The sequence below is a fragment of the Dreissena polymorpha genome, chromosome 11, assembly GCF_020536995.1.
Source record: "Dreissena polymorpha isolate Duluth1 chromosome 11, UMN_Dpol_1.0, whole genome shotgun sequence".
Classification (NCBI taxonomy): Eukaryota; Metazoa; Mollusca; class Bivalvia; order Myida; family Dreissenidae; genus Dreissena; species Dreissena polymorpha.
The window spans coordinates 472,113-702,112 of record NC_068365.1 but is presented as its reverse complement, the minus strand read 5'-3'; the positions used below and the strand labels follow the sequence as shown (position 1 = coordinate 702,112).

The 230,000-nt window shown below is 35.9% G+C and overlaps 4 protein-coding genes across 8 annotated transcripts in view; 3 read left to right on the top strand and 1 right to left on the bottom strand.

The window, feature by feature from the left end:
• Window positions 1-13,246: 13,246 nt before the first annotated feature.
• LOC127851190 (uncharacterized) lies at window positions 13,247-16,528 on the bottom strand. Its single transcript, XM_052384821.1, has 2 exons — window positions 16,356-16,528; window positions 13,247-16,086 (listed from the first exon to the last, which is right to left on the bottom strand). The coding sequence occupies exon 2, from the start codon at window positions 15,518-15,520 to the stop codon at window positions 14,888-14,890; it is 633 nt and encodes a 210-aa protein (XP_052240781.1). The 5' UTR covers window positions 15,521-16,086; window positions 16,356-16,528; the 3' UTR covers window positions 13,247-14,887.
• Window positions 16,529-18,394: 1,866 nt separating this feature from the next.
• On the top strand, window positions 18,395-40,194 carry LOC127851188 (uncharacterized). Its single transcript, XM_052384818.1, has 3 exons — window positions 18,395-18,630; window positions 31,042-31,135; window positions 35,589-40,194. Exons 2-3 carry the CDS (start codon window positions 31,052-31,054, stop codon window positions 36,897-36,899), a joined length of 1,395 nt encoding a protein of 464 aa, XP_052240778.1. The 5' UTR covers window positions 18,395-18,630; window positions 31,042-31,051; the 3' UTR covers window positions 36,900-40,194.
• Window positions 30,384-193,169, top strand: LOC127851186 (uncharacterized). 5 transcript variants are annotated; one of them, XR_008035684.1, is made up of 4 exons: window positions 115,468-115,623; window positions 117,274-117,367; window positions 123,581-125,650; window positions 192,834-193,169. XR_008035684.1 is itself a non-coding variant. In XM_052384817.1 (3 exons), the coding sequence occupies exons 2-3, from the start codon at window positions 117,284-117,286 to the stop codon at window positions 124,913-124,915; spliced, it is 1,419 nt and encodes a 472-aa protein (XP_052240777.1). In that variant the 5' UTR covers window positions 30,384-30,412; window positions 117,274-117,283; the 3' UTR covers window positions 124,916-128,759. The 5 variants fall into 5 exon arrangements, 3 of the variants coding, with proteins under 3 accessions (XP_052240777.1, XP_052240776.1, XP_052240775.1); XR_008035685.1 differs by lacking the exon at window positions 192,834-193,169 and adding an exon at window positions 192,431-192,817 and having other exon boundaries at window positions 123,581-125,247; XM_052384817.1 differs by lacking the exons at window positions 115,468-115,623; window positions 192,834-193,169 and adding an exon at window positions 30,384-30,412 and having other exon boundaries at window positions 123,581-128,759.
• Window positions 193,170-202,213: 9,044 nt separating this feature from the next.
• LOC127851117 (uncharacterized) overlaps window positions 202,214-230,000 on the top strand; it is a 277,459-nt gene continuing 249,672 nt past the window's right edge. The window contains exons 1-3 of the mRNA XM_052384677.1: window positions 202,214-202,332; window positions 202,962-203,055; window positions 211,587-212,495. Of these exons, the coding sequence (XP_052240637.1) occupies window positions 202,972-203,055; window positions 211,587-212,495 (993 nt within the window). The 5' untranslated portion in view covers window positions 202,214-202,332; window positions 202,962-202,971. The remainder of the gene's footprint in view (window positions 202,333-202,961; window positions 203,056-211,586; window positions 212,496-230,000) is intronic.

Here is a 230,000-nt window from a genome sequence, read left to right as displayed (position 1 = left end):
CTTTGAGCTGCGTGAAGTTGGCACTGCCATCGACGATCGACATTCGAATATCGAACTGGGGCGTATGTCGACCCAGCTCTGACACCGACATTCGGCAAAAGTCCCGAATATCGAGCTGGGACGAATGACGAGCTAGTTTTGACATCGACATGCGGCAAAAGTCCCGAATATCGAGCTGGGGCGAATGTCGAGCCAGGTCTGACATCGACATTCGGTACTTGTCACGAATATTGAGCTGAAGCGAATGTGGAGCCAGCTCTGACATCGACATTCTGCAAAAGCCTCGAATATCGAACTGGTGCGAATGCCTAGTCGGCTCTGACATCGACGTTCGGCCATTGTCCCGAATATCGAGCTGGGGTGAATGTCGAACCAGCTCTGACATCGACATTCGGCAAAAATCCCTAATATCGATCTGGGGTGAATGTCGGGCCTGCTCTGACATCGACAATCGGCAAAAGTCTCGAATATTGAACTAGGGTGAATGTCGTGCCTGCTCTGACATCGACATTCGGCACTAGTCCCGAATATCGAGCTGGGGCAAATGTCGAGCCAGCTGTGACATCGACATCAGGAAAAAGTCCCGTATATCGGGCTGGGGCGAATGTCGAACCAGCTCTGACATCGACATTGTGCAAAAGTCCCGAATATCGAGCTGGGGCGAATGCCGATCCAACTCTGACATCGACATTCTACACTATTCCCGAATATCCATCTGGGGCGAATGTCGAGCTGAAACGAATGTCGAGCCAGCTCTGGCATCGACATTCGGCAAAGGCCAGTGTATTTTTTTACATCGTCGGCAGACTGTGCTGTGGTGGTCGCGGCTGCATTGTCATACCAAGTTTGTGCATATTATGATTGGAAACATGTTTTTCGTATGATATTACTAAAACGTTTGCTGGCGAAAACATTCAATTAATTTTCAATTACGGCATGTTTATTTGATGCTACTTTATTTATGTCTTATCAGTCGTTATAATATGTACCTTAACAGGGGTGGAGGGCATGCGTATTCGAGACTTAACTTCGTTTACGTGAGGTTAGTTGTAACTGACTTACAAAACGGCGTCGCTTTTGTTATTTTCGTAAGGAAGAAGCGCGTATTTTTTACCGCGTAGAAACTTTATATGTGTATGTATTGTAAATGAATACGCCCTTTAGGCTTTTCTGTGTGCATGCTTCCCTCGTTTTTTTCAAGATCGCAAACGTCGAAAAAAAGTTATTGAAAGAAGCGCGTTCACAAATGCGTCGTTTATTTACTTGACTTACGAGATTGGGTATGCATGGATAATATTTTATCTGATATTTAACCGTATTTGCGCATATGAACATTCAAATAAAACACAAATCACGAGTATCTTAATTTCCCGACGTTTTTTTTCTATAATAATTAATATATTGAAGATATAAGAGTGTAAATCCCCTTTCGGAAACTAACTTGTTTATGCAAATGTTATGCTCTGACTTTCAAACAAAAAACATAGCTCATACCTATGTTAGACGGTTTTACAAGACATTACTGTTGTGAATGAATTCCGCATTGGTACGAACGTATTGAAGATCTTTTTGTCATTAGAGGTCAGGAGTTAACATTTTATATTGCTTTGCAATTGACGCAGTATGTTATATGTGATGAATTGCTAGTTTTAAGTTATTATATCTAAGGTGAAATACACTGCTGCGATTGTTTTCTCACATATTTAACACAGTAATTTAAGGCATTTGATGGTATTTTTATACAGTGTAATTTTTAAACGTGCATTTTAAATACGTATCAAGAGTAAACCTTAAACGGAATACAACGCTTTCTATTTCCCGGTAACAAAACGATAGTTAAAGGTTTAAAATAGAACGCGTAACTAAGTGTGTGCCTTTTTAGAAAGCGAACGGTACATGACAATCCAACTATCAAACAAAGTACAAGACAAGTGCTACGCCAGTTAAAACACAATACAATCAATTTGACTTGCAATATAAGTGGAATGAGCAACCAAAAAGGTAAAGCCTGTTCAATACTATTACAATGTTGATTTTAGAAAATACTAACATTAGTAAGATTCGGAATAAGTTTTAGCAATTCGGAATACATGACGGACTCGATTTGCAAATCAGTGCATTGAGTGTTAATTGCAGATTCAAAAAAATGTGTTTATTGAATATAAGGAAATTTAAAGCGTGTTGCCACAACGATACTGATACATGTATATAACTTTGATGTGACACATTTTGGAAGACCTACTTATAAACCAGTTCTGTAGTTGGTGAAAGTGGACTTGTAGTGGATAGAAAGAGTTGTGCAAAGGCAATACATTATATGATTTTTTAGAGAAATGATCAATATATACAGGTATTTAATTGATCTTTTATTTCTTTTGTTAATACAAATTATTTGAGACGGTTGTTTTGAGGAAATAACATATAAGTTCATCCAAACATTGGTTGTTTCAAACATTACATGCTTATCTTTTATTATTTCAAGTGCCGAATAGTTTGTTTCCGAAATGGTGATTGGTGATGATGATGATGATTGGTGAGGATGATGATGATTGGTAATGATGATGATGATGATGATGATGATGATGATGATGATGATGATGATGATGATGATGATGATGATGATGATGATGATGATGATGATGATGATGATGATGATGATGATGATGATGATGGTAATGATGATGATGATGATAATGATGATGTTAAAAATAAAAAAATAATTATAAGTATTATCATAATTATTAATATTACGATTGTAATATTAATATGAATAAAATATTCGACTCTTGACCAGTTGCCGGGCGTTAAATAGAATAATACTCACACCCCGCAACTGAATTTTATATCGTCGCCACATAACTGGGTCTTCTATCGACATCCCGCTATACTTTCCAACTATACTGGGAACGCGCGTCAAGCAGTAAAAGTTTTGCGCACAATAAGTTGTTTTTATACTGGATATACACAATCTACAACAGATAACTACATGTAAAGATTGTATTTCTGAAACAAACGATTTATTGTTATGCCGAAGTTACGGAAGTTACGGGCGCTTTGAACCTTTGCTTATTTGGTAAAAACAACGAATCAAATTTTCATACCGCATAATAATGTTAAGAAAAGTAATAATATGTTAATAAAAATGCACAAAGAAAACTAAGTATATAAGACTCCCCTGTAAGTATGCAGCTACATCACGAGAATCCGGTAAATATGTCCGGTTGTCTTTATTTAGAGAAATGTGTATGCCATAAGTCCACTTTCAAGTTATTTATTTTTCTGTTCATTTCTTTTCAATTGAGCCTTTAAATAGTGAATGTGTTTTTGTATTTTATCTACGTAATTACCACTACGATACAATTAAAAAAATGTGTTCCTTAATGATTATTTGTAACAGATTCAGTAGCCGGTCAAGAAGTAACAGTTTTACAAACAATAATTTGTTATTATACTGAATATACATTATAAACAAAAGCTAAACACATTTCCAAACTGTCTTTCTGAAACAAACGTTTAATTGGCATGCCGACATACGAAAATAACGGTCGCGTTTCAATATTCGTTCCGCATACTACTTCCACGTTTAAAATAAGTTGTTTATTTTTTAATGTGGATACATTTCACTTTAGTATTTTTTTCCCTGTTTAAAAAAAGGAAATAAAATATTTTTATATAAACAAAAAGCATTTTATAAGTGTCGTTTATCTTTTCGACGTTTCAATAGCATCAGACACGCAATATCAGACTGTACGTTCGAACGTCGTTTTATGTCTACGAAGGAAACAAATAAAGTAATAGCTTTTAGTATCTCCGTCCAACAACTTACAACATATCGGCTTCGCTTCTGCTGATTTTTTAAATTCATACTCATTTACATTTTTTGTTACTTACAAAACAATGATGGGATACAGATTCTTGATATGACCGAATCAGAATTGAAAATGGTGGAAGACCATATGGGTCATCACCTTAACGTCCACAACAATGTTTACAGACAACAAAGCTCTATGCTAGAAAAAAAGAAGGCGGCAAGGTTATAAGTTGCCACGAAAATGGACATCAAATGATAAATAATGATGTTTTTTTTTTACTGAGATTCATTTAACAAATTTAATAGATATGCTTTGTTTACATTATTATTGTTATTATAAAATTTGATGGAACCATTTACTGAAATACATATTATATTCATAAATATTTAAAACACGAAAATATTCATCACATTTTATCATTAGTTGTTTTCGGTACTAAAAGAACAGTCTTTACTAAAGCTCGATAATACACAAAATTTATGAACTCGTTTAATCAAATATGGTCGAAAATTCAAAATCCTGAATATACACCTTATCATTTAATAAGTATTTTATTATAGATATGCCCCAACCTGTTAAGAGTGTCAGTTTATCAGATAGTGAACGCAAATATAGTAATAATTGAATATTAAATCGCCTAAAAGAATTTTATTTAGGACACAGGTAATGCAATTTTTTATTCTTTATAAAGTGCATATGATGTATATTTAAAAACTACACAGATTTCTCTTCATTCATTGAGGCCATATAAAACGAAAGCTCAGCAAGCTTGCATCATGCTGCATCGGAAACTCTTTCAGGTGTGTTAAAAAATAATAACACGCATGATGTTGTTATTATTTTTAACAATACAAACAGATAAATATTACATATCTCAAATGCCGTTATGTTTCAAAGATTTCACAACATACAGTGTAGTTTGGAATATAAAGTGGTTAATTATTTAAGTATCTAATTAATAACTATTGTTTTTTTTACGATGCTTGATCAGTATTGCATCGAAAAATACTGTATAGAGTAAAAAGCATATAAAATTAATTGTTACGTTTGAACCATATTTGAATAAAACATAAATATTGTGGCAGCTTAGTTACCTGCTCGTTTCTCAAACGATCGTATGATGTAATAATAAACACATGGGCACTTATCAAATGATTGTTTCATTTGTTAAAGTTTATTTTTGTTACAAAGTCCGATGACCGAGAATCTACATGCAGGGACTATACTAATGCAAAAAATGAAACACAACGAAAAACAGACAGGACCTGGATTTTTATAAAATGATACGTCCTTTAAACGAAAAATACCATTAAACCGCAAAGTGTCGTATCTGATTAGCCTGTGCGAACGGAACAGACTCATATGTGACGATACTTAAGTATATGCATTAAGCCCCGTTTTCCCAAAGCGAGGCTCGTATTAAAGTCATCGGATAAGAATTCTTGTTTTAACAAAGAGCGAGGAATAAATAACCACTAATGTAAATGTCAAAATATGTAAGAGAATTTTTTTTACCTCGTTAAGTATCATGACTCTAGTCTCATAAGCACACGATTTGGAGTATTATCATAAAGTACAAAATGGTGATAAGAACTGCTCAGTATTTTTAAGTATTAAAGGTATTTGAAGGAGGGACCATTCTATGGGAACAATGGGTATGTTAGAAAAACATTTTTTTATCCGTGCTCTAAGCAAACGGGGCTTAATGCATGTGCGTAAAGTTTCTTCAAAATAGCCCGTGCAGTCCGCACAGGCTTATCGGGGCCGACACTTTCCGCCTAGATCAGTGTTTTTTAAATGAGTGATTACAAAATCCGTAAAGCGGAAAGTGTTGTCCCGGATTTGTCTGCGCGGATTTCAATGCTAATCTGTGACGACACTTTTCGCACATGCACTGAACTCGTTTTTTCCAGACCGTGGCTCATTTATAAAAAAAATCTGCAGTAACGCCAGAGATTTAGAAAACAGCACAAACAAGTAATCTTACAATTCAAGTATTGAATTTCTAGCTACCTAAATTTTAATTGTGCTGGAATATTGGAATATTGGTAGTTTGTCGGATGGTCCTGAAAAGAAATGCTCACGAAAATTTTCGTATGGTTTTTAGCTTATGTCATGGTCCTGTGTCCGTCGTGTGTGCGTGCGTGCGTCCATGCGTGCGTGCGTTAACTTTTTATTGAAACATCTTCTTCTCCTAAACTACTGGTCCAATTCTGATGAAATTTCTCAGGAATGTTCCTGTGGTGAACCTCTTTCAAATTTGTTCAAATGATGCCCCTAGAGTCAAATTTGACTTTGCCCCTGGGGGTCTAAAAATTGAAAATTTGCTTATATAAGGCCTATTTTGTGCAAACTTTATAAATCTTTTTGTCAAGAACCATTGGGCCTAGGGCTACCAAACTTGGTATGTAGTGACATCTTATAGTCCTCTACAAAGTTTGTTCAAATTATGCCCCTGGGGTCAAATTTGACCCTGCCCCGGGGGGTCAAAAAATTGAAAATTTGCTTATATATGGCCTATTTTGTGCAAACATTAAACATATGGCGTAGGGCTACCAAATTTGGAATGTAGTGACATCTTATAGTCCTCTATCAAGTTTGTTCAAATTATGCCCCTGGGGTCAAATTTGACCCTGCCCCGGGGGGTTAAAAAATTGAAAATTTGCTATATAAGTCCTATTTTGTGCAAACTTTAAAAATCTTCTTGTCCATAACCATTGGGCCTAGGGCTATCAAATTTGCTATGTAGTAACATCCTATAGTTTTCTACCAAGTTTGTTCAAACTATGCCCCTGGGGTCAAATTTGAACCAGCCCCGGGGGTTAAAAAATTGAAAATTTGCTTTTATAAGGCCTATTTTGTGCAAACTTTAAAAATCTTCTTGTCCGTAACCATTGGGCCTAGGGCTACCAAATTTTCTATGTAGTGACATCTTATAGTCCTCTACCAAGTTTGTTCAAATTATGCCTCTGGGGTCAAATTTGACCCTGCCCCGGGGGGGTTAAAAATAGAAAATTTGCTTACATAAGGCCTACTTTGTGCAAACTTTAAAAATCTGTTTAACCATAACCATTGGGCCTAGGGCTACCAAATTTGGTATGTAGTGACATCTAATAGTCCTCTACCAAGTTTGTTCAAATTATGCCCCTGGGGTCAAATTTGACCCCGCCCTGGGGGGTCAAAAAATCGAAAATTTGCTTATTTAAGTCCTTTTTTGTGCAAACTTTTAAAATCTTCAAGTCCATAACCGTATGGCATAGGGCTACCAAATTTGGTATGTAATGACATCTTATAGTTCTCTACCAAGTTTGTTCAAATTAAGCCCCTGGGATCAAATTTGACCGTTCCCCAGGGGTCACAAAATTGAACATATGCTTATATTGGGCCCATTTTGTGCAAACTAAAAAAATCTTCATGTCCATAACCATTGGGCCTATTTCTATCAAATTTGGTAGGTAGTGACATCTAATAGTTTACTACTTCGTTTTGTTTTTTTCAAATTATGCCCCTGGGAACAAATTTGACCTTGCCCCAGGAGCCTCAAAAATGAACATATGCTTAAATAAGGCCTATTTTGTGCAAACTTAAAAAATCTTCTTTTTCTTAATTATAGAGCCTAGGGCTACTAAATTTGGTATGTTGTGATATCTAATAGTTCTCTACCAAATTTGTTAAAATTATTCCCCAGGGCTCAAATTTGACCCTGTCCCGGGAGGTCACAAAACTGAACATATGACGTTTATCAGGGGAGATTACTGCGGCCGTGTGGCTGTGACCAACAACAACGACAACATCTTGTAAACATGCGATAAAACCCTGTCATTTAGTGCCATTTTAGATCAGATGGTGACTGCTTAAAAAGGAATTGAAGTAAGAACATGTGTTCTGAATGTTTTTCTTATAAACTGAAAAATGTCGGGATTTATTTAAATATGTCGAAAGTGACCATATATCCCGATAAAAAAATTTCGGATGACATGTTTATTTAATGTCTTTTTTGTAGTGTTTAAACCAGTTTAATAATATCTTATTGATTTTAAAACACAACTTCCATGAACATAATTATTTCCATAAAAGTCAATATATGATACTGCATTGTAAACTCAAACTTTGTATCCTAGAGAAGGTGTAGGAATTAATGAAGTGCAATGTTCTTAACTGTCTATATGCTGCTTTTTAATAACTAATGATTCATTGTTCCATTTGTGAATTGTGACTCATGAATTGTGGCGATATGATTGTCAATTGCTCAACGATCCATATAAATTTCTGATCATTTTATACTTTTCTTAATATAAGTTATGAATTGATCTTAGAAGTAATATGTATTACTTAATTAAATACATTTATAAATATAAGAAATAATCTTTAGATTATCATAATATTCTCAGGCCTGTTGGTCTAAGGGATGTGTGGGTTGTTAATTATATGTATGCCCCTCTTCGAAGAAGAGGGTGTTTATTGTTTTGCACATGTCGGTCCGTCCGTCATCCGTATGTCCGTCCACCAGATGGTTTCTGGATGATAACTCAAGAACGCTTAGGCCTAGGATCATGACATTTCAAAGGTACATTGATCATGACTCGCAGATGACCCCTGCTGATTTTGAAGTCACTAGGTCAAAGGTCAAGGTCACGGTGACCCGAAATAGTAAAATGTTTTCCAGATGATAACTCAAGAACGCTTTTGCCTATGATCATGAAACTTGATATGTACATTGATCATGACTCGCAGATTACCCCTATTGATTTTCAGGTCACTAGGTCAAAGGTCAAGGTCACGGTGACCGGAAATAGTAAAATGGTTTCCGGATGGTAACTCAAGAACGGTTTATGCCTAGGATCATGAAACTTCATAGTTGCATTGATCATGATTCGCAGATGACCCCTATTGATTCTCAGGTGAAAGGTCAAGGTCACTGTGACCCGAAATAGTAAAATGTTTTCTGGATGATAACTGAAGAACGCTTATTCCTAGGATCATGAAACTTCATAGGTACATGGATCATGACTCGCAGATTACCCCTATTGATTTTCAGGTCACTAGGTCAAAGGTCACGGTGACTCAACTTATTATAACTCAAGAACGCTTACGCCTAGGATCATGAAACTTCATAGGTGCATCTATCATGACTTGCAGATGACCCCTATTGACTTTCAGGTCACTAGGTCAAAGGTCAAGGTCACGGTGACTTCACACAGTAAAATGGTTTCCGGATGATAACTTAAGAAAGCTTACGCCTAGGATCATGAAACTTCATAGTAACATTAATCATGACTCACAGATGGAACCCTATTGATTTTCAGGTCACTAGGTCAAAGGTCAAGGTCACAGTGCCAAAAAACGTATTCACTCAATGGCTGCCAGTACAACTGACAGCCCATATGGGGGGGCATGCATGTTTTACAAACAGCCCTTGTTTGAGATGATTCTTTACAAAGAAAGATGCTTCTATTGTATTTGTTATAAATGTGTGAAAGGCTCTAAGAAGGAACCAAAGATTATTAACCCATTTACCAAACACCAACAGGATTTTACGGGTTTATAGCTGACGACTTTATAAAAAATTATGATAAAATGAGAAATTGCTCAAGATGAGCAATTTCTCCTTTTATCACAATTATTTCTACCCTACCTGATTATTTCCTTAATATTCCATTACAATTTAATTGTCGTCTGCAACCTTTTTCAAATTGGGGAAGTCCAAAATGTGTCGTTTGGTAAACGGTTAAGGCATTTTGATTCCTACGGGTCTTGTGAATCTGTTTCAAATCAAATGCGTATATTTTATCTTCAGCATCTAAAAATATTTGAAATAGAAAGAACGACAATATCTTTAGGAGAGATAAATGTACCTACGTTATAAGCAATGGGACTGTGCTTCAAAGGAACAATTCCCGGGCTTTTTAGTCTGTTTAGTTAACACGGTAGTAACTTTTTCCATATATAAAAATGCTCATCTTCCAACTTAAAGCGCCCAGTGGGACGAGGGATAGACAGAGAAAGTCACATGCTTGAGTACATTTCAACCCATGCGCATTGCGCGTTTGTTTCGCATAAAAAACAGTGGAGCGATACAGGGCCATCATGGCCCTCTTGTTACTTAATGTATCATGAGCAACAGCTATGACACAATATATGACCCGCGAAAATGGGTTTTATGCCACATGCGGACAGCGTTGCTCCAACTATATATCTAAGAACGGTCTAAGTTCGCAGTAGCGTAATTGTAATGGTGTTTGTCTAGCAATCATGTGGTCCCGGGCTTGATCCTAACGGGTTTCATGGAGCCATCTTAAACACCAGAGAAGCAGTATAAACGGGCCACAGACTCACAAAATGTCTACTTTTCAGTTGTACACTGGTGTGTAAACAGCAGAAAACAAAACTGATTATTTTCATAATATTTAAGTTTGTATTTAATATTTTCCAATGAAATTTGGCATACAAACACTTTAATATACAAACAATATGTATGTGTAATTTGGTGGTTGAATGTTATATAGTTATTGACTTACAGAAAAAAATGTTTGTTGTCTGCTTGAAATTCAATTTTCCCTGTTAATGTTAAGCACCGCCCACTAGAAAGGTTATGAACTTCTCTCAGACAATAGCTAGCGAATGACTCAAATCAAGTTTACATGTAAATACAGATGCAATGCTATTCCAAATGGCTGTCTGCCCAAACACGTGTTTCTATTTATAAACACTCTGATGTTAGCAGTGAATCACTAGCAGATAAACCCAGCCTACTAGTTAATGCAGGTTAACATTTTACCACCGCAAAATCAAGCAGTTCAGATCCGGCTTTTAAGATCTCTTAATACATCAAGGACCATTCCCGACTTTTGTCTGTCGATAAGCCAAAAGCTTTTGATGCATCGAGATAAAGTAATAGTTTTTAAATCATCCTTCCACGCAAATATAGTTAACATATTTTGAAAAGAATTAGACCAGTATACTGGTATTTACGAAATGACGTGTTATGCACTAAACTTAACGCTGATCGATATATCCTGAGTGTTCTCCGTCCTATTTCATCATTTATATTCATTATACGCAAGGTACTGTTGATATTTCATGTTGCGAAGGATCACCATGTGTAACAACTTTATTTGTATATAATATGTAATTGAAGTTTTTTTATATATTTTCGTGCAATTGAGATTACCTGTATATGTGTAGTATATAGCAGGTGATGCTTAGGATTAAATAACGGCTTGTCCCAAAAATATGTTACAAAGCAATAGAGTTGAAACCTGCTTTCATGTTTGGTTACCTCTGACCCCATTAAAATATTTTTGAAAATAATAGACACGCATCTACATTTTTAGGCAAATAACTTGCTTTATGAAGTTGTATCGTTTTCGATACTTTAAACATTGTATACAATACAAGTATTAACATTAAAATTAACAGATTTAATATAAGTGTCATCTTCAATAGTATCATTATGGGGTTTAGTTAGTTTGTATTAACTCTAATTCATATTTATTATAATGTTAATAATTTACAGTTACAGAAAGAAGTGTTAAGCCATTATATTGCGTCAAAAAAATATTTTTAGAAATAAAACCGCGTCGGGAAAATAAAATAATCTTGGATTGTGTTATACTTTACATTATACATGCGCAAATTCTGTGTATTATAAGAGAACGCAAATTCTATGCATTATACGAGAAATTATATTAGTGTATCCAATTGTACTAAGGTCAGGTAAGTCATCATCATCATCATCATCACCATCGTCATCATCATCATCATCATCATCATCATCTTCATCATCATGATCAACATCGTCATGATCATGATCATGATCATCGTCATCATCATCATCAGCAGCAGCAGCAGCATCACCAATATTCATCATCATCATCAGCATCATCATCATTATCAATCCCGGGGGAAATGAGGGACGACGGTACAAAAATCCTCCTCGCGTCAGGTCTGTTGTGTGCTGCTGAGAGTCATTCATCCTTTTATGGGAAAGGATGTCCACTCTTTTACATTATCAATTCTTTTTTTTCTGACGGCCTCGACATTGACCTCCCTCTAGCGTGTCCTGGAAAACAGTCTTGCACAGAGACTTGTGTCTGTTGACGTGTCCAAGCCAAGCCAGCTTTCGTCGTTAGACGGTAGCCAGTAGGGATTCTTGTGGACCAACAAGTGATGCAGTCATGTTCCGGCGTATTCGTTGGTCTTGTGTTACAAATAGGAAATGCGGAGCAGTCTTCAGAGACATTTTTGTTCAAATGCCTGTACCCTGCGTTCTGTGTCCGCTCGAAGCGTCCATGTCTCGCAGCCGTGGAGAAGGATTGAAGCTACGATGGACTTGAAGTGCCTGTACGTGGTGGGGAAGCTGATGGAAATGCTTGTCCACAACCTGCTCAGTCTGGCAATCGCTGCGGTCGCCATGGAAATTCGTATGACTAAGTCAGTGAAAATGATTCAGTTAAAAACACCATGGTAATATGTACGCCCTCCAGCGAGGAACTCTATTTACAAATTACTCTTTTACGGAAAGTAGTATACCTCTGAAAATAAACTTCCGTTGAATTACGTCAGAACAAAAATGGAAGATGTTAAATATAATAATTATATGTTGTAGTTTTTTACGGAAGGGTATAAAAACATTAAAAAATTCCGTCTTCTATACCTTAAAAATGGCATACAATACAAATGTTCTAGTATCCATTTTTTTATATCAAAGAAAATCCATTTTAAAGTTACGCAAAATATTTATAGTGAAAAATGTTAACATGTAATATAAATGTCATCATTAATAATATGATTATGGAGTTCAGTAGTTTAGAATTTACTCTAATGATTATGTTTATATTAATAGTAGTAGTATTAGTAGTAGTAATAAGAATAATAATAATAATAATAATAATAATTATTATTATTATTATTATTATTATTATTTTTATTATTATAAAATAATTATAATGATAATAATATTTATTATAATTATAATAATACTAATAATTATTATTATGATTATTTTATTATTATAATATTTATTGTTATTATTATTATTATTAAAAAACGAAAATAATTATAGGATTTAGGGTAAATTCAAAATTACGGAACTCCATAATAATAATAATAATAATAATAATAATAATATTATTATTATTATTATTATTATTATCATAATCATCATCATTATCACAAGTTTGCTTATTTAATTTAACTTTTCGATGATAAATTAACATGTTAACAGTGTGAGATAATTTAATTTTATTATATTATTATATTCCAGCAAGCAAAAAGTAGTTAATATTATAACAATATTACTTATTTGATTCAATCAAAAATATCGTACGGAACTTAAATGTAGCAAAAGTAATTTGTCAGAAATATAATAATTATTTGAATTTAGTCCTGAAGTTGTTGGTCTTTATAAAGCATATATACAAACACCCTGGACATATAAATACTATCTTATAAAACTTAATACGAAACGGATCACATGAAATAAAAAAGACATTAACAAATAACAAGCCTTGTGGAGAAAGATGCTGAAAAAGATCACGAAAAGAACACAATGCAGTTAAACCAAATATATATTTATGAATTGAATCAAAACATACAATAAATATGAAACGCTTTGAATACATATTCAAACATAATTTATTATATAATAAATATTGTAAAGTTAATTATTTTAAGTTGAACACATGCAATGCATTTAATACTATTAAACACATTAAATTAAATCATATTTAACAAGACTATTGCCAAGCAATATATGTCTCCTACCGGCTCCACCATTGTCAGAATTTTGTTTATTTGTTGCCATAGCAACCATAATTTTTGACGTAGGAACAAAATGAAATGACGTTCATAATGTCCATATTGCCATCTGTCCATGTTTCACGTTTCATAAACAAATACGAAGAACTTTTAAAGTTATCGCAGGATCCAGAAAAGTATTACGGACTGACAGAAAGACAGACAGACACACACCTAGAGCGCAAACCATAAGTCCCCTTCCGGTGAAACCGATTGGACACAAAATGCATATAAATTGAAAAAAATTTGGTTTCACAAACTAAATTACAAAAACTGGATTTGAAGCTTAAATTATCTACTGATACATTAAGCAAACAGGCAGACAGACAGAATAGTTTATTAACGTCTCACTTTTGTAGATAAAACACAGTAAAGCAGTACAAAATCATTATATGCACATGTATATGTACAAAACCACTCTAAAAGAGTTACGAGAGCCGATAGCAGGAATGTATGTGTAGTTTGTGTGTAAATTGTAAAGACTGCACATAATTTATTTACACTTATACAATTACTTTTGCAACAACTCATTTACCCTTTTTGCAAGTTATCTTCCGGTTTAACCACGCAAACAGATCAACAATTTGTGTTTATTTACCGCAAACGCTAAATGTTTCAAACTTTGAAATAAAAACAGTATGTGATGTTTTTAATAGAAATAAACATTCTGTACCAGGCCGTTTTTTTACAGCAAACCGGAGCCAACCCCAAAAAAGTTAAGTATGTTAAGATGCTATAAACAGTATTAACATCTAGTTGGTGATCTTGAACATTAAACACTCTAATTCATTCCCCATGGACATACAGTTGTCATGTTCTCTTAAAAAGTCACTTACTAGAGTAGATCTAGGCGTTACAATTCATATGAGCCATGCTCTATGAAAAGGGGGTTTAATGCATGCGCGTAAAGGTTCGTCCCAGATTAGCCTGTGCAGTCCGCACAGGCTAATCAGGGACGAAACTTTCCGCTTTTATGATATTTTTTGTTTCAAGAAAGTCCCTTTTTAGCAAAATCCAGTTTAGGCGGAAAGTGTCGTCCCTGATTAGCCTGTGCGGGCTTCACAGGCTTATCTGGGACGACACTTTACGCACATGCATAAAACCACACTTTTAAAGAGCATGGCTCATATATTTTCTGGTGAGGTAACTAACATTACATTGCAATGAAACAAAGTGTGTATGAATAATACTTTTATAATGTTCAACGCAAATCGTTTCAATTATTGATGTGTAACAATTTTGCTTTCAGTTCTCTTAACCGTAGATGAATTTAGTTCTTATCTAGTGTATGACTTCATGGCCCTGTTTATTTTCCTCACGTCCTCAACGGCAACATTCAAAGCAACCCGCAGGAACTTCATCCCTGTTCCAAACGAGACTGCACCGGAGGTCACGGCTGTCAGTACGGGAAGCAGAATAAAATTAACCTTTGGGTTGGATTTACCTAGCATATTTAAAAGCATCGGTATCTTTGCACGATGGCTTAGTATCGTCGACTTCAGTTGCTTGCACTCCACGAATTCTTGTTTCGTTTTACCTTCAGCTGAAGCGTACTTCTCTAGGTGCGCATCTGTTAGCTGAAACTGCTCCCGATAGAAATGTGCCTCTTTAAGAAGATATTCATCAGTCGACAAAATGCCAAGAAAATCGATAGGAGAAGCTTCAGTTACGGCAACCATCAAAGCTGTTTTCCAGATCCGCTTTTTAAGTTCTTCTTCCTTTGCTTTGATTACATCCTCGGTCGAAAGACACATCCCGAACGTGGCCGCCTCTTTCTTCTTAGGCGGCGATTGGTGAATGATGGCCATTGCAAGCTTACCGAAGTCGTACAACTGTGGTTCGTAATTGTCGATGAGGAACAACTCACGCCCTCGCGATTTCGGCAAACTATCGGAACAATTCTTGCGCATTTTTCTAAGAACCACATTTTCGTCGAAAACAGATTCGCCCGCATAAACTCGCCTGGCGTTATCGATTTCTTGCTGAACCTTCGTGCGTATAAAAGAAAAATGTTTTCCCCTTCTGGTGTATCGTTTCGGCAAGCCATATGTCGTTCTCGGTGAAACGCCCAGCACAAATAATGATGTAGAAGTCGTACCTTTCAAATTCAACCTGGGCCATGAAGGTCTCTCGCCTGAAGTTTTTTGTACCAACACCCGGAAGATCCCAAAGCAAGATATTGGGGAAGACGGGATGATTATATTGTGTTGGTCGCATTGTTCCTTCAACTACATCCACGGGCGCCCATCCTGCGTCACCAGGATGAAGTCCACGAATAGCGTTGATAAAGCTCGATTTGCCAACTCCGGAGTTTCCAGTTACAGCTATGTGCAGTTTTTCCGTCTCCCATCGTGCTAGGTCATTTCGAGTTCTACGGACCAGATCTCTCCTCCTGCGTGCAGAGGGCTGATTCAATTCTGGAAGAAAACGTTTGACTTCTTCTTCGTCAGCTGTAACGTCACTGATGTCATATTGCCTTAAAAAGTACAAATGTGAAAAGATCATAACGAGCCCCAAACAAATAATACATAGTAAGCCAGGTTTAAAAAAAAATCGAAAGTTTTAATGCTTGTTTTATTTGATAGTTGATGTTAGTATACCATTTGCCTAAATTCCATAATAATTTGATATAATGACATCTTTAATTTAAAAAAATACCATTATATATAGGAACACATTTTGCTCTTTAGTAAACGAACGCATAAAGCTTTCGTACCATTTACGCAAGTCGAAGTCAATACCTACAACACTCGCGCCGGCGTCATAGCTCATATCATCATCGGCTTCCTTGGTCTGGAAAGCGGGCTCTGAGAGTAGACCTCCGGTCGCTTCTACCGACTCATCTTGACATTCGACGGTACACACGAGAACGTTTCATCACTGGAGAGGGGACCGTCACACTTGGATGGCGTATAGTTGCCCTCGTCCAAATGAGAACCTCGCGGTCGTCTCCCGTGACAATTTAATGAAAATGCGTCAAGCATGATTAGTTATAATTTATACAAATATTAGATCTAGTATGAGTTTGGTGAGGATCTAAAGAATTTAATCATACCTGTTTACATTAAAACTATGGCTTCAATTTATGATTGACACGGACAGTAACCGATAAAGACGGTATGCTGTAGTGCAGTGGTAAGTACCCGGTATTTATTAGCGCACTGCTATAAGTTCGAACACTAGGGAAGGTATTTTTAATTTCATAATTATTATATTATTATTATATATATATATATATATGAATGGCGAGAAATTTCCTAATCAAATCGCGACAAACTCGAAAGGAATCATCCACATTTGCCTGCTAATAATTATTCCGGACTGACGACAATAACAACAGCTATGAGTCTAATCAAGGAAATCGTATTTGTTATGTACATTAATTGAATAAAATATTGAAAATAGTTTTTAAAGTCATAGAATTGCCAAAATTGTGCGTGTCACAGACATATGTTTGGAGACAAACGGCTGTATTTTGCTAATACCGGACCGTTGGCATCCCAAGATTTCACTGACCGTAAAGATAAGGCACGTTTGTTGTGCACGACACGAAATCTTCACAACGCGGTCATGCGTTGTATATAAATTATTTGTAATGACGAAGCGATATTAATAGTGTGCCCCAGTCGGCGATTTATCATAAACATGTACTAAATATTAAACAACCGTTATCTTATCAATTAAAAATCTAAAACTTTAGATAACTGGGCTGCATTTATAAACAACAGTTTACCTATGCACTATTTTGTATAATGAGTGCTAAGACGTTCACTAGATACATGTATATCTGAAAATAATTTTAGATGCTTAATGAAAATGCTCGACAGCCTCAGTCACGAAGGGGGCTTTAAGATCTTATTACCAATGCACCAAGAAATAAACATGAAATGTTGTTGGATTTGTTTAATTGTCAAAAACAATATATTTTAATTTTTGATTCAATGTTAAATTTGACATTTTTCTTTCACTGCAATACGTGCACCATCAGGTAATTCAATGGAACATTTATTTTAGTTTGTCAAGGTTAATTAAAAAGAGTTGAAAACACTACTCAATGACATTTGAACATTTGTTATTTCTGTTAACCGTTTATTCATCACTCCATGACACTTTTAAACAATTGCTATTTGCGTTAACTGTTCATCGATCACGATATCATTTCAAGCCTCTAGAAGGTTTTTCCAAAGATACAGTCGAGTTACCATTACCGGATCACTAGCGTAATTAAGTTGTGCTGGTGAAAAACATTAAATGTTTTGATACTTCTTTATACAAGTTTAATAAAATATTACCTTTGCTTACTGTTAAAGCAAAAATTCTGATTTCAAATGTAGACAATATCTTTTGTAGCACTTTTTTTCACACCGGAATTCATGCATTAACGGATCACTTGTAGCCATAACCGATCGCGTGATCAAAACCACTTAAGGGTCATCTCAAACGCTATTTAAACTGTCAAAACATGAATCTTGTACTTGTATAATGTGATTAAAAAATTGCATACAGTTGATTTGCTAATAAACAGTGATTACGATGTGTTTTATATAGTAGTGTACATATTGCAAGCCGTGGAAATAGACAAGCAAAGTATGCATTAACCGGAGAAAACACTAACCATTTCAACCAGGCCCATTTTATCCACACAGGTGGTGTACGTGATATCAGCATCCTGTTTACGCGTTCACCGATTTAGAACTAGGACTGCAGGTCATGTACATGAGGTGCTGTGATGTTCAGGATTGGTAGTTTGCCTGTGTGGGGTGCGCGTTAGATGTAGTGTACGAGTTATATGTACGGAAGTTAGTTCGTTGTTGCTAGCTGTAATATAACAGTAGGTATTTAGTATTTAAAGAAGAATGATGATAAATAATTACGGAATAATTAATATGTATACTGAAGAATATTATACCAAACGTGAACAATACTTTATATATCCTAGATAAATATTATATTAAACGTGAACAATGCTTTATATTTCCAAACCCTTCGCATTATAAAAAGGACTTAAACGGGGCTGCAAGTAAGTTTTGATTTTATACCACATCAGTGGCTGCCTGAAACAGACAAATACATATACTTTTAATAACCAATATTAACCCATTTATGCCTAGTGGACTCTCCCATCCTTCTAAATTGGATCAATTTATTTCCAAAATTAGGGATGTCTAGTATATTTATTTCTTTATTTAGAATATTTCTTACAGAAATTCCTTCAAGCAAACAGCGCCGACCCTGATGAGACGCCGCATCATGCGACGTCTCATCTGGATCTACGCTGTTTGCCAATGCTTTTTTTCTAGACGCTAGGCATAAATGCCTTTATTATGGGTTAATAGCTTTGTTTTATTTTTTGAATGAACAGTATATGTTTATCATAATAATGTCTATATGTATCATACACAGTAATCTCTTATTTTTAAATTCTCCAAAACATAAGACTAAAAAATTCCGTTACAGCCATAACAAAGGTGGAAGTAACGTACCCTGGATAGTATATGGGCCTATGAGCCCAATATTATTTTCAAATAAATATATATATACTCGTGTTTTATGAGAGTAAAATTGACATTGAGTAAAAACGGGCAAGAAATGTTGCTTGGTTATCAGCCGACTGTGAGTAAATGGCTGGACAGATTTAATTGAAGTATTTTTTTAAAGGTTGTCCAATTCCCCATAAGAGGACCCAGGGATGCTTTTGATTAAAGCTATTTTGACATTTTTGCGGCCCGCAGAGACAGGTCTATGATAAATTCTAGTTAATGACCTTGTTATGATTCCAATATCAGAGGGTAGGGACTTTTTTCATTGCTCTTTGTCAATGTTTTCTCTCATAAAACATGATTATATATATTTATTTGAAATATTGGGCTCCTGGGCTAATATACTATCCAGGCCAAAAAAAGGTTCGTTTGGGGTCTCCTTGGAAAAAAACGGTAGGTAGGTAGGGATTTATTTTTTGTCTTTCGGGTACTAGAATGGAAGATTACTCAAGCTTATTATAAGAAATACATGTATATATATGCTTGTTTGCTTGATATTACATCTTATATGAACGAAAATGAACGAATTTGTTATTATTATTATTATGTTTGTTGTTGTCGACCCCAATAAAAAGTTGAGGGTCGGCGCCAAGTCGGGAGACCCGAAACGGACCTCTTTTTGGCTCCAGGGTACGTTACTTCCACCTGTGAGCCATAACACGTAATTTTAATGTCAGTAACAAAATTGGATGGTTTTTTGAGACATCCCCACTTACTCATGTAAACAGGACACGCTTGATCCGCTATTGCCCTAATTCTTCATCCTCTTTATGGTGATGCACAATCTTAAAAACGAAACAAAACTGAAATGGTGTTTTGCAGGCAGAAAGACTACTTAATGGCCTTTAAATATATGCATATACTTCTTACTTACCAACATAGTTATTAAATGTGGCCGCGCAAAATGTGAAACCTCGTTCTTATAACGAGACGGAATTAAATAAAGTCGTATGTACATGTCGGCAAAACCCACTAAAATTATTGACAAAAAGATGCCCGATTTTGATAAAAAAATATCGCGTTTTAAAGAAAATGCCTTGAATATGCTGACTGCTAAGTATCATCTAAAAATAATAACTATTAATCGTGATACGCATTCTTGAACATCAAAGTGATCCGCTATTGGTAATGATCCGCTAATGGTAACTTGACTGTACTTTCATCTCCTCCCTGAAAAGAACAAAATACAGAATGTAGATCGTATGCAGGCAATCAACTGTAAAACATTTACTATAATACGTTAAAACACATTGCACACCTTATTTATACTGACCACCAATCAAATTATTTTTTAATTAAGAATACATGTATGTTGTTGCAATCATACACTTATTTGATATTCAATTTGGTAAAACAACTCATTTTGAATTTGAATGACTTGAATAGTACCGGTATATCTGATTTTAAATGGTTTGCTAGTTTCACAGATAATTTGCATTATCGTTTGTATTAAAATATGTTTTTAAATATATTATTATAATAAAGATGAGCATTTGTTAACAAACAGATAGAGAAATGAGTAAGTACAGCAAATAAATATGCTTAGACCTCACAAACTAAGCTTTGGAAGGAACGGCAGTCTTTCCAAGCTATCATATAAAATCATTTTCAGCAAAAGATTTTTTTCTCGGAACGCATCTCTTCGGAGTACATTGACATATTTATGAATGTTATAAGACTCTTTTAGTCATTCGCTGTTGTTATACGTTATGGTTCACAAGAGAAGCCCTTTCTGATATGTTGAATCTTTTTTTCCTGTAATAGTAGTTGGCACTCCATCCATGGTCCAAATCGAAATAGGGCAACACATTTTTTAAAAAGATAATTATCTTATATTAATTAAAACTATTTATTGCAGTGTAGTTAAATGAATGTTTTTCATAATTTACTTACTACACAAGTGTCAGTGTTGTTTACCATACCATATAATCCAGCATGCAACATGTAATAAATTCCTAAAACATCATGTAATACTTGATAATGTATTGTTATTTACAGCCGTAATGCTATAGAAGATTAATTCTCCACACATTTGTTTAATTAATCAACATCAATTTACTTTTCCCAACCCACCATATACATTGTTTATTGTGTTTATTGTCTACAAAATATATGGGTAAATATATTACGTGCGCTCGCAGACGTGAATACGTGCGTATGCATTCACTATTATGTGCGCTCGTGAAAGCAATTCTTGAGCATCTAAAATCAATTCGTGCGCACAAGAAAGCAATACGTCCGCACTTGTATTGAAAACATATTCCCCATATCCCTCTATGTCAATGTACTTTTAAGTGTAACTCCACAGATTATAATAACACATCACTAATTAATATAGAAAACCTAAACATGCTTATTTTATTGGGTTTTCTTTTTTTGTATGTATGTACTCGGACTTTTTCATAAACACCAGTTACGGAAAGTGGTACTGTGCTCACCAGTTATGAAAATGAGGGTTATTTTCGAATTTTGATGCATATATTGTGATAATACATGTACAGGATTTATACCGAGGTTAAATGGATATCAGAAGATAATCCGGTGCGTAAGGATTATGTCGAATAAGCATGGTAAATGTACTGACCTTTCAAAAATTCGCACGAAAACATAAAAAATCAGCCGTTGGCCGCCATTTTGAACACCAGTTAACATTTTTCTCACTTACGCTCCACCAGTTATTGGCGTAAGATCTACCCCTCGGCGTGGAAGGGGTAATAATCCCGTTGCATTAAAAGGTGCTGTTAGTGATGTAAATAATTATAGAAGGATGACTTTAGTTAGTTGCTTTTCAAAATTATTTAATAGGATTTTAAAGAAGCGCTTGAAACGTTTTGAAATGCAAACACTATTATTTTGCAACTGTTGATTCTAAATATATATTTAAGTCGATTGTACAAAATAATTTAAATGGAAATGTTGTACTTACCTTTTTGCCAGCTCGTCTTTCATTGTTATCAATTGGCATAGTTGTCTGCAGTACTTCACTTGATTGCCAATTTTCGTTGAAATGAATACCTTTCGTATTTTAACATACTTAATGTGTAGCGATTTCATGCTATTATATGTTTTTGGCACTGTTTTATTTTTCAACATTTGGTAATGATTAATTTTTTTGCTCTCTCCTTAACAGCTGTTGCTGCGTTTGGTGTTAAAAACAAGAAATCACGCGTAACCGATCGTCGGCAACACAAACATTTTCCGCATATATTTCGTATTCATATCTTAAATACGTGTGCCTTATTTCATCCGGTTGCATGATTTTACAAAATACCCCTTTACACACGATGTTTACCTTTGTAAAGCAATACTATATTTAATGGATAAGCGTTTATTTCGTATTAAAATTCGTTTTATATCTCGACTTTACTCGCTTCGAAATTGTTTATTGCGATGACTTTATTACAGCTCCACTAAGAAAATTCGCAGCGAGTTAAGTCCAAATATAAAACGAATTTTAATAAACGCTTATCACTTTCTTGCTGATATGGTTGGAAAAAGAGCGGCGTTTAAACAACTTATACATAAATAAAGGGTATAAAACGGCGAAAACTCGAGTCTCGGCATGAACGTCGCTATCTTCTTTGCTTTGTCACGTGATTACCCTTTCTGTATTATGAAAATTGACTTGCGTATACTTATATGTTGAAGGAATGTCATTAAGAGAGTGTAAGAGTGTTTTTTAGTTTTTCATTATTTTTTAATTTTTCCTGAAGTTGAGCATTTATTTGTTGAAGGAAAATATTGCAAACTTTGCTTTAAATAAGTCTATTCTTTAGCAGAGGAATACATCAATACCGACTGACTTAGGAAATAATACATTGTAATGCATCTATAAATCCTTATTGAATCAAAATTTGGCGAATATTGGAGAACCAATAAACAATGTTTTGTATCAATTTCTAATCTTTGCAAATAAATGACAGTATTATGGATTGTTTTAGAATTCTTTTCTATCTACGAATGTATAATCGACCAACTTCAGCACATGGTGATAGTGAATTTACTGACGATACTACGTTGGGGAAAAGCGGATATTTTTTGTTTTAACAAGAAACAACAATTTAGGTAAAGTGGCAAAATTCATTATTAAAAATCTGTTTTAATCAGTTCACGCGAAAATTATTGTCGACAATAATGCGCAGACTCAAATAAGGTAAACTTACAAAATATGATGTGTTGTCTTACAATAAACGTAAACGCAAAAGAATCTATTGAATTTCTGGATTGAGAAAATACTAGTCATAGTCATTGACTATGTGAACGTTTTAACAAACAAAAATAGAACGTGCATTTGCATGGTTTATATCTATCAGAACTAGTTGTACACCTTTACGTATTGATGCTGACAGGCTTTCAATTCACAAGTTTAATTATGCTTGTTGAGATGCAAATGTCAACTATGAATAAATAAATATTTAAAGATATATAAATATATACATGCATACATATGAAAATATATACATATATAATTATATTCACACATATATAAATATAAATAAATATAAATATAAAAACACATATATAAATGTTTAATAATCAATAGACACACACAGAGGCACGCACGCACACACGCACGCACGCAAATATATATATATATATATATATATATATATATATATATATATATATATATATATATATATATATATATATATATATTTATATATATATATATATATATATACATATATAACAAACCAATCACATAAAACATTAATTTAAACAATAAGACTACTAGTAACAAATAAAATCAGCATCTTCTTTCAATTTCAATCATATTGTCTGTGAGAGAAGTTTTTTCTCTGTTTTCAAATTCATATTTATTCATTTTTAATGATTTTTACATCAGCAGGTAAACAGTTCCAGTCTTTGATCGTTTATAATTAAAAGTAGTGCTGGTAAAACCATTCACTTGAGGACATTGCGGTAAATAAAAGTTATCTTTACTATGTCTACTGTTATCACTATGTATATCAGACACTAAACTAATTTTATTATACAAAAAAGGTCATGTTAGAAGGACATTTCTTGTTAACAATTTTATAAACATGGTTGAGTGTTATTTGCTTAACTCTGTTTTGAACATTTAACCAACCAATACTTCTAAAATCTTTTACTTTCAAAGATGTTCTAGAGTCATATCCATGAATAAATTTAACAACTTTATTCTTTACAACTTGTAGTCTATTTTTTAACTGTTTACTTATACCATTGTACTATGAAGAGCTAGCATAGTCAAAATGGCATTGGACCAATGAGTTACATAACAATTTTCTTAATTCCATATTTGAACAGTGGTTTTGTCTATACAAGAACAGGGTGTAGCTGCTATTAGGCACAGCAGGCCCGGGCCTACAATTTTTTTTGAAACATGAAAAAATTAAAATTGCTTCAACTTCGAAAAATGCATTAAAATGTTGACCCTGAAGGTGGTGAGGTGTAAGAAATCTGCATTTCATATTGACATGATCCTCAGGCAATGGATTCTGGTCTTGTTCAAAGGACATATCTTCCAATTATCAACTCTACTTCTTTCTATATAGACATGCAGACAGTATTATTGGAAAGAATTCCCATGGTTTGACTTTTGAATAAGTGAGTGTTACAATTTTAAATGTTTCTCTGTTCCATATTGTTTTAAAATTTAGATTTTAGGTATAGAGATAATACAGTAAAATTTAGTTCTCTGACATTGAGATAAAAAAGTAAAATATCAAAAAAAATACAGGCCAAATTCTTATATTTTCTTACCTTATTATTTGTCTAGATATGCTTTAAATCTCACCACAGGCGTTATGGGATTTAAACAATTTCCAGGGGGGTACCCCGCACACACACCCTGTTTTTATGTAACATATTCGGGCCTACAGCTAAAAAAAAGCTAGCTATGCCCCTGAATAATTTTATTCTTGAGTTCACATTTTTAATAATATTATTAACAATAGATGTAGCAGAAAGATCAGTGTCAAATATTGAACCAAGGTGTTCAACAGATGATTGAGAAACAATAGTGTGATCATTACATTATACATTAAAATTATGAAGTTTAGATATCCTTTTGGAACCAAACACTATACATTCAGTTTTTCCAAGGTGTAAAGACAGTTTGTTATCCACTAACCATTTAATACAATTTTCAAGTTCTTTACAAAAAACACTACTGATGATACAAGGATCTTTGTGAAAATAAAGGATGACACTTTCATCAGCATAGAGAATAAGTTTACATAAATACAATAATAAAAAATCACTAATATCCTATATCAGTGTTAAGACATTATGAAATGGAAATGGGTGTGACAAGTAACAAGAACCCTACACATTTACGTCACAAAACATATGATATCTACAATTACTTGATATAATATATATGTTGAAAGTTAATATAAAGAGGGCAATACATAAGAATGTACAAAAGTAGTAATAAAGACAAAACAACCAGTTTACAATGTTAAGATTTATGCAGTTGTTGGCAATAAGAGAACAATTACCATTCTTAACTTTGAATTTTGCAAGTGTAAATACATGTATGTAAATCAGAACACAAGAATTTGTTTCCCGGTCACTTTGAGCTATATAAGTGCCCAATGTTTACACTCAGTGAATTTGTAAAACCAACTTATATGTGCTAACTGTTTGTCCGAAAACTTAAACATTTCCTATAACTTTTGCAATATTGAATATAGCAACTTGGCATACATGTGTATCTCATGGAGCTGCACATTTTGAGTACTGAAAGGTCAAGATTATCCTTAAAGGTCAAATATACGGCTTCAAAGCGGCGCAATAGGGGGCATTATGTTTCTGACAAACATATCTCTTGTTTTTACATGAAAAACCACAGACATTGTTGGAATTTGCCACAAATAAGGCATTGTGTATACATTTTTAAACTCAATTTTCCACACAATGAAACAACTTTTTAAAAAGGCACCAACAAATGTTCCTCCATCCCCTTGGCACGCTAAACAAAGAATCAGTTTTTAGCTCCAATGGCAAAATTTGTTCAAATTATGCCCCTGGGTCAAATTTGACCCTGCCCCGGGGGTTACAAAATTGAAAATTGCTTATTTAAGGCCTATTTTGTGAAAACTTTCAAAATCTTCTCGTCCATAACCATTGGGCCTAGGGCTATCAAAGTTGGTATGTAGAGACATCTTATAGTCCTCTACCAAATTTGTTCAAATTATGCCCCTGGGGTCAAATTTGACACTGCCCCGGGGGTCACAAAATTAACATATGCGTATATAGGGTCTATTATGTGAAAACGTTACAAATCTCGTACATAACCATTGGGCGTAGGGCTACCAAATTTGGTACGTAGTGGCATCTTATAGTCCTCTACCAAGTTTGTTCAAATTATGCCCCTGGGGTCAAGTTTGACCCTGTCCCGAGGGTCACAAAATTTAATATATGCTTATAAAGTGCTTATTTTGTGAAAACTTTCAAAATCTTTTGTCCATATCTATTGGGCCTAGGGCTACCAAATTTGGTATGTAGTGACATCTTATAGTCCTCTACCAAGTTTGTTCAAATTATGCCCCTGGGGTCAAGTTTGACCTTGCCCCGAGGGTCACAAAATAGAACATATGCTTATATACTGCCTATTTTGTGAAAACTTTAAAAACTTCTTGTCCATAACTGTATGGCATAGGGCTACCAAATTCAGTATGAAGTGACATGTAGTAGTTCTCTTCTTAGATTGTTCAAATAATGCCCCTGGGTCAAATTTGAAACTGCCCCGGGGGTCACACAATTGAATATAAGCTTATAAAGTGCTTATTTTGTGAAAACTTCAAATATATTCTTGTCCATAGCCATTGGACCTAGGGCTACCAAATTTGGTATGTAATGACATCTTATAGTCCTCTACCAAGTCTGTTCAAATTATGCCCCTTGAGTCAAGTTTGACTCTGCGCCGAGGGTCACAACATTGAACATATGCTTATATATGGCCTATTTTGTGAAAAATTTAAAAACTTCTTGTCCATAACTGTATGGCATAGGGCTACCAAATTATGTATGTAGTGACATGTAATAGTTCTCTTCTCAGTTTATTCAAATAATGCCCCTGGGGTCAAATTTGAAACTGCTCCGGGGTCACAAAATTGAATGCTTATAAAGTGCTTATTTTGTGAAAACTTCAAATATATTCTTGTCCATAACCATCCGGCCTAGGGCTATCAAATTTGGTATGTAGTGACATCTTATAGTCCTCTACCAAATTTGTTCGAATTTATCCCTGGGGTCAAATTTGACCATGCCCCAGGGGTCACAAAATTGAACATATGCTTATATAATGCCTTTTTTGTGAAAACTTAAAAGAAAATTCTTGTCCATAACCATTAGGCCTAGAGCTACACAATTTGGTATGTAGTGACATTGTATAGTCCTCTACTTAATATTTTCAAATTATGCCCGGGGGGTCAAATTTGACCCTGCCCTGGGGGCCACAAAATCGATTATATGCTAATATAGTGCCTATTTTGTGAAAACTTTAAGTATCGTCTTGTCCTTAACTATAAGGCATAGGGCTTCCAAATTTGGTATTTAGTGACATCTTATAGTTTTCTACCTAGTTTGTTCAAATTTTGCCCCTTGGGTCAAATTTGACCCTGCCCGGGGGGGGGCACAAAACTGAACATACGCTTATATGGGGCCTATTTTGTGAAAACATAAAAAATCTTTTTGTTCATAACCATTGGGCCTAGGGCTACCAAATTTCGTATGTAGTTGCATCTAATATACCTCTACCAAATTTTTTCAAATAATATATCTGGGGTCAACTTTGACCCTGCCCCGGGGGGTCACAAAATTGAATAAACGCTTATAAAGCGCCTATTTTGTGAAATCTCTAAAAATCTTCTTGTCGAAAACCATTCAGACTACGGCTAACAAATTTGGTATGCAGTAACATCTTATAGTCCTCTACCAAGATGGTTCAAATTATGCCCTTTGGGTCAAATTTGACCCTGACCCGCGGTCACAAAATTAAACATTATATACGCTTATATCTTGCTTATTTTGTGAAAACTGTTAACATATTCTTATCCTTAACTCTAGGACCTAGGGCTACCACATTTTGTATGTAGTGAGGTATAGTAGTCCTCTACAAAGTTTGCTCAAATTATGCGCCTGGGGTTAAATTTGGCCCAGCCCAGGGGTCACAAAAGTGTACATGTGCTTAAATAGGGCCTATATTTAAGTATTTGCACATGCCGAGAATATTTATTTCAGCCTTTTTTCAGCAGTGGAGCGATACAGGGCCATTGTGGCCCTCTTGTTTATAAGAATATGTCAAAATGGGCAAAAGTCAGGGACAATACTGTCTAAATGCCCTTTTAACAACTCTGGTGACATGCGGCTGTAGTATATTTTCTCTGTAAATTTACAACCAAACACAAAATGTCATCATCATAAATGTAAACCGGGTAGCTTACATGTATATAAATATGATACGAGGTCTTATACAAATTAACCTGGATATTTATGAAAAACACCATCTCCCTGTAAAGTGTAAAGAGAGAAGGCATTTATTCACCAGTAACATCATGTTCAGTACTGGTAAATTGCAAGCAACGAACATGAAAAATTCAGTTCCCAATTAGAGTTTTTAAAAAGCTCAACTTTGCTTAGGTAATAATGCATCAATGTTGATTCTAAAGAAAAAGAGTAATCATTTATGCCTAAACTGTTCTGCTGTCCAGAAGCAAGGACGTCATACACAAGCTTTACAACATTTATAGTTTTAGTTACTAAACAATCTAAAATGAATGTCCATTCTAAGTTTGCTGTCTTATTCTTCCCTCAAATCATACATGTTTCTTGCATAATTGAATGTTCATGTCCATGGATCACAATGTATATAGAAACAAACATTATTTTGAATTATCTTTCACAGTTATATATTTAATATTAGGTTAATTTTGGGATACACTAAAGCAAATATTAACATTTGTCTCAAAATGAATCATCCTCTGAAGCCCCCGATGGGATTCAAACCCATACCTCTTTCCTCTGGAGAGGAAAGTATTCTATCTTAAAATACAAGGGCATGTAAGAGGAAAACTAGCAATTTCAAAGGGACATTTTCACAAATTAGACATGTATTGAAGTTTGTTATTAAATACTTTAAATTGATAAGTAAACATTTTAGCAAAATACCTCAATAAAAAAAAGAAAAACAAAAGAAAGGAAATCTCCCTTAACTGGGCTCGATCCACTGACCCTTGGAGTAAAAGCTTAAACAAATGGGCCATCAGTGCTCCCATATAGTCAGTGGTTTATTTTATACTTTATTAACATATAAGCAATCCTTGTAATGTCACAAAATCTAACTATACCATAAGAACTCTCCAAATTATTTTTGTCATTATAGACTCTATGCTATATTGATAAATGCAAACATTGAATCTAAAAAGCTGCAATAAAAAAGAATAAAATTGAATAAAAATATATAAGTAACCCTCAAATGTGCTCGAACCATTGACCCCATGGAGTAGAAGTCTACCGTTTGGATCAATCGGCCATCCATGCTCATACAATGAGTGATGTGTTTCATACTTTATCAAGTTTATGTAATCAATCCTCGTATCTCACAAAATATAACAAAAACAGTCGATTTAATTTATATATCTACTCGATGTCAATATTATAAGTACTCCTATCAGTATGTCAGTAATGGCATCTTTAAATTTTAACAAGTTTTAAAGTACGTTGTGGGAATTCACAGATCTACATTAAATTAGTACTTAAAGAATGTTATCTTGAAAAAGACGAGCTAAAACACACATTTCAATTTTTCCTCTTAACGAGGGGCCTCCATCTTGTTTTCTAAAGTAGTTCCAAATCCAATATGACGGCCGCCTACGTACATCAGAGAGACGGTGTGGTGTAGCCCACTGTCCGATGCGTTCAGATTGATTCCTTAAATCTGCCTATCTTACGGAGGAGTCCGGAGATAGCCGATGTATCACGATTGTAGTTTTATTTTAACATTATAAAAATCCAAGAATTTAAGATCAAACGAAAATACAATATTGAATGGATCTACGAAAATGTATTTCGATGAAAATATTGTATTTGACAAGTTAAATATCCATAAAACTCTCGGTCTGAAGAACATTACGGAGATAGTCGAGGTTGATTATTTCATGCCGGTCAATAAATTATTTTTTAGTGTGATGCAAACGCTATTAAAAGATTGTATGTTATATATTAGTGATTTCTACTGCTCGCATTCATGGAGTGATTACACTGATGGTAGGTTCATTTGTAATGAGTAAACATTCGCAGACTTTTAAATGGTTACTTACATATATTACAATTTAGTTTCGTTTCTTTGACACAATAATGTAAAATGTTTATCTCGATAATATTAACTCTTTCAAGAATGTGTGTTTAAGTGTTGAACGAATTTGAAATCGAAAGTGCAGAAACATTTTCAAAAGTACATGTATTAATTACGACTGTAACGTTTCATTGTCTTTTTAACTGTGTTTTGTATTAATTTGAATAACTATTTTTTCAGTTCGAAAATCTATATTTTTAAATGACAATTATGAAACATGACTATTTTGCATTTCTTGTATCGATAATCAGGTTTGGACACGCCTAAAATTCAAAAATACAATACCTTCTGGGGATCCCATGTATTTATTGCGAAATCGTTTTGTATTGTGTAGGAATTGAACGCACAAATACGGCTCTATCGACTATTTCGTGAACATTTGGATCCTTTCACACATAAGCACAATGGCAAAAGGCCGTTGTTAGTATGTTGGGTTAGGGCTATATTTTATCTCTTACGAAATTGAGTATTCGGGCTAACATGTCAGCTCTCTTGTCTTTTCATTGAAATAAAATGTTTGAATAAAATTATGCACACACAGCCGACTGAAAATGGCAGAAGGAGGCATGGATCGAGCCACATCACAGACTGAAAGCGTTCCAGGACACAACCGCCTGTACAGTCGTCACTCTCAGGTTAGACAGGGTCTGAAAGCGCCCAAAGATACAACAATCTGTACGGCCGTTTCTCACGGGTAAGCATTGGAATGAAAGTGTTCCAGTCCACATCAGCCTGTACAGTCATATCGCGGGTAAATCAGAGAATGAAAGCACTTTTAGACTCATCTCTCAATACAGACGTAACAAAATACATAGTAGGAACTGAAAACGCTCATATCAGCCTGTGCAACCTTCAAGTACAGGTTAGTCAGGGACTGAAAGCGCTCCTTAACACAGTAGGCTGTGCAACCTTCATGTACTGGCAAGTAAGGGACTGAAAGCAATACTAGACACAGTTAGCCTGTGCAAATATAATGTACGGATAAGTCAGGGACTGAAAGCACTCGTATACACAGTAGCTTGTGCAGCTTTCACCTACAGGTAAGTCAGGGACTGAATGCGCTCCTAGCAGCCTTTGCAACATTCACGTACGCGTGAGTAAGTAACTGAAAGCACTCCTAGACACAGTGTCCTGTGCATCCTTTACGTACGGGTAAGTCAAAAACTGAAAGTGCTCCTAGCAGCCAGTGCAGGCTTCACGTACGGGAAAGTTAGGGATTGAACACGCTCCTAGGAGCCTGTGCAGCCTTCACGTTATGGAACTGAAAGCACTCCTAGACACAGTAGCCTGTGCAACATTCACGTACGGGTAAATCAGCGAATGAAGCACGCTTTAGCAGCCAGTGCAAACTTTACATACGAGTTAGTCAGTGACTGAAAGCGCTCCTAGCAGCAAGTGCAACCTTCACGTACGGGTAGGTCAGGGACTGATAGCACTCCTATACACAGTAGCCTCTGCAACCGTCACGCACGGGTTAGTCAGTGACTGAACCGCTCCTAGCCAGGGTTGGCATAAAATCCGGGTTTTATAGTATTGACCGGCCCGGGCGGGTAATACTAGGAAAACCCGGGTTTTACTGGGTTTTACTGGGTTTTACTGGGCAATAGTGGGCAATACTGGGTAATAAAAATATTGCAATATTGTATAACTTGTACGATAATAATGATTTGATACATATTAAAAAAACATATCTATTAACAATTGTTAACTATTAGTTAGAATGTCAACTTCTAATTCATGTGAAAACATATTCATAATTCTTTCAAATTTTCATGAAAATGGAAATTCTTTTTCTTTGTCTGTTTGGATGGGCATTACTTGTGTATGGAAGATATATTACACAATTATACAACAGCACAACTTGCATAATGATAATATTAATGATTTTAAATTAGTACATAACAGAAAAAACTATTAATTTTAGCAAATCTATTCTATTATTTACACTGTTAACTTCTACTTCATGTGTATGCATAATAATAATTACTTTTTTTCTGAAAAAAATGCAATTCATTTTGTGTTTGTTTTGGATAGTTTGGATGGGCTTTACTGGGTAATAAAGATATTACTTAAATATATAACTTATATAATTATTGGTCTCTTTAAAAACATATTCATTAATTATTAATAATTAGAAACTATTTGTTACATTTGAACCAACTACATCATGTGGAAAGTTTGGAATCATAATAATACTTTCTTATTTTTACATAAATGAAATTCAATTTAATGGTTTTATGGACAATACTGGGTATAACTTGGTATTTGTGTTTTATCTGATTTACATTTTATTAACTCACTTACATTATTTTTCTAAAAAATATGATATGATATGTAACAGAATGGTAAGTCAGGGACTGAAAGCGCTTCTAGCAGCATGTGCAACCTTCACGTTCGGGTAAGTCAGGGACTTAAAACACTCCTCGACACAGTAGCTTGTGGCAGCCTTAACCTACGGATACGTCAGGGACTGAAAGCACTCTTAGCGGCCTGTGAAACATTCACGAACGGGTAAGTCAGGGACTGAAAGCACTCCAAGACACCGCAGCCTGTGCAGCCTTCACATACGGGTAAGTCAGGGACCGAAAGCGCTCCCAGACACAGCAACTTGTGCAGCCTTCACATACGGGTAAGTAATTGACTGAAATCGCTCCTAAAAACAGAAGCCTGTGCAACCTTCATGTTAAGGTAAGTAACGGACTAAAATCGCTCTTACACACATAAGCTGGTTCAACCGTCACGTACCGGTAAGTAAAGAAATGAAAGCGCTCCTAGACAATACAGCCTTTGCAGCCTTTTCGGTTAGTTAGGGACTTGAAGCGCTCGTAGACACAGCAGCCAGTGCATCCGTCGCGTACGGGAATGTCAAGGACTTAACGCGCTCCTAGGCACAACAGCCTGTCCAGCCGTCAGATTCGGGTAAGTCAAGGATTAAACGCGTTCCCAGACACTACTCTCTTAATAGACGCAAAATAGTAATTAGTAAGTGACTGAAAGCGTTCTTAGACACAGAGGCATGTGAAGCCGTTAGGTACGGGTAACTCAGAGAATGTAAGTAACATTATACTAAATAATTGAGATGTGCAAGTATACACACATTGATAAACTGGAAGACATGTGTTCAATTAACTCCACTCGTATGCTATTTAATGTAGACTTGTGTAAAGAGGAAGTATTGATGTTCACTAAGAAATCAAAATTATGTTTTAAGACTGGAACCTACAGATGGAAACTTGCGCGAATGCGGGTTACATCAGCTTAAAACTTCTGGTAAAAACATGAACAACCAGCGAACTTGGAAACGTATGAAATTCTTTCTTCTCTTTCTCATGATCTATCTTCTTATGTTTTAAATGCATTAAGCTTAATAGAATGCTCGTCAACAACATGTTATAATATGGGGATTCCGACGTTCAAAATGTTTACTTTATTTTTGACTACAGTTGGATATGTAACATTAAATAACAAAAGGTTTGGAATTAGTATATTGTGAGCTTAATACTAAAAAGGCACTGATAGCAAATTGACAATTTTTACTTGATGTGAACCTGGAATAATCTAGTTAAGTTTATAGTGTTAAATGGGAACAATATTGCACAAATATAAAGTGCAACGCTAGCTGGTTTATCAGCGCAAATCGCTTTGTATGCATTAACTAAGAAAATTAATGCGGAAACTCACGTTGTGCATCTCATAGCAAACCTATCCTGATCACAACCCGATATAAAAACGTCTTAGACAGCATGTATGCCTATTTCATTCAAGTATGTAAACATATGTTGGTCATTTAACTTATTGATATCCGTTCGGTTCCTCTATTTTTTCAAGTCTCCCTTAAAATCAATGTACCGAATAAACGCGTGCCATTTTGCTTAACATAAGGCATTCTAAAATACGTGTTTGACGCATGTATAATTTGTAGTGCGGTCTGAAAAAAATGCATACGCAGCAAATATATGTTGATTTTGATAAATAGAGATGTATTCCAAGACAAAGCAGTCTGTACAGCGGTCACTCTCAGGTATGTCATCAAGTAAGACTGAAAGCGTTCCCATACACAGCAACCTGTACAGTCGACACTCTCAGGTAAGTCCGGGACTGAAAGCGTTCCCAGCCACAGCAGCCTGCACAGTCGTCTCTCATGGGTAAGGGCTGAATTGAAAGCGATGCCAGACACAGCGCTATGTACAGTAATCACATGCGATTAAGTACGCAGGGAATTTGTGTTTACTTAATTACAGTTTTGCAGTTCTCAAACGAGTTATTACTGAATTTCGTGTAAATCGTATGGTCATATTGGCGTTAGTAGTAGGAACGCACGGAACTGTATTTAACGTCACTACAATATGAATGCATGTACATTTTTGTTTAAGATGTGTCACGTATAACCTATTAAACAAGATTAATCTGGTAAGACTAAGTGTTCGGCATCATTCGAAATTACGTTTCTAACGCACGGTGCCTGACGCTTTACAAATCAGGGTTTTATAACTCGAGTTTAATTCGATCTTACCAGTCTGTTGCTCTGAACTTCGTTTATGTTTATACTCCATCCATCTTTAACAACAAGTATATAAATGTACGAGATTCAATGATCTTACTAAATGAAATAAAAATGTAATTTTACATGATGATAATGAGAAAATAACGTACTATTCACGTGTTATAATTTAGGAAACAATATGATTCGGTGAAAAAGCTAAACATAATTGAAAAAATTCGACCCATGATAATTAATTTAGTCAATTATTATATATTAAATAATGTTAACGTATACAAAATGTAATTCATAAATTTCAAATTTCCATACTACAATAAATACTACAACACTACTTATGAAACTTAATAAAACACGCAACATGAAATGCAGATACAAATGATGTATGCATTTATTTTAACTCTTTCTATTTCTTATGTTATTTAAAAATTAGAAAGCTCTTCGCTCTTTGTATGAATAACTGAAACATAAACATTATCTGAAACTACATTTTTACCAATGTATGGAACGTGCATTTAATAGTTTATAGTGAAAATATAATTAAATACTCATCGTGAACTAACATTTATATTGTGCTTTTGTATTTTAAGAATCATGTCGAAAATATATCCATGGAAATATGTACTATAATGACCCGGCTGGGATACGGCGAGGAGATGAGAAGATGGCGGGTTGAGAAATACAGTGAGTTGAGTAGGCAGTCAGCAACACGATCACCTCATTTCATTCAATTGATAGCAGGAAGCAAGGCAGAGGGACTTACCTGCATTTTCGAAAGCGACTGGGACATGTTTCACGTGGTGAAGGGTGTCCTCTGTGTGGAAGCTGTTATCAACCTTAACATTATACCTGACGACTTAGACGTGTTTAGGATGGATACACGCGTATATCCAGGACACTGCAGACTGTTACAAGAGAGACGAGGGCATACACGTTTTATACAAATTACTAATTCCCTGTGTGATAATGGATATGGAGCCGGTCTACTTAGTAGTAGTTTATTCCTAGACGAATGTTCGGAAAAATTTACAGAATCACATGTAGCGGATCATGAAAAAGCGGGGCCGTCGATACCGGGGACAATTAAGGGTGTATGGCATTTAGACAGAGTACCCGCACTACGCTGTCACTGCCCCAGTTTCTTACAACGATGGGCTGCCAGAACCCGTCATTGGCCGTCACCAGGTATAGTTAAGGAAGTCGTATCATTCGGAGCCTACCTAACCCCAGTCGGGTTTAAGGGAAGTGATTACAAGCACATGGAATGGAGGATGTGCTTTAACCCTGGTGAGACAGTACTTGTAAACAATCTTAATAGCACACAAACGCAAGTGTATGTTATGCTTAAAATGATTCTCAAAGATGTTCTTAAGCCTTGTAAGAAAGAAGTTACATCATACGTGATTAAAAATATAGTACTTTGGCAAGCTGAGAATAACCCACAGCATAACTTTTATAAACGCAGTTTTTTATACTGGCTACATGACGGACTGAGAGCCCTTAAGACTGCTATTGCCACACAACAACTGTCATACTACATGATTCCGGAAAGAAATTTAATGGCAGCAAGTGGTTTGCAGGATAAGCAGCAAAGTAAATGGGTAGCAGATATTACGGACATGATGGACGAAGGTCCGAGAGTTATACTAAGATTACAGAGGATACGACAGGCCGTCATCGCGTCCCCAGAGCCGATGTTGTGGTTCAGCAAAATAAGGATGGAGCTTGAGATACTGTGTCTGGAGGAAATGACCAGACAGTGTAGCGACGAGCACAATGCTATTTTGCAGGAGATAAAGAGACGTAAGGTGGAGATAATGATGGAGGTGGCACAACGGATGCGCAAAGACGGATGTGCTGTTAATGATCTGAATGACATCCTCTACAGAATTGTGATGTAGTACTGCATTAAAGTGTAAGAAGTTAATGGAGCCGAAGGAACTAATCAGAGACATGTAATACAAAGATTGTTTTGTTGCCAATTTTCAAGAATTGATTGTATTTGCTTTTTTTATAAGGTTTCACTTCTTTATATTGTACTTGCTATTTTGTCATTATTATCATGAATTTGCGAATATTGGCAGGTTTACGTATATGATAAAAGTTTTACATCAACAAACTCGGATTATGTGAAAATCATTAGCCGTACGCCACTTAACGAAACCATGTCACTGTTTGACCTGCTATGAAAACCCCCCAGACAATTTGCTCTTATAAAGCAAGTAAGTCTGGTCGCTCAATGACGTAATAATTTCGAAAAAAAAAACACAACGAAAGGGGATTCCCCATGATGTGATGATATAACTATATTAAACTCGCGACGAATACCTTGTATACAAGTCAGCTTATAAAGTATTCTTAGTTTCAAAGGGGCATATCAACGATTTATACGATAATGCATTTATGCCTATTAATATCTTTACTAAAATAACATATTATTTCCTCTATAGGCTACATGCTTCTTGATATAATTGCTTATTATTGCCCGTATTTAAATGCATACAATTTATATGACTGATGTATCGTTAATATATGTAACGTTGGATCGGCATTTGAAAAATATCGTTTTAGTTTTAGGCACTCGAAATAAACATTTTAAACTGTGATTGTCAAACTATTATTCGAAAGCTTAGTTCCAAAGCATGTTATATGTATGTATTGCAAGTTAATTTATCGATTTCATATAAAGTCGTTTTATTTTAAACTATTTTCAATTCATGTTCATTATAATTTCATTCTCATTGATTGTGTATACACATGTTGATCAAGTTGTGCTAAGCACTAATGTATAGTAAATATATTGCTTATAATCAAACTTTTAGAAAGCGCAGAAATTCAGTAATACAATCTTAAATAATGTTGTATGCACGAAGAATAACTCTTATTCAATGCACCCTTTCAATATAATTTGAGTTGCGCATACTGGCAGAAAAAAGGGTGTTTTTGTCTTATTGAAGTCTCAATCTTAAGTGCTAAGTGTTGTATTTAAAACTTAAATTTTATAGATATACTGTACAATAGTGCAGACACAGTCAAGCAACACAGTAATCCAAATGGTCAACAATTGAATACACACCTAGAACAAATTATCGGTGAATCACGCAACGTCATTCGTTGTATGATCATTAATGACTGACTTGGGCACGAGGTTTAAATGATGTTGAATTCAGACATGTTTGTATTCAACTTGACTTGCTATTATAATTTGTTTATGTTATATGGACGTAATTATGAATTGTATCTTTGCGAATTTATTTAATATCATGTGTTTTTGAGATAAGACTTTTTAGAACTTAGCAGGAGAGAAATTGTAGTAGTATCGTATTCATAAAGTGACCATTTGTGTATGCATTACAGGGCGATACACACTTTAAATAACAATGATTAATGATGGTTTTCCGCCTTGGAAATGTCGATGGCCTTTGAGGTTGAACCCGGTTGTAAGGTTAGTCCAATATGCACATTCATATTATTCAATACGTTAATATGGCATGCATTGGAATGCACACAGCATGCCATTATTCGGTTAGATGGTCAACGACAGCTGTAGGCTGTTATAGAACTGGTTTGCGGAATATTGTTTAGCAAAATAAGTGGTTATTGCGTTATGAATTATGTTTCAAACAAACACAGAACTAACAGTTTTACTTTAAATGAAACTTTGAAACATTTGCATGACCTAGCGGTATTTTACTCTCAATGTAGCCAAATGTATAACTGAATGCCTATATATATTAATACAGCTTATGTTTGATAGGCGTGGTTAAATTTAGTGTGAACACATACGTGGGATTAATGTCCCTTTGATAAGTCTGTATAGAATAATTTCGAACTTGACTAAAAATGTCGACATAAGTGCAATAAAGACACTTATTTTATTATTATTTGCGATCAATAATGTATGTCATCATTTAACAATATGTTTTTGTGTTGATAGTTTGCTTCTTTTTTCAACATTAAAACGTGTATTGTGGTGAGAGTAAAAACAAATTCGTGTAAAAAATAATGTGTGGATAAATTAAATTTGCTACACTAAAAACAAATTTAAATAAGAATTGTTGTCTTCAAGTTCTCTCAAATATTGAAACGTCAGGTCCTGCAGCCTGTTTATTTATTTATTGTTTATTCAATATAAGGCAACGTGATACTATGTAGCAGCAATTATGTTCAAACATGTTACACACGATTGCTCATATATACTTTTTGACCTTGTGGTTACCTTTTGATGTAAAAAGTTAATGTGTATTTGTTTTCTTTAGTTGTTTGTGATAGGTGTTTTTAAAAAAAGACAAAAAAACAACAGAATAGTTATGAATAATGATGAGTTGCATAAAGTGGGTAGAAAGCATACTGGACTTATTCATGAAAAGTAAATGTTTTTCCATTATTGTTCAAATATATTAAGTGTATCCTTGTTTAGGGAATATCTGTTTCAATTTGAATCTTCAGTTTTAAATAATTAATAAAATAGTTCATTGTTGATACTTGTTTTCTGTATTTCATGCTGAATATAAAATATTTAATTAATATGATTATGTAATTCACACCGTTATTAACATATTGTATTTTGAAGGTATTTACACTCAAACTGATGCCTAAGAGAGATAGTTTAACATTTAATTATTGTTTCTCTAGAAGGTTTTCAATTGATTCCAAAGATGTTGAATATGTTTACACTCTCAGAAAATGTGTTATATTGGTTCAATATGTTCACTACACATATCACATAGATTTGTGTTGGATATGTTGCACTAAATAAGATATTTATTTGTAGTTATAACTCTCTGGGTGTATTTATATTGAAAATTTCTCAGTATGCTATCAGTAATTGATGTATATGGCATTTCCAATTAAAGTATTTATCCCCAAGAAGGTTTTGACATTTAGTTTGAGCTTTAGATATTTCGGTAGGATGTTTCATTTGAAGTGTTAAAAATATTTTGATTGTTTTGTTTTGTAATTATGTTTTCTACGAAAGTTGTTTGAGTATATGGTGTGTTATTTGTATTGATAACAGTTTTACTATGTATGGGTATACTTTTGATCAATGTGTAGTACATCAGGAAATTACTTGTATGTATTCCGAATATGTAGCATAAGTTATCAAAAGTCGTGTATTCTGTAGTCGTATAATTGCTCTGCATATGTTGTATTTCGTTCGAACCATTTGTATAGAAAAACATTTTATTATTAGTAGGGATGTCTTTATTGTTCCATAGATTGATTTTACTGTTTATTTTGGTTTCTAAATTATGAGTAACGTTACACCATGCCGATAGAACATTCGACAGAAATATGTTTTTGGTTGAAATTTTGTCTAAGATATTGTTGTCGATATTAGTTTTCATCCGATCTTCACCAAATTTGGTCAGAAGTTGTGGCTAGACAATATCTACATGTAGGTCAAGTTCAAATATGGGTCATGTCAGGTAAAACACTAGGTCACGAGGTCAGTTAGTACATTTCAAGTATTTAACATGGTGTCCGCTCTCTAATTGAAGTAGTTTTCATCAGATCTTCACCAACTTTGGTCAGAAGTTGTGTCTAGATGATATGAAGGTCAAGTTCAAATATGGATCATGGTAAAGTTATCAAGTTGTCCAATGCCTTAAAACGGGCGTATCTTGGGAAAGTTTGGCACTCTTGTTGCTTTTAAGTTCCTCGATTTGTCTGTTCTTTTCTAAGACGTCATTTTGAATTTTTTCAAGGTCACGTTTTTGTTTCAAAACGCTTCCTTCTAGGATTTCGAGTCTGCGTATAACAGTTCCAAGAAGTTTCTCCTTTATTTGCTCCACAGTTTCCTTTACAATTTCTCTAATGAAGGAAGAATCTTCTTTTGTTAGAACTTTGGACAGTTTGTTATTTATTTCCTGTTTGTCTGTTTTTCTATTTGTTACTAATAGGGGATTGTTCATAGCAGAGGTTTTTTTCATTCACCGTTATGTCAAGTAGATTTGCTTCCGCATTTGTTGTTTTGTTTGCAGTATATAAGTGTTGACGTTTTTTCATTTTGTTTAAACTGCTCATACGGAGCGATTGCTATAAGCCGCTAAAACACGTATTAACCTTGAATATGCCTCTTTAATAAATCGCTATAGCGAGGCCTTCAAGCGTGACGATTCGATCCAATACGTCAAGCATGACGAGTGACCAATTTTGGTAACCGCTTTGTAATACACCTGCACCCGATTGTATAAACAGTTAAACCGGCGGTTAACCACATACCGACGGTTAAAAGTCGGTAACATGTTGGTTACTGGTCGGTAAGCGTTTGTATAAAATTTGGTTAGTTATACCGATCGGTTAAAACCCCGTTAAAACATACCCTGCTTCCCTAGGTGGGTAATTACAAGTTACCGAGAGGTAACTTACACAAAATGGCCGCGGCGCGCGACATTATAAAAGCTAACCATCGACGACCTTCACAATTTCGACGAGTAAACAACAAATTGCAGCGACTGACACTATCTGACTTAATTTACAGGGCAATACGATTTCCGGACGACGAATTTAAGGACGCACATAACGTGTTTCTTATATTCTGTTATGGGTATGCCGTGTGTGATCCGATGCATCAATGTCGCCCATGTTAAAATCATTTCTCCGAGAACAGGGAACAACAAAAGTACAAACAAAAAACATAACACGTTCGAACTAGTATCTTACTTTTAATAATCCTTTAAAATCCATAAATAATCAATTCAATAATTGACGAGTTTGCATCTAGGGTCTTTGATAATTATTTTAGCATAGTTAAATAAAGACCCTTATGCCATCATATCATTATATTCAAATGAGAACTCAATAAACTTTCTTCGTCACAAGCTACGTCATGTACTCAATGTACATTACTGCTGTTAAAATGAACCGGAGCAGTTTATCAAATGTGTCGTGTTCTGAGAAAAATGGGCATAATGCATGTGCTTAAAGTGTCGTCCCATATTAGCCTGTGCAGTTCGCACAGGCTAATCAGGGACGACACTTTCCGCTTTTAGGACATTTTTTGTTAAAATGAAGTCCCTTCTTAACAAAAATCAATTTTTGGCGGAAAGTGTCGTCCCTGATTAGCCTGTGCGAACTTAACAAGCTAATCTGGGACGACACTTTACGCACATGCAAAATGCCCAGTTTTCTTAGAACACGACACAAATAATAGCCGTTGGTGAACTCGGTTGCATTTGCAGATTTCTGCATACAAAGATATATTTAATCTTGAACAATGTTTTATTTGTCTATGGTAAATTCCCTTATTGGACAAGAAAGTAAGTAAGTTTTTCTTAAACATAAGCCAAATTAGAAGAATAGTCTAGCATGTTACGACGACCACGTATAATTTTTATGTTACATCTAGAACAGCTAGAAGAATAGACGGCTTTGTTAGCACTCTCTTGCAGTTTGTAAGCACCAGGGATTCCGCTAAATGAAGCCAATCCCGACATCATTATCAATTTGTCCCTGGTCATTTTGATGAACTCATGGTTAAAATTTACCTTTTATTTTATTGTGAATTTCATGAATTTGATAAAAAAATACATGTCTCTGTTTATAAGTGTGACACTTCCCGCGGAAATTACGTCATTAGAAAATGCATTGTGGAAATGTTTTGGTTAAAGTTACCGGTGGTTAAATTCCACTATGCGCGGTTAGGTTACTTTGCGGTATATCGTGTTTATACAATCGAGTTACCTTGAAGGTTACTTTACCTGAATAACCGCAAACTTACCAAGGTTTGAATATAACCGAGCGGTTACTTTAACCAGCGTTTATACCATCGGGTGCTGTAAAACACCTGTTACGCTATTTCCCGCCCATACCTCTTACTGTGTAAAAATCTGTAAATGTCATTAAATTGTCAAAAACTTTACGATTGATGCATACGACGTAGCGTCCTATATATCCGGAACCGGTCGTTCGCCTGTTAATTGATATGCTTATTAAGTAGCTTTTTGTTTCGAAGATATTGCGATAATATTGTACATTTGCCATGACATTAAACCGCCTCTGAATAGTAGAATGCCCTAATGTTTACAAAGCTTAACGGATCAAATACAGAGCAAAAACTGGAATTTACTCTGTTAATGTTGTTTGATGTTAATAAAGCAGAGTGACCCTTTATTGAGCTTATATGTCCCAATGATACTATCTCGAAAGAGTTAAAAATAAAAAATAAATAAAAAAAAAAGGTTTCAACTTATATTTGAACAAGAAACATTATTGTCGCTTCATATCATAATAAAAAAATCGACATATCATTAACTAACAGCCTATGAAATTCTAAATCAGTAATCTTTGTAACGGTTAGAAGCTCAGTAGTCTGCAATTTATATAAGCTCTGTCAACTATCGGATTGTTCGTATATAATGTATTTAAGACTCATATATTTATTATTTGAGCCTTTTCCTGAACGGCAATTTCCGCTAAATAAACATTGGCTTAAACAAGATTTCCTTTAGACGATATATACCATAAAATCGGACATTGTCATCCCCGATTGGCTAATTTTAATAGGATTAAAATGTTTAATTTTCATGACAAAAGTTCATGTTGTGCGAGCTTCTATTTTTAGAATGGTGATATGAACTCATCATTCATCTGATTGGTCAATTTGGTATCTCGTGCGCAAGAGATCCGCGAATAATGTTTCATACTTGTTTTTGTAATAGACGAGCACACAGCGTTGTTTAAAGAATTAACTTGAAAATAATTGTATTTAACGGACTGAATAGGCTACTCTTGGACGACACTTTACGCACATGCATAAGCCCGGTTTTCCAAATACAAGGCTCAATGTTTTTTTTAACGTTCGATCAAGCTCAAGGCAGAAGTAGTTCCTAGTGAATGTTATTTGGTAAGAAGAAACAGGAAACATTATTTGTCGAAGGTTAAATTTCAAACATATATTCAGCTCTTTGTTCTTATGGACTCACATACTATTTTTACTTTTAATGCGAGATCTATGTAAAAAACGCGAGCTTAATTATTGATATGAAAGGCCTAATGATTTAATGAATGTTTAATTATGAACGTTAAATTGCCGTATTCTAATACTTTCATTCATTTGAATGTACATTATTATACAATTTGCGCTTTTATAAGCCAGCCGTTTGTCTATAAAGTTAACATTTTTTCAATGATATATTTTAAAAGCAATTTTATTGCTGTATGTATTTTTGTATATGGCACTTCTCGACGGTAACTGTATATACAAATATCCACATTTATTTCGGTCTCACTTTTCTCTCACTATGAATGGCTTATGATTAAAATGATTTTTTACATGAACTTTGCATGTTTTGTCTGTTTAAAATGCTATGTTTAAAACATAATTAAGGAATTTCTTCAAGAATATACTTCCTTTTAAGTAAAAACTATTTCTATATAAGTGTAAACTTTTCGTCCATGATTTGATTCCACATGGTTATCATGAACGACACTTTTTTACGTGTAAGCATTAAGCCCCAATTTCGCAAAGCGCAGCTGAATTATGTTGACGTTTCGAGCCCAACGTCGCATCACTGCTCTTAAAGCACTAAACTTCTACTTGGAGAATTGACCTGGTTTCGCTAAACATTTTTAGGATCACCGAGGACACATGGTGACAAATGCCTTTCTTATGCTCGTTTTAATCTCAAACACGACAAAAATATCACTTATTCTTGTGGATTTTCGTGTGGCCTCTTCACCGTGAAATAAGTTATGCACTGCACGGTCATGTCCGAAGTCATATATCATACATTAAAGGGTACTTTTCACGTTTTGGTTATTTGGCAAACATACAAAAATTGTTTCAGATTCGCAAATGTTCTTTAAAGCTATGATATTTGTCAGGAAACAGTAAAACTGAAAATTTACCATGCTCTAAAAAATCCATTATATGCATCTTTTGAGGATTTAAAAACCTGAAAAAATTAAAAACCGTTAAACGCGGAACGAATGAATAATTTGGAGAGTTCTGTTGATGTCGTTATATTTTGTGTATGTACTATGAGGATTGCTTATATTAAGTATACAATACATAACTCATTGTAAGAGCATGGATGGTTTTAGTGATAGCCTTTTACTCCCAGGGATAACTGGTTCGAGCCAAGGTGAGGTTACTTTTCTTTCTTTCTTAAAATTTATTCCTTTTTTAATGGAGCTCTTTAGACCCAATGTGTACATGTATCAATATAAAGCATTTAATGACAAACTTCAATACATGCCAAAATCTGTTAAAACGCCCCTTTAAAATCATCGAATTTATGATGACACCAAAATACAATATTGTATGGATCCATGAAATTGAAAGTCAACCAAACTATTTGCGTTTACACGTTGATTAAAAACCCATAACACTCTCGATTACAAGAACATTTCCGGATATAGTCGATATATCACGATTGGTGATAATCTCATGACGGTAAGTAGTTTTTTATTGTGTTACGCGAACGCTATTAATAGAATATAGGTTAAGCATTACTGAAGTCAATACTTCTGATCGCAGTTTATTTAGTGATTACCCAACATGTACGTTCATTTGTAAAGAGTGAACCCTCGCAGATTGTTAATGTTTTCTCAACTAGATTTATATTAAGTTTGTTTTCTCTGACACAATAATGAAATATGTTTATCGCAAAATTATTTACTCTAACAACAATATTCTATTTATTGATCGATTTTGAAATCTAATGTGCAGACACACTTTCAAAAGTAAATGTATTTTATTACGAATATACCTTTCCAATTTCTGCTCAATTGTGTTTTGTTTTGATATATATTTTTTAGTTCGAAAATCTACTTTTTAAATCGCAATCATGAACATGAATAGTTTGCACTTATGGTATCGATAATCAGGTTTGCAACGCCTTAAATTTAAACATACCAATCTGACTGGGATTCAATATATGTATTGCGAAATCGCACAATTAAACCATATTCATCTTTTTCGCGAACCTTTGAGTCCGTTTAAACATCACTAAAATTACACAGATGTTAATCTGTTGTCTTAGGGCTTTATTTTATCTCTGACGAATGTTGAGTCTTCGGGCTAACATGTTATCTATCTTCTCTTATTATATTTAAATGTTTTAATACAATTATGTACACGCAGCCGACTGAAAATGGAAGAAGGAGGCATCGATCCAGCCATGTTACAGACTGAAAGTGTTCCAGGACACAGCAGCCTGCATAGTCGTCACACTCAGGTAAGACAGGGGCCGAAAGGGCCTAAAGACACAAAAGCCTATACGACCGTCACTAACGGGTAAGTATCGGAATGAAAGTTTTCCAATCCACATGTAAAGTCATCTTACGTGTAAAACAGAGACTGAAAGCCTTCCCATAAACAGCTTTCTATACAGACACAAAAAAGTAGTAGTGACTGAAAGCGCTCCTAGATGCAGCAGCCTGTGCAGCCGTAACGCACGAGTAAGTCAGTGACTGAAAGCGCCCCTAGACATAGCGTGTGAACCCGTCACGTACGGTTAATTCAGGGACTGAAAGCGCCCCCAGACACAGCAGTCTAGGCAGCCTTCAGGAACGAGTTAGTCAGGGAGTGAAAGCGCTCCTAGACACATCAGCATGTGCACCCATCACGCACTGGTAAGCCAGGGACTGAAAACGTTAAAGGCATAGCATCCTGTACACCCGTCACTTACGGGTAACTCAACGACCAAAATCGCTCTTTGACACAAGAACATGCGCAGCCGTCACGTTCTGGTAAGTCAGGGACTGAAAGCGTTCCAAGACACAGCTCTCTAAACTAACGTAACATATTAGTAGGTAAGGTACTTACAACTTTCATACACACAAGGTCACGTACGGATAACTCAGAAACTAATGATCACAGTATACTAAATAATGGAGATGTGCAAGTATAAATACACTCATTGATGAACTGGAAGACATGTTTTCATTTAACGCCACTCGTATGCTATTTTCTTTTAGACATGTGTTAAGAGGAAATATTGATATTCACTAGGATATCACTGCTATGTTTTAAGAATGGAGACTACAGAGGGAAACGTGCGCGAAGGCGGGTTACATCAGCTTAAAAGCTCTTGGTGAAACAATGAAAATCAAGCGAACTTTTAAACGTCTAAAGTTCGTTCTTATCTTTCACATGATCTACCTTTTTATTTATTAAATGCATTTAGCTTTATAGAATGCTTTTCACGAAAATGTTTTGTTATGGGGGTCCCTGTGTTCAAAATGTTTACGTAATTGTGAACTCAAGTTGGATATTTTAAATTAAATTACTTAAGGTTTGGAGTTAGTATATTGTGGTCTGAATACTAAAAAGGCACTGAGAGCAAATAGGCAATTTTACACGGTGTGACCCCGTAATAGCCTAGTTACGCTGAGTTTATTGCGTTAAAAGACACAATATGTAGTAAATATGTAGTTCTTGGCTAGTTTATTAAACAGCGGAAAGAGCTTTTTATGCATTAAGTAAGAACAATTATTCGGAAACTCACTTTGTGCATCTCAGAGAAAACATATCCTGACAACAACAAGAATGAAAACGTCTTAGACAGCATATATGTCTATTTCATTTAAGTATGTAACAATATATTGGTAATTTTTTAAATTCGTTTAGTTCTCCGTTTCTTCAAGGATCTCTTGAAATCAAAGTACTTAATAAAAGAAAGCCATTTTTGCTAATAATACGGCATTATAAAGTACGTGTTTGACACATGTATAGTGAGTAGATCGGTGTAAAAAATGCATGCGCAGCAAATATATGTTGGATTTTAACAAATGGAGACGTGTTCCAAGACAGATTAGTCTGTACAGCCGTCACTATCAGGTAAGTCAGAGACTGAAATTGTTCGCAAACAAGGCAATCTGTACAGTCGATACTCTTAGGTATGTTAGGTTCTGAAAGCGTTTCCAGGCAAAGCAGTCTGTACAACCGTCACTTTGAGATAATACAGGAACTAAAAGCGCTCTCATGCGCCATGTACAGTCTTAACTCGCGGGCAGTACGCAGGGAAATTGTGTTTAATTAATTACAGTTTTGCTGTTGTCTGACGAAACTCTTACTTGATAGAAAACAATAAACCAAAGTATGTATATCTCGTTAAAGTTATAAATTATTTCCTCTCTAGATTACTTGTTCAAGCCCGAAAGTCACGGTTTCAGGTGTAGATTCATTACGGAGTCTTACCGAAATTTATGTTATGGTTACCTAAATCCTGCTTCAGGAACATAAAATATGTATGATTTTAATCACTTTAATAGAAGATACTAAATGTTTTATATATGAGCAGAACTTTGAAATGAGTAATTACCGAATGCATGTACTTAGTATAGTCTTATTGACTTTAGTAGTAGGAACGCATGGACTGTAATACATGTCACTAAAATATGAATTTATGTACGTTTGTGTTTATGATATGTCATGTATAACATATTTAACAATAGGTATATGGTACGAAATAATGTTCTGAACCATTCCGAATTATATTGCTTACGCACCTGCTTGCCAGTTCAAAAATCAGGGTTTTATTTCTTTGAATCTAATTCGATCTTACCAGTCTGTTTGTAAGAGCGACGTTAATGTTTATACTCCATCCATCTTTAAAAACGTATGTACATATGCCCGATTCAATGACACCACTGAATGAAAAAAGTCATTGTACATGATGATATTGAGAGAATAACGTTCTATTCACTTGTTAGAATTAAGGAAACCAATGTGCCTTGGTTAAAAAGACAAACTTAAAAACCAATTACTCGTCTCATTATAATTAATTAAGACAATCATTATTTATACAATACTTTTAATGTATAAAACATTAAATAAATATATTATTTGTATCCATTATAAAATGGGTTTTCTGAATGTCTATCAATACTACTAATGAAACTTAATAACATAGGCAACATGAAATACACATGGACATTGTGTATGCATTTATTTTTACTCCTATCATTTCTCATATTATTTAATAATTCAACATCCATTGAAATCGTATATTAGAATGCATAACGCACTATTTATGAATAAGTAAACATACACATTATCTGAACCTATATTTTTACCAATGTTCGGAACGTGCATTTAATATTTGATACATGTAGTGCACATAAAATGAAATAATCATTGTGAACTAAAATTTATATTGTGCTATTGTATTTTCAGAATCATGTCGAAAATATGTCTGTGGAGATATGTACTATAATGACCCGGCTGGGATACGATAAGGAGATCAGACTGTGGCGAAATGAGAAATACAGTGAATATAATAGGCTGGTGAATGCACACGCACGTAGTGTAACTCAAATCATAGCTGGCAGCAAGGCAGAGTGGCTGACCTGCTGGTTAGAGAGCGACCATGATTTCTATTTGTTATGAATAATTTCCCCTGTGTGGAAGCCGTTATCAGTATTCATACCATTCCAGACTACATGAACGTGTTTAGGACTGATACACGCGTATGTCCAGGCACTGTAGACTATTACAAGAGAGACAAGGGCATACAGGTTTAAACGAAATTTATAATTCCTTGTGTGATAATGGATATGAAGACGTTGTCACTGCCCCAGTATCTTACAAAGATCGGCTGCCAGACCCCGTCATTGGACGTCGCCAGTCATAGTTCAGAAAGTCGAATCATTAGGCGCATATCTAACCCCGGAAGGGTTTAAGAATAGTGAAAACAAGCACATGGAGTGAAGAATTTGCTTTAACACCAGTGAGACAGAACTTGTAAACAATCTTAATGGCACACATGCACACGTGTATGTAATGCTTAAAATGATCCTCAAAGATGTTCTAAGGCCTTGTAAGAAAGAAGTTACATGACACGTTATTAAAAATATAGTACTTTGGCAATCTGAGTGTAACCCACAGAACAATTTTAATACAAATAGTTTTTTCCACTGGCTACATGACGAACTGAGAGACCTTAAGACTGCTATTTCCACACAACAACTGTCATACTACATGATTCCGGAAAGAAATTTAATGGCATGTTTGGTTTGCAGGAAAAGCAACAAATTAAATGGGTAGCAGATATCACGGACATGATGGTCGAAGGTCCAAGTGTAGTACTGAGATTCGAAAAGATACGAAAGGCCATCGTCGCGTCCCCAGAGCCGATGCTGTGGTTCAGCAAAATAAGAATGGAAATGGAGATGCATTAGCTGGTGGGTGTGAGCAGATTATATCAACGTAGAGATGAGTCTGATGCTATCCTTTAGGAGATAGAGACACGCCAGGTGGATATATAAAGAATACTAGGTCGGTGTCGAATAAAGCAAAGTTTATTTTGTGAGGCTTAGAAAATCTGAACCACGAGCCTTGACGAGTGGTTCAGATTTTCGTGCCGAGCAAAATAAACTTTGCTTTATTCGGCACCGACCTAGTATTCGATATATCCCATCAATTTTCTTTGTCGTAAATTATTTCTTTAAAAATAGAATAGGAAAATCGAACTACACGGAAAATCCCAAAGTTATTTTAAGCAAACATTGTTTCATTATTTTAATCGTGCCGAGCCTAATACATTACAAAAAGATCAGTAACTAACCTGTTTTCCTGTTTATCATACCTCTACGTCCCCGATTTTTAAGAAATAATGAAAATAAAAACACTAAACAACTGCAGCTTTAGCGTGAAAGAACATGCATTGTGTCGTATGACGTGTTAATAATGACGTCACGAGTACGCGCACTTAATTTTTGTAAATAATGTTTTTTTTTGCTTTTTGAGTTGCATTATTTGTTAAAAATATATTACATCTTGGTATCAAATTGTTTGTTTTGTTAAATCTGATTCGATTTTACTAAAAATGATTACTTTATAGTTGATTCCGAATAATATGACCATTCTCCGCCGCGCGTGACAGTTATATTTCAGCACTGCCGAAATAAAGCAAAAATTATTCCACAGCGGTTTATTTTGAGAATGCACGTTTGATGATGGGATAAAACTAGGGAGGTGGGACAACGGATGTTCAAAGAAAGATGTGCTGTTATTGATCTGATGGATTTCTACAAAGGAATCTTAATGTAATGCTGCCATAACGTGCAAGAACTTATTGCAGCCGAAATAACTAATTAGAGACATGAAATACATAAATTGTTGTTTTATATGTTTTCAGATTTATAAGAAGTGATTTTATTTTAAAGTTGTTTTTTTTATAGTGTGTGTGATTGTTATTTTTGTTATTGTTATCCTCATACATTGCAGAATACGGGCATGTTTGTATAACATACAGTTTCTTCATCAAAACGCCCGGATTCTATGGAATTCGTTAGCCGTACACCTTTTAACGAACACATGCCGCTGTTTGGCCTTCAATGAGAACAATACTTATATTTAATTAATGCATGTGTATCAATACTCAAACAATACTTTGGTCATTATTTAATATATATTTCACGATTAAAACTAACTTCATGTTATAAAATACGCCGTCGATGCGCTGGAGCTTGATTTCCTGATAGTATCACTAAATAATGTATGGTCGTCTAGAGTTGCATTACCTGACTACGAGAGTTACCTTGTTTCATGATGATCAAAACAAAAACATGAATAATTTATAATCTACATATATTTCATGGCAACAATTGAGATCCATGACAATTGTAAATCATCCTGCAACGCTTTGGCCACGATCCTGCAAGGCTTTGGCCACGATTTCAAAGTCGTGTTGATGGTTGTTTGTTCCAATCTGCGCCATTCGTCCTTCAGAGCTCTTATGAGACCAGAAAATGAGTTGACTTGCCGTTTCTGTAAGCGTCGTTTAAGTATCCCCCATATAACAAAAGCCATTGGGGCCGCATCTGTAGACTTTGGCATCTTCTGGTGTTATGAACTTAATGTTTTGAACTTTAAGAAAGTTCACTGTAAGTTTGGAAGTGTGGCTAAATGCACTGTCCTTTATCGATATAGTATTCTGAGTTAACCTTGGTTCCTTTGGGAATTATTCTCATCTCGGATTCACCTCTGGACGATACAGCAGTCCACGACATAAAGCCACGGGCGAACGCAATACGTTTTACAAACTTAAGTTCATCGCCAAAGTTTTCTCCAATTTTGACATAGCATACTCTCCTTCTTCCATAACGTCCACCACGATTAAACATCGCCTAGTCAGATGTAACAAAATCTCTCGACGTGTTACATTTAAGCTTTATATACAGCTTCCAAGAAATGGCCCTGCGCTTCTGAATCAGTGCCATGTTGGGCTGATGAACCTTGCACTTCTTCCGTAGTTTTGCTTCCAAAACATTCCTGATGATGTAGTTATCTGTTCCTTGGACATTCCTGTGTCCAATGCCATTTTACTGGGTCGACTGATTGATTTTAGAGATCCAGCGACGAATTTTACATACGACATCAGGTGTGATCGTATATGAACGTCTACTTGAAATTGAATTTTTAGCACCACCATGCCTTTTACTGCGCTGTAAAGAAGTGTCACGTCGAATATTCCGTATATTTCCAAAAGAAATAGCATTGCCCATCTTTGTCAGTTCATTTTGAATGCTTCTGTACCTGCATTTGGCATTGAAAAGGCCTCAGACAATGCCCTTCACCGTTTTACTAATTTTCTTCTGAGTCATGTTGAATATTATTGACAAATTGCATGTATATTGAAGTATAGTTTATTACACAACTGCTAAAACAACTATGGTTCGAGAAATCGTGCATGTACTTGAAAAAACACGGATCTTAAATGCAATACATTCATGAACCAGTTGAATTATTAAACATTAACTGTTGTAAACAATCACTAACGATTGTACATACCTAATATGAAACCTATATGCCATCAAGTTTCACGGAAGAAAATATGTGTTTTGTTAAATTTATGTTTAGCTCACGTCTTCTGCGTAGGACTGGAACGATATGAACGGCTCTAATAACACAAGGTCATGCGTGTAAGTTTCTTCACAATCTGCCCTGCTGTTAAGTAAACATCTTTGACGGGAACGTTAACGGGTGACGCACGAAGGACAAAAGGTAATCTCAAAAACTCACATTGAGTAGGCTTAACAGTGAAATGCATTCATTAAGTATTCAAGATAAGTATTGATGCAAAGCATCAAAGGGTGTCGGGAACTTCAGTGTAAAAGGCACTCAATGAAGTTACATGGAACGATTTTTTTTCTACTGTAAATATTAATATATTGGCCGATTATTTTAAACAAAATAGAAAAAGATACTGGTATAACCATTATCTATGATTTTGTGTTATAACCCCCAAATAACCATTATCTATGATATTGTGTTATAACCCCCAAATAACCATTAATTATGATTTTGTGTTGTTACTCCCAAATAGTTCATAGATCATTTTATTTACATTGGTTTCCTTTTTTTTACTGGCATCCGTGTGCAGTTTTCATTAATGGAATAGAACTGTGTGTGTTTTAAAAAATCTGCTTCATTTTATATGCGTTATTTCATATATTTCTCAGCTTCAATGGGATATCATTCTGAACTTATTCTTACGTTGCTCATTTACGATAGTGGTTGAGTACTTATTGATATGAAAACACTGTAAATTTATAATGTGTTTACGAACCTCCCCACCCTCTCACACATATATTTCATGGGCATAATAACAACAAAAAATTGTTACAATTAAAAACCATATTTATTGAAACTAAAATGTTTACATCAAAACAAAAAGTTAACATAGAACACAAATAAAATAATTTGATTCTACTGGGGCTCGAACCTTGGGCCTTTCACATGTTAAGCGAGCGTGTAACCATTACACTACGGAATCACTTGATTGAAAAATGACCTTCTAACTAAGATATTAATAAGTGAATGTAGTGTAACGGTTATCAATAAAGCAATAAACCGTGTAATTGCTGCCGTCTTGTAAAATTGAAGAAAATACGCGTTAACAAAAACTCGAACAGCAAACGTCTGCTCTATTGTTAGAAAAACCACAAAATAAATATATTTTGATTATGTTTTGTTTTTATACAAAACCAGACAGTTTCACCGGTTCGCGTATATGCCCAGTCCCTGTGATCTTTTATTATTGTCCAGTCCCTGTGATCAGTTATTTATTAAAAGAATTAGCTTTGCATTATTGGCAATAAATGATGTAGTAAATGTAATAGGCACACATGCAGTACTTATTTACACTAATTTACACAAAAAATCACCACTGTGCAAGATATTCTGACAACAAAAATATATACATTGATCCGTAAAATAACTTCTCCTCCCATAAGCGAAACAAAACGTATTTCATACGAGTCGCCGCACTTCAGTGCGACGCCAATAATTATAGCCATGTGTACGTGTGTGATATTCCTTCCGTGAAATTTTATTGTCCATTGATTTACGACCAAGTATTTCCGATAACATGTCATGGTTTGGAATATTGGACTTGCTAATTTGCCCGTTACTGACCGTATGTTACAACCCATTTTGTAATAAAAACCCGAATTGTAATAATTATTACAAAGTGGGTTGCGATGCATTATTACATTTCGGGTCGACAGTAGCAACCCGTTTTGTAATAAAAACCTGAAATGTAATAAATTTTATCATGCCATTAAATCAGAGATACAGACATTTTAAAAAGTTATTTTCATGTTTAAATTAGTTTTAGAGTAGGTATTGACTGTTCCCCCGACCTTTGTTCTTAATGTCTCCATCAACAAATCATGAATGTAATAATTTATTACAAAGTGGGTTGCGATGCATTATTACATTTCGGGTCGACAGTAACAACCCGTTTTGTAATAAAAACCCGAAATGTAATAAATTTTATCATGTCCATTAAATCAGAGATACAGACTTTTTTTTAAAGTTATTTTCATGTTAAAATTAGATTTAGAGTAGGTATTGGCTGTTCCCCCGACCTTTGTTCTTATAGACTCCATCAACAAATCATGAATGTAATAATTTATTACAAAGTGGGTTGCGATGCATTATTACATTTCGGGTCGACAGTAACAACCCGTTTTGTAATAAAAACCCGAAATGTACTAAATGTTATCATGTTCATTAAATCAGAGATACTGACATTTTTAGAAGTTGTTTTTATGTTTAAATTAGTTTAAGAGTAGGTATTGACAGTTTCCCCGACCTTTGTTCTTAGAGACTCCATCAACAAATCATGAATGTAATAATTAATTACAAAGTTGGTTGCGATGCATTATTACATTTCGGGTCGACAGTAACAACCAGTTTGTAATAAAAACCCGAAATGTAATAAATTGTATCATGTCCATTAAATCAGAGATATTGACTTTTTTAGAAAATATTTTCATGTTTAAATTAGTTTTAGAGTAGGTATTGACTGTTCCCCAGACCTTTGTTCTTAAAGACTACATCAACAAATCATGAATGTAATAATTTATTACAAAGTGGGTTGCGATGCATTATTACATTTCAGGTCGACAGTAACAACCCGTTTTGTAATAAAAACCCGAAATGTAATAAATGTTATCATGTTCATTAAATCAGAGATACAGACTTTTTTAGAAGTTGTTTTCATGTTTAAATTAGTTTTAGAGTAGGTATTGACAATTTCCACGATCTTTGTTCTTATAGACTCCATCAACAAATCATGAATGTATTTATTTATACATATACGATATTTTGCATGGGAAAATTCATTACTATTAGAATTTAAATCACAAACCACTCATTAAAATAAACGCGATGGTATTAATGCAATGGAACTCACTTTGTAATAATGTGTTACATTCATTACTAGTTCATGAAATATGTTGAAATAAATGTCGCGTGAATTGTAAAAAGCCTACTCTATAACTTGTTTAAACTTGAAAATCACTTCGAAAATAACTGTTGTCTCGGACTTCATCCGCCATCGAAGACTTAATTACAATTTGGGGTTTTATTCCAATATATTAATACATATTTTCATATCACTTTTTGGTCTTGTATTTTGTGTTCTGCGCTTTATTGTCATCACCAAATTTTATGTATCGTTTAATTCCACCGCTTAAAACGTTCGAAACTGGTACTTGGCCAGAATTTTTCTTCACAATTTCATTGACACTGTCTGGTACCGACGCTGGCGGAGCCTGGAAATCTTCTAATTCCCATGGTACAGCAAGTTCAACTTCACGAAGTAATAGCTTTTGTTCTATCTCGTTCACGTCTTATACAGCTAACGATTCTATAGTCAACATGTCATCGGCCGAGCGCATCATGTCCTCACCGTCCATTGTGCTGCTTAAATTATTTAAGTGTTTACGATTTTTCGCTGTTTCGTTAAATTATCGCAAGTGTTTACAATTTTCGCTGTTTTGTGTCGTCTGCTAAAGCCGGAAATGATATTCAGAACATAAGAAGCTGTAGCAGATAAAGGAATGAAACAACTAATGGTTTTTGCGAGCCTTTCGGTAAACTGCAATATTATATTTTTTAAGATTTTAACTTTTGCACCGAAACTAAGCATACAACTTCAAAATGGCGTCCAAAATTGTTGAAATTGTAGATTTTCATATAAGGCCGAGTTTTTTCTGATTTGCTGAATCTCGTATTGGCCGAACTTTTCCCGTATTGGCCGTGTTTTTCCATTTTGGCCGCCTTTTTCTCGTATAAGGCGAGTTTCGAGCTTTATTGGCAAGGCTCAACATGTATGGGGCGAACAAATTGAACACATGCTCGTCTTTTATTATTAAGTTAAGTAATAATTAAATATACTACCGCAGTGTGTTAAAATTATTTTACCTAACTGACTGTTAATACAGTTGCATGACGTATTACGACGACTTTAACGTCGGTCAATTTTTTTTTCCGTAAAACTTTATTCATTACGTAGCTGGAAAGTAAAGCTGTCCAGTGCCCGATAAAAAGACATTCAATTAATTCAAAAACATGGCGGAATAAACTTTTACATGGATATTAAAAAACAAAACAAAAAAACAACACAAAACAGACTTTGACGTCTGCAGGATTGAATTTAAAAACACTAGTAAAAATTCAGTCTTTCACGTCAGCACGTAAGCATTTTTTCAGTCTTTTCACGTCTGCACGTTATAAGATATCACAGTTGTTAAACAATCACATATATCTCATGTATAATAAATATTACAGTCTTTAAACAAAACAGTTTCACCAACCTTAAATGTATCGGGCAATGTTAGAATACCAATGGATTAATAAAATAATAAAATTATATAATATAATTGGAATTATGTCACGCACCTTAAAACTAACGATGAAATGTTATAAAAAAAATCAAAGACACAAAATGAAAAAAACAAAGGAAGCGCAAGCAGGTGGCGGCGTTCCCTCAGATAACAAGGCTCGGGCTTCCTCATCCGGAAAAAACCGCCAACCGCCCGCTGACATCCGTAGTCTACGGCGGGGCTGGTTTAAGAACCTTTCGCGAGACCGTGGTGGACAACCACTGTCTCCCTTCAGGCCCCAAAAACAAGCACAGCCTGATAAACACGATATATGTCATGAAGGCTAATAATTACTAAAAGTCTAGATAAAAATAAATAATCCATTGATAAAAGCAAAGTTAGTAAGTCGTTCTATATAACTGTATACAGAACGACCATGAAACAGAAATGATGTCATATACAATATACAAAGAAAGATAACACATCCATTCCGGAAAAAAACAATAGTCTTCTCCTTTCTGCTCGCAGGATGACAGCCCCGGTGTCCTACACGCCACCAAATGGCCGCCGTCAACCTGAAAGCAGAAAGAAAAAGAACAACAGCAAATATAATATCAGCATTAATTGCACTACACGCCTTGTACACTACCTGTAAACCTATTCAAACACATCAGTCGATAGCGACTCCATACACTACCGTACATTCTTGCGGGGGTTATATACAAAGACAAATGAAGCGTTCAATAAAGTGTTAAATCTGTACAGCAGACGACACATGTTGATGTTTAAATTGAATAAGTTTTAACTATTTATTATTATATACAGACAAAAAATATGTGATTAACATATTACAAAACAAACAAACAATGAATAAGAAATTTAAATTATTTAAACCACTGACTGTATGGATGGTAAAATCAATTACAGTAGGCATATACATCAATAATGTGACGGTGTTCGCAGTCCAATGCGTTTAGCACCTTAATTATCAACTATTGAAAAATATTATAAAAACATGTTCTGGCCGCATATCTCAGCACAGTTAGTTCTCAATTGCTCAATTTGTTTGGATCCCAGAAGTTCAATCATCAAAGAGCCACTTCCTCTCTATCCTTGGCAGGCTGTTGGCACTGATGTATTTACATTTAATGGTCAAGACTAACTTTTCGCCTGTGACTATTACTCAAAATACTTTGAACTGGGTAAATTAAAGTGATATTATGGGCATCTAACGGTTTATAGGTGTCTATCGCAACCGTTGTTTATTTTTGGTGTTTTCACTTCGTATACACTTATATTTGTTAATGCAGCATCAACATACGAAAACAATATCCCGGAAAGAGAAAAATAATGCATTTGTATATCAACCGTACTTTCGTTTGACAACTGATCATGCATGTACGATGTGAGCCTAAATTTAGTTTTAGTGCAGATTCGTTCATACGACACAATAACACAATTTTGTTTTACGGATCATTTTGGCTTACAGGACTGGGTGAGTAATGTAAAATTTCGAATATAAAATATATTTTTATATACAAATGGTAGCAAGATGAGTAGCAGATAATTGGTAAGTAACCACATTTTAACTAACTCTTTTTACCTGTTAATTCTTTTCAGCTCAATTCAACAGTGAAAAATGCCCATAATATCACTTTAAACAGCACCAGAGAGATTAGTCTCTGATGGCGTTACCTATTACAGTTCCCAGGTGTGTCAACATTTCCTGGCTGAATGGGACATCAATCATGTTCAAAAGTAATACAATTACAGTTTAAATATTTTAACATAAAATTCAACAAAACTATCTGCCCCGAAAACAAGTTCATATAAACAGGGGCGATAATATCATACAATCCCCATGATTCAACAAATTGAGAGTAATTCAATCTTTTAAAATCAACAAAAATTCTAAATCTAAATAATGACAAAAACATAGTAAGACTATCGATAACTTTAAACTGTTTTTTACGATGTTTTGTTTGATTCTGCAAATGCCAAATAACAAATCTGGAAATAGATAAGATCACTTAAATTGTGTAATTATGTCCAGCACTATCTGCTTTAAAATAAAAAAACTTAATATCTTTTCAGACAGAGTGACTTTTGATTCTGATGCAATATTTAACAAATATATAAAAATTGTATTGAGGGGACTAAAAAGGAACATTCTATAAATAGGTGCGAAACAGTTTCGATATTTTTACAGAAATAACAATTTTTGATCTTTTAAATTCCTTTTAGGTAAAGGTTAACGTCGGTAAAATACTGATTATTCATTAAGTGAATGAATTAGTAATACTAATTTGATAGAAATTCTAATTATTTTATATTATAATATTTTATATACAATTGAAACAATAAAAGGTACTTAATCTTGATGCATTATACATTTTGTATCCAGAATTGAACAATATTATTGAATACAATTGTTTATAAGCAGAGTTTACCCAAAACAATGTTGTTCACGGGAGTTAATACAAAAAAAATGTTTGCACCACTCTGTGCTATTAGAAGTCGGCAACGGTTAATCAAGGACGACTCTTAATGGCTATACTGAATTTTTGCCATGAAGAGACTCTCTTCAATTAAAAATATTCATGCGGAATGAAACGCCCCTTATTAGCCTGTATGGACTGCACAGGCTAATAATGGACGAAGATTTACACACATGCATTAAATCCCCTTTTCACAGAGCGAGACTTATTTGATTTAATCACTGTTGTAATTGTATGCGTACTCCGTGTTTAATGAAATGTAGGTATACTGTAGGCTACTTGTGAACAATTTTACGAACAAGTCGGTCCTTTATATTGCAATTGCTTACTTACCTCAGGATGATGAAACACATTTACATGCCATAATTGAAAACTATAATTTACGCTCGATATGTACCAAGTAACGCCGTTAATAAAAACATAGCAGTAACCTCTTATACATGTATCTAAAAGTAACAGGCAATTACTACTACGTTAAGAATGGAAGTTTGAAAGATGCCTTCAGTGTGCAACTCATTTTAAATTCACGTCAAGGAAAACGTAACAATGCAAATATTAAACAATTAATGATCGTATAATCAATTTGTAGCACCGATTAGAATTATTCGCTAGTCAAATCGCGACAACGTCGTGTAATCAATAGCTTTAAATAATATTTTAATAATATCGTTTTATTACAACTTTAATATTTACAACCTTATATGTTTTTTTTGTTCAACTTAACCTTAGTAAAAATTAACAACTATGTTTGTTTGATTAAGGCCCTGCTTTTGCTAAATCAAGGGTAATAATAATATAACATCCTAACATTTAATCAGTGTTCATAATTATTTTTATAATGCAGAAGCATGTACAGTTATACAATTAGAGTAACATGTGAAGTTTACACGAGACCGACTGTATACATAACTGAATGTTCACTGGCCCGACGTAATGTTTCACTAGACCTGAACAGTCAGTCTAGTAGTTATGGCGTCTGTTTCAGTACGATATGTTCTATAAAACATATGAGCCACGCTATGTGAAAAGGGGGTTTAATGCATGTGCGTAAATTGTCGTCCAAGATTTGCATGTGCAGTCCGCACAGGCTAATCAGGCACGACACTTTCCGCCTAAACTTGATATTTGCTAAGAAGAGACTTTCTTGAAACGAATAATATCATAAAGGCGCAAAGTATCGTCCCTTATTAGCCTGTGTGGACTGCACAGGCTGATCTGGGACGGCACTTTACGCACATGCATTAAACCCATTAGTCTTCTACATGTGTCAGTGTCAAATAAACATTATTATATATATATAACTCAATTTTAAATAAAAATGACATACGAAAGGGATAGAACTCGAATAACTCGAATTAATATTTCTTTGAAAAGTTAACTAGTCTATAACTAATGCTCTATGGAGAAGTCAATGAGGGGAAGGTATCTGTTTTATTAACGTTATACACAAGAAAAGGCCTCATATTTTCTCAGGCGGGGTAAGATGATACATATTAAATATTATATTCATGATAATAAATTTATTTGATTTTTTTTGTACGAATTAATGTGTTTTTACAGTTATTATCCACAGTATTTTTTTAATTCGTTGTGTTTCGCTAAGATGATCCAGAGTGGAACACACGTTCTAGAATATTAAAAATAATACTTAATTAATTATACTTAATTATTCACATACTATTTTGTTTCTTATGAAATGGTTTTGGTACCTTTGACGCAGTAGTGGAAACTGTGGGTCTTTTATAATATACCGATACTGACGTTTCATATCAAAATGACGCAGTTGTGAAACATGCCGCCAAGAACATTTAGTATTATACAATACACGAAGTGTAAAATATATGCTGTTAACGCAATCTTTTTTTGTATGTCTATTAAAACAGATACAATAATAAGTGAATCGTATTAACTATGATTCTTATTTCCTTTTGCCTACTGTTAAACATATTAAGGTGATCGAATGACTGTATTGGATAGAGTAAAAGTAATCAACTTGTGCGATTATTTTATATTATGTTGACTATTTGTAATGAAGAAGATCACTTCTTTATATGATTTTCAAAATTTGAAAATGTAATTGTATTGTTATCATTATCAATTAGAATATTCAATCTACATAAAAGAGACAGCAAACATATGTTTAATGCTTAATGATTAAATAAATCTACTCATAATTTTTTGTAATTTAATCATAAGCATTACGTAATAATGTTACTTAACTAAGTCTGTGTAATTGAACAATTTTGAAATTTTTAATTGTATCCAGCATTGAAAATATAATCGATCATTTAAACAATGAAAACTTTTTTTTTGGAAATGAAATTCACCATCGAAATTATATATTCATTATGTAAATGACTTATTGATTCTATTCTTTGAATGATTTTGACATGTTTTTTTTCTATTTTGTTTTACCCACTATATGTATACATCATTTTGTGTTGTACTTCTCAAATACATGTACCATGTCTTTGCTATCTCAAACATATACTGTGTATAGGCTATAAATTTGCAATATGCTATTTAATGACGAATAAATGTTATGTTATGTTATGTTATGTTATGTTATGGCCTTTTAACATATTTTGGCATGTTTTGAAGTTTGTCATTAAGTGCTTTATAATGATAAATGTAAACATTGGATAAAAAAGCTCAAGTAAAAAATCAAGAATAAAACTAAAAAAAGGAAACAAATGTAGCACTCATCAGGGCTCGAACCAGTGACCCCCGGAGTCCTGGAGTAAAAACCAATTACACCGCTCGGCCATCCTGCCAAGTATGTATGAGTGACGTATTTTATACTTTATATAAGCAATCTTCGTAGTTTCACAAAATTAAACGACAATAACAGAACTCTCCAAATTATTCAATCGTTTCGCGTTGCAACGCTTTATAATTTTCAGGTTTTTAAATCGTCAAAAGATGCATATAATGGCTATATTAGACCATGGTAAATGTTCAGTATTACTGATTCCTCACAAATATCATAACTTAAACGAAAATGTGCGAATCTGAAACAACTTTTTTCAATTTTGTCAATTTACCAAAACGTGAAAAGATCCCTTTAAGCAACAAAACCACATCAATGGCAAATTTATCTGTCTTCAAATATATAACGAACTTTTCATATACTAGTATGTCCACTTCAATCATTTTGAATGTGAAAAATAGACAAATAAAACGACCTTATTATACCCCCACAAACGAAGTTTAGGGGGGGGGGTATATAGTATTGAACTTGTCTGTCTGTCTGTTTGTTTGTCTGTCGGTCTGTCCTAAAGCGTTTAAAAGGACTGTACAACAAAAACATACATACTTGTTAATAAATTAATTGTATTCACTAAAATATAACTCGAAAAAACACCAGATTCTGCATATATCCTGACACTTATTCCACTGATCGGGTGTGTACGTTGGCCGGGGTGTTGGTGTGTACGTTGGCCGGAGTGTTGGTGTGAACGTTGGCCGGCGTGTTGGTGTGTACGTTGGCCGGCGTGTTGGTGTGTACGTTGGCCGGGGTGTTGGAGTGTACGTTGGCCGGCGTGTTGGTGTGTACGTTGGCCGGGGTGTTGGTGTGTACGTTAGCCGGGGTGTTGGTGTGTACATTGGCCGGGGTGTTGGTGTGTACGTTGGCCGGGGTATTGGTGTGTACGTTGGTCGGGGTGTTGGTGTGTACGTTGGCCGGAGTGTTGGTGTGTATGTTGGCCGGAGTATTGGTGTGTACGTTGGCCGGGGTGTTGGTGTGTACGTTGGCCGGGGTGTTGGTGTGTACGTTGGCCGGAGTGTTGGTGTGTACGTTGGCCGGCGTGTTGGTGTGTACGTTGGCCGGAGTGTTGGTGTGTACGTTGGCCGGGGTGTTGATGTGTACGTTGGCCGGGGTGTTGGTGTGTACGTTGGCCGGCGTGTTGGTGTGTACGTTGACCGGGGTGTTTGTGTGTACGCTGGCCGGGGTGTTGATGTGTACGTTGACCGGAGTGTTGGTGTGTACGTTGGCCGGGGTGTTGGTGTGTACGTTGGCCGGAGTGTTGGTGTGTACGTTGGCCGGCGTGTTGGTGTGTTCGTTGGCCGGAGTGTTGGTGTGTACGTTGGCCGGGGTGTTGATTTGTACGTTGGCCGGGGTGTTGATGTGTACGTTGGCCGGGGAGTTGGTGTGTACGTTGGCCGGGGTGTTGGTGTGTACGTTGATTTAGTATATTGTAACCTAAACACAATGATAACGAGCAGGTTAGTTAGGTATTTTTTCTTGAATGCTCTGAGCTGTAATTAGTACATACGAGCGACGCGGAGAGTCAATAGCTGGGAGTTGTATTATTGCAACTAGTGATTTAGGTACAAAGTCCTCAAATACGTCCCGTTTTATTGAGCAGAACGTATGCAGGCAAGGATTTTTTTTAGTTTTAAGTAAATTTACAGGGAAGAACGGGTTAATTATTTTGTTCTACAAGTATCCATATTGCATTTACGTGTTTACTTATATTTAGAAAATGAGCACTGGCTGATTACAGACTACAATTTACTTACTTTGATTTGAACATTACGTTTACACTTTTAGAAGTTAGTATACACTGTGTATTCGACGTAGAATTATGTCGAAGATTCGTAGGCTATCATAGGAATAATAAGGCTATTTTCGTGTTTATATTATGGTTTATACAGTGCCCCAGGTAATTATTTGGGAAATGGGGTTTTCACCCATTGATTTTGAAAAATAGGGAGATTTCATATTTGAAATAGGGTGAAATGAGTTATAAAAGTGCATACCTTAAAGTCATTGCTGATTAACTTCTGTTGAAGCTGCACACTTGTATTGATTCAATAAAACTGTAAACTATCATAATTAACTAAAATAAACTGATGTTTCATAACATGTTTAATCCTTGAAACTGTCCATGATATACACTTTAAATAAAATAAAAAAAACTGATGTTACCTGATATCTGTGTAACTGTCAACTGATATTTTGGCGCAACAATCGCGGACGTCTTTTTACCTCTCTTAGACATTTTTATTTTTCGCATCGTAATAGAAACTGAAAGTACAGACGCTTTACAAATATATGCACAATGAGCGACGAAATTAGTCAAATTGAAAACGCAAGTATGTCGTCGTAAATAATTTGGGTAGTCGCTATATTTAAATATGAAAGTATTTTCGCAGATCGTTTGAATAACTTTTACTGTCATTCCGATATGTAATAATGCATCGCAACCCACGAAGTAATACTTTATTACATTTATGTTTGTTTGATGAAATGTATAAGAACGAAGGTCGGGTGAATAGTCAATTCCTGCTCAATTTTTTTTAAACATAAAACAATATTCTAACAAATCTATATCTCGGACTTTATCGGACATCGGACAATTTATAACATTTCGGGGTTTTATTACATAACGGGTTGTTACTGTCAACCCGAAATGTAATAAGGCATCGCAACCCACTTTGCAATACATTATTGCATTTATGATTTTGTTATGGAGTCTACAAGAACGAAGGTCGGGTGAATTGTCAATTCCTAATCAAAATTGTATTTAAACTTGAAAATAAATTCAAAATATATCAACATCTCGGACATGGGCAAATGTATAACATTTTGGGGTTTTATTACAAAACGGGTTGTTACTGTCAACCCGAAATCTAATAATGCATCGCAACCCACTTTGTAATAAATTAGTGCATTCGTGATATGTTGATGGAGTCTATAAGAACAAAGGTCGGGGGAATTGTCAATACCTTCTCTAAAACTTATGTTAATTTGAAAATAACTTCAAAAATGACTGTATCTCGGACTTTGTCTGACTTAACTACATTTATTACAATTCGGGTTTTTATTACAAAACGGGTTGTTACTGTCGACCCGAAATGTAATAATGCATCGCAACCCACTTTATAATAAATTATTACATTCATGATTTGTTGATGACGTCTTTAAGAACAAAGGTCGGGGAATAGTCGATACCTACTCTAAAACTAATTTAAACATGAAAATAACTTCTAAAAAAGACTGTATCTCTGATTTATTGGACATGATAAAATTTATTACATTTCGGGTTTTTATTACAAAACGGGTTGTTACTGTCGACCCGAAATGTAATAATGCATCGCAACCCACTTTGTAATAAATTATTACATTCATGATTTGTTGATGGAGACTTTCAGAACAAAGTTCGGGGAACAGTCAATACCTACTCTAAAACTAATTTAAACATGAAAACAACTTCTAAAAAAGTCTGTATCTCTGATTTAATGGACATGATAAAATTTATTACATTTCGGGTTTTTATTACAAAACGGGTTGTTACTGTCGACCCGAAATGTAATAATGCATCGCAACCCACTTTGTAATAAATTATTACATTCATGATTTGTTGATGGAGACTTTAAGAACAAAGGTCGGGGAAACAGTCAATACCTACTCTAAAACTAATTTAAACATGAAAACAACTTCTAAAAAAGTCTGTATCTCTGATTTAATGGACATGATAAAATTTATTACATTTCGTGTTTTTATTACAAAACGGGTTGTTACTGTCGACCCGAAATGTAATAATGCATCGCAACCCACTTTGTAATAATTATTACAATTCGGGTTTTTATTACAAAACGGGTTGTAACAACCGTATCCTGGTGTACACTAACTTTTTGGCGTATCTGTTTGTTGTTGTCTGATCGTTATATGGCGATTGTTTTGATGATTGACGTTTTCTGGTCATAAAGCGATGTTAACGCAATCACAATAAAGATAGCAAATCCTTTCTATCAGCTTTTGGTATTTAAAAAAGAAAATTAAATTATAACATAATTTTAAAACTCCTGCATTCTGCTGCACACAATTGTGTTGGTCGCAAGCATTCTATTTAACACTAATATCACGTGTTTATGTACAATACAACGCATGCAACGTATTCATTGCTCCTGTTATGTAAAGCAATGATTTATTATCATAAACGTTTCTTCAAACGTTGTTTAAATCACAAACTTTCACGTGGAAAGTCGAATGCGCAAGCTTTCAATCATTTGGATTATATATACGTATCGTATATGTAGTTTGAAATATATGTAAAAAGTTCTGCAATGTTCGCTATATCAACAATAAAAACAGCAAGACTACACAGAATCGATCCTCGTTCTGTGACAAAGAGGTTTAATGCATGTGCGCAAAGTTTCGTCTCAGATAGGGCTGTGCAGTTCGCCAAAATTAATCATAACGACATTGCTGGCCTAGACTGTATTGTTGATAAAAGATACTTCCATTTAAACGTTAAGTGTTGTCCCTGATTTAACATAAAACTATTTTCAGGACGCAGCAAAACTAATGATATTATTTAAGCGAAATACGTTCAAACACTGAACTAAATACATAATGAGACAATATATTATGTTTCCCCAGCATAAAAGAGGTTAAGTGTGTTTATATATTAAACCACAACGCAAAAGCTATTGCGCCAACTTAATACAATTATCTTCGATTCTTGCTAGTTTGCGAAGACGGGAAGTTGATTTTAAATCAGATATGAGCCGCGTTACGAGACAAATCGGTATTGTACCTTAGGCGGTCAGTGTAGCTCCATTCCAGCGCGTGCATTTGTGCGGTCTGGCCAGGAGCTACACAGACAGCTTTAAAATCGATCAAGGTTTCGTGGTCGTATTTGCGGAAACAATAGCTCCTTAACAGACTGCGCCAATACGCATGCTGGACTTAAGCTACGCTGGCCGCATATGACATAAAACCCATGTTTGCATAACGCGACTAACGTATACCACTGCATAACACAAGAGACGGTGCAATACCGTTTAACATGAGGCCAAATAAAAAAATGAATACTTGTTTAAAACATATTGATAAACTAGACATTGCACATTAATTACTAGTATGTCCAGTAATTCGACGATTACAACTTTATACACTAAATGACGCACGCATAAACGGCGCACTTACGCACAACGCATATGTATAAACATATCAATTTTGATTTTGCCCAACACATAACTGAAAATAAGTCGTTTTGTAAAAAAACAAACAACATAAATCACTTCAGATAAGTGAGTGTACGCGTGTATGCGATAAATGTAAACATACTGTATATACACATAGGTCAGAAAAGTGTTACATAGCATGTAATAAACTTTTGACGTTAACCAAGACTGAACAGATCGGTCACATTTACTCTGGCTCATTCATGTTTGGAGTTACATACAACTGTTAACGGCTTAATACCGGATGGTGTTTCTCTTTATCTGGTGGTATGACTATGTTTTTAAAAGTACATATTAGTTTATTAAAATTGAATTTTTACATGAACAACGACTTTTTTTTAAAGGCTAAGTTTAAAACATAGTTAATGAATTTCGTTAATAAAAACCTAATTTTTAATCGAAAAAAATGAATTGCGGTGTACAGATTTCATCCATGATTAGACTGCACAGGCACAGACGACACATTCTACGTACACTCATTAAACCCCGTTTTCCCAAAGCAAAGCTCAATTATTTTGAAGTCACGAGCCCAACGTCGCATCACTGCTTTTAAAGGGGCCTTTTCACGTTTTGGTAAATTGACAAAATAGTTAAACTTTTTGCGTTCTTCAGCAATAATCAGAAACTTGCTTGAGATACCGACTTTTCTGCTCAACTAAACCGAATGTTTTGACAGTCGGTGCGCGATCAAGCGCGGGGTGTAAACAATGTATCATTGAGCAGCCAATAAACAACTATTTTAGTTATTTTGAAATCAATAAACTTATTTAATTATAAATCATCAATCATTTTGATAAAACAAAAAAATCGTCTTGAAAAAAAATCGATTGTACAAACTAAATGTCACAGGGTATAAATTATTATTTAGTTATTTGTTACTAAAGTCGAGTAGTTTTGGGTAACTCTGATATTAAACCTAGACTGTAGTCTTAGTTGTTTTCTAGTTAACCTATAGTTGAATTTAACCTATTTTAGCACGTGCACGTAACAACCAATCCTTCAGTTTCCCTCCTTTATTCAGTTGTTTGCTGAAGGTTGTTTCAGACAGCCATTCTATTTTGATTGAAACATTATATTATTTGTGTAAGACATTTTATATTCCTGCAGGTAACTTATTTGAATCTTTTATTTATTTTATCTGTCAATTGTTTGTATTGTTATTTAAGACATCTGAAGGTTACGGTTGTGTTTATTAATTATTTATTAAAATAACTTATTGCGAGTAATATTCACACCACCATGCAACGCTAGTCATTTTTAATGTGTATTTCATTTGAATGCATACATATATATCTTGATTATATACCTAATTGCATATATTAATTGTTTCTATTTCAGATACCTGTATCGATCTATGAAAACTTTAAATCTTGATTGATTCGATAGTTTGTCGTCGAGCCCAAAGTACGCAAATTGCGCGTAGCTAGGCCGGCAACATAAATAATTTCATTCTATCGTTTCGATGAACTATTATTTTTCCGAGAACATCTTATGATCACGTGACAAAAAAAACCGCAAAAACACCCGCGAAAATGTACCACGTGACGAAAAAGCACGTATAACACAAATAACATGCGACTATGACTACTATGACTTTTATTATGCAAAATTATACACTTCCGCGAGACGTATTATTCGCAAAAACTTCTATGAAGCCTTTGTAAACGTCTACTTATAACCAACCAGTGAACTTTTAGATATCCAGAAGCCAGGGCCTTATGATTGGAAGTATGTAAAGAATTGAACTCTAACTGAAGTAAGCAAAGGAAACGTAGCACCTAGTTGACCCGTTCTTTCTATATGTGAATGCAGGTTGAATGTAAAGTGTGCTGTTTACTTTCGTAACTCACTACGTGAGCGTACCCGTCGCTTGCTTTGAGTCAAAGAATGAACCATAACATTATTTTAATAATAAATGTATTGGTATTAACCAGCATTGAAGTAAATTCTCAGGCAAACCACATTACAACATGAGCTACGCTGGTCGAAAGACCATTAGACACATTTTCGCATGGCGCGGCTATAAGACAACTGCATTTTAATCAAATATTAACAAACGATATATTTCGATGATGAAAAAATAATCTCATAATAAGCTATGTGAGGACACATTATAGTGTTCACTCCCATAGTATATTTTATCTACTTATACTAATGTCTGGTTTGACTATTATAACACACATTTTATGCAGTAAATATGCGACTTACAAGTGAAGAAAAACACGATTGTTTAACTTTTGTTTTCAATTTAATTATTTAGAAACGTAAATTTCAAACTTTATTTCAAAGTCATCATTTACGCCGATTACCTTTTTAAAAGATCATTCTTGTGATATTACATTTTTTATAGTCGGTTTAAGCGATTGTGGAGCATTTTTGTTGTTGTCTTTAGTGGCCCTGTAATTATTGTTTAATGTAACAATCATGCTAAAAAATATCGAATATTTCGTTAAATAAAGCTAACCCATAAAAAAATCAATATTTCTTTTAGCAAAATGCAAAATTTAAACGTTAGATGTTGTCTGGTAGAATTGATTTAACGAGATACAAAATGCTCGTTTTTATTTTTTTGTGGCCACAAATAATTCCATTTATATCTCCCGTGAAATATCCGAACATTTACGGGCGAACACGAAACTGGATACAGTAAGCATCGGAAGCATGGCGTAGCTCTCATGAATTATGAAATCCAAATGAATTCTGGGTAACTGGAACTTAGCGAATGCGAAAATGGCTTGTATAAATTATGCAAATGAACGCAACCCGAATGAATCCGATCCTGACTCGAAAGCGAAAGTAGATTACATCGTGGAACGATAATTAGATATTTAGATGCTTAAAACTTGCCGAATGCTTGTAATATAACGTTTTTACATCAATGTTACTTGTTTTTAGGGTCTTCCTATTGTAATTAACCATCGTATGGTACTACTTGTTGTCGAATGTTTTTATATAGCATAATACAGTAGCCGTATGTATTGGTGAGCGTGATAGTGACTTTAACTCATGTTCAACGTTTTATAAATTGAGAACGGTGAATATAAACACGCGTTATCTTATACTATTGCGTTTTTATCACCCGTGCAAGTGGACTCTCCCTTGTTAATCAGCAGACGATTTATTCCTTAAATCTGCCTATCTTACGGAGGAGTCCGAAGATAGCCGATGTATCACGATTGTAATTTTATTTTAACATTATAAAAATCCAAGAATTTAAGATCGAACGAAAATGCAATATTGAATGGATCTACGAAAATGTATTTCAATGAAAATATTGTATTTGACAAGTTAAATATCCATAAAACTCTCGGTCTGAAGAACATTACGGAGATAGTCGAGGTTGATTATTTCATGCCGGTCCAATCTGAACGCATCGGACAGTGGGCTACACCACACCGTCTCTCTGATGTACGTAGGCGGCCGTTATATTGGATTTGGAACTACTTTTGAAAACAAGATGGCGGCCCGACGGTTTCAAACCTGGCGTAAAGAAGAAACATTAAAATGTGTTGTTTGTAGCTCGTCTGTTTCAAGATTACATTCCTTTAATAATTTTAAGTGTAAATCTGTGAATTCCCACAACATAATTACACTTGTTTAAATGGAAAGTTTCCAGTATTGACATTGAGTACTCCTATAGTATTAATTATCAATGATGACTTCATGTAGTCAATATAAATTGCAGCAATAGTCTTTTGATAATTTCTATTTTGGCAGACTCTTGGCTCAGATTTATTCTGAACGCGAATAATTTCAGCTATCCTTGATTTTCAACTGGCACCTTTAAATTGACTGTTTTCGTTATAATTTGTGACACTACAAGGATTGCTTACATAAAGTTTAAAATACATCACTCATTGTATACGCATGGAAGGCCAAGTGGTTTAAGCGGTAGACTTTTACTCCAGGGGTCAATGGTTCTAGCCAAAATGAGGGTTACTTTTTTATTTTATTAAATTTTATTCTTGTGTTTTATTGGAGCTTTTTAGATCGAATGTTTACATTTATCAATATTGCACTTAATGACACAAATAATTTGGGAGAGTTCTTTTTTTATTGTTAAGTTTGATTGTGTGATATTTCAAGGAATGCTTATACATGTATAAAGTATAAAATAAACCACTGACTATGGAAGCACTGATGGCCCATTGGTTTAAGCGCTTGACTTTAACTCCAAGGGTCAGTGGATTGAGCCCAGTTAAGGAAGACTTCCTTTCTTTTTTCAGCATAGCTGTTTAACGTCACTTTTGACCTTAGTTTACCTTTAATCATGACCAGTCAAATTCATATAAAAATTCCCGCCAGTAGGTCCCAAATGATTACATCCGAATTGTACATTAGCTAATAATACAAAAATCACTGTAAACAATGGATGCATATCATTTAAACAGAAATATGAATATATTTTAAAGAACATGTACATGTTAATTACAATAAATTAAAAACATGATTAAAAACATTCTCTAAACATTACACCGAAACGTTTTTCCTTAGTTTAAGAAGCATTATAGCATTAATCACATGTCTCTAAAATTAAAAGAAGCTATTGTTTACATGCCGTAACGCTCACACTAAACACTACAAAAACACACACACAAAGTGTAGCAAAGGTACACAAAGTCAAACACATGCTGCAAGGTCCAATAAACCCACTGTAACTCTTGGATTGCCTTCGTTATACCTTGCCTGGAATTATATTCCCCTAATAGTCTTAAATTTATTAAATAAAGGATACACTGGTTAACTTATTTGTGTTTTGATCTGACTTTACTTGTCTTTGTAGCCTTTGCTAGACTGTGTGTGTCTTTGCAGTGTTTAGTAAGACCCACTCTTACTGGTATCTAAATTTGTAAACAGCATAGTTAAACGTATGTCAATGTATCAAGTCAAAACATGTAATAATTTACACTAGTGTTAGTCTATTGCAAGATTTAGTTCACTGATATATTAATTTAATGTGTTATTACTATTAATCACTTCAAGTGGCATAATAATCAATCAGTTGTGTATTGCGCATCAGACCCAAGAAAGAATCAACGCTTGCTGAAGAACTTTTTATTTCAAGATGGTGAGCATAATTAATTGTAAATTTCACCAAGCGCTTATTATATCTAGTTCTGCGGGTTTTTAAATGTACATTACATCAATAGCTTTTGCTGCCATTTTGTTTATCGGATGCAATTTAGTTCAAACACCCATATGCCAAACGATTGACTGCCCACAATGTTTACCTTATTCTTGATTATGGACATTTTATGAGCAAATTATCGCGTTATATAATTGTGTTGATACCAGTGCAGCAAGGGCCCATGTTTTCAACAACGATATGTTAAGTCATTGAAACTTTTAAAGTGTTTTCTGTTGAGTTCAGTAACAATGTTTATATGTGAATATCTGTAATATTATATATATATATATATTATATATAATAATATTATATATATATATTATATATATATTGTGAAGTGTTTTTTTTTATTAAGCTAAACTTTTCAGTACATTATACTTTCTTGAAGAAATTTTGATGAATGAATCCCAGAACTTTCCAAGCATATGTTCGGTGTACATCTTTTTTTCTTTATCTGTTTCTTTTACATTTAAAATACTAGTTGGAAACTGTGTAGAGCTATGATTGTCCCAATTTTGTACATGATCTGATGAACGTGACCATTCCAAAACTCTATTTTACTGTCTGTTCATGTCAATCTACTATCTATTCAATTAATATTTCTGTGTTTTTTGTTTAAACTATTTGGGATTATTTTGATGCATGTTACATCAATTATTTCTTACCGTACAAGCAATCAAACGTTTTATCTTGTAAAATGTTGCAACTCGGCCCTGTTTGTAAATAAAGTTCATTGAACATTATATGGATCTTAATAGTTAGTGCAGCCCAAAATGTCATATTTTGTTATTCTCATTATTTGCTACTTAATTGCTAGCATAAGAAACATACCATTGTAGTTATTTGAATATTTGTTTCGATTTAGTTGTTGCAGTTTCTTACCGCCTCACTGTCACATGTACCAACACATGTACTCACAGATGTAAATAAGCAAACACATTTTCAACAAGTTGTTGGGTTATGTGTCCAGATTTTTATGGGGATCAATAATCTATTGAAATAAAAAAGGCATTTAATTGTTTCTATAACAAAAAAGTGGTTTTAAATAATCTTTTTCTAATTTCAGGTTCAGTGCTTGTGGAAAAACATGAGTTCCTGATCCAGAGTAGCTTTAAAGGCGTGCCCTTATGATACATGTCATTATCAATGTGACAGTTGCCTTAAAAAATTGATGGAGAATAAATTGTTTTTAAAAAGCTTAAAACGTTTATTTACACATTTTGTGTCAAGACTTAATTAAACAATTAATATAGTTGACAGAAATAATTGTTACCAATATTATTGCTGTTAATTGGAACATCCTTATAGTGTAAGCAAACACACCTTTCTATATGGAGAGGAAATCCAGGTTCAAATCCTGGTGGGGATCCCATATTAGCAGCAACTTAGATTATGTTCATATTGATTATACAAACAATACTTTTTGTTGTCAAAGTGTGTTGTATTTAATATGCAAATAAAATTTTCATTGTTTTTTGATAATTTTCTCTATCTCACACACACTTACGCAGTAATTTTGTTTTGTTTTACTTCATGTTATGTATCATTCGTATTAGAGCACCATTCTTTGGTTCACAAGATATCAGATGTCAAAAACAAAGGCCCATAATTATGTCCTGGCAATTTATCATAATCATAAAACTTTTACTTTGAAAAGAAAAGGGTTCTTCTTTGTTTCTACTACAGAATCAAATAAAAACGTTATCTACTACAGAATCAAATAAAAACGTTATTTTTTTGTACTATATTACAAATCAGGATATACGCCGAATATCTTTTTAGCTCCACTGGCCAAAGACCAGCAGGGCTTATGTCATGGTCCTGTGTTCGCTGTGTGTGCGTGCGTCCGTCTGCGTGTTAACTTTTCCTTTACACATCTTTTATCTTTAACATGAAGTACAAAAAACAAGTACCAAATTTTAATTGTTTTTGTCCATAGTCTTAAACTAAAAATCCAGATTGAGAAAGAAATAGCCCTCAGTAATGACACATTACAAATCTTTGAACAAAAATGGAATCTGATAAAATTCTCATAATGTTTGTCCACTTATATACATTTTACTCTTATGTTAGTTTATCTTTCTAAAATTTTTTGTGTATATTTTTTTTCAATCTTATAAGATCATTGTGAACATACAACAAAACACACAAGTCCATTATGCTTTCTTCCCACTTTATACAACTCATCATTTTTCATAACTGTTCTTCTGTTGTTCTTTTCTTTTCTCTTTAAAAAATAACACCTATCACAAACAACCAAAGAAAAAACATATTAACCCAGATTTTTGTTTTTGTTTTTTTCTAAATCTTAAGGAAACCAAAAAAAGTATATATATTAGCATATCTTGTATAACATGTCTGAACTTTATTGCTTTGTACAATCACTTTGTTGTATGATCATATACATGTATACATTGTATGTTCTATATTGAATAAAAAAAAATGTAAAAAACAAATAAAATAAAAATTATTATAAAACTTTTACTTTGAAAAGAAAAGGGGTCTTCTTTGTTTCTACTACAGAATCAAATAAAATTGTTATTTTTCGTACTATATTACAAAATCAGGATAAACGCCGAATATCTTTTAGGCTCCACTGGTCAAAGACAAGCGGGGCTTATGTCATGGTCCTGTGTTCGTCGCGCGTGCGTCCGTCCGCGCGTTAACTTTTCCTTTAAACATCTTCTCCTAAACTACTGGTCCAATTCTGATTAAATTTTTCAGGAATGTTCCTGGGGTGAACCTCTTTCAAATTTGTTCAAATTATGCCTCTGTGATCAAATTTGACCCTGCCCCAGGGGTCACAAAATTGAAAATCTGTTATATAAGGCCTATTTTGTGAAAACTTTCAAAATCTTATTGTCCATAACAATTGAGCCTAGGGCTATCAAATTTTGTATGTAGGGACATCTAATAGTCCTCTACCAAATTTGTTCAAATTATGCCCCTGGGGTCAAATTTGACTCTGCCCCGGGGGTCACAAAATTGAACATATGCTTATATAAGGCCTATTTTGTGAAAACTTAAAAAAAATTCTTGTCCATAACCATTGGGCTTAGGGCTACCAAATTTGGTATGTAGTGACATCTAAAATAAACCTCTACCAAATTTGTTCAAATAATGCCTCTGGGGTCAACTTGGACCCTGCCCCGAGGGGTCACAAAATTGAATTAACGCTTATAAAGCACCTACTTTGTGATATCTTTAAAAATCTTCTTGTCGAAAACCATTCGGACTATGGCTACCAAATTTGGTATGCAGTAGCATCTTTTAGTCCTCTACCAAGTTTGTTCAAATAATGCCCTTTGGGTCAAATTTGACCGGGTCACAAAATTGAACATTATATACGCTTATATCTTGCTTATTTTGTGAAAACTTTAAAAATATTCTCGTCCTTAGCTCTAGGACCTAGGGCTACCACATTTTGTATGTAGTGAGATATAGTAGTCCTCTACAAAGTTTGCTCAAATTATGCCCCTGGGGTTAAATGTGACCCAGCCCAGGGGGTCACAAAAGTGTACATGTGCTTAAATAATGCCTATATTTAAGTATTTGCACATGCCGAGAATATTTGTTTCAGTCTTTTTTTCAGCAGTGAAGCAATACAGGGCCATCATGGCCCTCTTGTTTAATAATTAAGACTATAAATGGTTTAAAGTTTGTGTTTGACGTCCTTGCTTCTGGAAAGCAGAACAGTTTAGGCATAAATGAATACCCTTTTTTTGTTAGAATCAACATTGATGCATTATTACCTAAGCAAAGTTGAACTCTTTAAAAACTTGATGACTGGGTGACTGAATTTTCATGTTTGCTGCTTACAATTTACTGAATATATCAATGTTTATGGCGAACAAATGCCATCTCTCTTTACAGGGAGAAGGTGTTTTTTCATAAATATCCAGGTTATTTTGTATAAATAAGACCACATAACATATTTATATAGTATAAAATGAATTCTGAGCTATACATCTATGATGATGCCATTATGTGTTTCGCTGTAAAAAAAATACAGAGAAAATAGACTACAGCTGCATGTCACAAGAGTTGTTAAAGGGCATTTTGACAGTATTGCCCCGGACTTTTGCCCATTTTGAAGGATAATCTTATAAAAAAATGATTCTTGGTTTAGCGTGCATAGGGGATGGAGGAGCTTTTATTGGTGCCTTTTAAAAAAGTTGTTTCATATTGTGGAAAATTGAGTTTTAAAATGTATACAGGATGCCTTAAATTAGTCAAATTCCAACAATGTCTTTGGTTTTTCAATTAAAAACAAGAGATGTGTTTGTCAGAAACACAATACCCCCTATTGCGCCGCTTTAAAGCCATATATTTGACCTTTAAGGATGACCTTGACGTTTCACCACTCAAAATGTGCAGCTACTTGAGATGCACATGCATGCCAAATATCAAGTTGCTATTTTTAATATTGCAAAAGTTAGGGCAATGTTAAAGTTTTCAGACGGAAGGACAGACAGACAGGCTGACGGACAGTTCATAAACTATATGCCACCCTACCGGGGGCATAAAAAACTGTATTCTTATTTTTTTTATAGGTGTTATTGGTGTCTCCACAGTATTGGAATAACCAATTTACACTTAAGGCTAAAACAGGGCTGATCCATTTTATTCACCACGAGGTTCATTAAAATGCTTACTGGGTCAAACATGCGGCATGGGGATACGCGTCGGCCTCTGCCGCGCCACTTCTAGTTACAATTGTTGCCTGCACAGTTGACCATATTTAGTGTTTTGGTTGCCCAGCTAAAGAGTATCGGCCTGGCCAGAATAACAGCATTTGGAATTAAGTTGCTTAGGCTAAAATATAAAAAATATCTGCCATACTGTATGGTTGCCATCATCAAATGCACAGAAAGAATTGTTTTTCAAATTCAATCAAGCTCTCCACTTATTCCATCCTGCGAAACCCTTTAGGTGTCTCAATACTGGTAATAGTAAACCCCACTGAGAGCCATATGGCTTTTGTCTGTATACAGTTTGTGACTGCCTTACTTGTCACTATAATGATGTTTTTTTTTTTTGGGGGGGGGGATCTAAGTGGATTTTACTATTTCTTATATTACACCGAAGAGTTTTCCCTGTACCTCTGTACAGTGTTGTACGATTGTTTATGGTATAGAACCTAAACATATGGATTAAATCTCAAAGTTTGTCGCCCTTCAGAACATCCGCAATGTTGTACCGATAATTAATGCAATTTAAGAAATACTGGTTCTTTAAGTTTGAATAATGGTGTTGTTTACACTTCAAGAAACAACTAATAAGCTTTCTAAACATTTAATTAACATTTGAATATTTTGTGTGTAATGACAACTAATGTTTAACAATAACAGAAACAAATATTCTATTATATTACTCCTCAGAGATATTGGTCCTTCTATATCTATATTATCAGTAAATTTAGTGCAAATTTAATGGTTTGTAACCCGAACTATATTTTCGGTGTAATATCCTCCGCCTAGAGGCGTTAGACATATCCTTCCACCAAATACACCCGAGAGACGATCGCCGATATGGCGGAATTGTCCGAGGTGTCCCGATTGATGCCGGTCAATACATTATTTTTTAGTTTGACGCAAACGCTATTAATAGATTGTATGTTATATATTAGTCATTACTACTGCTCGCATTCATGGAGTGATTACACTGATGGTAGATTCATTTGTAATGAGTAAACATTCGCAGACTTTTAAATGGTTACTTAAATATATTAAGATTTAGTTTCGTTTCTTTGACACAATAATGTAAAATGTTTATCTCGATAATATTAACTCTTTCAAGAATGTGTGTTTAAGTGTTGAACGAATTTGAAATCGAAAGTGCAGACACACTTTCAAAAGTACATGTATTAATTACGACTGTAACGTTTCATTGTCTTTTTAACTGTGTTTTGTATTAATTTGAATAACTATTTTTCAGTTCGAAAATCTATATTTTTAAATGACAATCATGGAACATGAATATTTTGCATTGTTTGTATCGATAAGGCCTAACTTAAAATTAAGTTTGTTTGCGCTTTACCGACCGACCCACTTTTTACCCCCCGACCCAAAATTTTTTTATTGCGATTTCTGAAAACGTATTTTTTTATTTTCGTATTCGCCGATCATAAAAGAGCCGAATGCAATATTTATTCGTTCACGTTATCCCTGTCCATTCTTATCGCCCCTGACCGATCTAGGTCGCCGCGATGGTTGGAATTTCAGGTTACATTACACTAAATCATTTCGTATCCCTCCGTGGTCCATTCGCAAGTAGTGCCTATTTCTAAAGAGTTCCTTTTCTCTTCGGTATTTAAAGCGATTTAGCGATCGCACCCATGCTTTTTGTGATTATTTCCTGCATCCTGTGTGTGTTTGCAACATTTTGGCGCATTTCATTGGGGATTACGTTGAAAGATGACTGTTTGGGGTGTGTTTATTGACGTACGGCGCTTTTGTCGAAATATTTACTTTCGAAACTCTGTTTTCCAAGGGTGCTTGCCTTTGGGCGATTTTTACTTTCTTAGAAGTTGCGAGACCATATATTTTTTGACTGCATTTATTTAAAGAGGACAGATTTATCTTTAAAATGATACCGGTCTTGCAAAATTTGATATATAGGAGAAACAAGAAAAATGCTTTGAAAGTTGGCAGTTTTATAATGGGATCCTATGGGAAATGCAATTAGTGTAATATAACCTTTAAAAACGCACATACCGGGTCTTCAGGTACAATATCTATAGAAAATCACTATTTAGCTGTGTAATTTTATTGATTGGATTACATTTAGCGGGAAAACATGTGAAAAGTATAATTGCATATGTGTTTTCTACAATTGTTAAAGGAAAATGGGAGTTTTCGGGTAAAAAAGTAAAAAAAGTACGGAAACCTGCTTTTCGGACCTCAGTGCTCACCCAATCGTGTTTTAAGAAACGTATAACACTTTTAACGCATCAGTTATGTCCATGGCATGCAAATACGTGTAAATGGGCTGTTTATTTTGTAGTTTTATATGATTTACGTGCGATTTGAGGTCGCATTGCCTCCGAAATCCAAGTATAGAAAACGAAAGCCAGATGGCTTATCACGTGTCATACTCAAAGGCGTTTTTGGGGTATTTCTAGTTGTCAGATCGACCTGAAATTTTGTATTTGTAGTTCAAATATATTAATAATGCTGCACGTGCGTTTTTTCCATGATCTGAAAAGTTTAACTTATCTTTAAGGTTACATTACACTAAATCATTTTGTATCCCTCCGTGGTCCATTCGAAAGTAGTGCCTATTTCTAAAGAGTTCCTTTTCTCTTCGGTATTAAAAGCGATTAAGCGATCGCACCCATGCTTTTTGTGATTATTTCCTGCATTCTGTGTGTGTCTGTAACATTTTTGCGCATTTCATTGGGGATTACGTTGAAAGATGACTGTTTGGGTGCGTTTATTGAAGTACGGGGCTTTTGTCGAAATTTCACTTTCGAAACTCTGTTTTCCGAGGGTGCTTGCCTTTGGGCGAATTTTACTTTCTTAGAAGTTGCGAGACCATATATTTTTTGACTGCATTTATTGAAAGGGGACAGATTTATCTTTAAAATGATACCGGTCCTGCAAAATTTGATATATAGGAGATACAAGAAAAATGCTTTGAAAGTTGGCAGTTTTATAATGGGACCCTATGGGAAATGGAATAAGTGTAATATAACCTTCATATGCCCCGATAGACAATCCCAGAATCCATAAATTGACCGCCGCCATATTGACTATTACGTCACCCGCTACTAAAACGGTACTGAAGAATTCGGCAGATTACAACGTTATGATAGTGTACAACCGCTTTATTCAAATAAACAGTACTTAAAGACCGAAGGTGGCTTTGCTATTGAATAGTACATATCTTTGTTTGTCTTAACAGTTACCATTTCGATATTAATATTTCCCTTGTAAGTGTCATTTTAAAGGTAATATACACATCTAGAGCCGAAATGATGTTTGTGATTCTAAAATTGGTCCGGAAATATTTATTAGCGGAACTCTGTAAGATTTCAGGTAAAGTTGTTTTTAAATTAAAATTATGTATCTAGTTAAGTCTCAAACTAAAGTGATTTTTAGCAATCTTTTATTTAAAAATCGCTCTCAAGCTAATACAAAAATATCTAGCCGGAAATGAATTTTGTGATTTTAAATGAACAAGTACCGGAGTAATTCGTTTGCAAAACTGTGTAAGATATCAGGACATGTCATACTTTTTTTTATTGAAAAGGACATATCAGCTTTTGTCTATAACTTTCTTTTTTTTTTTAAATAACGTTTTACATGTAAAATCAAAGTTTATTGCCTGAAATAAACGTTGTTTGTGCTATTCTCAATATTTACTTAACTGATTTAATTATTTTTTTTTTTTTTAATAACATCTTAATTCACGATTGAAATGTTCAACATGAACAATTATGAGCCTTAAATAAACTTAAATAGTTCCACTTGTGTTCTCTAGATTTCTCTTAACGTATGTCTCTATTAAATATTCATGCCAGGGACCTACACAAATAGGTCCATGTCCATGCTGTGTTAATATGTGTTGAAATATGTTTAAAAGTACGCCGGGGTACATGGTAGTATACTTCAGAGTACCCGGGGTACTTTTGAGAAGTACCTGAGCCTACAATTACCAATTAAGCAAAAAATGTTGGCAGGTGAAAGCTAGATTATGTAGGGGTTATAGAGCTCATAAGTACACAGTTTTCGTATAGTTAGTATAAAAGGAAGTTTCACTAACATAGCCAAACATGATGGTAGCTAGGTCGACTAAACGTTAGTTTTGTTTTCTAAACTTTTCTTTTACGATTGATTACCCTTAATAAGAATATGCCATGACATGCAGAAATCTTCCCACTCTGTATTTAACATTATTTTTATATGGTTTTGGTCAATTTGAAGTCAGTTAAGTAAAGTTGATCGATTGTTTTCTTTTATGTTATAGTTAGTTTAGTGAATATGATCGTAAACTAATATTGCAATACCGAAAATCAGGGTGTGATTCGCACAAACACGTAGGGACGTTAGTGCGATTGGGTTGGTGAAAACAAACAATTTTTTTACGCCTTTTTTTGTAAATTAGGCAAGTCCGAAGATCTGACTGTCAGAAATATCTGACATTAGACAATTCTTGGTGGTTTTTAGATTATGTTATATGGGTATTCGTTATATTCACGGACATGCGAACATCGGCTTTAACTACGGGCGGCCAGGATCTACGCTGTCCGCTTTAATGTCACCGAAGGTTTCGTGGTCTCATTAGCGGATTGGGTATCACCTATCCAGACTGCGCAAATGCGCAGGCAGGTCTGAAGCTACGCTGGTCGCATTTGGCATAAGACCAATTTTCGCATGACGCGAGTCAATTAAGTTAATTTGATTCATTAATTATTGTAAACTCTTACTTGAATGCATTTCGAGTGAATAATTTATTAAAAGGAAATAATGTGTACGTCAAGTAATTTCCTATATTTTTAATGAATGTGTGAATTTACAAATTAACCATGTATATAACTGAGTATAATGATAAATGTTCTGACCATCATTTCGTTGTCGTTCGCGGTGGGTTAAGTAGGTTTTATTAAAACATTTGTATACCAACTTCTAGTAATTTGCAATATAGACACTTCTTGTTGGCAGGAAAACGTTTTTGACGATGCTGGAACAGCAGCGTCCCAGGTTTGATAATCACCTAAAAAATTTGCACAATGACCATCTATGTAAAAGACCGAGCCAGTCCGATTGAGATAACTCGATTTTTCAGTTACTTCCCTTGGGCATACGCCACTGCGTAGGATCCTATCATTGATAACATTCTCCTAGCAGAGTTGTCGTTCGTGTTTCAACATTCAACAATGGAAGCCTTAATGAGAGTTTCGATTAAAAACTTTCTTACTGCATACATTGGCTTGTTTCGCTATTTAGAAGCTGTCATTTAGGATATATGAATGATTCATTCACTAAATCTCCGCTTATGACAACAATAGTTGGAATTCGAAGGATATATACTCGATGTGAATGAAGGACTTTCTGGTCTCTGGATCGTAACAGCTTGACAGTGACACGGCAAAACTGGCATACTGATTACTGGTATTTTAGTTATCAATATAAGTCACATTGTGCTTTATAAATCGTATTCGAGCATTTTGCGACTGATTGAATGACTATGATACCTGATATCAACATTTCATCGGGGATTTGCAGATCACCAAGCTGTCCTGAGATTTAACATTGATTTCAAACTTTTACTGGTTAGTACTCTTTCTTAGTGTTAGTACTTTTTATCATTTTAAAGTTAAATGAACTGTGTCACAGTAAAAGAGACATTAACCCTTTCAGTGCGTGACCGAATTTTAAAGGCCTTTGCAAACAGTTTGGTTCCAGATGAGACGCCACAGAATGTGGCGTCTCATCTTGATCCAAACTGTTTGCTATTCTGATAGTATTCTATGAAAAAAAATGAAGAAAATGCTTATTTTACAAATTCAGCAGACGACATTTTAGCAGACGACAAATTTCCCAGCATGCAAAGGGTTAAGGCGATTGTGGCCAGTTTGGATCTAGATCAGCCAGCAGTCGCTTGAAAGCTGTTTGCTTAAAAGCGTTTTTTCTGACAATAACAACTAATTTAATTGGATACTGATTTGACTGCGCTTTTCCTGTGACCTGGCTCAAATAACAGAAGTGTCATTTATCAAATTATTTATTTCGAACATTAATCAATTGCTTTTCTTGTCCCTCGGGATCCATGACTCCAGCACTTTCCTGTTGAGAATTGAATACTGCTAAAGGCGATGCTAGGGGGCGTGAGAGATGTTGCACCTTCCAGTATCGCTCGATTGTTCATTGTCGGCTCGGGTACTACGTACATGTACCCTGGGTACTCTTAAGTATACTTACATGTATCCCGGGTACGGTACATATACTAAAATGTACCCGGGAAATTTAACCCTAAATCAGTTGTTGTCGACTATATTTTTGTAATAATTATATATACACATTTATGTCAATTTTCTGAAGAATGGCCTCTATATTATCGGAACACATACTCAAAAAGCATGTTGATGCAGTGTTTTTTGAAGAGAAGTGTGTTTAAGATAATCGGTTGCGCGTTTTACGACATCGGATATTGGACGCGAATACAGCTCGGGTACAGTCTAATATGGACCGAGTACAATTACGTTTATTTACCGTACCTGGGGTACATGTAAGTATACTTAGAGTACCCAGGGTACATGTAAATATACTTAAGAGTACCCGGGGTAGATGTAAGTAGTACCAGAGCCGACAATGACCAATCAAGCTCCATTATCCGTCATAAACCGACTCAAAAAACCGAGTCGGCAATATTTGACTTAATTTTTGGTTTGGTTGCTCTCGAGGGATCGAAAATTTCAGAATCTTCCTAAAAGCCCTACGGGTTCGATCTCCAGAAGCGACATTGAAAACTAGCATACTTTGTTATCTAAAAGGTTGCTAAACCTGATATACAATGATAATGTGAATTTTCTCTCACATGATGTTCATCAGTCATATTATATAAAAACTTACAGCAGTAGTAAACAACTGGACAATAATTAATGAACGCATCTTTCATTTGTCTTTGACACTTTGATTTTGACATGACCTAGATTTAAATATGTGACTGGACTTTACCAGCACTCTTGTAACAGAGCTAAAGTTTAAATGTACCATTGAAGATCGCCTAAATCCAGATTTGCTATTATAGACGTGTGGAAAGTTTTAAGGGTGTGACAAGTAAGCAAAAATTGGTCATTACCCAGAGGCCACAACTGTTCTATGACCGTATTAAAACAAGAAAAATCAGTGCCTGATTTAGATTTCCTTAGATAGTTCAATAAAAACTAATTTCATAAGCCTGGTAACAGTTTAACGGGAATGCTACCAATGTGTCACACCAGGGCTTTGAATTTGAAATCTAGGACATGCATGGTAATTTCTTCATGAAATCAGGACACAAAATTGTATTTTAAGTCCTTAATTGACCTGGCTATAGTTCTCAGATTATTATAAGCTCAATCAGTATATTTATATCATTATTTATGCTTTGTGTATTGTAAACATATACACAATCATGCAGTTACATGATAGCAATAAATAATATCAAAGCTACCCATACTATAAAGGTCATTGACAAAGCCTATGGTCAAAATGTGAACACATTGAGTGTAATCGCCCTCTCGTGCCAGCAAAAACAACACGTTGACAGGTTGTCATTTTTGACAGTTCAACTTTCACTTTCATTTTGTGATATCAAACTATTAACAATTATGTGGCTGAGAAAAATATCGCCATTGCTTTTTATGCTCCCGGTAGGGTGGCCTATATCAGTTGAACTGTCATCAGTCATTGTGTCAGTCTGTCCGTCCGAAAACTTTAATGGCCATAACTTTTTTAATATTGAATATAGCAACTTGATATTTGGCATACATGTGCATCTCATGGATCTGCACATTTTCAGTTGTGAAAGGTGAAGGTCATCCTTCAAGGTCAAATGTCAAATATAAAGCGTCTGTCTGTCTGTCCCAAAACTTTAACATTGGCCATAACTTTTTCAATATTGGCGTGCATGCGTATCTCATAGAGCTGCACATATTGATTGGTGAAAGGTCAAGGTCATCCTTCAAGGTCAAAGGTCAAATTTTGCAATATTAAAGATAGCAACTCAATATTCGGCATGCATGTGTATGTCTTGGAGTTGCACATTTTGAGTGGTGAAAGGTCAAGGTCATCCTTCAAGAACGGCCACCGGAAAAACTTTGCGAAACCGAAATTTCGCAAACTTAAGTACCCTTTTTCTTAAAGATTTGCTACTTTGAGACATAGTATGCGATAAAAGTCTTATCGTTGATTAATAATTGGTTATTTTCACTCAAAAAACGCGTTTTCTTCACTATGAAATTTATAAGCAAAGTAGGGATTCCCATGGGATTTTTGCATTTTCCCATGGGATTTTCGATTTTCCCATGGGATTTTTTCTCCCATGGGATTTTTTTTCTCCCATAATTTGCAAATGGGAGAAAAATCCCATGGGATTTTGAACATTTTAAAAAACGTGTTTTATTTGCGTTTGCAAGTATTTTAACGTTATTTAAGGACTGTATATTGGTTTTATGCCAATTATATATAAAAATATATAGTAATAAAAAAATCCCATTTTAAAATGGGAGAAAAAAATCCCATGGGATTTTTTTCTTATTTTGAGAGATTTATTCATGAAACTTTCAGAAACATCATATTTTATGAAATGATGAACAACTACGATATTTTAATGCGTTTAGTCTTTTTTTTAAAAAAAACAAAAAATCCCATGGGATTTTTAAATCCCATGGGTTTTTTTCTCCCATGGGATTTTTTCTCCCATGGGATTTTTTTCCAATGGGATTTTTTAGTTTCGTAAGCCGAATAAGTTTCCTAATGCGAAAAACAACAATAAAGGAAATAATAATTATAATTTTGAATAATAAATTAAATAATATAAATAACATGAATATTTTTAAAATGAGTTACAATTAAAGGTTTATGCTAGTAGAACTTATCATTTCTTGTTCGAGCAGATGGTTGAGTCCAATTGGTGAGTATGCCAGCTTAGAACCAGTATAAATGCATCGCAGACAGACAACGCTGTCATACTGTACACACCGCTGAGTAACAATCTTTATTGCATTTCATTTTGCAACAGAAAATGAACTCCGTAGTATAATTGATCTTATATATGCCCTCTGCTTTTGAAAGCGTGCAACACATTAACATAACAATAAGTCCATGCCAAAAACTATGTGCAAATTCCATTCAAAGCTATATACACATTATAAAGGTCAGATGACCCGCGTCATGCGAAAATGGGTCTTATGTCATATGCGGCCAAAGTTGGTCCATCCTAGCTTGTCCAACCGCGCAGTCTGGTCAGGTACTACGCTGACTGATATATAAAGTTAAGCCATGATTCGTGGTCTCATATCCAAACTCGGTAGCTCCTGTGCGAAACTTTCACCGGAAACGACGGCACCGAGACGGGCGCTCGAACTTTGCGGATGCGCGTTATATGTTATATAAAATAGCGCGATGTGTTTTTTCTTGCCTCAAATTAGTAAGCCCAATCAGCGTTTTATTGTGTTCTTTGCTTCTACTATTAACAAGAACTTCAACTGATACGAACATGAATTTTATTTTAATATGTTTATTTAATGCTCGGAAAACTCATTGTATATTTAGACTACTACTTATAAAACAAAGTCGGGTTTTCAACATCTGTTTTCGGCATATAAATTGTTATTCCAAACCAGATTTTACGCACTTTACTGTACAAAATACCGTTAGGGCCACCGTGGTTACTCATTAAAATCCAGAGGGCGAGAATGCGAGAACGCGAAAGTACGATGACGACAGTGCAACAATACGATGGCGACAATGCGTTCGTACGATTGCGAAAACGCGCTAGTACGATGACGACAATGCGACAGTGCGACAATACAATGGCGGCAGTGCGATAGTACGGGGGCGACAATGCGATAGTCATATCGTACTGTCGCCGTGGTATCATCGCAATGTCGCCATCGTTCTATCGCATTGTCGCCATCGTATTGTCGCACTGTCGCCATCGCATTTTCGAATTGCTGCCATCATACTATCGCGTTATCGCATTGGCACCATCGTACTATCGCACTGTCGGCTATCGCCATCGTATTGTCGCATTGCGTCATCGTATTTTCGCACTGTCGTCATCGTATTATCGCACTATCGAACTGTAGTATTGTCGCCATCGTCCTATCTCACTGTCGCCATCGTATTGTCGCACTGTCGTCATCGCACTGTCTGATTGTCGTCATCGTATTATCGCGTTCTCGCATTGTCGACATCGTACTATCGCATTGTCGCCATCGTATTGTCACCCTGTCATCATCGTATTGTCACATTGTCGCCATTGTACTATCGCGTTCTCGCGTTCTCGCCCTCTGGATTTTAATGTGTAACCACGATGGCACTAACGGTATTCCGTAATACTGCTAAAGCACAGTATGATTAGGTCACTCCCAATGCTCAAATCTCTATGTCTATTTTAGTAACAACACATGTCTATGGAAGGATATTTAGGTAAAAGTTACATCATTCGTGGTGAATATTTACATTATGACTGATGCTTATTCTAATTTGCTTTATGACAATTCCAACATGCTTGTTGTCTATTCGTTTATACTTGATGATTGCTGCAACATTACATCATTCATGAATAATATTTACATTATGCGTGATGTTTATTCTAACATGCTTCATGACAGTTCCAACATGCTTGTTCTCTATCGGTTATACTTGATGATTGTTTCAACATGCTTGGTGACTATCCAATGTTTGTGTGTTCATTATTCCTGAAACCAGTCATAATCGGTTTTGCCACTAAGCGTCATTAACAACGGCAGTTAGCAACAGGCAGTAAGCAGAATGCAAGTTACTAAATTATGACATCAGGTGGCGCGCGTTTATATTCCGTATGTTGAATAAATTACTTTTCGGAAAAAAAAGCGAAAACATCCGAATCATTTTGACTAGTAAACTGAATAAGCTGAATTAGTTCCCTTCGTTATATAATCTCCATTAAACTAAATACGTTCATTATTGCCATGAAGACCAGTAAGTTTACACAATGAATTAACTGCCGTGAATGTTTTTGATATTTGTAAGATGCAATTGGCACTCAAGAAATTATACATGTATTTTATTTAGAACATAACGGGGCTGATGTGTTGGAATTGTGGCCCTTCCCTAGTCCAAATAATTACAGTAGACGTAATCTACCGATGTGCATTGCATATCGACCTCATATTTATAAAGTAGCCCAAACCCCCATTGCCACAGACCTGTGCGTGAAACTTTCAGATTTCTCTAGTCTGTTTACCATGCTATAATTACAATTTCTATAAACACATATTTATCATTTTATGACTATATAATGTCTGTGGTATACAGAGAAACCTGAAAGTTACAAGTACTCGTGTCTAGTACTGTTCAACTATTGTACTCCTCGTTGAGAAAACAACTACTTCATCTACATGTATTAAAATATCATAACACATAATTTTCAATCAAGTTGGAAAAAATCAATAAATAAATGTCATATAAACAGGTTTGTCATGAACGTTGACGTCGCTCTTGGTTACCAGAAAAATTCCCACGCACGGATTTCAACCGTCATTGTTTACAATCAATTAAGTGCATAAGTACTTGAATTTGTATAGTGTTTTTTAAAAGTGTCCAGCTACAGGTGGTTAGCGTGTGGCTATAATACTAGTTAGTGAAAACATATTTTGGAATGATAAGTAATCATATTATAACGAAAAATCAACTTTTCTTAAAAAAAATAAGTTAAATATATATTCAACAAGGTATCCAACTCGAAATCATCCGAAAACGGGATGCATCGTTTTAAACAGCCATTACTTCATCAATTTTGCAGCGATTTTCACGATCTTGGTCTTATTCAACGCAGAAATAAATTTCCTTTCTGGAAATGTATATGTCTTGCAATATTTTTACAAATACTGGGTCAACTTTTAAGAAATAACACGATACACAACTCGCGTGACCCAGCTGTGATCGATCAGACAGTATTCATGACTGAAATCTTCACGGGGAAATGGGCATTTTCCCTGCAAAGTTCACGAACCTCGATACCATAATTCAATAAAACGTATGAAAAAAACATTCTTACCGTGCTTGCCGTAGAATTATGCATCAAAACTAACTGTCCAGCGCATTTTCAAACCTTTGTTTACATACATTTCAACCAACTGACATTTTAAACACAAGAGTGATTTCATTGCTCCAATGCGGAGTTGTGTCTTTACAACTGGAGATTTCATTCATAAATACGGTCTGATCGATCACAACTGGGTCAAGCAAATTATGTATAGCTTTATTTCTTAAAATTTGACCCAGCATGTGTAGAAATATAACAATATATATACATTTCCTAAAAGGAAATTCATTTCTGCGTTGAATAAGACCGGGTCATGAAAATCGCTGCAAAATTAATTTAGTAATGGCTGCTCAAAACGATGCACCCCGTTTTCGGATGATTTCGAGTTGGATACCTTGTTATATATAAAACGGTAGTGATTTTTTTTTTTATAGAAAATTTGATTTTTCGTTTTAATATGATTATTTATCATTCAAAAAGATGTTTTCACTAATTATTATCATAGCCACACGCTAACCACCTGTGTGTCCAGCACGTGTGCCGGGAGAACAGGGCTTAATGTATTTTTTGTTAAGCTCTATAATATTTATATCCAATATGTATGAAAAAATGTCGGTGAACATTATTCCGGTGTTAATTTTTGAAAATATTGAGGCATTCGTTAATTATGGATCTAAAACGGAACATTAATCCGCAAAAAAAACACCGGGCATATTGCATATTAGATCGGACACATGAAATTATTTCGAAAGAAAGCAATAAGAGTTCAAATTCTACATGAGTAAGTCTCGCTGTGCACGATTACGCTCTTACTGCTCGTATATATTTGAGTCTTGGCAAATACCTAGTGTTTTATTTTGCTTAATCTAAATTGTGTCATGCATCTATATGTACTTTAAGCAGCATGACCAACAGCTCTTTCATATGTGAAAGAGATTGACACGAAATACCTACCCATCTATAATAAAGTTTATATGTGCACTTCAATATTATAGTTTTAAAGCATTTTATGTGGTGCAATATAAAAGTACTCTAGTAAATTTGAAATTATGTAATCGATTTCCTCTCAACATACATGCAAAGTTCCAGATAACTTTTTCAGCAAAATCTTGGTTTACACTCTATAATAATCCAGCCTTAAAGTCTATTATTAATTCTTTTTTTTCAGGTAAATATAATTTTTGGCACATCCGCATTTAGGTTTATAGTCTAAGAAGAGCTCATGACAATTGCCGGGTTACAGCCTTTTTGCGATAAAAGGACCAGATAATGGAAAACGTTCGGCTTTTCGACTGTTGTAAAGATGGTCTGTTATTCATAATAACGTTAAAGTGCTGTTGATTTCATAATTGTAATGAGGGCCTAGACGAGTGGGAACTCATTGATAAAATGTTTACATTATATGCATTGATATTGAGTTTTACGCATGATCACACATTTTGAATTCTTATTTTATTTTTCCAATGTGTAACCGTACGCACAGAATTTAAGTCTACTTTTTTACTAAATTTAATTCAATTTTTTACGACTTTAAGCGTCTTATCTGGAGCTCTGCATACATGCATTAGTAGCATATATTGAAATATATCCATAGACTTTCTTTGGTTATTGAAGGTAAATTACTGTACAAAAATTATGGTTAGTCATTAACCAAAAAAAAGTTAAGTCTACAAACACGCGGTTAATTTCGGTTCAGTAGCAAATATCTTACAAAGGTGCGCAACTTCTCCTATAACATAAAATTTCCGTTATACGCCGTAAATTTCCGTAGTCCTCCGTAGCATTTCGGAATGACTGTCAATTGACATCATTGTATCATGCATGATAGTATGTTGCTTTGTGCTTGGGTGAAACTCACATCTTACCATCGCGTTAATTTATTAAACGCATTAATATTTGATTCCATTATGCACTGCGCCTATTGCACAAGTCTCTCTGCACAAACCAACATACACATATGCAGCATGCAATTAACGAACAAGAATGTTGCATCTGTACACAGGCATGATACCATTAAGCAGAATGTAAATAGACATTGGACATCAGGCAAGATGTAAGTGTCATCAAGCATGAACAGGTGTCTACATACTAATTGAAAGTACCATCAAGAATCATGACACAGTCACAAAGAAGGATGTAATTTTTACCTAAATACCCTTCCATATTTGTCGGCACTGTGTGTTTGCTTAATTTCACTGAAGAACGTCTACTGGTAAATCTTACAAAAAAAGTGATAAATAAGACTGAGTAGCAATTTTTTCGGCGTTGCTGTTTAACGTCAAATTTGGCCTTTCAACGAACTTCTTAAAAGCCCATTGAATTTTAATGAAGAAGTTTCCCGCTTGTAGGTCCGAATGAATTAAATCAAATTTTGCAATTGGCAATTTGATAGAAATCCCCATAAAACATTGCACATAGCTTTCTGAAATAAACAGGCCACATTGAACGCATTCACGATATCCAACAGCTCTCTTTGCAAAGACCTATCTAGTGTTTCTTGGCCGTGTAAGATCTATAATTAGAACATCGTCACCTAAACATCTACTAATAGAAGAGCATATTTTGGGGAAACAAATTCAATAAGAGTATAAAACGTCCACGATCAATAATGTGTAGTTTGTTAAAGATATCACGGCAGTAAAAACATAGCACTTTAAAGAGACCACAATCTGGTACATTTGGTCAATTGTTGCGTCCGTGGCGGACAATACATTTTTAAAAAGAAAGCGTACAAAAAAGCAAACACAAAGTTCTTCGTAAGCTTGTTTTAATCTTAAAAACACATAATCGACAGTCATTCCAGTCAAATACAATACTAACAGTCAGCACTCTAGAGATCAAAATTGCGGATATAAATATTTAATTCAGGGATATCAAGTGTATCAAGTTCGAATTCCGGAAAAAATAGCCGGTAGTCTGGGGCATTAGGTCCCTTACAGGGATAAAAGGAAAATCCCCGCCCGAGCCGTAGCTAATTGATTTATTGTAGTCTTTCTAGTTGCAATTTCTGGTGAGTACAATGCGGAATATTACGGATATTTGCAACATGTCGAAGATTTTCGAAAAGTAGCGAAGAGGTTTTCGTCAGTTAATATTCATGTCCGTGCCGGCCGCTAACTTATCAGAATCAATAAAAAAGAACCAGGAAAAATCGGTACAGATCGCAAATTTCCGGAATTCCGATAAAGCTTCAACATAATTTGTTCTCAAATGATCGCGTACTCGAACGAATCTGTCCCTACGCCTCCAACTCCCTTTAAATCTCATCGGACGTACATTGATCTCAAAATCTATCCTTGACGACTCAAATCATATTTCCTGAATAGTTTGGCCTATTGACGTCCCTGTAATTATAACAATGGTCTTTTGGATAAACACCGCTAAGTTGTTGCAATATAATAACCGTTTAAAATAGTTACCGGTTTTCATTTAATAAAATGATTAAGTCGTATTCGAGATTTCAGCGATTGCCAATATTTTGCTTTTGTTTCTCATAAGCATATGGTGCTTGGTATCTGCTATTGACTCCTATGTAGATTGCAAATATTACATAACCCTTACAGCGGCCGAGCGCAGATATCTGCACTTGGCCGCTAAAAAGAAAAATCTTTGCGCATTAATTTAATTCAAATCTCATTATCATAATCAAAATCATCATCATCGTCGTCGTCGTCACTACTACCACCACCACCATCATCATCATCATCTTCTTCTTCTTCTTCTTCTTCTTCTTCCTCCTCCTCCTCATCATCATCATCATTAACAACAACAGCAACACCAATAAACATCGGTAGCATACAATGTGCTTCATCAACCATACATAATTATATGCGTTAAAACACCATAATAGAACAGCATGAATGAAGCTGTCTATTACTCTTTTATATTTCCTATACCAATATTTTTTTTCGTTAATTGAAGGACTAGTTGAAATCTTCTATAACAGCCCCCCCCCCCCCCAAAAAAAAAAAAATAAAAAAAAAAAAAAACATAATAATAATAACCCTAGCAAACAACAATAAACATAGGTTAGTTAGTATACACTGTGCTTTAGCAACCATGCATAATGAATGTTTATGACTTCGGACCGTTGTGATCAAATTTAAAAAAGCAAGATGGTATGTATGCGGCACACAACACATAGATAATTATAGTTTTATACCTTAAACGTAGTTCATCAAAATAAAGATAAGTTATTATCTATGTAATACTTAAATTAGGTTTATAACGTATGCATATTTGTCTAAAACTTGTGAAATGTGATTCGTAAGCCGACGACAACATTATCATTCGGACCCTTCTCCCCACCTAACAATCGAGATTAAACACCTGTGGAGATCCCGATCTTATCAATGAATAAACCGGTTCAATGATGTCAAGTCAAATAAAACATACTATTACTATCCAAATAAATATCTATCAAAAAATGTAAATTGATATACCTACTTAACTAAAACTAAACTTAAACGATTAGCAAGAAAAATATATAAAGAAGAAGCAGGCAAAGTAGACAAATTAATTGTAACATATGTTTTCTCAGTCTCCCACTGTTGAACAATATAAATAGTATTTATCGCCACCCCAAAAGGGATCTTTATCACACGTTTGGCTCAACTAATATATAATTGTGACAGGACAAACTGTCAACAAATACCTTGTTAATGTTTTATACATAACTCCAATCAAAGGTTAACTTCCAAGGAAACTGCGGCATGTTAAAACTGTTGATTATGACAAAATGTTGTTTAGTACAAATCAGTACAATAGCGTCTGTTATGTGGCCTATACTAATCCAGTTAAATAAAACTTTAATCGCAGAAAAGTTTAGATTCTTTATACCTTTAAAGGGGCCTTTTCACAGATTTTGGCATTTTTTTTTTAACTTATTCATTAAATGCTTTATATTGATAAATGTAAACATTGGATCATAAAAGCTCCAGTAAAAAATCAAGAAAAAAAAAAAAAAAGGAAATGTACATTGCCCGGAGCACGGTTCGAACCAGAGACCCCGGGAGTCCTGGCAGAGTCCTGTAGTATAAACGCTTAAGCCTACTGAGCTATTCCGCCGAGTACACACTCTCGACGTATTTTAGACCTTATATAAGCAATCTTCGTAGTTACACAAAATTTAACGACAAAAACAGAACTCTCCAAATTATTCAATCGTTTCGCGTTGCAACGCTTTATAATTTTTAGGTTTTAAAATCGTCAAAAGATGCATATAATGGCTATATTAGAGCATGGTTAATGTTCAGTATTACTGTTTCCTCACAAATATCATAACTAAAACGAAAACTTACGAATCTGAAACAACTTTTTTCAATTTTGTCAATTTACCAAAGCGTGAAAAGATCCCTTTAAGAATATATATATAACAGTTCTTTCCTGTTTTAACAAAATGATACATTTAAAAATAAATTATGAAGCATCGCTAGCAATATTAGAAAGAGAAGTAGAAGGAGAATTATTATCAACAGTAGCAGTAGCAGCAGCAGCAGCAGTAGCAGCAGCAGCAGCAGCAGCAGCAGTAGCAGTAGCAGAATCAGTAGCAGTAGCATTAGCAGTAGCACTGGCACTAGCACTAGCAGTAGCAGTAGCAGTATCAGTAGCCGTATCAGTAGCAGTAACAGTAGCAGCAGCAACAGCAGCAGCAGCAGTAGCAGTAGCACTATCAGTAGCAACAGCAGCAGCGGCAGTGGCAGCGGCAGTGGCAGTTGCAGTAGCAGTAGCAGTAGCACTATCAGTAGCAGCAGCAGCAGCAGCACTGGCAGCGGCAGTGGCAGCGGCAGCGGCAGTGGCAGCGGCAGCGTCAGTGGCAGTGGCAGCGGCAGCGGCAGCAGTAGCAGTAGCAGTAGCAGTAGCAGTAAGAGTAGCCGAAGCAGTAGCAGTAGCGGCTTTTTGTTTTTTTGTTTTAGAAGTGTTTGTCGTATAAGAAGAACGCAAGGAAGACAAATTAATTGTAACATGTGTTATCTTAGTCTCCGTTGTAGTAGTATTTGTTGTATCTACACAGCCATTTTTCAGTCACCTGAGAGACATGTTTTTATAAGAGATTTAATTGTGGACCAATACATCGTGTATTAATAGCAGTGTACCCACTGGGACACCACATGGGGCGAGGATTAACAGATAAACTAGGCCTTCAATTAATTATGCGCCTAGAGGCAAACAATACTATAACTTACTGATAATTTTAGGATTGGGATGTGTTTTTATCTTATTTGAAATTAGCTAGCTTAATTCAAAAACTTATTATAGCCTCAATATTATCACAAGAACATCATCACATATTCATTGTGCAATATATAATCATATCACCATCACAATATGCCAGAGCGTTAGTATTTATTGTGCATACATATCCTACAGCAACATTTACAAAACTTATTACAAACCAACCGCTCAAGCTTTAATTAAGATTGATTTCAATTTATATTATGACATACATTAAAGATCACTGTCAATTAATTAAAAAATAGCTTGATGCTTCGTACTCAGCGATTTAAATAAAAGAAACGTTGCGTACACATTAATTGGGGTTAATAAAAAAAGTCTGCAATTAAAATAATCAAATTTAAATAATAATAGATTTAGTTTCAAATTGTCGCTCAAAAAATGTATCAGTTATATCAGTTACTAGGGAATCGATTTGTTTAATCTCCGCAATCCAATAATAATTATGGTGTTTGTATGACAAATTAATAGCTATTCGTCATTGAATGTATGATACTCATAAAAATATTGAAACAATAACCACAACAACAACAACATATGTAATTATGTATATATCTTCTTTAGATACTCTGTGTCATACTTTCAAAATTATCCTCATAAGATTCATAATAATAAAATAAACACTATTGCAATCTTAGTAAAAACCAACTTAGCCGTTATGCTAATGATTTTATGTTCAGTATGCGTGTACATTTCAATATTATATAACAACAAGTGTTCACAAATACCTATGTTTAATAAATATTAAAAACATGAGAACCAATGAAGGTATTTCATTTTAATAGACTAGTTTTACCGTGTGTGTACATTCATATAAAATCTTTTGAAAATCACACTTGAGATAATGTCTTTAGGTTTTGCTATTTCTAATCGATTTAAACACCATAAAACCACCGTATTTTCTCTTACATTCTAAATTTTCTTACATTTCCTTTTTAAGCCAACATATTTATGTTTTCATGATTCTAAATTTTCGGACATACGGATTTTCGTACAGTCAGTTAAACAGCGCTATTTTATCAGATTTTGACCCTGTTTTTGCTTATCTGATGACCCTTCGGTCATGCATTTTTACAACCGGATTAAAGTAATAAAACAGAATCATGCCTAAGGGCAATCGACCATTACATTTGCGTACTTGGGTAAATTACCTTGTAAACCTCTAATAAGCAATGGTTCCTTCCAACAGCGTTTGAAATGATAACGTATTAAGAAAGCCAAACGTTTATTGTTTTTACTTTTTATATATTATTTCAGTTGATTGCAAAGCTGTTAAGTTGTATTTTTAAAGTAAAGAACGAAGGGAACAACACAATAAAATTACGTACACTGATGTATTATTTCTACTTCAATTAAATAATTGACAAACAAACATAACACACTTGTCTCTAAATATTTTTCGTATTTAAATTTTCCAACACGAAAAACAATATCTTTAAGTGAACGGAAACTTATAATTATTACGGCATATAGTAAAAGCAGAGTTGTCTGAACCATAAGTAAAATAAAAAATAAAAAATGACACAGCTTATTTTTCCCTCAAATGTTAATGATAATATGGATAAACAATTAAAAATACATAAAGTCAATTGTGTTGATTACTCGTTATTGAAATATTGCAATGCCAATTATAAGACATCTGATTAAAAACAAAATGTATGGTGGAATACCTAATCTGGAAATACAAACAAATGATACTATTAATGCAACAACAACAATCACATCTTTTCAAGCGCAATCAGAAAACTGCTACAGCTTTGTATTAACAAACATAAATATGTTTGTGCTTATAGATTTAGATAAACTTCAAATCTTTAAGCGCTCTATGAATTGAATATAATTTATATTTAAAAGTTTTGCTACTCTGTTGATAACTAGCAACAGCAAAAAGGAAGATACCATTTTTTATCATCTAATTTTATTTATATTTCATTGTTTATTTGTTTATGATCACAAGGATTGTTTGGATAACAGAGTGTGTCTAGATATACCGGTACCCTTAAAAATATTTGTATGAATTGCAATTAAGCGTAGAAATTAAACAGGCCCTAATACAGACACCATTTTTATCGGAATGCGATTATAGTTTCAATAGCAACTCGTAACGCTTTTTGGATTGAATGTGTAATGACTACTTTTAGCGACAAATTGACTTGGTCAAATACTGCATCTTAAACGGATAAATAAAATTGAAACCATTTATTTTCAATATTATCAACTTTATTATTTAGTTATTAATACATTAAGCAGCAAACTCTATTAATCAAAAAGATTTGATATAACATCCGAATTCACTGCAAAAATGAGCTGAGCGATAGGTTTTACGGTTGTTGAAATTGTTCATGATGAGAATGACGATGACGACGATGATGACGATGACGACGACGAGGAGGTGAACAACGACGATAACAATGACGATGATGATGATGATGATGACACTGATGATGATGATCACGACGATGACGACCATAACGATGCTGTTGGTGATAGTGACGATGCTGCTGCTGATGATGCGGTGGAGGCGGAGGAGCAGGACGAGGACGAGGACGAGGGCGACGACGACGACGACGACGACGACGACGACGACGACGACGATGATGATGATGATGATGATGATGATGATGATGATGATGACGATACTGTAAGTAGTAAATTAACTCATTAATTGTTATTATAATACACAAGCACATGCTAATGGATCTGTATCCGCAAGGCGGTCAAATGAAAACTCACTTGGTATAAATATGAAAAATTGAATCAAAATATCATAATGCGGAGTGTTAAAATGTGTTCAAATCTAGCGAAATTGTTGCAGTACTTTTCTACCGAAACCAATGCTTAGCCCAGTTATTTTAAAAATAATTTCAAAATACCACGATACACGTCAATTGGCTAACAAATACATTTGTAAGTTTAACCTCACTCAAAAACAGTATTTATTGAAGACAGGGCGTCAACAATGTCCGAGTTTCTTCAACGTAGCTTAAGTACATAAAGTACCTTTCCGTTTGATTTATCGCAGGATCCTGGGTCCGCACCCACAGTCTTTTAAAGTGTCTGCATTAAAAAAGATAATAATTGTTGTTTGTAATAATCTTTGACAGCTCATAAAAACATGTAAATCCTCAATTCGTAGAGTTTCAGTATGATTTCATTTATTTAAAAAATAAAGACGGTTAACATATTTTATACACACATATATTAGTAGCTATACGCCATATAACATAGGACATAATGTATATTATAAATCAAAGCGCTGAAGGCACTTTAGTTGTTCGCTGTTGTCGTCCTTGATTAGCTTGTTCGCATTGCATATGCTTATCATTGTGCACAGGCTAATCTTATTTGACGTGCATTAAGCCTCGTTTTCCATGAAAGCAGCCAATATGTGTATATTTTAATGATAAACACTAGACTGGCCAATGGCGTTTACAAGCTGGTATATACATTCACTGCTAGAGAAGAATCATTTGTCGTCTGCTGCAGACAGGCAGTGGTAATCGTTCCTAGCAGAGTGAGTTGTGGTTCTTGCCGTACTTAAGTCTTCAAAGCACCTACTGATTTGCATTTATTACCCATTCTCTTGAAACGCCGACTAATAAAGTGCGATAAACCGCCTTTAAGCACTTGGCACATTAACAAATAAGAACATTCCACACCTAACCGAGAACCGACGTCTTTAATCGCGAAACTATTACCAGAAATTGAATACCGCCAGAAACAACAATGAGCTCACTTCGATTAAATATAAATACACTATATTCATTGCGTCCTAAGCAATCAAACATATCAACCGAAAATACCAGCGAATACAGTATTATATATGACATCGATCTCATATATCGCCTCAGACATGCGAGAGCGCCACGATGAGTGAAGAGTGTGTATATGAGAGTTTGTTTACAGGTCCTACTGGCCTCTTCACGAGATTTGTGTAGCCCGACCTGAATGATGAATGAAATGGATGTAGTAACACTTATATGAACACGATATATCCGTACCAATATCCATGTGAGCATATACTAATAATAATTAATTTTTTAATCGCCATAAGCTTGAAAATAAACGTAAATAGATACAACAAAGACCAATTCGGAGACTTTAAAAATTTTATATTACCTCCCCTGCAATAGAAAATATATATGGAGACTCGCATTCTATGGAATATCAAAATCTCAATATATCTTTCTCCGAAATTTTTTTCTGGTAAAAATCATCTTAAATTTAGCTGTATATTCGTATGTAATTAATTAAACAAGAGTTATTAAAAAGCATCGCAAAACATATCGCGTTTTACTTGAATAAGTTACCTCCCTTAAGCCTATCGGAATATCAAAAATACGTATATAAACAAAACGCGTTCCTTGCATAAGTGATAATAAAGCGCGTGCCCGTGCCACTCGTCCTCCAAATACTTACTAAATATAGTACAACGTATCTACAATCATTGCGACTAACTCATACCTCAGTAAATAAGTAACCAGGATAAATATACGTTTAGGTAATTAAGATATAAAAAATACATATAAAAATTTACATGTTCCCTGTCTGCCGAACCCGATCCATGGACTATAGCCACAAGAGGTTTCTATGTACCTATGTAGCCGGATTGCGCCCTCAGAGCGCCCAACACCGACACAGATCACGCTACTCTCCGGTCAAACACAATACTACATAGGACTGCTGCCTTTGTCACCATATTATCAGAATCATTAACGTGCAAAATGGAAACTTTCAACTGTCCTTTCACTTCATACATAAGCCATTGCCGATCTTCAATGATCGCTTATTTCCGGGAGATGCATTTTATTTTTTTCAAACTTCGAATTTTGATATATGTTTAACTTATTCATTTAGATTACATTATTTTCACTATAAATATTGACTTTGATCCAATTATCATCTGAAAAATACGATTTCGCGATTTCTTCAAAGATCGAGCGAGCCTTTTTACCTGTTTACTTATATATATCTAATTTAAGGTTACACAGATGTAAAGTTGTCGTGGCCGAGTGGGTAAGGCGATGAAATAGAAATCTTTTGGGATTTTCCCGCGCAGGTTCGATTCCTGCCGACATCGCATACTTTTTGCGACGCGTTTTATTTCTTTTCTAACGTAATTTGATTTAATATAGCACATAAGCTATGTTTATTGTTAAATATGTTGAAAAGTGTATGCACATCCTTCAATTTTAAAATTAAAACAACGTTATGGCTAAATTGATTAATTTACTGCTGAAAATACGAATGATGCATGTTGCATTTTTATTTTTATTTCAAAAAGTAAACGGTAAATCTGTCTATTTTTTGGTATTTTTGCTGTATATAGTGTTTCTATAAAAACTTAGTTTAAAATATAACTTAAATGATACTATTTTGAATTTTATGACACTTTGTTTTTAACCGACCCAATTTTTACTTGGCTGAAATCACTTACATTTCATGGCGCTATTCCATAGATTAAAATTTGTAAAAAATAAATGTCTGTAAAAGAATACTTATTTCATCTTGTTTAAACTTTAAACACCTTTACTGCATCTGTACACACCAACTGCATGCCCATATTTGGAAATTTGAATGAATTATTGAACTTTTATATACCCCAGGGGTGAAAATAAACTGGACAAAAGCCGAGCGTTAGGGTGGTTTTGAAAAAATCGGTTTTTTTTTTAGCATGGAAAGCTACCTACAAATTTGCATGTAGTTTAGTGAAATGATGCTGATTAGGAAAATAATTAATTAAATTATATTTGGATATGTGCCCATTAGAGGTGCGCAAGCTTAAAAAGGTAGAATTACCGAAATTCCCGTTCTTACACGTTGTAGCATGGATCGGGTATTGAACACGATACACGTGTGTATTAGCACCCTACTGTAGTCCCGGCGGGGTTATCAACTGCACCAATACACCGGTAAGCAACCAGGGGAATATCATATGAAAAAAGAACTATCATGCATGTTTGATTTGTTAAAGTGTGTCACAAAATTTCCCTAACTGCCGATGTCGGCTATAATTTCGGTATAAACATGCAAAGAAATTAACATATATATAATGTTAATGCCGATATGTTATTGGACATTTTGTATGTCAAATGTTCATTATTTGTATTAAAATTAAGACGATTGTATTGAACACGATACACGTGTGTATTAGCACCCTACTGTAGTCCCGGCGGGGTTATCAACTGCACCAATACACCGGTAAGCAACCAGGGGTGTCGGACCGTATTTGGTACAAAAACGAATATGGTACATTTGTACCATATTCGGCCGAATATGGTACAAATGTACCATACTCGGACCGAAGATGGTACAATTTTCGACCGAATATGGTACAAACATTGTACCATATTCGGTTGGAATAAGTTTTTCTATGCTCGCCAAAACGTATTTGGTACATACCAAAAAAACTCATAAAAATGAAAATGGCCTACGTATATGGTACATAAATTATGTATTTCTTAATAAATGAAATAGTCTGCCGATGTGTAAACTTTTTTTCAAACTCAAATACATTGTATTAACCTAATATTGGAAGTGACAAAAGTATCATCATCATCATCATCATCATCATCATCATCATCATCATCATCATCATCATCATCGTCGTCGTCGTCGTCGTCGTCGTCGTCGTAACTAGCAGTAACAGAAACAGCTAACCTAACCACACTTTACATGGATTTTGCTGGTTGTGTAACTGTTTCGCCGGCTAGCTCAGTCGGTTGCGCGTCAGATTGGCACGCAGGCGGCCTGGGTTCGATTCCCGGGCGGGCCATATACTTTCGTGGAGATCATTAATAGCAATTTTCAAATTTTTAAAACTTTTTTTTTCGAAAGTGTATTTTCACCAAAATCCGATTTAAGAGATTTTGAGCTCTTTTAAATGAATATATCTCTCCAAAAATAAGGATGTTTGACTGGCTGCTTTAGACAGGTGTGACTGTATTCCTAAACATTACTTTGTAAAGTTGATTTGTCGTTCCGACGTCATATTGCTGAGAAGCCGACAAAGCTTTGAAGTTTCCGATTTTTTCTTTGATAACGTGCCGCTTTAAAAAGGCGGGAATTTTGCACACGAGTCTTACTCAGAAGTCAGTAACCATATTTGACTTGGCGGTCGGCAAGAAAAGTTGTGATTTTCGACTAGAAAGAATTGAAATCCAAACTTTCTTCAAACTTCAAAAGAATTCTTGACAGTAAGTACTGTACATAATTTTAATTTTCAGTTGTCTTAATATGCATTGATGTTTTAACATGCATTGATTTTTATGTTTTATGCCCCCCCCCTCAGAGTGCATTTGCAGTTGTCCGTCCGTCTATCCAATTGTCCGTGGCATTCCTTCCGGGTGCGTAACTCCTAAACTGCTAAAATATTTAAGCTACAGTCATTTTTTCGAAAGTGTATTTTCCACCAAAATAAGATCGAGCTCCTGTAATCTGTAGATTTTAACATTTTAAATTTTATGGAGTTTATAGGTCTTTGACCTTCGAACCCTGCCTAGTCGTGACTTCTGGTGAGCGACCTAGGCCCCCAGGGCCCCTTCTTTATATCCCTTCCATCCACGTAGCATTGGTTTCTACAGACCGTTTGTCCGTTGACCGCCATAAGTTTGCCCGCTATTTTTCCCCTGAATTTGAATTCGGTTGGATTTCAATGAAACTTTACATGAAGTACTTGCTACTTTCATTGCGCATATTGCCCGGAAGTTCGGATTGTAAATTTTAGCGGAGCTATCAGACGAGTGATTTTAGCTCAGCTCATGTCGTGAGACATTCGTTTTCGACACGCGGTGTTCAATACAAGCTCTATTAACTAATGAAGTATAAATGTATAATAACTTATTATATTATTTCAGATGAAGGAAGCAATTAGGAGAAAAAGGAAGCAATTAGGGTGCTTGCCCAGGTCGAAGTACGACATTATTGTCAGATGTTTAAACGGATCGTTCGATGTCCCTGTGAAGAAACGGACACCTGAAGAGAATAATTGTTTGGCTATGATTAGAAAACGTAAGGACTTCGAGCTTGGTGACCGGGGTTCTTTATTGTGTGGCGGAAAGCAAGTCCTTGTGAAAGAAGATCTTCCTAGATTTGTTGAGAAGATGTTCATGGAAAACAAAGGATGTGGAGCAAGGGTTATTTACAACAAACTGAAAGTAAATTACACGGGGTTCTCGGAACAAGCTATCCTTGAAATACTGTACAATAGCAAGTATTACCATGAGAAGTATCCGAGATTTACAAACAAGCCAAAGCCAAAGACAATTACAGAAGAGGAACCAGGCAAAAGATGGCAGATTGACATAATTAACATGAAAAATCAAAGTGTTAGCTACAAGGGGTCCACATACAGTTATATTCTACAAGTCGTGGACGTTTATTCTAGGTACGTTATGCCAAAACCCCTGAAAACGAAGAGTTCGCGTGAAGTTGCAAAGGCATTAGAGGACGTGTTGATGGTTAACCTTGCCCCTGACATCATCCAATGTGACAACGGACTGGAATTTAAAGGCCCTAGTATGAAACTTTTGTTGAACAAGTACAACATCAAAATGATCAATAGTAGGCCGTATCATCCTCAATCACAGGGCAAGTGTGAAAGGTCAAACAGTGTTATAAAGGCCAAGATTCTATTTGCAACAAAAAGTAAACGTGGATTTAACTGGGTCGAAGGGCTTCAAGATTTAGCCTATGCCATAAACACAAGTTTCAAACGAGTTCTTGGGGGTCTCACGCCCTTTGAAGCCTACTACGGAAGAAGTCATGTTTTTACCAAAGAACGTCATAGTTCTCGTGAAATAAAGAAAACCATACGGCGAGCAAATAAAAAGGCTTACAGGTCGCTGTTGAAAAACGCAACTTCCCCAAGCAAGTACAAAGTAGGAGAGACAGTATTAATTCGCTATCCCTTTCGAAAATCCAGGGTGCCAACCAAAAGATATGTTATCGAAGGCAAGGTAGAAAAAGTAAAACGAAATGGTGTTTATATCGTGTCATTTCAAGTACCGAACAAACCCGAACTTGGATTCGTAAGCAAATCGGTTGGGGTCGAAAACATGACTAGCCTAACTGTTGCGTTAGAGAAACAACGAAAAATTAAAAAACATTCATTAAAACAGAACCGCTCAGAGAAACAAAATCACAGAACTAAGTACTATCATGTTTTAACACACCATGAAAATCTGCAGTTGTTGGATGGGGTGAATATTGCCATGGACCCAAATCCGGATGGAAATTGTCAATTTGCTGCTATATCGCATCAACTTGGTAAAATTGGTATATACAAAGACGTAGATGCTTTACGTAAGGAAGCAGTCCATCACATTGTAGAAAACAGATATTTCTATGAAACTTTTGTCTATGATGAAACATTTGATGAATACGTTAAGAATATGTCTAAGAATGGGACATACGGCGACAACCTCACGCTCATTGCACTTATGAGAGAATATAATTTGCAGTGCCTGGTAGTTTCTACCCGAGGACTAGAACACTCATCAATTGTGTCAGCAGATGGAAAGTTCGATGGTGATGTTGGAACAATTGCATTGGGGTATTTCCCAGAAGGATTTGGCATGCATTACGTTAGTATCCGTATCAATCAACGCGTGTACAAGGACATAATATCACGCTTAGAACAGTCGTATGACAACGGTGACTCTGGCGACAGCGCTGCGTCTGGCGACAACGCTGCGTCAGGCGACAACGCTGCGTCTGGCGACAACGGTGACTCTGGCGACAACGGTGACTCCGGCGACACCGCTGCGTCTGGCGACAACACTGCATCTGGCGACAACGCTGCGTCTGGCGACAACGGTGACTCTTGCGACAACGGTGACTCCGGCGACAACGGTGACTCCAGCGACAACGGTGACTCCGGCGACAACGGTGACTCCGGCGACAACGCTGCGTCTGGCGACAACGGTGACTCCGGCGACAACGCTGCGTCTGGCGACAACACTGCATCTGGCGACAACGCTGCGTCTGGCGACAACGGTGACTCTTGCGACAACGGTGACTCCGGCGACAACGGTGACTCCAGCGACAACGGTGACTCCGGCGACAACGGTGACTCCGGCGACAACGCTGCGTCTGGCGACAACGGTGACTCCGGCGACAACGGTGACTCTGGCGACAACGGTGACTCTTGCGACAACGGTGACTCCGGCGACAACGGTGACTCCAGCGACAACGGTGACTCCGGCGACAACGGTGACTCCGGCGACAACGCTGCGTCTGGCGACAACGGTGACTCCGGCGACAACGCTGCGTCTGGCGACAACACTGCATCTGGCGACAACGCTGCGTCTGGCGACAACGGTGACTCTTGCGACAACGGTGACTCCGGCGACAACGGTGACTCCAGCGACAACGGTGACTCCGGCGACAACGGTGACTCCGGCGACAACGCTGCGTCTGGCGACAACGGTGACTCCGGCGACAACGGTGACTCTGGCGACAACGGTGACGTCTCTGTGTGTTCAGCCCTGAAAGAGCTTCAAGATATGATAAACAATAGGAGGGCACAGAAGCGAACGACTTTTCCATTTCTGATTTTACCACTTCACATTCAAGTTGAAATTTTTAAGTTCTGCATACAATCAAACCCGTCAATCCAGTTTGTGTTGGCGAAGGTCGGCAAACCCTTTAGAGATTTAATAAGGTCAATGAGTTTGCAAACACCTAGAATTTACATTCGGCCGGATATTGGACTAGATACTAGTAACAGAAATCCTGTTAGCGTTCGTTTCCTATTAACAAGAGCGGGCAGAAACAGCGGTCTTATTTCGGCAATAAAAGAAATCATCAAGGGGCCAAAATGGGCAAACGCATGGCTGCGTTTGCGTGTTAGTGGAATCGGTTGGTATGATATCATAGATGTCATGTACAGACATTACAGGTGAAATATACATGTATATCGGTGTTTGGAAACCTGTTATGTTATTTTTGTGATTGATGATTATGTTCTTCTACCGGAAATTTGTTGTCATTTGCTCATTTACTGGTAACTTTTTACGAAGCACATTTGGGATATTTTGGCTGCTACTAAAATGAATGTATATATGTATATTATGTCTTGTCAAAATGCTACAGTTGGATTAAAATTTAAATGCTGTTCTATGTTCTTCAATATTACTTTGAAAAATCCTGTCAGTATACCAATAAATGAAAAAAGTACAAGTTTGTTGAATCTCTTGAATGAAACAAATTATAAAATACAAAATGTAAAATGAATATGTGATGATGATGATGACAAAACATTTGTGATGATGATGATGGTAAAAAAATTGTGATGATGATGGTGGTGGTGATGATGATGACAGTGGTTATGATGATTGGGGTTTGATGATTGTGGTGATGATGATGATGATGATGATAATGATGATGATGATGATGATAACAAACGTTTTGGGATGATGATGACAGCGATGTTTATCGGACGATGATGATGGTTATAATGATGATGATAAGTTTTTAGATGATGATGACGGCGATGTTTATCGGCCGACGATGATGATAATGATGATGATGATGATAACAAAATATTTGTGATGATGATGATGGCGATGTTTATTGGCCGATGATGATGATGATATTCTCATCGTCGTCATCATCATCACAACATCCTCATTATCGACCGAAAACATCGCTGTCATTATCATCACAAAAAAAACTTTTGTGATCACCATTACGATCATGATAATGGATATGATGATGTTGGTTTTGATGGTGATGATGATGGTGGTGTTGGTAAAGATAACAACGATGATGATCATTGGGGTGTTGATAATTGATGTGATGATGATGATGATGATGATGATGATGATGATGATGATGATGATGATGATGATGAGATAACGATGATGATGATGATGATGATTACGATGATGAGTGTGTATCATATTCGGAACGAATGTGGTACATTTTTCATCCGAATATGGTACAAGTTTGTACCATATTCGGTCAGGCATTTTACCCCAAAACTGCAGATACGTATATGGTACAATTAGACAGTTGTACCATATTCGGCCGAATATGGTACAAACTTGTACATATTCGTTTTTGTACCAAATACGGTCCGACACAGGGGAATATCATATGAAAAAAGAACTATCATGCATGTTTGATGTGTTAAAGTGTGTCACTAAATTTCCCTAACTGCCGATGTCGGCTATAATTTCGGTATAAACATGCACAGAAATTAACATATATATAATGTTATTGCCGGTATGTTATTGGACATTTTGTATGTCAAATGTTCATTATTTTTATTAAAATTAAGACGATGCTTATTTGCCAGAAAGCGTTTATTTCAAACTCAAAACAAGCAATAATCATACATAATACCAAAATACAAAACTAACAAAATGACAACACTCTCGCTTAACGCAACGTTCAGAAGCACGCGCACTTAACAAAATTATTGCAACTAATGCAAGCTGTAATTAATATGTGACTACTTGCTATACAACCAGTATCATGCGAAAATTGATCTTATTTAATTGTGGTTCCCTCTTTGAATTTATGTTGCCTGTCGACTTTTAGAATAATGTGTCAGTAAGAAATGTATTGCTTGCTCTACAACCAGCATCATGCGAAAATTGATCTTATTTAATTGTAAATCCCTCTTTGAACTTAAGTTGTCAGTCGACTTTTAGAATAATGTGTCAGTAATAAATGTTTTTCTTCAGATTCACATGTTTTTTAAAGAAAATTTAGTGAAAGATGCAAATGTGTCTTATATATTTTTTTCTGTGTCTTCAATGTATCTTATTTATATGTGACTGCGTGCTTATTTTTTTCAAGAAATGAAAGATGCAAATGTGTCTTATTTTAATTTTATCCATGTCTTAAATGTGGCTTATTTATATAAGATAAAATGATATACTGCCAGTGTCATGCAAAAAAGGATCTAATTTCTTAATATCCACATTCACGCTTTGTTCTTTATTAGCACCGTCTTTAATTAGGCTATCTATTTAAAGTACAGATTACTGTGAACTTAATAATTGTGCAACGGTGATGTTGATCCATTATCGTTGTTAATTTAAAATGTAGACAACAAGTTAGCAATTAATGAAATCAGTTATTTTGGAAGTAAATCTAATTTTTTCTGTACAGTAGCCAGGTGGATGTGTATTGAGCGGATAAGATAGGGATCACCACAATAAGTTTCTAATACACAGTATAGACTTCCCCTATTATTGTATTTGTTATTTACCTGATTGGAATAAATAAAGTGTTAAAGATCATTTCATGTGAAAAGCAATATTTCTGACATAATTTCAATCGTTTTGCTTTTATACACAATTTCATGGAACAATGAATATATTGGCGCGATGGAACACAATTTATAAATCAAGCTGACAGTATAGTATCATTTTTTAATTATGTGTAATTTAATTCGCATCTCTCCCTTAACTCGTTCAATGACACGTGAACGTATATCAATTATAAAACATCACGTGCATCATTAAATATTTTTTTTTAATTATGAAAACATATATGTTCTACATGGTTTTGTTTAGTTTTTTTTCTCAACCAGAGAGACATTATAAAACATTGTTATATATAAAGCGCTTTACTTTTCTACATTACATAAAGATATATCGATTTTTTTGTTAAGTGTACGTGCTTGACATATTTATAAAAAGGCAGTGTTTATTTTTGTAATACAATCGAAAATTGACATTTAATTTGATGCAATCCACATTGTTTAGCGGCCAAGCGCAGTATTCCGCTCTCGGCGGCCGATGGTGTATTGCAATATATACAATGAAAAGCTGGGTTTCTGACATAATTTCAATCGTTTTGTTGACGCGGAAGTGCTTTTTGGTGGCCAAAAATACTATTGTTCCCTTTATTTAAACCTAAATCAGTATATTTTTACACTTGAAGGTTTGTACAGCGGGGATTTCGGTACCGGCGCGGGTTTATGTGCTTGTTAAGAATTACCGAAATCCCCGCTAAGAGGCAACATATTATCCTGATTTATGCTTTGATTAAACATTGATAACTAAATTGCAAAAGTGTATAGCATATTGTAAATAAGGTAGTACGATATCATTTGTTTCATCAGATTTGTTTGGAAAATACTTTCTGAAGACTTATTATTACTATGTCATGTTATATTTACATATACTTTTGTGTAACCAATGTTTTAAATGTACATTTTACCTTTTTACATTCGTTTACACATTTTTCACATTAATAAACTATTTAATAATGGAAAAAATATTCTGATAAGAGTGTTTAAATGATTAACACTAATATGATTGTGTACAAATCAGCATTAATGCAAAGCCAAAACCCAAACATAATGACATATAGACCCTTTAAGGCGTAATATGGGGGATTGGCGTAAACATGGGTGATTTCGGCTCTGGGCGTACGAATGTAGCAGTACCGAAATCCCCGCTAATTATTTTCCAAAAGAAGTAACCGAATGGGAGATAATACATGTCACTTGTTGCTAATGAAAAAAAAACACTATAATAATTTTGTTGACACTTGAAAGTTTGCACAGCAGGATTTCGGTACCGGCGCGCGTTTAAGTTCTAGTGTAGAATTACCGAAATCCCCACTGAGAGGCAACTTAATGCTGTCAAGAGTGCTTAATAATTAAAATTAATATCATTTTTTTGCACCTTAACATTCATGTGAAGTCAAAAACCATTCATACCGATGACCTATTGACCCTTTAAGGCGTAAATATGGGGATTTCGGTACTAGGCGGGCGAATGTAGAATTACCGAAATCCCCTTTTCGCACATTAGTGTAACATAAATTTTAACACAATATATGTAGGGAAACTCAAATGATTCGCGTAATGTGAAAATGATTATTATGCTATAATTCGACCACGAAACTTGACGTGACTTAATACCGGACATTATGGAATGGAGCTACGCTTGCCGTATTTGACATAAGACCCATTTTCGCATATTATCTTATCAATGCTTATATGAATTTGATTGCTATAATCTAATGCGTATTCGACACGGAATTATTGTCAAGGTTTTTCATTTTGTCAATATTTATCATAGCAGGGGACATTGCTGACATCAATATGGATACTGTTTTCATTTTCTGTCGAGAAATGATATGACTTATTATCAAGATTATTTTATAGTACGGTAGCGTTCTCTTCACAAGTGTGATTTATTTGTACTGGTAAAATGCTCTTATACTCACCATTCGGACTCGACGATCGGCTCGAATAAAAATGTTAGTCGCTTAAAAGTACAAATTCATCATTGAGCACGATTATTATTATTATTATTATTATTATTATTATTATTATTATTATTATTATTAGTATTATTATTATTATAATTATTATTATTATATAGCTTTTAGAAACTTATACCTTAAAAAAAATCCCATTGGAAAAAAAAAATCCCATGGGAAAAAAAATCCCATGGGACAAAAAAATCCCATGGGAAAAAAATCCCATGGGATTTTTTTATTATTTTAAAACACGATTTAACGCGATGAAATCGCGAGAAATGCTCATCATTTGTTAAAAGGTAGTGTTTCTGAAGGTTACATGAATAAATCTCTAAAAATCAGAAAAAAATCCCATGGGATTTTTTTTTCCCATAAAAAAATGGGATTTTTTTTCTATCAAAGTAAATTGAACGAAAATATGCACAAATGCTTAAACAATGCTTAAAATCGATAACTAAGCACAAACGAACGTGTTTTATGTTTTTGAAAATCCCATGGGATTTTTTCTCCCATAAAAAAAGCTGGAGAAAAATCCCATGGGAGAAACCAAAATTCCCATGGGATAATGAAAAATCCCATGGGATATTACAAAAATCCCATGGGAACCCCAACTTTGCAAATAAAGTTCATAGTGAAGAAAACGCATTTAACAAGCAAAAATAACCAATTATTAATCACAAGTTAGACTTTTATCTTAAACTTTATCACAAATAAGCAAACCTTCAAGAAAAAGGGTACTTAAGTTTGCGAAATTTCGGTTTCGCAAAGTTTTTCCGGTGGCCGTTCAAGGTCAAAGGTAAAATATATGGGTTCAAAGCTGCGCAGCAGGGGGCATTGTGTTTCACAAACACAGCTCTTGTTTAATATATTTTCTGCACATTTCTTCAAAAAACTTACATCAATACACGATTTTCTGCGTTAATTCAATAATTCCTGACAGACTTGTGTACATATTTCGCTTACATTTTGACGCGCGTAGGTAGGACCGCATTACCGCTTCCGAAATGTGTATTCATACTATTGCCTTCGAGGAACTTATCTGATATTTGACGGAAAGGGCCGAAAATATGCGAGTGTGGGTCAAGTTCCCCACAGGTACTTCTTTCCCGTTCCCCCAATTATTTTCCTAACCTAAATTGTTCGTACCCAATTTTTTTTCGTACCCAATTTTTTTTTCGTACCCAATTTTTTTTTTCATCCCCAATTTTTTTGTTCGTACCCAAAATTGTTTCGGTCCCAATTTTTTGGTTCCTAAATATTTTTTCGTACCCAAATTTGTTTTCATACCCAAATTTTTTTCGCAAATTTTTTGTACCAAATTTTTTTTTCGTACCAACATACACAATTGTGGTGATTGTGGTGATGTAGATAAACTTAACTTGATGCTTTTATATCCATCCTCTCAAAAGCATCGTCACACCAGTACTGTCAGTACTTTGATTGAGTAACGATATAAACACTCAGCATCGTGCAGTTTTTCCCTCTGCAAACTATTCCGAAACCAAACTAAAAATACACCATTCGTGGAAAAAGAACAGTGAGTCAGTGAATCATGAATTAAGGACAATAATGTTGTTATTGTTTCAGTAAGCGACGGTTTCCGTTTTTTAGTGGCCGCCGCATAAAACGGATATGATAAATCTGTATATATTAAAGGGGCTTGTTTACTGATTTTTGACCTGGTTTGAAGTTTGTAATTAAATGCTTTAAATTGATAAATGTAAACATCGGAACTAAAGAGCTCCAGTATAAAACAAAAATCCTTACCTGGACCCGAACCACTGACACTTGGAGTAAACGTCTAGCGCTTTAACCACCCCTTCATCCATGCTGATATAGTTCATGACATATTTTATACTTTGTATAAGCATTCCTCGTAATGTCACAAAATATAACGATATCAATTCAACTTTCCAAATTATTCAATCGTATCGCGTGTGCAACTCTTTATAAATTTCAGGTTTTTAAATCGCCAAAAGATGCATATAATAGATATTTAAGGGCATCATAAATGTTCAGTACGAGAGGTGCCCAATTTCATGACGAACAAAACAAAAATATAAATAATTTATAATCTAAATACATTTTTTTGCAACAAATGCTCAATATGAGATTCATGGCAATTGTAACTTATCTTGCAACGCTTTGGCCAAGATTTCAACGTCTAGTTGATGGTTGTTTGTTCCAATTTGTGCCATTCGTCCTTCAGAGCTCTTTTTAGACCAGAAAGTGAGTTTACGTTTCGATTCTGTAAGCGTCTTTTTAGTATCCCCATATACCAAAATCCATTTGGGCCGCATCTAGAGACTTAAGTCCATTCTTCGGGTGTTATGAACTTAATGTTTTGATATTTTTTTTAGAAAACAGTGTTTAAAATTGTGGCTAGATGCACTTTCCTGATGGAAAGTCATTACGTGTTTATCCACCGGAAAGAGACTCGGTACATCCTTTCGTATAAATTGTTTCAGAACTTTATTGATATAGTATTCTGAGTTTACCTTGGTCCCTTTGGGAATTATTCTGATCACTGATTTACCTCTGGACGATAAAGCAGCACACGCCATGAAGCCACGGGCAAACGCATCACGTTTTACAAACTTCAGTTTATCGCCAACGTTTTCTCCCATTCTGACATAACATAGTCTTCTTCTTCCATAACTTCCACCAAGATAAAACATCGCTCGTCAGATGTAACAAAATCTCTCCACTTGCCACATTTAAGCTTTAGATATATAGCTTCCAAGACCTGGCCCTGCGCTTCTGAATCTGTGCCATGTTGAGCTGATTAGACTTGAACTTCTTCCGTAGTTTTGCTTTCACAACATGGCTTATGATGTAGTATACTGTTCCCTTGAACATTCCTGTGTCCAGTGCCTTTTTTCTCTGGGTCGGCGGATTGATTTTAGAGATCCGCCGGCGAATTTTGCATACGACGTCAGGCGTGACCTTATATGGACGTCTACTTGAAGTTGAATGTGTAGCACCACCAGGCGTTGTTCTGCGCTATACAGTAGCGGCATGTCGAATATTTCGAATACTTCCACAAGAAATAGCATGGTCCATCATTTTAGTTCATTTGAATGCTTCTGTAACTGCATTTGCATCTCAAAAAGCCTAAAACAATGCCCTTCACAGCTTCATTAATGTTCTTATAATGCATGTTGAATAATATTGACAAATTGCGTATTCATTGAGGTATAGTATTTAACATATCTGCTAACACAACAATGGTTCGAGAAAACCGTGGATGTACTTGACAAAACACGGATTCCTTTTGTTCATTTTGAAGGCAACTCTCGTATTACTGTTTTCTTAAAAAAAAACTACAACGAACATTTCCAAATCTGAAACATTTTATGTTTCTTTTTTTTCTTCAATTTATCAAAACGTGAACAGGTCCCTTTAAAATGGTCCGGAGTCCAAACAGATGTTTCTTCATGTACAAACTATTTATTTTTACTTACATATATTTTTGCTGAGGCCCTTACACCGCTAACAAAGTATTCGCACTTATTTCTATTTACACGAAAATGTTTATGTTTGACTATATCTTTAGTCGTACTGAACAGTTCAATATGAATGTATTTACCCAAATTAAAACTCGCAAATGACATACTAAGAACACTCAGCAAATACGTAATTGCGGGATCTATAGCTTGCAGCATTTAATTTTTTGGGATGATATGGATATATTTCTTGGACCCGACGAGCAGTATGGAAACACACATCTTTTAAATTGCTTTCATTTTAACAAACTATATGTTTCTTAAATTGTCCATCGTTTACTTACTTCCGCAAGGCACTTGGCTAAGTTAGAAATGTTTTTTTTTAATTCTTCACCATTTCGAGAACAGGGCCGGGGCCTTTCAGATTGGGAAAAGTCGCGTCGTTTTTTTACTTAAATAGTGAAATTGTTTTTTTTTGTTTGCTTACAAATTTTAATAAAAGTCACCAAGTGAATGAAAAGTTTGAAGCACTCACAGTAAAATGTTTCAGTGCAATGTGATATCTTAGAACCCGTATAAAATATATAGCATATACTTTCATTTGAATCGGCTTTTTAAGTTCTTTACATTCTATAAATTATCCTTATACCCAATATTCATTCCATAAAAATTACTGCACTCTTGAACACAAACCCACACAAACCCATAGGTAGATATCAATTTCATTTTGTGCAAAAAGCTTATGTACATTAAACAACACCCGCTTTTAAACACATATTTTAAAATAAAGACGAAAAGAATGAAAAGTATGATGAATGTGCAAATTTTCGTTTAACATTATAACTTGAAAATCTGTAATCACAACTTAATTCTGTTAAAATCTATTCAAACACATACTAAATTACAGGCATTTAAACACATACGAAGGGTACCGCACAAGCTAATCTGGGACGACACTTCACGCACATTCAATAAAACCGTTTCATAGAGCGCGGTTTCTACACATGTACGGGCCGCTTTATAGCAATCGCATTTTTTTCAAGTATCACTTGTCATTTCAACTAAGACTAAGAGCGTAAATGGTACATCGGCCGGAACGCACAAGACTGTATTGTTTATTTCGCTTACAGCCCACTTGTTACTAGGATCTTTGACTAGGAAGTCTTAAACATTCCACCAATCACAACCGTCAAAGTGGTGTACGTGCGAACGTTCGACAAGTTTAGCCATCTTGCAGTAGGTTAAGTGCAGAGGAGTTAAATTGGTTGGCGAACGGTGACAAGCTTCTATCATCGACGAGAACAAAGTATGTTCTTTAAATATATTGTGCTTAATTAAGAGGAATATGTTCAATAACGAATATGTGCATACACCGCTCTTAATTATATATGGACTTAATGATGATTGCATGCGTTCGCTCATTAAATGACTGTTTTTACGTGGAGTAATCTTCTGTTTAAACAAGGTGTCTGCACAACAATTATTGTTGTAAAGGAATTATGTGCGACCTTTTTTCAAAACTGGTTGTTGTAATTAGGCGTTCATGATTTTAAACCAAATGTATATGGGAAGTGTAAGGAGTCATTATTAACAGCTGTGAATGACATATACTATGTCTTTTTTGGAATAATAGGAGGTGCGCAGTTATGCAAACGTCTATAAACTGTCAACTTAGTCCGCCATTTTGTTTAAAACAATAAAGTAAATGTGGTTCCGATTTCAAAATTATTTTTTAAAGACATGTCATGCATGGTTTCATATCACATATGGTTTAAACATAAATTGTATAACTATTTTCAGTAAAAAGAAATTAATTTACGAGCTTTTAAAAGTGTTTTGCACAGGAAATAGAAGAGATTTTCGCTTCCTGTCAAAACAATCAAAATCATGAAAATGGCGGACAGTGTTAATCTTCAATGAAGGTCAACATGTAAACTTCTGTTCAATTGTGAATCCGATCTATACAAATTAAAAGCACAGCATCTCTTGTGCTTTGAACATTTTGTTTTTATTATTATTTAACGGAAGATTTCAGATTGAAATGGATAACAGTCTTCAAATGAAGTAAATATTTGCACATGTTAATCTACTTTCGCTTTTAACCTGAAGTTAGAACTTAGATGAAAAATTGAAACGATTAATTCTGTTTAAATTTGGTTGTCACAGTCAGTCAATTGATTTCTATAGCTTCTTAAACGGTTTGCTTTACTGTTCATTCATTCATTTAAGTGAAAACTGATTTTAATTTGTTTTATACTTACTGCAAACCGAAGTAACCAAAACCCATGCATGATAGTTGATACAATTACATTGGCATATCATAATTTATAAATATCTTGTTACAATAAGTGGTATTGATGTTTTCCTTATTGTAGAAATTGTATTTACATTCAGAGCAATTAACATCATTTATTGAACACATATTTGATGTAATAACACACAAGCATGCATTTGATATTAATATATGCAAGAAAACAGCAAACAAGATATGGTTAAGCTACATAGGACTTCTTACACTGCAACAGTGCTTTAATACCAGTGTTATAAATATTCATAGACTATTAGTGTATTTAAAATATAATTTCTAAAATAAAATAAAATAATTTTCCTACCTACCTACCCACCTGTAAAATATAGGGTCGGTTAAGGGCAAACCAACAATATTTTAATTGTGGCCTAATCAGGTTTGGACACGCCTAAAATTCAAAAATACAAAACCTACTGGGGATCCCATGTATTTATTGTGTAGGAATTGAACGCACTAATACGGCTCTATCGACTATTTCGCGAACATTTGGATCCTTTCACACATAACCACAATTGCATAAGGCCGATATTAATATGTTGGGTTAGGGCTATATTTTATATCTTACGAAATTGAGTAGTCGGGCTAACATGTCAGCTCTCTTGTCTTTTCATTGTAATAAAATGTTTGAATACAATTATGCACACACAGCCGACTGAAAATGGCAGAAGGAGGCATGGGTCGAGCCACATCACAGACTGAAAGCGTTCCAGGACACAGCAGCCTGTACAGTCGTCACTCTCAGGTTAGACAGGGGCTGAAAGCGCCCAAAGATACAACAACCTGTACGGCCGTTTCTCACGGGTAAGCATTGGAATGAAAGTGTTCCAGTCCACATCAGCCTGTACAGTCATCTCGCGGGTAAATCAGAGAATGAAAGCACTTTTAGACTCATCTCTCAATACAGATGCAACATAATACATAGCAGGAACTGAAAACGCTCCTATCAGCCTGTGCAACCTTCAAGTACGGGCTAGTCAGAGACTGAAAGCGCTAATAAACACAGTAGGCTATGCAACCTTCATGTACTGGCAAGTAAGGGACTGAAAGCAATACTAGACACAGTAGCCTGTGCAACTTTAATGTACGCATAAGTCAGGGACTGAAAGCGTTCCTATACACAGTAGCTTGTGCAGCTTTCACCTACAGGTAAGTAAGGGACTGAAAGCGCTCCTAGCAGCCTTTGCAACATTCACGTACGGGTGAGTAAGTAACTGAAAGCACTACCTAGACACAGTGGCCTGTGCATCCTTTACGTACGGGTAAGTCAAAAACTGAAAGCGCTCCTAGCAGCCTGTGCAGGCTTCACGTACGGGAAAGTTAGGGATTGAACACGCTCACAGCCTTCACGTTATGACACTGAAAGCACTCCTAGACACAGTAGCATGTGCAACATTCACGTACGGGTAAATCAGCGAATGAAGCGCGCTTTAGCAGCCAGTGCAAACTTTACATACGGGTTAGTCAGTGACTGAAAGCGCTCCTAGCAGCAAGTGCAACCTTCACGTACGGGTAGGTCAGGGACTAATAGCACTCCTAGACACAGTAGCCTCTGCAACCGTCACGCACGGGTTAGTCAGTGATTGAAGCGCTCCTAGCAGCCAGTGCAACCTTCACGTTTGGGTAAGTCAGGGACTGAAAACACTCATAGACACAGTAGCCTGTGAAACCTTCACGTACGGGTAAGTCAGGGAATGAAAGAGCTCTTTGCAGCCAGTGCAACCTCCACATACGGGTAAGTCAGGGATTGAAAACACTCATAGACACAGTAGCCTGTGCAACCTTCACATACGGGTAAGTCAGGGACTGAAAGCGCTCCTAGACACAGTAGCCTGTGCAACCTTCACATACGGGTAAGTCAGGGACTCCAAGCGTTCCTAGCAGTCGGTGCAACCTTCAAGTAGGGTAGGTCAGGGACTGTAAGCACTCATAGACACATTAGCCTGTGCAAGCTTCACATACGGGTAAGTCAGTGACTGAAGCGCTTCTTGCAGCAAGTGCAACCTTCACGTACGGGTAAGTCAGGAACTTTTACATACAGGTAAGCCAGAGAGTGAAAGCGCGTTTAGCAGCCCGAACAACCTTCACATACGGGTAAGTCAGGAACTGAACGCACTCTTATACACAGTAGCCTGTGCAACCGTCACGTTCGGATAAGTCAAGAACTATAAGCGTTCTTGGCAGCCTGTGCACCCTTCACGTACAGGTAAGTCAGGGACTGAAAGCGCTCCTAGACACAGTAGCCTGTGCAACCGTCACGTACGAGTAAGTCAGGGACTCAAAGCGCTTCTAGCAGCCAGTGCAACCTTCACGTTCGGGTACATCAGGGACTTAAAACACTCCTAGACACAGTAGCCTGTGCAACCTTCACATACCGGTAAGTCAGGGACTGAAAGCGCTCCTAGACACAGTAGCCTGTGCAACCGTCACATACGGGTAAGTCAGGGACTCAAAGCGCTTCTAGCAGCATGTGCAACCTTCACGTTCAGGTACATCAGGGACTTAAAACACTCCTCGACACAGTAGCTTGTGGCAGCCTTAACCAAAGGATAAGTCAGGGACTGAAAGCACTCTTAGCGGCCTGTGAAACATTCACGAACGGGTTAGTCAGGGTCTGAAAGCACTTTAAGACACCGCAGCCTGTGCAGCCTTCACATACGAGTAAGTCAGGGATTGAAAGCACTCCTAGACACAGTAGCCTGTGCAACCTTCACATACCGGTAAGTCAGGGACTGAAAGCAATACTAGACACAGTAGTCTGTGCAACCTTCACGTACGAGTAAGTCAGGGACTAAAAACGCTCCTAGCAGTATGTGCAACCTTCACGTTCGGGTATATCAGAGACTTAAAACACTCCTCGACACAGTAGCTTGTGGCAGCCTTAACCTGCGGATAAGTCAGGGACTGAAAGCACTTTTAGCGGCCTGTGAAACATTCACGAACGGGTTAGTCAGAGACTGAAAGCGCTCCTAGACACAGTAGTCTGTGCAGCCTTTACGTACGGGTAAGTCAGGGAATGAAAGCGCTCCTAGACACAGTAGCCTGTGCAGCCTTCACGTACGAGTATGTCAGAGACTGAAAGCGCTCCTAGACACAGTAGTCTGTGCAGCCTTCACGTACGGGTAAGTCAGGGACTCAAAGCGCTCCTAGACACAGTAGTCTGTCTGTGCAGCCTTCGCATACGGGTATGTCAGAGACTGAAAGCGCTCCTAGACACAGTAGTCTGTGCAGCCTTCACGTACGGGTAAGTCAGGGACTGAAAGCGCTCCTAGACACAGTAACCTGTGCAACCTTCACATACGGGTAAGTCAGGGACTGAAAGCACTCCTAGACACAGTAGCCTGTGCAGCCTTCACGTACGGGTAAGTCAGAGAATAAAAGCGCTCCTAGACACAGTTGCCTGTGCAGCCTTCACGTACGGGTATGTCAGAGACTGAAATCGCTCCTAGACACAATAGTCTGTGCAACCTTCACATACGGGTAAGTCAGGGACTGAAAGCGCTCCTAGCAGCCTGTTTAACCCTCACCTACGGATAAGTAATGGATGTAAAGTGCTTCTAGACACAGTAGTCTGTGCAACCTTCACGTACGAGTAAGTCAGGGACTAAAATCGCTTCTAGCAGCATGTGCAAACTTCACGTTCGGGTACATCAGGGACTTAAATAACTCCTCGACACAGTAGCTTGTGGCAGCCTTAACCTACGGATAAGTCAGGGACTGAAAGCACTCTTAGCGGCCTGTGAAACATTCACGAACGGGTAAGTCAGGGTCTGAAAGCACTTTAAGACACCGCAGCCTGTGCAGCCTTCACATACGGGTAAGTCAGGGACCGAAAGCGCTCCCAGGCACAGCAACTTGTGCAGCCTTCACATACGGGTAAGTAATTGACTGAAACCGCTCCTAGAAACAGAAGCCTGTGCAACCTTCATATTAAGGTAAGTAACGGACTTAAATCGCTCTTACACACATAAGCTGGTTCAACCGTCACGTACCGGTAAGTAAAGGAATGAAAGCACTCCTAGACAATACAACCTTTGCAGCCTTTTCGGTTAGTCAGGGACTTAAAGCGCTCGTAGACACAGCAGCCAGTGCATCCGTCGTATACGGGATTGTCTAGGACTTAACGCGCTCCTAGGCACAGCAGCCTGTCCAGCCGTCAGATTCGGGTAAGTCAAGGACTAAACGCGTTTCCAGACACTACTCTCTAAATATACGCAAAATAGTAGTTAGTTAGTGACTGAAAGCGTTCCTAGACACAGAGGCACGTGAATCCATTAGGTACGGGTAACTCAGAGAATGTAAGTAACACGTACGGTTAAGTCAGGGACTGAAAGCACTCCTAGACAAAGTAGCCTGTGCAACCTTCACATACGTGTAAGTCAGGGACTAAAGGCACTCCTATACACAGTAGCCTGTGCAGCCTTTACGAACGAGTAAGTCAGGGACTGAAAGCGCTCCTAGACACAGAAGCCTGTGCAACCTTCACATACGGGTAAGTCAGGGACTGAAAGCGCTCCTAGACACAGTAGTCTGTGCAGCCTTCACATACAAGTAAGTCAGGGACTGAAAGCGCTCCTAGACACAGTAGTCTAGAGCACTTACGGATAACCGATTACACGACTCTCTAAATAGACGCAAAATACTTAGTAGTTGTTAGTAAGTGACTGAAAGCGTTCCTAGGCATGTGAAGCCGTTAGGTACGGGTAACTCAGAGAATATAAGTAACATTATACTAAATAATTGAGATGTGCAAGTATACACACATTGATAAACTGGAAGACATGTGTTCAATTAACTCCACTCGTATGCTATTTAATGTAGACTTGTGTAAAGAGGAAGTATTGATGTTCACTAAGAAATCAATGTTATGTTTTAAGACTGGAAACTACAGAGGGAAACGTGCGCGAATGCGGATTACATCAGTTTAAAACTTCTGGTAAAAACATGAACAAACAGCGAACTTGGAAACGTATGAAATTCTTTCTTCTCCTCCTCATGATCTTTCTTCTTATGTTTTAAATGCATTAAGCTTAATAGAATGCTCGTCAACAACATGTTATAATATGGGGATTCCTACGTTCAAAATGTTTACTTTATTCTTGACTACAGTTGGATATGTAAAATTAAATAACAAAAGGTATGGAATTAGTATATTGTGACCTTAATACTAAAAAAGGCACTGATAGCAAATTGACAATTTTTACTTGATGTGACCCTGGAATAATCTAGTTAAGTTTATAGTGTTAAATGGGAACCATATTGCTCAAATATAAAGTGCAACGCTAGCTGTTTTATCAGCGCAAACCACTTTGTATGCATTAAATAAGAAAATTAATGCGGAAACTCACTTTGTGCATCTCATAGCAAACCTATCCTGACCACAACATTCAAGTATGTTAACATATGTTGGTCATTTAACTTATTGATATCCGTTCGGTTCCTCTTTTCTTCAAGTTTCCCTTAAAATCAATGTACCGAATGAACGCGTGCCATTTTGCTTATCATACGGCATTTTAAAATACGTGTTTGACGCATGTATAATTTGTAGAGCGGTCTGAAAAAAATGCATACGCAGCAAATATATGTTGATTTTGATAAATAAAGACGTATTCCAAGACAAAGCAGTCTGTACAGCGGTCACTCTCAGGTATGTCATTAAGTAAGACTGAAAGCGTTCCCATACACAGCAACCTGTACAGTCGACACTCTCAGGTAAGTCCGGGACTGAAAGGGTTCGCAGCCACAGCAGCCTGCACAGTCGTCTCTCACGGGTAAGGGATGAATTGAAAGCGATGCCAGACACAGCGCTATGTACAGTAATCACATGCGATTAGGTACGCAGGGAATTTGTGTTAACTTGATTACAGTTTTGCAGTTCTCAAACGAAACTCTAACCTTGATAGAAAACAACAAACCACATGCTGTATACCACATTGAAGTTATTAAATAATTTTCTCACTGGATTTATGTGCAAGCACGACCGTAAGGGTTCAGGTGTGGATTCATTACGGAATTTTATGTATGTTATGGTTTCCTTAATCCTGTTTCAGGAACATAACACAATAGGTATGATTTAGAATTTTAATAAACTATACTAAAACTGTTTTTATAACTGAGCACAACTTTCAAATGAGTTATTACTGAATTTCGTGTAAATCGTATGGTCATATTGGCGTTAGTAGTAGGAACGCACGGAACTGTATTTAACGTCACTACAATATGAATGCATGCACATTTTTGTTTAATATGTGTCACGTATAACCTATTAAACAAGATTTATCTGGTAAGACTAAGTGTTCGGCATCATTCGGAATTACGTTTCTAACGCACGGTGCTTGACGCTTTACAAATCAGGGTTTTATAACTCGAGTTTAATTCGATCTTACCAGTCTGTTGCTCTGAACTACGTTTATGTTTATACTCCATCCATCTGTAACAAAAAGTATATAAATGTACGAGATTCAATGACATTACTGAATGAAATAAAAATGTAATTTTACATGATGATAATGAGAAAATAACGTACTATTCACTTGATATAATTAAGGAAACAATATGATTCGGCGAAAAAGCTAAACATAATTGAAAAAATTCGACCCATGATAATTAATTTAGTCAATGATTATATATAAAATAATGTTAACGTATACAAAATGTAATTAATATATTTCAAATATCCATACTACAATAAATACAACACTACTTATGTAACTTAATAAAATACGCAACATGAAATGCAGATACAAATGATGTATGCATTTATTTTAACTCGTTCTATTTCTTATGTTATTTAAAAATTAGAAAGCTCTTCGCACTTTGTATGAATAACTGAAACATAAACATTATCTGAAACTACATTTTTACCAATGCATGGAACGTGCATTTAATAGTTTATAGTGGAAATAGAATTAAATATTCATCGTGAACTAACATTTATATTGTGCTTTTGTATTTTAAGAATCATGTCGAAAATATGTCCATGGAAATATGTACTATAATGACCCGGCTGGGATACGGCGAGGAGATGAGAAGATGGCGGGTTGAGAAACACAGGGAGTTGGATAGGCTGAAAGATACACGATCAAGTCATGCCAGTCAAATTACAGCAGGAAGCAAGGCAGAGGGACTGACCTGCTATTTGGAAAGCGACTGGGACATGTTGCACGTGTTTAAGGGTGTCCTCTGTGTGGAAGCTGGTATCAACCTTCATACCATACCTGACGACATAGACGTTTTTAGGATGGATACACGCGTATATCCAGGCCACTGCATACTGTTACAAAAAAGACCAGGCATTACACGTTTTAAACAAATTCATAATTCCCTGTGTGATAATGGATATGGAGCCGTTCTACTTAGTAGTAGTTTATTCCTAGACGAATATTCGGCATTATTTACACAATCAGAAGTAGTGGATCATGAGAGAGCGGGGCCGTCGACTCCTGGAACAATTTCAGGTATACTTCATGTTGACAGAGTAATCGCACTACGTTGTCACTGTCCCAGCATCCTCCAAAGATGGGCTGCCAGACCCCGTCATTGGCCTTCACCATTCATCGTTCAGAAAGTCGTATCATTAGGAGCCTACCTAACCCCAGTCGGGTTTAAGGGAAGTGATTATAAGCACATGGAATGGAGGATGTGCTTTAACACTGGTGAGACAGAACTTGTAAACAATCTTAATAGCACACAAACGCAAGTTTATGTTATGCTTAAAATGATTGTTAAAGATGTTCTTAAGCCTTGTAAGAAAGAAGTTACATCATACGTGATTAAAAATATAGTACTTTGGCAAGCTGAGAATAACCCGCAGCATAACTTTTATAAACGTAGTTTTTTATACTGGCTTCATGACGGACTGAGAGCCCTTAAGACTGCTATTACCACACAACAAATGTCATACTACATGGTTCCGGAAAGAAATTTAATGGCAGCAAGTGGTTTGCAGGATAAGCAGCAAAGTAAATGGGTAGCAGATATAACGGACATGATGGACGAAGGTCCAAATGTAATACTGAGATTGCCGAAGATACGACAGGCCATCGTCGCGTCCCCAGAGCCGATGTTGTGGTTCAGCAAGACAAGGATGGAGCTGGAAATGCTGTTCCTGGAGGCGCTGAACAGACAAGAGAAATGTACAGATGGGAACGGAGAGGTTAATGAGTCTGATGCTATCCTGCATGCGATATGGAGACGTTACTTAAAGCTATTGATGGAGGTGGTTCAACGGATGCACATTGGCGGCTCTGCTGTTTATGATATGCTTGATGTTGTATCTAGAATATTTTCTTAATATTGAATTAAGTGAATTATAATGATGCAGCTGGATGTGTTTATCATATACCTACAATGTAGAGATAAGAACAGGAAAGTGGTTTGACTTGGATATCATCCAGCAGGAGATGAGGATACATATGAGTGACACAGTGTGAGGAGTACTTCAATAAAATGCCACTTAACCAGGCTGTCGACGCTGATTGATTTACTTTCATTAAGATAATATTGTGATTCCAAGTGAGTTAAACTAACTACAAATGCTAGAACGATTCCAGCGTCCAACTTTAAATACAAGGTGACGCAAATTTGTGTTCTACGTGTTTATTCATAGAAGTGGACTGTGTGAAGGTAGCTACTTTAATATTTCAATATGTTCTTAAGACCAAGTCAGTCAAAAGTATGTAAACTTACGGTGTGATTATTGTACTGACGATTAATATGTATTTTCGTCTTGGGTTGTTTGCCGATGAGAATTAACTTAAAAATGCCGTCATGTGTTTTGGGTTAATTTAAGGCATGACTGGTCATACCATATCGAGCCTTGCATACATGTTTTTCAAGTTTTTTAAAAGCCGTAAATGCATCGGGGTATTAAGCCATAAGCTACATTTGGAGTATAAATTAATTGAGTCCTTCAATATTTGAGCTCAAAGTGTCGACTTGACTTGATTTTGGAATAAGTAATTACGATCTTAGTATGATTAGCGAAGTCTGGTCAGGAGCTACACTGTCCCATATGAAGTCCAATAAGGTCTCTTGATCCCAGAAGCGAACACAATAGCGCATGAGCAGACTGCGCGAAGGCATAGGCTAGTATATAGTTGCGCTGGCCACATTTGGCATTAAGAACCATTTTCGGTTGACGCGGCTCAAGTATACGGACACCTGCTAACTTCAAAATAAAGTGTCCAGTATTGGATTTTGATATTTGTATTTCCAGTATGACTTTGACAGTGAAGGTACTCATCCTTTTTAGTACATGTTCGTATGTCTCATTCAAATTAATATTTGTGCATATAAATAATAACGTGTAATTGTAAAATCTTAGGATTGAAGGTAGCAATGTGTATATGGTGCGTGACTCTATTCATAGTATAGGTTAAACGTATTACTATCGTACTATTGAAACGAAATAATGCATTGAAATGATAAACAAAATACACTATTATTTGTTACAATATTTTGTCGCCCATCTTTAATTTGTTTAATCTGGTATGTATTATATGTAATCAGAGTATATCGATTACACGTTAATATGTGCGGGTAATCACCTAGTGATTAGGAGTTCCGATCTCTACCGTAGAAGGGTTCTCAGCATTTTCTCGGAATCTATCGAGAAATAATATTCATACATATATATTAAGACCATATATTAAAAAACTAACGTCGTAAGATTATGCAATTATAATTGTATGCATTGGTAAACATTTTGCTTGTCATATTTTGCGATGTCATTGTGAACATTTATATGTTCTATGAACAATATTCTTTAGGATATGTAAATATACATGGCAATAAAATCCGATTAACTTTACTTTTTGGAAATACTTCAGATTTGACGGGTGCACGATTAAGATGAGAATCGACCGAAAACATTCAAATGCGTAATATGAAGAAAATACAGTTTTAAAAATCAATCATCAGAGCCTGCTTCCAATCTATCTATCTATCCATCCATCCATCCATCCACCCACCCACCCAAACAAACCCATCCATCCATCCATGCATCCATCCATGCATGCATGCATCCATCCATCAATACATGCATGCATGCATGCATGCATCCATCCATCCATCCATCCATCCATCCATCCATCCATCCATCCATCCATCCATCCATCCATCCATCCATCCATCCATCCATCCATCCATCCATCCATCCATCCATCCATCCATCCATCCATCCATCCATCCATCCATCATCCATCCATCCATCCATCCATCCATCCATCCATCCATCCATCCATCCATCCATCCATCCATCCATCCATCTATCTATATATCTATCTATCTATCTGTCTATCTGTCTATATATCTATCCACCTATTTTACTATCTATCAAAGTTTGAAAACATATATTCGATTTGCGTTCCTTTGGAAAGTCTGTATTTAATGTTTTAATGAGTAGTGCAAATATTGACATTCATAAAATGTATACATTCTTATTTTTGATAATTAAATTTTTTAATTGTATAAGTTTACAATAGTTTCATTCATGTTTGATATGCAATTGTACATTAAACAAATCCATCGTGGTGACATTTCAAAAAGCAGCAATTCGTGTAACAATTGTACCAATGAAATAATTTATTTAAGCTATACCAACAATGAATTTGAGACGCGCCTTGAGAAAACCGGGCTTCATGCGTGTGCTTAAAGTATCATCAAAAGTAAGACTGTGTAGTCTTATAAAAGATGACATTGTCTGCATAAACTGTATTACGACTTCAATTGCCGTATCTGGGCGATATGTTACGCACAATAATTAAGTCCGGTTTTCTCGGAGCCTGGCTTATTTAAAGTATGTATGCTGTTTACACGTTAACGCGAATGTTGAAACGTCAATTTCTTTCCGGCATCCGAGTTTATTGAAATGCTTATAAAGTAGCTTGATGGTCGGAAGATATTGCAATACAGTCCATTTACCCTTTGACGTTAAGTCTGTTGGAAACAATAAACACACTCTGAATAGTTGAATTGCCTAATTTTTAGAACACCAACCGGAGAGCACAGGGAACACAAAGCAAATTAGGCATTAAAGCTATTGATGTTGATTGATGTTTATGTTGATGTTTATTGAGAATCTCGAGCATTTTTGAAAAAAAATAAGAAGAAAACATTATAACTTTTTCGTCGCGAAATTTAATATTAGGCGTTGCCTCTTTCTCGAATATAGTTTTTCTTAATTCGCATTTTTAGTTAGATCTGCGAACATGTATGTGCCCTTTTGATGTATTTTTGCCCATAAACTAGTTGAAATATGTAAATTGCTGCTGTTCCTGATTTTGTATGTGAATGTATAATGAGTGTTTTTGTGAGTTCTTGTTTATGCCTCATTAGTTGTGTTTGTCGAGTCAATGTTTGTTACAAATAACGCATTATGTACTGATTAGTATGAGAACTCCTCTTAAATTAAACGTATTTCATGTTTGTTATCTATCTATGTATGCTGCCGACTATGTGCCTTGGCTGTATACTCAGTATTTTGCGTGAGTTCTTGTTTTACTCTCTTTAGGTTTTGTTATGTAGAGTACTTCAACGATAACATTAATGCAATATGTATTGATGAGTATGAGTACTCCTCTAAAACATTATTATTACGGACAATATGTATTTCTTGCTGTAAAATATTTATTGACACTACTTATGTAATTATTATAATTTCATGTGCTTGAATTAATTATGAACATATGTTTATTACTGTAAATATTATATTGTTTGTACTTAAATGTGTCCACATGGACCATTGGCCTTCTGGAAATGATGTAAATAAAATCTTTATTCGGAACAAAAAAATTCACTTAGCTTGAAGGCACTTTCTTTGCGGAAGAAGGTGTCTTCATTGTGTAATTTCGTTGATGTACGTAGATTCTTTCTCTAAGTTGTATTGCGTAATCATGTTTCAGATCGTCTATTTACACTTAAACTACATACATTCTAGCTTGTATTGTATGTTTATGTGTGTGTAATATATTCATATAGGCATCTAAACGAATACATCTCGAACTCTGATGTCACGAGGTTACACAAATGTCTTGAGACGTTCATTTGTTCAGAAGTGTCTCACTAAGACGTCTGTTTATCGCAATTGTTGCCGTTTCATGTATATCATGGTATAGAAATAAATCATAGTAGACATTTTTTAGTCATGAAAAGTCACTTATTTTGTCATGAAAAGAATTAATGTCTATGTGGTTGTACTGGTAAAACCAGATATACAAAACTATACAAATATAGTTGTATATTCATAGTGTAAAAAGAAAACATGGATTCTCTATAAGTGTAACGTGTCGGTTAATGTTTTTTGCAAATACAGGCTTCAACTTGTTCTATTAAAATAAAATACGATCTTAATATTATCGTATTCTGGTTATGTGTTACGTTAACACACTGCACAGTCATCTTTTACGAACGATCGTTTTTTTTGTACATTAATACAAATGTACAGTGTAGGATCGGTATCATATATACAAACAGGATATAAACAACACAACGTTCTCAAGTTAAAAGTTTATTTCTGAAAATCTGAAACGCATTTTATACTATTACCAGATGAAAATCGAAAGTATAACAACGATCGTATAAACTTGAGCTATATACTATCGCTTTTATTCATATCAGATTAAATTTTGAAGATTTCCAAAAAATTGGAGAATTTGTTTATGTCAACTTCGGTAAAACAACATCGTGAAAAAATGTATTATTTGGTATTCATTAATTGGAAAAGGGAAGGAATAAGCCTCGCGCTACCATGGTCCTAAGCCTCGCATGATAATATTGATCTTTATCCAAAACTCACATAATATTCTCTATAAACACGACATGTCACGGATTACAATGCCCAAGCAACCCTTATCGTCGGACCCTTATACATTCACCTTCACAAAATTTGGAATAAAATATGTTTAGCCGTCTGCCTTGATATTTTTACCATCACACGCAGCACTCGTATTTATATATGAGCTTCATTCTGGGAAAACGGGGATGAATGAATGTGTGTAAAGTGCTTAATTTAAGTTTGAATTTCCTTAAAACGAAAAAAGCGGAATGTTTTGTAGCTTGGTCAGTGAATAGCGGACTGCACAGGCTTATATGGGACGACACTTTAAGCATATGCATTAAGCTCCGCTTTCCCAGAGCTCGACCGATATGGTTGTTGCTTATAATGATCCCATTTCAACCAAAGTGTACAACAGGGTGAGATATGCATTCATAAAACACATATTCTTGTTTGAAAAAACTAAAGTGATTAGAACCCATAAAGTACTGTACACTCACTATTATTCGTGGGGAATTTATTTACGTGGGTTGACCAATCAAAAGATTTAACACAATCAGAGTGGACGATGACGAAGAAAAATTGCTCATTTTCGCCCAAAATATAACGTAACGAATTTACGTGTGAATGAAAGTATTATTTTTAAAACAGGACATTTCTTGCCTACGGATATAACTGATTTGACAGTGCTTAAAGTTACATCTCTGAAGGATAGAACTTATTTGAAAACGCTGGTAGATGTCATTTTATCAGCTTTTAGACAAAAACAATAACATATACTTCTCTTGACCAGTGTTAAGTGCAATCCTTAAAGAAGTCTTAATCACACACAACAATAGACAATTACGTATAGCTGACTGCTTTAATACGTCACGTCATTATGAGTTCCTAAATCTTCATAAGTATTACTACTTCACGGAACACTTAACCCTAATTGCAAAATACTTATGTGTTGTTTTATGCAATTGAATAACGCTGCTAACACATAGACAAAGTTTTATTGATCTCCTTAAATCTTAGAACAAATACTGTCCAAAGTCGGGTAATAATATAATCAACATGAGACTAGCGAAATTGTAAACGGGATTCGCCCGTGATAATTATAAATTAATTACATCCCGGCTTGTATAGTGTGTACTGACTTCTATAAAAACCTAGTCGCAATTGTCCCAGTGCATGATTTCACTTATCTTAAATACTCATAATTTGACAGGCATGCCATATAAAATATACAACGACTGTTCACTTGCTCATCCAAGTAATGTGCATATCTGTTGTCTAATTTAAAGGAAATGCAAAACATTATCTTTCGATGAGTACACCAATTTGACATTTCATCCCCGAGCTTAGCCTATGGAAAAATTGCCCATCGTACGATATACATGTACATTAACCTTTCTTTATCCGAAATAAAAAAAATGGTATTTACAAAAAATAAGAAAATAAGTATTTTATATTATCCTACAGAACATTCAATAATTATGCAAAATTGTATACATGCTATTATGTATAATTAAGAAAATAAGTAATAATACTATTAATGTGTGTAATTTAATTATATATATATTCTGTATTCAAATTTTGTAATCATAGTTGTATATGTTACGTTACACACATCTGTTCCTCTGTACACTACTGCGTACATCAATGTAACTCCATACGCCGAACTGCACTAAAGGCACACGTTAGCCTATGATATTACGGTAGTTATACCTTTATTAGTTTAACCAGAGTATTCTTTTATTTTAATAATTTAGTTTACATGCACATGGTACGGGATGTCTTTGCGATAAAGAGGATTAAAATTACAAATATATGTTTTCTAACAGAAGAACGAACATTTACGTGATTAAACATTGATGACGTCGATGTCATATATTCGCAGTGTTGAAAGATAAAAAACTCAGACGTCTCTATTTAAAGTAACAATTGGTGGGTGGGTATGTTTTCATGATTATAAATAATCTTCCGGCCTGGGACGTGCGGAAATATGGCATTTAACATGTAGAGAATTCGTGGGTTAAATCACCCTGTACAACACAATTAAGATTCTATTCATGTAAATGCTATTGATATGATATAAATATCATTCATTAAACAAAGATAATGAACTTGCCATATCTTGAAGTATACAATGCAAGCATGTCTGATTTGTATCGTCCAAATATGGCAATAGCAAACGATGTCTGCCAAATACCGAAAAAGCTTCGGTTGTTTGTTAGTCAAACATTTGCACGCTGTGATGTTGAGTCATTCATTTATCGCAATTAGTGTTCTATAACCAGTCTTGATGAATAAATATTTACCTATCTTTGGGAAAACCGAACTAAATGCATGCACGTTAAGTGTCGTACCAGACTAGCCTGTGCAGTCTGCGTTATGGCATTTTTCATTTAAAGGCAGTATTTTCGTAGATTAAACGCAGGAAAGCGTCATCCCTGATTAGCCTATGCATGCTTCACAGGCTAATCTGGGGCGAAACTTTACGCAAATATATTTTATCCCGTTTCACCCGAGCAAGGTTCATATGAATACGGTATGAACTATTTGATTCAAAGAGATAGCAATAAATACGAGAAACCTTAAATATGTTAACTTGCATTGAATTGCACGAATATCTTTGATAGAGCCTCATTCTTGCGACATGTTTGTGTATTTCTGTGCAATTCCATCAAATCCATGATTCAAAAATATTTATTCAGCAGTTTATTGTCGTCATTTTAGTAAGAATATAGGAAAGCCAAAACCCCGTTTATACATAGACGCCGCTTCTACTACAATCTAAGTGTGGCTGAAAACGTGGCCGATCGTGACAAATTGCAGGAGAAACGTAGTGGAGTCTTCATAAGCGCAGTATGATCGCGGTAGAGTCTTCATGATCGGAGAGCTCTACGCTCTTGCCACGCTTACTTTGAACATGCTCAAAACAAGCGTAACGGGATCGTGGCCAACACGAATCGGTGTAGAGTCGTAAAAAGAGCGTAGAAGAAGCGCCGTTATCGTACAGGCAGCGCGGAAGCATCGTGGAGAGATCTTCATGATCGTAGTAAAAGCGCAGTAAAAGCTCTGAGTAGCGTCGTTGTATGATCTTGAATGTCGCGGCAGTTAACGCAGTAAGCGTTTGACGTAGGAACATCGTAGAACGGTCGAAATGAACACCATAATTTTCCATATTGCTCGATTAAGACTCCGATCGGCCTCGATCTTTTTTTTCAGATCGTGGCTTGATCGTGATGATCGTCGTAAAGTCGCAGCTATGTGCGACCGGGGGGTAGCCTTTTACTGATTGAACACATTTATATATATGTTACCAAGTGTAAAATAGTCGCGTTTTTAAGTGAATACAAACCATGCACGTGTTTAAACTTGGAATAAGTTTTGCCGCATTTATTAATTTTGATTTAGAAATTTTACTTTATATAAAAGTGGGTCTTAAAAGAGGATGCAAGATCCATGATAGTGAGCGGTCATATCTGTATCTCACACAAGTAGTATCGCTGTCGAAAAGCGCCAAAACTATCAACGTCTATGGTAGCGTATTGCCCTGATAACTGGAGCCTTGATACAATGGACCCGCGCTCTGGGAAAACGGGACTTAAAGCATGTGCGTACAGTGCAGCCGGAAACGCTTATCAGGGACGACACTTTCCGCATGTGTGACATTTTTCATTTAAGAGAAGTCTCTGCTTAGAGATACTCACGTTAAGGCGTTGTCCCTAATTAGCTTGTGCGGACTGACAAAATATTTATGTTATTTGAAACCTCATTTGTTTCATCTATAATTGAATATAAATGTTGTTAATATTGCAGAAAGATTGCAAAAACGTGCATGGGTTTTACACTGTGTAAGGTGTTCATAATGTAACTGTTTGTTTCTAAAGACAGTGTTGCGACACCACAAAAAAAATGACGTGCTTTATAAACATAGATAGTAAGGTGTTTCATACTATCAGTGTTTATTGCTAAAGATAGTGCGACAACGACAGCAAACTTGAATTGCTTGATACACACATATATATAGTAGATTAAATAATAGAGAATACATTTAAAGTGTAGGTTTCCTTACTTGTAAATCAGGTTGATTATCTACAAAATATATGCGTAATGTAGTGTTATAGACAATTATGCACATTGTTTTGATAGAGTGATTTTAATGCAATCTCTTACTTTGCTATTATTTCCATTGATTTGCATCAATATATGATTTAAATTGGGAATTCTCATTGTATAGACTTTCATCTCATGGAAGTTGGAAAATATCAAAGCATTACGTTTTAAGCATTACTTCAAAAAGCAATGTCCGTGTAATAGTAGAAAGTGTGAACAGGCTGTCATAGCCTCGATACCCCGTGGGTCGATCTGTATCTTGGACAATTACTATCGCGGTCAGTAACTATCGCGGTCAGCAACTATCGCGCACAATAACTATCCAAGTCAGTTACCTGCCCAACAGTCGACAATAAGTGCAGCCTGTCAACTTTGGTCCATCTCGTCTGACAAACACCCTAAGGTTTAAAGGGGCCTTTTCACAGATTTAAGCATGTTTTGAAGTTTGTCATTAAATGATTTATATTGATAAGTGTAACCATTGGATCTAAAAAGCTCCAGTAAAAATTCAAGAATAAAATTTAAAAAAGAAATAAAAGATAACCCTCAGCAGGGCTCAATCCACTGACCCCTAGAGTCCAGGAGTAAAACGTCTACAACTTAGACCACTCGGCCATCCTTCCTAATACACGTCGAAATGTATTTTATACTGTATATAAGCAATTCTCGTATTTTCACAAAATACGACAACAACCGAACTCTCAAAATTATTAATTTGTTTCACGTTGCAACGCTTTATTATGTTCATGTTTTTAAATCGTAAAACTATGCATATAATGGCTATTTTAGAGCATGGTTAATGTTCAGCATTACTATTTCCTCATAAATATCATAACTATAACGAAAATTTGCGAATCTGTAACAACTTTTTCAATGTTGTCAATTTACCCAAACGTGAAAAGGCCCCTTTAAAGACAATACTTTATTTTGCTTCAATGTACGGTAATCTGTGGTTCATCGGAATTGTTCTTTCTCACTTTATTGTTTCAACTTCGTACAACCAAGTTCGTATTTTAAATTGTGTTTGTTATTTTTATTTTATTTTTTAGTGCATCCTTGTCTAAACGTTCAAAAACAGTAAAACGGGTGGATTTAATATTTTACGCCATATATTGAAAATTATAAACATTCAAGCCATCATGTCGATCGAATTATAGCCGTTGCAATTTGTAAACGTATAAATAAGAAAAGGAAGAATTAACAAGATAAACACAGAGAAGTACGAGCTTCACAAGCAACGTCGTTTGTCTTGCCATCAACAGCATGTATATGCTCCAGCACGGACGTTTCGTATAGAAAATATTTATTGAGAGTGAAAACTCTCATGGAATGCAGTTTCCCGACAGGGAACAGAACTACTTATGTGAGCAATAGTCCCTCGGGTCTCTGGGTTATCACAAAGGTATTAAATGTATCGTGTTCTGTGAAAATTGGGCAAAATGCATGTGCGTTAAGTGTCGTCCCAGATTAGCCTGTGCAGTCTGCACATGCTAATCAGGCAGGCTAATCAGTGACCACACTTTCCGCTTTAATACTATTTTTCGTTTGAAGGAAGTCCCTTTTTACCGAGCAAATAGTGCATTTTTTTAAATGTAAATATTTCTCACAATTTTTATAGGAAATTCCAGGATAAGAGCGCACGTAGATGTAGTGGTGTGGTAGTTTTATATTTCAAGAATATTTAAAAGATGGTATTTACACTATAAAAATCATCATTATTCAATTATCTGGTTAAAATTAGAACGACATTTTTAGAGTTTGACTGAAGATATTTATCTTTGCGAATGTTATTTTTGGTGCAAAGATTCGTCTGCATACAATATCATAGCTGTAGATTTATTTATTAACTCGAAAATGATACTTCTCTTTATGAAAATAAAGGACGTGTTTAACTTTGTGGTGCTGATTATGACCCCGGGGTCCGTCTTATCAAAGATCGTACGACAATATTAACTTAAGATTGACTTTTGTTATTCTAGAATTTAAGTGATTATGATCTGTATGTTTGAAATATCAAGGATATTTGACAGCTACTTTGGAAATGAATGGAAATGTTCAACACAAGTAATTATTTACGTGACGGTTACATATTTATGGCGCTTCGAAAATTGCATCGTAAGGTGAGAATGTCGTACGATGTTTGATAAGACGGGTCCCAGATATGTAATCTGGGCCTCTGTTGACAGATCTCACAAAAATCACGGAATTAAACTGCTTCATCTATGTAACTCCTCCAATTATAGTGTCGTTAATGGCAGAATAGGAGTTACGAGTCAGTTTACATACGCTTCTAATACGGTGTATCTACCATCGATTATTTGGTTTGCAAGGGACAACATTTCGTACTTATTACATAATTTGTGGTACACATTTTTAATTAATTCAGTACCAACGCGCCGTTATCGTTTACATTATATTGTTACAGCAAAACGGTTGATCAATTGTCATACACTGAAACTAAGTTTAAATTGATCGATTTATTACGTAACAAATTTAGATCGGGTATTATAAGCAACCTACTTATGATTTACAGAATTGTAGACGATTTAGATGGTTCATGTGGTAACTCTATAAATATTGCGTTAAATAAATGTAATAATGTTATACGTGATATTGCTGATTCTTTATTTTCGAAAGAATATTTAATAACACATACATCAAAATTTGAACACTGAAGCGCTGTTAGGCATGCCAATTGGTATGGTTGGAATGTAAAACGGCACAAGGTCGCTATGTTTCTTTGTTAAAACATTTTAATTGTAATAAGTCGGAAAACAACAGACTTAAATATTGTCAATATAAAAAAGAGTACAAAGAGATTATCAATAGAAAGATAAATTTTATTTAATGAATAAGGCCAATGAGATTGAACGCTTAAAATCGTAAACAAAAATAATTTAGGAAATACTTTTACTTAAATAATCAAACTAAAAACCAAAATATCCATTTGGATGACTTCCTTTTTTTCTGATATTAGCCATGGTTTGTTTGATTGCGTTAATGATGAGGCTGAACATTTTTGCAGTACTCATGATTTCAATTGGCCGAAGTCGCGTTTTCCCGAGCTAGATCAGTATGACTTGAAACCAAAAACACAATGTCAGCTATTCGATGCTTGTGTTCGATCTATTCTGCGTTAAGAATATGGGGTAAAAAAAAGTCAATGAAATTGGAAAGGGTACAATTAAAGTTTTGTAAACTATTGTTAAACGTTAATGTATGTAATGCCGTAGTTTACGGCGATTTAGGAAAATACCCACTATTTATTCATAGATATGTTAAGATGATTAAATACTGGTTTTAACTTATTAAAACTGATAACATAATTATAAAATCAATTTATAAACAAGCATTAACTGATGGGCAATACGGTCGTTCTTATTGGGTATCTAATATATAAAAATGTTAGACACCTGCGATTTGTCATACGTGTTAATAATACAAGCTCTGTCGATGTTAAAATATGTATACCACATCTTAAAACTGTTGTTACAGATACCTATAAACAAGAGTGGTTTCGATCCGTTTAAAATAGCTCTATTTTAGATATGTATCGGTTGTTTAAGTTAAGATGTATTACCTAAAACACTCAGACACAAAGCTTCAAACGTCGAGTCTGCCACTTAGAATTCAAACTGGAAGATATGCTGGGCAAAATATACCACGAAACGAACGTTATTTCTTTTGTTGTAACATATTAGATGTCGATGATGAGTGTCATTGTGTTTGTAAATGTCCTTCATACATTGATATTAGAGAAACTACCTAAGGAAATGTTATTCTATTAAGCCTTCTGTTTATTAAAATCCCCTAATTGCTCAATACAACGAATACATTTGCACTTATTAAATTAGTCAATTTTGCAAATGAAGATTTTATTTTAACAAATAATATATCTCATATTGTTACTTAACTTCAAATAGTTATCCTCGATAAAAAACACTTATTCTACCTCGTATTTTTGTAACCGTATTCGATGCTCCTTATGTTTATATTATTACTATTGTTATCTCTGTGACATAATTGTATGTGAACTATCTGGTGTTTAGACGATGTGCCAGACTGAATAAATAGTTGTCTTTGTCTTGTCTTTGCCTTTGTTACCAATATCAATTACGGTCATCATACACGTTAGTTTAATTTAATGTATTTTTTTAGCACCAACTGTTGTTTTCGTTTATTGTCTTCGTTCATTCCATCGTTACATTTTTTAAGCCGATTTTAATAATATTAAAATAATTATTGCAATAATTAATGGAAATTTTAGAAAAAATGAAACTTCTAAAATATGTGTAATGAAAAACTTGTCCAAACATTTCAAGGATAACTATATAACGCAACTTGGTTTTAAACGTGGCGTCATTCAACGATCCATGTACGCGTTATAAATTTATCGATATACACTTCAACACTTTTATAAAGCAACACGTATTCGAATCAATATAGCTCACTTATTTTAGAACGGATTTTGTTGAACTATGGACTCAGTCTTATTGAACACATATATAATACTTCATGTAAATTTAATTGAAATTGATCGACATCAAAATTTAAAAAATAACAAATTAAAAAAAATCAATAAAAAGTTAAATTCTTTAAATCGTACATCATTAAATAATAATTTGTAAAGTAAAACGCATTAACTTGCACGTCTTAATGACCGACCGGCTTGCAACTTTGCGCTAATGAATAGTCATACGAGCCATGGTGTTTTTCTTATTAATGTTATCTTTTCCTGGTGTAAAACCCCACATTGAATGGTGAACTTGAAATTAAATTGGAATTTTATGGCGTTGTAATACAATTGTTGACTTTGCGAACGCAGCAGTTTTCAAACTTAAATATCTCAGTTATGAGTCATTATTTTGATTTAAAATTGCAAATGTGATAATTTTACTACATAATAACGAGCAAACGTTAAAATCATTCATCCGTGACGATCATGTGCTACAGCATGTGGGGAAGGTAGCCTACAACATGTCGATGGCGCTGTTACGCTCCTAAAATTTTGAACGAGACATATTGATTTTTAAATTATTTTTATGTTTAACTGCTGTATCAACCAACTTAAAATGAAGAAAATAAGGTAAAATAAGAATCATATCGCGTTTCACCATTTTCACGTGCAAAATGATGAAACCAAACCTACCCCACATGCAAAGCGCACGATTGTCACGGATCAATGACTTTGTCGTTATCTGGTACAGAATATTGTCAAATTATCACATGTGAAATTAAAACAATAAACTTAAAGGGGCCTTTTCACAGATTTTGGCATATTTTGAAGTTTGTCATTAAATGCTTTATATTGATAAATGTAAACATTGGATCTTAAAAGCTCCAGTAAAAAATCAAGACTAAAATTTAAAAAAGGAAAAAAAAGTAGACGGTATAAGGGCTCGAACCAGTGACCCCCGGAGTCCTGGAATTAGTCTGAAGTAAAAACGCATTAGTCCTCTCGGCTATTCCGCCGGGTATACATAATTTAAGTATTTTATACCTTATATTAGCAATCTTCGTAGTTTTGTAAATTTAAACGACAACAACAGAACTCTCCAAATTATTCAACCGTTTCGCGTTGCAACGCGTTATAATTTTGAGGTTTTCAAATCGTCAAAAGATACATATAATGGCTATATTGGACTGTGGTAAATGTTCAGTAATACTGTTTCCTCACAAATATCATAACTAAAACGAAAATTTGCGAATCTGAAACAACTTTTTTCAATTTTGTCAATTTACCAAACCGTGAAAAGATCCCTTTAACTCACTAACTGAGATATTCAAGTTTGAAAAGAGTTGCGAAAGAAAAGTCTCCAAGTGTACACCTTGCCTACAGATAATGATACTCGCTTATTCAGCTACATGTCATGTTTAAGTACTTCCCGTTTTAAAGCATCGTGCTCATTTTATTTTTTTTTACATTTTATTTACATACAACAGTAATGATCATGGAAGCGATATGTGGAATATATGGTGCGATATAAGTGATATGTGGAACAAATTATTTGACTTGAAAGATAATGTGATATGTGAACCCTATGGTGCGGTTTAGAATCGTTTCTTTGTAAACTCTCCTAGTCATTTAAGATTGACACTATGCGGACAATAGTGTGTAATTTACTATTCAAACTCTGAGTAGCTAAGTCCCTGGCATCACCAATGTATACATTATTAAGCAAGAAAAAGAAACTCGATTAGCCTTTTACAAATACATACTAGTTTACAAATTTCTGGATTACTATTCTCTCATCGTCAGTTTCTTCTGATTGAATTCGGACTTTGCTATTTAGCTCAATTAACCAACTAGATACTTAGTTGTTGGCTTGAAAAACTCACATGTTGAGCATGTTAGTTTTAAATTGTGCTGTTGAAAATTGACTGACAAGTGGTTCCGATGTTGTATCGATATGAGTCAAAATTACTCAGTAGTAAACGAATATATTAGTTAGCTATTCCGGAAAGGAAAACATCGCATGCTTAACGTCTTGATGAAGATGCTTGCCACCATTATGTATCGTGTTATGAATAAGAAAGAAAATTTTCTTGAAATTGCTTAAATGATCGCTTTACGGACCAAATAATTACGATTTTATCCGAACACATTCTGATTAGTTAAGTTACAGCATTAACGACATCATACATTATAAGTTGTGTCTCTTGTAGTCAATCATTGTCGTATTAGAGCAATAACTGTGGCCAGAGACTAACATGCAATGGTAAAATTCAATCATAAGGCGTGCACATTTAATACTAAGTATATGATCGCACTTCTGCATTACATATTCCAATAGCATTGAAAATATGTAAGACATAAAAAGTCGTCTTAAATAGTTTTGTAATAGAAATAACTTGAAACACCGAAGTTGTTGAATCCCAATCGAGATCTCTATATGAATATTTAGCTTAACCATTTTCTGTAGTGTTTTTGCTGTTTTAATTGCAGTTTATTGTATAAACAGTTTGTAACGTAACCATTATTAATAGATGTTTTATTATTACTTATTTTCTTATAAATATCAACATGCTTAAAATTTTGGATACTTATTAAAACATTTAAGATAATACAAAATACTTATTTTCTTAATTTATAATTAAAGAAAGCTTAATGGGCATGTATATCAAACGATGGACAATTTTAGTATGAATATTTCCGTAGCTCGATGATAAAATGTCAAATTGATGTACTCACCATAAGATGATTGTGTACATTTACTGTTTATTAGTACACTGGTATGCATATTACTTGGATAAGCAAGTAAACAGTGATTGAATATTTAACAACGCGACGCAGTATACATGCATATTACTTGGATGAGAAAGCAAAAAAGTGATACAATACCTTGAATTGCGACGCGCACATGCCTGGTAAAATAATGAGTATTTAAGATTACTTGAATGAGCAAGTAAAAAGTCATATAATATTTTTTATTGCATGCGTGTCATATTATGAATATTTAAGATGAGCGAAATCATACACAAAAGAAGACACTTGCGACTTGGTTTTTAGAGGAGCAGAGATGTAGTTTCATAATTTCTAATTATCACGGGCAAAGCCCGTTAACGGTTTCGCAAGTATCTTGTTGATTATAATAACACTGGACTTTGAAAAGTATTTGCGTTAAGATTAAAATAGCAAAATAAATATCAATGAAAACTTTGTCTATGTGTGAGCATCTTTGTTCAATTGAATAACGCTTCAAGTTGTTCATTCGTTTTTCTTAAAAGACTAGCGGATGTAAACATAAATATATATCCATTTCCTGGAATTTGATTAATCTTATGTCAAAGTTAGCTAAATAATTTTCTTATATTAGGGTTACACACACATATATTTTTTATTATCGCAGATAAGCAGTAATTCAACTGATAATGTGTATACTAAGTACAATAATAACGCCGCATTTTGTTTACATTGTCAGGCAAATACGTTTTGAATGCACGTTTTAATGACGGTGGAGCGATGCATTCTTTGTTTTAAAAGACTTTATCAGTTTATTTTGTATGTGATGGCGCAAAAATGCATATGTTTTACATATTTGTGATAATGATGTATTTTTCGATAATTTATAAATGGTATCAAACTTATACCCCCAATACACCGACTCCGTTCGAAGTACGTTCTGACAAATGTGACTAAACGGGCTCGAACTGTGTGAGAACGGAGTGATCGTAGTAGCAACGTGTTACGAACTGTCTTCCAACTTTGTGGACGCCCTGGAACGGGGTTGAACGGGAGAGGTGTTTCCGAACTTTGAGCCTACTCAAAATTTTCTTCCGATCATCCCGTTCTACAATTAAACGTAGTAACAACGTACTGGAAACGGAATGAGCGTACTGAGAACGGATAGGTCCTATTAAGGTCGAGTTAGGAACGTGCCAGAACTTAGTGCGATCGGACCGAAATTACCTGTCAGATGCCACACAGAACGAGTCCGTTTCTGGTCCGTCCAATCCGTTCTTAGACAGACCGACCCCATTCGCACTACGTCTCAAGTACGATCTTGTTTCGTGAAAATTGAAACTAAAAATAAGTTCTTACAACGTTTGCAACACGTTCTACGACTTCTCAGTACGTTCTAAGTACGTTGTACTCGTTTTAAGGAGTTCGCAGTAAGTTCATAGTACGTTGTACTCGTTTAATGCAGTTGTTACAACGTTCAAACCGTAAATACAATACGTTAAGACAATGTGCATATAAATAGAGGTAGTTGTCTCAATATTCATCATTTGTGATATTAAGTTGAAACATGGACAATCTAGGAGCTCTTAATTTTGTAAATGTTGGCTTCGTGCAATTTATGCTAGAAGCAATGCAGCAATATACTGTTTTGTTGGACCGAGAAAGATGGCGGAGACGACTCAGAACTTGTTGGGTGAGAAATTTGGCGGAATTATTTCTTGGATGCATTACAAATGTACGTCTGGTCGGCTCAAAGCGTGAAACATAAATGAGAACTGGCAGGAACGTAGTCGGTTTCATAATCGCCGTGCAGAAAATGGCTGCAACTACGTCCTAAACGTACTAAGAACGTAGTAGGACGGAATGAGAACTGCCTTTAAACGAGTTACCACTGCACAACGAATAAAGAAGAACTGTGTACGAACGTAATCGAACTGGCTGAGGACGGGCTTGGTCTGACTGGAAACGGTATACCAACGGGGACAATGGGGAAATTGACCCGATTTGAACTGGATAAAGACGGACTGGCAACGGGATAGGACGGGATAGGAACGAGCTGCACCTAGCGCGAACTGTGTATCAACGTCATTTAGTCATATTGCGATTTTTTTCTGACCAAAACGTTCAAGCAAGTTCACATCCCGTTCTGCATTTTCTTCAAAACGTGGTCGAACTGTCTAAGAACGTGTTTGGTGTGTGGGGCCCTTTAATAATTTAAACGTTCAATACATGGTGGTCGCACAAGTATATTAAGCACGCTTCTAGCTATAAGTTTTTGTAGAACGTATACCTTTTTTAATGTAACAAAAGTTTGCTTTGTCCCATATATAAGGGCACTAATTAATGATAGGCAATACATACTGTGTGTTGAATTATGTCATTGTTCTTTTCCACAGTAACAGATGTGATCCAACAGTACTTGAACATGTCTATTCAAGCTTTTCATATGTATAGAACTTTTCAATACTGTTTTATAAATACATTTTCCAAGTCATTTCCATTCACATTTACTTGAATCAAAAAATAATGTTCGCTTCCTTACCAAGACACCATCGAAATTAATTGTGATTTTCAGAAGTAAATTACATAATGTTAAGTGAAAAACATGTTTTATAATAATATTTTAATTGCGAAGTTTATCTTTTTATATAAAACTTGTTAAAACCGTATTAATTAGGGATGCAAGAGATAAACCAGTGAACCGGTTAGCCTACCGATACGACCGTTAACCAGTAGAAAAAGTTAACCTGAACAAAATGTTTGTATGCTTTGTTCATGGAATACTTCATAAGATTTTACGTTTTTAGTGCAACACACTGCCAACTTGCCCTGGCGACAAACCAATTCATAAAGCAATCAATCATTACTTTAGTGGTTACAAATAGGTGGCACGTTTTTATAATTGGCGCTATTGTTTTTGTTTTACTCGCGCAAATTTATCTAGCGAACTGAGGGGAATGGGGGCTATGAGCGAAGACGAAATGTATACATTTATCTAACACGCGATAAAAAACAGTGAAGACAATGGACGGCTGATTTTAATGTGTTGTAAACCAATATACAAAACAGATTGATCACCAAAATGAAGTGTGTATAAGTAACAAGTTTCTAAAGAATTGCATTGGTTGTTAAACACTTGTCGTTAATGTCGTATTTATTTACCAGAAATTTATATTATTATTAATTATAAGCGTCACCGACAATGCCACCTCTACCGTGTTGTGTTATGCAAGTATATTTCAGAACGCAATTTCTTAAAATATTTAATAATTAAAATCAATTAAAATACTGTTAAAAAAATAAAATCATTAGATTTAATAAGTGCAATTGCTTCAAAGTTGTTTTGCGGTACATTAACAAACATGCGCGTGAATTGTTAATTCGATAGCGATCTGTTGACATGGCGGTGTGATAATAAACAACGTTTCCCAACAATGTCGGATGTGCACAGGACTTTCTGTCCGTGCCATCGACATCCGTGCAATCGGATGTTAGCAAGGCGCGCAACCGCATCAGCCACAAGCTTGCGGACAGTCATTTTCATGACCAAATGAACACTGCTGTTTTATGCTTGTTCTGAATAGACATGAATGTTTGATGGTTTATTTGAACTGTGAGATATTGTCGCACTAGTTTAACAATTATTTAAACACATTTTTATATTATTATTATTTCGGTTCAAAAAACCTTAGGACATAATGATCAAAAATACTCAATATTATCGTGGGCAATACGACGCGAATGCAATATAAGCGGCCATACAGGCAATTTAGCATATGTGTCGCTAAATGTACGGGAAACAAAGAATGAAGACCTTAAGAATACTCTAACTAGAACAATTTAAAGGTCCTTAAAAATGTATGTCCATGCTTGTGCTTTTAATTAAACTCGGACAATTATAATTACCATTGATTTCTTAACTTCCATCAATTGTTAATGATAAATTTAACATACCTCAAAAGTACTTTATTTTCGTGCTGAAAATTCAAATTCATTAAAGGCTCTATAAACGTGACAATCCGTAATTATTTACCGATTTTTTAATGTTTTTTTTTCATATTTTATTTATAAAGGTTATCAAAAAACAATATATATATATGCTATTGGACATAACCATACACAAATGAGCAATAAAACTTGTTTTAAGCTCAAAATACAGAGTCCTCCAAATCAATTGTGTTTACAAACAATCAGTTTATTCACATCGCTGTTTACTTGGGAAGGTGAAAGTGAAAGTGACTCAGGTCATCAAAAATATATCGTTGATTTTCAACGTTTTCCGGTATCACTCACAAAGTAGGATCTCTTTTCAAAATGGTTAAAATGTTTGTAGTGATCTAATAAGTTACTTTCTGCTGGTAAAAAGTTGTTTAAAATAGAATTAAAATTGAATTTTCTTTCGGCTATTTTCAGCATATGTCACCGCCTTGAGGGCTGTCTGTATGTCTGTATGTCTGTATGTATGTATGTCTGTCTGTCTGTATGTCTGTATGCATGTATGTATGACGTGATGATGATGATGTTGATGGTGGTGTTGCTGGTGATGAAGAAGAAGATGCTGCTGGTGATGATGATGATGGTGACGATGATGGTTGTGGTGGTGTTGGTGTTGTTTCTGTTGCTGCTGCTGTTGTTGCTGCTGCTGCTTATGATGCTGATGCTGATAATGATGATGATGATGATGATGATGATGATGATGATGATGATAATAATGATGACGATGATGATTATGAAGATGATGATGATGATGATGATGGTGATGATGATGATGATGATGATGATGATGATGATGATGATGATGATGATGATGATGATGATGATGATGATGATGATGATGATAATGATGATACTGATGATGATGATGGTGATGATGATGATGATGATGATGATGATGATGATGATGATGATGATGATGATGATGATGATGATGATGATGATGATGATGATGATGATGATGATGATAATGATGATCAATCATGATGAATCATTAATTAACATTTGCATTTAGATTGAATAAATGCTTTTCGTATTTTCAAGAAGACCTTCAAAGAAAAGCATGAATATCTAACTGTACTCGTACGACATAAAACAATAAATGTATGAAACATAACTTTTTATTTAAGTTTTTACAGAAACAAAACCTCATTTAAGCCTATGCTTGAGTATAATTATTTTACGATAAAAAATGCTTAAGTTTTCTATTAACTTTTTTAATACAGCTTTTATTAATTGAATAAAGATTAAAAAATGGTCTTATTGAACGATATACTGCAAAACATAAATAGATACATGTTATTTAACCACAAAACGTCCTTTTCCTAACTATCGTTTAACTGACTCCTTTTCTGAGAAAATTAGGCGTAATGCAAATGCGTAAAGTGTCGTCCCAGATTATCCTGTTTAGTTCGCCTACGCCAATCAGGGACAACACTTTCAGATTTTATAGTATTGTTCGTTTAAGGGACGCTTCTTCTCGTACAATGCTGTGCGGAATGCACAAGCTTCTATTTGATGCAAATTTATGCATATGCATTAAGCCCAGTGTTACAAAAAACGCGGCTTAACATGGTACTACATAAATACTAAAATACTTCAAGTAACGATATCATGTAGCCCAAACCCATATGCGTCAACCTTTTTTTATTTCTCCCTTCGATTCGCTCGAGAGGATTTTATTGTTAGCATTAGTGTACAACAATTTGATCGGGTTACAGTTTGCATTATTATACCTCACTTTTATTCACGATGCTAATCTCCCATAAGCCATCGTGACATAGGAATACTGTCAGACCTCGCGGGAAAAAAAATACTGTCCAACAGATACTGTCGCCCGCTCAAAACATACTGTCGCCCGCTACCTAAGCAATCACGTGCGGAATGGTAAAACTATATAATTTCCCATTCGCGCATGCGCAGTACGCAGTTTTGCATTTCCGCTGTACACAGACGACTAAATCTTTCAATCATTGCTGAAATTAAATACAAATATTGAATATTAAAATTGTTCATGGTTCATATAAATTGTTCATGTTGGAATAGTTTGTTCGGTATAATAACATATAACTTTTGGAAAAATACTGTCAACCGAGGCGAAGCCGTATTACCTCAAGTTGACAAATTTACTGTCGCCATGTCAGACATGTAATATTTATATATATTGTCTATAAGTGTCGTCAAAACATTGAAACTCTGAAAACGTATAATCACAACCAATTATCACCAATCGACAGCTAAGCTCGTGTACTTGTATATGGCTATGTTTTATCTTCCTTAATTAAAACGCCTGGTCTCGTATTTTGTGAGAGAGGGTACAACAATAAACAGACGTGTTGTGATAAGGTGAATATATTAACACTTCAGCGTTGATGTACATGGCCTGCGTCTCTTAAGGTCATATCCAGTGACATTGCATCGCATAAATTGATAAACCTTTACCTGATCGGTGAGTTATTTTAATTGTCAACGTGTATAGTTTATTTATTTAATTGTATCCACGTTAATACTGACAATGTGACGCGTGATATGAGGCGGGTTTATTGCGTAAAATTAAGTAGAATCGCACTACTTTTTGAAAGGTTAATAACTGATTTTAATAAAAACATCTGATTTATTTCTTGTTAACGATATTTCGTTTTAAATAGTAATTTAACATTGTGTTGAAATACTCATCGAATTGATACTGCGTAATATAGTTAAGATAGCGATATAATAATTATGTAAGTGTGTAGTTTCGTACACCCCATTTTGACTTTCATATTATGAACAATAAATACGCCTCGCTCTGAAAACACAGGGCTATATGCATGTGCGTAAAGTGTCGTACCAGAATAGCATCTGCAATCCACACAGGTTAATCAGTGACGACAAAAAATACCATTTACGCGGAATGTTTCTTCCCTAATAGGCCTATGCGGCCTGGGACGATACTTTACCCACATAATTAAGCACCGTATTCCCAAAGCGGAGCTTATTTACTGTAGACGGGAATTTTGATAGAAGGGACTTCCGATACACGCAACAATCCGTTAAAGCGTAACGTTTCGTACCTGATTAGCCTGTGCGGACTGAACAGAGTTATATTTGATGACAATTCATCATTCCAAAACAAGCGCCATTTGTCGCTGCTGTATGACTGCAAGTGCTGTACAATATGAGCTTCAAGCGATCACTTTTACTAATACGCGACTTGAAAATGAAGTTCAAAAAATGCTAAATAAACGTCTTACTACAGAACATGGTATTATATCGGGTGATATTTAAAATCATTTCCACCTTAACGTGTTTATCTGTTAATAAACAACCGTTTTTATTTAGGTTGCGTGTTAATAAAAAAGTTTATTTGCAATACGTATACACACCTTATTTTGAATATTTTTTTTTGTTTGAAACTACTTTAAAAATAAAAACATGTTCAGTACGCACCCAAAATAATGATATTAGTTATCCGAAATGCTGTCAAACATTCATCTAGATAAATAATGAGGACATGTATTACGTTCCCAAGCATAAAATAGTAAAATTATGTTTATATATGAAACAACAACGCAACATTCATTGCGCCAGCGACAAACATTTATTTTATATTCTTACAAACATCTATCTAGTTTGCGAAGACGGGAAGTGAATTTGAAATCAGATATGAGCCGCGTTACGGGAATATCAGTATGATGCCTTAGGCGGTCAGTGTAGCTCCATTCCAGCGCGTGCCTTCGCGAAGTCTGGTTGGAGCTACACAGTCCGCTATAACATCGATCAAGGTTTCGTGGAAATAGCGTAAATAATAGCTCATTTTCAGACTGCGCCAATGTGCAGGCTTAACTTAAGCTACGCTGGTCGCATATGGCATAAGACCCATGTTTGCATAACGCGACAAATGTATACCACGGCATCACACAAGAGACGGTGAAATACCGTTTAACATGAGGCCAAATAAAAAAATGAATACTTGTTGTTAACAAATTGATACATTATATATTGCACATACATTACTAGTAGATCTATGTCCGGTAATTCGACGATTAAAACTTTATACACTAAATGACGCACGCATATGTAAAACACAACCTTGAACTGTATGACGGCATATGAAATAATCTAATTATTTTGTCGATGTCAAATGAACAAGACATATTGTTTTCAATGTTATTCAATGTTATTTTAATTTATTTTGGAATGTGTGAATTTTTTTATGCAATAATAGCGAAAATAAATTTTTATCTGACATGTTCATCTGCGGGCGCTCTCAAAATCCGTTTAAGCACTCGGGCAGAAACGGATTTTTCGAGCGCCCGCAGATGATCATGCCCTCGAAAACGTATATTATCCCTATACTGAAGCATTCTCTCCGAACAGATCGGTCACATTTTCTCTTGCTCATTCAGGTTTGGAGTAACATACAGATGTTAACTGCTTAATTCGGGATGACTTTTCTTTTTATTGGGTGGTAAGACTATGTTTTGACAAGTACATATTAGTTTATAAAAAATGAATTTTAGGGTTAGGTTAGATTTTTTCAAAATCATTGACTTTTCTTGCTTTTTAAAAGGCTAAGTTTAAAACATAGTGAATGAATTTCGTTGAAAAAAAACGAATTTTTAATCCAAACAAAAAATGAATTGCGGTGTACAGTTTTCATCCATGATTAGACTGCACAGGCACAGACGACACATTCTACGTACACTTATTAAACCCCGTTTTCCCAGAGCAAAGCTCAATTATTTTGAAGTCACGAGCCAAACGTCGCATGGGTGCTCTTAAATGGGCCTTTTCATGTTTTGTTTAATTGACAAAATAGTTAAACTGTTAGCGTTCTTCAGCAGCAATCAGAAACTTGCTTGAGATACCGACTGTTCTGCTCAATTAAACCGAATGTTTTGACAGTCGAAGCGCGATCAAGCGCGGAGAGTAAACATTGAGCAGCCAATAAACAACTATTTTAGTTATTTTGAACTCAATAAACAACGGTGAATATAAACACGCGTAATATTATACTATTGCGTTGTTATCATCCGTGCAAGTGAACTCTCCCTTGTTAATCAGCAGACGATTTATTCCTTAAATCTGCCTATCTTACGGAGGAGTCCGGAGATAGCCGATGTATCACGAGTGTAGTTTTATTTTAACATTATAAAAATCCAACAATTTAAGATCAAACGAAAATGCAATATTGAATGGATCTACGAAAATGTATTTCAATGAAAATATTGTATTTGACAAGTTAAATATCCATAAAACTCTCGGTCTGAAGAACATTCCGGAGATAGTCGAGGTTGATTATTTCATGCCGGTCAATAAATTATTTTTTAGTGTGACGCAACGCTATTAATAGATTGTATGTTATACATTAGTCATTACTACTGCTCGCATTCATGGAGTGATTACACTGATGGTAGGTTCATTTGTAATGAGTAAACATTTGAATACTATTAAATGGTTACTTTAATATATTACAATTTAGTTTCGTTGTTTTGACACAATAATGTAAAATGTTTATCTCGATAATATTAACTCTCTCAAGAATGTGTGTTTAAGTATTGAACGAATATTGAAATCGAAAGTGCAGACTCACTTTCAAAAGTACATGTATTAATTACGAGTGTAACTTTTCATTGTCTTTTTTACTATGTTTTGTATTAATTTGCATAACTATTTTTCAGTTCGAAAATCTATATTTTTAAATGACAATCATGAAACATGAATATTAGGCATTTCTTGTATCGATAATCAGGTTTGGACACGCCTAAAATTCAAAAATACAAAACCTACTGGGGATTCCATGTATTTATTGCGAAATTGTTTTGTATTGTGTAGAAATTGAACGCACTAATACGGCTCTATCGACTATTTCGCGGACATTTGGATCCTTTCACACATAACCAAATTGGCATAAGGCCGATGTTAATATATTGGGTTAGGGCTATATTTTATCTCTTACGATATTGAGTATTCGGACTAACATGTCAGCTCTCTTGTCTTTTTATTGTAATTAAATGTTTGAATACAATTATGCACACACAGCCGATTAAAAATGGCAGAAGGAGGCATCGATCGAGCCACATCACAGACTGAAAGCGTTCCAGGACACAGCAGCCTGTACAGTCGTCACTCTCAGGTTAGACAGGGGCTGAAAGCGCCCAAAGATACAACAACCTGTACGGCCGTCACTCACGGGTAAGCATGGGAATGAAAGTGTTCCAGTCCACATCAGCCTGTACTATCATCTCGAGGGTAAATCATGTACGGGCAAGTAAGCACCCCTAGACACAGTGGCCTGTGCTTCCTTTACGTACGGGTAAGTCAAAAACTGAAAGCGCTTCTAGCAGCCTGTGCAGGCTTCACATACGGGAAAGTTAGGGATTGAACACGCTCCTAGTAGCCTGTGCAGCCTTCACGTTATGGAACTGAAAGCACTCCTAGACACAGTAGCCTGTGCAACATTCACGTACGGGTAAATCAGCGACGAAGCGCGCCCTTAGCAGCCAGTGCAAACTTTACATACGGATTAGTCAGTGACTGAAAGCGCTCCTAGCAGCACGTTCGGGTAGGTCAGGGACTAATAGCACTCCTAGACACAGTAGCCTGTGCAACCGTCACACACCGGTTAGTCAGTGACTGAAGCGCTTCTAGCAGCCAGTGCAACTTTCACGTATGGGTAAGTCAGAGACTGAAAACACTCGTAGACACAGTAGCCTGTGAAACCTTCACGTACGGGTAAGTCAAGGACTGAAAGCGCTCTTAGCAGCCCGAGCAACCTTCAAATACGGGTATGTCAGGGAACGAAAGCACTCCTAGACACAGTAGCCTGTGCAACCTTCACATACGGGTATGTCAGGGACTAATAGCGCTCCTAGACAAAGTAGCCTGTGCAACCTTCACATACCGGTAAGTCAGGGACTGAAGCGCATCTAGCAGCCAGTGCAACCTTCACGTACGTATGAATCAGTGACTAAAAGCGCTACTATAGTATAGCCTTTGCAACCTTCACATACACCGGGTACGTCAGGGACTGAAAGCACTACTATACACAGTAGCCTGTGCAATCTTCACATACGGGTAAGTCAGGGACTCCAAGCGCTCCTAACACTCGGTGCAACCTTCAAGTAGGGTAGGTCAGGGACTGTAAGCACTCATAGACACATTAGCCTGTGCAAACTTCACGTACGGGTAAGTCAGTGACTGAAGCGCTTCTAGCAGCAAGTGCAACCTTAACGTACGGGTAAGTCAGGAACTGAAACCACTCGTAGAAACAATTACCTGGGCAACCTTCACGTATAGGTAAGCCAGAGATTGAAAGCGCGTTTAGAAGCCCGAGCAACCTTCACATACGGGTAAGTCAGGAACTGAACGCACTCTTATACACAGTAGCCTGTGCAACCTTCACGTTCGGATAAGTCAAGAACTATAAGCGCTCTTTTCCGCCTGTGCAACCTTCACATACAGGTAAGTCAGGGACTCCAAGCACTCCTAGACACAGTAGCCGGTGCAAACTTCACCTACGGGTAAGTCAGGGACTGAAAGCGCTCCTAGGAGTCGATGCAACCTTCAAGTACGGGTAGGTCAGGGAATGAAAGCACTCATAGCCACAGTGGCCTGTGCAACCTTCACGTACGGGTAAGTCAGTGACTGAAGCGCTCTATCAGCCAGTGCAACCTTCACGTACGGGTAATTCGTGAACTGAAAGCACTCCTATACACAGTAGCCTGTGCAACCTTCACGTATGGCTATGCCAGGGACTGAAAGCGCTCTAAGAAGCCCGAACAACCTTCACATACGGGTACGTCAGGGACTGAGAGCACTCCAAGCAGCCTGTGTAACCTTCACGTACGCATAAGTCAGGTACTGAACGCACTCCTATACACAGTAACCTGTGCAACCTTCACATACGGATAAGTCGAGGACTAAAAGCACTCCTAGCAGCCTGTGCAACCTTCACGTACGGGTAAGTCAGGGACTGAAAGCACTCATAGACACAGTAGCCTGTGCAACCTTCACATACGGGTAAGTCAGGGACTAAAAGCGCTCCTAGACACAGTAGTCTGTGCAGCCTTCACATACGCGTAAATCAGGGACTGAAAGCGCTCCTAGACACGGTAGCCTGTGCAACCTTCACATAAGGGTAAGTCAGGGACTGAAAGCGCTCCTAGGAGTCGATGCAACCTTCAAGTACGGGTAGGTCAGGGAATGAAAGCACTCATAGCCACAGTGGCCTGTGCAACCTTCACGTACGGGTAAGTCAGTGACTAAAGCGCTCTATCAGCCAGTGCAACCTTCACGTACGGGTAATTCGTAATCTGAAAGCACTCCTATACACAGTAGCCTGTGCAACCTTCACGTATGGCTATGCCAGGGACTGAAAGCGCTCTAAGAAGCCCGAACAAGCTTCACATACGGGTACGTCAGGGACTGAGAGCACTCCAAGCAGCCTCTGTAACCTTCACGTACGCATAAGTCAGGTACTGAACGCACTCCTATACACAGTTACCTGTGCAACCTTCACATACGGATAAGTCGAGGACTAAAAGCACTCCTAGCAGCCTGTGCAACCTTCACGTACGGGTAAGTCAGGGACTGAAAGCACTCATAGACACAGTAGCCTGTGCAACCTTCACATACGGGTAAGTCAGGGACTGAAAGCGCTCCTAGACACAGTAGTCTGTGCAGCCTTCACATACGCGTAAATCAGGGACTGAAAACGCTCCTAGACACAGTAGCCTGTGCAACCTTCACATACGGGTAAGCCGGGGACTGAAAGCGCTCCTAGACACAGTGGGCTGTGCAGCCTTCACATACGGGTAAGTCAGGGACTGAAAGCGCTCCTAGACACAGTAGCCTGTGCAACCTTCAAATACGGGTAAGTCAGGGACTGAAAGCGCTCATAGACACAGTAGTCTGTGCAGCCTTCACATACGGGTAAGTCAGGGACTGAAAGCGCTCCTAGACACGGTAGCCTGTGCAACCTTCACATAAGGGTAAGTCAGGGACTGAAAGCGCTACTAGACACAGTAGTCTGTGCAGCCTTCACATACGGGTAAGTCAGGGACTGAAAGCGCTCCTAGACACAGTAGCCTGTGCAACCTTCACATACGGGTAAGTCAGGGACTGAAAGCGCTCCTAGACACAGTAGTCTGTGCAGCCTTCACATACGGGTAAGTCAGGGACTGAAAGCGCTCCTAGACACAGTAGTCTGTGCAGCCTTCACGTACGGGTAAGTCAGGGACTGAAAGCTTTCCTAGACACAGTAGTCTGTGCAGCCTTCACGTACGGGTAAGTCAGGGACTGAAAGCGCTCCTAGCAGCCCGAAAGACCTTCACATACGGGTAAGTCAGGGACTGAAAGAGCTCCTAGACACAGTAGTCTGTGCAGCCTTCACATACGGGTAAGTCAGGGACTGAAAGCGCTCCTAAACACAGTAGCCTGTGCAACCTTCACATACGGGTAAGTCAGGGACTAAAAGCGCTCCTAGACACAGTAGCCTGTGCAGCCTTCATATACGGGTAAGTCAGGGACTGAAAGCGCTCCTAGACACAGTAGTCTGTGCAGCCTTCACATACGGGTAAGTCAGGGACTGAAAGCGCTCCTAGACACAGTAGCCTGTGCAACCTTCACATACGGATAAGTCAGGGACATAAAGCGCTCCTAGACACAGTAGTCTGTGCAGCCTTCACATACGGGTAAGTCAGGGACTGAATGCGCTCCTAGACACAGTAGCCTGTGCAACCTTCACATACGGATAAGTCAGGGACTGAAAACGCTCCTAGACACAGTAGTCTGTGCAGCGTAAACATACGGGTAAGTCAGGGACTGAAAGCACTCCTTGACACAGTAGCCTGTGCAACCTTCACATACGGATAAATCAGGGACTGAAAGCGCTCCTAGACACAGTAGTCTGTGCAGCCTTCACAAACGGGTAAGTCAGGGACTGAAAGCGCTCCTAGACACAGTAGTATGTGCAGACTTCACATACGGTTAAGTCAGGGACTGAAAGCGCTCCTAGACACAGTAGTTTTTGCAACCTTCACCTACGGGTAAGTCAGGGACTGAAAGCTATCATAGACAAAGTAGTCTGTGCAGCCTTCACATACGGGTAAGTCAGGGACTGAAAGCGCTCCTAGACACAGTAGTATGTGCAGCCTTCACATACGTGTAAGTCAGGGACTGAAAGCGCTCCTAGACACAGTAGTCTGTGCAACATTCACGTTCGAGTAAGTCAGGGACTAAAAGCGCTTCTAGCACCATGTGCAACCTTCACGTTCGGGTACATCAGGGACTTAAAACACTCCTCGACATAGTAGCTTTTGGCAGCCTTAACCGTCGGATAAGTCAGGGACTGAAAGCACTCTTAGCGGCCTGTGAAACATTCACGAACGGGTAAGTCAGGGACTGAAAGCACTCCAAGACACCGCAGCCTGTGCAGCCTTCACATACGGGTAAGTCAGGGACCGAAAGCGCTCCCAGACACAGCAACTTGTGCAGCCTTCACACAAGGGTAAGTTATTGACTGAAACCGCTCCTAGAAACAGAAGCCTGTGCAACCTTCATGTTAAGGTAAGTAACGGACCAAAATCGCTCTTACACACATAAGCTGGTTCAACCGTCACGTACCGGTAAGTAAAGGAATGAAAGCGCTCCTAGACAATACAGCCTTTGCAGCCTTCTCGGTTAGTCAGGGACTTAAAGCGCTCGTAGACACAGCAGCCAGTGCATCCGTCGCGTACGGGAATGTCAAGGACTTAACGCTACTAGGCACAACAGCCTGTCCAGCCGTCAGATTCGGGTAAGTCAAGGACTAAACGCGTTCCCAGACACTACTCTCTAAATATACGCAAAATAGTAGTTAGTAAGTGACTGAAAGCGTTCCTAGACACAGAGGCACGTGAATCCATTAGGTACGGGTAACTCAGAGAATGTAAGTAGCATTATACTAAGTAATTGAGATGTGCAAGTATACACACACTGATAAACTGGAAGACATGTGTTCAAGTAACTCCACTCGTATGCTATTTAATGTAGACTTGTGTAAAGAGGAAGTATTGATGTTCACTAAGAAATCAATGTTATGTTTTAAGACTGGAAACTACAGAGGGAAACGTGCGTGAATGCGGGTTACATCAGTATAAAACTTCTGGTTATAACATGAACAAACAGCGAACTTGAAACGTATGAAATTCTTTCTTCTTTTTCTCATGATCTATCTTCTTATGGCTATCTTCTTATGTTTTAAATGCATTAAGCTTAATAGAATGCTCGTCAACAACATGTTATAATATGGAGATTCCTACGTTCAAAATGTTTACTTTATTTTTGACTACAGTTGGATATGTAAAATATAATAACAAAAGGTTTGGAATTAGTATATTGTGACCTAAATTCTAAAAAGGCACTGATAGCAAATTGACCATTTTTACTTGATGTGACCTTGGAATAATCTAGTTAAATTTATAGTGTTAAATGGGAACAATATTGTCAAAATATAAAGTGCAACGCTATCTGTTTTATCAGCGCAAATCGCTTTGTATGCATTAAATAAGAAAATTAATGCGGAAACTCACTTTGTGCACCTCATGGCAAACCTATCCTGACCACAACCCGATATAAAAACGTCTTAGACAGCATGTATGCCTATTTCATTCAAGTATGTAAACATATGTTGGTCATTTAACTTATTGATATCCGTTAAGTTCCTCTTTTCTTCAAGTCTCCATTAAAATCAATGTACCAAATAAACGCGTGCCATTTTGCTTATCATACGGCATTCTTAAATACGTGTTTGACGCATGTATAATTTGTAGATTGGTCTGAAAAAAATGCATACGCAGGAAATATATGTTGATTTTGATAAATAGAGACGTATTCCAAGACAAAGCAGTCTGTACAGCGGTCACTCTCAGGTATGTCATTAAGTAAGACTGAAAGCGTTCCCATACACAGCAACCTGTACAGTCGACACTCTCAGGTAAGTCCGGGACTGAAAGCGTTCCCAGCCACAGCAGCCTGCACAGTCGTCTCTCACGGGTAAGGGATGAATTGAAAGCGATGCCAGACACAGCGCTATGTACAGTAATCACATGCGATTAGGTACGCAGGGAATTTGTGTTTACTTGATTACAGTTTTGCAGTTCTCAAACGAAACTCTAACCTTGATAGAAAACAACAAACCACATGCTGTATACCACATTGAAGTTATTAAATAATTTTCTCACTGAATTTATGTGCAAGCACAACCGTAAGGGTTCAGGTGCGGATTCATTACGGAATTTTATGCATGTTATGGTTTCCTTAATCCTGTTTCAGGAACATAACACAAAAGGTATGATTTAGAATTTTAATAAACTATACTAAAACGGTTTTTATAACTGAGCACAACTTTCAAATAAGTTATTACTGAATTTCGTGTAAATCGTATGGTCATATTGGCGTTAGTAGTAGGAACGCACGGAACTGTATTTAACGTCACTACAATATGAATGCATGTACATTTTTGTTTAATATGTGTCACGTATAACCTATTAAACAAGATTAATCTGGTAAGACTAAGTGTTCGGCATCATTCGGAATTACGTTTCTAACGCACGGTGTTTGACGCTTTACAAATCAGGGTTTTATAACTCGAGTTTAATTCGATCTTAGCAGTCTGTTGCTCTGAACTACGTTTATGTTTATACTCCATCCATCTGTAACAAAAAGTATATAAATGTACGAGATTCAATGACATTACTGAATGAAATAAAAATGTAATTTTACATGATGATAATGAGAAAATAACGTACTATTCACTTGTTATAATTAAGGAAACAATATGATTCGGCGAATAAGCTAAACATAATTGAAAAAAGTCGACCCATGATAATTAATTTAGTCAATGATTATATATAAAATAATGTTAACGTATACAAAATGTAATTAATGTATTTCATATAGCCATACTACAATAAATACTACAACACTACTTATGAAACTTAATAAAATACGCAACATGAAATGCAGATACAAATGATGTATGCATTTATTTTAACTCGTTCTATTTCTTATGTTATTTAAAAATTAGAAAGCTCTTCGCACTTTGTATGAATAACTGAAACATAAACATTATCTGAAACTACATTTTTACCAATGTATGGAACGTGCATTTAATAGTTTATAGTGGAAATAGAATTAAATACTCATCGTGAACTAACATTTATTTTGTGCTTTTGTATTTTAAGAATCATGTCGAAAATATGTCCATGGAAATATGTACTATAATGACCCGGCTGGGATACGGCGAGGAGATGAGAAGATTGCGGGTTGAGAAATACAGGGAGATGAATAGGCTGGCAGATACACGATCAAGTCATGCCATTCATGTTATAGCAGGAAGCAAGGCAGAGGGACTGACCTGCCATTTGGAAAGCGACTTGGACATGTTGCACGTGTGGAAGGGTGTCCTCTGTGTGGAAGCTGGTATCAACCTTCACACCATACCTGACGACATAGACGTGTTTAGGATGGATACACGCGTATATCCAGGACACTGCAGACTGTTACAAGAGAGACGAGCGCATACACGTTTTACACAAATTCAGAATTCCCTGTGTGATAATGGATATGGAGCCGTTCTACTTAGTAGTAGTTTATTCCTAGACGAATGTTCGGCATCATTTACACGTTCAGAAATAGTGGAACATGAGCGAGCGGGGCCGTCGTTACCGGCGACAATGAAGGGTGTATATCATTTTGACAGAGTACCCGCACTACGCTGTCACTGCCCAATCATCCTTCAAAGATGGGCTGCCAGAACCCGTCATTGGCCGTCACCAGTTATAGTTAAGAAAGTCGAATCATTAGGAGCCTACCTAACCCCAGTCGGGTTTAAGGGAAGTGATTACCAGCACATGGAATGGAGGATGTGCTTTAACACTGGTGAGACAGAACTTGTAAACAATCTTAATAGCACACAAACGCAAGTGTATGTTATGCTTAAAATGATTCTCAAAGATGTTCTTAAGCCTTGTAAGAAAGAAGTTACATCATACGTGATTAAAAATATAGTACTTTGGCAAGCTGAGAATAACCCACAGCATAACTTTTATAAACGCAGTTTTTTATACTGGCTACATGACGGACTGAGAGACCTTAAGACTGCTATTGTCACACAACAACTGTCATACTACATGATTCCGGAAAGAAATTTAATGGCAGCAAGTGGTTTGCAGGATAAGCAGCAAAGTAAATGGGTAGCAGATATAACGGACATGATGGACGAAGGTCCAAATGTAATACTGAGATTGCCGAAGATACGACAGGCCATCGTCGCGTCCCCAGAGCCGATGTTGTGGTTCAGCAAAATAAGGATGGAGTTTGAGATGCTGTGTCTGGAGAATTTGATCAACAGGATCGGACAGGATGAGCACAATGCTATTTTGCAGCAGATAATGAGACGTCAGGTGGAGATACTGATGGAGGTGGTACAACGGATGCTCATAGACGGATGTGATGTTAATGATCTGCATGACATCTGCTACAGAATTTTAATGTAGTACTGCATTAAAGTGTAAGAAGTTAATGGAGCCGAAGGAACTAATCAGAGACATGTAATACAAAGATTGTTTTGTTGCCAGATTTTAAGAAGTGATTGTATTTGCATTTTGCATGATGTTTCACTTCTTTATATTGTACTTGCTATTTTGTCATTATTATCTTGAATTTGCGAATATTGGCAGGTTTGCGCATACGATACAAGTTTTACATCAACAAGCTCGGATTATGTGGAAATCATTAGCCGAACGCCACTTAACGAAACCATGTCACTGTTTGACCAGCAATGAACAAAACAGACAATTTGCTCTTATAACGCAATAAAGTCTGGTCGCTCAATGACGTAATCATTTCGAAATTTATTTCGAAAAAAAAACAACGAAAGGGGATTCCCCATGATGTGATGATATAACTATATTAAACTCGCGACGAATACCTTGTATACAAGTCAGCTTATAAAGTATTCTTAGTTTCAAAGGGGCATATCAACGATTTATAGGATAATGCATTAATGAATATTAATATCTTTACTAAAATAACATATTATTTTCATCTATAGGCTACATGCTTCTGGATGTAATTGCTTATTAGAGCCCGTATTTAAATGCATGCAATTTATATGACTGATGTATCGTTAATATATGTAACGTTGGATCGGCATTTGAAAAATATCGTTTTAGTTTTAGGCACTCGAAATAAACATTTTAAACTGTAATTGTCAGACTATTTTTCGTAAACGTAGTTTCAAAGCATGTTATATGTATGTATTGCATGTTAATTTATCGATTTCATATAAAGTCGTTTTATTTAAAAAATATTTTCAATTTATGTTCATTATAATTTCACTCTCATTGATTGTGTATACACATGTTGATAAAGTTGTGCTAAGCACTAATGTATAGTTAATATATTGTTTATAATCAAACTTTCAGAAAGCGCAGAAATTCAGTAATACAATCTTAAATAATGTTGTATGCACGAAGAATAACTCTAATGCAATGCACTCTTTCAATATAATTTGAGTTGCGCATACTGGCAGAAAAAAGCGTGCTTTTGTCTTATTGAAGTCTCAATCTTAAGTGCTAAGTGTTGTATTTATAACTTAAATTTTATAGATATACTGTACAATAGTGCAGACAGAGTCAAGCAACACAGTAATCCAAATGGTCAACAATTGAGCACACCTAGACCAAATTATTGGTGAATCACGCAACTTCATTCGTTGTAAGATCATTAATGACTGACTTGGGAACGAGGTTAAAATAATGTTGATTTCAAACTTTTTGTATTCAACTTGACTTGCTATTATAATTTGTTTATGTTTCATGGACGTAATTATGAATTTAGTGTGAGTAAATTTATTTAATATCATGTATTATTAAGAATTAATTTTAATTTTAAAGTTCCTTTAATCTTCATAGGAGGAGAAAATCCATGTGACCATTTATTGTCACTGGCCATTTACAATACTTCCTGCTTTCATCAATTAAATGTCTAATTCAGCATTATACTCATGCATACCATTCATGTGTTACGTGCAGACAAACACTAAAAGCCGTTAACGGAATATCCTTAACTGGTGTTACATGTCTTTGTATAAGCATGACAGTATGCATTTTAAGGCAGTATATGTATTAAACAGTTCAAGAGCTAATTGTATTATTGAACAATGTATATGTTTTCTTTGAATAATCTTAATTGCATGGCTTCAACTCTTTGTTTCCGTATGCTCTACCTAATCGTAACCTACATGGATATATGTATGCATATGTCAAAGCAGAAGTATTTTCCATAAGTATAATTCATCGAATTAATCCTTTCATTTACGGTAACTTAATAATATTCATCATACTAATATGGAATTTTTACTAAAATTAAAATGTCTATATGTTATGCTAAAATCTAGAATATTGACGACAATTGAAGAATTAGTTTATTTACTCCATTTCATCGTGCCTCGTGAACGTTTTATATTCATCACGTGAACATAACATCAAGGAGTATTTAAATTGCAAGTAAATCGAATTTTGATTTTCGATGTGACTTGGTATGTTTAATAAAACTTGGGATAGGTTTAGGCCAATGAAGACTTATTAGCAGGAGAGTGATTGTACTAGTCTTTCATTCATAAAGTGACCATTTGTGTATACCTTAGATGGGCAACGAACGCTGTAGGCTGTCATAGATCTGGTTTTCGGAATATTTTTGAGCAAAATAATAAGTGGTTATTGCGTTCTGAATTATGTTTCAAACAAACACAGAACTAACAGTTGTAACCTTGCACCCTTTGCATGACCTAGCGGTATGTTTCTCTCCATGTAGCCCAATTTATAACTGAATGCCTATATATATATAAATAAAGCTTATGTTTTATAGTCGTGGTTAAATTTAGTGTGAAAACATACGTGGGATTGACGTCCCTCTGATAAGTATGTATTGAATAATTTCGATCTTGATAAAAAGTATCGACATTAGTGCAATAAAAACACTTATTTTTTATTGTTTGCGATAAATTATATTTGTCATCATTTTACATTATGTTTTGCAAACATAGAAAACATAAGACAAAGCCTTACGACTTAATCAATATTTGAACACCATATACACTAAGTCAGGCGACCGGGAGGTCACGGGTTCGATCCCAACAGTGGGAACGTTCTTTTGAGACACAAAGTACTGGTACAAGTGCCAGGAAACGGACTCGAGAGCGGTTAAAATAACCCTCAGGCTTTCTATGCAATCGAGCTAAAATAAAAAGGTTTACACTTATATCTGAACAAGATACATTATTGACGCCTCACATCATTCTAAAAAAATCGACATATCATTACCAAACAGCCTATGAAATTCTAAATCAGTAATCTTTGTAACAGTTGAAAGCTTAGTCGTCGTCCATTTATATAAGCCCTGTCAAAATCGGAAGTTCGTACATACTATATTTTAGACACGTATGTTTATTATAGGAGCCTTTTCCTGAACGGCAATTTCCAACCAACTGACCTTTCGCTTAAACAAGACTGCCTTTAGACGAAATATACCATAAAATCGGACATTGTCATCCCTAATTAGCCTGTGCGGACTGCATAGGCTAATATGGGACAACACTTTACGCACATGCATTAAGCCCGATTTTTCAAAAACAATGATCAATTATCTTTTTCTAACGTTCGATCAAGATCCACGCAGAAGTAGTTCCTAGTGAATGTTAGTTGGTAAGAAGAAACAAGTAACAGTATTTGTCGAAGATTATATTTCAAACACACTTTTAGCTCTTTGTTCTTATGGACTCACATACTATTTTTACTTTTAAAGCGAGATCTGTGTTAAAACGCGAGCTTTATTATTGAAATGAAATACCTATTTAATGATTTAATGAGTATTGCATTATGAACGTTAAATTGCCGTATTTAAATAATTTCATTCATTCGACGGTACATTATTATACATTTTAACAACCAGCAGTTTGTTATAACGTTAACCTTTATTAAATGATATATTTTTAAAGCGAGTTTATTGCTGTAATGTATTTTGTATATGGCACTTCCCGGCGGTAGCTGTATATACAAACATCCACATTTATTTCGGTCTCACTTTTCTCTCACTATGATTGGCTTATGATTAGGATGAGCTAAGTTACTAGTAACACAATACATCAATTGTTAACTTACTACCGGTATTATTAAATAATAAGAAATGTATGCTTACAGTGTGAAATAAATAGTAAACTTGTATATATGTTTAGTTACACTATTAGTAAGTGATGGCGTATGGGATATACACCCTCAGTAATTTCATACCATACGAGAGCGAAGCTTGAGTATGGTGTGAAAGAATTGAGGCTGTATATCCATTACACCATCAGTTACTAACTATATAACGACTATATCTCAACCGACTACTCGGTGTGTATGGGAATTACTCGGGCTGTATGGAAAATACACCATGGGCAAGTGACCACTCTAAGCCAATCGGACTTGTTCATGTTTGTAGGAGGTGAGATACAATGTATACTAGCGGGCTAAAAAAAGAAACCAACACAACCTATGCCAGTAGCACATGTCTTGTAATAAGATGCATTGTAGTCTCAAGGTTCAAGAAAAGTGAAACGTGTGAATTCTCATTTATTTGGCATCCAAAGATTGCTAATAATGCTTCACATCAATCGAGGCCAGAGTTCACTTGCATGACAACCTTTGCCATGTACATAATAATCAACCTGTCCTCGTATTGCATGCCATCAGCAGCATGTTTATGTTCATGCATTGGCGTTCTGGTATAAACACACTAATGGAATGCATCTTTCCGTCAGGGAACAGAAACATTTCCTCTGTGAGTAATAGTCGCGCAAGTTCTGGGTGATGTTAAATGTGTATACAGAGGTTATATAATAATAAAAACACTGCCAACAAACAGTTATCTGCACAGCCTTTCCACAGATGAAGAAATAGCAATGTTCGGGAGAAAACGCGGTTTGAATATCTGAATACACTAAATACATGACATTTCCACAAACGCGACTTTGCTCACGAGGTTGCGTATAATAATTTATATGTTATTACAACTTTGTCAACTTCTTAATCTATTAAATGACACGATTCGTGTATACGGTATATTTGCTTCAAATGCATACCGATTTCCTCCCATTATTAATTATACAAGTTGGCGATATCAATTGAGCTCAATTAAACGTAGATGACCGCATTCTGTGATAATTTCACATATTACAAATCAAATAGTATCAATAGCAATGGCGTATATTTTCTGTTTTTGCTTATTTATTAATTTTGTAAGACATATCAATTTCGTATATCATGTATGTTTATTTCAATCCATGCATCCAGCGTTTTACATTCATGACAAATTTTAGGGGTCCCTTGGACATTAGTTAATAATTTTCAGGGGTCCTGTCAATAAAAATGGGGGTCCCAATAAATATGCTTGCTGTGTCAAAGTTAATTAGTTAAAAGTATAGTAATCGATTATTTACGTAAACAATAGCTGAGATTTAACGCACACCTATACAATTAAAGATTGTATTTATTTTTATAGTTTAATCTTGCTTGCCAGATAATAAGTTATCGTAACCTCAGTAAGCTTTTCTTTCATAGCGACATAAATAGCTTACATTTACGCAATGTAATCTCAATTCGGGACTTTGCAACTAGCAACAGCAGGTGCACGATTGGTCGATAAATCAACAAGCGAGACAACCAGTACATCCTTCTAGAAAATTACGCACTACAGTTGTCTTTCAGAGTTTCTTGTTGATATTACGAGAATCAATACGTCAAAATGAGTGTGCGTTAAATAGGACGCAAATTAACAAATATGACGGATCCTGACTTGCATTTTATGCGTATTTGACGCAGAAAATCGCGTCCCGTAAAACCCTGCATGCATCTATCTATGCAACTTATGTTTACATGTACCAACCGTTGTTTGCGTTTGGTTTCATATTAAAAAGACATTAGTGATATTGAAATAATTCGTTAAATACTAGCATGAACATCTTAAATAAGTCTAACTGCTTAACAATTTTTAATGAAAAACTCGTCTACACGTTTAATGAATAAGACAATTAACTGTATGTGTTTTAAAAAGTGTCGTCACTCTATAACCTCTCTCCGCGTTGTAGAACCTGTACGTTCTCCAAGTATACCAGTACCTTAGAGTTATCAGATGGAATACCTGTCCTCCGTGTTACTAGATGGCAGGATAATAACCACAATACATAAGTTTCCAATGAAATGTATTATAAGCTAGTAAATGTTTATCTTTTGTTATTATAATGTGACACGCTGTGTTCAAATCCATGGATTGAATATACAAAATGACAATTTCTCTTACGGTTTAGACGAATTTTTTACCAAAGTTAATGAGAACGTAAATATGACTGTAATACAACAATAGATAGGTCACGCCCAGTTGGCAACTAAAATAAGATCTTATACATTATTAAATTTCCGCTAATTAACAGAACAATCGAAATATATTTGGTATGTTTTCAGTCAGAAATATTCAATTTTTTTCATAAGATACTGTTCATCATACTTTAATTCTTTTTCCGACACCAGTTGGAGGTATGACATGTTTAGAAAGATGAAAGTCACAGCGGCATGAGCATTCACTATCATACTTCCGTTATAAAGCATCGTGTTTTTTTTTGTTTTATTTACATTCAACCGACAGTTTTGATCAGTCAAGTGATAATTATGAGGCGATATAAGTGATATGTGCAACCTACGGTGCGGTTAAGTATCCTTCATTTGCACAGCACTCTTTCCATTTAACATTGGCAAAATTAGGAAAATATTGTATGATAAGCAATCAAAACTCTGAGTAATAGAGTGCCTGACAGGACACATATGCATAACCTACATGACAGATTGACACACAAATCCCATTCACTAACCATCATTAGTTAGACGATGTACCTTTTATTGTTATTTGAGTCTGAATGCCGATCTACAAAGGTGATTAATCAAACATAGCGCATATATGGTCGTTGTTTATTTCTTTTCTACATTTTAACATATCCATTTAAAGAAACACATTTGTTTAAATTTTCGCGTCAGTTAGTTGGCATAAGACATATGATTCACTTCATATGCCCTTTTATTAACTTATTTGAACCCCCTCGTGCGAAAACAGGTCTTATATCATATGCGGCCAGCGCCGCTCCACATCAGCATGCACATCTGCCACAAACAACCATATCCGGTGTTTATCCGGACACCATTTTCAATCAAATCTTAAATTAATGTATATCATATCTATATTCTTAAAACAACAATTATATTATAAACGATGAAGTTTCTTATTATAACATGTTTTTAAGTCTGCTAGAAAAATGATGTTTGTTTGGTTTCGATGTTATGGTATTTGCAAGAATATGTTTTATGGATGCTATGGACTTTGGTACTGAAAAAAATAAGTATCGTATTAATTGTTACACAAATTTAAACTACTTCATGACTTTGATCCTCCACAACAAATATGTTAATAATTATAATAATCAAGCTCAACACTGCAATTAACTAGCTTGTTTGAATTGTGTAAAGTACAATGGCTTGACACTCTGGAAACCCATTGACCACTGACAGACTCGTTTGATATGGTGTGCAGTTTTTATTTAATTACTAATCAAGTAACGAATGTACCATACAATATGTGTTATAATTACAAAGTGCATTACATAGTGTTTGTGCAACTAATATTAATCGGACTTAATGCTTTCTTTTGAAAGTCATTATGCAGCTGAAATGAAAACCGAAAATGGCATATCCTAAACTCTTTGTTTCTTTGTACAAGCATGACAATACGTATTTTAATCGCAAAACAGTTATTTACAAGTTGCATTATTCTACATTAATGGTTTTAAGCGGAAAACGACATATCCTTAAACCTCATAGTTTATGGGAGATTCTCCGTTGGTGTTCCATGTCTTCGTTTCGGCATGACAATACGTATTCGTAAATGCAATAACCACTTCAATTTTTCAAAATTAAACGTTTTAAACGATCACTTAGCGATTTTACAAACCTAATATGAAACCTGCATTCTCGGAAGTTTCATTGAAGAAAATATAGGTGTTCTGTTTAATTTATGTTTAGCTCACGTCTTCTGCGGAGGACATGAACGATAAGAACATATTTTATAACCCAAGGTTATTTGTTCGAAGTTTTTTATAGATCTGCTCTGCTGTTAAGGATATGTCGATGAGGGGAACGTTAACGGATGACGCACGACGGAAAACAGATGATTTAAAAAACTCACATTGAGTAGGCTTAACAGTTAAATGCATGCATTTACACTATAATTATACTAGCCATGTTTACGTGTGGGGTGTACTCTGAAAGTTGTGACAATTTATTGCCAATTGAATTAAAACGTTCCGGTATTATCGATAAAAGGTCATGGTTTGGAGAACATAGACTAGCGTATTGGCCTGTAACAGTCCACTTTTACCGTATCCCTGTGTACACTAAACATTTTGCGCCATTTTGTTTTATTTGATTACCGTTTTTGCGTTCCTGTTTGATGTTGTCTGACCGTTATCCGTCGATTGATTTGATGATTCACGTTTTCTGGTCAACAAGCGATGTGAAGACAATCAAAATAAAGATATAGCATCATGTTTCATCCACGTTTTATCTTTTGATTAATAAACATAAAATGTGCCTATGCACCCCGCACATGTTAATCAGGGACGACACTGTTCGCATAGACTATATTTTTGATAGAAGATAATTCATATACACGCTAAGCATATTGTTTCGTCCATGATTGAAAATATACTTATTTTCAGGAAGCAGCACACATAATGATATTGTTTAACCGAAATACTGTCAAACACTCAGCAAAATAAATACCATGGAAGTGTATTGCGTTTCCCCAGCATTAAAGGGCCGTTTCACAGATTTTGGCATGTATTGAAGTTTGCAATGCTTTATATTGATAAATGTAAACATTTGATATAAAAAGCTACAGTAAAAAACAAGAATACAATTAAAGACAGAAAAAAGTTACCCATGACCGGGCTCGAACAACAGACCCTTGGAGTAAAAGTATATTGCTTAGACCACTCGGCCATCCGCGCTCATACAATGAGCGATACATTGTATTTGATATATAAGTAAATTTCTTAGTATTACAAAATATAACGACAACAACAAAACTCTCCAAAGTATTCAATCGTTTGGCGTTGCAACGCTTTATAATGTTCAGGTTTTAAAATCGTTAAAACAAGCATATAATGGATATTTTAGAGCATGGTACATGTTCAGTATTGCTGTTGCCTAGCACATATCATAAATATAACGATACTTTGCGAATCTGATAATTTTTTTGTCAATTTACTGAAACGTGAAAAGGCCCCTTTAAAGCGTAAAATTGTGTTTATATATAATTATGAAACCACAACGCAGAAGGCATTGCGATAATTTAATAAACTTATACTTGATTCTTTCAAACATTTAGCTAGTTCGCGAAGACGGGAAGCGGATTTGAAATCAGATATGAGCCGCGTTACGGCAAAATCGGTCTCGTGCCATAGGCGGTCAGTGTAGCTCCAGTCCAGCGTGTGCATTCGCGAGGTCTGGTCAGGAGCTACACAGACAGCTTTAATATCGACCAAAGTTTCGTGGTCGTATTAGCGGACAAAGAAGCTGCTGACCAGACTGCGCTAATAAGCAGGCTGGACTGACCGCATATGCCTTAAGACCCATGTTTGCATGACACAACTAATGTATACCACGACATAACACAAGAGACAGTTACATACCGTAAAACATAAATCCAAATATAAAAATGAATACTTGTTTAAAAAGTATTAATAAACTAGACATTACCCATTAATTACTAGTATGTCCAGTGATTTGACGATGAACACTATATACACTTAATACCGCACGCATAAATGGCGTGCTAACGCACAGTGCATATGTATAAAAATATGATTTTCGGTTTTGCCCAACACATACATGGAAATAAGTCGTTTTGTAAAAAATAAAATAAAATAAATAACCTCATATAAGTGAGCGAACATGAAAACATTCTGTATGTACACATATAGGCCAGAAATGTGTGATGACATTAAATAAACATTTGGTGTTTACCGAGACTGAAGTTAGTCAGCATGAAGTCACGTTTGTACATTGATTGGTAAGTTACACGAGATGACATACATACCGTTAATTTCTTAGCTTAAATGTCCAATAGTTTAATTAAAGTGAAGCTGTAATATGAGCCTTGTTTTTGGAAAACTGGGCTTAATGCAAGTGCTTACAGTCTTATCAGGACTACATTTACCGCTTGTATGGGATCGTTGTTTAAAAAAAATATGTTCAACACGAAAATTCAGTCAAGGCGGAAAGTGTCGTCGGATATTACTGTGAGGTTGTGCCGCTACCAAGAGCGAGGATTATGTATGTTATATATACAGGAATGTACAGTTTATGGATCCTGGAACAGCCTGCCGGCCTTACTCTGTGACCTGAGCTAGTTACCTGGCAGCACTCGTAGCATAAACTTACCTTGCCTTCTCGTTAGCCACACTATCTAAGAGCAGATCGGTCTGTTAAAATCGAAAAAAATGAATACCGGTGTAACGTTTTCGTCTATGATTAGACTAAACAGGCACAGGCGACACATGCTAATAATGGACTACAGTTTTTACGTGCAAGCATTAAGCCCCGTTCTCCCAAAGCGCAGCTTAGTTATGTTGAGGTCGCGACCCCAACGTCGCATCACTGCTCTTAAAGCTCTAGACTGTTGAGTGATAAATTGACCTGGTTTCGCTAAACATTTAAAGGATCAACGAGGACAAATGGTGACAAATGCCTTTCATATGTTCGTATTAATGTCAAACAAGACAAAACTATCCCTTATTTTCGTCGAGATTCGTGTGTTCTCTTCACGTTTAAGTCCGAAGTCATATATCAGACATTATAAAAATCCTCGAATTGTATGATCAAATGAAAATGCGATATTATATGAATCCATGACATTTCCTGTCAACCAATCTATTGTCGTTTACTCCCTTAAGTGATATTATTGACATCTTACAGTTTATAGGTGTCTATCGCAACCGTTGTTTATTTTTTGGTGTTTTCACTTCATATACACTTATAATTGTTAATGCAGCATACACATAGTAAAACAATATCCCGGAAAAAGAAAAAAATGCATTTAAATATCAACCGTACTTTCGTTTTGACAACTGACGACATAAATGATGCGATTTACGATGTAAATCTAAATCTAGTTTTAGTGTAGTTTCGTTCATACGACACATAGACACTATTTTGTTTTACGGATCATTTCGGCTTAGAGGACTGGGTGAGTCAAGTAAAATAACGAATATAATATATATTTTTTATAAACAACTGGTAGCAAGATGAGTTGCAGATAATTGGCCAGTAACCTCACTTAAACTAACTCTGTTGACCTGTTAATTCTTTTGAGCTCCATTTAACAGTGAAACATGCCCATAATATCACTTTAATAAAATGTCGATCTGGCGATTTGGATATGGAAACATTCTACTTAGAAGTAGTTTATTCCTAGACGCATGTTCGACACCAAATACATATTCAGGAGTAGTGGATCATGAGAGAGCGGGGCCGTCGATACCGGTGACATGGAAAGGTGTTCTTCATGCGGGCAGGGTATGCGCACTACGATGTTATTGCCCCGGCATCCTTCAAAGATAGGCTGCCAGACCCCGCCATTGGCCGTCATCAGTCATAGTTCAGAAAGTTGTATCATTAGGAGCCTTTGTAACCCCCATAGGATTTAGGGGAAGTGAATTCAAGCACATGGGGTGGAGGATTTGCTTTAACACCGGCGAGACAGAGCTGGTAAATAACCTTAATGGTACACAAACGCAAGTGTATGTTATGCTTAAAACGATTCTAAGAAATGTTCTTAGGCCTTGTAAGAAAGAAGGTACATCATACGTGATAAAAAAATATAATACTTTGGCAAGCTGCGTGGAACCCACAGAACAGCTTTAATACACATAGTTTTTCCACTTGCTTCATGATGAACTGAGAATACTTAAGACTGCTATTGTCACACTACAACTGCCATATTAAATGGTTCCGGAAAGAAATTTATTGGCAGACAGTGGTTTGCGGGATAAGCAGCAAATTAAATGGGTTGTAGATATCACGGACATGATGGCGGAATGTCCCATGGCAATTATGAGATTACCAAAGATACGACAGGCCGTCGTCGCGTCCCCAGAGCCAATGTTGTGGTTCAGCAAGATAAGGATGGAGCTGGAAATTCTGTACCTGGATTTGTGGAACAGATGCACGAAATGCAGCAGTGAGAAGAGAGTGGTTGATGAGTATAATGATATCCTGCAGGAGATAGAGAGACGTATGGGGAACTAATGGTTGAGGTGGCACAACGGATGCGCGTGCAAGGCTGTGCTAATTATTATCTGTGGGCCATTTAGAATAGAATATTAAAGTGATCATAAATTTAAGTGCGAAAATAGGATGTTGCTGGAGGAGTTTACCAGCGACATTCATGCAGAGATGACAGCGAGGTTGTGGTTTGACTCCGATATTATTCTGCAGCGACGAGTGAGAGAGGTCTTTCAAGAATATGACATGCCACAAAATAAGGCCGATATCACCAATACATTGAATGTTTTATTTTTAATTAATTCTGCAATTCGAAGTGAGAGTAAGCTTCCTACACAGTGTTTAAACGAGTCATGCATCAAAATTAAAATATTGAGTAGGGACATTTATTTTGCTCTTATTTTGTGTTTATTGTAGTGAACTGAGTGATAATAGCCCTATTTAAATCTGTTCTAAAGTACCAACTCCATCACTCAAGCAAGTATAGCATACGGCATGATTATTGAACAGAATATGATTGTTTGTCTTATGCAGTTTGTCCAACGATTCGAAGATAATCAACTTTATGTGTTTTAGATAATAACTTGAATTTCAACATATTTAAAACAGTATGGTTTGTTTAAATCATTGAATGTATCGGACATTGAGCAATAAGCTAGGTTAACAAAATAAATAACCGATTCTCTTTAATTGTTGACCTCTGATGTAAACTTAACATGACGAAAATTGTTTGAAGCTTTGTGATGATTAGCAAAGTCTGGTCTGGGGCTACACTGTTCCAATTGAAGTCACATAAGTTATCCTGATCTCAATAGCAAACAGTATAGCGCCTGAGCAGACTGCGCGCAAATGAGCAGGCTGGTCTTCAGTTACGCTGGCCGCGTATGACATGAGACCCATTTTTTGCTAGATGCGGCTCAATTCAACGGACACTTGCTTAGTTCAAAATTAAATTATCATTGTTGCGTTTTGATCCATGAAATTCAAGTACGACTTTGACACTTAATGTAGTCATCACTTTCTTCGTTTTTGTCTTTCTCATATCAATGAGAACATTTTCTGCAAGTAATTTAGGAAAACATACAATTGTGCATATATCAATATTGTAACAAACAATAAGAGGTTAGAGCTCCGCAAAAAACTATAATAATAATTACGTGTTATAGTTTGAAAATTGACCTGAATGCATCTTAACTTTGAGGATAGCAATGTGGATCTTGCACTGTTCCTCATCTAGGTTAAACTAACTGTTATCTAATTATTTATAACATTGAAACAAAATTGTGAATCGAAATGATACAACCTATAGAAGCTATGTTTTGTTTTTGCAACGTGTTTTCGGGCATCTTTTATTTTTTTTAATCTAGTATTGATTGTATTTAATCAGAGTTTATTGATGGCATGTTATTTTTATAATCATCTAGCGATCAGTAGATGATATATACATTCAATTATAATTGAATGTATCAGGTTGTTTTTTCTACTTTGCGAAGTCATCTTGAACATCGAAATATAAAATAATTATATGTTCAGGTTTTGAAATAGTCAATCCTAAAGTTAAATCCGCAAATGATTTTTGCAATATGCCCATTATGATACTATTTATTAAAGTATACCTAGAAATTCGCATTCCAAACTGGAACCGCGTTTTGGCACAATCGGGCGTAAAGCATGTGCGTTAAGTGTCGTTCCAGATAAGTCTGTGCTGACATTTAAGGCTAATCTGGGTCGACAGGCTATCATGGAATTGTTCGTTTAAAGTAGGTCCCTTCTTAATAAAAACCCAATCGAAAAAGTCCATTTCCTGATTAGCCTGTGTTGACTTACGCACATGCATCAAGCCTATTAAAAAATAGCCTAACTTTTTAACGCCCATAAACAGAACGTTTTACTGACTACATCTTTATATAGTTCAAGATGTATTTCACGTCAAGTCGTCTTAATTCATACACGGAAAGTTTTATTATCAATTGTTTTCATTGTGCATGACATGTTTCTAAAATTTAAAATGTTTAGTAAATACTGTAAGTCATATACATCCTCGCTATGCTATCGGGTATTTTACTTCTTGATCCACGACTCTTTCCCAAAATGCCTCTGATAATCTAGAATTGTTACTATACTGGAATTGTCACTGTATGCTTCTTACATCTGAAATCTTGTCAGCAAGAAGTGATTTAGCTGACATGTTATTTACTCCCTTTCATCATGTCTCCGATGCTATAAGTTATATTCTCTGGTAAAGATTAAAACCATGAGCATATAAATTGCAACTAAATCGAAATTGTATATTCGATGCTAGAACGTAAATGATTAATAACACTTGAGATAAGTTTATAAAAATCAAGAATTATTATCAGGTGAGATATTGTACTCTCCTTTATTCATTTTGTGACAATTGCCTATACAATATCTGGCTATACATTAAACACCACACATATAACAATTATTATTTAAGTTGTTATCGCCTTGGGAATGCTTATGGCTTTCGGTGTTTCATCAAGTTTTAAGGTAAGTGTACATGCACGTGTGGTTGTTCAGCTCAAACAAGATATCACTGTGTCATGCATTTTAAAACAAAAAATCATTCTGTGAGATTGACAACCACAGCTGTAAGCCGCAACACATGTTGTTTTTTTATATCATTGTTAATTCATTGGAATCGTTTGGAAAGATGGAAAACGACAGCTGTAGGCTGCCGTAGATCTTAATCTCGTTCAGGGAAAACAAGGCGTTTTGCATGCGAGTGTCGTCCCAGATTAGCGTATTCAGTCCACACATGCTAATCAGCACCCGATTGTATAAACAGTTAAACCGGCGGTTAACCACATACCGGCGGTTAAAAGTCGGTAACTTGTTGGTTACTGGTCGGTAAGCGTTTGTATAAAATTGGGTAAGTTATACCAATCGTTTAAAACCCAGTTAAAACATACCCTGCTTCTCTAGGTGGGTAAGTACAAGTAACCGAGAGGTAACTAACACAAAATGGCCGAGTCGCGCGACATTATAAAAGCTAACCATCGACAACCTTGAACATTTCGACAAGTAAACGGACAATTGCAGCGACTGGCACTTTATTTGACTTAATTTACAGGGCAATACGTTTTCCGACTTCGGGCGACGAATTTAAGAACGCGCAGAACGTGATTTTTTATATAATGTTATGGATATGCCGTGTGTGATCAGATGCATCAATGGCGCCCATGTAAAAATCATTTCTCCGAAAACCGTAAACGACAAAAGTACAAACAAAAACCAAAACACGTTCGAACTAGTATCTTACCTTTAATAATCCTTTAAAATCCATAAATAATCCATTTAACTCAATAATTGACGATTTTGCATCTACGGTCTTTAATAATTATTTTAGCATAGTTAAATAAAGACCCTTATGCCATCCTATTACTATTTTCAAATGAGTTTATGAACTCGATAAACTTTCTTGTTCGTCACACGCTACGTCATGTACTCTACATTACTGTTCAAATCAACCGGAGCAGTTTAACAAGTAATAGCCGTTGGTAAACTCGGTTACATTTGCAGATTTCTGCATACAAACATATGTTTAAACTTACACAATGTTTTATTTGTCTATGGTAAATGCCCTTATTGTACACGAAAATTATTTAATATATAATTCAACAAAGAATGAAAAACATTCCATTACACAACAGATAAATGAGTCGTTAATACCCGTGTAAAAAATGGGACATTCCGAATTCCAGTGTGGTGCTATTTTTATCATCTTATACTTTACACATCTCTATGCCTAACATGAATTTAATCGGAAAGCAAATATTGTAGATTATTTATGAATTGTGAGATATTTGTATGGCTTGTTGTACATTCTAAAAATGTCAAAAGTATATGCACGGATTATAAACAATGCACATTGCACGAAATAAGGAAAATGTGATAAATTGACAATTGAAATGCGTCGATATACAGTGCATGTACGTGTGAAATAAGTCGCGTTTATAATAAAACGTCAAAAAGACTCGCACTTTTCTCAATTTCAATATGCAATATTGGACTACAGACAGAGTGATTTTCGGATGTAATTTGAAGTTAAGGATATACTCAGCGTTGTACTTTGAATGTGTAAACATCGTTCTTTGGCGAAAGATATTATTTTATAACGCAGTCATGTGAAAACGGGTTATAAGCAAAATTAAAAGAATAGGCTAGCATGTTACGACGACCATGAATATGTTACATCATTTAAAAAACAAGAAAATTAGGCGTCTTATCAAGCACTCTCTCGCAGTTGGAAGCACCAGGGATTCCGCTAGATGAGGCAAATCCCGACATCATGATATTTTTTCCCTGGTCTGTGACAAATGTTCGTAAACATTTTGAAAAATTTGATGAATTCATAGTTAAAATGTACACTTTATTTTATTGTAAAAGCATTTGTAAATGAATTTGATAAAAAAATACATGACGCTGTTTATTTTGTTTGTTAACGAAATCGAAGCGTGACACTTCGCGCGAAAATTACGTCATTAGAAAATGCATTGTGGGAATGTTGTGGTTAAATTTACCGTTGGTTAAATTCCACTATGCGCGGTTTAGTTACTTTGCGGTATTTCGTGTTTATACAATCGAGTTACCTTGACGGTTACTAAACCTGAATAACCGCAAACTTACTAAGGTTTAAAAGCTACCGAGCGGTAACTTTAACCAGCGTTTATACAATTGGGTGCAGGATGCCTCCGCTTTTATGGAATGTTTCATTTAAAGGAAGTTTCTTCTTAACAACAAGCAAGTCTTGGTTGCAATTGTCGTATCTGATTAGTCTGTATGAACGGCATAGGCTGATAAGGGACGATGCTTTATGCACATACTTTCACAGAGCGCGTCCCATCTGGTTTTGGTATCGTCCTGAGAAAACCGAGGTTGATCATTTTGCATTGTGTTGCAAGCTGATACAGAACATACAATTATAATGTACACAATTGCCTTAAAGCATATTATTGACTAGGTTATTATTGAGAATCTAAATGCGACCCACTTTTTAATTGTATGCTTATCGTTACATATATGGTCGTGGTTTTATAGTATTGGTTAAATTAAGAGATGAAAACAGAAATGCAATTTATAACATCTGGAAAGTATGTTTTGGATTGTTAAAATTTGAGATCAAATAGCAAGATAAATGCAATATGGACACTTTTTTAAATTGTTAATGTATATATTTTAAATGTATTTGTTTGCTTTGAATTTTCACATAACACAGTCCATTGCGGTATCAGTTGAAAAAACAACACTGCATGTAAACAACTTTACCAAAGAGTGAATTTATTTAAGCTTCATCAAGCATAAATGAACGCCGAGCCTTGTAAAAACCGGACTTCATGCGTGTGCTTAAAGTATCGTCCCAGATTATCCTGTTTAGTCTTATCATTTAAGACACCTTCAGCCTGAACTGAATTCAACTGCACATGCTAATCTGGGGCGATATTTTACTCAAAATAAGTATGCCCGGTTTTAACAGAGCGCGGCTTATTTAAATAACATTATTTTATGTTGTTTTCACGTTATTGCCAATGTTGGAACGTCAATTAATGACCGGTCCATTTGATCTATATGTTTTTAAAGTACCTTGTTGGTCGGAAGATATTGCAATAATGTTCATTTATCATTTGATATCAAGTCTGTTGGCATGCCTTTCTCTCTGGCTGTCTGTTAGTCTGTCTGTTAGTCAGTATGTCTGTCTGTCTGTCCTCCCGCATGCCTGCCTGTCGGTCTGCCTACATGTCTATCTGTTTATGTCAGTCTTTCTGGTTTTCTGTATTTATGTCTGTCTGTCTGCCTGCCTACCTGCCTGCGTGCATGCCTGTCTTTTAATGTATTCATTATAACACGCTGTTGTATAGTTAATTTATGGAAACGTAAAATACAATTGAATGTTGCACACACAACCTAACATTATTTAACAAATATATAATTTTCTCCCCATAATTACACATACAAATATTGTGTCACGTTTTGTAGTTTAATCTAAAGGTTTGTAGAAAAGAACATATTGAAATCGTACTGAAAACCACTCAAGCAATACATGAGACCACCCAATACAGCCACGCCATTCTCTTAAAATAATAATACATTGTTCGTTGTGATGCAAACAAAAGGTATGCACTGCACAGACATATCATATTATTTGTTAAAGACACACACTGTTAAGAGCTTTATAACTAGATTATATAATTTGAAAAAGGTAATGCGTTTTATCTATAATATTCCTCCGAATAAGTCTGAACAGATGATACTTTCTTATAAAATGTTCATATTATTCTTAATGAGGATGAAGATGAAGAAGAAGAAGAATATGGATGATGATGTTTATGCTGACGATGGTGATGATGCAGAAGAAGCAGGAGCACACAAACAAGAACAAGAATAATAATAATAATAATAATAATAATAATAATAATAATAATAATAATAATAATAATAATAATAATAATAAGATGATGATGATGATATGTATGCGCGCATTGACAGTCTAGAATTTTATATTAATGTAAGTATTCAGCATATTTAAATGACGTCATCCCCAAACCGACCTTTTCTATGAATCGTTTGAATGTTTTTAATCCGGTCATATTTATTTTCCTTAAGAACGCATTGTTATTTCTAATTGGTTGATAAAACCGTTGACGTATGGTGAGTGAAAAAAATAAGCCTTTAACTATCAAAACAAAATACTTAATGTATTCAGAAGTATATTAATATTTACAAACCTTTACATTGTACTTTATAAATACATAAGTACTCAAATTTACGATATCATGTAGCCCAAACCATTAGGCGTAAACTTTTTCTTTATTTCTCCAGTCGATGCGCTCGATATGATTGTATTGTTAGCATTATTGTAAAACCATTCGATCGGGTTACATATTGCATTGTCTATGTAGTCAAAACATTTTCTAACATTGAGAAAGTATACCCACAACCACTTATCACCAGTCGACAGCGAAGCTCGTGTACTAGCATGAGGCTATGTTTTATCCTCCTAAATTTAAACGCTTTGTCTTGTTTTTTGTATGCGCATTTTCTCAAAGTGCGGGTACCCCAATAATCAGTAGTGTTGTAATGAGGTGAATAACTTAACATTTCAGCGTTTATGCAATTGATCTGCGTCTGTCAAATTCATCTTCAATGTAATTGGATCCAATCAACGCAAAGACCTTTACTTGATTGGTAAGTTGTTTTAATTTTCAACGTGTACAGTTTATTTATTTAATTGTATCCATATAGATAAAGACAATGCGACGCATAATTTGAGCCGAGCTTATTACGTTATAGCAAGTAGATTAGAACCACTTTAAAACTGCAAATAAAGTATTTTTAATATGTAAATCCGATGTACTTCTTTTAAACGATGCTTTGTATTAAAGAGTATTTAACCATTGTGCTTAAATATTAATCGCATACATCCGGCTTAATATAGTGAATAAAGCGATACAATTTGTATGTTCATGTGAAGTTTCGTATACCACATTTAGACGTTCATATTATGAAAAATAAAAAGGCTGTAACATATTGTACATTACTGTACATTGAAATATATAAATGAACATACCAATGGACATAATAATATATAAATAATAACAGAATTTAGCTCATTGTACATTATTGTGTTGCTGTTGTTATTGTTGTTGTCGTGTAAATAAACTAACTCTGTTAACATGTTCCTTTTAAACTCGGTTGTAGAATATGGGCCAGAGTCGCATATCAAAGACCAGACATTGGCGTTATTTTACATTTTGTAAAACCCCATAACAATGTTTGCACCATTTAAACCGTTACACGCTGTTATAAAATATACGGATCTAGCAAATGCAGAACAAACGCAATGGGTTATCATATTACCTGGCTTCAATGCAAACCCGGCATTGATCCGGGCGTTTAATCAATAGTTGTAGACGACATCGTGGCAGTCGCATTTTGTTTTTATAAGAACGTTATAGCGTACAGATAAATATATATATATTTATATGCTTTTATAATTATTTTAATGGAATACTAGATATAGTCGTTAGTTTTATGATGTGAAGTGTTTTTCTTATTCGTGATCATCACCATCTTCTTATTACAAGTAGTAATGTTAGAAGTGTTCGTAGTATTAGAAGAAGTATTAGTAGTAGTCGTAGCGGCGGAAGCAGCATCAGCAGTAGAAGTAGTAGAACAAGTAGAAGTTATAGTAGTAGTAGAAGAAGTAGTAGAAGAGGAACAATAAGTAGCAGTAGTAGCGGTAGTAGTTGTTGTTGTTGTAGCAGTAGTAGTAATATTAGTAGTAGTAATATTAGTAGTAGTAGTAGTAGTAGTATAGTAGTAGTAGTAGTAGTAGTAGTAGTAGAGGTAGTAGTAGTAGTAGTAGTAGTAGTAGTAGTAGAAGTAGTAGAAGTAGTAGACGTAGTAGTAGTAGTAGTAGTAGTAGAAGTAGTAGTAGTAGTAGTAGTAGTAGTAATAGTAGTAGTAGTCGTTGTAGTAGTAGTAGTAGAAGTAGTAGTAGTAGTAGTTGTAGTAGTAGTAGTAGTAGTAGAAGTAGTAGTAGTAGTAGTAGTAGTAGTAGTAGTAGTAGTAGTAGTAGTAGTAGTAGTAGTAGTAGTAGTAGTAGAAGTAGTAGTAGTAGTAGTAGCAGAAGTAGTAGGTTTAGTAGATATTGTAGTAGTAGTAGTAGTAGCAGTAGTAGTAGTAGTAGTAGTAGTAGTAGTAGTAGTAGTAGTAGTAGTAGTAGTAGTAGTAGTAGTAGTAGTAGTAGTAGAAGTAGGTTTAGTAGATATAGTAGTAGTAGTCGTAGTAGTAGTAGTAGTAGAAGTAGTAGAAGTAGTAGTAGTAGTAGTAGTAGTACTAGTAGTAGTAGTAGTAGTAGAAGTGGTAGTAGTAGTCGCAGTAGAAGTAGGTTTAGTAGATATAGTAGATATAGGTTTCGAATCTCCCTCGTAACAACCTACCTATACATGTCAATCACCTCCACGTATAAAGTTAAATATGCATGTAAAGAATCTCCCCCTTATCTATATTCCGATAAAGAGTACGAATCTCTCCGTACCGACATATCAATAAAAGTAACGAATTTCCCCCGTACCAAGATAAATAAAAAGGTAACGAATCTCCCTCAAACAAACATACCTATAAAGGCTACGCATCGCCCCCGTACCAACATGCGTTTAAGTCTGACTCTTGTATAACATCCACTAAAAGCAACAACTTATGTATATACTTTAATGAGATCGTCAGCCATTTTGACTAAGGATATTATTTAAGTAGAAAACTGCTGCCATTGATGATTAGGCTACGATAACAATGTTCATATTGGTAAAGCCGGCCAATGTAACTGCGGAAGCTGCGATCCGACATGGAAAACAATAATACAGTCGCATAGTTTGGTTGTTCAATTTAATAGTTAGATGAGAGGTCTTCTAAGCTATGACGTAAACTATGATGATTGCAAATTGGCTTGTCTTAGGCCGTCTCGTACATCCGATAGTCACAGTCTAAACAAGATACCACACGTCACACATCTTTACATAGAATGGTGTTTCCATAAAAGCACGTCAGTGAAATGTGTACTTTCGAATACTCATGCTAATAGTCATATATGAGTCAATACCATTCAAGCATAATTAAACTAATGGAAATATAAAAACGAGTCGTATTTTGTGATAAACTGCGCATTTAAAATAAATCTAGGTAAATACACCATGCGGTAAATGTTAAGTTACACGACATGACATTGGAACCGATAATTTCTTAGCTTCGATTTCTAATGATTTTATTGCAGCACAGACGTAAGATAAGAATGTTTTGGGAAAACTGGGCGTAATGCAAGTTCGTGCAGTCAAGTCAGGGACTACACTTTCTGCTTGTATGGAAATGCTGTTTAGCCTGTGCGGTTTATGTATGCAACATATACATGAATATACAGTTTATGTATCCTTGAATGGCGAGTCGTCCTTAGTCTGTGGCATGAGCTAGTTACCTGCAAGCACTCGTAGCAACATTTCTGGTCTTCATGTAGGCCACATTATCGCAGGACAGATCGGTAACAAACTCTACGAACAGATCGGTCACATTCTCTCAGGATAGATCTGTCCACCTCCTCTCAGGATAGATCTGTCACATTTCCCATGGGAAGATCGGTCACATTCCCTAAGGATAGATCGGTTTCATTCTCTCTGGACATATCAGTCACATTTTGTGTGGACCGATCGGTCAAAATCTCGCAAGACAGATCGATCAGATTCTCTCCGGAGAGATCGGTCATATTCTCTCAGGATTATATGGTCATATTCTCTCAGGACAGATTTGTCACATATTATCAGGACATATTAGTTACATTATCATAGGACAGATCGGTCACATTCACTCAGGACAGATCTGTCAAATACTCTCAGAACAGATCGGTCACATTATCCCCGGACAGATCGGTCACATTGTATATGGACAAATTGGTAAAATTATCCCCGAACAGATCGGTCACATTCTCTTCGGCTTATTCAGGTTTGGAGTTGCAGACAACGTTTTATGTCTTAATTCAGGACGTTTCCTGTAATGGTGTGGTTAGGCTTTGTATCGAAAAATACATATTATCTTATTATAATGATTTTTTACATGAATATCGCATTTTTTGTCTGTTTAAAATGCTATGTTTAAAACATAGTAAAGGAATTTCGTATAGAAGAGACTTTCTTTTAAGTAAAAAAATATATACAAGTGTAGAATTTTTGTCCTAATTTGATTGCACAGCCTTATCATGAACGACATTTTTTTACGTGCAAGAATTAAGTACCTATTTCCCAAAGCACAGTTTAATTATGTTTAAGTCGCGAGCCCAGTATCGCATATCTGCTCTTAAAACTCTAAACTGGTACTTGGAGAATCTACCTCGTTTCGCTAAACCTTTTAAGGATCAAGGAGGATAAATGGTGACACATGCCTTTCTTATGTTCGTATTGATATAAAACAAGACAACATATCACTTATTTTCCTGGATGTTCGTGTGTCCTCTTCACCGTGAAATACATTAAACAATGCACGTTCAAGTTCGAAGTCACATATCAGACATTTTAACGTTTTTGTTAATTGGCAAAACTTTTTTTTCAGACACGCAAATTTTCGTTGAAGTTATTATATTTGTGAGGAAACAGTGATACTGAACATTTACCATGCTCTAAACAATCCATTATATGCATCTTTTGACGATTTAAACCTGAAAATTACAAAGCGTTAAACGCAAAACGAATGAATAATTTGGAGAGTTCTGTTGATGTCGTTTGTATTTTGTGATACTACGATGATTTCTTATATAAAGTAAAAAGAACAAATCTCATTGTATTAGCACGGATTGCCGAGTTGTTTAAGCGAAAGCCTTTTACCCCCATGGGTCAGTGGTTCGAGCCAAGTTGAGGGTTACTTATCTGTCTTTCTTAAACTTATTTTTTGTTTTTTTAGAGCTTTTAGACCCAATGTTTACATTTATATATATATAAAGCATTTAATGACACACTTCAATACATGCCAACGTCTGTAAAAACGCCCCTTTAAAATCATTGGATTCATGATCACACGAAAATGCAATATTGTATAAAATCCATTTAATTTCGTGTCAACCGAACTATTTAATTTTACACGTTGATTAAATACACAATACAGTCTCGATTACAAGAAAATTCCGAAGATAGTCGATATATCACGATTTATAGTGTAGTGTTTTATAGTGTGACGCGAGCGCTATGAATAGAGAGTAGGTTAAGCAGTACTGAGTAGTTATGCTCGCAGTTTGTCGAGTGATTACCCTAAAGGTAAGTTCCTTTGTTATAATTGAATCTTCACAGAGTTTACTCAAATTGGTTAATATAAAGTTTGTTATCTATGACACAATAAAACTTGTTTATCGAAATTATTTACTCTAACAAGAAAATTATTTTTATTGAACGATTTTGAAATCGAAAGTGCAGACACACTTTCAAAAGTAAATGTATTTAATTACGACTGTAACTTTCCAAAGTCTGGTCCTTTGTGTTTTGTTTTGATATATATTTCCATTCCGAAATTCTAGAATTTAAATCGCAATCATGAGAATTAAATTTGTTTATAAACTGTATCGATAATCATGTCCGGACACGCCACAATTCAAACATACCAACCTGGCTGGGATTCCATGTATTTATTGCGAATTCGTCTTGTTTTGTATAGGAATTGAAAGCCGATATTAACAGTATAATTATAAACAATGGCTTTTTCTCAAACAGTTTTAACATCGAACGAGGGGTAAGACAAGGATGTCCACTTTCATCCTCGCTATTTATTATATGCATCGAATATCTATCACACTATATACAATCAAATGAACATATAAAGGGAATATCGATAGAACCCGACGAAGAAATTAAACAGTCCCTATTTGCTGACGATGCAACTTATTTTTTAAACGACAGTAGTGACTCATTCAATAATCTTATAGAATCGCTAACCCTTTTTGGAATGGCATCGGGTCTTAAATTAAACAAAAGTAAATGCACTGTGCTAAGAGTAGGTAAATTTAAACAAAGTAATATGAATCTTAAAAAAGAAATGAAATTCATCTGGACATCAGAAGAAGCAACAACGTCAGGAATAACCTTTACAAACAATGAAAATGAAACTATTCTTTAAAACATATTGCCTAAACTACAAACATTTAAAAATTGTTTAAAATCATGGCAACAACGTAAGCTTACACTTATCGGAAAAAACACCGTGTTAAAACATTTGCACTCCCTAAATTAAGTTATACACTAACAACTCTCCCAAAACCACCAAATGATATTATTAACGATATAAAATCAGCAAATTTTAATGTCATATGGGACGGTAAGCCTGATAAAATAAAACGAACTCAGTGAATTCAATCTGTAGAAAATGGAGGTACCCAATAACCAGACATCAACTCATTCTTGAATGCAATCAAATGCAGCTGGGTTAAAAGATACCTAGATAATACCAATACGAGTAAATGGATATAATTCTACTAGAACATCCTAAAAAATATATGGTCACTCCTTACTTTTTGAATGTAACATCAACAATACCATTTTGCATGAAATTGCAAACGAAAACATATTTCTATCTAGTGTTTTATCGGCATGGACTAATGTTACTCATAACCTAGAACCCCAAATCACAAGTAAAATTATTTTATGGAACAATAAAGACATAACTTCAAACAATAATACTTTTTTCTATAAACACTTTTTGAACAAAACATTAAATATGTCTACCAAGTGTACGATTACAGAAAAAAGGACTTCTATTCTTTTGAGAATATATGTTAAAGATACGGAATACCTTCAAGCAATTTCCTAATGTATTACACATTAATTTAAAGCATACCCATACATATTAAATTTACAATTAATACAAATAACACACCATGTACTCAAACATCATTCACGGAAAACATACTTGCAAAACAAAACAAAACAAACAAAATATTTTACAAACTACAAATTAAACACCCAGCAGAAAACTCCAAGATTCAAAATAAATGGCAAAGCCTTCTTCGAGAACAAGAATTTAATTGAAAACAAATATTTATCATGCCATATAAAACAACTATAGATAGCACACTGAGAAATTTTCTATATAAATATGTCCATAGAATCATAGCTACAAATGAATATATTTTTACGTGCAACCTATCCAACACAAATGTATGTGATATATGCAGCAAACGGATTGAAACAATAGAACACCTTTTCTGGGAGTGCAAACATATTTAAATTCTATGGAACCAGTTAACAACATTTCTAGAGAAACCACAATCACAATTAACAGTGTCTCTCTTAAATATCAGTATCGGTGTAAATACTTTTAAAATACCAGAAATTATTAACACTGTGAACCACATCATTATATTAATGAAATATTTTATATTCAGCATCAAATACAAAAAAACAAATACTTTCAACTGTTTTATAAACTATTTTAAACTTAAGATCCAAATTGAAAAACAAATTGCCCTTAACAATGATAAACTATATATATTTGAACAAAAATGGCAACACATTAAACTTTTATAACCAGTACAGAATGCTTTCTACCAACTTTATGCAACTCATTCTTATTCATAACTATTCTGTAGATTTTTTTTTTGAAAAAAAACCCTATATATTAGCATATCCTGTATAACATGTTTGAACATTATTGCTGCTACATGATATAACTTTTTTTGTGTGATCATATGCATGTATGCAATGTATGTCTTATATTTAATATATAAAAAAAAACATTCCGGAGATAGTCGAGGTTGATTATTTCATGCCGGTCAATAAATTATTTTTTAATGTGACGCAAACGCTATTAATAGATTGTATGTTATACATTAGTCATTACTACTGCACGCATTCATGGAGTGATTACACTGATGGTAGGTTCATTTGTAATGAGTAAACATTCGCAGACTTTTAAATGGTTACTTAAAGGGATCTTTTCACGCTTTGTTAAATTGACAAAATTGAAAAAAGTTGTTTCAGATTCGCAAATTTTCGTTTTAGTTATGATATTTGTGAGGAAACAGTAATACTGAACATTTACCATGGTCTAATATAGCCATTATATGCATCTTTTGACGATTTTAAAACCTTAAAATTATAAAGCGTTGCAACGCGAAACGATTGAATAATTTGGGGAGTTCTGTTTTTGTCGTTAAATTTTGTGAAACTACGAAGATTGCTTATATAACGTATAAAATACGTCAAGTATTTGTACTCGGCGGAATAGCTCAGTAGGCTAAAGCGTTTTTACTTCAGGACTCTGGCAGGACTCCAGGGGTCACTGGTTCGAAACCTGCTCCGGGCAATGTTCTTTTCATTTTTTTAATTTTATTCTTGATTTTTTACTGGAGCTTTTACGATCCAATGTTTACAATTATCAATATAAAGCATTTAATGAATAAGTTAAAAAATGCTAAAATCTGTGAAAAGGCCCCTTTAAATATATTAAAATTAAGTTTCGTTTCTTTGACACAATAATGTAAAATGTTTATCTCGATAATATTAACTCTTTCAAGAATGTGTGTTTAAGTATTGAACGAATTTGAAATCGAAAGTGCAGACCCACTTTCAAAAATACATGTATTAATTACGACTGTAACGTTTCATTGTCTTTTTAACTGTGTTTTGTTTTAATTTGCATAACTATTTTTCAGTTCGAAAATCTATATTTTTAAATGACAATCATGAAACATGAATATTTTGCATTTCTTGTATCGATAATCAGGTTTGGACACGCCTAAAATTCAAAAATACAAAACCGACTGGGGATTCCATGTATTTATTGCGAAATCGTTTTGTATTGTGTAGAAATTGAACGCACTAATACGGCTCTATCGGCTATTTCGCGAACATTTGGATCCTTTCACACATAACCAAAATGGCATAAGGCCGATGTTAATATATTGGGTTAGGGCTATATTTGATCTCTTACGAAATTGAGTATTCGGGCTAACATGTCAGATCTCTTGTCTTTTCATTGTAATTACATTTTTGTGCATACAATTATGCACACACAGCCGATTGAAAATGGCAGAAGGAGGCATCGATCGAGCCACATCACAGACTGAAAGCGTTCCAGGACACAGCAGCCTGTACAGTCGTCACTCTCAGGTTAGACAGGGGCTGAAAGCGCCCAAAGATACAGCAACCTGTACGGCCGTCACTCACGGGTAAGCATTGGAATGAACGTGTTCCAGTCCACATCAGCCTGTACAATCATCTCGAGGGTAAATCATGTACGGGCAAGTAAGCACTCCTAGACACAGTGGCCTGTGCATCCTTTACGTACGGGTAAGTCAAAAACTGAAAGCGCTCATAGCAGCCTGTGCAGCCTTCACGTACGGGAAAGTTAGGGATTGAACACGATCCTAGGAGCCTGTGCAGCCTTCACGTTATGGAACTGAAAGCACTCCTAGACACAGTAGCCTGTGGAACATTCACGTACGGGTAAATCAGTGAATGAAGCGCGCCCTTAGCAGCCAGTGCAAACTTTACATACGGGTTAGTCAGTGACTGAAAGCGCTCCTAGCAGCACGTACGGGTAGGTCAGGGACTAATAGCACTCCTAGACACAGTAGCCTGTGCAACCTTCACATACGGGTATGTCAGGGACTGAAAGCACTCCTATACACAGTAGCCTGTGCAACCTTCACATACGGGTAAGTCAGGGACTCCAACCGCTCCTAGCAGTCGGTGCAACCTTCAAGTAGGGTATGTCAAGGACTGTAAGCACTCATAGACACATTAGCATGTGCAAACTTCACGTACGGGTAAGTCAGTGACTGAAGCGCTTCTAGCAGCAAGTGCAACCTTCACGTACGGGTAAGTCAGGAACTGAAACCACTCGTAGAAACAGTTACCTGGGCAACTTTCACGTTTAGGTAAGCCAGAGACTGAAAGCGCGTTAATCAGCCCGAGCAACCTTCACATACCGGTAAGTCAGGAACTGAACGCACTCTTATACACAGTAGCCTGTGCAACCTTCACGTACGGATAAGTCAATAACTATAAGCGCTCTTGTCCGCCTGTGCAACCTTCACATACAGGTAAGTCAGGGACTCCAAGCACTCCTAGACACAGTAGCCGGTGCAACCTTCAAATACGGGTAAGTCAGGGACTGAAAGCGCTCCTAGTAGTCGGTGCAACCTTCAAGTACGGGTAGGTCAGGGACTAAAAGCACTCATAGCCACAGTAGCCTGTGCAAACTTCACGTACGGGTAATTCAGTGACTGAAGCGCTTCTAGCAGCAAGTGCAACCTTCACGTACGGGTAAGTCAGGAACTGAAACCACTCGTAGAAACAGTTACCTGGGCAACCTTCACGTATAGGTAAGCCAGAGACTGAAAGCGCGTTAAGCAGCCCGAGCAACCTTCACATACGGGTAAGTCAGGAACTGAACGCACTCGTATATGCAGTAGCCTGTGCAACCTTCACGTACGGATAAGTCAAGAACTATTAGCGCTCTTGTCCGCCTGTGCAACCTTCGCATACAGGTAAGTCAGGGACTCCAAGCACTCCTAGACACAGCAGCTGGTGCAACCTTCACATACGGGTAAGTCAGGGACTGAAAGCGCTCCTAGTAGTCGGTGCCACCTTCAAGTACGGGTAGGTCAGAGCTGAAAGCACGCATAGCCACAGTAGCCTGTGCAACCTTCACGTACGGGTAAGTCAGTGACTGAAGCGCTCCTATCAGCCAGTGCAACCTTCACGTACGGGTAATTCATGAACTGAAATCACTCCTAGACACAGTAGCCTGTGCAACCTTCACACACGGGTAAGTCAGGGACTGAGAGCACTTCTAGCAGCCTGTGCAACCTTCACGTACGGATAAGTCGAGGACAAAAAGCAATTATTGCAGCCTGTGCAACCTTCACGTACGGGTAAGTCAGGGACTGAAAGCACTCATTGATAAACTGGAAGACATGTGTTCAATTAACTCCACTCGTATGCTATTTAATGTAGACTTGTGTATAGAGGAAGTATTGATGTTCACTAAAAAAAATCAATGTTATGTTTTAACACTGGAAAGTACAGAGGGAAACGTGCGCGAATGCTGGTTACAACAGTTTAAAACTTCTGGTAAAAACATGAACAAACAGCCAACTTGGAAACGTATGAAATTCTTTCTTCTCCTTCTCATGATCTATTTTCTTATGTTTTAAATGCATAAAGCTTAATAGGATGCTCGTTAACAACATGTTATAATATGGGGATTCCTACGTTCAAAATGTTGACTTTATTTCTGACTACAGTTGGATTTGTTAAATTAAATAACAAAAGGTTTGAAATTAGTATATTGTGACCTTAATACTAAAAAGGCACTGATAGCAAATTGACAATTTTTACTTGATGTGACACTGGAATAATCTAGTTAAGTTTATAGTGTTAAATGGGAACAATATTGCTCAAATATAAAGTGCAACGCTAGCTGTTTTATCAGCGCAAATCGCTTTGTATGCATTAACTACGAAAATTAATGCGTAAACTCACTTTGTGCATCTCATAGATAACCTATCCTGACCACAACCCGATATAAAAACGTCTTAGACAGCATGGATGCCTAATTCATTCAAGTATGTAAACATATGTTGGTCATTTAACCTATTGATATCCGTTCGGTTCCTCTTTTCTTCAAGTCTCCCTTAAAATCAATGTACCGAATAAACGCGTGCCATTTTGCTTATCATACGGCCTTCGAAAATACGTGTTTGACGCACGTATAATTTGTAGATCGGTCTGAAAAAATGCATACGCAGCAAATATATGTTGATTTTTATAAATAGAGATGTATTCCAAGACAAAGCAGTATGTACGGCGGTCACTATCAGGTAGGTCATTAAGTAAGACTGAAAGCGTTCACATACACAGCAACCTGTACAGTCGACACTTTCAGGTAAGTCCGGGATTAAAAGCGTTCCCAGTCACAGCAGCCTGCACAGTCGTCTCTCACGGGTAAGGGATGAATTGAAAGCAATGCCAGACACAGCGCTATGTACAGTAATCTCATGCGATTAGGTACGCAGGGGATTTGTGTTTACTTTATTACAGTTTTGCAGTTCTCAAACGAAATTCTAACCTTGATAGAAAACAACAAACCGCATGCTTTATACCACATTGAAGTTATTAAATAATTTTCCCACTGGATTAATTGTGCAAACACGACCGTTAGGGTTCAGTTGTGGATTCATAACGGAATTTTATGCATGTAATGGTTTCCTTTATTTTGTTTCAGGAACATTACACAATGTTATGATTTAGAATTTTAATAAACTATACTAAAACTGTTTTTATAACTGAGAACAACTTTCAAATGAGTTATTACTGAATTTCGTGTAAATCGTATGGTCATATTGGCGTTAGTAGTAGGAACGCACGGAACTGTATTTAACGTCACTACAATATGAATGCATGTACATTTTTGTTTAAGATGTGTCACGTATAACCTATTAAACAAGATTAATGTGGTAAGACTAAGTGTTCGGCATCATTCGGAATTACGTTTCAAACGCACGGTGCCTGACGCTTTACAAATCAGGGTTTTATAACTCGAGTTTAATTCAATTTTACCAGTCTGTTGCTCTGAACTACGTTTATGTTTATTCTCCATCCATCTTTAACAAAAGTATATAAATGTACGAGATTCAATGACACTACTGAATGAAAAAAAAATGTAATTTTACATGATGATAATGAGAAAATCACGTACTATTCACTTGTTATAATTTAGGAAACAATATGATTCGGTGGAAAAACTAAACATCATTGAAAAAAAATCAACCTATGATAATTAAATTAGTCAATTATTATATATAAAATAATGTTAACGTATACAAAATGTAATTAATATATTTCAAATATCCAAACTACAATAAATACTACAACACTACTTATGAAACTTAATAAAATACGCAACATGAAATGCAGATACAAATGATGTATGCATTTATTTTAACTCGTTCTATTTCTTATGTTATTTAAAAAAATTAGAAAGCTCTTCGCACTTTGTATGAATAACTGAAACATAAACAATATCTGAAACTACATTTTTACCAATGTATGGAACGTGTATTTAATAATTTATAGTGGAAATATAATTAAATACTCTTCGTAAATTAACATTTATATTGTGCTTTTGTATTTTAAGAATCATGTCGAAAATATGTCCATGGAAATATGTACTATAATGACACGGCTGGGATACGGCGAGGAGATGAGAAGATGGCGGGTTAAAAAATACAGGGAGTTGGATAGGCCTCAATATATACGATCAAGTACGAACGTTAATATTACAGCAGGAAGCAAGGCAGAGGGACTGACCTGCTATTTTGAAAGCGACTGGGACTTTTTGGACGTGTTGAAGGGTGTCCTCTGTGTGGAAGCTGGTATCAACCTTCACACCATACCTGACGACATAGACGTGTTTAGGATGAATACACGCGTATATCCAGGACATTGCAGACTGTTACAAGAGAGACCAGCGCATACACGGTTTGAACCAATTTGTAATTCCCTGTGTGATAATGGATATGGAGCCGTTCTACTTAGTAGTAGTTTATTCCTAGACGAATGTTCGGCATTATTTACACAATCAGAAGCAGTGGATCATGAGAGAGCGGGGCCGTCGATACCGGGGACAATTGAGGGTGTATGCCATGTAGACAGAGTACTCGCACTACGCTGTCACTGCCCCAGCTTCTTACAAAGATGGGCTTCCAGAACCCGTCATTGGCCGTCACCAGTTATTGTTCAGAAAGTCGTATCATTAGGGGCCTACCTAACCCCAGTCGGGTTTAAGGGAAGTGAGTACAAGCACATGGAATGGAGGATGTGCTTTAACACTGGTGAGACAGAACTTGTAAACAATCTTAATAGCACACAAACGCAAGTGTATGTTATGCTTAAAATGATTCTCAAAGATGTTCTTAAGCCTTGTAAGAAAGAAGTTACATCATACGTGATTAAAAATATAGTACTTTGGCAAGCTGAGAATAACCCACATCATAACTTTTATAAACGCAGTTTTTTATACTGGCTACATGACGGACTGAGCGACCTTAAGACTGCTATTGTCACACAACAACTGGCATACTACATGATCCCGGAAAGAAATTTAATGGCAGCAAGTGGTTTGCAAGATAAGCAGCAAAGTAAATGGGTAGCAGATATAACGGACATGATGGCGGAAGGTCCAAATGTAATTCTGAGATTGCCGAAGATACGACAGGCCATCGTCGCGTCCCCAGAGCCGATGTTGTGGTTCAGCAAGACAAGGATGGAGCTCGAAATGCTGTTCCTAGAGGAGCTTAACAGACACGTGAAATGTATATATGGGAACGGAGAGGTTAATAAACATGGTGCTATACTGCATGCGATAGCGAGACGTAAAGAAGAGCTACTAATGGAGGTGGCTCAACGGATGAACACTGAAGGCTCTGCTGTTTATGATATGTTTGATTTTTTATTGAGAATATTAGTTTAATATTGAATTAAGTGAATTATTATGATGAAGCTGGATGTGTTTATCATATACCTCCAATATGAGATAAGACAGGAAAGTGGTTTGACTTGGATATCATCCAGCAGGAGATGAGGATACATATGAGTGACGCAGTGTGAGGAGTACTTCAACAAAATGCCACTAAACCAGGCTGTCGACGCTGATTAATTTACGTTTATTAAGATAATATTGTGATTCCAAGTGAGTTAAACTAACTACAAATGCTAGAACGATTCCTGCGTCCAACTTTAAATGCAAGGTGACGCAAATTTGTGTTCTACGTGTTTATTCATAGAAGTGGACTGTGTGAAGGTAGCTACTTTAAACTTTCAATATGTTCATAAGACCAAGTCAGTCAAAAAGTATGTAAACTTACGGTGTGATTATTATACAGACGATAAATATGTATTTTCGTCTTGGGTTGTTTGCCGATGAGAATTAACTTAAAAATGTCGTCATGTGTTTTGGGTTAATTTAAGTCATGACTGGTCATACCATATCGAGCCTTGCATACATGTATTTTAAGTTTTTTTAAAAGCCGTAAATGCATCGGGGTATTAAGCCAAGCTACATTTGGAGTATAAATTAATTGAGTCCTTCAATGTTTGAGCTCAAAGTGTCAACTTGACTTGATTTTGGAATAAGTAATTACGATCTTTGTATGATTAGCGAAGTCTGGTCAGGAGCTACACTGTCCCATATGAAGTCCATTAAGGTCTCCTGATCTCAGTAGCGAACAAAATAGCGCATGAGCAGACTGCGCGAAGGCATATGCTAGTATGTAGTTCCGCTGGCCTCATTTGGCATTAAGAACCATTTTCAGTTGACGCGGCTCAAGTATACGGACACCTGCTAACTTCAAAATAAAGTGTCCAGTATTGGATTGTGATATTTGTTTTTCCAGTATGACTTTGACAGTGAAGGTACTCATCCTTTTTAGTACATGTTGGTATGTCTCATTCAAATTTATATTTGTGCACTTAAATAATAACGTGTCATTGTAAAATCTTAGGATTGAAGGTAGCAATGCGTATATGGTGCGTGACACTATTCATAGTATAGGTTAAACGTATTACTTCGTACTATTGAAACGAAATAATGCATTGAAATGATAAACAAAGTACACAATTATTTGTTACAATATTTTGTCGCCCATCTTTAATTTGTTTAATCTGGTATGTATTATATTTAATCAGAGTATATCGATTACACGTTAAAATGTGCGGGTAATCACCTAGTGATTAGGAGTTCCGATCTCTACCGAAGAAGGGTTCTCAGCATTTTCTCGGAATCGATCGAGAACTAATATTCATACATATATATTAAGACCTTATATTAAAAAACTAACGTCGTAAGATTATGCAATTTTAATTGTATGCATTGGTAAACATTTTGCTTGTCATATTTTGCGATGTCATTGTGAACAATTATATGTTCTTTGAACAATATTCTTTAGGATATTTAAATATACATGACAATAAAATCCGATTAACTTTACTTTTTGGAAATACTTCAGATTTGACAGGTGCACGATTAAAGCGGGTATATACGATTTTTTATATGTGTTTAATTGTAATATATTGATAAAATATGTTACAATAACGCAAAATAGGCAAGAAAAATTATACATTAAATTTCATAAAATGCAGCAAAGACAAATTAGCGCCCCGAGCCGATAGTGACGTACATATTGTCCTACAATAACCGAAGCATTCGTCTTTGTATTATAAACCGTTAAACTACGAGGGGTGTTCCAGAAGTTCGTGGATTTTCGCTATAACTTATTAGTTTGCTGGTAAAAGTCAATGAAATGTACATATTATACAAACCAATTATCACGGACTTTATATATAAGCTAAAAATGCATGAATTCCATAAAGCGCGTTTGAAAGGCGTTGCCATAGAGACCTCAGTAACGGCATGCGGCGCACGCGTGTATTTTATTATAAGTATGAGCGTTACGCCAATTTAAATTTGGTTTAAATGTCGTTGATAAACAAAATTTACGGCAAATTTCACATTACAGCGCCTAAGTCCTCCTTACAGCCCGGATTTGGCCCCTATGGACTTCGCATCTTCCCGGAAGTTAAATCACAGTTGCGCGTTATTCGCTTTGCAAGTGAACAGGAACTTACAGTTGCAGCAAAGCGAATCGTGTCGTCTTTTGACGCTTACTGGTATAGAGACACTTTTGACAAGTGGATTTCCCGACACATAAAGTGCATTCGCGTTGGAGGTGATTATGTGGAAAAGATTTGACAGTTGTTAACTTCATAACGTCATTGACGTTGAACAGAAACGTTACACGTGCGTCGGTGTGCGCATTGTGCACATGTTTAAATCTCTGATATTTATTTATTGTTTTATGTATTTCCATGATATTTGGAGAGTAGATTTGGAAAGGACGAAATATTCTTAACATGCTATTTGTTTGTCCATTTGTGTTACCAAATGAAAGTTATAGCGAAAATCCACGAACTTCAGGAACACCCCTCGTAAGTTTAGATGCATATCGTACATGTATGGTATACATGCTGGCGAATTCGGCTGTACAGCCGTTTTCAATTTCAGAATTAAATATCTGGCTTATTTCGCATTTTTCGACACATGTTCTTCTTAACTTTTATTTTAATTTAAATTGAAATATATACATATAATAAGTTTTTTACACAGTTTATATAAATTCATAATTATTTGGCAAAATCGTATATACCCGCTTTAAGATGAGAATCGGCCAAAAACATTCAACTGGTAATATGAAGAAACTACAGTTTTAAAAATCAATCAATAAGAGCCTGCTTCCAATCTATCTATCTATCCATCTATCCATCCATCCATCCATCCATCCATCCATCCATCCATCCATCCATCCACCCAACCCACCCACCCAAACACCCACCCACCCATCCATCCATCCATCCATCCATCCATCCATCCATCCATCCATCCATCCATCCATCCATCCATCCATCCATCCATCCATCCATCCATCCATCCATCCATCCATCCATCCATCCATACATCCATCCATCCATCCATCCATCCATCCATCCATCCATCCATCCATCCATCCATCCATCCATCCATCCATCTATCTATCTTTCTATCTATCTATCTATCTGTCTGTCTATCTGTCTATATATCTATCCACCTATTTTACTATCTATCAAAGTTTGAAAACATATATTCGATTTGCGTTCCTTTGGAAAGTCTGTATTTAATGTTTTAATGAGTAGTGCAAATATTTACATTCATAAAATGTATGCATTCTTAGTTTTGATAATTAAATTTGTAATTGTATAAGTTTACAATAGTATTGTTTCATTCATGTTTGATATGAAATTGTACATTAAACAAATCCACTGTGGTGACAGTTAAAAAAGCAGCAATTCGTGTAACAATTGTACCAATGAAATAATTTATTTAAGCTATACCAACAATGAATTTGAGACGCGCCTTGAGAAAACCGGGCTTCATGCGTGTGCTTAAAGTATCGTCAAAAGTTAGACTATGTAGTCTTATAAAAGATGACATTGTCTGCATAAACTGTATTGCGACTTCAATGGCCGTATCTGGGCGATATGTTACGCACAATAATTAAGTCCGGTTTTCTCGGAGCGCGGCTTATTTTAAGTATATATGTTGTTTTCACGTTAACGCGAATGTTGAAACGTCAATTTCTTTCCGGCATCCGAGTTTATTGAAATGCTTATAAAGTAGCTTGATGGTCGGAAGATCTTGCAATACAGTCCATTTACCCTTTGACGTAAACTCTGTTGGTAACAATAAACACACTCTGAATAAATGAATTGCCTAATCTTTAGAACACCAACCGGAGAGCACAAGGAACACAAAGCAAATTAGGCATTAAAGCTATTGATGTTGATTGATGTTTATGTTGATGTTTATTGAGAATCTCGAGCATTGTTTGAAAATAAAATAAAAAGGAAACATTATAATTTTTTCGTCGCGAAATTTAAAATAAGGCGTTGCCTCTTTCTCGAATATAGTTTTTCTTTATTTGGAACAAAACAAATTCAATTAGCTTGGAGGCACTTTCTTTGCGGAAGAAGGTGTCTTCATTGTGTATTTTATTTGATGTACGTAGATTCTTTCTCTAAGTTGTAATGCGTAATCATGTTTCAGATCGTCTATTTACACTTGAAGTACATAAATTCTGACTTCTATTGTATGTTTATGTGTGTGTAATAATTTCATATAGGCATCTAAACGAATACATATCAAACTCTGATGTCACGAGGTTACACAAATGTCTTGAGACGTTCATTTGTTCAGAAGTGTCTTACTAAAACGTCTGTTTATCGCAATTGTTGCCGTTTCATGTATATCATGGTATAGAAATAAATCATAGTAGACATTTTTAGTCATAAAAAGTCACGTATTTTGACATGAAAAGAATTAATGTCTATGTGGTTGTACTGGTAAGACCAGATATACAAGACTATACATGCATAGTTGTATATTCATAGTGTAACAAGAAAACATGGATTCTCTAAAAGTGTAACGTCTCGGTTAATGTTATTTGCAAATACAGGCTTCAACTTGTTCTATTAAAATAAAATACAATCTTAATATTATCGTATAATGGTTATGTGTTACGTTAACACACTGCACAGTCATCTTTTACGAACGATCGGTTTTATTGTACATTAATCAAATGTACAGTGTAGGATCGGTATCATATATACAAACAGGATATAAACAACACAACGTTCTCAAGTTTAAAGTTTATTTCTGAAAATCTGAAACGCATTTTATACTATTACCAGATGAAAATCGAAAGTATAACAACGATCGTATAAACTTGAGCTATATACTATATACTTTCGCTTTTTTTCATATCGGATTAAATTCGGAAGTTTTCCAAAAATTTGGAGAATCTGTTTATGTCAACTTCGGTAAAACAACATCGTGAAAAAATGCATTATTTGATATTAATTAATTGGAAAAGGGAAGAAATAAGCCTCGCGCTACCATGGTCCTAAGCCTCGCATGATACAATTGATCTTTATCCAAAACTCACATAATATTCTCTATAAACACGACATGTCACGGATTACAATGCCTAAGCTACCCTTATCGTCGGACCCTTATACATTGACCTTCACAACATTTGGAATAAAATATGTTTAGCCGTCCGCCGTGATATTTTTACCATCACACGCAGCGCTCGTATTTATATATCAGCTTCATTCTGGGAAAACGGGGATGAATGCAATTGCGTAAAGTGTCGTCCGATATTAACATGTGCAGCCCGCACTGACCGCCTAATTTAAGTTTGAACTTCCTTGAAACGAAAAAAGCGGCATGTTTTGTAGCTTAGGCAGTAAATAGCGGACTGCACAGGCTAATATGGGACGACACTTTAAGCATATGCATTAAGCTCCGCTTTCCCAGAGCTCGACCGATATGGCTGTTGCTTATAATGATCCCATTTCAACCAAAGTGCACAACAGGGTGAGATATGCATTCATAAAACACATATTCTTGTAGAAAAAACTAAAGTGATTAAAACCCATAAAGTACTGTACACTCACTATTATTCGTGGGGAATTTATTTACGTGTATTAAGTGGGTTGACCAATCAAAAGATTTAACACAATCAGATCGGACGATGACGAAGAAAAATTGCTCATTTTCGCCCAAAATATAACGTAACGAATTTACGTGTGAAGGAAAGTATTATTTTTAAAACAGGATTTTTTTTTGCCTACGGGCATAACTGATTTACCAGTACTTAAAGTTACATCTCTGAAGGATGGAAATTATTTGGAAACGCTGGTAGATGTAATTTTATCAGCTTTAAGACAAAAACAATTACATATACTTCTCTTGACCAGTGTTAAGTGCAATCCTTAAAGAAGTCTTAAGCACACACAACAATCGACAATTACGTATAGCTGACTGCATTAATACGTCATTATGAGTTCCTAAATCGTTATAAGTATTACTACTTCACGGAACACTTAAACCTAATTGCAAACTACCTATGTGTTGTTTTATGCAATTGAATAACGATGTTAACACATAGACAAATTTTTATTGATCTCCTTAAATCTTAGAACAAATACTTTCCAAAGTCGGGTATTATTATAATCAACAAGAGACTAGCGAAACCGTAAACGGGATTCGCCCGTGATAATAACAAATTATGAAACTACATCCCGGCTTGTATAGTGTGTACTGACTTCTATAAAAACCTAGTCGCAATTGTCCCAGTGCATAATTTCACTCATCTTAAAAACTCATAATTTGACAGGCATGCCATATTCAACGACTGTTCACTTGCTCATCCAAGTAATGTACATATCTGTTGTCTAATTTAAAGGAAATGCACAACATTATCTTACGATGTGTACACCAATTTGACATTTCATCCTCGAGCTAAGCCTATGGACAAATTGTCCATCGTACGATATACATGTACATTAACCTTTCTTTATCCGAAATTTAAAAAATGGTATTTATAAAAAATAAGAAAATAAGTATTTTATATTATCTTACAGAACATTCAATAATTATGCAAAATGTTATACATGCTTATATGTTTAATTAAGAAAATAAGTAATAATACTATTAATGTGTGTTATTTAATTATATTTATATTCTGTATTCAAATTTTGTAATCATAGTTGTATATGTTACGTTACACACATCTGTTCCTCTTTACACTACTGCGTACATCAATGTAACTCCATACGCCGAACCACACTGAAGGCACACGTTAGCCTATGATATTACGGTAGTTATACCTTTATTAGTATAAACAGAGAATTCTTTTATTTTAATAATTTAGTTAACATGCACATGGTACGGGATGTTTTTGCTATATAGAGAGATTAAAATTACAAATATATGTTTTCCAACAGAAGTACGAACATTTACGTGTTTAAACATTGATGACGTCGACTGTCATATATTCGCAGTGTTGAAAGATAAAAACTCAGGAATCTCTTTGTAAAGTAACAATTGGTGGGTGGGGATGTTTTCATGATTATAAATAATCTTCCTGCCTGGGACGTGCGGAAATATGGCATTTTACATGTAGAGAAATTGTGGGTTAAATCACCCTGTACAACACAATTAAGATTATATTCATGTAAATGCTATTGATATGATATAAATATCATTCATTAAACAAAGACAATGAACTTTTCATATCTTGAACTATACAATGCAAGCATGTCTGATTTGTATCGTCCAAATATGGCAATAGCAAACGATGTCTGCCAAATACCGAAAAAGCTTCCGTTGTTTGTTAGTCAAACATATGCACGCTGTGATGTTGAGTCATTCATTTATCGCAATTAGTGTTCTATAACCAGTCTTGAAGCATAAATATTTACCTATCTTTGGGAAAACCGAACTAAATGCATGCAAGTTAAGTGTCGTACCAGACTAGCCTGTGCAGTCTGCGTTATGGCATTTTTCATTTAAAGGCAGTATTTTCGTAGCTTAAACGCAGGAAAGCGTCATCCCTGATTAGCCTATGCATGCTTCACAGGCTAATCTGGGGCGAAACTTTACGCAAATTAATGTTATACCGTTTCAACCGAGGCAGTTTCATATGTATACGGTATGAACTATTTGATTCAAAGAGATAGCAATAAATACGAGAAACCTTAAATATGTTAACTTGCATTGAATTGCACGAATATCTTTGATAGAGCCTCATTCTTGCGAGATGTTCTTGTATTTCTGTGCAATTCCATCCAATCCATGATTCAAATATATTTACTCAACAGTTTATTGTCGTCATTTTAGTAAGAATATAGGAAAGTCAAAATCCCGTTCACACATAGACGCCGCTTCTACTACGATCTAAGTGTGGCTGAAAACGTGGCCGAACGTGACAAATCGCAGGAGAAACGTAGTAGAATCTTCATAAGCGCAGTATGATCGTGGTAGAGTCTCCATGATCGGAGATCTCTACGCTCTCGCCACGCTTATTTTGAACATGCTCAAAACAAGCGTAACGGGATCGTGGTCAACAAGAATCGGTGTAGAGTCATAAAAAGAGCGTAGTAGAAGTGCCGAAATCGTACAGGCAGCGCGCAAGCATCGTGGAGAGATCTTCATGATCGTAGTAAAAGCGCAGTAAAAGCTCTGAGTAGCGTCGTAGTATGATTGTGAATGTCGCGGCAGTAAACGCAGTAAGCGTTTGACGTAGGAGCATCGTAGAACGGTCGAAATGAAAACCATTCTTTTCCAAATTGCTCGATTAAGAATCCGATCGGCCTCGATCCTTTTTTTTCAGATCGTGGCTTGATCGGAAATATCGTCATAAAGTCGCAGCTATGTGTGAACGGGGGGTAGCCCTTTACTGATTGAACACATTTATATATATGTTATCATGTGTAAAATAGTCGCGTTTTTAAGTGAATAAAAACAATGCACGTGTTTAAACTTGGAATAAGTTTTGCCGGTTTAATTAATTTTGATTTAGAAATTTTAATTTATATAAAAGTGTGTCTTAAAAGAGGATGCAAGATCCATGATGGTGAGCGGTGCCTTCGCGAAGTCTGGTTGGAGCTACACAGTCCGCTATAACATCGATCAAGGTTTCGTGGAAATAGCGTAAATAATAGCTCATTTTCAGACTGCGCCAATGTGCAGACTTAACTTAAGCTACGCTGGTCGCATATGGCATAAGACCCATGTTTGCATAACGCGACAAATGTATACCACGGCATAACACAAGAGACGGTGAAATACCGTTTAACATGAGGCCAAATAAAAAAATGAATACTTGTTGTAAACAAATTGATACATTATATATTGCACATACATTACTAGTAGATCTATGTCCGGTAATTCGACGATTAAAACTTTATACACTAAATGACGCACGCATATGTAAAACACAACCTTGAACTGTATGACGGCATATGAAATAATCTAATTATTTTGTCGATGTCAAATGAACAAGACATATTGTTTTCAATGTTATTCAATGTTATTTTAATTTATTTTGGAATGTGTGAATTTTTTTATACAATAATAGCGAAAATAAAATTTTATCTGACATGATCATCTGCGGGCGCTCTCAAAATCCGTTTGAGCACTCGGGCAGAAACGGATTTTTCGAGCGCCCGCAGATGATCATGCCCTCGAAAACGTGTATAATCCCTATACTGAAGCATTCTCTCCGAACAGATCGGTCACATTTTCTCTTGCTCATTCAGGTTTGGAGTAACATACAGATGTTAACTGCTTAATTCGGGATGACTTTTCTTTTTATTGGGTGGTAAGACTATGTTTTGACAAGTACATATTAGTTTATAAAAAATGAATTTTAGGGTTAGGTTAGATTTTTTCAAAATCATTGACTTTTCTTGCTTTTTAAAAGGCTAAGTTTAAAACATAGTGAATGAATTTCGTTGAAAAAAAACGAATTTTTAATCCAAACAAAAAATGAATTGCGGTGTACAGTTTTCATCCATGATTAGACTGCACAGGCACAGACGACACATTCTACGTACACTTATTAAACCCCGTTTTCCCAGAGCAAAGCTCAATTATTTTGAAGTCACGAGCCAAACGTCGCATGGGTGCTCTTGAATGGGCCTTTTCATGTTTTGTTTAATTGACAAAATAGTTAAACTGTTAGCGTTCTTCAGCAGCAATCAGAAACTTGCTTGAGATACCGACTGTTCTGCTCAATTAAACCGAATGTTTTGACAGTCGAAGCGCGATCAAGCGCGGAGAGTAAACATTGAGCAGCCAATAAACAACAATTTTAGTTATTTTGAACTCAATAAACAACGGTGAATATAAACACGCGTAATATTATACTATTGCGTTGTTATCATCCGTGCAAGTGAACTCTCCCTTGTTAATCAGCAGACGATTTATTCCTTAAATCTGCCTATCTTACGGAGGAGTCCGGAGATAGCCGATGTATCACGAGTGTAGTTTTATTTTAACATTATAAAAATCCAAGAATTTAAGATCAAACGAAAATGCAATATTGAATGGATCTACGAAAATGTATTACAATGAAAATATTGTATTTGACAAGTTAAATATCCATAAAACTCTCGGTCTGAAGAACATTCCGGAGATAGTCGAGGTTGATTATTTCATGCCGGTCAATAAATTATTTTTTAGTGTGACGCAAACGCTATTAATAGATTGTATGTTATACATTAGTCATTACTACTGCTCGCATTCATGGAGTGATTACACTGATGGTAGGTTCATTTGTAATGAGTAAACATTTGAATACTATTAAATGGTTACTTTAATATATTACAATTTAGTTTCGTTGTTTTGACACAATAATGTAAAATGTTTATCTCGATAATATTAACTCTCTCAAGAATGTGTGTTTAAGTATTGAACGAATATTGAAATCGAAAGTGCAGACTCACTTTCAAAAGTACATGTATTAATTACGATTGTAACTTTTCATTGTCTTTTTTACTATGTTTTGTATTAATTTGCATAACTATTTTTGAGTTCGAAAATCTATATTTTTAAATGACAATCATGAAACATGAATATTAGGCATTTCTTGTATCGATAATCAGGTTTGGACACGCCTAAAATTCAAAAATACAAAACCTACTGGGGATTCCATGTATTTATTGCGAAATTGTTTTGTATTGTGTAGAAATTGAACGCACTAATACGGCTCTATCGACTATTTCGCGGACATTTGGATCCTTTCACACATAACCAAATTGGCATAAGGCCGATGTTAATATATTGGGTTAGGGCTATATTTTATCTCTTACGATATTGAGTATTCGGGCTAACATGTCACCTCTCTTGTCTTTTTATTGTAATTAAATGTTTGAATACAATTATGCACACACAGCCGATTAAAAATGGCAGAAGGAGGCATCGATCGAGCCACATCACAGACTGAAAGCGTTCCAGGACACAGCAGCCTGTACAGTCGTCACTCTCAGGTTAGACAGGGGCTGAAAGCGCCCAAAGATACAACAACCTGTACGGCCGTCACTCACGGGTAAGCATTGGAATGAAAGTGTTCCAGTCCACATCAGCCTGTACTATCATCTCGAGGGTAAATCATGTACGGGCAAGTAAGCACCCCTAGACACAGTGGCCTGTGCTTCCTTTACGTACGGGTAAGTCAAAAACTGAAAGCGCTTCTAGCAGCCTGTGCAGGCTTCACATACGGGAAAGTTAGGGATTGAACACGCTCCTAGTAGCCTGTGCAGCCTTCACGTTATGGAACTGAAAGCACTCCTAGACACAGAAGCCTGTGCAACATTCACGTACGGGTAAATCAGCGACGAAGCGCGCCCTTAGCAGCCAGTGCAAACTTTACATACGGATTAGTCAGTGACTAAAAGCGCTCCTAGCAGCACGTTCGGGTAGGTCAGGGACTAATAGCACTCCTAGACACAGTAGCCTGTGCAACCGTCACACACCGGTTAGTCAGTGACTGAAGCGCTTCTAGCAGCCAGTGCAACTTTCACGTATGGGTAAGTCAGAGACTGAAAACACTCGTAGACACAGTAGCCTGTGAAACCTTCACGTACGGGTAAGTCAAGGACTGAAAGCGCTCTTAGCAGCCCGAGCAACCTTCAAATACGGGTATGTCAGGGAACGAAAGCACTCCTAGACACAGTAGCCTGTGCAACCTTCACATACGGGTATGTCAGGGACTGATAGCGCTCCTAGACAAAGTAGCCTGTGCAACCTTCACATACCGGTAAGTTAGGGACTGAAGCGCATCTAGCAGCCAGTGCAACCTTCACGTACGTATGAATCAGGGACTAAAAGCGCTCCTATAGTATTGCCTGTGCAACCTTCACATACGCCGGGTACGTCAGAGACTGAAAGCACTACTATACACAGTAGCCTGTGCAATCTTCACATACGGGGAAGTCAGGGACTCCAAGCGCTCCTAACACTCGGTGCAACCTTCAAGTAGGGTAGGTCAGGGACTGTAAGCACTCATAGACACATTAGCCTGTGCAAACTTCACGTACGGGTAAGTCAGTGACTGAAGCGCTTCTAGCAGCAAGTGCAACCTTAACGTACGGGTAAGTCAGGAACTGAAACCACTCGTAGAAACAATTACCTGGGCAACCTTCACTTATAGGTAAGCCAGAGACTGAAAGCGCGTTTAGAAGCCCGAGCAACCTTCACATACAGGTAAGTCAGGAACTGAACGCACTCTTATACACAGTAGCCTGTGCAACCTTAACGGATAAGTCAAGAACTATAAGCGCTCTTTTCCGCCTGTGCAACCTTCACATACAGGTAAGTCAGGGACTCCAAGCACTTCTAGACACAGTAGCCGGTGCAAACTTCACCTACGGGTAAGTCAGGGACTGAAAGCGCTCCTAGGAGTCGATGCAACCTTCAAGTACGGGTAGGTCAGGGAATGAAAGCACTCATAGCCACAGTGGCCTGTGCAACCTTCACGTACGGGTAAGTCAGTGACTGAAGCGCTCTATCAGCCAGTGCAACCTTCACGTACGGGTAATTCGTGAACTGAAAGCACTCCTATACACAGTAGCCTGTGCAACCTTCACGTATGGCTATGCCAGGGACTGAAAGCGCTCTAAGAAGCCCGAACAAGCTTCACATACGGGTACGTCAGGGACTGAGAGCACTCCAAGCAGCCTCTGTAACCTTCACGTACGCATAAGTCAGGTACTGAACGCACTCCTATACACAGTAACCTGTGCAACCTTCACATACGGATAAGTCGAGGACTAAAAGCACTCCTAGCAGCCTGTGCAACCTTCACGTACGGGTAAGTCAGGGACTGAAAGCACTCATAGACACAGTAGCCTGTGCAACATTCACATACGGGTAAGTCAGGGACTGAAAGCGCTCCTAGACACAGTAGTCTGTGCAGCCTTCACATACGCGTAAATCAGGGACTGAAAACGCTCCTAGACACAGTAGCCTGTGCAACTTTCACATACGGGTAAGCCGGGGACTGAAAGCGCTCCTAGACACAGTGGGCTGTGCAGCCTTCACATACGGGTAAGTCAGGGACTGAAAGCGCTCCTAGACACAGTAGCCTGTGCAACCTTCAAATACGGGTAAGTCAGGGACTGAAAGCGCTCCTAGACACAGTAGTCTGTGCAGCCTTCACATACGGGTAAGTCAGGGACTGAAAGCGCTCCTAGACACGGTAGCCTGTGCAACCTTCACATAAGGGTAAGTCAGGGACTGAAAGCGCTCCTAGGAGTCGATGCAACCTTCAAGTACGGGTAGGTCAGGGAATGAAAGCACTCATAGCCACAGTGGCCTGTGCAACCTTCACGTACGGGTAAGTCAGTGACTGAAGCGCTCTATCAGCCTGTGCAACCTTCACGTACGGGTAATTCGTAATCTGAAAGCACTCCTATACACAGTAGCCTGTGCAACCTTCACGTATGGCTATGCCAGGGACTGAAAGCGCTCTAAGAAGCCCGAACAAGCTTCACATACGGGTACGTCAGGGACTGAGAGCACTCCAAGCAGCCTCTGTAACCTTCACGTACGCATAAGTCAGGTACTGAACGCACTCCTATACACAGTAACCTGTGCAACCTTCACATACGGATAAGTCGAGGACTAAAAGCACTCCTAGCAGCCTGTGCAACCTTCACGTACGGGTAAGTCAGGGACTGAAAGCACTCATAGACACAGTAGCCTGTGCAACCTTCACATACGGGTAAGTCAGGGACTGAAAGCGCTCCTAGACACAGTAGTCTGTGCAGCCTTCACATACGCGTAAATCAGGGACTGAAAACGCTCCTAGACACAGTAGCCTGTGCAACCTTCACATACGGGTAAGCCGGGGACTGAAAGCGCTCCTAGACACAGTGGGCTGTGCAGCCTTCACATACGGGTAAGTCAGGGACTGAAAGCGCTCCTAGACACAGTAGCCTGTGCAACCTTCAAATACGGGTAAGTCAGGGACTGAAAGCGCTCCTAGACACAGTAGTCTGTGCAGCCTTCACATACGGGTAAGTCAGGGACTGAAAGCGCTCCTAGACACGGTAGCCTGTGCAACCTTCACATACGGGTAAGTCAGGGACTGAAAGCGCTACTAGACACAGTAGTCTGTGCAGCCTTCACATACGGGTAAGTCAGGGACTGAAAGCGCTCCTAGACACAGTAGCCTGTGCAACCTTCACATACGGGTAAGTCAGGGACTGAAAGCGCTCCTAGACACAGTAGTCTGTGCAGCCTTCACATACGGGTAAGTCAGGGACTGAAAGCGCTCCTAGACACAGTAGTCTGTGCAGCCTTCACATACGGGTAAGTCATTGACTGAAAGCGCTCCTAGACACGGTAGCCTGTGCAACCTTCACATAAGGGTAAGTCAGAGACTGAAAGCGCTCCTAGGAGTCGATGCAACCTTCAAGTACGGGTAGGTCAGGGAATGAAAGCACTCATAGCCACAGTGGCCTGTGCAACCTTCACGTACGGGTAAGTCAGTGACTGAAGCGCTCTATCAGCCAGTGAAACCTTCACGTACGGGTAATTCGTAATCTGAAAGCACTCCTATACACAGTAGCCTGTGCAACCTTCACGTATGGCTATGCCAGGGACTGAAAGCGCTCTAAGAAGCCCGAACAAGCTTCACATACGGGTACGTCAGGGACTGAGAGCACTCCAAGCAGCCTCTGTAACCTTCACGTACGCATAAGTCAGGTACTGAACGCACTCCTATACACAGTAACCTGTGCAACCTTCACATACGGATAAGTCGAGGACTAAAAGCACTCCTTGCAGCCTGTGCAACCTTCACGTACGGGTAAGTCAGGGACTGAAAGCACTCATAGACACAGTAGCCTGTGCAACCTTCACATACGGGTAAGTCAGGGACTGAAAGCGCTCCTAGACACAGTAGTCTGTGCAGCCTTCACATACGCGTAAATCAGGGACTAAAAACGCTCCTAGACACAGTAGCCTGTGCAACCTTCACATACGGGTAAGCCGGGGACTGAAAGCGCTCCTAGACACAGTGGGCTGTGCAGCCTTCACATACGGGTAAGTCAGGGACTGAAACCGCTCCTAGACACAGTAGCCTGTGCAACCTTCAAATACGGGTAAGTCAGGGACTGAAAGCGCTCATAGACACAGTAGTCTGTGCAGCCTTCACATACGGGTAAGTCAGGGACTGAAAGCGCTCCTAGACACGGTAGCCTGTGCAACCTTCACATAAGGGTAAGTCAGGGACTGAAAGCGCTAATAGACACAGTAGTCTGTGCAGCCTTCACATACGGGTAAGTCAGGGACTGAAAGCGCTCCTAGACACAGTAGCCTGTGCAACCTTCACATACGGGTAAGTCAGGGACTGAAAGCGCTCCTAGACACAGTAGTCTGTGCAGCCTTCACATACGGGTAAGTCAGGGACTGAAAGCGCTCCTAGACACAGTAGTCTGTGCAGCCTTCACGTACGGGTAAGTAAGGGACTGAAAGCTTTCCTAGACACAGTAGTCTGTGCAGCCTTCACGTACGGGTAAGTCAGGGACTGAAAGCGCTCCTAGCAGCCCGAGAGACCTTCACATACGGGTAAGTCAGGGACTGAAAGAGCTCCTAGACACAGTAGTCTGTGCAGCCTTCACATACGGGTAAGTCAGGGACTGAAAGCGCTCCTAAACACAGTAGCCTGTGCAACCTTCACATACGGGTAAGTCAGGGACTGAAAGCGCTCCTAGACACAGTAGCCTGTGCAGACTTCATATACGGGTAAGTCAGGGACTGAAAGCGCTCCTAGACACAGTAGTCTGTGCAGCCTTCACATACGGGTAAGTCAGGGACTGAAAGCGCTCCTAGACACAGTAGCCTGTGCAACCTTCACATACGGATAAGTCAGGGACATAAAGCGCTCCTAGACACAGTAGTCTGTGCAGCCTTCACATACGGGTAAGTCAGGGACTGAAAGCGCTCCTAGACACAGTAGCCTGTGCAACCTTCACATACGGATAAGTCAGGGACTGAAAACGCTCCTAGACACAGTAGTCTGTGCAGCCTAAACATACGGGTAAGTCAGGGACTGAAAGTGCTCCTTGACACAGTAGCCTGTGCAACCTTCACATACGGATAAATCAGGGACTGAAAGCGCTCCTAGACACAGTAGTCTGTGCAGCCTTCACAAACGGGTAAGTCAGGGACTGAAAGCGCTCCTAGACACAGTAGTATGTGCAGCCTTCACATACGGTTAAGTCAGGGACTGAAAGCGCTCCTAGACACAGTAGTTTATGCAACCTTCACCTACGGGTAAGTCAGGGACTGAAAGCTCTCATAGACAAAGTAGTCTGTGCAGCCTTCACATACGGGTAAGTCAGGGACTGAAAGCGCTCCCAGACACAGTAGTATGTGCAGCCTTCACATACGTGTAAGTCAGGGACTGAAAGCGCTCCTAGACACAGTAGCCTGTGCAACCTTCACATACGGGTAAGTCAGGGACTAAAAGCGCTCCTAGACACAGTAGTCTGTGCAACATTCACGTACGAGTAAGTCAGGGACTAAAAGCGCTTCTAGCAGCATGTGCAACCTTCACGTTCGGGTACATCAGGGACTTAAAACACTCCTCGACATAGTAGCTTTTGGCAGCCTTAACCTACGGATAAGTCAGGGACTGAAAGCACTCTTAGCGGCCTGTGAAACATTCACGAACGGGTAAGTCAGGGACTGAAAGCACTCAAAGACACCGCAGCCTGTGCAGCCTTCACATACGGGTAAGTCAGGGACCGAAAGCGCTCCCAGACACAGCAACTTGTGCAGCCTTCACACAAGGGTAAGTTATTGACTGAAACCGCTCCTAGAAACAGAAGCCTGTGCAACCTTCATGTTAAGGTAAGTAACGGACCAAAATCGCTCTTACACACATAAGCTGGTTCAACCGTCACGTACCGGTAAGTAAAGGAATGAAAGCGCTCCTAGACAATACAGCCTTTGCAGCCTTCTCGGTTAGTCAGGGACTTAAAGCGCTCGTAGACACAGCAGCCAGTGCATCCGTCGCGTACGGGAATGTCAAGGACTTAACGCTACTAGGCACAACAGCCTGTCCAGCCGTCAGATTCGGGTAAGTCAAGGACTAAACGCGTTCCCAGACACTACTCTCTAAATATACGCAAAATAGTAGTTAGTAAGTGACTGAAAGCGTTCCTAGACACAGAGGCACGTGAATCCATTAGGTACGGGTAACTCAGAGAATGTAATTAGCATTATACTAAGTAATTGAGATGTGCAAGTATACACACATTGATAAACTGGAAGACATGTGTTCAAGTAATTCCACTCGTATGCTATTTAATGTAGACTTGTGTAAAGAGGAAGTATTGATGTTCACTAAGAAATCAATGTTATGTTTTAAGACTGGAAACTACAGAGGGAAACGTGCGTGAATGCGGGTTACATCAGTATAAAACTTCTTGTTATAACATGAACAAACAGCGAACTTGAAACGTATGAAATTCTTTCTTCTTTTTCTCATGATCTATCTTCTTATGGCTATCTTCTTATGTTTTAAATGCATTAAGCTTAATAGAATGCTCGTCAACAACATGTTATAATATGGAGATTCCTACGTTCAAAATGTTTACTTTATTTTTGACTACAGTTGGATATGTAAAATTAAATAACAAAAGGTTTGGAATTAGTATATTGTGACCTTAATTCTGAAAAGGCACTGATAGCAAATTGACCATTTTTACTTGATGTGACCTTGGAATAATCTAGTTAAATTTATAGTGTTAAATGGGAACAATATTGCCAAAATATAAAGTGCAACGCTATCTGTTTTATCAGCGCAAATCGCTTTGTATGCATTAAATAAGAAAATTAATGCGGAAACTCACTTTGTGCACCTCATGGCAAACCTATCCTGACCACAACCCGATATAAAAACGTCTTAGACAGCATGTATGCCTATTTCATTCAAGTATGTAAACATATGTTGGTCATTTAACTTATTGATATCCGTTAAGTTCCTCTTTTCTTCAAGTCTCCATTAAAATCAATGTACCAAATAAACGCGTGCCATTTTGCTTATCATACGGCATTCTTAAATACGTGTTTGACGCATGTATAATTTGTAGATTGGTCTGAAAAAAAAAGGAAAACGCAGGAAATATATGTTGATTTTGATAAATAGAGACGTATTCCAAGACAAAGCAGTCTGTACAGCGGTCACTCTCAGGTATGTCATTAAGTAAGACTGAAAGCGTTCCCATACACAGCAACCTGTACAGTCGACACTCTCAGGTAAGTCCGGGACTGAAAGCGTTCCCAGCCACAGCAGCCTGCACAGTCGTCTCTCACGGGTAAGGGATGAATTGAAAGCGATGCCAGACACAGCGCTATGTACAGTAATCACATGCGATTAGGTACGCAGGGAATTTGTGTTTACTTGATTACAGTTTTGCAGTTCTCAAACGAAACTCTAACCTTGATAAAAAACAACAAACCACATGCTGTATACCACATTGAAGTTATTAAATAATTTTCTCACTGAATTGATGTGCAAGCACGCCCGTAAGGGTTCAGGTGTGGATTCATTACGGAATTGTATGCATGTTATGGTTTCCTTAATCCTGTTTCAGGAACATAACACAATAGGTATGATTTAGAATTTTAATAAACTATACTAAAACTGTTTTTATAACTGAGCACAACTTTCAAATGAGTTATTACTGAATTTCGTGTAAATCGTATGGTCATATTGGCGTTAGTAGTAGGAACGCACGGACCTGTATTTAACGTCACTACAATATGAATGCATGTACATTTTTGTTTAATATGTGTCACGTATAACCTATTAAACAAGATTAATCTGGTAAGACTAAGTGTTCGGCATCATTCGGAATTACGTTTCTAACGCACGGTGTTTGACGCTTTACAAATCAGGGTTTTATAACTCGAGTTTAATTCGATCTTAGCAGTCTGTTGCTCTGAACTACGTTTATGTTTATACTCCATCCATCTGTAACAAAAAGTATATAAATGTACGAGATTCAATGACATTACTGAATGAAATAAAAATGTAATTTTGCATGATGATAATGAGAAAATAACGTACTATTCACTTGTAATAATTAAGGAAACAATATGATTCGGCGAAAAAGCTAAACATAATTGAAAAAATTCGACCCATGATAATTAATTTAGTCAATGATTATATATAAAATAATGTTAACGTATACAAAATGTAATTAATGTATTTCATATAGCCATACTACAATAAATACTACAACACTACTTATGAAACTTAATAAAATACGCAACATGAAATGCAGATACAAATGATGTATGCATTTATTTTAACTCGTTCTATTTCTTATGTTATTTAAAAATTAGAAAGCTCTTCGCACTTTGTATGAATAACTGAAACATAAACATTATCTGAAACTACATTTTTACCAATGTATGGAACGTGCATTTAATAGTTTATAGTGGAAATAGAATTAAATACTCATCATGAACTAACATTTATATTGTGCTTTTGTATTTTAAGAATCATGTCGAAAATATGTCCATGGAAATATGTACTATAATGACCCGGCTGGGATACGGCGAGGAGATGAGAAGATGGCGGGTTGAGAAATACAGGGAGTTGAATAGGCTGGCAGATACACGATCAAGTCATGCCATTCATGTTATAGCAGGAAGCAAGGCAGAGGGACTGACCTGCCATTTGGAAAGCGACTTGGACATGTTGCACGTGTGGAAGGGTGTCCTCTGTGTGGAAGCTGGTATCAACCTTCACACCATACCTGACGACATAGACGTGTTTAGGATGGATACACGCGTATATCCAGGACACTGCAGACTGTTACAAGAGAGACGAGCGCATACACGTTTTACACAAATTCAGAATTCCCTGTGTGATAATGGATATGGAGCCGTTCTACTTAGTAGTAGTTTATTCCTAGACGAATGTTCGGCATCATTTACACGTTCAGAAATAGTGGAACATGAGCGAGCGGGGCCGTCGTTACCGGCGACAATGAAGGGTGTATATCATTTTGACAGAGTACCCGCACTACGCTGTCACTGCCCAATCATCCTTCAAAGATGGGCTGCCAGAACCCGTCATTGGCCGTCACCAGTTATAGTTAAGAAAGTCGAATCATTAGGAGCCTACCTAACCCCAGTCGGGTTTAAGGGAAGTGATTACCAGCACATGGAATGGAGGATGTGCTTTAACACTGGTGAGACAGAACTTGTAAACAATCTTAATAGCACACAAACGCAAGTGTATGTTATGCTTAAAATGATTCTCAAAGATGTTCTTAAGCCATGTAAGAAAGAAGTTACATCATACGTGATTAAAAATATAGTACTTTGGCAAGCTGAGAATAACCCACAGCATAACTTTTATAAACGCAGTTTTTTATACTGGCTACATGACGGACTGAGAGACCTTAAGACTGCTATTGTCACACAACAACTGTCATACTACATGATTCCGGAAAGAAATTTAATGGCAGCAACTGGTTTGCAGGATAAGCAGCAAAGTAAATGGGTAGCAGATATAACGGACATGATGGACGAAGGTCCAAATGTAATACTGAGATTGCCGAAGATACGACAGGCCATCGTCGCGTCCCCACAGCCGATGCTGTGGTTCAGCAAAATAAGGATGGAGTTTGAGATGCTGTGTCTGGAGAATTTGATCAACAGGATCGGACAGGATGAGCACAATGCTATTTTGCAGCAGATAATGAGACGTCAGGTGGAGACACTGATGGAGGTGGTACAACGGATGCTCATAGACGGATGTGATGTTAATGATCTGCATGACATCTACTACAGAATTTTAATGTAGTACTGCATTAAAGTGTAAGAAGTTAATGGAGCCGAAGGAACTAATCAGAGACATGTAATAAAAAGATTGTTTTGTTGCCAGATTTTAAGAAGTGATTGTATTTGCATTTTGCATGATGTTTCACTTCTTTATATTGTACTTGCTATTTTGTCATTATTATCATGAATTTGCGAATATTGGCAGGTTTGCGCATATGATACAAGTTTTACATCAACAAGCTCGGATTATGTGGAAATCATTAGCCGAACGCCACTTAACGAAACCATGTCACTGTTTGACCAGCAATGAACAAAACAGACAATTTGCTCTTATAACGCAATAAAGTCTGGTCGCTCAATGACGTAATCATTTCGAAATTAATTTCGAAAAAAAAACAACGAAAGGGGATTCCCCATGATGTGGTGATATAACTATATTAAACTCGCGACGAATACCTTGTATACAAGTCAGCTTATAAAGTATTCTTAGTTTCAAAGGGGCATATCAACGATTTATAGAATAATGCATTAATGAATAGTAATATCTTTACTAAAATAACATATTATTTTCATCTATAGGCTACATGCTTCTGGATGTAATTGCTTATTAGAGCCCGTATTTAAATGCATGCAATTTATATGACTGATGTATCGTTAATATATGTAACGTTGGATCGGCATTTGAAAAATATCGTTTTTGTTTTAGGCACTCGAAATAAACATTTTAAACTGTATTTGTCAGACTATTTTTCGTAAACGTAGTTCCAAAGCATGTTATATGTATGTATTGCATGTTAATTTATCGATTTCATATAAAGTCGTTTTATTTAAAAAATATTTTCAATTTATGTTCATTATAATTTTACTCTCATTGATTGTGTATACACATGTTGATAAAGTTGTGCTAAGCACTAATGTATAGTTAATATATTGTTTATAATCAAACTTTCAGAAAGCGCAGAAATTCAGTAATACAATCTTAAATAATGTTGTATGCACGAAGAATAACTCTAATGCAATGCACTCTTTCAATATAATTTGAGTTGCGCATACTGGCAGAAAAAAGCGTGCTTTTGTCTTATTGAAGTCTCAATCTTAAGTGCTAAGTGTTGTATTTAAAACTTAAATTTTATAGATATACTGTACAATAGTGCAGACAGAGTCAAGCAACACAGTAATCCAAATGGTCAACAATTGAACACACCTAGACCAAATTATTGGTGAATCACGCAACTTCATTCGTTGTAAGATCATTAATGACTGACTTGGGAACGAGGTTAAAATAATGTTGATTTCAAACTTTTTGTATTCAACTTGACTTGCTATTATAATTTGTTTATGTTTCATGGACGTAATTATGAATTTAGTGTGAGTAAATTTATTTAATATCATGTATTATTAAGAATTAATTTTAATTTTAAAGTTCCTTTAATCTTCATAGGAGGAGAAAATCCACGTGACCATTTATTGTCACTGGCCATTTACAATACTTCCTGCTTTCATCAATTAAATGTCTAATTCAGCATTATACTCATGCATACCAATCATGTGTTACGTGCAGACAAACACTAAAAGCCGTTAACGGAATATCCTTAACTGGTGTTACATGTCTTTGTATAAGCATGACAGTATGCATTTTAAGGCAGTATATGTATTAAACAGTTCAAGAGCTAATTGTATTATTGAACAATGTATATGTTTTCTTTGAATAATCTTAATTGCATGGCTTCAACTCTTTGTTTCCGTATGCTCTACCTAATCGTAACCTACATGGATATATGTATGCATATGTCAAAGCAGAAGTATTTTCCATAAGTATAATTCATCGAATTAATCCTTTCATTTACGGTAACTTAATAATATTCATCATACTAATATGGAATTTTTACTAAAATTAAAATGTCTATATGTTATGCTAAAATCTAGAATATTGACGACAATTGAAGAATTAGTTTATTTACTCCATTTCATCGTGCCTCGTGAACGTTTTATATTCATCACGTGAACATAACATCAAGGAGTATTTAAATTGCAAGTAAATCGAATTTTGATTTTCGATGTGACTTGGTATGTTTAATAAAACTTGGGATAGGTTTAGGCCAATGAAGACTTATTAGCAGGAGAGTGATTGTACTAGTCTTTTATTCATAAAGTGACCATTTGTGTATACATTAGATGGGCAACGAACGCTGTAGGCTGTCATAGATCTGGTTTTCGGAATATTTTTGAGCAAAATAATAAGTGGTTATTGCGTTCTGAATTATGTTTTTTCAAACAAACACAGAACTAACAGTTGTAACCTTGCACCCTTTGCATGACCTAGCGGTATGTTTCTGTCCATGTAGCCCAATTTATAACTGAATGCCTATATATATATATTAATAAAGCTTATGTTTTATAGTCGTGGTTAAATTTAGTGTGAAAACATACGTGGGATTGACGTCCCTCTGATAAGTATGTATTGAATAATTTCGATCTTGATAAAAAGTATCGACATTAGTGCAATAAAAACACTTATTCTTTATTGTTTGCGATAAATTATATTTGTCATCATTTTACATTATGTTTTGCAAACATAGAAAACATAAGACAAAGCCTTACGACTTAATCAATATTTGAACACCATATACACTAAGTCAGGCGACCGGGAGGTCACGGGTTCGATCCCAACAGTGGGAACGTTCTTTTGAGACACAAAGTACTGGTACAAGTGCCAGGAAACGGACTCGAGAGCGGTTAAAATAACCCTCAGGCTTTCTATGCAATCGAGCTAAAATAAAAAGGTTTACACTTATATCTGAACAAGATACATTATTGACGCCTCACATCATTCTAAAAAAATCGACATATCATTACCAAACAGCCTATGAAATTCTTAATCAGTAATCTTTGTAACAGTTGAAAGCTTAGTCGTCGTCCATTTATATAAGCCCTGTCAAAATCGGAAGTTCGTACATGCTATATTTTAGACACGTATGTTTATTATAGGAGCCTTTTCCTGAACGGCAATTTCCAACCAACTGACCTTTCGCTTAAACAAGACTGCCTTTAGACGAAATATACCATAAAATTGGACATTGTCATCCCTGATTAGCCTGTGCGGACTGCTTAGGCTAATATGGGACAACACTTTACGCACATGCATTAAGCCTTGCTTTCCAAAAACAATGATCAATTATCTTTTTCTAACGTTCGATCAAGATCCACGCAGAAGTAGTTCCTAGTGAATGTTAGTTGGTAAGAAGAAACAAGTAACAGTATTTGTCGAAGATTATATTTCAAACACACTTTCAGCTCTTTGTTCTTATGGACTCACATACTATTGTTACTTTTAAAGCGAGATCTGTGTTAAAACGCGAGCTTTATTATTGAAATGAAATACCTATTTAATGATTTAATGAGTGTTGCATTATGAACGTTAAATTGCCGTATTTAAATAATTGCATTCATTCGACGGTACATTATTATACATTTTAACAACCAGCAGTTTGTTATAACGTTAACCTTTATTAAATGATATATGTTTAAAGCGATTTTATTGCTGTAATGTATTTTGTATATGGCACTCCCCGGCGGTAGCTGTATATACAAACATCCACATTTCTTTCGGTCTAACTTTTCTCTCAATATGATTGGCTTATGATTAGGATGAGCTAAGTTACTAGTAACACAATACATCATTTGTTAACTTACTACAAGTATTATTTAATAATAAGAAATGTATGTTTTACAGTGTGAAATAAATAGTATACATGTATATATTTTAGTTACACTATTAGTAAGTGATGGCGTATGGGATATACACCCTCAGTAATTTCATACCATAGGAGAGCGAAGCTCGAGTACGGTGTGAAAGAATTGAGGCTGTATATCCCATACACCCTAAGTTACTAACTGTATAACGATTATATCTCAACCGACTACTCGATTACTCGGTGTGTATGGGAATTACTCGGGCTGTATGGAAAATACACCATGGGCACGTGACCGCTCTAAGCCAATCGGACTTGTTCATGTTTGTAGAAGGTGAGATATAAAGTATACTAGCGGGCTTAAAAAGAAACCAACACAACCTATTACAGTAACACGTGTCTTGTTATAAGATGCATTGTAGTCAAAAGGTTCAAGAATAGTGAAACGTGTGAATTCTCATTTATTCGGCATCCAAAGATTGCTAATAATGGTTCACATCAATCGAGGTCTGAGTTCACTTGCATGACAACCTTTGCCATGAACATACTAATCAACCTGTCCTCGTATTGCATGCCATCAGCAGCATGTTTATGTTCATGCATTGGCGTTCTGGTATAAACACACTAATGGAATGCATCTTTCCGTCAGGGAACAGACACATTTCCTATGTGAGTAATAGTCGCGCAGGTTCTGGGTGATGTAAAATGTGTATACAGAGGTTATATAATAATAAAAACACTGCCAACAAACAGTTATCTGCACAGCCTTTCCACAGATGAAGAAATAGCAATGTTCGGGAGAAAACGCGGTTTGAATATCTGAATACACTAAATACATGACATTTCCACAAACGCGACTTTGCTCACGAGGTTGCGTATAATAATTTATATGTTATTACAACTAAGTCAACTTCTTAATCTAATTAAATGACACGATTCATGTATACGGTATATTTGCTTCAAATTCATACCGATTTCCTCCCTTTATTAATTATACAAGTTGGCGATATCAATTGAGCTCAATGAAACGTAGATGACCGCATTCTGTGATAATTTCACATATTGCAAATCAAATAGTATCAATAGCAATGGCGTATATGTTCTGTTTTTGCTTATTTATTAATTTTGTAAGACATATAAATTTCGTATATCATGTACGTTAATTTTAATCCATGCATCCAGCGTTTTGCATTCATGACAAATTTTAGGTGTCCCTTGGACTCTAGTTAATAATTTTCAGGGGTCCTGTCAATAAAAATGGGGGTCCCAATAAATATGCTTGCTGTGTCAAAGTCAATTAGTTAAAAGAATAGTAATCGATTATTTACGTAAACAATAGCTGATATTTAACGCACACCTATACAATTAAAGATTTATTTTTATAGTTTAATCTTGCTTGCCAGATAATAAGTTATCGTAACCTCAGTAAGCTTTTCTTTCATAGCGACATAAAAAGCTTACATTTACGCAATGTAATCTCAATTCGGGACTTTGCAACTAGCAACAGCAGGTGCACGATTGGTCGATAAATCAACAAGCGAGACAACCAGTACATCCTTCTAGAAAATTACGCACTACAGTTGTCTTTCAGAGTTTCTTGTTGATATTACGAGAATCAATACGTCAAAATTAGTGTGCGTTAAATGGGACGCAAATTAACAAATATGACGGGTCCTGACTTGCATTTTATGCGTATTTGACGCAGAAAATCGCGTCCCGTAAAACCCTGCATGCATCTATCTATGTTACTTATGTTTACATGTACCAACCGTTGTTTGCGTTTGGTTTCATATTAAAAAGACATTAGTGATATTGAAATAATTCGTTAAATACTAGCATGAACATCTTAAATAAATCTAACTGCTTAACAATTTTTAATGAAAAACTCGTCTACACGTTTAATGGATAAGACAAATTACGTTATGTGTTTTAAAACGTGTCATCACTCTATGACCTCTCTCCGCGTTGTAGAGCCTGTACGTTCTCCAAGTATACCAGTACCTTAGAGTTGTCAGATGGAATACCTGTTCTCCGTGTTATCAGATGGCAGGATAATAACCACAATACATAAGTTTCCAATGAGATGTATTATAAGCTAGTTAATGTTTGTATTTTGTTATTATAAAGTGACACGCTGTGTTCAAATCCATGGATTGAAAATACAAAATGACAATTTCTCTTACGGTTTAGACGAATTTTTTACCAAAGTTAATGAGAAAGTAAATATGACTGTAATACAACAATAGATAGGTCACGCCCAGTTGGCAACTAAAATAAGATATTATACATTATTAAATATCCGCTAATTAACAGAACAATCGAAATATATTTGGAAAGTTTTCAGTCAGAAATATTCAATTTTTTTCATAAGATACTGTTCATCATAATTTATTGTTTTCCCGATACCAGTTGGAGGTATGACATGTTTAGAAAGATGAAAGTCACAGCGGCATGAGCATTCACTATCATACTTCCGTTATAAAGCATCGTGTTTTTGTTTGTTTTATTTACATTCAACCAACAGTTTTGATCAGTCAAGTGATATGTGTGTGTAATTATGAGGCGATATAAGTGATATGTGCAACCTACGGTGCGGTTAAGTATCCTTCATTTGCACAGCACTCTTGCCATTTAACATTGACAAAATTAGGAAAATATTGAATGATAAGCAATCAAAACTCTGAGTAATAGAGTGCCTGACAGGACACATATGCATAACCTACATGACAGATTGACACACAAATCCCATTCACTAACCATCATTAGTTAGACGATGTACCTTTTATTGTTATTTGAGTCTGAATGCCGGAGAGAAATCGATCTACAAAGGTGATTAATCAAACATGGCGCATATATGGTCGTTGTTTATTTCTTTTCTACATTTTAACATATCCATTTAAAGAAACACATTTGTTTAAATTTTCGCGTCAGTTAGTTGGCATAAGACATATGATTCACTTCATATGCCCTTTTTATTAACTTATTTGAACACCCTCGTGCGAAATAGGTCTTATATCATATGCGGCCAGCGCCGCTCCACATCAGCATGCACATCTGCCACAAACAACCATATCCGGTTTTTATCCGGACACCATTTTCAATCAAATCTTAATTTCATGTATATCATATCTATATTCTTAAAACAACAATTACATTATAAACGATGAAGTTTCTTATTATAACATGTTTTAAGTCTGCTAGCAAAATGTTGTTTGTTTGGTTTCGATGTTATGGTATTTGCGAGAATATGTTTTATGGATGCTATGAACTTTGGTACTGAAAAAAGTATCGTATTAATTGTAACACAAATTTAAACTACTTCATGACTTTGATACTTCACAACACATATTTTAATAATTAAAATAATCAAGCTCAACGCTGCTATAAACTAACTTTTTTTAATTGTGTTAAGTACAACCGCTTGACACTCTGGAAACCGCATTGACCACTGACAGACTCGTTTGATATGGTGTGCAGTTTTTATTTAATTACTAATCAATTAACGAATGTACCATACAATATTTGTTATAATTACAAAGTGCATTACATAGTGTTTTTGCAACTAATATTAATCGGACTTAATGCTTGCTTTTGAAAGTCATAATGCAGCTGAAATGAAAACCGAAAATGTCATATCCTTAACTCTTTGTTTCTTTGTTTAAGCATGACAATACGTATTTTAATCGCAAAACATTTATTAACAAGTTGCATTATTCTACATTAATGGTTTTTAGCGGAAAACGACATATCCTTAACCCTCATAGTTTAAGGGAGATTCCCCGTTGGTGTTCCATGTCTTTGTTTCGGCATGACAGTACGTATTCGTAAATGCAATAACCACTTCATTTTTTCAAAATTAAAAGTTTTAAACAATCACTTAACGATTGTACAAACCTAATATGAAACCTGCATTATCGGAAGTTTCATGGAAGAACATATAGGTGTTCTGTTTAATTTATGTTTAGCTCACGTCTTCCGCGGAGGACATGTACGATAAGAACATATTTTATAACCCAAGGTTATTTGTTCGAAGTTTCTTATAGATCTGCTATGCTGTTAAGGATTGTCGTTGAGGGGAACGTTAACGGGTGACGCACGACGGAAAACAGGTGATTTAAAAAACTCACATTGAGTAGGTTTAACAGTTAAATGCATGCATTTTAAATATAATTATACTAGCCATGTTTTTTACGTGTGGGTTGTACTCCGAAAGTTGTGACAATTTATTGCCAATTGAATTAAAACGTTCCGGTATTATCGATAAAAGGTCATGGTTTGGAGAACATAGACTAGCGTATTGGCCTGTAACAGTCCACTTTTACCGTATCCCTGTGTACACTAAACATTTTGCGCCATTTTGTTTTATTTGATTACCGTTTTTGCGTTCCTGTTTGATGTTGTCTGACCGTTATCCGGCGATTGATTTGATGATTCACGTTTTCTGGTCAACAAGCGATGTGAAGACAATCAAAATAAAGATATAACATCATGTTTCATCCACGTTTTATCTTTTGATTAATAAACATAAAATGTGCCTATGCACCCCGCTCATGTTAACCAGGGACGACACTGTTCGCATAGACTGGATTTTTGATAGACGATACTTCCTATACACGCAAATTCCATTAAAGCAAATTGTTTCGTCCATGATTGAAAATATACATATTTTTAGGAAGCAGCACACATAATGATATTGTTTAACCGAAATACTGTCCAACACTCAGCAAAATAAATACCATGGAAGTGTATTGCGTTTCCCCAGCATTAAAGGGGCCTTTTCATAGATTTTGGCATGTATTGAAGTTTGCAACGCTTTATATTGATAAATGTAAACATTTGATATAAAAAGCTACAGTAAAAACAAGAATACAATTAAAGACAGAAAAAAGTAACCCTCAACCGGGCTCGAACAAAAGACCCTTGGAGTAAAAGTATATTGCTTAGACCACTCGGCCATCCGCGCTACATTGTATTTGATATATAAGTAAATTTCTTAGTATTACAAAATATAACGACAACAACAAAACTCTCCAAAGTATTAAATCGTTTCGCGTTGCAACGCTTTATACTGTTCAGGTTTTAAAATCGTTAAAACAAGCATATAATGGATATTTTAGATCATGGTACATGTTCAGTATTGCTGTTGCCTAGCACATATCATAACTATAACGATAATTTGCGAATCTGATATTTTTTTGTCAATTTACTGAAACGTGAAAAGGCCCCTTTAAAGCGTAAAATTGTGTTTATATATGAAACCACAACGCAGAAGGCATTGCGAAAACTTAATTAAACTTATATTTGATTCTTTCAAACATTTAGCTAGTTCGCGAAGACGGGAAGAAGCGGATTTGAAATCAGATATGAGCCGCGTTACGGCAAAATCGGTCGTGTGCCTTAGGCGGTCAGCTTAGCTCCAGTCCAGCGTGTGCATTCGTGAGGTCTGGTCAGGAGCTACACAGACAGCTTTAATATCGACCAAAGTTTCGTGGTCGTATTAGCGGGGGAAGTAGCTCCTGAACAGACTGCGCTCATAAGCAGGCTGGACTGACCGCATATGCCTTAAAACCCATGTTTGAATGACACAACTAATGTATACCACGGCATAACACAAGAGACAGTTAAATATCGTAAAACATGAATCCAAATAAAAAAATGAATACTTGTTTATAACGTATTAATAAACTAGACATTACCCATTAATTACTAGTATGTCCAGTAATTTGATGATGAACACTATATACACTTAATACCGCACACATAAATGGCGTGCTAACGCACAGTGCATATGTATAAAAATATGATTTTCGGTTTTGCCCAACACATACACGGAAATAAGTCGTTTTGTAAAAAATGAAATAAATAACCTCATATAAGTGAGCGAACATTAAAACATTCTGTATGTACACATATAGGTCAGAAATGTGTGATGACATTAAATAAACATTTGGTGTTTACCGAGACTGAAGTTAGTAAGCATGAAGTCACGTTTGTACATTGATTGGTAAGTTACACGACATGGCATACAGACCGATAGTTTCTTAGCTTAAATGTCAAATAGTTTAATTGAAGTGAAGTTGTAATATGAGCCTTGTTTTTGGAAAACAGGGCTTAATGCAAGTGCTTACAGTCTTATCAGGGACTACATTTACCGCTTGTATGGGATCGTTGTTTTAAAAAAATATGTTCTACACGAAAATTCAGTCAAGGCGGAAAGTGTCGTCGGAGATTATTGTGAGGTTGTGCCGCTACCAAGAGCGAGGATTATGTATGTTATATATACAAGAATGTACAGTTTTTGTATCCTGGAACAGCCAGCCGGCCTTACTCTGTGACCTGAGCTAGTTACCTGGCAGCACTCGTAGCATAAACTTGCCTTGCCTTCTCGTAAGCCACACTATCTAAGAACAGATCGGTCTGTTAAAATCGAAAAAAATGAATACCGCTGTACAGTTTTCGTCTATGATTAGACTAAACAGGCACAGGCGACACATGCTAATTATTGACGACAGTTTTTACGTGCAAGCATTAAGCCCAGTTTTCCCAAAGCGCAGCTTAGTTATGTTGAGGTCACGACAACGTCGCATCACTGCTCTTAAAGCTCTAGACTGTTGAGTGATGAATTGACCTGGTTTCGCTAAACATTTTAACGACCAACGAGGACAAATGGTGACAAATGCCTTTCATATGTTCGTATAAATGTCAAACAAGACAAAACTATTCCTTATTTTCGTCGAGATTCGTGTGTTCTCTTCACGTTTAAGTCCGAAGTCATATATCATACATTATAAAAATCCTCGAATTGTATGATCAAATGAAAATGCGAGATAATATGAATCCATGACATTTCCTGTCAACCAAACTATTGTCGTTTACTCCTTTAAGTGATATTATTGACATCTTACAGTTTATAGTTGTCTATCGCAACCGTTGTTTATTTGGTGTTTTCACTTCATATACACTTATAATTGTTAATGCAGCATAAACATAGTAAAACATTATCCTGGAAAAAAATGCATTTGAATATCAACCGTTCTTTCATTTTGACAACTGACGACATAAATGATGCGATTTACGATGAAAATCTAAATCTAGTTTTAGTGCAGATTCGTTCATACGACACAAAGACACTATTTTGTTTTACGGATCATTTCGGCTTAGAGGACTGGGTGAGTCAAGAAAAATAACGAATGTAATATATATTTTTTATAAACAACAGGTAGCAAGATGAGTTGCAGATAATTGGTCAGTAACCTCACTTTAACTAACTCTGTTGACCTGTTCATTCTTTTGAGCTCAATTAAACAGTGAAAAATGCTCATAATATCACTTTAATAAAATGTCGATCTGGCGATTTGGATATGGAAACATTCTACTTAGAAGTAGTTTATTCGTAGACGCATGTTCGACACCAATTGCATATTCAGGAGTAGAGGATCATGAGAGAGCGGGGCCGTCGATACCGGTGACATGGAAAGGTGCGGGCAGGGTATGCGCACTACGATGTTATTGCCCCGGCATCCTTCAAAGATGGGCTGCCAGACCCCGTCATTAGCCGTCATCAGTCATAGTTCAGAAAGTTGTATCATTAGGAGCCTTTGTAACTCCCATAGGATTTAGGGGAAGTGAATTCAAGCACATGGGGTGGAGGATTTGCTTTAACACCGGCGAGACAGAGCTGGTAAATAACCTTGATGGTACACAAACGCAAGTGTATGTTATGCTTAAAACGATTCTAAGAGATGTTCTTAGGCCTTGGAAGAAAGAAGGTACATCATACGTGATAAAAAATATAATACTTTGGCAAGCTGCGTGGAACCCACAGAACAGCTTTAATACACATAGTGTTTTCCACTCGCTTCATGATGGACTGAGAATACTCAAGACTGCTATTGTCACACTACAACTGCCATATTAAATGGTTCCGGAAAGAAATTTATTGGCAGACAGTGGTTTGCGGGATAAGCAGCAAAGTAAATGGGTTGCAGATATCACGGACATGATGGCGGAAGGTCCTATGGCAATTATGAGATTACCAAATATACGACAGGCCGTTGTCGCGTCCCCAGAGCCAATGTTGTGGTTCAGCAAGATAAGGATGGAGCTGGAAATTCTGTACCTGGATTTGTTGAACAGATGCACGAAGTGCAGCAGTGAGAACAGGGTGGTTGATGAGTATAATGATATCCTGCAGGAGATAGAGAGACGTATGGGGAAGCTAATGGTTGAGGTGGCACAACGGATGCGAGTGCAAGGCTGTGCTAATTATGATCTGTGGGCCATTTAGAATAGAATATTAAAGTGATCATAAATTTAAGTGCGAAAATAGGATGTTGCTGGAGGAGTTTACCAGCGACATTCATGTAGAGATGACAGCGAGGTTGTGGTTTGACTCCGATATTATCCTGCAGCGACGAGTAAGAGAGGTTTTTCAAGAGTATGACATGCCACAAAATAAGGCCAATATCACCAATAAATTGAATGTTTTTTTTTTTAAATAATTCTGCAATTCGAAGTGAGAGTAAGCTTCCTACACAATGTTTAAACGAGTCAAGCATCAAAATTAAAATATCGAGTAGGGACATTTTTTTGCTCTTATTTTGTGTTTATTGTAGTGAACTGAGTGATGATAGCCCTCTTTAAATCTGTTCTAAAGTCCCAACTCCATCACTTAAGCAAGTATATCATACGGCATGATTATTGAACAGAATATGATTGTTTGTCTTATGCAGTTTGTACAACGATTCGAAGAAAATCAACTTTATGTGTTTTGGATAATAACTTGAATTTCAACATATTTAAAACAGTATGGTTTGTTTAAATCATTGAATGTATCGGACATTAAGCAATTAGCTAGGTTAACAAAATAAATAACCGATTCTCTTTAATTGTTGACCTCTAATGTAAACTTGACATGACGAAAATTGTTTGAAGCTTTGTGATGATTAGCGACGTCTTGGCAGGAGCTACACTGTCCCACTTGAAGTCCCATAAGTTCTCTTGATCTCAATAGCAAACAGTATAGCGCCTGAGCAGACTGCGCGCCGATGAGCAGGCTGGTTTTCAGTTACGCTGGCCGCGTATTACATGAGACCCATTTTTTGCTAGATGCGGCTCAATTAAACGGACACTTGCTTAGGTCAAAATTGAATTATCATTGTTGCGTTTTGATCCATGAAATTCAAGTACGACTTTGACACTTAATGTAGTCATCACTTTCTTCGTTTTTTTTCTTTCTCATATCTATGAGAACTTTTTCTGCGAGTAATTTAGGAATACATACAATTGTGCATATATCAATATTGTAACATAGAATTAGAGGTTAGAGCTCCGCAAAAACTATTATAATAATTACGTGTTATAGTTTGAAAATTGACCTGAATGCATCTTAACTTTGAGGATAGCAATGAGGATCTTGCACTGTTCCTCATCTAGGTTAAACTAACTGTTATCTAATTATTTATTAGATTGAAACAACATTTTGAATTGAAATGATACAACCTATAGAAGCTATGTTTTTTTGCAACGTGTTTTCGGGCACCTTTTATTTTTGTAATCTAGTATTGAATGTATTTAATCAGAGTTTATTGATGGCATGTTATTTTTATAATCATCTAGCGATCAATAGATGATATATACATTCAATTATAATTGAATGTATCAGGGTTGTTTTCCTACTTTGCGATGTCATCTTGAACATCGAAATATAAAATAATTATATGTTCAGGTTTTGAAATATTCAATTCTTAACTCAAATCCAAAAATGATTTTTGCAATATGCCCATTATGATACTATTTATAAAAGTATACCTAGAAATTCGCATTCAAAACTGGAACCGCGTTTTGGCACAATCGGGCGTAAAGCATGTGCGTTAAGTGTCGTTCCAGATAAGTCTGTGCTGACGTTAAGGCTAATCTGGGTCGACAGGCTATCATGGAAATTTTTCGTTTAAAGTAGGTCCCTTCTTAATAAAAACCCAGTGTTAGCGAAAAAGTCCATTCACTGATTAGCCTGTGTTGACTTACGCACATGCATCAGGCCTATTAAAAAAATAGCCTAACTTTTTAACGCCAAAAAACAGAACGTTTTACTGACTACATCTTCATATAGTTCAAGATGTATTTCACGTCAAGTCGTCTTAATTCATACACGGAAAGTTTTATTATCAATTGATTTCATTGTGCATGACATGTTTCTAAAATTTTTTTTTTTAGTAATTACTGTAATTCATATACATCCTCGCTATGCTATTGGGAATTTTACTTCTTGATCGATGGCTCTTTCCCAAACTGCCTCTGCTGATCTCGAATTGTTACTATACTGGAATTGTCACTGTATGCTGCTAACATCTGAAATCTTGTCAGCTAGAAGTGATTTAGCTGACATGTTATTTACTCCCTTTCATCATGTCTCCGATGCTATTAGTTATATTCTCTGGTAAAGATTAAAACCATGAGCACATAAATTTCAACTAAATCGAAATTGTATATTCGATGTTAGAACGTAAATGATTAATAACACTTGAGATAAGTTTATAAAAATCAAGACGTTTTATCATGTGAGATATAGAGAATAATGGGTTAGTGTTGATTATAGATCAGGTTTATCATGGGAGGCTTAGAAAACAAAAAGCACGAGCCTTGGCGAGTGCTTTTTCGTTTTCGTGCCGAGCATGATAAACCTGATCTATAATCAACACTAACCTATTATTCTATTTATCCCACTTTTTATTCAGTAAACTTTTTTTATTTAAACAAAATAAGTTTCCATGAGTGTTTGTCGTACTTTCATAATGACTGTAGTGTAACCAAGGTCAGTGTATTACTCCGCGTTCCATAAATAACCTCTGATCAAATAATCATTTTTTTTAATCAGAATATCGTTCTGTAACAAAGTGCCGAGCGTTATTAATTACAATTTTAATCATATTGAATTGCAAATCTTTAAGTTTGATGATATCAATATGACATTAAGTTGTTATATACAAGAAACTACAATTTTTTACAACGTAGCCGAACACCACACACAATTCACTTTCGATATCAAACTATCGAGTCGATCACGAGGTGCACAATATTTGCTTCTTTGTTATAATATGTGGTTATTCGTGACGAAATAACAAATATTACTTGGATTTAAGCTAATTATATACATTAACATTTTGAATGTTGAACGTGGCACCAAAGAATTGTGAGGCAAAGTTGTTCGAACTAGAAAAAGACATTTGCTGGTGAAGTGACTGGGTGGGGCGAACATCAAGATCAACTTGTTCGACGGTAGACAGTGGTTGTCTAGGCTGCATTTCGGCCATAGTTTCGGTGCATGAAGGTGAACAAGAGGAATCTGTTGGATTGTTACATTAACTGGACTGAGCAAGAATGATCACTTTTGCTGCTGTTCAACAGATATGTTGGAATAATTGGTTATTGACTGGAAATTTTTGTGCCCTGTTATGGCCATGGTTTCAGTGGGTGGAATGTTTGCATTTCGAAGTTTTTGGACCAGGAATTTGCGAACTGAGTGGTTCGTTATTCTCTTGTGCTTGAGAAAGCGGGCGTCTTTTGCCATGGCCTTCAGCATCTGACCTAACTTGTTGACACCCAATTGTTGACGCAAGAATCACCGGGATGCAGTGTCATTTGTGCGTATTGACAGGTAGAAAAGATGCTTTGAAGAAAAATAAGATGGACGCATATCCGAGTACAGCTTGTAAATGAACACAGGATTTCTTGGTCCAGACGATTGTTTTCTACGGTCAAAGGGGAGCAACTCGAACTGACTTCTTCAAAGGGGAGCAACAACAACAGAACCTATTTGCATAGTGTTAAATTTACCTAATACTAGGTTTTAATGACAATAAATGACAAAAACTCGTTTTTTTGCTACTTTCCTTTGTTTTAAGGTCATTAAGATTGTTTTCATTATTGATGCACTTGGCAAATACAGGTGACGAGGTGCGTGGGAAAAAGTAGTCCCGGTTCGGCAGTTCATGACGTCATTTCGTGCCATTGATTATAGCCTTGCCGTTGATTATAGATGAAATTTAATCAACGGGGCTTTAATCAACCGATTTCGCTGTAAAAGTGGGATAAATTGTACTCTCCTTTATTAATTTAGTGACAATTGCCTATATAATTCAGGGCAATACATTAAACACCTCACATATAACAATTATTATTTAAGTTGTTATCCCCTTGGGAATGCCAATGGCTTTCGGTGTTTTATCAAGTTTTAAGGTAAGTGTACATGCACGTGTGGTTGTTCAGCTCAAACAAGATATCACTATGTCATGTATTTGAAAACAAAAATATTCCATCATTCTGTGAGATTGACAACCACAGCTGTAAGCCGCAACACATACTGTTTTTTATATCATTGTTAATTCATCGGAATCGTTTGGAAAGATGGAAAACGACAGCTGTTGGCTGCCGTAGATCTTAATCTCGTTCAGGGAAAACAAGGCGTTTTGCATGTGCGTTAAGTGTCGTCCCAGATTAGCGTATTCAGTCCACACATGCTAATCAGGATGCCTCTGCTTTTATGGAATGTTTCATTTAAAGGAAGTTTCTTCTTAACAACAAGCAAGTCTTGGTTGCAAGTGTCGTATCTGATTAGTCTGTATGAACTGCATAGGCTGATAAGGGACGATGCTTTATGCACATGCTTTTACAGAGCGCGTCCCATCTGGAATTGGTATCGTCCTGAGAAAACCGAGGTTGATCATTTTGCATTGTGTTGCAAGCTGATACATAGCGTACAATTATAATGTACACAATTGCCTTAAAGCATATTATTGACTCGGTTATTATTGATAATCTAAATGCGACCCACTTTTTAATGGTATTCTTATCGTTACATATATGGTCGTGGTTTTATAGTATTGGTTAAATTAAGAGATGAAAACAGAAATGCAATTTATAACATCTGGAAAGTATGCTTTGAATTGTTAAAATTTTGAGATCAAATAGCAAGATTAATGCAATATGGATACTTTTTTAAATTGTTAATGCATATATTTTAAATGTATTTGTTTGCTTTGAATTTCCACATAACACAGTTCATTGCGGTATCAGTTGAAAAAACAACACTGCATGTAAACAACTTTACCAAAGAGTGAATTTATTTAAGCTACATCAAGCATAAATGAACGCCGCGCCTTGTAAAAACCGGACTTCATGCGTGTGCTTAAAGTATCGTCCCAGATTATCCTGTTTAGTCTTATCATTTAAGACACCTTCAGCCTGAACTGAATTCAACTGCACATGCTAATCTGGGGCGATATTTTACTCAAAATAAGTATGCCCGGTTTTAACATTGCGCGGCTTATTTAAATAACATTATTTTATGTTGTTTTCACTTTATTAATGACCGGTCCATTTGATCGATATGTTTTTAAAGTACCTTGTTGGTCGGAAGATATTGCAATAAT

What these genes read in the sequence shown, in the direction of transcription:
- LOC127851186 (XM_052384817.1), top strand. Translation starts at nt 117,284, where the DNA reads ATGGCAGAAGGAGGCATGGGTCGAGCCACATCACAGACTGAAAGCGTT. An exon ending in TGTACAGTCGTCACTCTCAG is followed by an intron (nt 117,368 to 123,580) that starts GTTAGACAGGGG and finishes TTGTATTTTAAG; the next exon opens with AATCATGTCGAAAATATGTC.
- LOC127851188 (XM_052384818.1), top strand. Translation starts at nt 31,052, where the DNA reads ATGGCAGAAGGAGGCATGGATCGAGCCACATCACAGACTGAAAGCGTT. An exon ending in TGTACAGTCGTCACTCTCAG is followed by an intron (nt 31,136 to 35,588) that starts GTTAGACAGGGT and finishes TTGTATTTTAAG; the next exon opens with AATCATGTCGAAAATATATC.
- LOC127851190 (XM_052384821.1), bottom strand. Translation starts at nt 15,520, where the DNA reads ATGCGCAAGAATTGTTCCGATAGTTTGCCGAAATCGCGAGGGCGTGAG.